The 288,358-nt window shown below is 39.4% G+C and overlaps 4 protein-coding genes and 1 long non-coding RNA gene across 8 annotated transcripts in view; 3 read left to right on the top strand and 2 right to left on the bottom strand.

Annotated features, from left to right (window-relative positions):
* gucy1a2 (guanylate cyclase 1, soluble, alpha 2) overlaps window positions 1-28,285 on the top strand; it is a 55,504-nt gene extending 27,219 nt beyond the window's left edge. Inside the window, exons 5-9 of the mRNA XM_084718114.1 lie at window positions 11,738-11,950; window positions 12,636-12,908; window positions 16,978-17,121; window positions 26,585-26,739; window positions 26,836-28,285. Of these exons, the coding sequence (XP_084574240.1) occupies window positions 11,738-11,950; window positions 12,636-12,908; window positions 16,978-17,121; window positions 26,585-26,739; window positions 26,836-27,055 (1,005 nt within the window). The 3' untranslated portion in view covers window positions 27,056-28,285. The remainder of the gene's footprint in view (window positions 1-11,737; window positions 11,951-12,635; window positions 12,909-16,977; window positions 17,122-26,584; window positions 26,740-26,835) is intronic.
* A 30,797-nt stretch (window positions 28,286-59,082) lies between these two features.
* aasdhppt (aminoadipate-semialdehyde dehydrogenase-phosphopantetheinyl transferase) lies at window positions 59,083-73,225 on the bottom strand. Its single transcript, XM_084716633.1, has 7 exons — window positions 72,835-73,225; window positions 72,296-72,409; window positions 71,157-71,286; window positions 69,297-69,418; window positions 68,347-68,508; window positions 61,446-61,514; window positions 59,083-59,795 (listed from the first exon to the last, which is right to left on the bottom strand). The coding sequence occupies exons 1-7, from the start codon at window positions 72,976-72,978 to the stop codon at window positions 59,640-59,642; spliced, it is 897 nt and encodes a 298-aa protein (XP_084572759.1). The 5' UTR covers window positions 72,979-73,225; the 3' UTR covers window positions 59,083-59,639.
* A 416-nt stretch (window positions 73,226-73,641) lies between these two features.
* LOC146329180 (uncharacterized) lies at window positions 73,642-75,357 on the top strand. Its single transcript, XR_014769952.1, has 3 exons — window positions 73,642-73,760; window positions 74,947-75,018; window positions 75,205-75,357. It is a non-coding gene; the product is annotated as an uncharacterized LOC146329180 (long non-coding RNA).
* A 79-nt stretch (window positions 75,358-75,436) lies between these two features.
* Window positions 75,437-82,077, top strand: msantd4 (Myb/SANT-like DNA-binding domain containing 4 with coiled-coils; the record flags this gene model as incomplete). The annotated part of the gene is made up of 4 exons (XM_084716739.1): window positions 75,437-75,709; window positions 77,729-77,824; window positions 79,115-79,414; window positions 81,045-82,077. Coding segments are annotated over 4 exons (1,437 nt in total), but the record flags the coding sequence as incomplete, so codon positions are not given.
* A 19,523-nt stretch (window positions 82,078-101,600) lies between these two features.
* On the bottom strand, window positions 101,601-273,750 carry gria4a (glutamate receptor, ionotropic, AMPA 4a). 4 transcript variants are annotated; one of them, XM_084718109.1, is made up of 18 exons: window positions 273,401-273,750; window positions 268,352-268,510; window positions 199,094-199,333; window positions 192,191-192,243; window positions 191,801-191,932; window positions 187,049-187,102; window positions 184,982-185,140; window positions 174,812-174,979; window positions 173,257-173,361; window positions 171,122-171,232; window positions 157,287-157,493; window positions 152,697-152,912; window positions 152,270-152,430; window positions 131,118-131,316; window positions 121,704-121,951; window positions 114,282-114,396; window positions 108,751-108,888; window positions 101,601-102,319 (listed from the first exon to the last, which is right to left on the bottom strand). In XM_084718109.1, exons 1-18 carry the CDS (start codon window positions 273,492-273,494, stop codon window positions 102,155-102,157), a joined length of 2,724 nt encoding a protein of 907 aa, XP_084574235.1. In that variant the 5' UTR covers window positions 273,495-273,750; the 3' UTR covers window positions 101,601-102,154. The 4 variants fall into 4 exon arrangements, with proteins under 4 accessions (XP_084574235.1, XP_084574236.1, XP_084574237.1 ...); XM_084718110.1 differs by lacking the exon at window positions 114,282-114,396 and adding an exon at window positions 110,953-111,067; XM_084718111.1 differs by having other exon boundaries at window positions 102,180-102,319; window positions 108,641-108,888.
* Window positions 273,751-288,358: the final 14,608 nt, after the last annotated feature.

The raw sequence follows: 288,358 nt of genomic DNA, 5'->3' as shown, positions 1-288,358 counted from the left end.
CTCGAGTACCACTACAGTACATCTCCTCTCTAGCTTTCATCTACTCTCTGACAGTGTCTCTCATAAATTCTCTATCACTCTCTCTCCCTCTCTGCTGCTTCTATTTTTTCTTTCCTGTTTTTCCTCTCACATATTCCCAGCTTTTTCTTTTTTCTCCCTCTTATGCAATCAGACAGACAGGGTTCATAGCTGTCAGAAATGGAAAATTGCTCAAAAAAAAAAGTGTTGTGTTTCATGAGTCGACCCCTTTTCCTGTTTCCACTTCTCAATTAGAGTTGCCTGATAAGACTGACCTCACTTTGATTTCTCAGTTTCACCTTGTGCACCTGGCTAGATTACATTTTATGGTAGTTGCACTCACTCACAAATATCAGTATTTCTGTAACTACATTAGATCATTCACAATAATATCATTGCAATGTTTTTTAGGATAAAATATATGTTGATGATGGCAAAATTACTACTTACTTAATCAGTACTAAAATTACTACTAATACAAAATGTAGTCAAACTGTTGCAAGAGGGGGCATGACAGCAAACTAATTTTACTTTCAAGAAGAAGCACCCGGTTGAGTACGAGGATAGCCAAAAAATCCTGCAAGGAGAACTCAACAGGCATCATGAGTTCTAAACCAAAAATATTTTTCAGTATTTTGTCGTATCATCAAGAATATTGTTGTAGCAGAAATACCCTGACTATCTAATATATTTTAGAGCAATATTGCCCATCCCTAACTGCTTGCTATGATGGAACAGTACCTTAGTTCATGTCAGTTAAATATTTTTAAAATAATTTTCAATAACATCTCTTTTGTAGGATTTTTGGGAATCAGAGAAAATAAAGTTTTAATTTTAGTGTACTCCTCGATATTTCAGGAAGATGAATGTATAGTGAAGCTGAGGTTTCATGTTTTAAATTTTTATATATTTTTAGGGGTGTCAAGATTCTCCAGATCAACAATTTGATTTTGATTATTTGATTCTGATTGAGTATGATTCGATTCGATTCAGTTTTTGATTTTTTTCCCCCAGCACTATCAGCTTTGCTATTGTTAGACTGAATCTTGATTTATAAAGATCAGTAGGTCTTTGCTGTTATGCCCTGATGATTTTCATTTCCATTTTCAAAAAAACATCTTAAAAAGACAAAAAATTTACAGCAGTAGGTTACTGGGAACCTATGCTGTATCATCTTTGAAGTGTTGTTTGGTGGAGAGAAAAAAACTGTGGGAGGATTGCTGATCCTGCTTTTGATTTCGATCCATTTTTAAATAAACTCATTCTGATTGATTTAGAATTGAAATCATGACACCTCTGTTTATATTCCTCCTTAATACAATATTCCAGGCAGCTGGCTGGTGCTAATTTTAAGCCTAATTCCAAGACACACTAATGACTTTAGTTTGCTTTTGCAAATCATTTTTTGCTTTTAGGTCAATCATATTGATCAGATTTGTATATTGTTGTTTTGTTCTATTGTGTCATTAATCACAATAGTATGTGTGCAAACATAAATTACTGACAGGAAATTCAGTCACAGGATTGTATTTGAGTTCAGGGTCAGCTGAAGTATTGGGGTTCTGGTTTTGTGTGGTACCCCTTTAATCATGTGTCTTTCTTATCTCTCCCATATACATGCCACTGGTTGGCAAGGTACTTGAGCACATTCATGCTGGTTTCACTGAGTCAGTGTAGCTGCCTTTTCTGTTCCCTTTAGTGTGTGTCACCAGTGATGAGAATGTGGCAGTGCTGAAGTTTAAGTCAGACGCTGCCTTCAAGCTCTAAACACCTTTAACTGACACTTGAAGGATTTGTGTTGCAGTATGTGTTTGTGTTTCTTTATTTTTTGCCATATGAATCTTGTGTCACCTGGGCAGAGAAGCAGAACAAAGAGAAAGAGAAGGATGGGCTGACATTTTCACCAGAAAGGGCAGCGAGAGAAGGCGACAGGCCAAGGTAAAGAGGCCACAAAAGAGCACTCCCCTGTGCTGCACTGTGTATGTGTGTGTTTGAGTGGCCTGTAGTGGATTTTCAGTTTGACTTCTTTCCTGTCTTCGCCCAGGGACATGGGCTGTGCAAGAGACATCCAAAGACCTACTGAAAAGGTCAAATTGCATCTCTGTCTGTCTGCTTAGTGTGAGCACTGTGGTCAGCACACAGGGGAGTGTACACAGGTTGTACTGTCAAAAGCTCTGCTCTAACCTGCACATCATCTTGTTCATCACATTTCCCTCTCAGCACAGTTTCCTATATCCTCAGTATGAATACTCTTTTCCTAGTATTGCTTTCTCCTTTAACAGAAGTGGAGCAGGTTTTAAGATAATGCATCAGAGTAGAATAATAACATTATTAATAATAATGATAATAATTGCATAGTAATATTAATAAAATTTAAACAGCAATTTTCAAACCAAAGTAACAATGTGCTTTACATGGTAGGCCCAGGATTAAACCATTTCAAGACTGAGACAAGTAAAATCAGGCAGTTAAAATGATACAAAAATGAATAAAACCACAAAACACTAAAGATACATAGTAATAATCAAACAAACAATGATAAAAAGATTCTGCCAGCCTCAGATCCTCAGGCAGGGAGTTCAAGAGCTAACGGACCTTGACTGGAAAAGCCCATTCACGTTTAGTCTTGAGGCGGGACTCAGGAAAATCCAGCAGAGCCCTGCCCAAAGATCTGAGGCTGCGTCCCGGCTCATTGGAAAGCACCAATTCAGCAATGTAATGGGGAGATAAACTATAAAGTGCTTTAAAGGAGATCAGTAAAAGTCTTACATCTTTTCTAAAACTAACAGGGATGATCTTGTCTTCTCATATTGGTTAAAAGCTGGGCAGCTGTGTTTTGTTTCAACTGAAGGTGTGAGATAATGTTCTTACTCAACCCTGAATACAGTGAGTTAGATTAATCTAACCAAGGAGTACAGGGATCCAAGATGTTCTCTACAATAGTGGTGGACTTGAAGGGACCAAAGAGAATTATTTTTGATTTATTTTCATTTAGTTGCAGCAGTTTTGAGACATCCAGCAAATCACCTTCTTTACTAGTTTTTAGATGGACATATATTTGTATATCATCTGCATGACAATGGTACTGGATTTTGTTTTTGTTTGTGTGCATTTTACCAGTGGTGGTATGTATATACAGAACAGGGGGCCGAGAATGGAGCCTTGGAGAACACCACAAGTTAGACAGGCCACTGAGGAGGCATTGCCCATGACCACTGAGAAAGTCCTATTTAATAAATAGTTTTCAAACGATGTCAGAGCAGTGTCTCAGATGCCAGCTCACATTTCAAGGCGGACATAGAACTTGCAGCAAATGCATTCAAAAGTAGTTTCATCATGACATGTTTAAATGAGTAATTGATTGATTGATGGATTGATTTAACCTCTTCCGCTCCACTGACCTGTTGGAGGTCAATTATTGGTAGGACAGTTTTATTGGCAGTTGTTCGTGAAAGGTGATGCCTTTGAAGTCAGGGACAGAGCTGAACTAACTTTAGAAAATAAGCAAACACTGAGCTTTTGTGTATTTTATTATGTGTGGAATTGATGCATAACACTGACAAAATAAATGTCAATGCCAATTGTTTGAGCCAAGCTGGGGATGTAGATGTACTTGGATGCTGTTTTTTTTTTCTTTATCTTAAAAATAACAGGATGAATAAGACAGAGGATCCATGAATCACAACACCTACCTCCACAGTAGTGATGCCATTGCTGTAAACAGCCAAAGGTTCCCAGACTCTTTGGGTCATAGAGTCAAAATTCTGGTTAGGATTAGTCAGTGCTTTTTTTTTACGGTCTTGAAAGTCTAAGGGAACAATATGTGTGGATGTTATAACAAAAATATAGCAAGTGCTGGAGCCTAGACCTGTGGATGTCTTCAGCTGATTTTGAGCAGTTGTTGACAAAATGGCATGTTTTGAGTATTCAGGTACAAATCCTTCTCTTTTCCATGACATTTGGACTCATGTAAAAGGCTAGTTAAAAGGGAGGTGGAGGACAAAGAAGATGTTTGAAGGCTGAGGAATAGTTGCTTGAGGAGCCATGAGGATGTTCAAATCTGCAGCATCATACTTGTTATTTAACTAATGCTACTGTATTGCATTTGTAGTGGTTTCTGAATGACATTTGTTCATGTTTGCATGTGTGCACCTGTGTGTCTGAGAACAAAGAGAATCTTGACATTAGCACCACCTTTGATCTGTTTCTAGATAAATCACTGCTGTGGTGGTTTGTTTGTTCATGGAGAGTGCTTTGAAAATCACTGCCCTCTCTTTGTCTGTCTACTCTCGATACATTTACAAAACAGGGTGAATGAAAATACGGCGGTGGAGGAAAAAGAGGCATGGAGACAAGGAGGAAAACACCAAGCAAACACTGTGACACAGACATTTTTAGTCTTGTTGAAACAAAGATGAAGAGAATATGGATGTAATTGTTGGCTTGATACAGTAATAACTGGGTTGTTACTGGTAATTTTTGATCAACTATTTCAGAACAGTGCATGTCATTTCTCTATTCAGGCTTCTTCTAGATTTTTCTAACCATTTGCCATAGAGTTCTACCACTATGTGTGTATGAGCAGAATTTACTCATGTAGACGAGTCCCTTAACTTTGCTTAACATCAGGTTGTTTTTCACTGAGAATTTCTAGTGACCTTTAAATTCCCTGGAGCTTTCCAACACTGTAAAGCCAAAAAGGTGTGCATCAGGTGGTTGTAAGTACTTTCAATCTTCTAAAGTTTAGGTACACTGTTAATATAACGTTAACATGAATTGAAGCTCATGCTAAGATGTACATCTTTACTTCTTTCATCTGAAAAGTTCAATGGCACTGTTTGCATACTGGTCTCTGAGATTTTATCATTAATTCCTGGTAATCTGTGGATTTGGACAGAGCTTGAATAAATTAAATCCATCGTGCCTCTCCACTTGTGCTTTAGATAAGTGAAGGATAGGGGCCCAAGATTCACACAATTTGTGCTATTCATGTGCTAGTAGTGAAATTTAACAACGATGTAGATTAAATAAGAATAACAGTAGACTCGCATTTTAATAAGACAAATGCATCAGGTGACAAGAAGACATGCATGCATGTCTGTAGGCGCAGACAGTCAGCCAGCTTGATATATGGTAGGTGTTTGTGGTACACGGTTAAATTTAAAACTAGTGTGAGTGACATTTGTGTAGGAATTATTATACAGAATTGCAATAAAAATTTCTTAGTGGTTCCACTGGAATCAGATTTTGGAATCTTTATTTGGAATCGGTTCTCAATGCACAACCCTAAATCTGACTGACGGCTTTCATTCAATGCAGCTCAATCAATCCTATGAACTGATTACTTGTAGCCAGTAGCATTTAAATATTATAGTGTTATTTTTTCCTTTGCCTGCTTAGATTCTTCTTGCTTATTTCATAAAGAATCATATCAGCCTTTAATTCAAGTCTAAAATGAATTTACCTCACAAGTGTGATTGTATTTATAAACATGTGACATCAGCATTATAAAGCTTCTGCTGACTGTTTCATCTGAAACAGCGAGGTGCAACGCTGTAATATAGTGTTTATGTATCTATCTAGACTACATGCCGTGTGTGAGTGTGTGTGTTTTTGGTTGTGTTGGTTGTGTACATGTTTTAGTGTGAGAGTGGGATGTAAGTGTACTGCACAATATAGCCAGGGTCTGACAAGATAAGAGCATTGCTGCATTGTGTGTATGTGTGTGAGAGAGAGGGATGAGAGAGGCTGACTCATTGACTCTTTGCTGCTCGGTGCTTGTTCATGCAAATGAGAGTCTGTTGACATGCCAGAGTCTGCTTACAAAAGACAGTCCATTAGCTGTCCGTTCTACCTCCCGTTATCCTCCTCTCCATCTTTCTCCCTCTCGTACCTGGTTTCCATTTTTCAAGCCCAGTGCGTCTTATTCTCCCCGTGTTCTCCCTCTTGTCCCCCTCTCTCCTCACCACCGTTTCTTTCTGCCTCGATTGCCACCTCTGGCCCTTTCAGCTGTTTTCCCCCCCCCTCTTTTCCCCTCCCCTCTCTCCTTTTCATCTGCCTTCAGCTCCCTGTTGCCTATGGCGATGGCAACCTGAAACTATACATTTTGATAATCTTAATATGTGCACCACAATGTGTGCTGCTCAGACATTACTATTATAAGGAACCACGATATTTGCATAATCTTGTGCAGTATAATACAAGCCTCAATCATGCATAAACAGAAAATACACAAATAAAGTAGCAATATTTCTACAGAGAATGACAACAAGGAGTCAGATGGCAGAGAGGCAGTTGTCAATGGTAAGTCACAAAGCCTCAGGACAGCAATTAATGATACTTAGATTTATAGATGAATGAGATGAATCCCAGTGAAATTCCACAATCCTTGATAAAAATTCAGCCAATGTTGTTTTTCTTTGCCACCTGAAATAAAAAGTCTTCTGAGCTTCTGGGACAAAACTGAAGGGGACTCTTTATGAAGACAGATACAAATCACATAACATCCCTATTTAGGTTTTATCAGAATACAAATTTTGTAATTTAATAAAGAGAAAAAAGTTTGTCATTGTATTCCTGACAAATCAAAGAATTGTTAGGTTAGTTCCTTGCTGAAATATTTTAAATAAAATGGAGCTTGCTTATGTTGAAGAAACTACGTAAGCAGGGGGCTGTGGGTGACTACTTGGAGCGTATTAAGGCTGTCCTCGTTCCTGACCGCCTTCACCTGGACTCCATAATAAAAAGATTTTTAAAACCCCAAACACTGAAGTAGCTACATAAGCCACTGATAGCTTCATCATCCCACAGTGGGTTCAATTAGATGCCTTGTTTAAGTGGATGCGTATTATACATGACTCATATTTGTGTAAACAGTTTTGGTCTTAAATGTGCATTTGATTATATGTGCATATAGTTATTATGTGCAGGAATTTCAAAAAGCAATTTTATCTCACATCTTTTGTAAAATTATGTCAAAGGGGAGACATAATTCTGCCATTAATGCATCTTGTAAAGGAAGTAATCCCAGAGTAGGTTATTAACCAGGCCATTAAAACACACCAAATACAATGGTTTTCTTTTTATTGCACAAGACCTCTATAGTAGCTGTTTTAATGCTCTGATATATATCATACAAACATTCTATAACAAATGTAGTTTATCTGTGAAGAATTCTCAGAGTTACAAGTGCAGAACTACCTTGAAATGTAATTTCCTTGAGGTGACAATACAGTGACCTTGAACAAGGGCTCAGTGTAAACGTGTAACAAAGTGCTACAAAGAAGAATGACTACTGTACATAATGGATTGGGACACAGCATACTAGCCAAACCTTACAGTTTGCATTGTCTGTAAAAAAAAATACATTTTACATACCTTCTCTACTCTCCGCCTCCTTGAAGTTATGCCTTCTTATTGTACCGCTGTCTCTTATTGTACTGCTGTCTCTTTCTGACTGACTTTTATTGCATTTTTACTGTCTTATCGTGCTTTCATCACTTTCTTTTTCTTTTGTCTGTATTTTTACCCTCTGTCCATCAAACTATTCCTGCAGTGCTATTATTTCTCAAAATTTCTGTTCATTCTTTTACCTTTTTCCTTAAGCCTTCCTGCTCCCCACTCTCTGTGCATCCCATCTGTCCTACACATCTCCTTGTTTCTGTATTGTTTTCCTTCCTAACCACTGTGTTCATTTTGTTCTTCCTTCCTCCTTCATTCACTCACCTCCTCTGTCTCTGCGCTGTGATGACAGATATGCAGGCAGAAGGAGAGGAGAGTGCTGAGTTAAACAGAGACGCACATCTAGGCCAACACAACTGCCTCCAGGGATGTGTGCATGTGTGTGTCCATGTATGTTTGTATCTGTGCATTATTGTGTGAGTTTGTGACAGAGTAAGACAGAAAACGAGAGTGACAAAGAACCAGAGACAGACACTCAGAGTAAGGCGGTGAGACACTGGTATAATTATACCTACTGTACATGATTTAAAAAGCAACCACAACGGTTGTTAGATGGAAATTTCAGCCTTCATTGTGTAACAGGAAGAAGCAGTGACACAGTTACAGAAAAACAAAATAGCACAACATTAAAACAACTATGAACACTAACAGCAGTCGTCTTGTGCTCCTTGCAGGATGGCTTGGGCCAGCCTCTCCTCCTGATGCAGTAATGCAAGGAAACCCATACTTGAAGCATTACGGTGCACACAGGAAAACACATGACAAAATACAAAATATCAGGGACATCCTCCTGATACAGAGTTGCTGCTCATTTTTTACAGACCACATGTCAGTTGTCTCAAAGCAGGGGTCTCAGACTCAGATTGGCTTTGGACCACTGCTGGTATTGTCATCTCATAGAGGGGGCCCTTCAACTTTCAAGTATTGCAAGAAACTGCAATGACTGCAATTAACTTTTTTATTTCCAATACTAATATATTTTCATTCACAATTTTGTCACTTTGAATTGGTCTTTGATGAAAATGGTTAGCTGAGCACGGTCAGTTTTGTCTGTGCCTTTGTCAAGCACAGAATTGTGTTTTTATATCAACTGTATATGAAGTTGTTCAGATTGTTAGCAAGATCATTTTGTGGGCTGGATTATATTATAATTTGGACATCATGTCAAGGGCCAGAGAGAGTGGGAGCCCTGTCTCAAAGCATTTGCTCCTTTGTAATTATTAGAGATTTAATTATTATATTGTGGTTATATAAACTGTTTTTCCTTTAATAAACCAGGTGCAAGAAGCTATAGCCTAATTATAATTAGAATAACAGACCCATCCTTCATTTTTGCACTCTCAGGCTTTATTCATCAGATCTAAGGAACAAAGTTTTTTGATCATTTTCTTTTGTTGGTTTGGCTTGTGAAGCTTTTATTGTATTTTCAGTGACAGGATTTGGTTAGCAAATGGAAAATATATCCACATTTGGCTTTTGCCGGGTCCTAATTTTGGACCTTGTCCCTCCTGACCCTGGGTGGCTTTTAAATCAAGATGTTACAATGTTAGAAGGCTCAGTGGCTGATGATGATGCTATTATGTAGATATATGTATATAAATACATAAACTCTTATATGACACTATGACTATGCTGTGTTGGTGTGGCAGCATGTGCAGATGTTAGGCATACTGTAGGCAAATTTACAGTAACTGAGCCAGCTGAACTACTGAATGAATCTGTGTGTTTGTGTATGTTCTTTCTGTCAATAAAATAGTTCATACTGACTGAATCACACCAAGCTGTGTTTCAGGGGATGGTTGAGCCTTGAACTCGGACCCTGTGGGTTGTAGGCTGCATATGTGCATATATGTTTGCATGTGTGTTTATATGTATGTATGTCAGTGTTTCTGAGAAACGGAGTCAGAGGCAGTATGTGTGTCTCCCTGTTGGATGTAATCAGTGTGTTTGTGTGTAGGGAAATACTGTGTGTGTGTGTGTGTAGATGTAGACTGTATGTATTATGCAGACCTAGGAGAGCCTTGTGCTATAAATAAAACAGGGCTGCAGTGTGCTCACTGGCGGAATAATCTATCTGACACTATGGAGAAAAAGAGAGAGAGAAGTAATGGAAGAGACAGAGAGAAGAGCATAGAGAGAGAGACAGCAAGAGACAGAGGCAGGAAAGAAAGATGAGGATGGAAAGAGGAGCTAAAAGAGAAACAAAAGAAAAGGAAAGAGCAGGGCAAGGACTGAGCAGTACAGAGAGAAATTGTATTGAAGGAGAATAAGATGAGTGGTTTATCCACAGGGCCTCTAGCAGAGGTAGTTAGTTAGCAACGTGAAACAGCCAAGAGTTATGTTCAAAAGGGCAGTAATGTCTTTCCTCAACATCTTCTTGGGTAATCAGCCACCCATGTCTATTTCAATCTCCCTCTTTTAGAGTTTGTGCTCGTCTTGCCTGTGTTAGGGACTTTTTGCAGGCTTTGCACATATTTATTTGTTATTTTCCTCAGCTTTATTGCTGTAACATGCACCACCTATGACAGAAATTCACTCATAGGCACAGGAAAAGAAATCCTGGGGTTTGGATTAAAGAGCAGCTGACCCTGAAATGATCAACGAATACAGTCAGCATCTTTCAAACATGCAGTCAGATCAGCTGGCTGCACCACTGCCCATGAGGTGAGGAGGTGAGCAGAGACAAAAGCCATGCTACAGGTGGGACTTAAGGCTGCTCCTGGCTAATGTCCAGTGGGACTCAGAATGGCCAAGCAACAGAAATTACAAAATCTTATTCCACATCATCCTAGATCCTGACAGGATGCAACACGCAAGAGTCCATCTAGACAAGACGAGGAGGACTCAGTTGACGATGCTTGGTGCTCAAACTCAGTCAAAGATGATAGACAATCTTTCTCAGATGCTGAACCTTTCATCTGATGATGTTGACAACATTATCATCATCATCTTGTTGCTTCTGTTTACATTCAACCTGATGCAAATTCAAAAAGTGCAATACAGAATTATTTCCTCGGCTTATACATTGATGTTCATATGTACTTATTTTGTTTTGTATTTTACCCTATTCCATTCTGTCCTTAATTAATTATCTATATATGTTGTATTTTCTGTGTAGTATGAGGTAACTACAACTCTAATTTTGTCAACAACCTATGTTATTTAATGATGATAAATGAACTTGAATCCTTGAGTATTTGATGTCATGTGTACACTAAGTACTTGTGAGCAAAATGTCAAGAAGCTAGTGAAACTAATTCTCATTCATTCTTTGCAAATACAGATAGCAATAATATTACAGTTATTTGTCGAGTTGTGTTTATTCAAAATTAACACATCCTCTGACAGAAATATCAGTCTTTTACTGACAAATTTGATTCTCAGTTTGTCTTATACCAACTTAAATACTTAATCTTCAAATGTATATGATCATATAGCTCAACTATTGGTTATTTAAGGGAATATGGATGGACTGTGTGGGTCAGACCAGTGACATTATGATGATGATGACAGGATTGTCTCTTTAATAGCTAGGCCACCAGATTACCTACTTTTTACAGGCTCTTTCCATACAGGTCAGCGTGCATTATACATTAGACCTGGCCTTGGTAAATGGAATTCAGAGTGTTTACTAAATCACAGTAATCTGCTGTTGCTCTAATTATAATCTGTGTTGTATGTAACATTGTGTGCATGTATGAATGTGATTAAGTGTGTGTGTGTGTGTGTGTGTGTGTGTGTGTGTGTGTGTGTGTGTGTGTGTGTGTGTGTGTGTGTGTGTGTGTGTCCTCAGAGGTATGCAGGCATGTAAGCACAGAAAGCCATGTTTGTATTCAATGTGTTAATTATTTCTACGTTTGTAGAAATGGGGTTAAATGAGATCATACGCCTACTGTGTATTCTGAACGCTATGTAACCTACATCATGTTAAGAACTTTAAAAATGCTTTACTTCATTTGAAGTGATAGAATCTGCACTTAATAGAGGAGTACTAAGACAGTAAATCATTATTTGAATTTTGATGTCCTACACTGAAGCAAGAAAAGCAAGTATCAGGTTACATGATATCCAGAGTAACAAGAGGCTATTTATGAACATTAACCATGATGTACAACTTTAAAAATCTCACATTATATTTCTGAAATATGCATATAATCAGAATAGTCTGTTTCTTTTCACTTTTAGTGAATAATTTAAAATAAATAAATAAATAAATAAATAAATATTTTAATTTCCATTTGATTGCTCTACCTGCCAGGTCATGGAGTTGAAGGGTCAGATGATCCATGTGCCCGAGTCCTGCTCCCTGATGTTTCTGGGCTCGCCACGTGTTGATAAGTTGGAGGAGCTGATGGGCAGGGGCCTTCACCTGTCAGATATCCCCATCCATGATGCCACGCGGGACGTTATCCTGGTCGGGGAACAGGCTAAGGCCCAGGATGGCCTGAAGAAGAGAATGGATAAACTTAAGGTAGAATCATTACTACTTAGTTCTATTTGTACTCACAAAGCAGGACAACTGAGGACACTGCAGTTTGTAAGACTCTTCAGATTGACACTTGAAATAGTGAATATACACAGAAATATCCAGTTTGTTTGGTAACTCTTTATATTTAACTTCCATACTGTGAGTTGTGAGATGAATCATGGAACAAGCATGTTAAATGCAATGCATCAGCTGTACTGACTAGTTAAATCTCAGTGTTGCCTGTTTAAATCAATACTGGCTGGAAGAACGTGGCTCCCGGGACTTGCTCTTATAATTTGCTTTCAAAGTACCTTTGAGCAAGTCACTGAGTCTTGACACAATCCCATGCATCTGCTCACTGCATCACTCTCTCACTGCAACTACTCCCTAAGGCCATTGTTATAAATAGCTGTAGCTTAGTTGACTTGCCTGCATGAACAATGATATAACACTGCATCAGACGGATTTGGCATTAAGAAGCACGCCCACAGACACCAATAAGCACATACACGCAATCAGAAATAAATCAAATTAATACACAAACACATTTACATGCACCAGCAGTTTTAATTTCTTCTTAAGTTCTCCCACATCTCAGCGTCACTGTCATCAGTGCCTTTATCAAAGCAAAGCAACAAACACAACAAAACATCTCAATACTCTCCTCTTCTCTCCTGTCCCCTCCCAGGCCACCTTAGAGCGAACACACCAGGCACTGGAAGAGGAAAAGAGGAGAACCGTGGATCTCCTTTACTCCATATTTCCGGGCGACGTGGCACAGAAACTGTGGCAGGGTCAGCCGGTGCCTGCTCGCAAATTTGACGACGTGACCATGCTGTTCTCGGACATTGTGGGTTTTACTGCCGTGTGTGCCCAGTGCACACCCATGCAGGTCATCTCTATGCTAAATGAGCTTTACACACGGTTCGACTACCAGTGTGGCATTCTGGATGTTTATAAGGTCAGTGGACAGAAAGATGTAGATATCCTCTATATAATACCTGTTGAGACCAGAGGTTTCGATAGACTTTCTTGTTGTCTGTCACTTTGATGGCCAGGGTTGTAAAAATTCCATCATAATCTATTTTTACCTGTCATTTTAATTTGATTTTTTTATGATGATAATGAAACATATAATAGCAGTTATAAGGACAGTTCACCCCAAAAATCAAAAATACATATCTTTTCCCTGGCTTGTAATGCTGTTTGTCCATGTAGATTTTTTTTAGAGTGACTTTTAGAGATATCAGCTGTAGAGATGTCTGCCGTCTCTCTAATATGATGGGACCAAATAGTACTCAGCTTATGGTGCTCATAGCACCAAAAATACATTTGAGAAACTCAAAACCAGTGTCACTTTTCAAAAATAACGATCTGATTACTCAAAATAATTTACAGACCTTGTTGTGAGCAGTTTCGTGGAGGAAATATTTTCTGTCTAGTAGAAAGAAAAGAGTTCTGATAGATTATAATGCAGATTGAACAAAGTTCCTACATGAAACTGTTCACATCAAGGATTGTGGATCTGTCATTGTTAAAAAAAAAAGAAGTCAATAATGTGTACATGATCTCTGGCTGAGACAGCATGTTGGGAAACAGGATTGCTTTGAAATTGTAAAAGCTGTATTGATTTATGCATACACAAAATAAGGTCATCATGAAAAAAATAAATCATACTCCAGGAAGTAACAGTTTCCCTGGAAGTTAGAGCCTCCCTTTCATGGGGTCTGTAAAATGTTACCAGTTGTGTTAGATCAACTAAATCTTTAGTGTGTGTCACTGTGTTTACTGGATATACTTGTGTGCGTGAGTGTACTCTATGTGTATGTGCTGTTGTGTGTGTGTGTGCTTGTGTGTTGTGGAAAAAGTAACTGATTAATGGCCAGCCTGTGAGAGCTTAACAAAGATGTGTCAATATTGCCCATGTGACAGTGTGGCTTTGGGTCCAGTCACAGTCTTCACTGCAGTCTGCTGTTTTTCCCTCTTTTCCCTCTTACTTTCTATCATCAGAGCCGTATTTCTCAGCATTTTTCAGCATTTCTCTTCATTTTTTACTCTTTCCATCCTTGCTTCACACCAACATTGCCGTCATCTTTCCTCTCTATCTCATTACCTCAGTCCAACAACATATACTTGTCACTTTCCTATTAGAAACATCTTTCCTCTGTTATTTCTCAGAAATGTCATGTCGCAGATGGAGAAATTAGAGAAGAGATACAGAGAGAAAGGCAGAGAGATTTAGAGTATGTAAGAGGGTTTATGTGTAAAGCAGTTGAAGCGTGTGTGTGTGTGTAAAAGAGAAAGCATGAGCAGGAGGACATGGTGAGGAGATTGAGGCACCCATATGTTGCCATTGTCATGGTTACTGTCGAAATGATTTAGTCGGTGGCAGGCCTAAATGAGAGCAGTTTGTCTCCTAGTTTTCCTTTTCCCCTCCCTTTTCTCCTCCTGTGCTGTCTTTTTTTCTTGCACTGTGTCAACTGTCGTAACAATATGGCGACACATCCCTGAAAGCAGCGCTGCCTCTTTGTTCTTTGTTGCTTTGTTCAAGTGTTTATTTTGAATTTGGCTTTCTGAAGTAATTCTTAAACAAGGAAGACTTGATACTACTGCAATCACTGGCATAGTAAAGCCAAACGGGGACTGGGAATGGCTTGGTTTCGTGGTTTAAACCTTAGTTCATCTGTATACGCAGCGGATGTTTAAGGGTAAGACTTGCAAAGGAAGAGCGCTGCAGCTGGCAGAAGTAAAACTAAGCTGCAGTGTAATCCGTCTGGGCAACTGCGCACTGTCAACCTGCCTCCATGAAAACTGCTTGTTTTTGACAGGCTCAGATTGTTATTTTAAGTGTCTGACAGCTTTATGGAAAGAATCACTACAGAGATGGACCTTTTTTTTTAAAGGGATACTTTCTGTTAAACCAGTAACTGCTGTTTTACTGCTCCCTAGCAAAACTTACAAGATTTACTTTACAGAAATAGTAATTTTATCATCAACACACGTCAACTTTTTTCACATCTGCCCTGGTAAATAAAAGGTTTATTTGATCCAAACAACCACAGTTGGTGATTTGAATGAAGTGTGTTTTCCAGTGACAAAATTACTGTTTCTGTAAAGGGAGTTTGCTTCTGCTGACTGCAGCGCTCTCACTCAACACTAGACCAATCTCAAAAATTGTTGTCCCATTAGTCACTTAGCCACAAAACCATAAAATTTTTAACAGCACCGTAATATTTTGCCCTACAAACTGTATTTCCACTAAGCTGTTTGAAAGGAATAAATGATAAATACAAAGTAATCTCTTTTGCTGCAATTAAATGGTTGAGTAAGATGCCAAAATTATTTGCTTACTGTGCTATGTGGGAAACACTACACTGTCTTGAATTCCAGCTGATGAAGATGCCATTGGATTGATCCAAGCATCTCTTCATACCAATCAATTAACCTTTCACTTTTGTTGAAGCAAACCAGCTCTCTGGTGTTCTAATATCTGGTATTGGTTAGGTTGAAAAAAAATTTTTTATCATAGTGGTAGGCTTGACTGAGCATACAATATATGGACATGACCTCAATAATTTTACATGAGTATGTAAATCAGTATTTAACGAACATGATGCCTTAAGGTTTCTCTCCTATTAAAAGACCACGTTTTCACAGTACAGAATGAACAGGAAAAAAACACTTGCTAAAAAAGAAACTTGCAGCGCGAAACAGTTAAAAATCGATACAAATGTGTGACGACTCAAATCAGTTGAGATGAAAAATGAATCCTGGTTCCATTTTTAAAGAGCAGAACCTTTAGAAACATTTTCAAATTCTGTTTCCTTCACCCACAGGCGTATCCCGCTGTGTGCTGGTGGTGCAAGGGGCAGGACGGGGCAGGATACCCCTGCAACCCTGGCGCAAGACGGCAAAAGTGGATTTGCACACACTTTGAATAAATTAAATCCATTGCGATTTCCACTTCGCTTTGGATCAGCGTAGCACAACCAGCATGATGCAGCATGTGGCAACATAGTGAGAAGCTCAAGTCAACACTGCCTGAGCAAAGAAATGGTTAAAAGGACAATCCATGCTGACAAGCAGATTTTCAAACTAGGAACACATGCAAGCCTTGTTTATTTGAAGAGATTTCATTTTTTTTGTATTATTCATTTAGTTATATTGATGTGGGATTTGTTTTAATAATCCAATTTTTATTTATTTTTTTATTTAAGATAAAATATAATTTCAGTTTCACTTTTAAGAAGAGGACATATGGGTTGTTTTGCATAGTTTACTCTATCTCAGAGATTTAAAAAAAAAATTAAACAGGATTCCCTTTAATTTGTTAAAGATAAGAGAAAATATATGTTGTAGTTTTTATATATATTTATATATATCATCATTCTGTTAAAAAATAATTGTGAAAAAATCATGAGTTGAATGTATTGTTAAGTATACATATATATATTAATATATGTATGTTAAAAAAAGAAACAAAAAAAAAACAAACAAAACATGATATGAGTGGAATAAGATGGTATTAAAATATAGCAATCATTTCCTGGACAATATAGCAGACCCTAATTAGCTTTAAGCTAACTCTGGTATTGTAAAATATCCCAAACATTTATGTAATATTATTCATAATTCCTTACAAAAAATAAACCTAGTTCTGTAAAACTTATGGGTGCCGGAGGGAGTGTGTGTCTACAAAATGACAAGAGTGAGTTGAAATGCTTATTTTTTTATGCTTGCTTTTTGGCCTCTCAGACTGGGTCAGAAGCAGTAAAGGTGCTGTAAGTGGCTTCACTCAGATCCTCTCCAAATACTCACCAACTCTTATTGTGAATGATGTCGGCCAAGAGAGCGAAGCAGACAGATACTGTAGTTCTTATATTACAAGAGGAATGAAGAAGTGCTTTTAATTTCCACTACTCAGTGGAGATGATATGAGTTATTGAATAGCTACTTAGTTTCACAGCATGTACTCACAGCCACACTTATTCATTTCAGTTTCTGCCTCTCCTCCTCCGTTTCTCATACAGATCGAGACAATAGGTGATGCCTACTGTGTGGCAGGAGGACTTCACAAGAAGGTTGATAGTCATGCGAAGCCAATAGCTCACATGGCCCTAAAGATGATGGAACTTTCCGAGGAAGTGCTGACACCTGATGGGAAACCTATCAAGGTGAGTTTTCTTTCACTCTCCACCATGTAGGTGTCTTGAAGTGTTTTTGAAGCATTCAGCCCTTTTTATGTGTATAAAATGTAACAATTTCCTCTACTGGGTACATGAGGGGTGGGTACATGAGTCACTTACCTCTCAAGGTGTGAACAACCCCACAGAGGTTAAATACCTGACAGTCCCCACTAGTCCAGTTAGAACTGAAGAAGTCTCTTGGATGAGAGGCGAAACATCTTCAACAACCTAAGCAAGTCCAGTTGCCAGTGACAACCCTTATAAGAATCCCATGACCTGTATGACTGAGAATATTCACAGGCAATTTCTTCTATTCCCTTCACAATAAAAGCTGTGGGAAACCCTGTAATTAATGTCCACCAGTCACCGAGCGGCAACTGCACTGTGGCAATGAATTCTTAAATTGTTTTCAATGTCTTGTAACTTTTTATAAGCAATTTTGCATTTTGAGTAATGTTGAGAACAGTATTAAAGACCAAAGATTAATCAATCTTTGATTATATTACTGATTTTTATTATCATTATTATTATTCTTTGCTTGGCATAACCAGTACAAGAATTAGCCAGTATTGTCATTACCACTTCCTGCTGGGGACAGTTTCCTTCAACCTTTGCCTTTATACAGCAGTGTGATATTGTAATTCCAATGTGTGGACAGTGTAGTACAAAAAAAGACTGTGTTTGTGTGACTGTATGTTTTTATCTATAATGCATTTAAATTGTTTAGATATATAGAGACATTTATTTAGAAATGCTTCACTTTCAAGGTGATAGATAAAAAACATGATTTTGCTGTTACTGTAGTTTTGCTTTATTTGGTTTGGCCATCCCATGTGCTAAAAGGGTCAGCAATATTTTTTTCAGCTTTTCTTCACTTACTATGTGGCGTATGTATTCCATTATTGCACACCACTCTTTGTATTCTGAGGGAGATACTGATCCAGCATGGTACTGCTGCAGACAGGGCCAACAGATAGACATATTTTAGTGACAAAAAAAAAAAGCCTACCTAAAAAAATCATTTCAAATGTAAGCTATATTTAGAATATTTTACTTTGCAGTAAGACAGCTCCTTACTTCGGCACTACATTTTCTCAACCACAGTACATCCATATTTGTACGCACTTTGCCGCAGATCAGCTGTTTGGGTCAGAGTTACATCAGTTTGAATGAATACTGAAGTACTATGGTTGGAAAAATGTAGTGCCAAAGTGCCTGATGGCACAGTTAAGCGGTGAAAATATTCTAAATATAGTGTAAACTTAAACAGATAATGTTTTTTTTAGGTGGGCATTTTTTAGCAGTCTGAAATACATTTTTCCGCTGACCCTGTCTACAGCAGTGCAATCTTAGCGTCCATGCCAGGACTTTCTCCAAACCAGGGGTGCATCGACTATGGTAATGTATTGATTATCGATAAGTACCTCTTACAACCCTGTTTCAAATTATCTGAACTTTCCCTTTAAAATAACAAAGCATCGTGCAGCAGATTACATTATCTGAAGTCCATCACCTAGTTAGTGTTTAGGGAATTCATCGACTTAGATATTCAAAGCCTTTTGGAACAATAAGCAGATTATTTATATGCTTCACTGAAGACCCAATACAAAACCACACACACTAATACCACATTAAATATGGACTGGCAGTCGTTGTCAGTGTTTGGACTTGCATGACAACACAAAAAAGAAAAACAAAAGGTGCGCATTACCTCTAGTTTTAAGGGCTAAGGTTGAAGAATACAGAAAGACAAGAGTTAAGAGATGTGTAACAAAATAGTTCTTTTGCTTTTGTGTTCTCATGAAATGAAGACACAGTGCACCATAATGGTGTGTTTCTGTGTTTGAGTTATACATATTCTCTCCCAGTCAGCTGCATGTGTCATTCAGCCAACAACACAGCAGAATCAACAGCAGGACTACACACAGTGTACCTCCCCACCTGGGTGTCAGAACAGAGTCAGTCACTGACGCAACCCAATCATAGTTTTCATGCTCATACGAAGTGAACTGCTGCACTGTAAAGCCTGGCTTTGGCAGAAAGAGCGTAGCACTGCAACATTAGCATGCTGATCTGGACCAGACAGATCAGAAATACTGTAAAGCACCAATCAGATTTTGATTAAAATCCATACATTAGATTATGAGGCCCGTTGTGTTTACAGTAGGAGATGACTGTGTGTGTCTTTGTGTGCTGTGTGGGTGATGTTTTGTTCTATTTATGTGCCTTATGCTTCTTAGTTGTGTGTGTGTGTGTGTGTGTGTGTGTGTGTGTGTGTGTGTGTGTGTGTGTGTGTGTGTGTGTCTAAACTCTGTTAGTCTACTCTTCCATTGCCTTTTCTTACTTCTGTCCTCTTTTCCTTTTTTTTATTTTCTCCATTTTGTGTTTTGTGTTTGTGTACATACCATTGCTCTATTTTACCTTAGTCCTGAACAGTATTTAACGTAGCATGTTCCTTTTGGTTCATTTTTTACCCTCATTGTTTATTTTTGCCTTTTGGCAATGGGATATTTACATTTGTGTTGCATGAGAGAAATCATGTGTCTCACATGTAATTTACGATAAAATGGCACATATTTGCTGTGAAAAATGTTGGCAACTGTTAAATGTTTTTAATGGTAGATGTCTTTGCTTTTCATCATATTAACTATAGTTGGTGCTGTTGGTGCGATCTACCTTTAGAAGGTTATCAGGTACTGTCATTTTTAAGACAGTTACAAGCAGGATGACACAGGATCAGTGGTACAATGGAATGTGTAGGACAAGAAAAACAGGTCAGCTCAGCGTTAAGAACAGTAGTTGAAATAACAGCACTAGTTAAAAATAGACAAAATAAGGTTTTAAAAAAAAGGAATTTTAAGGTCCAGTGTGTAAGATTTACAGGGCTCAACAGGGAGTCTCTGGCAGAATATGCCAGAAATGGAATATCATACTCATAAATATGTTTTTATTGGTAACTAACAATTGTTGTGTTTTTGTTACCTTAGAATGATACATTTATACCATTTATATCCCACATATGACCTTAAGCGTTTTTCATGACTTTCACAGCCACTGTAGGCTCTCCTACACAGTTGGAAGGGGAGGGTGAGATGAGCTGTCTGCATTCTGTAAGCTCACCGGTAGATGCCACGAAATTCTACACACTGGTCGTTAAATTGGAAAATGGTGTAAAAATAAGAGTGATAAGTGTATCCAGAAGTATTGCACATTGGGTATGTAATGTAGGACTCCTTTTTTGCAGATAGATCAAATATAACACTATATAAATACATTTAAATGAGGATTGTGTGTCCATGTGTCATGTATCCTTGTGACACTGCGTGTAACAGTATTTTATGTACTTATGGAATTACTGTCGATGAAAAAAGGCAAGCTGCTCTTGTGCAGGAAAAAATATGAATATATTAAATAGAAAGGGAAGGAAAGAGGCACAACTGTGGGAATTGAATTTAAACCTCTCATGTTAATTCAGTAGAATGAAACGGGAACATGGGATATGATTTATTTATGTTCCTCCTCAGTCCAGTCTCTGTCAAGGTCACCCATTACTGTTAGGTTGCCTTGGTAGCTTTGTAGGCCAGGGTGCTTACTTGCAATGTCAGAGTCATTACCTACAGTAAGTTGCATTTTATGTCTGGTTTGGAACAGGACATCAGTGAAACAGAACCTACAAGTGTGGCATAGCAATGGAGAAAGACTTCTAACAATGTAATTGTTGTCACACTCTGTCTTTCATTACATTGTACTCAGTCACATTATGAGACAAGACTGGTGAAATTCTGTATTTTTCTTATTGTAAACATCTCTCATGACACGGTAATCAAGTTACATTTGCTTCTGACTATAAGATGCCACAAGAAATGTCTCAGGAAATGACTGAAATGACTGATTGCTGTGTCTATCATGTCTAGCACAGGCTAACTTCAACCAATCAGTTCCCTGGATGCTTCTCAGCGCCAGTAGTCCCTCCTAGGACACTGACAGGCTGCTCCACTTTTGGTGCAGACACAAACGGTTAACTTGAAACCTGGCAAGATGGATTCTTGTGTGATCTTGTGATCTTGTGAATCTAGCTGCCTCACAAGGTAAATGTAGACCCTACTCAAAAGAGCAAGCAAGCTAATGTTAGTGTGCCGGAAAATGTGTATGTGCTGCTTGTCAGCAGTCCGGTGGCAGGCCTGCTGTGGGACTGTGTTGACTGAGCCAAATAGATAATTAAATAAGCAAACAAGTCATAATCAGTTGTCAGTTATTACTGAAATGGCGCTCGTAGAACTGTTAACTATAAAAGCAGTCTCATACTCCATATCAGTCGGGCTGATATTCAGTAATATTCATAAACTTTAAATGAGCCACAAACATGGCGTGTAATTCAGGAAGTATTGAGACTAACACATCGTTGGTTCTAAGCTTTTCAAAATGTGTTTTTATGTTTGAGATGAATATTTAGAATTCTTTTTTTGTTGATAGTTTCCCCAAGTACATTCGGTTTTGACTAGTTTAAAAATACATATAGAGAATGATACAGATAGGAACAAAACGTGTATATGAGAGAGAAGCTAAGACACAGCTGCTGAATAACAGACAGGACACTGTTCTGTGTAATGCTGTGCTCCTAACATTGTCCATTTGTCTCAAAATAGAAAGGCCTTGCCAAGCATTTTTGGCCTGCTCTCTTGCTCTTCCACTTTCTCTCTCTCTGTCTTTCCTCTTCCCCTCTTTATCTTCCCTCACCCCCCTTCCTTTCTTTCCCTCACGCTCTCCTCTGCAGCCTCTCTCTAACTCGCTCCTTTCATTTTACTCTTCAGTTTCTTGCTTGCTTTTCTTCTCCGTTTTTATTTTGTGTTCTGCTCTTCTATATTTTGCACTCTCTGTTATGCCCCCCCTTTTTTTTATCTCTCCTCACTTCATGTCGGTATAAAGGGGAGTTATAGAGATATTCGACACTCCAGCGTGATAAATGCTGTTCAGTGAGTGCACTCAAACTCCAGCCAATGTTGCACTGTTATGCAAACTAGCATAAGAGCTGTGAGAGAGAACTGAGAGAAAGTGTTTGGTGAGAGTGAAATAGAGAGAGTGAGCTTGGGACACAGAGAGAAATGTACAGAGGAGAGAGAAGTCAAGAGAGAAACACATATAGAAACCACACATTATAAGATGTTACTGCTTTAATTTCAACCCTGTAGCATGATCTTTGTGGATGTGTGTACTTGTGTGTATGAGTGGGTGTATGAGTATTTGAGTGGGTGTGGGTACCAGGGATGTAGTGCTTATCTTGTTACAGCGAGTATGAATTGTACCCAAACTACCATGGTTTTGTAACCATACTCATTTTAGAAACTAGTATCTACTATACATTGTCAGATCTCATGCTCAGATTGTATTCATGTGAAACTGTTGTCTCTGTGTTTATGTAATCTTAGATAAGGGCTGAAAAAATTGTCTAAATATTACTGAAATCGTATTATGGCCAATATCCAAATTCATGAGATGCATTTTTGATGAAGTTAAAATATCTCACAATATATCATTATAATCATCATTTTTGTATTTTCTTCAGTGAAAATGAAATGCAAATATTACCATTCCCACTACAGTTTTGACTCATATCTCAATCACAGTAGTTCTTAAAATAATAAATAATAATTTTTTTTGGATATTGTTCGATCCTAGTTTATATCAACTAGAGCTGAAACTGTCTATTGTAGTCTATTGTATTCTATAATTAGTTTATTGATTAGTCAATAGAAATAAAATTAGTTGCCAACTGTTTTGATAATCAATTAATCGTTTTCTGTCATTTTTCAAGCAAAAATGTCAAACATTGCTGGATTTTGGGCTTTTCTTTACGATTTCTGAGTAAATGAAGAGTCTTTAGGTTTGGACTGTTGGTTGGACAAAAGAAGCGATCTGAAGATGACACTTTGTGAAAATGTGATGAACATTTTTCACAATTCCTTTTACATTTCATAGACTTAAAGATTAATCATAAAAATAATTTGCAGATGAATGGATAATGAAAACAAGGGTTAGTTGTAGCCCTAATATCCACTAACATGCGTTACATCAGCATTTGTAGTTCAGAAATTGAGGGGCTTGTCATACCAACCAAAGTTGGCTGCTTTTTTTCTGCTACATTTTCTGGCAGTTGCCAGCACATCCAGCTCTGCAGTACACACTGTGTGCAAAGCTGTTTTTCAAATCCTTTCTTCTTTTTCTTCTTCACATCTAATGTGAAATCATCAAGAAATCTGCTCTAGCATACAAGCAGATTGCTCAGTAAATACACTGTAACTACTAATTAAGTAATAAGCAATTAAATATCAACAGACAACAACAACAACAACAACAACAGCAAGAAGTAACGTTGACTCTGTCACTGTATTTTTTTGTGTAATGCATAAACCCTCAGCGCTGTAACAAACAATTATTTACATTAGAAATTAATCATCTAAATCTGTATTTTTTCAGTCCATTAGTCTATAAAATGTGGATCATATTTTCCCAGAGCCCTTGGTAACATTTTTTAGATTACTTGTTTTGGCCTACCTACAAAATCCAAATTGATCAATTTAATCAACTGGTTGTTTCAGCACTAAAAACCATAAAACAACTTTTTCCTCTGACAAAAGTCTACCATTGTGTTATGGGTTGTTTCCAACACCTAAGTACACTGAGGTGCCAGTTTATTAGGTACAGCTAGCCAAAATTAACCTCCTGATGATTGATTTAATTGTATGATAATTTTGGCAGCAGCATTTTGTGGTCCAAGCCATTTATACCAATGAGGAAACTCTAAATAGTTAAACGTCACTACAAAGTAGATCCTCACCCTGTAAACCAGAGGTGTCAAATTCAATCACAGAAGGGGACAAGATTTAAAACAGTCTAAGTCGTGGGCCAAACAGGGTTAACATTTATTGAATAGTCTAAAACTGACTATGTTTTATTCAGAAATATGAACTTGAACAGCCAGACTGCAACAACTTTTTCCTCAATAAAATAAAAAGAAAAATGTAATAATTTTTTCTTCAACAGTAACATAAAGCAAAATGAGAATATTTCAGCCACAAACAAGACACATAGGTTTATCTCCGATGTCGACAAACAGGTACTCTGCCTCTCACCTGCTTTGAAAGTCCCTGTTTTCAAAGTCCACTTTTTGTTTGGCCATTTATTTTGGGGGCTAGCTGAAGTGTCACTTTAAAAGTGCCAACCAGTGTATTCAGCTGCTGACCACTGATCAATGTGTCATTAAAGCAGCGGGAGCAGGGGTTGGTGCACAGGTCTTGACTTCTGTAGCAGCTGTTGCAGTGCATTGTGGGAGTTGTAGTATGAGTGGTGGGAATGTTATTTACTGGTGGGCCATTCATTATAGACACATGAAATTATTTTGCGGGCTGTATATAATTGTATTGCGGGCTGGATGTGGCCCACGGCCTTGAGTTTGACATGTGTGCTATAAACAGTTTCAGCAGAATCTGACCATTATAACCTTCATGAGGGCAGGATAAGTTGCAGGACTACTGTCTGCGACTGCATTAGTTTTAGGTGTACCTAATAAACTGGCAACTGATTGTATATGAAACAACACTGACTCTGTAACAACTCCCTCCTCTCTCAGTCTATCTCCATCGCTGTATCCTTCTGTCAGCTTGGCCAGAGGCTAGAATGTGATTGGTCCTCTGTGCTGCTGCACCATTTGCTCATTGGCTCACGAGGGCCATGTGCTGCGGGATGCTGACTCATATCGAAAAGGAGGGGAAGAGTGCATGAGTGTTACTGTGTCTGTGTTTTGAGACTAAGAAATAAAGAGGAGAGTGGGCGCTGGATGCAGATTTGTTTGTGTGTGTCTGTGAGTGGTTGTCTGTTGTAGAGACAGACAAGTGCATGGTCGTCTGTAAGCAGTTTAGCTGGAAATAGGTCACACTAGTGCACCTAGCAGCCCTTCCTCTGCCTCACTTTCTGTCTCTCTCATTTTCTTCATCTCTCCTCCTCTACAGTCAAGGTTTCTCCATCTAATTATAAGTTTATTTTTGCCTCTTTCTCTCTCCATTGTCTTTCTTTCTGTCTTTTTGTCTGTCTGTGCTCTTTCTACCTCACTACCCCCATTGCCTGTTGTTGCCATGACTACCTTGCAGTGTGCTGGCATGCACACAGTGGCGTTGGATACCTAGGTGATGAGATGCTCAAGTAGATCATTAGAAATCTACTGGGTTCCATCGGTTTTTGTCCTGTTTTTGTGTTTGTGTGTGATGACTCCCAAGTAGAGGAAATCAATAGTTGGTTGAGTGGCCATGAAGTGGAATGGTCCAATTGGAATGATGGTTGGATAGCTTTCACTCCCTCCAGCCATTTATAGATTCATACTTCAGCCAGATTATTATATGAGCACCATGTTGCTGCCCTATATCTGTTACCAAGAGGCGATGGAAGCAGTTATTTATTTGATTAATTTGCCTCTCTCACTCTTTCTATTTTAAGATTTTCATCACTCTAAAAAATCTGATGCCACAGGATATTAGATTAGATCAGATTAGATTAATAACAGTTACACTAATATGCAAGTATGATTGCTACAGTACAGCGTCTCAATGCACACACAGCCCCTCTGGTTCAAAACAAGATCGCCTTTGTGCTGCAGGATAGGCAGCGCATGAATGGCATCAGTTCTAAGTTATGAACATTCAGAGCAGTGTCTGGTGTGTTGTGATGGTGCAGCTCAGGATCTGACAGGTTGGTAATTTTAGATGCCAGGTGCCAGTGTGTTTGTTCACATTGCCAAATGTGAATTACCATCTTCAAAGCAAGCCATGACATGGGTCACAGTGGGTGAATCAGACCAGGACTGCAAATGCTTATCATTTTCTTTATTTTTATTTATTATATCTTGTTTGTTTTCTTTATGAATTAATATTAATATTAATATATATCGTATAGTCAGAAAATAGTGAACTTCCCAGAGCCCAAAGTGATGTTTTCATATAGTTTGCTTTACCCAACCAACTATCCAAAATCCAAAGATATTCATGTCCGATGAGTGACTTAAAGGTACATTTTTTGAGATTTACAAGAATATTGGCAGAATAGGGCTCTTCTTAGACTGGAAGAGTCCCAGTCTAAGAAGAGCTTGGAGAAACTTGGAAGGGGAGGGTGCACCTCTAGACAAGACTTTATTGATGAGCAGTTATGTTGAATTCTTGTACTGTATAGTGTAAAGAAATTAATATTTGGCAAGCGTGTAAAGTAATGTAGACACAGCCACGGCATAGCATCCAATTTTGGGTGAAATGTGTGTGCATTGTCAGGGAACATATAAGAAATACTATTTAAACTGTTTATACTTTTAAAAATCCTGTTCAGTGCTCTAATCTCTCTCCCCTTCTTCCCCATTTTCTTCATCGCAATCTTCTCCCACCACCTTCATTCTTCTCCCTTTCTCTCTCAGCTGAGGATAGGCATCCACACAGGTTCGGTACTGGCAGGCGTGGTCGGGGTTAAAATGCCACGTTATTGCCTGTTCGGGAACAATGTGACACTGGCCAGCAAGTTTGAATCGGGCAGCCATCCAAGGTGTATCAATGTCAGTCCCACAACTTACCAGTAAGTGACAGCACACAAAACATATCCATGTTCTTTTTTTGACCATGTCACTATGGCAAGACATGTTTTATTAATGCCATTTCTCTTGCTCAACAGGTTGCTGAAGGATGACCGCTCTTTTTCATTTGTCCCTCGTTCACGCCTGGAGCTCCCAGAGAATTTTCCCAAAGAGATCCCAGGGACCTGTTACTTCCTGGAGGCGGGGACATCACATAGCCACGCCTCGCTGACCAGCTCTCGCTCCGCTCCCCCAGCCTCTATGAGGAAAGTCTCCTACAGCATTGGGACCATGTTTCTAAGAGAAACAAGTTTGTAGGTCCCATACACAGACTGGGATACGCAGATATTCATGATGTGAGAGGCTGGATTTGAACCTGTGGGGACACGCAGTAAACAGATCACACGGATCTTTGGATATGCAAATGCATTATGTGAGAAAACTCGGATTCAGACCTGTGGGATGGCCTCTATGAATGAAACTTATTCTCATCAAAGGTGAAAGAGAACAACACGCCCTCATCTCCCCTGAGCACGGGAGATATGGTTCAAAAGACTTGAGGAACAGCAACATTGCTCATCTCACGTGGACCCTTCCCCAAGGACGTGTACTGACGGGGTCAATTAGCAGAGAAACCTTAATATTAAACTTAATGATCTAGCTGTATTTGTCAGCTCCATGCCTGGTTTCTAGCTCTCTCCAGTGGCCCTGACCTGGGTCTAGAGGTAATGATGCTTGGAGAAAACCTGGACAGAGACCACTTACATGACCAGTGTTGCACTCGTTAGCAATGGAATTGCGCAAATAGAACAAATCCACTTTCTATTAACAGAGCGGATGCTGAGGAATGAAGCTGTACGAACTTTTAGAAGATGGCAACATTGCCACAGGTGTTTGCTGTGCATCATGGCCTCTTGTACAAGGAAGACCACGACTGAAGAACAATACAACTCCCCTTCCAACTGTCCCTAAATCATGTCACGCTTTACCAAACCTACTTCTAACATCTGCTGCTTGTTACATCTGTCCATCAACCTAGGACCAGTTGGTCGGTAGGGGAGGGACGAGTGAGAGGCACAAATAACGGAGATAGGTTTGAGAAGGGGTCATCAAGAGACAAATGCCAAAAACGCTAGTATTAAGCTGATATTAGAGCCTTTTCTGCTTCTAACCCACAGCAAACTATAGCCAACAACAATCCAGCCATTTCATTGCAGGTAATAAGTTTAGGACTGAAAATTATTCCCAGCTCAGTGCCTTTTTACTGCTCAAATCAGGACAAATACAAGATGGATTCATTCAAAATATTTGATAAAAAAACAACAACTTAAGGAGCGATTCATTGCTTTTATGACAGTGTTGTGTCATTAAAGGATAACTTTGGTATATTTCAACCTGGACCCTCTTTTCCTGTGTTTTTGTATCTAAGCGTCTAATGTGGACAACAGTTTTTGAAATTGGTCCAGTATTGATGGAGACCATTGCAGGCATGTGCATTGTCAAACTAAGTCTACTAAAAGTGCTTGTTTTTGCCACTGACAGGCTCAGATTCTTAGTGTCTGACAATATTATGGAAAGGATCACTACAGAGAGACACCTTTTTTAAAAGCATAAGTAAATTTTCTTTAACCAGAAACAGAAACCAAACTAACCAGACCCAGTTGCAAAACTCTAGGACTTGACAGAAACAAAATAAAACTCACCAAAAAATATTGGTTTGTCTTTCCACTGTTCCAATAATCACCAACTCTGGTTGTTTGGTTGAAATAATCCCTTAATTCACCGAGGTTGATGTGAAAATATTCTGGCTGTACACGCTGTTTTCTCCCTGCTGCTTCTGTGTCGCTCCTTTCCTGATATTTCAACATTTAACACCATCAATAAAGGTTCCAGGTTGAAAAATACCAAAGCGACCCTTTAACTACGCTGGAGAGAGAAAGATTTGAGTGAGGTAATGACGTGTGCCAAAGGTTAATGAACCTGTGATGATGCAAGTCAAGGCAGGCGCCTTATCCCACTGAGCCACCAGGAGTCCAGACGAGTTGTATCTGTCATGAGTGGCAGGTGAGCGCTCCTCAAAGAATTCAAATATTAGAAATTTTATTCATCTGTTTTTTGTCCAGATAAACCAATAATACAGATAATATAGTACTAATAATATAGTACTATAGTAAGTTGTACACATAGTCATAGTATGCATGCTTGACACGGTTCACATTTACATACATAATCATTTTTAACTGCATTTTTTTACCACATGGATATAAAAAATAATTTCCAAGCCCCATGCAAATGTAACCAACAAGATTGGAATTTAAGTCTGCTAGTTTGCTGGTGGACTGACTATGATTTACTCAGTGGAAATCTCAGGCCTTCCAAATACTTCAGCATAGCTCAGTAACACAGACACAGGGGAATAATTGTCAGAAGTTTTTGTCTAAGAGAATCTTCATAAATTGTCATCATAAAGTGGGAAATGAAGGGTTGGAGTTGGATATTTGAATATTTTACAGACTTGGCACATTTTGCTATGTACGTAACTCACACAATGTACAGCTGTACATTGCTGCCATTGTTTTCTTTGGTTGTTGACATCACATAGATGTGACATCAGTGAAGTACAAATCATAAAGTTATATGAAATTGAGTTGGCTGCCAGAGGCTGACAGAGGAAAAATATATTTGTTGAAGACATTTGTTTCCATAAAAATAGAAATGTTTTATTATCTTGAGAGGTACAGAGATTTGTCCACATCACATTATAATTCTAATTTATTATTGATGGCAAAAACGTCCAGAAATAATCTAATTTGAATAAGTGGTCCTACCTGTGTGTGTTTACCTTCTTGCTATATATTTTTTTGTGCAACACCATTATAATATGGCTTAACTTCTTGCCAAATAACTGAACTGTTAAAAACTGTGGGAAACTCCAGCACAGGTTTTAATTCACTTTTAAATCACTCAACTCCACCTGGGGTTTAAAGGAAATAGCTCACTGCTATTTCACTACATCTTGCCAATTGACGTGCTGGTTGCTGAACCTCTAAAAGATCAAATAAAATGTGCCAAATGAATTCTGAGACACCACCAGCACAGGCTATTCTTGCTTTGTGAGTAGAGGTTCGGTTCTCTCTCTCTGTTGTGTACGTTCAGTTGTCAAAGGGCCAGGCCAGCGCTCTCTGTCAGCTCACTGGCAGGGATTCAACTGCAACATGTGCTGGCTATGCTATGTAAAACACAGCTTGTAAGAAAACATCAGAAGGGTAATTTACTTCAGACATGAAAACTAATGCCCATCTGGCCAAAATTCTCACCCACTGAAGGGCATGGTGCCCTCTAACTGAGATTAACACCAGCAACAAAGTAATGTGCCATATTTGAGGAAAGGATGGGAGGAAGAGATTTCCTTTTGACCTGCCAGTGTTTGAATCAGAGACGGGTTAGAAGCGCTAGAGACTTTAATCATAGGTCATTATTGCCATAAATAATTCTTATAACCGTCATCAGATTCTCTGACAGGAGTAGCATCAGACAGCTTGAAACGCCTGCACATTTACAGAATGTTCCTTCAAGGTACTGATCAGTTTTGGCAAAGAAAAAATTAATTTTTGAGAATATTTTTCCATACACCCCATAGTCTTATCTATATTTACTGTAAATTAAACTATAACCTATTTTCAAAATTATTTCCTGTCTCTTTAAGTATACTATGCAGTATAGAACTAACAACAGTAACACCTGAAAGATAAATCCAATCAGTCAGACACATGGAGCATAGTTTTTAGCTTAAAAAATAACAGGACTTGTAACACAAAGAAAATATGTATATTAACTTTGAATTAGGAGCCATTGTTTAGTGGGTAAAACTTATAATCTTAAACCTAGAGATTTTTTCTACAGTATAAATTGATTTAAAGACAAGTGGCAACTTAAAATTTAAGTCAGTAGATACATTTTTCTGGGGACTTGCTAGGAAGCAGTGTAGTGTTGTTCACATTTTATTGATTTGTGGCAACAGAGACACTGTTCCTGAGACCAAAAGGTCTCTAACATTCATGATTTTGATGATGTTATAGAGAATCAGAATCTGCAGCACCCACCTGGAACTCACATCCTGTATCTATATACACTAGTGTCTCAGAAGATTAGCACTTTGACATCTCTTTATCATGTTGACAAGCCTGCCAAACCCAACCCTGGTTCAGTAGAAATTGCCAAATACACTGAAGAATGGTTCACCAGTTTTTCCAAGAGCATGAAGGAAGTGATGATGATGAAGAATAGCACATTTGCTAAAACCTGGTTGAAGCGCAAAGTCTGTGGTGCAGTTGGTTTGCCTGCACTAGATATCACCCGGTGCGTTTGGCACACACATCTCCACAATCATAAAGCATCTTCATTTATGATAAGTCTTTTCCCCTCACAGGAGTGTTGATTAGTAAAGTGTCCTTTAAACATATTTTTAATTAGCAATAAAGTGTAAATATTGAAGTTAACAGCATGCGGTTGTATCTCACGCTTGGCTGAGGGACGCACACACGTCTCCTGCAAAGTGCGCACGAGACAGGATCACAGCTGTCAGATCGTTTTTAACAGATCAGTCACATGACAGCTGGAGCAGCTGTAGTGTTTGTGTCTGCGTGTTTATTGGGATCAAGAAAAAAATAAGGATTGAACAAAGATGATCTCATATCATTTTATCTGACCATGAGACCAGTCCAACCCGGGGAGAAAACAGTGTTCTTCTGTCAGAGCCTGCTGTTGGGTGGACAACCTGTGTGTAATTTTGCGCACAGGTTGAAGCTGCACCTGGAGACGTCCTGCTGTCTCCATGTATTGCACGCTCTCATGCTTTCACTTCTCAAAACAGGAGATCTGTCTCCTTGCTTAAAAATGTTTTCTCTTTGTTTCCTCCTGGTAAATTGAACATCATGCTGACATGATGCTTGCGCTCCTGCTTCTTAAAGGTGATGAGAGCTGACTTTCTGATTGGTTCACTGCATGCTTTGCCTAAATGCGCCCGTGAATTAACCAAGGTACTTGGGTGCAGCTGATTGGTGTATCTCACTGTGCACTGCTGGCGCGAGTGGCAGGACATGACAGGATACCCCCACGCCCCTGGCCCAAGCCAGCAAAGGTGGATTTGGACACACCTCGAATAAATTAAATCCATTGCACCTCATGCTTTCCACTTGCGCTTTAGGTCATCTTAAGATAGGGCCCTTAAAGTGTCTTCAGCTCTATTTTAGCTTGATTAAAAATGCCATATGGATAAATGAAGCCCTAAGCAGTCTCTTGTGCAGAAGCTTATTTTAGTGGATTAACCAGAAACAGAGGACAAGCAGGAATTTGATGTTACATGGAAAAAGATGTTCAGCCACTTCAGCCAACCAATGTACTCTTACAGTGCCGCAATATCCACATTAAGAGTGCACTCTTCCAGGTACCAAGTAGACAACTATTTAACATTCATGATAGATATGAGAGTCTTTGTTTTTGTTTTTTTCACACTTTCTTCACATTTCATAGACAATTAATTGATCAAAGAAGAAATCTGCAATATATTTGTAATAATAAATCATAAAATGACCATGGTAGTTCATTGGAGATGAAGGAAATATGCTAAGTTGAAATACTTGTTTCCCTGACAGGAACACTACAGACAGTGTCCTCCTTTGAAACCTTTATAACTTGTAATATTATTTGCCTGTTTGACATTATTTAAAGATAACCATAATGTTGAAGTGTCTGTTTATTGGTTTTAAGAAATCATTAATAATCTTTCAGAGGCAGTAGATGTTTAGAACAACTCAAACACTAGAGCGTGTATTTTCATAGCAGTGGGCTTTTGTTTTCAGGATAACAGGCTTAGTTTTACACTGACAGACATTTGACAGTTTTAAACAGCTGTTCAGTGGATAATGAAAATGATCATTAGTTGCACCCCCAAATGAGTTGTATAGCTGCCGTTGTAAACTTAGTGTATGTCGCTTATTTCTGGACATTTTAAAGAAGGAAATGGTTCAAACCTATTTTTTCTCTCACTTAATGTGCGACTCCTGCTTCAAGGAGATGATGACCAACACAGAATCACAAAAGCAAACAAAATAACACAATTTGACTATAAGAGTACACAAACAAATGCAAACAAATCCACCATGATGAAATATAAGTGCATAGACACCACCACTCAAAAGACTGAATTCCCTCAGGGTCCTTGTAAGGCAGGTGAACCATTCTTAAGTGTATTTGACAGCTGAGTTATTGAGCCTGAGGTGAGGTTTTTCGAAGGAAGGCTCTCTGACTGCAATCCTGGCGATATTCTATAATACATACATGCATTAAAGTGTACAAGATCTCCTGTAGCATAAATGTAGTGCAGGTGCCATTTACACTCAACTTCAGCCGCGCCTGAATTCTGCATCCAGGCTAAATAAAGCACATTACATCAACGCTACACCCACGCAACTTGTGTCCAACGCTCATGTCTCCAAGTCTGTGAATTCTTGGCATAATATGAAACGTTTGGTCAGATCTCGCAAGTCTTGCTGTTATGATGCGGAGGTGTTGCAGCAGGTACTGGTTCTCTACAGTGTTGTTGTCAGTCGTGGACCATTACACCGCAGTGCAGACTGTACTGTAGGTCACTTACTCACACACGGGCGTACATCGCAGTTACAGTGGCAATATAACTGAGCTGTACTGTATCAGCTGTGTCAAACCATGAACATGAACAAATGTTGTCATGAGCCTGAGGTTTGTGTGGGAGGGTCCAGGGAGACAAAGCCAAATACATACAGCAACTGTTGTCTGTGTGTGTGTATGTGTGTGTGAGAACATATTGAGTTTGCCTATGTACAAACAATAATTTTGTTAACAAAGGCCTATTGTACCTGTAACAAATCTGTACAATTTAGATCTATTTAATATATTCAAACTGAAAAATGGAAATTGTAATACAATTATATAGCAGATTTTTCTTTATTTAGTATAATTCACAAAATGATTTGACGTTATCACATTTTTCACTGCTTTGTTATCTGTTTTCGATTCCAGACAGATATTTTATGTCAGTGTGTGTGCCATATAAAGCCAGGCTGGTTTTCCCAACATGCCAGTGTCCCACCGTCAAGAACTGTCTGTTTTTGTTCTTTCAAGAATTAAGTAAAAACTGGTAGATTTTTTTTCTTTCATTTCATTTTTTTCACTCCATATCAAATGTTGAATGATTTCTGAAAACGATGGATTTAAGAAACCTTTTCTTCAACTGGATGAGCATGACACTGTCATTTTTATTGAAAAATAAAGCTAATAACATATGGGGTTTTTTTTTTGCAGGACATTGTTAGAAGCTGTCTTGTTGCCAAGATCAACTTCATCCCCACCAGCGGGTCTAAGCTGAAGGGAAACTGGTCCCTATTTGTTTAACATTATTAGTCTGGTTTTAACAACAGGAACAAACATGGTGGATGCTTGTCGTCGTCCATGTCCAGGGTCCTCACATTACCCCACAATCTGTAAAGCCTCACCCACATGAGAATAGTAGCTTCCATAACATTTGTTCACCAGCTTAGTTTAAAACTAATAAAACATTTTTGACATTTAACAATTCATTATTTGATCTCTTTCTGACTGGTCACATGTCAAAAATCTGGTTTTGTACTTTGATGTCATGTTGTAAACCTGAGCTGACCCTGGACATGAACCCTGTTTGACCCGTCTGTGGTTGGAACCAGGTGTGTGTGTGGAAGAGGCTTGATGACAGCTGTTGGTTTCTGACTGACATTAAGGGCACATCTGTCTTATATGATGTAAATAAAAAACACCACGTATCTTTAATAAGGAAGAAAGACTGTGGCTGTTCCTGTGTTTGCATGTATTTACACATTTGACTGATCGGAGCGTGTGAGTCTGTGAGGGATGCATGTGATTATGTGACTATAAAGTATGAAAATCATAGTTATGTAATTGACATTAAATGTGTGTAGATCACATATGTACTGAAACAGGACGACATTCCAGGAGAAAGTTTGAAGTATATACTTCAACAGACTAGTTATCAATGCACCTCCAGATAACACAACAGTTTTGAGCAGTAATTAGCTAATAATTATGGATTTAAAAAAACAGAGTGCCAGATTGTTCCAGATGGATCATGATCACTAGGCAGGATGAATCAGAAGATCATAATTTGTTGGACCAGGCAATATTTTTCTCTCTTTTGTGGTCCAAGATTGTCACTCTTCGGCTTCATCTTCCTCTCTCATTGTTGATGCGTGTTTGTCAGTTGGACTCAAACCATTTACAGGAAACTTCAGACACTGGAGCTGATATCTCTGGCACTAATTAACTAACAGGTTGAAACTGTGTCTAAGCTGTATGCCGCATGCTTTTTAGTTTTTCTTTTGCCTGTTAAGGTCAGGATTAAACCTGCAATAAAATGCATCATCACATTAAACTAGGAGTCTCAAACCGGGGGGGCATTTCTGGCCCACATTCCCCCTCCTTCTGGCCTGCAACATGATGTCAAAAACACAATATAATTTGTCCCACTTTTTAAAATAAATCTTTTCTAATCATGTCATACCAATTTAAACTTCCCTTCAACTGAATAAAATTGAAATCAAACAATTCTGTTTCTTTAAAAAAAATATATTGTACTGTATTTAAATGTATTGCATGTTGCATTTTTTTCACATTCTACGTCCAGAAAAGAATAATCTTTTCAACGATATTTTTCTATCAGCGAACACAGTGGCAGAGTGTCTCAGCAAGTTATCAAATGACATTTATAATCACTTATGTGACAAAGCTCGAGCTTTCACCACATACTCACATGGTGTTTCACAAAAGCACAGACAAAAGCGACATTACTCAGATAGCCACTTTCATTAGGGGTTTTAATCACCAATTCAAAGTGACTGAAGAGTTGCTGATTTGGTGTCCAATGCAGGCTAACTAATAGATAAAAATGTAAAAAAAAAAAAAAAAAATGCTGTTTGCGTTTTTTAAGTAAAACAAAAATATGGTAACAAAAAAGTAAATTTTCAGAAATATTGCCTTTGCTTACAGTACTTGAACATTGCAGTGATCCCCCTATGAGAAGAGCAAACCATCAGTGGCCCCAAGCCAATTTGATTTTGAGACCTCGGCCTTAAACTGGTACGTCAAAGTTGTTATTAGTTACAGAGCAACATTGTCATTGATTTGGAGACGGTTCAGTCGGTACAGTCAGTTTCATTACTACGAGTGATCCCCTTCCACATTCTCATTTCATACATTGTTATTATTGTTAGTCTAGAGAAACCTTAACATGTTTTTCTCATATACTATGGTTTGAAATAAGGGTGATCTGGATCGATAAATTGATTCAGTGTGCAATGATCCTATACATATATATATATATATATATATATATATATAAAACAACTAAAAGTCCACCCACACAGGTATTTTCACCTGTTTCTGATTAGAGCTCTTTTTCTCAGGACTGTGTGGGTAACAACAGTCTGTTACACCCCTAAGAATAATCTTTAAACATAACGTAATTCAAGTGGTCAGAAACAAAACTCAACTTCTACTCCTCCTCTTGGCTCTTTTTTCAGGCTTTAGAAAATCTAACCTGTGACAGGAGACTTTGGCCAATCACCGGTCAGTAAGACAGTTGACTGTTGAGTATCATTCCCAGTATCTTTCCAGTAACTATCTTTCTCCAGAATCAGTCCCTGCACCTTTAACACCTTAGTCTCTTAGTACTCCCAAGTTAAGATGTAACTTGATAATATGCAAAATTAAATTGGTTGCTATGTAAATTATAACATTTTTTTTTTCTCCTGTTATTTTTGCCCTCTCAGACAGAACACCTCCACTGATAAATTGGTAATCACCTTGGTTCTAACAATGAAGTAACACTTAAAACAGAAGCCTGCAAAAGGCTCAATGACAATTTCAATTATGTTCCTCATTTCTCTCCCATGTTTTCTCATACCTCACCCTTCTTCTCTTCTCCTCTCGTCATTTCTCTAACCCTCCAGCCCCCCCATCCGTCCTCCTTCCCTTTATCTTTTACCCCCCGACACACATACACACCCTCTGTGTATGCAAATACATCCCCATTACACTAATTGGCTCTGGGACGTTTGAATATTTCACGTGGACCATCTTCACCGCACTGTGGCGTAACATCACACGAGCCAACATGCTAATGGAAATCACGCACACTCAAAGTATGAATGAGTGAACAAAGGTCATGTAATTTACACACTGTGCCTGTCATATTAGCCAAATGAAGCAGGGCTGAATTATGGGGTGGCGTTGTGGGGTTAGGGCGTGTGTGAGTGTGTGTGTGTGTGTGTGTGTGTCAGACCACTCTGCATCAGAATGAATTATGGAGTCATTATTCATGGATGCATCTGTAGAGGAGATGTTCTGTGTTCTCTGTGTGTTGAAGAACATGTTTGGTATGTTCCTCTTTCAGCTTGACCTCTTAGGAGCATTTGTGTTGTTACAATGCTGATGAAAATGGCACACGATTGACCCACAGCCTGTTTGTGACTGTTGTTTTACCTCTAATGTTGGGTTACATTACCCTTTAACTACTGCGATGTGCTTCCAGGATCCAGCTCATGCCAAGACATTTTGTATTTTTTCCTGATCTATAATCATGACTTTAACAAAATGATTTAACCTATTTTTATATCCAGTGTTGGGGAAGTTACTCAGGAATAACTTTTTACTTATTACTCTTATAAAAAATTAGTAATATTACTTTACTTATTACTTGGTATCATTATATTACTATATTACTGTTGCATCTTGTTGGCAGCCTTGTTGCTCTCCAAAGTTGAACTGTGAATCTTGTTTTAAGCTGTCCCTATGTTGGCTGTGGTGGTAACAAAAGTCCACTTCTTTGTGATACTCAGACTGTAGATTCAACTGCAGAGCGGTTCATAAACATGAACATTCTTAGTGGGAAAGAGGATGCATCTCCTCAGACAGAGAGACAGACTGTGGACGCCTTTACGCACGAGACAGCAGCACAACTTGATCATTTAGTTCAGTTTCCTGTGGAGAGTCATTTTTATCACTATAGTTTTTAGTTTGGTTGCTTGAATGTCCCACATGTTTTCTGCAGTGACATTACTGCACACATAAAAACAAAAAGCATTAAAGTAAATCATTAAAAAAAACACTCAGACATCAATACAAAGCACAATAAAGAAATCACCTGGAAACCTTTAAAGGTAAAATAGCCAAGAGACAGGTAGAGGTGCGGGCGTGGATCTCTAAATTCAAGATGTGACATCTGGGCCTTCATTGACCTTCATCACATTAATACTTGTAGGCAGTAAACATGTAGATGAAGATATACGAAGGAAGGATCGACCTTCATCTTCCTCGTGGCTCTTGTTGGGTAATAAACTGTCAAACACTCTGGCTTACAGGGCGTGTCCACCCACGCCCACTGCACCACCCCTCCAGCCTCCCTGTGTGCATTTCCATAGTTTGGTGGAGGGGTGTGTTCCTCAATAATGAATCACTTCTTTCTCTTCCTTCATCTTTCTCTCATCCATCACTTACTACATTTCTAAATCTGGCTCGCTCAGCTCTTTCACTCTCTCTTTCTCTTTTTCAATCAAAGTCCTTCTCTAATCAGCCTGCCCATAAATTTCTGTTGTTGCTGTCCTCTGATTTAGTTGAATGGCAGTAAGACATTTTAACATTTCGATAACCTGAATTCTAGAGGTGGCAAAAGTACACACATTCTGTACTCAGGTAGAAGTACAGATGCATGTATATAAACAAAAGACACTCTGGTAAAAGTAGAAGGACTGATCCAGCTTCTTTACTCAAATGAAAGTGAAAAGTACAGGCTCTGAAATGTACTCAAAAATATAAAAGTAAAAAGTCATCCTCTTAAGGACAAGGACACTTTTTCTGTGCAAAGCTAACTGAACCTCACCCTTTCTCTGCTTTTCTCTGTTTTATCTTGTCTTTTTTGTGTTGATATGTCTTTTATGTTATTTTTCATTTTCATCTTGTTCCATTTTTTACTTAGTTTTTTTGTCTTTTTTCACACGTACATTTTCATGTTGTTTTTGGCTTATGTCTTTTTGTCTTGTTACCTTTTTAAGTTGTTTTCTGTTATATCTTTTTCACCTTGTTATGTCTTTTATATTGTTTTTTGTTTCAGTCTTGTTACATCTTTTATGTTGTTATTTGTCTTGTTGTGTCTTTTTTGTCTCGTGTCTTTTATGTCGTTTTGCCTCTTGTGTAAACATGTTTTGTTTTGTGTCATTTTAAGTCTTAATATGTCTTTTTCATCTTCTCTATCATATTACATCTTTTGTCTTGTTACATAGTTTTTTGTCTTGTTACGCCTTTTTCATCTTGTTACATCTTTTGTCTTTTCTTGCTGTGTGATGTCTTGTTTATCGTCTTTTATGTTATTTTTCGTTTTCGGCTTGTTTCACTTTCACTTTCACACACGTGTTTCATTTTTTTACGTCTCTTTGCCTTCTTACATCTTTTATGTTTTTTTGTCTTGTTAGATATTTACGTTGTTTGTTACATCTTTCATGTCATTTTTTTCTGTCTTGTTACATAATTTTTGTCTTGTTATGTAATTTTTTGTCTTGTTACGTCTTTTCATCTTGTTACATAATTTTTTTTGGAGGGGTGGGGGGTATTTCATCCAGTAACTAAATATTTGTACTTAATTACTCCCCACATCTGTTTGATTCAGACCATAGCTCATTTACTGATTGATATCTGCTCATTTACTTCCTTAAATACAATATTTAAGCATTGCTGCTGTGCAACAAATTCTTTGATGTTTGATCATACATTATTGACTATATTTATGCTTGAGGTAGGGTTTCAGTTATAACATCATTCAAATCCACTGATTCTTGTGGAGCTCCACCATACCAAATATGTCAGGCTGAACTTTGGGGGAAATGTGTCTAAAATGATGTTTGATGGAAAGATGCAGCCATAAATCATATATCATTGTTGGTTTCAATATTTAAATCAACATTATAAAGCTTTAATGACAAGCTGGAACAAGCTGTTGGAGAATATATGTGACAAAATAGTGTGGAATAAGATGCTTCTGACAACCCAAAAACTCCATAAGGGCAAACAACTGTTAAAGAATCTTTATAAACAGAGGCGGAGATGACAGACGAGCTGAAACCTCACATGACTTTATCCCAAACAAGCAATAATCCACATGTCCTGCCTCGCTCTGATATTTTCCACCAGGGTCACCAGAGTGGAAAAGAGATGAGCAGGATTGGAGGATTAGTGTTGATCCATGCAAATTAAAAGATCATAGAGGCAACCTCACAAGGCTGTGTGAGTAGGCTGCCCTTTGCGCAAATCTGCATGTGTTTTTGTGTACATGCATGTGTGTATTTACAAGTGTGTGTGTGTGTGTGTGAGTGCTTGTGAGCACCCCCAACACTTCCGTCTCTCTGCACATGTGCCTTTTTACTGCGTTGTGCGCATTTGTGAGGATATTTGTCTCCCATTAATCTTCACAGGATAAACAAAGTGGTGTGTTTGTCGACAGGACCGTGAATGTATATTTTTCCTCGAAAAATCTCTGTGATCATCCATATAGAAAATCCTGGTTAATCTCAGAGATCAGTGTATAATATCTTTGGGACAGCGTTTTTACCTACAGGATTATCGGAAAACACCGTAGCACCAGTGTCGCAGCAAACATGATGTCCACTGACCTAGAAAGCCTGGATTTTCTGTTCTGTGGCCTAATAGACTGAAATCATTCTGTCAGAGGTCAGGTAACACAACATGAATCGACTGTGTGGAGTTAATGAATCGCTTCACTTGACTGACTCAGCAACAATGGAAACAAGAACGTCTCTATTGCAGCTACAATCAATATTTTTGTAATGGCAGTGTGTAAACAATGTGACAATGTTAAAGAGGTCACTCGCAGTGATGAACCTGCAGATTATCACCACCCAAATCTATAGCTTCCCTCGACTTTACTGTTTTGTTTCACACTCGTTGCTCTCATTATGTGTGTGTGTTTTTTTTTTTAATAAAATAAAAACTCCAAAAACCCTCAGTACTCTTTTCCCAGCACCAAACAACAGACAGACACTGTTAGACACTAGCTAGTGAACATAGTGGAACATCAGCTAGAGAGCCAGATCTTTCCCTCACAAGTTGGTGGAGACTAAAAACTGAGCTAAAAGAGAGAGACTACTGGTTTTACGCGACTCATAATGAACGATAACGTTGTTCCATAATTATGTAAATAATCAAACGCTTGCTATTGTCACTAGTTTTCCTCCATGTTTTCCGTGTTCCTCTTTGTGTCTTTTGTCCTCTCCCTGTCTGTCTTTCTTTTGTCTGTGTTGTGGATGTGGCGCCTCCCTCACTCCTCTGGTTTCCTGATTGCTTCTCTTCCAACTCACCTGCTCCCTGCTGTGTACCCATCAATCATAGACATACAGTATAGACGCTACATTGACCACTTTGGCTTGTTGCTGTGTTCCATTAACGTGGACGCCATTTTTATTAGGTCAAGACTCACCTGTGAACTAATACAGGGAAATGAATTATTTTCAAGGATCTATGATCTACATGGCAGCAATGTTGACATTGCTTTAGCCAATGTGGCGTCTCCATATATATGTGTATGCCATCAACTCATCAACCCTGCAGCATAAGATACCAGTTCACTCATCTTCAGCCAGGCAGTAGAGTCAAATGCTTCAGGCCCCCTGGATTGTGCAGTAAGATAATCTTTTATTCTGAAATTCACTAACCCTGCTTTTCTTGTGCCTTAGGACCCCGACCTGCCAACCTGCCTGCCTGCTCGCTCCCAGCTATTACCCCGAGTCATAGTCATTCCCTGCCATCAGCTCATTTCCCTCCGCCTTCCCCACGCTTTATTACATTACAGAGGAAATGCAGCTATTACCATCTGGAAAATTTGGTAATGTAGTTTTTTTTTTTAGGTAATTAAGGAGAATGGCTTATTTGTCTTTCTGAGCTGCACTGATAAATATTTTTCATGTCACAATGTGTACAATACAATATACTAACAAACATGCAAAAATTTTCCTTCAGCTCCACCCAGAATGTTTAAGACTCTTTCAGCCACCAGAGAATATCAAATTTTCATTTTTATACTCAAGCTTTTAATAAAAGAGAGATAACATGTTAATCAGTGAGCTGCAGAGGTTCTGATGGTAGGTAGATTTTCTTGCAGAGCCAAGTTTGCTGTTTCCCTCTGTATCTATGCTAAACTGAGTTAGCGGACTACTTACCTTACCTTCATATTTAATGTACTTGTGATGCCAATAGATGACTGCACGATTAAATGTGCCACCCACACTAGCTGGTACCAAAAATATTAGTTGGTTAAACTATTTATCTATACGTTATTCATGTATAATGCCAGTTAACTGTTCCTAAGCTGTTATGCAGCCACCCGCCTCTAGTCGGTGCTGCAGCTCTGGCAGACTGCATCTTCTATCGCGCAGTGCAAATGCCTGAATGGCCTGGATGTTGTTATGATGGCAGCTCATTACCTGCACAGTCTTTTGATGTAGAAAATAAAAATAAGGTTGATTGAGTGAGTAGATGCGCTGCTAGCACTGCTAAAGTTAGCCACACTGTGGGGCAGGCTGGCAGATAATGTCAGCTGCTTGTTAACATGTTCATGTGGTGTGACGGACATGTCTGAGCATTTTTTGCTTTGAAACTACAGCGAGCAATGGCAGTCTAAAAAAAAACAAACAGATTCAGTCAGGCTGGGTAGATGATGTCATAAACCTAAGGAACCAGGGGTGGCATTATACATCAGCGACAATGCCCAACCCATGGCAGAAGTCAGATGTAGCTAGTTACCGTTAGCTAGCCAAACAGCTGCTTGGGGGCAGGGATGTGGTTGTGGGGTGTGGAGAGGACAGGGACTACTTTCATATTAATGAATCCTTGAATACCAAATAAGGGCAAGGTGTAGAGCTATATGTAAGCCATTTTGAAAAAAAAAAAAAAAAAGAACATTGGACACTTTTTGTTACTTCTTGCAAATGATTTTATATTGTTGAAAATATGACTGGAAGTTTTTTTGGACGAGGTTTAAATTTATCGGTTGACAAGTCAGGACAGCAGGAAAATTGGTCGCCAGGAACATCTCTATACCGTACAGACAATCAATCCACTCATCTAACTCTCCACCAGAAAGTAAGTCAGCGTATTTCCCAAAATGCTGAATTATCTCTTTAACATGCAGGTCATGTTTAAATCGTAAATTTCTACTTGGTCAGTTTAGATGCCTGAGGTTTCAAAAATGCAGTTTTGTTGCTGAGAGAGGAGATACACAATGGCCTCATTTAGTACTCCAGACACTGACTGTATCTAATTGTGTGTGTGTGTGTGTGTGTGTGTGTGTGTGTGTGTGTGTGTGTGTATGTATGTGAGGCTTTGAAGTCAGTTGATGGCTGTTCAAAGCACGTAGCAAGACACAGATACACAGCTGTTGAAACAAACTGTACATAAGTGTGTGTGTGTGTCTGTGTGTGTGTGTGTTGTTATTGGTGTGATTTAAGGATACACTCTCAGTAGCCTCCTACTTCCTGGAACATCCTGTAACTTCATTACCATGGTCTCATTAGAAACTCATTTAGACCAATCAGATTGCTCTGTAATCTAATCATTCTGTATAAATTATGAGAGAAATCCATTATTACTGCAAACATCCAGCTAATTAGAACTGGGACGCACCACCTGCTGTGTGTTTGTGTCCTTGTACATCGTCTGGGATTCACAGAACATTGTAGACAGACTTCAGCTCCTCACTGAGCTGGTTTGGGTTGTAATCTGCAGAAAGAGAAAGTTATTACAAGATATTTCCCTATTGTTTTAGGGTTCGTGTGTGTGTGTATGTGTGTGTGTGTGTGTGTGTGTGTGTGTGTAAGAGAGTGTGTGGTCTATCCAATCCCCAGCTCCTGTAAAGTAAGAGCAATGGACGACGCGGTCACCTTGACCCAATCACTCAGCTTACAGCGACCAGGTTGTGTTGTGTGCTGGGAGTTAATTTAACTTGGCTTTGAGCATTTATGACTCAGAATGAGTGTGTGTGTGTGTGTGTGTGTGTGTGTGTGTGTGTGTGTGTGTGTGTGTGTGTGTTCTTAATTCTCTACAGGCAGAATATTCTGTTTTTTAGATTATTTACATCTTTTTCTTGGTTCGACAGCTGACAGGAACTTCTAACCTCTTTAACGAGAGGATAGGAGGAGACGGAGGCGATTGTGAGGAGCAGAAATGGGATTTGGCAGAGGCTTGTTTGAGGAGGGATTTACCGTAAACGAGGGTAAATTGATTTAGGTGAAGTTTAGGAGACGAGTGGGAGTGGACAAAGGGAGGAGGAAAGGAGAAAAGTAAAGAATAGGTCGAAAAATTAAGGTGTGGATAGAGAGATGTGAAGAAAAATGAAGAAAGTGAAAAGGGAGTAACATACATGAAGTCGCTGTCAAATTAGTCTGAGCGCTCGTAATACGCTGCCATAGTTGTACTGCTTGTTATCTTGGAAATACATTCTTGGAATGAAATAAAAATACATTTCCAGACAGCTGAGAAAAATGATCTTGGAGAGAATTACTCATCAGTTTGAGACATATCACAGAGGTAGCTATAAGTTCTCCAGAAATGATAGCGGAGATTAATCAAGAAATAAATATTTTTTAAATGCACAGGTAACATTTGTTTAAAGGTGAGGGAGGTTTCATTTTAACATCTTTCACGTTTACCTGTAATTTTAGCTCACGCACTGCCATTTTCCATATTTATATTTTGTTGATGTAAAGTACGTTATAGGTTAAAGACCGAAAACATACGAAACTGCAGTTTTAATTGCAGCAAGAAAGTAAATGAAAGGCTATTTTCAACTCAGGTGTGTTAGTGCATAAAACCATCTGCAGGCCTCATCGCTGCTGCCAGTCTGAAGACAAACAGACTGTAAATGAACATGGATATGCAGTGTAGAGCTGGGGGTGATTTGTCAATGTAGTCGGCGTCAGAACATGGATTCACCAGGAGAACAAACTGCAGAGAGCCTCACTGCGACCATCTAAACTGTATACAGAAACACAACAGTACGACTCTCTCTATGCTCCACAAACTGGACATGTCTTATTACTTACTAAAGCTTTATACGAGTGCTGGAAGTGAAGCGCGACCTGTCCTCCTCCTGCTGCAGCAGCAGTGACACAGCAGCATCGTCCTGTTTACTTTCTGTCAGCACCCGAAATCATCTGAATGAATCAATGATATATATTTTAGAAACTCCCAGTCTAAGTCCTTCTAGCTTCTCATTGGTTAGTTGAGAGACATGTGACCCGTAACAAGGAAGTGTAACCAGGGAAATGTTGTTGTGAAGCTGTTGGAGTGTGGAGTACAGTAAAGTGCTGCCTAAGAAAATATCCGTCTACATCCTGCTGTTTATCCTGAACAAGAGTGATCCAACCACCACGCATCGAACCCTCATGTTAGAATATCGTTGTAAATAAATAATATAAATATTAATATTGTAAGAAAACCAATCATTTCATGTAAAGAGACCTGGCCTTATTTTCTCTTATAGTTACCATACTCCTAAAAAACAATGGTGAATTTACATTTTCAAAAGTCACTATATGTCACCATATTAGGTAACACAATGGTGAGTAAGCCTTAGGCCCGCTGATGAAAATACTAATTAATATAAATATAAATATAAATGAATATAATATTAATATATACTATATAATATATAGAGTGTCTGTGATGAAATTCCCAGATGAAATGCTGTTTAACCAAGTAACTGCTAATGCAAACTGATAACTTGCTCCTGCTGCAGCTTCACATTAAAAACATTGAATTCGGGCGCCCTGGTTGCTCAGTTGGTAGAAAGTTTGTCCCACATACTGAGGCTGTCAGTCCTCAACTGTGTGTGTGTCACCCTCTCATTGACTTTCATTATGAAGTAGTCACAGGAAATGCAATGTTTTTGTCAGTGAGCAAAGATCTTACTTCTATCATTCACCTACAAAACAAGTCAATTTTTTTTGACAGCAGGTCAGTTTGAAATCTTGCAGGGAGTAAAGGAACAGTTGGGAGCAGCCACAGTGAGCTGTTAGATGAAGGCGACACGCTGCACACCTCCAACTTCTCATCAAGGTAACCAACTCCTTTCACTGTGCCGTGCTGTTCACAGACTCATGATGAGTGCAGCATAAAAATCAGATCATGGTTGCTCACACAATGACTGAAAAAGGCCAATTATTGCCTGACATCTTCATTAAAATAGATAGTAGTCTGTTTCACTGGTCCTAGTAATGGTCTGTAATATTAAACCACATAACCACTGAAATCTTAAGGTTTCAAACTTTAAAACATAAAAATAACATGATATTTGCAGCTGAAGACGCAGTATTAAATAATCTATACAGAGAGAAGTCATATGCATCATTTTTCCTAGTGCTGCACTGTAAATACTGTGTGTGTGTGGACGCAATTCAAGTGTGAAATTTGGCTGCTTTTTCTGCATCATACAAACTTTAGCAGCCATGTAGGGTGTAAATAACATTTTTCCATAGTGCCAAAATGACACATCTCTTTAGAATTCAAACTCTCCTCCAACAAGCCTAATTTATGTACAGTATTACTCAGACAACAGTAATGTGACAGTCCTGGATATTAATTTTCTCTCTCATGGATAGTTCGATGGAAGCATAAATTTACCACATTAGAAAAACAACACAAGACCCATAAATCATAAGAGGATTAAAGTGAAACATTGGACTGGAATGTTTATTTTTCTCCATATTTTCCTCATGTCTCCCTCCTCTTCTCTTCTGCATCTTGTCAAGTTCACATGAAGCAGGCATGCAGTACATGCAGCCACACACACATGCGTAAACACACTGTGCTGTACTGTATATGGTGTGATGGTTAGAAACATTAATGCTCGCGCGCTCACAAGAGTTTAATCACAGTTTAACAGTAAACATCCCCCCGGCCTGTTTGACATTTGACCTTTGTGAACTTGTTCTATTTGTCTTCTGTCCTCAGCTGGAACAACAGTCCACACTGTGTGTATGTGTGTGTGTGTGTGTGTGTGTGTGTGTGAGTGTGTGGGAATTTATTGATGTTTTGATAATTTTTCAACCTTTAGTGGTCAGAACAAAAGAGAGGAAGGTATGTTTATGTGTGTGTGTGTATTTTGGCTAAAGACACTGGTGACCTTTTCAAGCAACTACGTGTTGTTAATCATGTTTTCAGGGCCTTTGACCTGACATCTAAATGGAAAAAAGGCAAACAGTGATCAGCTTGGACTAAAAAATGATCATCGCAGTTATTTAGGACACTTTTTTTGCATCTACTTGTGTCACATGACCAGTATAAAATGTGGAGAGTAAGGTTGGATTTGACAGTTTAATGTGACAGATCATCTTGTTTACTCAAACTCTTTATTTTTCTATTAAAGGTAAAATATTTGGACACTGGAATGCAGCGTGTGTGGTCTGATGTGTTTTCATTTGTGAAATATTTTTTGTCCAGCGGCGGCAGCTGAGTTGAAGCTTGTTTTTCTGAAAAGCTCTGCTGAACTTTTCTGGTCATTGAACAGCATATCCAGTAAAATTAATGGAAAAGGCTTTGCTCAAGGGCAGCATGGTGGTAGCTGCTGTATTTTTGTCTGTTATTAACATAAAGACTCTCCTCCTCAGTGATGTACAGCATTTATCACTGTCAGGAGCTGCTGTCTGTCTTCCTGCTGGTCTGGTGGAGCTCCTGAAGGTCACAAGCTCCCGTTGTTTTGTAAAAACCCATTGAAACATTTCACAAGGATACACTGACGTCTAGATGATCCATCACATACTCACTATAGTGTTTAGATTAAGCAGCTGGTGAATGGTGTGTTTTCCTGAATATGGATTTACTAAATGATGTTGGACTGATGTTGGCTGCACTGTTGTCATACATAGTGATGTCTAAACCAAACTTCTATGCAAAAAGCTGCCAGTTGTAAGAGGTGAAACACTAAGAATGATATAATAATGGTATCTTGTTATTCCATCACATGCAATCTGCAGGGATCTCCAGTGAGAGAGTGCATGTATGAACATGTGTGAACACACACATCCAGGCTGAATATGGAACCGCCTACTACATACTACTGACAAAGACAATACGCAATACACACTGGTGGATTTGGGGCCTATGTGTGTGTAAAATAATTAATAATGGAGTGAAAAAAGTCAAATTTCCTCCAAGGGGATTAATAAAGTATGTTCTTCTCTAGGGTGCCATTATAGTGGAGAAAACTTGTAGTGCCATACAGGCTGCCCTACATTTCAGAAAATTAGTTGGCCTCTACGTTTAAATAGGTCTGTGTGTGTTTATAACAACGGTATAGTAGTTGTTACACCTTAAGTCATATAACATATAACAATGCAATTTTAATAAAACAAGGTTTTGAAACTGTTTCACCATAAATGTATCACAACTTTTGCCATGCAGTGTGTAGTACATATTGCACGCTCCTTTTCAGAGTAGTATGCAGTATGAAACAGTTAATCGATGTACTTTGCAGTATGCAAGGCCAGACTTTCCAGTTTTGGAAGAAAATAATAGCACGCCTACAGTGATTTTCATGGTTTTCCCAAAGATGATCATTTACCTGAGAGATGCTAACACCAATCCGACAAATGGAAGGAATCAGATGGACCAGCATTCTGTTGCATTACTTCACTGCAAATGTAAAGTGTGTTGAAACTAGTTCTCCTGGTATTTCTGTTGCTTTGGAAACATTTAATGTTACCCTTGCTTCAGTCAAACTGGGTGCTTTTTCATAAATCTTGCTCACTGATGGTATTTTTGTTCGTTTTGATACTCTTTCCTCTGACATTTTCCACTTTGCAATAGCTAAATAATTTCAATAAAATATGTAAAAAATTGTAACATTAGTATGAAAAGTATTTTTGGCATTCTGCAGATTTTTCTTTTGTTGTACATGCATACTACATTTTGGCCAAATCAGTATGAACTGTTAGTACAGTAGGCAGACACACACACACACACACACACACACACACACACACACACACACACACACACACACACACACACACTGTACATAATGCATAATGAAACACTTTTGAAGTGCAGAGCCACTCTACACACTGACAAACACACACACTTTTTTACACTCTCCCTCCTCTTGAGTGTGTTGGTGTGTGTATGCACAAGTTGGTGTGCATTTGAATGCTCGCATGTGTGTTTGTGTGTGATGTCCATGCCCTTTGTCTCCTACCCTGCAGTGAGGTTTATTTTTGGGGTGATGCCTGATGGTTTGCTCCCACAGGACACTCATACTGTCAAAACAAATCACTCTGCGTGTGTGTGTGTGCATGCAGGTGTGGGTGTGGCTATTTTATTTGTATTTTCGTATGCATCAGCACGTATTACTGCTTACAGTGCATGGCTGTGGCTGTGGATGGATTGCTTTGTTATTGTGTGTGTGTGCAGATTTTGAAGTGCGTGGTGAAACGCAGCTGTACGACCCGCTGCCCAGTGAGTTCAGACTCTGTAAACTGAAAAATTCCTGAAGTACTTTGGTGAGTCAAATCTCTGAGAGTCATGCTGTATTATACTGGACAACAAAGACGTTCAGACAGCAGACACAGAGCTGGAGTTTTAAACAAGTGTATAAAAGTCTAAAAGCTGATTTAACGTGGCACAAAAAAAGACCTGAATCAATCACAGAAGCACACTGGTGACCAACTTCGATAAAAGGAACAATCTCTGTTGTTATATTAATATTTTTGTTGAATCAAAACAAACTCCTTGTAATGAGAGAGGCCTGCAAGTAGTGCTGAGCTCACAGAGAAACACTGCCTGACTCTGCAGCTCTACAGAGTCCAGCGTCAGCTCTCAGACGCATTTGGCTCATGGTTTTAGTTTGCAAGTCCATATGGTCAAGTCCCAACGGCTCAAGACTACAGTATGCTACGTGTGCAGTGTGAAATGGCAAGCAAATAAAATCTGAACACCTAGCAAGTGAAGGAAACTCAAATGTCTTTAATAAGAATTTAACAAGATGAAACAGAAATGCACACCGGACCTGCCACTGAAAGGACTTCAGTGGGATACCCAGGTTACTTTTCTGTTAAAAAGAAAAAAAACTAAAAAGATTTTAGGAAACTATACAGTATGCATTAGGGCTCTGCCTGACTCAGAATTTTGTCAGTCAAATTGGATTTGGCCGTTCAAGTGACGCTTTATTGAACTGACAGAGTTCAGTGGAACGTTCAGGGTGACAGTGACATTCACACACTAAAGGAAAGAAGTCAAGTGAGCCCTCCAGGCTAATGTGTGCTAACTGTGCTAACGGATGATCAGTAATGTGCAGCAGCACGTCTTTGCCGACATTATATATCAAACAAAAGCCAGAGACTGTAGTGTATGAAGTTCCTGTGAGCTTCAAAGTCACCACTTCTAAGCAGAAGGCAGAGGATAAAATTATCTCTGAGCTTTGGCCTCTCTTTCTCCAGGCAGCTGCCTCGTCTCAGAACTACTACGTGTATGTGGCATCTGAAGTTGTCCATGTAGGTGCCTGTTTGGGAGTATAAGGCCCTGTGTCTACATGGCATTTTTTTCTGAGCGCCACCGCCTTTCAACGCGGAGAATGCAAACAGTGCTGCTTGTTTTTTCTTTTTATCTCACCACACATACACATTCATCCCAGTGCTCCCCATCACCCTGCCAGCAGTTTTCTGCCAGAAATGGACACAGACCTTAATCCAGGCTTCACTCAGACTCACCCTGGGTTCGGCCAGGTCGGCAGCTGCCTCTACCCGTCGCAGATGTCTTCGAGTGGATGGGACAACTTGACAAACACCGGAGAGCAGAATGAAAAAGAGGAAGGCTCACTTTGCAGCTACTTCTGGGGACCAAAACGTCCACACTGACAAAAAAACAAAACAAATCAGCAACATCTGCTCGACTTGAGTAATCTAAGTTGACTGACGGGTCTCTGACTGATGATTTGAATCTTTGTCTTTCAGGGGGTAGCCATAAATTGCATCATACAAAAGTTTTTTTTATTTACGCTTTGGGATCAATAGTCATTTTAATGCAGTTAGTAAGAAGAATATCTAGTTAAATTCTGGGCTAAAAAAGACCATGAAGTTGAGTAAACTCTCAATCACAGCTTCCCCTCATGCTATCATACAGTTACAGTAGCTACCTTAAAGAAACAACATATCCTCTGGGGGACAGGTAAAGAGCAAAGAACCAAGACTGCAGTTGTGATGATACTCTGACGTTAACACTGTGTGAAGTGAGTTGATTTTGTGCACCCATGATGACAGCCTGAGCGCTCACAATCACTGATCACTTTCATGGGCTTGTATACCTGTCTGTGAGTGTATCAATCAGTTTGATTAACTCAGCTGAGGGTTGTTGCTGATATTGGCAACAGGTTGACATGTCCCCTTTCATACTCTCAGGTTCAGTTCTCTTTTAATTTCACTTTTATTCATCACTTAAATTCTTCATAAATTGATTTTTTTTCCCATCCATCCTCTATTGCCTAAGCATCAATTTCTCTCTTCATCTCCCCTCTCCAAACCAGCAATTCCTGCACAACTAGCAGCTCTCACATCACCAGTCTGAGTCTGAAAATATGTCTGAAACATAATGAAACTATTTCAGAAATAATTTTTCTATTAACGGACGAGATAGTGAGTTTGGCAGCCTGAAATGTGACATTACTGTGTGGTCAGAGTAGTAAATTTTGGGAATACGACCACCTCAGCTCCAAAATTGGCATCATGGCGGTAATTTCATGCACATTTAATCAAGTACAAGCTGGTCATTTTTTCTGATCTCCATTTAATGTGTCACTTTCTCAAGATCCTGACCATTTTTTCAATTTTAGTTCTCTCACCTGTTAAGTTCCTCCTTTCATGAGGACCTCTCCTCATCTTTTTTGTATTTTGTTCTCTTCATCGTTCCTTTTCCTCTGTTTAACCTCCTTCTGCTCCCTCTTGTTCTTTTCTCTTCTCTGTCTCTTATGAAGGAAACTGGAGTAACTCTCCTGTTGCCCTCTCCCTCCGCCTGCTCCTCTACATCATGCCCCTGTGACTGATGCTCGAGTTCTGCCTGCAGCTTGCATTTGTGCAGATGGCTGGGAACACACACACACACACACACACACACACACACACACACACACACACACACACGCACACACACACAGGTTTGTGTTAATACAGCTGGCTGGATGTAGGTGCCCCAGTTACATATGGAAAATAGGGCAGCGACGGTGGTTGTGATTAAGTTGTGTGAATGTGTGTATGTGTGTCTTGAGGCCGCTTGTTCTGCTCATGTAAGAGATGGGCGAGCAAAGGTCATAACCTGAAAAATGTGTGTGTATGAATGTGTGTGTGTCCAGAGATACAAAGGTAAGTAAAATCCTCCACAGTGAATGTCAGTTCTCACTTCTTGAAGGATCTGATGTGTGGTTAGGTAATGTGTTCAGGATTTGAGTAAGCATTAGAATTATTAGTTTGGCATAATGCAAAATTCAAATTCAAAGTAGAGTGTGTGTTGCTGTGTGGAGGCCAACTGAAAACCTGAATACTGTAAAAAAGAACGTTATGTACAATTTGACAAAGATGAAGGCCTTTTTTAGTGGAAATTAAAAAATGACAGGACACAAGGAGATTTAAGGCCCCAACACATGATCAGCGCTAAAATGCTTTGTGCTGGCTGTCCCATTGTTTTCCTATAGAGAGGAATACGCTCAGTGTGGCACCCTGCTCAGATCTGCCGCTTCCCACTGTGCGCCACGTTCAAATTATTTGAACTTTGACCACATTTGCCGCGGACCTTTCAAAGCGCAACCAATGAAATAACAGCTGTATGTGATGATGCAGGCAGAAGACACCACAGATGTGTTGACGTGACACAAGCAGAGGAGGGAGAGACTGATGGTCGAGTCTTGAAGGGAACCCCAGACCTGCAGTAGAGCCTGCGGGATGAATGAAGGGACGACATACAAAAATTCCCTTCCAGACAAGACCGAAGAAAAGTGTTTCAGGGTTCCCTAAACTCTGTAACACAACATTAAAAACAGATTACAAGCTCGCCAGTAAACATAATGCTTGGGGAAATGTAATCAGTCAGGTCGGGTTTAAAGATTTGTGAATCATATACAGTAGTTTATGAACTTAGCTACATCCAGAGCTAAAGGCAGCTCAGCCGTTTGTGTACCAGGTAGGATGTAGCGGTTGTAGCGCTGTGCTTTGCCTCTCTGCGCCCTACTTCGCAGTGAGTCCAGCACAAATTGCTTATCATGTGAAGGCCCCTTTAGGAGGCCATTTTTTTTAGTGCTATGGAAGTCAAAGCATTGTAGAAATATAAGTTTAACCCTGGTTCCTCTAGCAATTATCATTAAGGAATCTGTGTTGATGTTCTTGTTTGCATGTCATTGCTATTCTGCACGCTGACACTTAAACAGTAAACATCTGCAGACTGAAAAGGTAATTCCTGGGTAAACAAAAATGTCTTCATGAACAAATACTTTCAACTACAATGTGAAATCCTGTATGATTAACTTGAAGAGGAAAAGAACTTAGTATGCAGCAACTTCCCACCATCCTCTGTAATTCCCTGTAAACCTCAACCCCATTTTAAACACACACATACACACAAGGAGCCCGCACAAATACCCGATTATTTAAGCATGCAGCGACAGTCACAATGGGTGCGTCTGTAATCAGAACAAGCCAACAAGTGTAAACATGTGCTAATGTTTCTGATTGGGTTGTGGAGGGATCAGATATCTGACCTGTGTCTGATGCTGTGTGTCTGCGATTGCTGATTGTGTCAAATGTGCCGTAACTTTCTAATCATACGTTGGGCTGCACAGAGCATGTTTCAAAGCAGGGGAAAAAATAAACAAAGTTATGACTGATGACACACATGTGCACACACACACGTGCACAAACATGAAAAAACCCGATCTGACCAGATTTTTAAAAGTAAGACACATTTAGGTAAAACTGGTCTGGAAAGAGAGACGAGAGATGATCGGAGTGTGGTGTTTCTTATAAATCAAATAAAGCCGGATCTAAATGTTCTCCTGTTCTCACTAGACGCTCATTTGGCCTGATTAATGAAGCAGAGATGCATGACGAGGCGTCATTACTGATGCCAACATGATTTTATTGATGCGTTTCATGTGTGGAGTTTGTCTGTCTGACACTGATTTATGACACTCACCTTTACCAAACTCTTACCTGTTATTCCATCTTAATAATCGGATCGACGTCCTCCTGATGGATGCTTTTTTCCAATCACTGTGCTCTTTTGTGGCTCCTTCACATCATTTTGTACAAGCTGGGATTAGGGGGGCAAAATGGCAAAAGTGAAATGTTACAGATCAAATTCCAATTTTAAAATTGTAAACGGTCTGAGTGACAGAGCATTAATTCCAGTGGCACGAAGAATCCAGTCTTCTCATCAGTTGCAGTGACACTGTTTCATATCTGAGCAAACATGAACCTCAAAGCTTGGGCTGAAAAAGGAAAGCTTCACTCAGGGCAACGTCAGCTGCCAGCTACATCAAAGTAGCATCCCACTCTCTTAGAAGTGCCAAAGAATCAAGTATCCATGAGAAAATAAAGAAGAAAACAACCCTTTGAATATGTTTGAGCCGGCCAGACAGACATAACAAAGTCTGGTCTCTGACGCCATAGTAAATCACTTTAAGCTTCGGCTTAAAACTTGCTCTTCAACTGCACTGGTTAATGAATAAATTGTTTTTTAAACCTGATGACCCTGCATATTTAACTACCTCCCTCTTCTAAATAAGAGTTCAAGGGAAATCAAATAGAACCGACAGCCTCCTGCTCTCTTTACTTAAGTAACCATCATCCTAAAATCAGTCTTGACTGAAAATAAAAAAGACTAAGAGACTACAGCAAAGCTAGTGGCTCTGTGAGGCTGTACTTAAAATCAGAATGCAAATATGCTCCGATATAGATCAAGGTATTGGGAATTGTGCTTAAGCAACACTGCCTGTGTGTACCTGTGCCTGACATATTCTACAGGTGGAGATATGGAAACTGTTGGAGGTGTCACGTTGCTCATATGATGTTGATGTGAGTATCAGCTGATCATTTTCTCAGTGAGAACTGCGTCTGTCACACAGAAAAAACAGGCAAGAGGTTCTGCGAGGTGCACGTACTGTATGCCAGTGTGGCCCAGGCCGTATGGTATTTGCTTTCTGTGGGAGAACAAAATGACAAGATCAATACCACTGTAATACCTGTCCAGTAAATGTGGATGCAGCCAACATTTGGTTAGCTTAGCTTAGCATAAAAACTATGCGGAACAGTTAGGCTTTGTCCAAAGGTAACAAAATCTGCCTTCCAGCACCTCAAAAGCTCACTAACTGTCACTTTTTTACTCCATGTTGTTTCTTTAATTTGGACAAAAACCAAAATGTAAGAACAGAAGTATAATGGTACATGGATTTAGTTATATTTGGACGGAGCTAGGCTAGCTGTGTCTGCCTGTTTTCAGTCTTAATACTAAGCTAAGTTAACTGACTGCTAACGGAACTTGTGAACAGCAGGTCATGTTGCGTGGTCACCATGTAGCATGTTAGCATACTAAGATTTTCTAATTGGCTCTAAACGTAAAGTACAGCTGATGCTGATGGGAATTCCATCAGTTTTGCAGATATCTGGTTATATGAGGATTTTATCTCAGTTGGTGAGTTAGGTGAATGGGTAACACTTTATTTGAAGGTCATAAGACTGTCATAACCATCTCATGAACATGAAGAAGTCTTTATGAACGTTTATGTAATTGTCATATAATAAGTCTACTTAGGTGAACCCAGCAGGTAAACCCCCTTGGTACTGTCTTCCCTGTCAGGAGGCTAGAGTCAGCCTGCTAGATGCATGTGAAAGTCAAAACATTCATAAAGACTCTCTCATGGTCATGAGAAATGCCATGACATGGTTATGACAGTGTTATGGCTGTCATATGCACACACCTTCAAATGAAGTGTTACCAGTTTATGTACTGTATGTGTGTTTTCAGAGCAACAGGTGTTTGTTTTGGGGATAACAGGCAGTTGGACATTGGTCCAGTACAACTTTTTTTTACTGTTAGGGTTTTGGAACAATGAGCTGTTGGAACAAATGCATGGCACCATCTCCAGAACCAGGCATGGCAAACAAGAACAAGAACAGGGGAGAACATGCAGACTCCTCACAGAAAGGCCGTGTCGCAACCAGGACACAAATCAACAACCTCCTTCACTGTAAAACAAATGTACTAACCACTGCACCACCGTGCCACCTGCTGAGCTCATTACTACAGTTTTTTCACTTCAACAGAGCAGTTATTAGGGTTGTAACTGTCACTCTACAAAAACGGTGTTACTATTGTAAAGCAAACATTTACGCAACTGTGAACCTGAATCTCATTTTGAAAATGTGAAAGTCCAATTGTGGCACAAAATGTCCTCCTCCTCCTCCTCCTCCTCCTCCTCTTCGTCCTCCAGGAGAAACTTTGCTCTTATCCTCAACAGCAGGCTGAGCTGGGTCTCATCTCTTACCTAAGGGTAAACTCTCAGTCTGATGCCCAAAGCACTCTTGTCTCCATCCCACGCTAGAAAAAAAAAAAAAAATCTATTTCTGTGGTCTCCTCTCTGACACGCCAGTAAACCTGAGGCAACTAAAAATGGCCTCTCTCTGAGGAAGGCCTGTGTGACTCCAGTCTGACCCCGCTGCCTCCTCACTCCTCCTTCACCGCTGCACAGATTTAAGACGACGAGGAGGCAAACTAATTCACTCCAGCTGGAGGCGATGACTGCACGTCTCTGTGTGTGTTTTCAAGCTCTATTTCTTTCACTCACTGCAGACACACGTGCACGCACATGCTCACAAACACTTGAATGCCTGCACTTTTTCTCGGACGTGCCGTCTATAACTGTGAGTCTCACATATAAACAGACAAAGGACCTCCATGAAGCCATCTGGACAGCAGGTTGCCATTTCATCAATAACCATAATTCCCCTCTATTCCCCAGAAAGGTTAAGGATACAAAAACAAATCGAATAAAGAAAATTCCTGGTTGTGGAAGCAGAAATAGAGAGAGGGATATCTGACATGAAGGTGAGGAGCAGGTGTACAGGTCGTGGTGTTACATAACAGGTCCACACCATCCCATGTCCATGTCACACAGCTCAAGTGAGGGTCAGGGTGTCGCATGTGTGAGGTCATGGCAGTTCAAACAATTGTAAATTCCTCAGTCAGAAATGTAATTGTCCTTCACCTGCTCTTTGGATGTGGTCTGTTTCTGTTTCTGTTTTTGATTCAAACTCAACTTCCCATTTATATTTAAGTTTAATAGTTAATTAATTATAAATTAGTTATATTAATCCGACTTGAGGTTCAATTAGGTTTACACTGAAACAGCTGGCAGAAATGTCCTTCAGAGGGCTATTTTTCACTTTTATACTTTACATCTCGGAGCCTGTGGTCTTAATAATCACTAATAATTTTATAATCTCTTTTTTTTTTACACACAAGTATCTGCAGTTCTACTCGGGTAAATAATGTGTGTACTTTTGCCACTTTTGGCATTCACATAACTCATTGATCTTGGTGTCATTATGTTGTATTTTCTCTCAAATAATTACGGTAACAAGTTGAACACGGCAGCAGCCACCATATGTGTTTATGTATCTGTTCGCCTCAGAGGCAACAAGGGGAGGTGGGGTGTGTAATGTCACATACATGGTGCAAGACACGACTGCACGTACATATCACTTGACCTCTAACTTCCTAGCCAGTCATTTCCTTCCGTGCGTGCAGGGGAGAAAGCTTATGATTACAGGTTGTGATTAAAGTAATGTGATGCAGACAGAGGGGTTAAACGTGCAGACTGACACAGCTGTCCTCAAGAGACGGGGAGGATGGAGCGGAGATGAACCGCAAAAAAAAAAGAAACAGAGAGAGGAAGAACGTGATCGTCAACTAAATAAATTAATAAATTAAAATAGATACTACCAGATGGTGAGACAATATAGAGACAAAGAAAGGGAAAGAAAAAGACAAAATGGCAGAGATAACATGGAGGAAGACAGGATGGAGAAAATTCTTCCAAGATAAGATGAAAGAGGGTTTAAAAAGACAAGAGAGAAGAGAGGTATTTAGATACAGAAGATGTGAGAAAGACAACAAATAACAACAATACAATGTGGTCGGAATCAATATATTGATTTTACAAAGAAAGTCTTTCTGATATTGACCCATGTCACAATATGGCAAAATTATATGTAAAGTATGATCATGCATTAAAGGAGAAATCTGTAATATATGCCCTGTAATAAATACATAAAATGACCACGATATGTCCTCAGAGATGAAAGAAACATAAAGTTACTTGCTTCTCTGACAAAAACGCTACAGCCGTGGTGTCGTCCTTTGAAATGTATGTTCCGGCCCATAACTTGTGTTATTTTCCTGTTTCACATTAAGTAGACTTCAAATAAATGCAGAATGTTTGCACAATGAGTTAGTGTCTCTTTAAGAGTCATAAGAAATCATTAATAAGCTTTTAATAATCCTGAATGAAGTTAATGGATAAATGAAAACTTAGTCGACTAAGACTCTTCTCAACAACTAACAGTTTAGACAGACTTGACTGAATGTCACCATCTCTTAGGTAACTAGTGTTCGATGTGATGACGTTTAATGTCCCAAATCTCTGTAGTCTCATTTAGTCAACTGCCTTTTTCAAGACATGTAAAAGCTTCTAAAATTCAAGAGTGGGGTATTTTTTATGTCATAGAACAAATGAAAAAAACCCTGTGTGAACCACAGACCTTATTTCAGGCATCTGACCAAAAACCCATTTAAAAAAAAAAAACAACCTCCATATCCTTTTTGCAATGAGGGGAATATGCTACCTAATTTCTGGGTTTTATGACTCATTCCTGCAGCGCTGCATATCATGATAAACTGAAATACCAATAAATATTAATAAATAACAATACTGAACTAAAAATACATTATTATCCAACTCAATGCACACGAGCACGACTGAAAAGATCAAAAACTTAATGGATACTTTGTGTGCTGCTTTGTACTGAACTCACAATAACTGCTAGAGAAATTGGACTAAAGGAAGAAAAGACAAATGGCAGAGCCCTTAAGAGGAAAAATGAGTCTGTGAAGACACAGACAGATCAATCTCAAATACAGACACTTATCCACAGACATCGGCGCTTGGTGCAACTCTTTATTTGATACTTGCATCAATCTTGACTAAATATAGTCCATTAATCAGCAACTGTGATTTATTCATCACTTACGTATTATACATTATATACATCCTGTATTACAGATTTCCTCCAGTCAATGTATTGTTTGAGGGCTGTTGGGACGTTCAAGAATCTTAGACATTGTGTCCTTAAATTATGTAATCCGTTTCTATTTGTAAAAGAAAACTTCATCTCACTTTAAATAAGAAGTTAATCAAATTCACAGAATATCGATGTACTGATTAACATATTTATGTGTGGAGTATTTGTATGTGTGTAAAGTTTTTTGTGGAGTTTTTTTTTTTGTCTTTTTTTGGTTTGAGGATGAAAAGACAGAAGGTGTCAGATGCTGTATGGATTCTGACGTCCTCTGAGACAAACCTGTGATTTTTGCTTTATAAATAAACTTGACTTGACTGGACTTGTGTTGAATGAGTAAGCAGCTTCAGTGTCAGAGTGTGTACGTGTTTCTTTTTTGGCACTTCTGAAGGGTGTGAGTTTGTGTATGGCAGGTGAGTCTGTTATTCGGACATGCGTGTGTCTCTCTGTCTCTGTGGGGCTTCAGCCTTCATCTTGAAGCTGTCCCAGTAGGCGGAGTCTTCGTCTGTCAGAGGCGAGGCCGAGGCGATGAGGTCACCGAACGACAGCAGCGTGAATGTGGTGGGATGAGGAAGAGACTGAGAGGAAGAGACAAGAAGAGAGTCTTTTCTCACTGACATGGAGTGCAGTGTTCAATAGTGCTGCAACAGATGATTCATTTCATTATTAAGTTATTAACATGTTTTTTTTTTTTTCATTTATCGACTCATTATTGACACGGCTTGTTCCAAGCAAGAAAACTGCTGCAACAATGAAATGTTAGAAGCCCCAGTGCCACAGGTGGCTGAAGGAAAATCAGATTCACTGTGTCAAACAGAGAGGTTAAAAGTGACCCTATTTTTTCTTGTGCATTTGTTGTTTGTGTAGTTGTTCTTCTGTATTTCTACACCACTTTTCAAAATCAATAAACAGGTGTTCTGGGCTGAACAGCTAAACATGACAATGAGCTGAAACTCACTGTAAAAGCCGAGGGCAGGCGCAGAACCTTTCACAGTGTCACACTTTTTCACACTGTCATTTGATACATTGCTATTAGAAAAATATCAACTACAGTCACTTTAAAGAACAACATAACACATCCTGAAGGACACTGTTTTTTTCTGACCTTCGGTGGTTTGAACTGTCACCTTGCAGCGGTGATGTGCAGGTGTACTGCAGGACGTATCAGCACACCGTCACATCACTGTTGACTGTGGTTACAGGTGCAACAGACAGGTGCAAACACTGTTATTCAGCTTGGTTTAACTCTTTCAGCACATCATCTGCTGGGGTTTAGAGAAACACGGGGGGCAGATGCACCGTGAAGCGCTGTGACACATCAATTCTCGTGTGTATTTTTCCATGCTGGTAAACAAGTGATTCTGCTCCTTTGCTCTTTTCCAATCACACTTTTCCTGTAAAATTGACATGGAGTGTTACATCTTAAGTTAGCTAATTTGACACAGTACTAGCTAACTAGTGAGGAGAAGTTTAATCATAATATATTATATCGACCCTTTGGACAAGGATACGATATTTGCTGATATCATAAAATCTGTCACAGATATGGTCACAGATAGCAGCTAAATAATGATTCGAAAATGTTGACTGAACTCTTCCAGACATTTGTGACAAAGGCGTGCTGTGGGAATTTCAAAATAAAGGCATGTCTTAAAGATATAGAACGATAATTTCACTTTGCATCCATCATCGATTTTGCATGTATATTAAATCGATGTATTGATCAAGATTGATGCATCATTACACACACACTAACTAACTAGCTACTGTTAGCAAAACACTAGCTAACTGCTGGCTAAGGATTCATGTAAATTAGCTGGCTGGTTTGTTAGCATTTTATTATTTTATGATGTAATGTGTCTCTTTCACAGGGTCCCCCAGCCACATCTTTTAACAGTCTTTAGAATTTGGTTTCGTTTTCAAGATAGATGAATTAAGTACACAACTTGTCTAAGTACAGGAAACAGAAAAGGAGAAAGTTGACTGAGGTACCAAACTTGCTCAACTGTCACTGGAGTACAGGGCGAAAAGGGGCAGGACTTAAGAACAGTCAATAGGTTAACATGGCCTTTTTACGGTGCTGTCACCTCTTATGTGTCCCCTACATTTTGGCTGCAAATGAAACATTTCTTATCTAACCCTATAAATCTACCCTTTAATCACTCATCCTGACATAAATGGTCAGTCATTCTGAACGAGAGCATCATGTGGATGTTAGGAGTACTTACTGCAGAGCGTGGTTTGTCTGCTGGTCCCAGTGCTACAGCAACGTGATGGTCAGCATCCAACAAGCTCTCCTGCAAACACACACACAGCACATAGACATATATTAGCCTGCATGTTGTACTGAATAAAAAAACACCTTTACACTCATTTAAATTCAGAGCAAATACTTACAAATACTACATAAGAGATCATATACTGTACTATGTGGCAAATAATGCATGTGCTTCCTTATCAGGATGCGTCCACTTGTGCGTTATCTGCATACATGCATGTGGACATCTAGTGTATGTTTGCATGGTTTTGAAGGAGTGAGTGAAGGTTCAGTCAGATAACCACTGCGTTTTGAAGCCGCATGCTGTTTCCAAAGCATAAGCGGTGCCTGCGATACCAGAAAACATCACGCATTCAAGTATGAAAAATGTCAGTGCCTAGTTTGAAGATATAAATCAGTTCTGTGGCATATATGATTAATACATGTGGCAAAATCAGATTTAAATCCAGTTTTCCAGCCACGTGTACGTGAATCTATGCAGGGTTTTTTCTACTGGTGTCCTCCTTGCTTAAATGCTTGACCTACTGTATATATGGTGATATCGCATCCTATATTCCTAGATAGATAAATCCTAGAGACAGTATTTGAGTCTGAAATGTTTGTCACTTTGCTGTTAAAAAGAAAAAAACACTGGCTTTGTTGCAGTCTGTTTTTTTCATGTTATTATGTCCCTCAGCGTCTGTGTCAGGAAGCTGCAGGGGTGACATCACCAAAGGTCAGCAGGAAGCAATAAGTCTCTTAGTTGCTCACTGATCTAGCCAATCAGCACGCAGCGAGCCAGAGGACACACAATTGACAGCACTGCTGCTCATCTCGTCTGTCTGAGCTCTGAGCGCGTCCATTTGTATTTAAGACAAATCCAGGAAATTGATTCAGTTCGAAATCATTCGGCCTCCCAGGGCCACTGCAATCATTCGCTGATCACAAATAATGATGTGTGCTGCTGTTCTTAAGGATTTCCAAAGAGACGACCAGCGTCACTGAGGTGAGCTGCTGCAGGCTGAAGCCACAGTCTGCACGTTGTGGAGCACATGCCTTTGAGTAATTACAATTTACTTAAACTTCAAAAATGCAAGATTTTATTTTATCCTTGAACACTTCAGCTCCTGAGCTCCTGCTTAATGTGATGTTATAAACTATTTTAATCTTATTATGTCCTTCATTTTATAGTCTAACACAGTGGCCCCCAAACTTTTAAGGCCATGCATCCCCTTCTACATCCTGACCACCCCCAAAACAATAAAACCTTCACTGTTGTGCTGCTTGGCAAAATTTAGATATTCAACACATCAAAAACAAACAAACAAACAAACAAAAAAAAATTTTGTTTGAGGTCATTTGTGTCTTTTCTCAGGCATTATTATTTGTAGGAAAAGATCATTTTTAAATTAGGTATAAATAAATGGGAGCTCCTGGCAATAACAAAGATATGAGATACTGAGCTGTGATTGTTTTATGACATCATGAGTTAATATGAGCTGACTTTTCCTTTGTATTTCATTTTATTTCCTGCAATAGGATGAAATGTTTAATCTGAACTTAGAATTAATTTCTCATATAATACTAAGGGCTTATGTACATGATGTATGCATATGTGTTATGTTCATTATAAATTTAGGGTTACTATTATGTTTGTAAAGCAAGATATATTTACGATTTATTTTGTGTTCCAATAAAAAAAGCAACATAGTCTATTTATAGCTGTTGCCATGGCGAAGGCGGAGCATTCAGATGCTATTAAAGATACTGCAAGAATGAATCAAACTGAAATAAAGTTACACACAATCTGCCACATGAAGAGCAAAGAGAAAGACACATGCAAAGGCTCAGAGACGGATACAGTGGACTCTCCAACTGACTGAAGACAGAGAGACAGAGAACTGCCCTGAAACCTAGCAGGAATAATAAAACTACCAAAATGACACCATTACACTGCTATTACATTTTTCCTCTCACGCACCTCCTGCTGAGGCAGCTGTATACCCACAAGGAGAGCACACATCCTTTTTTTTATTGTAAATGTTATGATTTTCTTTTATGTGAAGCACAGAGCTTATTATTATTGATCTTTGTTAAGTTGTTGTTATTATTCAGAGTTAAGAACTTGGTGTATTTGTCATTACCAATCGTACTTAACAACACCAGCTGGGACTTTCTGCTGTCACTTATTTCAATGGTTTCTAACCAGACTTGCATACTTTGGTATACACATAGTATTACACCCCAATCTGCTTTTTTTCCCCTTATTGTTTGGACAACATTAGGTCATTAAGTTATTCCATAGATGATAAAATGCATTGATTAAATATACTGTAAAGCAACAATAAATGTGTGTTCTGTGTTTGGCACAGAAACAGAAATCACAAACAACTGTTCGTCAAAGAAACAGTTCAAAACCAGAGGATATGCAAATACAAAGATACAAAACACAGAAAAGATCATACATTATGACATCAAACAACTGTTTGATAATCAAAATAGTTACAGATTAGCATTTTGAAGAGCAGTTAATTTCTTAATCTAATTATATATTTTGTTTTATTTTTTTTCTATGTTGGTCATTTGTGCATTTTGTCAAGTTGTTTCATGGAACAACTGAGATCATTTTGAAGGTTTGTAGTTTGTTGGACAATCTGTCTGGCACCTACAGTATGTATTCATATGAAACTGTTGTCACACTTGTTCAAACACCAGATGAAGGTCATTTAAAACATAAGTAAATGAGACAATGTGGGGAAGTTTTTCTCATTTCATATAAGAAAATAATAACATCCACTTTTCTTTCCATAACTTATTGTTTCGCTGATTCTTGCTTCATGCTGTATATCACTCTCACTGCACTTACAATCTATAGTTAAAAAGAGGACTCGTGCATTACTTTCTACCTGTGATCGATGTGAGTGAACTGTTATTCACTGGTGTTAAAACACTGACACTAAAACAGCATTAAGCCTCCATGACCCCGAGAGGGAGGAGAGGAGAGGAGACATCAGGCTTTTCAAACCAGCGGTAACCTTTTAGCAGTCACTTGTTAATCTCTCTGCCACTGGGCATGAAGGAAGAAACGAGAGCAGGAAGGGGGGGGGGGGGGGGGGGGGGCATACAGAGGAGGCGAAAGAAGAGAGCAAAGAGAGAGGATACTGGAGAAAACAGAGGGAGAAGTGGAGAGAAGGAGGAATGAAGATGATGAGAGAAGAGGAGAAGAGGAGCAGAAAAGAGGAGATGGAAAATGGAAGGAGAGTGAGAGGAGTGATGGCAGTAGATGATTCTTCTGCTCTGACACTCCTCTAATCTCTTGTCACGGTGTTAGGAAGGCTAGAGGGCCACTTGAGAGCCCCCCTATTGCAGTCTCTGTGTATTTCTCTGTGAGACCACCTGTGATTCACTTTGCAGATGCTTTCAAGGGGGCAGCCACTGGGGAGCAGAGGACCCCTCAGCACAGCTGCTGGGTCCTTTGAAGCACTGCTTTTAAGCTCATTGATTTCCTAAATGCTGAGTCAAACTGCTTCTACTCAGGTTACTATTCTAAAAATATGCCACAAGACCGACTAATAAGAAGCAAGCAAGCAGTAATTATTAAACTATTGTAAATTAGGACTGCCCTCTGATAGCTGAAGTTTCAAATCATTAGTCTGCGACCTTTCCAGTCAAATATCCATTTTTTCCTCTTTGTCAGTCGGTGTACTCTTCAGGCACAGGATAAAACAGATAGAAGCTTACAAAAATACACAGGAGCATCATTTTTATGGGGAATTAGGGGGAATCCTAAAAACATTTTCATATTAGCTGGCACACTTACTAAAAAAAATGAATGGCTGGTAAAGTTGCAGCTCGTTCTTTTATCTGCGTCATTGTACACTGCAATGCAACGTTGTGACAGGCTGTAAGCTGAATTTCAAAATTACAGAAAACAAAAAAAACTAACTGTGATGGAAGCAGAGAAGAGTGATAGAAACGGAGCACAGCTGACGCGCTGCAGCAGCAGCTGCACTGTGGTGCATGCAAGGTATAGTAAGTGATCAATAAGTGTTTGCTTGTGCTTGTTTTTGGTTGGTTAATTATGGAAAGGATCACTGCAGTGCGAGACCTTTTTAAAGAGAATGATATGCTTTGTTTCACCAGAAGCTGTATTACTGCTCTTGCCAAATTCACCAGACTCCTTTCGCAAAACATAATCATCATCAGCTTCATTCAAACTCAACAGAAACGTCTTGGCTCGTTCTTCCACTATTCCAACAATCACCAGCTCAGGCTGGGTCAAGGTAAACCCTTACTTCACGGTGTGAAGGAGTGCAGAGCGTGTAGGGCGCATGATGTAGGACGTGTTGATTTTACCTGAACTACAGGAGAACACAAACTTTCTCAGACTGTGTGAAAATCTGATGTTTTCACGTCAGAAATGATGAAGCTTTAAAACATAAGTCTTACTGGTAAAACACACTCATGTAGGCCGATAGACGAATTTAATGTGGCCCACTGAACAGAAAGAAAAAGAACAGTCAAATATTCATACTGAACATACTCCATGCTGATGTCCACAGACAATGTAATGTTAGCTCTTTGTCAAGGCCACTTTGGTTTTGCCAGATTACCACCGATTAATGCCTTCATGGTAGAGTATTGAACAGCAGAATAATCTCTCTGGTGTTTGTGTGCATTCCACAACTGTTTGGCGATGCTGGGCTGGTCTATAATTTCCCTTCCAGGGGATTTTCAACCTGTACAATCATATGTAATTGGTGTGTACACCATGTGACACTGTGTAACACCTACTACCACTACGAGCTGTGTGTGGGACTATTTCCTGGCTGGGTGCAGTGACTTCCTGGAGGCTTTTGTCGTTGCTGTGAGGTTGCCAAGCAACCGGTGGGCACCAGCTGAGATGACACAAAACAGAGATATAATTTGTCAATTAGTGAGATTTGAGGTGCTGGTAGGTGGATTCGGTTACCTTCAGACAGAGCCACAAAAGCTGTTTCCCCTTGTTTCCAGCCTTCACTTGAAGTTAAGCTCAACGCCTCCTCGCTGTAGCTTCGTATTTAAGAGACATATGAGAGGTGGGCTGCACGATTGTGGCAGAAATTATACTCACAATTATTTTGGATAATCCTGAGATCACATGCTCTTTGACTTTTAATGCACTGCTTTCATTTCCATGTTGTGCTACGTTCCTGCTTAGAAACAAAACTGTGCATTAAAATAAGACTCGTCCTTATTCACAGTGCATCTCCTAGAATAACAACTATATAAATAAGATCGTACCAAAACTTACCTAGAATAAAATCAACAGCACTGCTTTCACTTTCACACTGTACTACATTCATACAGTAATGCGCTGTACAGTGTTTTCTTCTTGGCCTTCATGCATTCATTGTACCTCAGTTTGTGGCATTTTTTTCAGTTTTTTTCAAATTAGTGTAGACACAAGTCTCATGCACTATGATACGTATGATCTGTTCTTGCTTAACATCACTTGCCCTAAATCTGACAAATATCCAAATAGGGCTGAGTGATGTAATATCAATATTATATCAATATCGCAATATGAGACTAGATATTAACTTAGATTTTGGATTGTGATATGAAATAAGTGTTGTCTGTTGTAAAGGCTGGAGTACAGTTAAGTGGTGTAATTTTCTGAACTTATTAGACTGGTCTATCAGTTTTATTAATTTTTATTTTTTACATTTTGTGAAGGCACCAATTATCATCCCTACAACACTGTCACAAGATATGTTGATTTTGTCCATATTGCCCAGCCCTTACTCCACTACAATAAAACTTGTGTATTCTAAAACCTAAATAAAAACATTCATTGTGAAAAAATCAACTTAAAGCAGTCATTCTGCAGGAAAATGGTCCCTGTCAGTGTTTTACTATGATATATGATGGTTTGGATTAATATTACTGCTGCTTTCATGTGTATGTTGCCCTTTACTGCTGCAGATGTTTGGTTGAGCTAATTTAACTACTTTATATACTTTTGGGTAGTTTATTCAAAAGTAGAGCATCATATTGTATAAAATCATCATTTGAGAATTTACAGCATGTTATTTTAGAGAAAATGTGTATACTGAGATGTGTATCATAGAATATCCAAACAATATTGAGATATTATTTAGATGCCATATTGCCCAGTTTACAAATAATGGATGATGATATCTTGCGAGGAGACTAGTGCTTCACCTTCTACTCCAGACATTTGATTTTTGTTTGTCCGTCTGCTCTCTGTCGTATATTTCTCTTCTAGTCTGGACCATTTGATTTAATATGCAGCAGAGATTTCTATATCGTAGTCGATCATGTTCATTGAATTGTGGGAAGCCAAAGCTGTGATTGAGATTAATATGCAATTGATCATGCAGCACAATATGACATTCTCATATATCTCTCGCCAAGAAAGCAATTGTTTTCTCAAAATGTTCAACTATTCCTTTAATTTGTGCTCAAAACAATATCTGACATATTATCCAGCTCCTCTTTGGCAACAGAAAAGCAGCAAGGACAATCCAACTGATGTACGAAAAACATGAATAAAACTCACAACATCTAAAAGAAGCTACATTAGTAGAAGTCAGAGAAAATAAAACGGTATGGCTGATTGCCAATATGGCAATCGATCACTGGCAGAAAAGAACGCAGCAACCTTTTCAGAGCATGGGAGTTGTAGGTTAACTCCACACTGCTGTCAGTGACCTGTTTGGCATGTTTGCACGTCTAATCCTTTTAAATCTGGAAATTGAACCAGCTTTGAATCTGTCATGAGGAATAAAGACAAACATTTAGCTTTTCTGGTAGCTATTTTTTTTTTGTCCATCTTACTCCTCACACCTCTATTCAAACAGACTCACTTCAAATATCCAGTCCTCCTCTTCTTCCTCATCTAGATGCATCTTTGTCTGGCGCAGCGCCCGGCCCCGTGTGAGCGGTTCGGAGGACAGGTGAAACTCCACCCTCTGCAGGTTGAAGCCCAGACCCGTGCCGATGGCTTTGATGAAGCTCTCCTTCAGGGCCTGGGTGGACAGGGAGCAAACACAGTCGGTCAAGTGTTACATACAGAAACTCATCACAGGCACATAAAGAATAAAATGACTTCTGCTGAGAGGGACAGCCTCTGTGTGTGTGTGTGTATTTTGGCTCAGTGACACAATAACTTAAAACCACAACAGATGGGAATCAATGCACGCATGTAGAACAGTGTGTATACAAAAGAGCGACTTTGTGCATGTGTGTGTGTGTGTGTGTGTGTGTGTGTGTGTGTTGAACCAAAACCAAGCCCGCTCAGTAGCCAATGAGCCACAATAACAGTATTACAAGGCTAATCGCTATGGCAACCGTCGAACTCTGCCATTAGTCAACAGTGTGGTGATGATATCAGAGCTTGACGTCTCTGTGCCACCCTCTCAATCTCACAACATCTTTACTTAGCACCACCGATGCTGTCGCTGTCCATCTGTGTGTGTGTGTGTGTGTGTGTGTGTGTGTGTGTGTGTGTGTGTGAGTGTCTGCAAGAAGGAAAATACATGAGAGAAAGGAAAAAAGGACAAAAACTGAGAAAGAGAAAGGAAAGAAAGGATGTGATGTATCTGTGTGAATGAAATGCAAAGATAGAGGAGGACAGGATGTAAGAAAAGGAGGAAAATGAGGAAAAATACACGTATGTTCTAAATGTACAAATAGGTGTGTATCTTAAAGGACATCAGCAATGTTATTTTCTTCCACACATGCACAAAAAAACACTGCCTGTGGGGCCCAGCAGCAATGCAAAGTGACGACAGGGTAGTATGGTTGTCATGGTTACCCAGTGGCGGTAGAACGCGGCGAGCTGCTGCTGCTCCGAGCCGGCCGATTGGATGACGCTCCACTCGTACGCTGTAAACTGACGAGTCATGATGCGGAAAAACTCCGGCACAGAGCTGCTACCTGGAGGGAAAGACGGGGTGGGGGAAGGAGGAGAGGGAAGAGAGGTGTGAGGGCCAAAGGAAAGGGAAGTAGACAGAGAAAGATGGATGGAGGACGATGGAGAGATAAGGGAAAAGGGAAGGAGGGAGAGGAAGGGAGAAAAAAATGAGGGGAGAGGAAGATGGAGGCAGGCATCAAGATGTAAGACAGAGATAGAAAACAAGCGCTCTCAAGATTATCCAAACAGACTCAGTTTTTGAGATTAGTGTGGAGGGTTTCCTCTCACAGAAACATCTCATAACACCACAGACTTTAATGAGACTGTCAGACACACACACACACACACACACACACACACACACACACAGATATTTAAACATTTGCACACACATGCAGCCTTGGCTTAGAACTTTTACATATACAATGCAACAGTGTCCCCTTGTGGTCAAGTTGCAGAATACATAATGAATACCATGTCTGCCCTGAGATTGGGCTGATTATACCAACAGATTTGGCTGTAATTATCATTAGTGTGAGATGATGGAAATGGACAGCTGACAGATTTTTTTTAGTGTGATATTTGAGCTTTTGCAGAGATCCAGACAGCAACATGTTAATTCAAACATGTTAGAGTTTTCCTTATGGCCGAAATATTGGAAAGTCTCACACTACAGGGGACATTTCTTTAACAGAACATAGTGCAGATTAGTTTTATTTGTTAACTTTATAGGAAGAATTCTGTGTATATTTGATCCCTTTCCTTAATTCAAGTTTAATGTATTCATATATTTTGCCCTATTTATGTTTTTTATTTATAGTTTTAGTTTCATTTATAGTATTTACAGTTTATAATAATAATAATAAAAATGATTAAAGTTTACTGTTTCAGTGGCCTGATACCATTTTGAACAATAAAGTTTATTATTATTATTTATTATTATTATTATTATTATTATTATTATTATTATTATTATTATTATTATTGTTATTAAACTGTGAGATATTCTTCCTCCACATATCTTTGTCACACATGTTCACCACTTCTGAGGTATCATTGCAAAAAATTTGTGTTTGTGTATCAATTCTATATTCCGTATATTATATTCTCTGATATATTGGTGTCAGAATTTTATTTAACTCCTTAATATCAGTTATCAGCATTGGCCCCAAAAATTCTGTTTCAGTCGGGCCCTAAAAAGCAGGATCTGCGATTCTCGCAGTATTTTTTTCCATTCAAGTCCCACCTACTTGCGGACAACTGATGCACATCTGAGGAAAAAACAAAAACAAAACAACACTTTGAAGAAAACACTGCTTAATGTTATGTAACTGTAGTAACTGACAGTTGTCTGGACATAAAATCAGTGATTTGATGATCTTTACAAATCAAGACTCAGTAGTCTAACAATGACGCAGCCGTCAGTGCTAAAAAAAAAATAAAGTCTAAACTGAAAATTGAATTGAAAGCTAACCTTGTAATTGTCAAATAGAATCATGGATTTAAGGAATTGGAAACACTTCTGATTAGAAAGTCTTTACGCTCTTCCACTCCACCCCTATTTTGGAGCAAAATGCCTAAAATAACCTCCCCAAGTTAATGTTAGTTAACTGTGCAGCCTGTTCAGACATGCAGTCCACTGAAAGCATAGTTGAGCTGGATTTTATTTAACTGGGACCATGCTGTTGTTCAGGTAAGAGGAAGAGAATGAATGTGGTTGATATCATCAGTGCCGCTTTAACTGCTGACCTCAGGATTTACCTGGCATGGTGGTCTTCATTATATCCACTCCGACCTGCAGCCCCTGTTCTGCGGCGAGCACAGCGTAGTCCCCCTGGTGGGACAGGTTGAAACTCCAGGCTGGGGGCTCAGGGTCTGAATCTGAACCGACCTGGACACAGACAGCAGGGCAGTGATCAAACAGTAGATATTTTCAATTACTTCTGGAGCTATTTACAAGTGAATTAATTCAAAATAATACTATATCTGTTAATTATGTGATCAAAAGTACCAAACCTATTAAAAAAAGATCTATGTACTCATTCAAGACCTGTGTACAGCTTGTTAATCTAACTATTTTGTGTGCCTCAGACTGTTTTTGCCGTGGTTTAGAAATAAGCATCAGGCTTAGTATTTTTTTAAAAAGCTCTTATCACTGCAAATGCTGTGCATCCAAACTTTGTTCAAACCTACAGAACTTTAGTTTATTTCTAAGAGGGATCTTAAAGTTTCAAAAGATAACAGATTTTGAAGAAATATGTATAAAATCGTTAATTAAACATCTAGAACATTTTCCATTTGATGAAATGGTGCAGCCATAAACATATGGAGTCTTGTTCAGTGTAAATATCATATACGGTAGCTTCAATGAAAAGCCGGACAAGATGAGCAGTTAGTGAATACTATCAAGTACAGCTGCAACAGTTAACTGACTATTTGTTAACTTTCACATTAAGCTCAAACTGTTGATCGTTTTGGGTTTTTTTCCAGAGAAAAATGTCCAAATCCTCTGACTTTAGCTTCTAAAATGTTCATATTTTCACATTTCTTTGCTTTTCTGTGACAGTAAACTGAATATATTTGCATTGTGAACAAAACAAGACATTTTGAGGGCGTTGTCTTGGCTATGACAAACACTAATCAACATTTTCCACCATTGTCTGACATTTTATGGACCAAACAACTAATCAGTCTATCGAGAAAATGACTGACAGATTAATTCATGATGAAAATAATTATTAGTTGCAGCCCTACTACCAAGGGGGAACTAGCTATCATGTACTGTAGTGTACTATCAGCAAACAACAGAGAAGACAGCACTATACAATGAGGCAAGCTGCTAATGTAACACTGATATATGATATGGAAGCACTCAGATAAAAAAGTTGGGGCATGTGAACCTTCACTGGTGTTGCCAGGTAAGGTTTCCCTCTGGGTGATCGCTCCAGTCTGACCTCTGACCAGGGGATCCCCATCTTCTCGCACACAAATCTCCTCAACAACAACCTGCCAGCCTGCAGGGGCAACAGACAGACAGTCAGTGAGTTACAGCTGAGTGTTTAAGATTCACTGTGAGGGAAAATATTTAAGCTAGGTCATAAGTTAGCATGCAGAAGGAGCCTGAAACAAAAAGTGGTCACTCTTTACTTTACAGAATAACACGTAACAAGCCATACTTTGTATCATGTTAGAAAAAAACTATAAATAACATGTTCTTTATTAGATAGTATCAAACTTTATTAGACAATACTAGAGTGTAATTAGGGACACATTGCAGCAGAACTGTACCATAAATGAGAGTGTATTATTTGCCACTGTTACCTCTTTAGACTTAATTAAGTTTAGTTTTTGTCTAATTTGATCCAAAGTATGATTTGCTACGTCTTATTAATGTACTGTAAAATAAAGTGCGACCCGAAAAGTTAGCAGTGAGTCTCACCATGGCTGATTTAGCGTCCTTGGCAAACACAAACTGTCCGATCCTGTCCTTCTCCTCCCGCTGAATGCAGCGAGCAGCAAACAGCCAGTCAGACCTGCTCGGTGTCCACGACCCACAGCGAAAAGCCCAGCGAACAGAGCCCATAGTGTCTCCTCACCTCTGTCTGTCGGCTGGACTCCTCCAAAACTTCTCAGTGAGCTAACGTTAGCATCGTGCGTTAGCATGTAGCTAGGCTCTGACCGACAAAAACCGTCTGCAAATATAACATGTCAGACATTCAGGTTCACATCGCTGCCGTTAACTGGAGTCTGCTGATAAAAATACAACACAAATCTTCTGCTTCTTGTTTACATTCTAGGTTTGACAGCATGCTGCACATGCCCGGAAGAGCCCGGCGAGATTGAATGTCGTCATTAGTGGGCGCGGTGGAGGATTGACCAATAGGGGCGATTGAAACAGTGCGCAACAAACGTTACCTTCAGGTGCTCTCTTGAACATTGTAAAATCGATGAAAGCGCGTTGGGGTTTCAATGAATGTGACAGTTTTCTGATACCTGAGAATAGATATTGTTGAAAAAATTCACGGAAGCTAGCTGAATATAAATGTGGTATATCTTAATCGTTCTACTTCAAAAACAGACAGACTAAACAGACGGACAAATAAGACTGAAACCTTGAAAATCAATTAAACTTCTCCCTTCTGCATCAGAAAGGCAACGGTGCTCCTTCAGAAAAAAAGACAAGCAAATGCAGCTATTACGGGGCACAGTTTTCTATTCTTATTTTTTCTATTAGTAGAACCCACACAGTCGTACTGACAGCTTGAACTTTAAGAATTTCCCAAGTTTCCGAGGCATCCCTGAAGGCAGCAATAAAATTGTACCTCTACGATGTTGTTTTGATTGCGGTACATCTGTGTGCGTAAGGTGAGTTCTCTTTACAATATATTGCACATAATGTCTCATTGGAGGCGGTGGTAAGATAGGCAACACACAAGACTACATTACATTTACGTTATAATGATGAATTTGTGTTGCACACGTCTAATTAGGAAATATCTATATCGTAGCGTAATATTCGTCGGAAAAACGTTATTTTAACTAGAAATATTTGAGAGATACAGGAGAGCATGACCCAGAATATTGTCTACATGTAGTTTAAAATAAGAAACGTACATGTAAACCTCTCTATATACACTTGTTTATGTATTTTTTTGTATTTTCTCCTTATAGAAGCCAAGGGGAGGTGATTTAGGGCTGCACAATAAACTGAAATATGAAAATTGCAATATGGCCAAATGCTATATTGCAGAAGCTGCTTTTTTGATAAGGAAAGTGTGTGGGAAAACAGCATTATAGTGAAGTATTGTGGATTTGTTGAAATGCACTGGCCTACAAATGTTGTTCTCCAGATGAAAAAAAACATGTTTGCTTGTTGCAGACCCCAACAAATGTCACACCATTATTTTTTTTTCAGCGAAAATGAAAATTGTGATACAAATATTCTAATTTCTACTGATCGTGAATTATATCAACATCAAAATGTCTGTCAGTCAATCAAAATAATAGCATATTTTTTTTTTTTTTTTTTTTTTTTTTTTACCATATCTATAGGCAGTCCTACCGATAACCATTGTTAATGGTCCTCCAGAGAACATCAGCAGTGTTTCATTGATGACAGCATATTCACCATGCTTACTTAAAACATCAAAAATCTGCATTTACTTTTATTGACAGGAATTTTGGTTAATGAGAGATCCCTTACTCAAAATGTCACATCATGAAATATCATTAATCCAATTAAAAAATCAATGAAAAAACCGAACAGAATTTTTTAATATGTCTGCAATAAAAAAAGAGAGACTGACTTATTGCACATAATATTTGTGTAATATAATATTTTATGCTTTATTTACTTAATATTGTAATTCTGTTTTTCAATATTGTAAATCTACCTTACCTTCCTGTCTTTTTTTGTGAGTTGTGAGGGAAGCTTCATGTCCATTCTCAAAGACATATCCCTCCGATTCTGGACTATATAACAAAACTGACCTAATTTGACACACTCTGTTCAAATATTAGGCCTTATTAACAACATTTTGTTTTATTGCAGAGCCCTTCAAGCCTGTGATGCTTGTCCACCTGTGCGAGCTCACCTGGCAGCAGTCCACACCAGGAAATAAAGGTGGAAAACCTTTTAAGTCATGCCACTGTATTTTTCTGTGGCCTTAGCTACATCAAATCAGGGCTTCATCAAGGCAAAAAGAAACCCCCGACTCAGTAAAGGAAGGCTTTTGATGATATATCCTCCACCCAACCAGCTGTGACCTCTGCAACTTCATGTTCTTTTTTCCACCTGATATTTCCACAGCTTCAAGTCTCACATGTCCTTAACACAGAGGCAGCGGCGAGTGTGACAGCTTGGACCAGTCTCCCAGGTGGGACACTTCACAGGGACTGCTGGAGCCACTGAAGGATTCCTCCCTGATGAAAACTACTGAGCTTTTCAAGGGAAACTACTCGGCTGGACCTTTACAACAAACATCCACGTTTGTCCATCTTAGGACTGAGTCCCCCGTTACTCTGATCTGTGACCCCTGTCTCTCTTCTCATCCTCTATTTTTCATACCTACACCTTTCTCTCCCATTTTATCTTCTTGCTTATTCCCTCCAGCTGTCTCCCCTCGTTTCTATTTCTGTGTGTGTGTGTGTGTGTGTGTTTCTGGGGTTTCTGTCCCCTCCTTGCTGCCAAGCTGGATTTCCTGCAGGTGAAGCATCTGAAGAGGAAGAGGAAGAGCAACTACAGTGTGAGAGAAACACAGACTCTCATCAGGGAGATCCACAAGAGGAGGGACGTGTTGTTCTCCAGACAGCAGGTGTAGATTTCCTCCTCCTCCTCCTCCTCCTCCTCTTCTTCTTCTTTTTCTTATGTAAAGTAATAGATTGGGACGTCTATGGTGAGAGCTAATATTGCATAGTAATAATATGTCTCAATACCTGATTGCATAAACTACTATAAGTTTGAACTTAGGTTTGTTTCCCAAGCAAAATTTTTCCCTCAGCTAAGGGCTTAACTTAGTGTCACATAAATCCTCTCAGGCTGTTTCCTTCCATACGTGTCTTGACCAATGCTGGAGATATATTTGATTTCAACATGTTCACATGGCCGACTCACATATCTCACATCTGTTTGGAGTCATCGTTGTGTATGTCCTCAAAAATTAACACTACATTTGTGTGAATATAATGTGTGGTTAAACAGCACATGGACATTACCATGGCGATGCTTCACTCAGCATTCTTTAAATTCACAAGTCAGCATTATTGTCAGTTGCTAGCTTGCTTAGGTAGCATTAAGTTACTGTGTGTTAGCTTGTTTTTCCATAATGGACAACTAAGAAAAAAACAAGAAGATATCCTGTGGTCGTGGAAAAATGTTACTCTGTTTCAGAAGGGTTTTCCCTTACAGCATCTTAAGGAGATCCTCGATGCGATAAATTTTTTTCTTAAGGCATCCTTAGATGAAAATTTAAGGGAAGACTTAAGGGTTTTAACCAATGATACATAACCAGTGGTGCAGGATATTCTGTCTAGTATGTATATGCAGTGTAGGCTGATCTTGTATACGACACCTGCTCCTCATTCACACACTAAATTGTGTAACATTGTCCCTGTTATCTCTCTGTCCTCTGAAGCATGAGCTGACTTGAACAGATCATAAACAGCAGCAAAAACCAATTAGCAAACTTTCCTGTCCCATCCAATTAGCAACTTTTTCTAAGTCTTTTCTAAGCTCTTGTTAAGTGTGTGAAATGAGTTTTTTTCTGATGTATAATGTCTCCAGTGTTTGACAGATTTGTCTTCAGGGGTTTTGACACAATTAACTGATAAATTCAGTTAAAGAGAAAGCCACAAGTAAAAAATAAACACACTCTGAGTCAAGAAAAGAGTAAACCTAGACTTTTTCTCAGCATTCAAGACAACATACTGGGCTCCATCTCATGCATGTCCTCGTGAATAATTTAACTTTTTTTTTCTTACGCTTCTACTTACTTACATGAAACAAATATAAGAGAAATGTATTACTAAGATATTATATGATAATATAAAAAAAACAACAAACTACATACAAAATATTGATTTAAAAATGATTTTATTGCTCCAGAGCCTATGATCAGAGCTGTGTCCAACTATGAACCCTTTCATAATAAATGAATAAATAAGTATTACTATTATTATATATTATTTTTTATATCATGATAAATTAATTTAAATGAATGAATCTGAACCTCCTGGCAGAGTGCCATGGACCCCAGGGGTCCCCGGACTCCTATTTGAGAACCACTGATCTTGATCTTGTTGATATATTGGCTGATATTAATAGAGCGATATCAGCATACTGTATACGTCGGCTGCTAAATAAAACAAAATATGTTTAAAATATTTTTGAAGAAGTATCTCCATTATCTATATTGTCCAGCAGAGAGCAGTGACACACTTTATCTTTCACCTGCAGCGCACACATCTCAACAAAATTCACAGTTCTTTAATAACAAAACAATTTCAAGAGGTCCTCGTCGTTTTTTTTTTAATTATGTGTCTTTAGCTGGTATATCATTATCAGATTTTTAAAACTTTCAAATATTGCATAAAATTGGTATTGGCCTCAAAAAGCATCCCACAGATGAGAGGATTTTTGTTTTACAGACATGGCTGCTTTGTTATGTTTTATGGAAAAGTGTCATTTTCATTATTATGACAGGAACCTGCATTGCTCACACTTTAAGCACATCTTCAGTTACCACAGTAAATCACCGTGGTCACAAAAACATATGAGAATTGTCAGAGTGAAACTAAATGTTGTATCTTTTTCTCTTTCCTTTGTGTATGAACAGAACACAGCCATTAATGAGCTGAAGAGACAAGCATGGGAGGAGGTGGCACGAGGTGTCAACTCACTGGGGGAGGGAGAGCTGCGCACTGCTGCTGAGGTGAGTGGTTTTTCCAAATTAGGACTCAGCAATGTGGACAAAATCTAATATCACTATTAATACCAATACCCCAGTATTGGTATTAATCAATACTGGGTCAACATTGTAGGGATGACTATTGGTTCTTTCCCAAAATATTAATGCAACGAGATTTTTGATAAATAATCACCAGAAATGTGGACATAATGACTAAGTGGATCACTCATACTATAGACATTTCATGACATTATCTTACACAAATTGCACGAGAAACTCTTTCAGCTGTTGCAGTCTCAAAAATATATATTTCCTTTTAAACATAATGTTTCAAAAGTCGTAAGAAATCCAAGTAGGGGAAAGATACTGAAAACGGTGGTGATTAAAATCAATTAAAAATTATTTATGCTTGTCATCTTATGTTTTACATGAAACATGAAGTTGGATACAATGTAGTGAAGGTGCAAAATGAAATTCTAGAAATTCTTCTCTCAGGTGCATAAATGGGTCAAAATATTTTATGTCTTATCTGTAATGAAAACAGATATTACTTAAAAGCATTCATGTTTATGTTTATATTCATCATTGCCAACATTTATGTTGCTTTATGCCAGTTTGTAAGTCACAAATACTTTGAAAGCATCATAGAAGTGCTATTTTAAGTAACATTCATCATCATCATCATCATCATCATCATCATCATCATCATCATCATCATGTTAATTAATGCTAACATTTATATGGAGTATTGCCATGGCAATATATTATGGAGTATTGTTTCTTGTATACATGTAGCCTAAGCTAGTGATTTAAATGATTAATTTAGGAAGCAAAAATTGGTACCAGGGTATAGTTTGAATCTTTGGGACCTTTTTGGAGGAAACTAAACATTAATAAACATCAAACAGATTTTCTGATGCACTTTCTGTGAGGTTCACCCATTTTTCTCACAAAATGCCTGCACTTGAAAAAGGCATATTTGACAGCATCATATTTAGGTGATTGTCAAAAGTTTCCCCTCTCAGTCAGAACATATCGAGAACACAAAATCCATTGAGTTTGTTCATGTTTGTGTGAGGTTGACCCACACTTTTAGGCCAATAATAGAATAGTCTGGCAAATTCAGAAAATGAGTTACCTGTAAGACAGGAAAAGACGACACGTGTGCCATGTAATGATGTCCAGATTCTAAGATGGTGTCTAGTCTCATATCACAGCATTGACATAATAATCATATATTGTCCACCTTGAGTTCAAGTCAAACATTTAAAATTTTTACACCATAGTTCATTTCCTTCCTGATCTCCTGCGCAGGTGAAGCGTCGTTACCTGGACTGGCGTGCACTGATGAAGAGAAAACAGCTTCAGGCTGAGCTTTCTCTCTCCTCCTCCTCGTCCTCGTCCTTGGCCCTGAAGACCGAGTACGATCAGTCGTCCCCGGAGCACGAGGCAGCTTCTCTGGGGTCAGGATGCGACCAGCTGCTCGACCTCTCTGGCCTCCAGAAGGATTGTCACTGCGACTGGCCGGAGCTGGCGGCTCTCGGCGAGCCAAGCGGGCAGGCCGTGATGGCACCGCCAGGTGTGAAGATGGAGGACGCCATGAGTGAATACAGGGTAAGAAACATCTACATCCTGGTGCCACGATAACAGAACCAGACAGAAGCTTGGCTCTCACGCCACACGTTCCTTCTATACATTAGATGTTCTGATTAAACCTCAGAATCTATTAATTATATTTGCATATAAATTAGGACAAAACGATGTTCTCAAACACCTTCATGCTTTTTGATACAGAGCTCATATTAACACTGTTCATGTTACGTGAAGACGAGTAGCCTATCTTGACATGCAAGTATTTGCTAATGTGTTAATTAGCTTCATTAATGTGCTCATCAGCAGAGGCAGCTATGTTTAACGTATCACAGTGATTATGTCGGCACATTATAGAGCTCAAGTGGCTCTTGTTAATCCAGCTTTATGACTGGGCTCGTGTGGGTTCACAAGGTAGAGATGAAATTAAATTAAGGGTGTGTTAATTAATTAGGATTTAATTCAAACTTGGTATTTAAATGTTACTTTTTTCTGATTGCATTAAGATCTGTTTTTAGATCAAATCATGAGACAAATCACAGGCTGTGGAATCTGTCCGTTTATTACTATTTTACAAAATGATTCCCTAATCTAATCTTCCACCCCGTTTCTTAACAGTGTTATTAAACTGTATCCAGTCGATTAAAAATCTTCATATTTATCAGCCAGAGAATCAGCAGCAGGAATAGAGGTGATGGTTTTGTGTGTCAAACCACAACATGATCACATGAAAACATCCGTGGGAGTTTTGGAATTTTGGGGCGTAAATATTTTAGGGAAAAACTTCTGTAAGGGCTAATCTGAGACATAGGATACCACCTTGGAATTATTTGCAGTGGTGTTGTATGAAATACTAGTCAGTGGATGAACTACACAAGGGGTACCAGCACTGGGTCCACCTAAAAAAAAAAGGTCCAACCAAAAAAATCTATATCATTTTAAGTGTAATCCATATTTAGACTATTTTCACTGCTCAACCTTGCCATCAGACAGCCTTTTTTGATTGGAAATAGCTGTTATTGAGCCAAATATTGCTGTCTCCAAAGCAGTCAGACTCCAGACTCATTACAATAAACAGTAATTTTGTCTTGCAGAACATGGGACTTGCTGGAGTACTGCTGCCTTGACCTGTTATTTTGTTTGTGTTATTGTGTTACTTCAGTGAATCTAAACTAACCTTTTTAAAACACCAGATTGAGGCAGCAGCAGACCAGCAACTCCAATATTATGTGAGGTAAAATTAGTGATTTCACCAGTGGAATCTGGTTGGTTTTGACAGAGTGATATTATATAACTTATATAACTGCCATTACCTGTCAAAAATGGCTGCCTGATGGCAAGGTAAAACAGTGGAAATATTCTAAATATACAGTACATTTAAAGTGATATTGATTTTTGTAGGTGGGATTTTTTTTAGGTGGTTAAAATACATTTTGCCTCTGACCCTGTCCACAGCATTACATGGCTTAGCTTCAGTGAAGGTGCTCCTCTCTGCTTTTCCAAACTAGGGGCATGTCAGCTGCTGTCTACTGCAGCTAATACACGGACTATTGATAAGAACCTCATCAGTATAATTGAAGTGAATGGTGACCAGTGTATACCATGTGTACAATTGATGGAGTGTGCCTTTAATGATGTCACTGTCTCCGTCTAGCTGGATGGAGATGGCGATGGTGATGTTGGAGATGGAGAAATAGATGAAGATGATATTCCATCCCTCCTCAGCGACATTGAGTCTCGCGGTGAGGGTCATGTCGGTGATGTATACTCTCACGATGACTTGGGAATGCTCAGCTCCTCCTCCAAGGCTCCGAGCTCCACCTTCGCCAGAGACCTGCCACTCGCCGGAGGTCTGACAGGGATGCCGGCCCATACTCTGGGTGGACTGACCAATCACGAAAACATGGGAGCGGGGTTTCTGGTCGCTGTTGAGAAACAGCGGCTGGAGCTAGAAAAACAGCGTCTGGCCGTGGAAACTGAACGCCTGGTGGTGGAGAAGGAGCGGCTTGCGGTGGAGAAGGAGCGGCTCCGTCAGATGGAGGTCGAGAGGGAAAGACTGCAGCTGGACAGAGAGAGGTTGCAGGTGGAGAGGGAGAAGCTGCGGCTTCTGCTCCTCAGCCAATCGGAGCGGGTTGACTCCTCCTTTAACCTGCCACCACAACAAGGCCCGCCCTCGTCCTCCACGTCCTCTTTGTCCTCCACCCAGGATGGACAGAGGGAGAGAGAGAAGGACAGCAAAGGCTGGATGTCAGCGGTGGATCTGGAGACAGAAAGGCTGAAACTGGAGAAGGAGCGGCTGCAGCTGGAGAAAGAGAGGCTGCAGTTCTTCAAGTTTGAGGCCGGCAGGCTGCAGATTGAGAGAGAACGCCTCCAAGTGGAGAAAGAGAGAATGCAGCTGCACAAAGATCATCAAGGCCACTGAGAAAAAGACTCAAGTGACAAATACATAATATTATCACCTTCTGGGGTACCTTTAACAAAACCCCAATTCCAAACGAGTTGGGATGTCTTTTTATCTGTATTCAAGTGAATACAGTTAAAAGACAAGATATTTAATGTTCTAACTGCTTAACTTTTTAAGTTTTTGCAAATATACAGTCATTCAGAATTTGATGTCTGCAACATGTTCCAAAAAAGTTTTCCAGTTTTGAAAGTGAAATTCTTTCTGATTCTTGCTTGATATATGACTTCAGTTGCTCAACAGTGTGAAGTCGCTGTTGTTGTATTTTGTGCTTCATAATGCACCACAGGTCTGGACTACAGGCGGGTCAGTCTGGTACCTGAACTCTTTTACTATGAAGCCACACTGTTGTAACACATGCAGAATGTGTCTTGACATCGTCTTGCTGAAATACGCAGGGATGTCCGGATGGCAGCATACTGTATGTACCTTTCAGCATTAATGATAACTTCACAGAATTGAGAGTTACCCTTGATGCCATGGGTACTAATACACTTCCATACCATCACAGATGCTCCTTTTGAACTTAATGCTGGTAATAGTCTGGATGGTCCTTTTCCTCTTTAGCCTGGAGGACACAACATCCATAATTTCCGAAAACAATCTGAAATGTGGACACACTTTCTCACTTTGCATCACTGTATCTCAGATGAACTAAGAGAAGTTTGCAGCATAATCAGTTTGAACGTGACATATATTGTTAATGTACAGTATTCAATTGAATATAGGTTGAAAAGTTATTGCAAATCTTTGCATTCTGTTTTTATTTGTGCTTTACCCAACGTCCCAACTTTTTTGGACTTAAAACAACCAGGAATATGTGGATTTGCGTCAGCAGCTTCTCCCTTACCAAGTTTCACACACACGTGTCCTTCAAGAAGGTGTGAGGCACTTTAATGATCACTGGGATTTAGCCAAGGAGAAGACTGAAATGGAGGGCAGGCATATTTATGACCATCATGATAAAGCAGCAGTGCCTTATGATGTCTTCATAAAAATGGGCAACGGGACGGACAAGGTGCCGTGATAATAAAATCTAGGATTTGTTTGGCACGCACAGCTGGTTATCCCTGAACATATCTGATTTATAAAATGCAACAAGTTTTAACATGTGTTCAGGGCTTCATCCAAACACACTAATGCACAAATCGTGCAGTGTAAAACATTATTAAATGCTGCAGTGTTAATGCAACATGTCCTTAGTAGTGCAGAAATGTGGAAAGAAAGAATGGAAGCATTATGTCTTATTCTGCATTGCTGCACCAAGTCGGTGCAAATTAATCTGCTGCATGGGTGCTTACTGACAAAAAACTCAAAAGGCACAACTGTTACTTTTATAAAATGATCTTTATGTTATCTCAGTTTTGCTGTAAAGTGCTTGTGTCAAAATATCATTTATATGGTAATGCTTGTGACATTTTTTCACCAATTTTGAACTGATAATTCACGGTCTCTTAAATATGTTATTAAACTGGATCCAGTTGATTAAAAATCTTCTTGTCAGACGGTCAGCAGCAGGAATAGAGGTGATCCTCCTGTTCTGCTCACATGCTCCTGTAATTCATGACAGTGTGACAGTGAGCCAGCATGTATATCACAAGATAGACATAAATACATAGATGCCACAATGGCCATCATCACTGCTATAGTATCTGACCGGCAAGACTGGCCTGTAAACAAATTCATGTAAAGGGGGAGCTGCGTTTTTTAGATAAAAAGCACTATAACGTTTACATTTCTTAAATGATTTTCAGTGAGTCGATTTTATATTCTAGGATTCATATTCTACATGGATTAAGTTAGAAGAAAAAAACTTTTTTTTTACCTACTCCATGTTGATCATAAACCCTTAAAGATAAAATCAGTCACTTTTTCATTTGTTCACAGGTCAGTCTTGCCTGGTCTGATATGGCGGCACTATTAATGTGTCACAGCTGAAGCTACCAGGACCCTGAAACTAACGAAGCTAAATGGAATTCAGCTGTCATTAATTAATTCATTTGTATTTACAGAATCCCTGAGAGGCGAGTGAGAAACTGAGAGAAGAGAAAAAAAATCTCATGGCTCATTTTATAAGTCTGATCTAAATTGTTCTTTGTCCTGTTGAGGACCCCAGAACAGGCGAAGAAATGGTTTAGGATAATAATCTTTTTTTTCCCCCTTTCTTTCTTTCTTTTTTTTTTTTTTTAAATGAAAACGGGGGGAATCATTTTGTTGTTGTTATACTCATTTTGGCCAGAGGAGGCTGATGTGCATCACTACCCCATGCTTTAAATAGGACTAAAAGCACTGGACCTCATTCACCAATATCTTTTTTTCTTAAATTTGAGAAAAATCTAAGTGTTTTTTTTGGGGTTTTTTTTTTTTTATCTGTGTTCGTATAATTATGAATTCCACTTCATAAGTTGCAGCTGTTCATAATTAGCATATGCCCATATAAGGGCATGAGACTTCTGATATTTTTAACTGATGTGTTTCATTCCTAAAATTATTTATAAACAAAATAATCACATTGTAAAGTCAAACTAATTATTTATTTTTAAAAGATAATGTTTTGTAAAATATTAACATTGGATGATAAAAATATTTTTGTAATTTAAATCCTATAATGTACTGTGGAACTGAAGAAAAAACAAGAAGTTATTTTGGACAAATGTGTGTGTGCTCATGAAATTCCACATAAGAAAACACACTCATTCATTCATCCATTCACTCTAAACACAATCTACTTATATTGTGTGTTTTATGTAACATTACAGCCATGCCTTTCTTCTGGCTGAAAACGTTTGTTAATAGTCGCTAAAAATGTCAAAAAGGAGAAATATCAGTTTAAAATTGGTTGCCAAATGTACAAAGTCACAAATATACCATGTAAACGCAATTTTGCTTCATGGAAAATATTTTGTTAGGAATTGATGTTTTTGCAATTTAAGATCTGTGGACTCAGAAAAGAGCCTGGACATCTGTGATGAGCAGCTCCTGGAGGTTTGGTGTGCATGCTAGAAAATTTAAATCAAAAAATTTATTTACTTGTTTTCTTATATTTAAAAGGACCAGTGCGTAGGATTTAGTGGCATTTAGTGTTGCAGATTGCAAACACTTCGTCCGCTCCCCCCTTCCAAGCCTGAAGTTGAACTCTCAGGACTCTCTGGAGACAAAAACATCTCATTCTGAGGTAATGAAAGCATGACTCTTATTCTCAGGTGATTTTATATTAATGAAAACATACTTGTGAATATTATATTCCATTTCTGTCATATTCTGCCAATAGATCCTTCTAAATCTTACACACTGGCCCTTGAATTTCTGCTGTGCTCTGAATATACTGTGACGTGTTACTGGCTACTAAACATTAGGTTCTGCTGTGTACTGAAGGTTATGTTGTTCAACAAACTGAAACATATCAAACACAGATACATTACTCTATGCCTTTTGGTTATATTGTAAACAGTCAACTTTTTTTTAAAATTTTAACACTTGTTTGTCTCTTTCTATAACTTGATGTCAGGTCTTGTGATTTGGCCTGCAGCCCTATTTTATTATTTTCTTGTATCATAATCAGAGGATGGGAAAATAACACAAAAAAGACCATTTCTGGGGTTATTCAACATGCATATCAAAAACAACAGACGTAATGACAAAAGCAACATAAGATGAAAAATTACATAAAAGAGGTAATGAGATGAAATTCGACATAAAAGACAGAACAAGGCAGAAAAGATGTAACAAGATGAAAAAGATTAAATGATGAAAAGCAATGTAAAAACTGTAACAAGACAAAAAAGACAAGACAAAAAGCAACATAAAAAAAATTGTGACAAGAAAGACTTAGAGATGAAAAACATTGTAAAAGGCGTAAAAAACAATGTAATGATGTGACAAAACATGACAAAAATGACATATGAGACATAAAAACACGAACAAGACATACAAATCACTAAAAACTGTAAAAGTAAGAACAAAAACAGCTTGTAAAAATTTTCCTCAGAGGGCTAATTTTTACTTTTATACTTAAAGTACATTTCAGAGCCTGTACTTAGTTAAAAAGTTGAATTTGTACTTCTACGTTTACTAATCTTTTTTACACAAGTATCTGTAGAATGTGTGTACTTTTGCCACCTCTGATTATAGTTCTATTCCCCTGATATGCATTATACACACACACACACACACACGCATGTGTACATATATATATATTTATGCTTTCTTACTGAGTCCCTGTGCCTCTGTGGTAATAAGTTTGTAAATAAAGTTTACTGAGGAAAAGAAATATGACTTCAAGACAAATTTTGCAATGATCACAGTTGAATAAAATCTATGTTACAACATTTAAGCCCCAAAGTAGTGCTTCTGAAGAGCAGTCTCTGTGGTCTCTCTCTGCCTTTGTGTTCTCAGCGTTGCCTTTGAAGAATAATGGTAAAAGAGAATAAGAAGATGATTCATTTTTTTTTGTCTCCTCTGTATTGATGCTCCTCAGGAAGCCCATCAGGGGTTCCCTGGATCAATGCCGGCTAATGAGAAGAGACGAGCGAAAAAACATCACTTTGAGAGCATAACACTGCATCTCTAAAGAGTCCATTTTTGAGGATTTCAGTAAAGCTGATGTAACCCAGTGACACTCGTGCGGGCCTTTGCATTTCATATTTAAATTGTTTATCTGTGTCGTAGAGGCGTTAAAGCGTGGACAAAGTTGACTGCAGAACTGGAGCCACAAACTCCTAACTGAACAGAGACAATAAAGCTGGCCAGTTTGAGGAAACAGTGACACGTATGACCATAAATGAGACGTCTCCTACCTGAGCTCCGACATATCCTCACACACACACACACACACACACACACACACACACACACACACACACACACACACACACACACACACACACACACACAGAGGCAAGGACTCAAAGCAGGCAGATCCAATCACAAAGACTAGTTTATTTTTCCGTTGAAGGGTTTGTTGTGTGCCTGTGAGATGAAAGCTGTATATAAAAGGCCTCTTCTTTAGCGCCGTCTGGATTCAGAACTGGTGTGAAAATCCACTGTGTTGTTATGAAAAGGGTCCCTCAGCACTGGTGGCCTGCAGTGACTCGACCGACTGCTGTGTGGACTGTCTGAGACATGACAGCTGGGGCCAGAGGTGGAGACAAGAAATACTACAATATTTCCTTTCTGTTACTTTTAGTGTTGACATTATTACAGACATTTATTATGGTCTGATTTAGCTATTATTGTAAGGCAGGAAAATTAGGAGAATCAAATCAAACAGTTCGGGGCCCTATTTCCTAGAGCCTCCTTAGTGCTATGTGCATGGTACCTTCTGCCTTCTGAAAAGTACACCTTTAGAAAGGCAGTCTGAACCACTCGAAAGTTGTCCTTTAGTGATGCACTGCGTTCGTCCTGTCACAGTTTTAGCTTTATTAAGCCAATATTTTGCTTTTCAAATGGACAGTTGCAGTATAGTTCACATCTAGACCACACTGTAAAATATAATAAGTTGGGTGTACTCAAAAATTTATGCAAACTCATTGACTCAAAAAAGTTTAGTAAAGTTGAGATTTTAAAGTAAAATTAACTTGTTTAGTCCACAGTACTTAGACTAACCTGTTTATTGTGAGTGCAGAATACTTAAACTAATTTAATTGTGAGTGCACAATAGTTAGACTAACTTGTTTACCTGAGTGTGCAAAACTAATATCAACACTTTATATATCTATAAACACACTGTACTCTTTGTTGACGGTGCTGACCAGATAATAATTCATCCCCAACCCTCCACCCAGTTTCTCATCAGATCCACACCAATGTAGTCGCTGACTATTTTTTCTTGTTTTGAACAAAAAATGGCGAGTTTGCCAAAAGGTAAGGAATTTACATAAAGTGTTCGAAGTCCTGGGTTGTACATTTTTATCCTTGTTAGTCACGTTGCAGCAGTATGATCACATGCTGTTGGCGATATAACGGATAAGCTAAGTTATCCCTAACCAGCAAGCACATAAACCTGGAGCTGAATTTCTACAAGACCGCATAAAATTATTTATTCATTAAATAGCAGACACAAGAATCACAGTAATGTTGACAAGAATGGCCACTGCTGTTGAAGTTGGGCGTGTCCAGGTGTCTTTAAGAGTAAGGTGAGGCGGAGTGATCTGCACATGTCTGAATGTTGAAAAAAGCAGATCACACAGTGGCAGAGGAAGCAGATCCTTCACCAGTCTCTTTGCTTAAAAGATGCCGACTGAAAACATTTAAAAACAAGCCAAAGAAAACTGATAAACAGGACAGACCATTCATGTGTAAAACGTATAATGCCTGAAGAAAAGTGGGATGATATTCACAATCATTTTTTTTATATTAGGCTGTGAAATAAAAGGGCAAAAGTCAATTAATTAATGAACTGATCATTTAAACTGCACTTAGTTTAGTTTATGATGAAACGATGATTTATCATTTCTTACAGTACAAGGTTTTTAATTTGTTAATAACACTATTGCGTACTTAAAAATGAAATTTTCCCGTAAAATGTGTTGGAGTAGGCTACAAGAAGAAAGTGACAAACAGATAATAGGCTACTCATGTAAAGCGCCTCTAATTTGATACTTAAGTACAAGAGTAATGTACTTAGTTACATTTCACTGCTGAAATAAGCATAACTTCTAAGTATTTAGTTTGTTTAAGTGAACTCAACTCAAGTACACTGAGTTTGGCAGCTTTATGGACCTCAAAGTACAAGTAACTTATTTAAAATGAGTGACTTATTTAAAACTGGTGAACTCAGTATTTGTAATTAAACTTGATGTTAGTATTTACAGTATACTTGCGCAAATTGCATCATCAGTTTAAAATTAACTTTATGAAAATTAATTATGAAAATGTTTACGTCCATGATGCATCAAGAGAATGTTGTAGAACCAATGATTAACACTAGTTCAATTTGTGAAGAAATTATGGATTTATTTTCTTTATTTTTAACGTAATCAATCTAACTGAGAGTAGGAGGAGATGAGGTACAAATAGTTGTGTGTCCACCAATTATTGCCAAAATGTTTCAGTGATACCTCATTTATCTGTAATTCAATGATCTATAATCAGAAATATTTCTTGTTTTTATTTTATTGCAAATAACTGTGACATTTACAACATTGTATTCCTTATTTTAAATAGCATATTATGCACATATATAAATGTAATTTAAAGACATCAGGTGTATGTATGTTTTTTGTATTTAAAGATTTTTTTTTTTTTTTTACTTAACTTTAACTTTTGCTTTTTTATGTTGTGGTTCAGTTCAGGGGTCCTGGCTGCAGTAGTCATATAGATTCATTAAGCTGCATATTATTATTATTATTAATAAACGAACATATTATTCTCTCTCATGCCATGTGTAACTTAAATGATAGCTTATTGTTTGGATGACACAATCTGAAAAATACTGCAGTTGTGCCATCTGGTAGATTTATTTGACAGTGACAGTGATCTCAAAACACTGAGTAGGAGACTTTGGCCATATTTATGACTTATTGTGTTGGATTCTAATACAATGTGTTGGCACTGACATCACATGTGATTACTGTTACTCTCAAAATGCACAGACTCGTACCACAGCCTTTCAGATTTTCTTTGGGGGCATGCCCTCGAATCCTCCCATAGCAGGGATGCAACTTATGACCTCAGTATTTCTACAATCCTGGCTATAGCCGCGGTCAAGGATTCTTAGGGAGTCACCAGAGGAGAAAAAGCTGTAAAGAATATGCTGTAACATTGTCGACAGACTGAGATGCCCTCAGGTCTTCTGGCAGACTGTTCCACAGGTGGCGATGATAAAAACTTAAAAGCCGCCTGCCCATAGGTCACAGAGCTCACTCTTGGTACAGCAAAAAGGTCTCTGCCCATGGATTTAAGGGGTCTAATACCTTAAAAGCATGTCTGACATTCAGTAGGCCTATACCCAGGTGTTGTGAGATTTGAAAAACAGGGGATGGACCTCAGAGATGATCTTGGGGTCTTTGTGAGCAGACTAGCTCCAGAATTTTGAACATGACAAAGATCTACTTGAGCACTTCCAAGTGGAGAGAAATACAGTTATAAAGCCAAACCTGCTGGGAACAAAATCAGGCATTTTCTGTATCACTGCATTCATTCAGTGTTGTCTCTGTTCAGATGTATGAAATCTCAATTCATCCACATTACCAGTATTGGTAATTATAATTATGATGAGGCTAACAACACTTAAACATATAGCTGTGTGTCATCTGCAAAGCACTGGGAATGTGCTCAGTTGCTCAGTTTGAGGTACAACCAGCTAATGTAATGACTAATGTCTAACCTAAACATCCAGTTCCCCTGCAAGGAAGATACCTCGTATCAGTTTTCAGCCAGTGCAGTTTGCGTTTACATATGCAGAAGTCAAAACAGTCCAGAAACACAAAAACAAGTCATGTGGTGAAAATGTTCAATTATTGATCATACAGTTGGCAGGTAAAAAGGCAACAAACACATCCCAGTTTCTACCTGAATATTGTAGATCACAAAGTACAATCATGTTTGCGTTCCTGTTGCTGCTGATCTGGAGCCATTTACTTCAAATGACCAGATCTGCAGAATCTTTGAACCCATGTCTTTGCAAGTGTGTATTTTAAAAAGTGCTAAATAAAGCTTCATACTTACCATCCAGCTAGGACGGAATGTTCCCACAACATTGGCCAACATTCCCTACAAATTCTGAAAATGTTTTAAAGAAAATGTTTTCATCTAATGTTCAAAGAACATTTTTAGCATTCCACATTCCACATTCCCTGTCACTGCTCATGATAACCTCACCCCTAGCCCCTGACATGGCGGTGGCTACTCTCTTGGCCCAGCAGTGACTTGGTGCTACTCTGGCACCAGTTTTCTGAGCAAAGAGCTGGTTCGTTGGCTGTCGAAACACAAAGAACTGTTGCTAAGTTAGGCTCTGGCTCCAGTCCAGCTCTGGAACCGTCTTAGCTGCTATTGGTGACAAGATGCACGTGGTGCTTTTGGGATCAACATGAGATTGAAGACAGTGTGCTCGTATCTTCCACCTTTCACTGTCTGCTTTCCTAGAACTTTTTTTTCCTTCATCTTTAGAGGTCTGCTAGAAGAATCACCCCAAAACCCTGCAGAAGATGGTTATAACCTGTTTATCAGATACCCTGAGATATGCTCCCCACAGAGGGACTCGGTCAATTTTAAGTATTTGCTCAAAAACAAATGTTAAAAAAAAAAATCATTTGATGTCACCCCCATTTTCCCTTGGGGGCAAAAACAAGCACACAATCTGTGATAAGCTGTGAGCAGATATTGCATGTTAGACGTGGCACGTGTGAGTTATGACACACCTTTCTGTCATTAGACTTCTGTTTGGGCTAGTATTGTATGAATTCTAGTTGAAATGAGATATTTGAGTATATTAATGCACAACAAATAAGAATGTGTGAATGGTGCAGTCTAGTTTTTTGTTTGGGGGGAAGTTGTGTGAGTTTGCAGTGTCACTGCTACTGACTTAGCTGTGAAGTTACATGGTATAAACTTTTTGGTGACTGGTTTTGAGAAATGAAAAACTTCACTTGAAAACACACATCACTTCCAAAGAAACTATTACATTTTCAGTAAAATTTGCATCAAAGCCCGGGTCTAGAATGGAATTACCAGTTTTAACTGTTAGGTTACTTTATCTTTTGTTGTAAACAAATAATTTGGATAGTGTTATGCCTAGTGGCACAAATTGTTATTGCATCCTTTGACTTGAGATAACTGAAATTACAATAACTGGTAATTACTATATTCAAGTAAACAAGACAGAGTCAATAACAATGTGGCCTCCCTGTGCAGGCTTTAGCTATGGATATAGCAAACTACTAGATGTGTAGTGCATGAATGAAGTCTGCACGCATTACTAGATATTACATCTATTTTACTTTTTTTCCAGCAATTACTGCGCAATTAACAGCCTGTCAAATAAAGGGTTACCAAAAAGACTTATGATAATAATCAGAGATGACTCTGATTTTAAATACTATTTTTGATATAATGCAGGTGTATAATGCAAGGGGACCATCTGTGACTGAGGACAATGGTGCAGGTGGACCGGCTGTGACTGAAGACTGTGAAAGTCCATCGATGGTTCACAGTAGTGAAAATGCAGCAGCACTTGAAGTGAGCAGAAGCCCCACATCGTTGTCAGAGGACTTGGACTTGGATTATGGCAAAAAGTAAATGTAAATAGGCTTGGCCAGTGTTCAGAGGATTTCCCAGGTTTTTGTAGCAGCACAACGTTGAGTTTGAAGAGTGAAGTCAGAAAATTGTACAAGTGCACTTGTTCAGAGGTCTTTCCAGTGTTTTTTTTTTTGTTTGTTTGTTTCTTTTTGTTTTTTGTTGATGACAGTGGCAGTGAATAGTGTTGTTTTAAATAAATGAATGGAAATAAGTAATTCTATTGAAAGACTTTTGATGACAAGAATGTTTTCATAATGTTTTCATGTTGAAATATTTGAATGAAATGTTACTTCAAAACTTTTATAGATTTTGTTTTTTCAAAGCACCAATTCAACTCTGAAATAGTATCATTAAACTTTCACCTGAAACTTTTTAAGAATGGAGAATAACGTTCTAACAGGGTTTTCAGTAAACATTTTAAGAATGTTATAGGCAAACATTTTTCCAATATTTTCAGAGAACGTTATCCTAGAACACTCTGGGAACTTAAAGAAAACTTCCCCCCAATAACGTTTTCAAGAGCGTTATTACAGCCTCCTCCAGTGTTCCCATATTTGTTATTGTCAGAAACTTTTGACTGTCCTTTTTCTTCGGGGTAACGTTTGACTCTGAGTGGCGCCCTCTAGTGGATGTATTGTTTAACATCCATGCCAGCGTGAAGGACGCCTGAGAGTATGTGAGCAGTGACATTTATATCATTTGAAATGGACATACTATTTGTACATAAAGGGAGCATAAATGAGCCTCAAGCCAATCTGAACTGACCCATATTTGCTGTATATTCTGGTACAGAATGGACGGGCATGAGATATTTCAGACTTTGAGATTAATATATAACCTAAATGTTGTTACTAAGTCTTTGAAATATTCAGTAAACTCATCACATTTAGGAGAGAACATGATATTGTTGTGGCCACTGGGCATTGGATTTAAGAGGCTGTCAGTAGATTTAAAAAGCACTCTGGGGATATGCTGCTTTTTGCACCCAGCTTCAAAAAGTGAACTTGATGTGCATTTATAATAGCATTCCTGAACTTTTTTTTTTCTCTATCAGCCTCTCTCCTCTCAGAAAAATAATGGTTCTTAAATGGTTCTTCAAGAGGCAATAACATCATTTAGGTGATGGTTCTTCGTGTACTTTATGTGGTTCTTTAAAGTACTAAAACTTATTCATTTTATTAGAGTTATTTGGTGGCGGGTATGTGGCATTTAAACAATCAGAAAGTTTATTTTTTTAATTTGTCTCTCAGCAAGAAAACTGTGGTTTCAAATCCAGGTGCTTGTGTGGGTGTGCTCTGGTTTCCTGAATCTGACGGTATGATGTTATTAAATGGCCAATAACTATGTTCATGAACCTATCTTTCAACCTACTCCTACTTATTTTATTTTAAATGTTCAAAGAATCATGTATTTTGAAGGTTTTCTTTAAAAGTATAATCAATACTTGTACAAATACAAGTACAATCACAGTACCCGCTCTCAGCTGGGATTGATGTAAAAGCAGAAATACGTGATCCAGGCGCGCTCTGTAACAAGCGCAAGCAAACCCTCTCTCTTTGTAATTTGTACCTTTGAATACTAGTACTCTAGTACTAGTGCAAGTACTCTAGTACTTAAACTTGAGTAAAATTTTGACTGAGCAACTTTCACTTGTAGTTGAGTAATATTTGACCAGGATTATCTACACTTTGACTCACTGGGGTCGAGTACTTTGTCCACCACTGGGTCCAAACCAGTGTCTCTTTCCAAAAATCATGACCTGGTACCTGGTTACTTCAGATAATCCACAGACCTTGTTGTGAGCAGTTTCATGCAGGAACTACTTTCCTTTTGCAGTAGAATCTACCAGAACTACTTTCTCTTCTACTAGAAATGTATTTTTGACTTTGGGGTGAACAGTCTCTTTAAACAACCTCTTAATACAAGGTTCTTTGTGGAATTAACATGGTTCTTTTATGACACGTCTCTCCGAAGAACCATTTTTGGTTCCAGTTATCTCCTTCACTTTTCTGTGTGTACAATTTCCTCTGAGATATGCAGATGAAGAGTGGGAGTTGCATTTGTTTGCAATTTGTATTTGAGGGTCAGTGATCACCCCAACTCCTAGTTTACATATTAATATCGTCAAATATACTATATTCATCACAGGATTAGGGAATACTTGGAGACAAAGCAAATAGCAAGTAAATATTTATTTTTCACTGTGCGTGAAAAGATCTGAAACGACTCTATTGTTTTTTTAATAAACTTGTAATCAGTTCCATTTGATTCACTCTTTAATATAAACTGAAAATATTTTAGTCACACTTCTCAGATGGCATTAAAATGAATAAAAATCTGATTTATTCTGCATTAAATCAGAAAACATTTTTATTAATGCAACACTGTAGAGTCCAAATTTGTTGTCATCTTATGTCTTGTCTTCATGATAAGCCTGTATACATTATAAGTAAGTGTGTACTGCATGTAGTAAGCACACTTCTCAACAGTCTTGAAAGAAATAGACCACAACACCACCAGCAGCAATAACAACACAACAGCGTATGAGTTGCCTGTGTGTGCTGAGAGTGTTGGTGGAATTCAATTTCCTCTCCGATCATGAGAGACGCCTCAAAGAAGAAGTGAGAGCAGGGGAGGTGGTCATGACGGGAGAGGAGCTGTGGATGAGAAATCAGGGTTTTAGATGGATTCCTCTGAGAGAGGGATGCAAAAAAATGGAGAAATGAAGTATGACAGGGGGAGGGAGGATAAAGAGGACGAGCAGAGGAGAAATGAGGAGGGGCTGAACAGAGCGGGGAGATAATGCGGAGCCGAGAGAGGGGAAGACAGAGACTGAGAAAGGCAAGATGAAATGAGCCAATGAAAATAAAAAGGTGAAAAGGCTGCTGTCTCTGCAGTGACGATAAAAGAGGCAGATTGAAGGTGTGTGAGTGTGTGTGCATGTGTGCATTTTCACATGAAGGTGCAAGGTTAAAAGGGTGGTAGAACCGCCTCAAAATTGTTATTTTGCTTCATCTTCGGGTAAATGGGAAATACTTGTCAGTAATAACCCAGCATGGTATGTGAGAGCGTGTGTCTGTGAGAGTGTGAGTGAGATGGGAAATAATGGGAAATGCTTGTCAGTGATGGCTCTGCATTAGGAGTGTTAGGTCCCCATGGACTGAAAAAAGGAGTCCAAATGACAAAATCGCAGCAGGGGATTTAACCCCGTAACTGCTGCTTTACAACAGAGACAGAGAAGTGTGAGGCTTTGCATTCACACACAACAGATGCACATAAAAACTCTGGTGGGGCTTAAAAATTTCAGCTGTTCTTAAAGACATCTCAAAGCTGCTGAGTAATTGATCTGTATTCTACAACGTAGGTGTGATTTGAGTTTACTCTCATCCTCCACCACAGCTGTGTTATAATTTTTGAGACACCTGGTAGGCGGATATATCATGTCACAGTTGGTGGGAACAACAAAGTTGGTTCGCTTGTGGCATGTGTCCCTGTAAGTACAGCAAAAGCCAGTCAGTCTTCTTCCTGTGGAGCACAGTATGAGGGGGCATGGAGTGATGCGATGCTGCTGCCAGAGGAGGGCTGACTAAGATTACAGCATGCATGGGAATAATGCTGCATTCACATGAAATCAGACAGATGATGGACAGAAGATCGAGGACACCTACTGGATGGAACGGGAAAAAACACAAGTGGCCATGCCACATCGTCTGGTTGTAAATGCCAGGGTGGAGGATATTAAAAAGTTTAAATATTTTAAATTTGGACAGCAGTTTTTGTTTTGTTTTTTGAATAAAATCATTACTAGGGACAATTCAGTAGTCCATAGGTATTGGTAGGGACATATTTCTACCATCCCTACCTCTTCTTGAACAATATGGTGCTACAAAAATACAAAAATTTGGTACCCAGTTCTAGATGGAACTTTGTAAAGACATTCATGGTCATCAGATGATGAATCCGTCTAACCTTGGTGATCACCTGACATCCTTCTAGTGCCAACAAAACGTGGACCTTGACAATTATTGGATAGATTGCCATGAAATGTAATACACACATTCATGGGCCCTCATGGATATCACTTTCATTTAGGACCATCTTGAGGTGAAAATTTCTATTTCTCTATTATTTAAGTCTATGACCAAATAAGACTAATGGCATTTTTACAGACTGTTTGTTTTTTGTGCGAATTAGCTAAAGTTATGTCCAGCTAACTAGTGTCAATAACAGCCTGTCCTCACCATAAAACAAGTGTCTAGGTCTTCCATGCAAGTAGCCTATTATAACCCATGTTATCTATTGTGACCGTAGTAATCAAGACAGGAGAAGTATAAAGAATGATAAAGTCCATCCATCTACCCCACAGAGGATGTGGGTTTTAAGGATAGCTCAAACAAACACAAGACTTTTAAGTGACCTAACTTTCACTGTGTACGTAACTGTGGTCACACCACTTGTATTACACAACTTACTTACACATTCTTAATTTTAACCCCAAACACCATCTTTTCCTAAACCAAACCAATGAGCCTACTCTTCCTACCTAAACCTGCCCAAGTAGATTTAGTGCCTAAATCTAACCAAACTGTTACTGTTTTAACACGTGTAACGTATATAATGTAGGTCCGGTAAGCCTGTCAATGCTGGTACTCTCCACTGGTCATTTACTAGTTTTGGGAGTCTTTGACAAATGACGGGGGCCCTCAGCATCTCTACCACCTCAGACACCTAAAGAACTTTAAGGCTGCTCCTACCTGTACCATGGTGCATCCTGACAGGAAGCATCACCACCTTGTTTGGGAACAGCAACAAGAGGGAGGGTGGCGTGGAGAGCAGAACGCACCATGTCAGCTCAGCCCTACAAGACATTTACACCAGAACGATCTGTTCTGCAGAAGAAGTACCTTCACTTTACATGTTTACAGCATGATTGTGTATGTGACAATAAAATTTGATTTTCTATGTATGAATTTCCTAATTCCTGCACACTTTTGCTCTGTGCTCCAGTAGCAGTTGGTGAAGCTTGTTACCTGACAGAACCTTGGCCAGCTTTCTCCTTTCCTGTTTCCTGTACTTAGATATGCTATGTCCTAGGCTAGTCCATGTTGAAAAGGAAACCAAATTTTGAAGATGGTGAATATGTGTTGCAGGGTGCCTGTAAATGAGACATATACTCACATCTTACTTTAGCTAATTCTACACCAGATAGGTAGCACTCGGTAACTGGCTAGCTAACAATTAATGTAGTTTGCCTAACAAGTAGGCCAACACTTTGCTAACATTAGCTGTCATGGGGAAAAACTACGCTCATCAGATGTAACTGCAGCTATCTAACTATTGATGTATAGCAAGTTAGCCAGTGTCTTGCCAGCATACCGCAATAGTTTTTTGAGTTTTGGGTCGAACTCAAGTTAAGTTTTGGAAAAGTTTAACCGACTACTACTACTTTGTTGAGATAATTTACCTTTCTTCTTAAGATAAACTTGAATTTTAGAGTTGCAGAAACCCCCCCAAAATCAAATCAAAACCATTTGATTTTCAGGCACCCAAATAATGAAAAGAAAAGAAATTAGCTCAACTAAAGATTATAGGTCATTGAAACTTTTTTTTTTAAAGTTGATTTAAAAACTTAATAGTTTGACTTGGGCTTAAAATTCAAAAATCTATTGCAGCAAGTTGACTTGAACTTTTTTTTTCACAGTGTATCTAAGTATCACAGGAAAGGTTGAGTTGTTGTTCCAAAAAGTGCAGGACTCAGGAAGGGTCAATTGGCACGCCAGTTACCACCTACCAAACCTTTATATATCTTGACTGACTTTCTGTGTAATTTAACACTGATTATTACTTTATTATTACTACTATTACTTTGTCCTCTGTGGGCTCCAAAATAAGCTTTGTGTTTCTATCACATTTCATCTGAAATGCTAGTGTGCATACTGCATGTTTTAAATAAATAAAACAAGAAGTCAATCTAAGACTGAATAACAACGCTTCTACAATCCTGTAAACTCAGGCCGCGGGCTGGTTGCAGTACACAGTACAGGAACAGAATGAGAGGATAAATAACCACACAGAGAGAGCAGGTTCAGCATTGATGTTTTACTAGAAAAAGAAACCAAATGGAAAGACAAAACAAAGGAAGAAAGAGACCGTGTTAAAGCCAGAGTGTTGACAGCCCAGCAGTCAGCTTTTTGCCATCTATGCATGAAATTGTGTGGTGGAGGTGGCAAAGAAATAAACACAACAGTATCATGTGTGGTTGAACTGCCTGGGGTGTCTGGTGTGGTGATAGCTAGATCAGTGTTAACTGTCTCTTCGCAAACGTAGAAACCCATTATTTCTCTCATGCTGGATTGCTGCAGTGCTGCTGCACTGATCCCCTGGGCTGAGAGGAGGTGATTGGAAACTGTCTACTTTGTTTGTCTCAACTACAATAAGGTCGGCTGTTTTAGATTCTTCTTGTTTTAAGACATTTTTCTAATTATGCTTTTCAAGTTGCATTTGACTTGAATACATTTTTACTCAGTTGCGATGCATGATGAAATACGTGTGTGAATTTTACATGAAAGTGTAAGTTCGTCTGTGTTTTGTTTTTTATCTTTTTGCAAATATGTTACAACATGAAAGGAATGAAAAGTTCAGAGCAAAGGGCCATAAGAAACTCAGATTGTCAATTGGTGTCTCAAGGTCTCAATCTATCTTTATCCCATTATTTTGCAGTGTATCGGGGCAGAAAATTAAGTCATTTGTCATTGGTAAGATGCAATTCTGTCTTATAGTGGGACAGGAGGAGAGATGAAAGCTGAAGGGGGGGGGGGGCAAAACAAGAGAAAGAATAAGGAAGAGAAGACAAAGGAAAAAAGTAGAATGAAAGACAAGGATGAATAGAAGATTTGAGCAGGGCAAAAACACAACATTTCATTCTCACATACAGTTTCACTGGCTACGTTTACATGCACAACATACTCCATTTTTTCCCCCTAATTCTGAAAAAGACAATATTCCAACTAAGCGGTTTATGTGGCTAATGAAAACAGGAATTTCACTATTATTCCTGCAGCCATGCATACTCAAATCATGGAAAGTGGAACGGCTAGAGCCATTTTGCATCTTTGTGTCAACATAGTGTTCATAGCGTGGACTTTGCCATCAGTGTTGTGATATTTGCACATGTCCAAAAACCTCTTGATATCCATGTCTTGACTTGAATATTTAAATGTAAACCTTCCTATTAGAAATGTGTCCTTTTCTTTTGTGCATCCATCTCTACCCCAGCCTTGCAAACTGGGGAAAAAAATTAGATGTATTTTCTGAATGTGTGGTACACATGTCCAATGAATGCTCCTAAAATCTAAATGATACCATCATATCCCAGATGTCTTCATTCAGAATATCCTAAGTGAATATGTTGTCTACTTGACTTGTATCAAATTCAGAATATTGGGAATAATGGAAAATGAGTGTGCATGTAAACAGTCAGTGTATTATGACATAATCTCTATTCAAGTATCACCATCATGCTAAGTTGTACTACAACAAAAGTAAAGAATACATGTAAATCCATAAAAATATATTTTGTTCTTTTCCTAATTGTTCCTCAGATATTTATGTATATTTTTCTCTTGTCAAAGGCTGTCAGCAAATGGATGTGCCAAAATATTCTTCCATTTGGTGTACAACAGATTTTTTAAAACATTTTCTGGGATTGATTGCTCTTGCCTAGCATGACGGATCCAATCTTGTCCCCCCAAAAAGTGCAAACCTCGCTCAGTTTGAACTTTCATTCTGTGGCTGACTCACATCTGGTGAGAAGACAAATAACCAAAAGCACTGAGGCGATAGGAAATGCAACACAAATGCTACACTCTCTAAAATGTCAGACAGCATTGTTTCCCCACAGTACAGTAATCACGGTGGCCCATCCTCTCTAGAGGCCGGCCAAAAATGGGCTTCAGTGTTCAATACTGGCATCTACACGCTGTTTCGGGGGCCTCTGCGGCCCACCAACAGAAGATGTTGGAGTAAAAACACTGCGGGACAATGGAAAAACAGTGAATAACTACTCGTGAGACAAACAGACAGGCAGAAATAAAAGTCGTCCGAACCTCTCATGGTGCTGGAGTGATCACTCTGAGCTGACCCTGTGTATGCAACAATGTGTGCGTGCGTGCGTTTCTACGTGTGTGTCCGTGTGAGTGCCATGATGGACATTCAGTGTTGAGTAGGACACACAAAGACTGTGGCATATTAATATTCTCAAGTTATCAAAAAAACAGCCATATAACAGAATGTATGCCATGGCCTCTGACAATCTGTGATCAATGTTTTCTATAGCTCTCTATAGACGTATAGATATATATTTATTTGTATTATATATAATATGTAGATTTATAAAAAAGATTTGATCTTAATTACAAGTAGTGGCATTTTCTTTTATATTCATTATTGCAATGAATTGTTATCTAAGATGATTAAAAAAGACAAGTGACTTCTGTTTTGCTACGCAGTTATTTACAACAGTTTTAAAAAGCAAGCTTTCTGATATGATACCTTTTTCCCCCGGCCACTGGAAAAGACTGAGGATCTCAAATGACAACCATACTGCCCATTAGAGTGAAAACTGCACCTATAGGTCTTTATATTTCAAGTCAAATGAAGCGCACACGGCACAGACCAGTGGTTCTCAACCTTATTACGGCCCTTGAAACAAATGGTGCACTGCTCTAGTCGCCCCACTGTGGGGGAACGTGCAAAGAATGATGAGCTTTGATTTGCTTCTTTCATCGTCCGGCTGTTTGGATTAATTAAGAGGACATAGAGGTTTAGTTTGTTTTTACAACTGAAAGGTTTGATCACATATTTCCTCTTCTATGCTTCATTTTTCAGACTTCTTTAAGATCCCAGCGTTCAGGTTGCACCTCCATCCTTCATTTTGCAAACATCTATAAGGTCCCAGTGTCGAAGTTGAGAAGCACTTTGTAAGGTAGCCATATGAGATCTGCCCATGTGTTTTATTTTTTCTTTCCATCACTAAATGTACAGCTTAAACCTCGCCTTTGCCACTTGCCAAAAAAAGTAATCATCAGTTTGCTATTTAGCATTTCTACTGTCATGATGATGCTGTTGATGAAGGACTTTGTTAATTACTACTGTTTATTTTTTTTTTCTTTTACAAACCCCTGTGAATTCTGTGGCCGAGATCAGCCACGCATGTGTTTGGAGGTTACTTCTGTTCTATATTGGCTGATTATCTCGCCAGTTTTTGGGGAGCGAGAAATCATTCTATATGCGTAGTAAGAAAGCATTTTCATTCAGTTTGAACAGTCCATGGCAAAGTAGCGGGTTTGCACAGTCCATACGTTCAAGGTTACAGTTTTCTGGTCTTCTAAGGGTGATAATACCTGGCACTCAGTCTCTGCAGGCAAGTTTATGATGTCGATGACCATGATGATGATGATGATGAAAACAATGTTTGTAGTCTTAGTAAGGCGTTGTCAAGGGGTGCGGCCCATCGGCCGACATTATCCAATGACGACAGAGCAGGAACAGAGTTGTTTGGTTGTTGTTGTTGTTTTTTTCTTTTCTGTCAGCTGTGATCATCATCTTTATCACTATCATCATCATGATCAGTTTCGTGGTCATGTTCACAGCTCATAGTTCATTTCATGTAAGTCTGTGCTGGCTTTCCTGTCGGCTTTGTCAATATCAGGATGGTTTCCTCCCGAAAAACAATAAAATGATGCTGCAGGCAAGTGTGATAGAGTTGTCTCTTGTTTTTTCTCCACCGTTCGCTCCAGTTGTATTTCACTTGTCTCTTGTAAAAGAAGTCAATGGCAGCAGGAAAGTGAGATGACGATGCTGAGTGTGTGTCCGTGTATTCAAGTGTGTAAAAATGTGTGTTCAGTGTTTCTGTATCTGAGTATTTGCATTGGAGTATCTGTAATTATATGCATGTTTTGTGTGTGTGTGTGTGTGTTATGCATGAAAATGTTATGCGTGTGTGCGTGTGTCCTTGTCGAAGTCCGTATGTTTGTGTGTCGTTAAGGCACGGCAGGTGTTTTTGGTTTTCAGGGCAGTCCGGAGGAGACCACTGCAAGGCCGGGATGTCGGAGGGAGGCGTGGCCAGCATGCACAGCTTTGGGGCAGTCTGGCGTCAAGACGCGGCCATTCTCCCCCACACTTCCTGTGATGGACAGACGGGCCTTGTTCCGCATGGCTTCAGAAAAAGACAGCTAATGAGAGGAGATATGGAGGGGAGGACGGAGAGGAGGGTGGAGGTGGCAGAGCGGAGATTTTGTTTGAAAAAAAAAAACATCTCATAGCAGTAGAAGTTGTACAACAACCACTCGTGGAAAGACAGAAATTTCTATACAAACACATGCACAAAAACGCTCATACATGCATGTGCCTGTACACACTGTACACACGAGTACTAACAGTTAGGTCTGAGGGTGCAATCACACATTTAAGTGAAACAACACTGTTAAAGTTTTACATTTTGCATTCTAGTCTATGGTGACTTTGAGAGCTCAGTGCACTGCAACTTAAAGGGACAGTTTGGAGTTTTTAAAGGAGGGTTGTACGATGAACTCACTGCATTACCTAAAGTGGATGGCAGTCAAAATGTCACCTTGCAGAAGTCCTAGAGTAGGAAGCTAAGCAATATACTAATGTGGACAGGGTCGGCAGCAAAACTTATTTTAGCCACCTAAAAAAGGTACACCTGAAGAAATAAATATCAGTTTAAATGTACGCCATATTTAGAATATTCTCTATGCTTTATCTTGCCATCAGATGCTTTATATAAACAAAATTTTGCTCTCTCAAAAGCTAAACATAGCAAACTAATATATTTTTTGTTCTTCTTAAGTGCCTGAAATGATCTTTGCTGCTGATCCTGTCCACAGCAGTACACTGCTTAGCTTCTGAGTCGGTACTCCTCTCTGCTTCTCCAAACTGATGGTGTGTCAGCAACCATCTGCTGTTGGTTTCTTAATTTTCTGGTTTGCATTCACACGTGTTTTCAAAAGTTGCAGTGTGTTGAGCTCTCAGGGCCACCATGCAAACTAGGTCTGAAACAGTTTGTCGATTAGTCACCGTCAAATTAACAAACAACAGTTTTGATAATCTGTTATTGGTTTAAGCCATTTTTCAAGCAAAACGTGCCGAACATTTGTTGGTTCCAGCTGGCGGACTCAGCCTGTCTGAGGGGCAGGGGCGACAAAATAAAACCACTGTATGTGGTGGGGCACCAACATGGTGAAAAATGTTAATCATAATAAAAATACACAGGAAACTATTTAACTATTTAAAGGCGTGTAGAGGCCAAATAATTTTCTAGTATGTAGGGCAGATTATATGGCACTGCAGTGTGTTTTCACCACTGGAGGGGCACTTTAGAGGGCACTTATCCATGTTTAATCCTCCAATGGGGCACTTTAAAGGGCATTTTACTATGTTTTGTCTATTAGGAAGGCCCTTTAGAGGGAACTTTACCATGTTGTGTCCACTACAAGGGCACTTTAGAGGGCACTTTGCCACGTTTTGTCTACTAGAAAGGCACCCTAAAGACAGTTTACCATGATTTGTCCACTAGACGGGAACCTCCAAGGACACTTTACTACATTTTATCTGCCACAGGGGCATTCAAAAGGGCACTTTTGCGTTGCTTTTTCAAACAAGGGAGCATCAAGGGGGCAGTTGCCCCCTTCACACATCCCCAAGTCCACCAGTGGGTTCCATCTGCTCCAGTGTAAAGATTTTCTGCTTCTATCTGATTCTTATGTATTATATTCTAAACTGAACAGTTTTTTAAAATGTTGGTTGGACAAAACAAGAAACTTGAAGGCATTACCTTGGGTTTCAGGAAAATGCCATTTCTCACAGTGTTTCTGAGACTGTTGGAGAATTTTAACTGTTGTTTTTCTGAACATCATTATGCACCACAAGTTGCTTGGAAAAGAACTGAGACTAGCTTTTTCAGATATTCTCGGTACACTTATTTGTTGCACATCAAAGTTAAAATGGCGTTTTTCTCCCTGTTCAAGCAAACTGAACTACAGGAAGACATGGCCAAGACTTCATTAGAATTACTTCAAACAGGCGTGGTGTGAATGCACCCCAAACCACGCATTCAAATCTCACTAAAAGGCTATCACACTGTGCAAATGCTACAGTAACACAGTTTTACTGAAGGCAAAACGAACAGTAGAAGCAGGCAACAATCAACAAACATATACATAGTACACAAGAGGATTTGGGTTGTAGACATCTGCATTTCATAGGTGACCATGCATTTCTGGGTTCTGGGTTTCACTAATCTGAAAAAAGTTCAGGTGAGGATTTGAAAGGATAGGATTTGGAAGGTGAGGACTCTGAAAAGACAAAAGGGGAAACATGAAGGAGTGATTTTTCTTTCAAGGTTTCAGATTTATAGAGAGGGAGTGACTGACTATACTGCTCAGAGTAGGGTGACACTTCACACAGACGGGCTACTCTGTGATGTTTCAGTAGCGCTTGTGCTGCTGCTGCCGGATGAAAACCTCACATCTCTGACAGCCAAAAAGCTTCATTTTCCGACTGACCGTGCTTTCTTTGAGAATGATTTAATTGGGTGTTGCTGTGATTGGGAAACTTTTTAAAATGTCTCTGCTGCAACTGGTGTTATCCATAAAAATAATTGGCAATCCAGAGGGAATAACATCTATAAATGATGCTAGGAAAAAAAACATGCTCTTTAATTTCGGAAACATAGCAAATTGATGTCCTGCGTAGAAAATAATGGACATTATATAGCATCTAGTGTAGTCATAAAAGCCACTTTCAGATACATGAATTAGAGGAATGTCTGGAAACAGGCATTTAGAACAGTTTACTCTGCAACTACAAACAGCCAGCTGTGTTTGGTGATACACTGCCAGAGAAACATGGACAGAAATCTCCTCTTTTAATGAGTGCTGTCATGCTGATGTACAGCTCAATTAAAAACTAAAGAGAAAACATGGAATAGACTACTCCTAAGGAACATCTAAGAACATTTTCAAAGAACCGATAATTTTTTAAGATGTTTTGGCTGGTATTATTGCAGCTTGGAACTTGTTTGGATAATTAATACATGGCATATGTCCAGACTAAAATCAGAGAGAGAGTGCTTTAAGCTGTGGTAAACTTTCTACTTTATTTAAAGTTGGCACCATTACCTTTGTACAGATAAAAACCAATACCTCGTGTACTGCATTTAGTTGTGTTTATGTTTGCATCCTGGGTATTGATCCTGCTAATAATTTCAAGGTGATCATCAAATATGACCTCATAATGCCTCTGAGAGGTTTGTTAAGCAGAACATCAAATTGAAGTCCAGTGTTTTCTTTCACTTCACTTAATTGCTCCTTTAAATCAATAAATGTGAGTCCTGTTTTTAAAACAACATCACTAAGTAGCCGTTCTATATGAAGTGTTTGCTTCATCAATTATTCCTCGGCATTAAGACTTAGTAACTGGGCTGTTTTGAAGTTGTCAGGGCTGGAATAAGTCAGAGCGCTTGTTTGGACCGTCTTCAACAGGGATGCACAACTCCAGTTTATGGGTGACACTTTAACAACAGTACAGTCTATGGAGAGGAAACAGTGTTGTGTGTCTGCTGCACAGTCTCGCCGGTTCTCATTGGCTCTTCTCGGGACTTTTTGGATAAGCTAACAAAACCACCACCACAAAAGTTGTTTATTAAAGCCACTGCAAAGAGTTTTTAACTGATTTTGAAACCGTCTCAATTTAATACAGATGTCTCTACATGACGTATGTAAGCAAATGAGATCATGAGCAACAACACTGGCTGTTTCTATATATTTATGTTTCTATTTCACAGTGGAAACACTACCAATTTTGTCCACAGGGGCCTCCAAAATCAACAAAATATGAAAGTTCATTATTGTAGCTTTAATCCCATGATTAAACACATTAGAGACCTCACGACTGATCCTAACTTCAAACAGAGGTTTGATATCGACACAGTTGCAACTGTAATGCATTCTCTGCAGATTTTCTGCAGAACTAAATAGTGCTAAAATATATTGACATTCAGATGGACTAAATTGTATCCAACAACAAAAATTTATAGTTATAATAGTATATTCTGTCTGCCTTCATACTTGGCATGCGTCAAATAAATTGATGCGATATGATATGCATGTACTCAGAGCATGGGCTGAGATGGTCACGGAGCTCGCCAAAAACGTGCACTGCTATATCCTTCGAAACCAAATCCATTTGGGTGAAGTGCAAAGTAATCAAAATAAAACCACTACTACTATTTTGACTGGCTGTTTGATTGGATATATTACTAGATACTAGTTATAGGACTATTAAACTAGATAAGGCTAGACTGACTATTTTTCCCCATACAGGATTATATTATTATAAAAGGCTGATTATTAAGAATATTTTAGACAAATTATTTGTACATTGTGAAGTAGGGCTTGGAGATATGAGCAAAATCAAATATCCCAGTATTTTTAACCAGATACCTCAATGTCAATAACTGCAACTATATTGTACTTTCACAAAATACTTATGTAAACTTACTACTTATGTTTGCAGGTGGAATAAAATATCTATGGGTAAAAATTCAAAGCAATTAAAAACTACTGCTGGGTTAAAATTCATCCTACTATTTAATTTGTCCCATTAATAAACTATAACTTACCTTATACATTCTATCTGAAAGGACAAGATCAAATCAATGTTTCAAGGGAATGTCTGAAACTTTGCTTAATCTGTCAAAAGACTCAGTCTCAACCTAAATTGGTTTGAATTGGTTTGGTGCAAAGTGGATTTAAAAGGCTCTTAACAAAATGCTCGAGCTCGCACTCTGTTTCACCCTCTTTCTGACATTGCAGCGGGGCTGTGAGAAATTACTAGTCTAGTTATGAAAATTATGTGGGCATCCACTGACATAAAAACAAATTAAAAGTTATTTTTATTCCTGAGATATCCATCACATTATGGCTGAAAAGTTTTAATCAGACCCGAATCAGTGATAATTGGTGTCCACACGTTAGCTAATTAATTTGTAGCTAGAAGCAGTCACAGATTTTAATGAGGAACACCACAGTTTTTGCTCTCAGGATGGTGAAGCACCAATGTAGACTACTGCTACAACCTCAGAATAGTTTATGCAAGGTAACATTGGAGGAGTATTAGTATCAATCAACTTGAAACTTCTATAATTACCTTGCCCTCGCCAGAAACTGAAATTTAGTTATTACATTTACTTACACTTACTAGTTACTTATCTAAAAAGTTACTGAAACTTAGTTAACAGGGAAAGAAATATTTCCCTTACTTATAAATGTCTGCTTTTAGTACATTATGCATTGTACACATGACTTGACCACAGCTGGGACTTGTTAAAGGGACAGTCAACACAAGATTGAAAATACATATTTTCCAGTGGCTTGTAGTACTACTTGTCCAAACTACTTTCAACTACAAAAACTACTTTCTTTCTGCAGCGCACAGGACTTTCTTTCTTCTAGAAAGAACATAGCTCCTACATGAAACTGCTCACAATATCTTGGTTAACCTAGTCATGATTTTTGGAAAGAGACAATGGTTTAGAATTTTTCAAATGTATTTTTGGTGCTTTGAACACCAAAAGCCGAGTGCCATCTAGTCCCATTATACTGGAGAGAAGACAAACATCCCTACGGACGATATCTCAAAAACTCTACAACTCACACCAAGAAAATCTAGATGGACAAATAGCTCTACAGGCTAAGGGAAAATATGACAGAAATATTTTTGATTTTGGGTGGACTGTTCCTTTAATATCTCCTATCCGTGATAATGGGTACAATGACAAATAAAAATTTGACAGTTGTCGCTTTATTTTACATAAAAAAAACCAACCAAATAAATAACATTTGGTCCAATTAATTAATTATCTCATCGAAAGTAAAGTTATCAGAATCTAGTACTATTTTAATTGTTCAAGCAAAAATGATAAACATTTCTTACTGTGGTTTCATCTGCTCAATTAATACAACACTAGCCCCTGAGAAAGGAGTTGTGCATCCCTGCTACGTCATGATTTTGTTAACTGACAGCTAAAATTACAATGCAGGTGCCTAGTCATCAGCCAAGAGCATCACCATCAATGTCATCATCACCATCACCATCATCATCATCATCTGCAGCCAAAGACGATGGAACCAAATCTGTAGTCACACAAATCTAACCCCAATCTAGCTGGGGGTGAAGTGCTAAAGAATGAAAAATAACAACCGGAACAGAACAAAAAATAAATTTAAACCCAAAAATCTAAGAAAATATTGTGCCAATAAAGAAACAAAAGAGCCAAAATAAGATTTCAAGTAACATAAAAAGCTACATTGGTTCCACAATGCTTGACCGCATCCTCATCACCACATGAAGAACAACACGGTTGCGTGGGGCTGCTGCTTCAGCCGCTACATGGACAATACAATAATCTACAGCACCACCACCATGATCAACACCACCATTACCCCACCTATATGGGAGCCTCTAAATCCTACCCCTATATCTTGACCCCCTCGGAGCCGTACACGTTGTACCCCTCCCTATAAGTGGCTAGATTCTGGGTGCTGGGGGAGGGGCTGGGGCAGTGGGGGGGGCTAAGGTCCACCTTCATGCGCTTGGCTTCGGCCCGTGACTTGTAGCAGAACTCAACCAGGGCCACCAGCATGGCCAGGCCCAGGCCGCCCACAAGGATGTAGAAGACCCCAGCCACGTTGGACAGGCTCAGAGCCTGGGACGACTTGTCCTGGAGAGAGGGAGCGGGATGGGGGGTTGGGGGAAGAGAGGGAGATGAAGAGAAGGATGGATGTGGAGGTAAAGGAAACAGCAGATGGGAGGAGTTACAGAAGGTGGTTGATGGAAGAAGAAAGGGGAAAAGGCAAGAAATGGGGATGTGATGGAAAAAGGTGTGTCATTAAGGAGAGGAGAAAGCCAGGTGGGAAAGGAGGTGGAGGGAAAATTTGAAAGATTGGAGAAGAGGAGAATCGTTGGCATAAGGACGTGATGATGGAGAGAAGCAAGAGGGTAAGAGGTAGGAGTATGGGAAAGGAGGAGGGGAAAAAGCAGACAGAAAATAGGATACAGTGGGTTAGACACAGAAATGGAGACTGCCAGAAAAAAAACACAAATTCTGGTGTTGCTATTCTATACTACTGAAATTATTATTATCATACAATTACATTCTACTTCTACAACTACAGTTAATACTACTATCACCACAACAGCTACTACATACAGTACTACACATCTGTAACAGTAACTATACTCTACAAGTCTACAACTTTGACATAATAGGCATCTAATTTAAGTCAACAAGAGAAAAACAATCACAGGGCGGGTTGTAATCTGAGCGGTGATGACATTTCACTGTAGTTTTAATGGAATTTAAAGGCTCCAATGGTCTGAACATTTACAGCATGGCAGCTCCCATGTTCTATATTGTGAAAATGTTCCTGTCTAGGGACTTATTTTCTACTCTGAAACATAACAAGAATGAATGTTCTAACTGTGGGAAGATAAAGGGTAAAAATTTGCTTTATCTCTTTAATAGCAAATGCTCACAAAAAAAGTATGGTAACGCTTTATCTCACAGGTTAATAGTTTTGTATTAATTTTGTAAGAAATTTTCTAAAAAGGACAATCTAATTTGGTTCTAAATAAAGGGAGGGGAAATGAAGTTTGATGGCTTGAGACTCGACATGACAAAATTTTAAAAACACTTGCAACTCGACTCGCTTTAACACGTCCCCCCAAAGCACACAGATTTGAAAAAAAATTGGAAAGTGTGCAACAAATCAGTTATTTTCCCCTTAATTTCTTGAAGTAACTAAAGTTAACGTTATTCACTCTGAGCAACTTGATTCCCCACAATCCTCACACCCACTTTGTTTTGAATCAGTTCATCAACATCGTGAGAACCGTGTATGACATTATGTAACTGAGCACCACGTGGAAAAATTTTGTTCACATAAAAAAACTACAATCAGTTTCCAGCTTTATTCAACATTGCACAAGTTGCTCAAAGAAGAGTAAGTTGAGGCTAACGCAGTATTAAGATAGTTAGCAGGCTAATGTTTAGCTAATGTTAGCTTAACAGTAACTTTGTAAATCAATGAGGCTGGAAACTCATATTTTGAGTTGATTAACACTTGAAACTCAAAGTGTAGGACTTGGGACTTAAGTGTAAAGACTTTAAACTTACTTAATGACTAAAACAACTATGTAGTGCGACGAGTACGAGTTCTTCCCGAAAAATACCTAGGTTATTATTTTAAAACAATCGCACCTGTTAAAATAAAGCGTTACCATGCATTGCTCCAAGTTATGGGAATAAATAGAGTCTGATTAAATCTTAAACATGAAGGCAAACACCAATAGTTGCTAACAAGTTGCTAATGCTAAAACTTAAAAAAAAACAGTGGTATCCTCATCCGGTGGATGAGTTTCAGGCTACCAAAAATAGGCTCGTGTATGAGATCAAAACAAAACATGAAAGTGAAAATTGGCAATGACAATCAAAATCTACATTGTATTTCTGATGCTAACTGTAATGAAAATGGGATTGCCACAGATTGCTACAGAAACTGAACAAGAATTTGTTTAATCTGATGCATATTTAGGTAAATGTGGTGCACCATCAAAATAGAGGAAGGGAAAATGTTTGAAAATCACTAAATTTACAGTCAAGATATGTTTCAGGCTAATTGAGAATATTGCTATTGATAAAAACAGTAGTTGCAGTAATCTGGAGCGTATTCAGGATGAGAGTTTCAGGCTAGCGTTTTGTGGGCCGCAGCAGCGTGAGACTGACCTTACTTCCAGAGTCCTTGGGTCCACACTCTCCCTTGTCATACCACCATTTGTTTTTCAGTTTGTCTAAGACGCCTGCTTCGCTCAGTTTCAAAACTGCAAGGTTTACCGGGGTTCTTCGCGTGTAAAAATAACATAAATAACATCATAGGTCATGTTATTTTATGTTATTAGGGTATTTCACATTTGCATTGCACAGCTCAGTCACATAGAAAAGGTACTTTTGTTCACATCAAGTGACCTAGCATGGATCCCACTGAGTACATGTGTGTATGCTCGTTGAGGAGGGGCCGGGGGGAGCAAGGAGCTAAGGCGAGCTACAGACATATGAGTGGGACCCACCTTTGTCACTTCAGGTAACACACCCATACTGCCCCAGCTGGTCCTGCACTGAACACTGAAGAGGCAAGTACTGTTTAGACAGGACTATTGGCGTGAGGCTAGCACTGTGCTACAACTGGGAGAGTGAGCTACAGTGAGGAGGTCATAAACTCTACACACTCCAGGTATGATCTTTACTTGTACTTAACTGGACACTTCCCTGATACATAGTTTCACTGTAAGGCAACTAGCAGTTCGGACAGTCGGTTGATCAGTCTACTAGTTTGGTCCAGACTGAAACATCTCCACGATTTATGGATTTATTGGCATTACATTTCATACAAACACTCACAGCCGGTGAATCCTTATGACTTTGCGAATCATTTCACCTTTCATCTAGAACTGTCAGCCTTTAAAATCTTTGACTTATTCAGTAAAATACGTCAGCACCAAATCATAACAAGTTTTCTCAGGACATTTTTCAAATAGAGCAGGTCTAGACCACACTCCTTACAAAGTTCCCACCAAGATCAAGTGCTGAGCCGACTGTGATGAAGAAAAAATTTGTTTTAACAGGCAGAAACCCCAAGCAATCTGGTTCCCTGATAATTAATCCTTGGGCGCAGATCCCAGTGGCGGGGTTGGAGGGGACAAGTCCCCTGTTACTTCTGAAAGACATGAAGCCCCCACCCCTTATAAATTTCTAAGTAAATTAGGCCTATGTAATCGGAATCAGAAGCCAGCTCCACTTGATGAGACAATTCACACAAAAAACAGTTTTCAAAGGTTTAACTTAAGTCCTCCATGTAAGGTGCTCAGTGGTTTGAACATATACTGCACTAAACTCAGCTGGAATTAGGGAAATAAGGTCAACAGTTTACTTATGAAGGGAATTCCGCTATTTTTACACCTTGGCCCTATTATATATATATATTTTAGTGTCTAAATGACTATCAATAAAAAGTTTTGGGCCAGTAAATTGCCAGAGCCAGTAGCTGTGGAACAGGCTGCAATGGCTGCGGTGCTTTGTTTTGCTACTGACAGGCTCAGAAAAGATTTATACAAAGATAGACCATTTGTTAAAAAAGTGAGATTGCTTATCTTTAAGCATTAACAGCTGTTATGTCGCTCTCTTCAAGGCCAACAAAACAGCAGTTTTAGTTGCTGGTCTACTGCTGTCTTGATCGATTAGTTTGTGTGTTATTGAGTGACTTTTGTGTTTTAAAAGGTCCCAGTGGATAAGTCCAAGACTGAATTTCTTTCCCAGTACACCACTCACTGCACCCCCGCCCCCCCAAAGTTGAAATGAGATCTGCGCCCTTGGATTAGTCCAAACGACTTTGGTGATCCCTTGATATTTCCTCGAACACAACCATATGACTGACATCTGTGGGTTTGAAGGAAACATCTGTATTCTCGTAAAGGTTGAAAATTTAGCTGTTCTTGAAGACATCACAAAGCCACTGATACGATGACTTGAATTCTTGCTGTTTTGTAAAAGTTAATCTGGTGTCTTGCCTCTAAGGATGGGATGTCTGTCGGTCGGTCAGTCCACCACTTTGGTTCAGAATGAAATATGTCTGAAATAACTACTGGATGGACTGTAATGAAATGGATGAGACTGATTTGGTACTGACATTCATGTTCCTCTCAAGAGTCATTTTAATACTTCTGATGAACCTCAGGTCTACATGATAATCTACACAAAACACTGAAATTTCCATGAGCTACTGCTGTACTTTGTGTTTAGTGCTAACAGGCCCAGAAAAGATGAATTAACGATCAAGTAAGTGACACATAAAAGTTCTATAAACACTACAACTATGTACAAATGACATATTTTTGTAATACACATTGTGTAACTACTTCTATACATTTAAACGTCTGCATGAAAGGAATTACAGGAGTCAAAGTGTTCATTAGTGAGTTTGCTGTGGTATAATTTTTCCCTTTACAACTTTGCTAAATCATACAGACGAAAACAAGGGTAATTTCAGGGCCTTAAAGTACGAGGATTATAAACTCCAAGTAGAATTGTTGAAATGTTCTTGTTGAATGAACAAGGGATGCAGGAAACTTTATCCTGCAATTGCATTCTGCCTCTATCAATTATTCATCCTTCCCTCTGCCTCAAGTCAACCTGAGCCTAAAAGAATCCGAGAGCTACAATTACACTTGGGTCTCGTTTTTTCCATTTAACGTTTTAAAACCCATTTCAACTGCCATGTAGATGAGCGACAGATTCTTTGTTGAAGGAGCGATAAGGTTCAGCTTGGTGTCCCTCTGTCCATCTTGCAATTTGAGCCTCCCTTCTCTCCCCAGAGCTGCCACTGGGGGGCGAATATTCCTGTCTTGACAGTAATTGCTCTCTCTTTTTTTTTGTTTTCTAACTGTCCATCACTGAAGCCTCTTCCCATTACCTCATACTCCTTTCAGAGGGGCATTACCAGATCAGTGGCAAAATGGTTATTATCATGAGGTGTACTTGATTTATCCTGCAAGGCACTCAACTGCAAAGGAGACATACTTTCCCTGCATGATATTGAAAATGAACAAATTTGGTACTGATGTTCCAGCATAAAATGGTACTGCATAACATATTGATCATTTTTGCTCACTTTAATTTCTCTAAACGGTACGGCAAATTGATTTTTTTCAAGAATGGCTTTCTTTTTTGAGTTTTTTTCGTCACCAGTAAATTAAAATTCTCTTTTTCTGTGTCTCAATAAGCTTAAGTGTTGCACCTTTGTCACTGTGTCTGAACCTTTTGTATAAAAAGGCACACACCACTGACAACAGATGCAACATTGTGCCTATTTTTGTGGCTGCAGGGTGTCTCAGGAGATTTTCGGGTGTCACTTTTGCCCTCCCTGTTTGCTGCTCGACTCGTCGCCGGGGCAGATGCATGTGTTACACTCCCAGGACGGGGGCCGTCGCGGGCCGCCTAAGGAGCCTGGTGAGCGGCCCCCGTCCCCCTAGTGGTGGGGTGGGCAGACAGAGAGGGCTAACCTTGGAATCCCCTCCCCCGCTGCCACATTCGCCTTTGTCATACCACCACTTGTTTTTCAATTTGTCCAACAGGCCCTGCTCGTTGAGCTTTAGAACGGCCAGGTTGACCGCGTTTCTTTAAGTAAAAAAGGAGGGACAGATAAGATAGTTTGGTCAGAGCAGAGGATGGGGGGGGTGGGGGGCAGACAAGACAAGATGGACCACAGCCAGGAGGAAGACGGGGAGGAGGTGGAGGGGGAGCAGAACGGGATGGGGTGGGGGTGGGGGGGGTCATAAGGGTTGAAGGGACAACGGTGGGTTAGTGGGGGAGGATGCACCCCAGACAACGCTCTCTCTTACTCTTTCTCTTTCAGATACTTTCTGTAAATGTATTTCTATTTGTTTCACTTTTTTTTTCTTCTGTAAAAAGTTTTTTTTTTGTATCTCTCCTCTGTCCCTCTCCTGTACCAGGCTGCACTAACAGAGGATGCTCCACAGCGAGTGTCAGATTGCTGGTATAAAGTGTGTTAACCAGGTCTCTGCAGCCTGCTGATGGTGCTCTTGTCTCCTCCTGCTACTCCCCTACCTGTCTGCTACACTGTATCTGTGTGTGTGTGTGTGTATGTGTGTGTGTGTGTGTGTGTGTGTGTGTGGCTCCAGTTTCCTACAGCACTCCTGCTCACACCCCTGAAGGGATTGACCTCCAAACAAAATTCAGGGACACAGGGCTAAATATCAGGCGTTCATGCTGTGTGTGCGCATGTATTCAGTTAAGCTTTTTACATTTGGCAGGAGAGGAGCTCTAACTCAATATTATAACTCATTATTTCAGTACACAGTATCATAATCAACTAATATTTAAAACCCTTTTCAGTGGTCTTCTAAAACAGTTTTGATCATGCCTCGCAGTGCAGTTGAAAGCATGGATGTCTTTTTAATGTTTTAATGTTTCTTCCTTTGGGGGATGTCTCTTGGGAGTCAGCTTCTTAAAGGAGTAATATGCAACAATCCTGCATCCAAAAATGCAGTCCAAAATAGTGAACTGGAGTCATAGATGGTAAATTAAATAAGTTAAAATCCTATTTAATATACTACTATAGCAAGACGAGGGCAACATTATAATAAAATACGTCCAATGTAAAGCAAAGACCATTATTCTGAAAGCAAAAGCCCACTGCTCCAAAAATACATGCTCCAGTGTTTGCGTTCAAGGACTTGTCTTCTGCCTACCAGACTCTTAATTATTAAAATGTTGCTCAATTTAACCATTATAAACATCCAGTCCTTCTGAAAGATAATCAACGATTTCTTACAACTCATAAACAGACACTAACTCATTCAGTGAACAATTTGGCATTAATTTGAACTCTAATTAACGTGAAACAGCCAAACAATAACATAAGTTACTGACTGGAATAGAGATTTCAAAGGAGGACGCTCCGTCAGAGCGAAGTATTTCAACTTAGCATGTTTCCTTAATCTCAGATGACATATGACACATCCAGGTTTGTTTGGCTGTCATAAAATTAGACAAACAAAGGATATTTTGGTGAATGCTATGCAGTTAAGCAGCCAACTCTTAGATCCCAGATGTTACTGTGCTTCTCTGTTGCACTTCTGTACATCAGAGGACTTCAAAGAATCCATTATTTCAACTGTGTTACCATGCAACAATAACACAACTTTAATGGAAAAATGGGTTAGACATCTTGAGAAATGTTCAAATCTCTTCAAATTGAGTTTGGGCCTGAACTGACATTAACTGTAACCAGTAGCAATAGTATGAATTATTTGAAGCAGGGTTGTGTGAGTTTGGAGAAGCAAAGAGGAGTACCTGCATGGAAGCTAAGCAATGCACTGCTGTGCACAGGGGCAGCAGCAAAACATATTTTAGCCACTTAAAAAAAGGTTCACCCCCCCAAAAAAATCCCTATCAGCTTAAGTATACACTATATTTAGAATATTTTCATCACTTTAAGGCTGTCAGACAGCCTTTCTGATGGGAAACCACCATTATGTAAGCCAACTATCACTCTCTTCAAAGCCTGACGAGTTAAAGCAGTGAAAATATTCTAAATATAGTGTGCTATTTAATTTTCAGGGTGACAGTTTCTTTAAATGTCTAAAATACCTTTTGCTGCTGACCCTGTCCTCAGCAGTATATTAGCTTCCGTGCTGGTATTCCTCTCTGCTTCTCCAAACTGGGGGTGTGTCTATCTCCATCAGCTGTAGTTAATACACTGACACTGATAAATACTTCATACAATGATATTTCAACTGATCTAAACTATTCCATTAAGCTTCAAAAATGGGTTGGCAGTGTCAGGAAGTATTTGTAACATTAGATTATATTTACCTGAAACATGCAAAAGCAATGCCCTTTATGAGACAGGCAGTCCAACAGCAATTTGATGAGACACACAGAAGCAACCACTTTCAATTTCACTATTCCTGCAAATGTCTCTTGATTGCCTCAGTGTGTGCCCTGTTCCCTTACTGTGATGTCCAGAGACGTGTCTACAAAACGAGTCTGGCGGAATTGAATGATTTTTGTCAATTTATTCTCCGCATGCCCTTTATAAATTCATTTTGTTCCGTCTGTCCTCCTTTGGCACATCCCTGCTTTTTACAGCGACCTGTAAAAGACTTTCCTGTCGTTCTTTTCTCCTGCCAACACCCTCTGTTGACCACTCTTTTGTCTGCGAGATGCTGTAATCAGGCAGGCTAATCTCTACAAAAAGGGCACTGCAGTCACTGCTGGCTTGTTTGTTAGTCTGCCCCTATTGTCCGTACACCTGCGTGTCTGCAAGTCCTATCTCGTCTCTGGCTTGTGATTGAAAGGTTGTCAGCTCGGGACCAAGAAGGAAAGTACAAGTACGTTTATATGTTTAGGTGTGTGAGTAAAGATATACCCCTCTCTGTACACATGTGCTGGCCTGGTTTGATCGGGTTCGACTAAGTCCAGCACAGCAGGGATTTGCATCTCCATTACAACAGGGTTACTCATTTGAGGTTGTGTCCTTCAGCTGAAGACAAGTTTAGCTAAATTTGGTGAATAACCAATTCATTTCCTATAAATTCTTCACCACAATAGTCCTGTGTTATTTTGTTAATCAAACAATTTTATTATGAAGCAGCAAAAATCAGGAAATATTGGGTTGTCATCAGCTGAAACTTAACTGTAACTTAATAGAAAGTTGAAGTCACACCACTTCCGGTGGACCACTATGGGACCTAACTTGTAGTCTTAAGTGAAGACAAATTATTTACATTTTAAATTAAGTCAAAAAAGTTGTTATTTGTCACAAAACTGTCGAAGTATGAGACTGTGAAGATGCATAATTTGAAAGACAACACACCCAGCAGTTGCACAAGTGATGTCATGACTTTCTCCCTCCAAAATCTAAAGTTAACCACTGAAGCTATGATGCCTGTCTGTTTTCGTACCAGGATGTAGTTCTTAAGCAAGGGATCTTACTTATTCTTTTGCTTCCTGGCTGTTAAAGTTGCTGACAGAGTTGCTGGATAAAATACTTCAGTTAAGATGATGGTACAAGCGACAGTGATGTTGGTATTGACAACGTGTATTGCGCGAAACAAGAGATATAATTCACTGAGCGGTTTCACACAAAACTAAACTACACTTACATGCCTTGTAAAACTATGTTTTAAATCGACAAACACCATATGTGTAATTCATGGCATGACTACTGATCATATTTTTTCAGAGGTAAAATCCCCTGGGGCACATCGGAAGGGGTGCAGCTTTGCGTGTCTATACTGCTAAAAGCCAACATGAAACAGTAAAAAAAACAAAAACAAAACAGATATCTGAAGGTACAAACAGCAACGCAGGAGAGAAACTAAACTGCAAACCACAGAGATTCAGTTAGAAGCCACGGAAGTCCTGAGAGCAGGACAGAGACTTTTAAAAACCTCTTTCTCATGTGTTAGAAGTGGTAATGGAAATGCAAATCAGTGCGGCATGGTTTGACTTGGCGTGGCCAAAAGTGCCAGTGGAAAAGGCCCAATAATCAAGAGACTTAGAGAGAGACAGTGTCCTCTAGGGTGATCTACTCTACAAGCCATGACTATCTCATTAAGAGGTATGGATGAAAACAGTTCAAACATATCTTTGTCAGTCATGATAACAACAGTCACATATTAATAATCATATAAAAAATAGTTACACATCAGAAAGCAAACATTCCTAACATTCATTCTAATCATCAAGGCATTCATTCTCCTCCTCCTCCTCCTCCTCATCATCATCAAGTCAAACTAAAGCTGTGATTAGAGCACCGAGAGGAGAGGCAGGCTCACCTGACGTGCACACCTTTCAGCCACACGTGTGCGCACCTGGTAGATCTCCGCTGATTGGGAGAAGCCAGAGACAACCGTGGATAGTCCCGCGAATGTGTTTCTCGGGGATGGGGGGCTTAAAAAGGGACCTATCCACCCGCTGTCTGTCACTTTTCCCTCATAAACGGAAAAACCTTTGTGTAAATAACAAGAGATAAACTACAGTGACTGGGGGTTTTCAGGGACTTGTTTGCACCACACACACACAGAGGAAAGTTATAGGACAGGATGTGAGGCTGATGTGCTTGTTTGTGTTTTGCCTTTCATAAAGCAAATCTGAAACGCTGACAGAGAGAGAGAGAGAGAGAGAGATGGAGGAAGAGAAGAGAGAGAAAGTGGTCCAACTTTGCTGAATTTGGTCAATTATTTTCCCTCAGCAGACAAAGTCTCTATACTGCTGTCACAGTCGCCTGGAAAATCAATTATCTGCATTGTTAGCATACCTGAGATAAACACATTGGGACTGTTACTGTAGGCTGGTGTTTCCCCCCCAAGTGCTAACCCCCCCCCCCCCCCCCCAGTGGGTGTTCATTCAGAGGTGGAGACTGGGGGACCAAAGACAGAGTCATGAGAAGAGTCGAGGCTTGATGGATGAACGGCTCCTGTACAACCACTCCCCACTGAACAAAACTGAAGCCAAAATATCTTGGGTACGAGTGCTGCCATCTTGCGCTGGTGACATCATTTGGAAGCCAGTTTCTGCGCAGTAGTGATCAGTGTTGGAGCAGCCGTTTCCAGTTCCTGTCTGCACAGCCGGCTGACTTAATCACCTGCAGAGCTCAGCTGTCAGTCATGGCATAAAACCATGTTTTTCATCAACAAATAACTTAGTAAAACCAAACTGATGCAAAAAAAGAGAACACGATAAGAGATAAGAGCCACCTAAAATGACAGAAACATAGTATTTGATGTGTACTTTGATGTTTTTGTTTGGCTCATCACCTACCTATTAACATTGGGGTGTCAGGATTACTGCAGACCACCACCAGGGGGCGATCAAGATGCTTTGGCTTCACTTTTGGGGAGGTCTTGTGTTGTCCATTTCTAATATACAGTCCATGGTTTATATAATCTCTATAACAACAAGTCTGTACTTCTGCTCTAACTGTTTCTGTTCTGGCTTTTTTGTAGCTCGATGTAATTTGTAGCATCCCAAGAATACATCTCACTGAGCAGCAATTCAGCCAGATTCTCCACATGCAGTCCTTGTACTGCAGTCACTTGGACTAGGCTGCCAACTTCACACCTAGCCAGAGACTATGGAACAAAACTAGCCTTTTGCCTAATGCTGGCATATTTACAGTAATAAATGAGCAAACTAAACTGGAAAACTTAATGGTCTCAGACTTCCTTGGTAGGCTGCTCTCATTTTCCATTGGAACACTGCTTCTTGCTTCTCATTTGACATTTCTGATTGGCTGCTTGTTTGTGAGGAATCAAGACCTAAAGTCTGAATTTAACATTTCTATTGCATTTTCCATAGCTTTTCTCCTCCGTATGAAACTAGTGATAATAATATTCCAATTGACCAGTTAAATCAAACTTGTTATTTGACATTTGATAGGGCTTTTGACACTTAGCCCAAGGCTAAGAGAGCTGTTAGTACTAGGTTAAGAACGTTTTCTCACCAATGTCAACCTATGACTTGCTGACCTGGATGACATCTCAGTCTAACCTGGGACTGTGAGGTCAATCCCTGAAAATCGACTAAACCCAGGGCTAAAAGTTCCCAGTGTAAAATGGTGCTAAAACAGCAAAGAAGTGGTCACAGACCATTCTAAAATGTTATGTTTAACTCAGGGCTGGTCGAAGTGCAGTTTGAATCACATAGCCCTAGGCTTATCTTAACCCTGGGCTAATGATGTGTGTGTGAAACAGGGCTATGTTATCCCAGGGTTATCTCTTAGCCCAGGGCTACAGATGGTCCTGGGAAGCCGATGGTACCTGAATAATGGATAAGAGGGTGCTGCCCCAACCCCCGCCCCCCAAAAAAGAAAACTCCTGCTGTACAGTCAAGTCAACAAGCCAGATGCACATGTGTCTGCTGAGGAGAAAACAAAAAGGACCAACTTTAGATACTTTCTCATTCATTTTCTCCAGCTTGTGCTCTCTTTATTAAGGACTGATGTGTGTTCTTTAAATCAGACTACTGATTACACCTTTATCTGGGTTTAATTTGGTGTTGTCCAATTACTTTTCTCATTTTAGAGAGTAGAATTGAAGGACTGTTTTCTTGTCTCTCATTTTGGTGTGGGATCCTGTGTTTAGTTTCTAGTCCCCCCATTGGCCAAGCCCCTCTACTTGGTGTTTCTCACTCTTTTTGTCTCCTGTTCCTCTATAAATTCCCCCTCGTGGCTCTGGATGTAGCGGCAGCAGTCTGAGGTTCTGCCCCTCCTCGCGGTCATATTCAGTTAATAAATCTCTCCTATAATAATCATAATAATCATCATCATCATCATCATTATCACCATCATGACTACCATCTCTGAGGATGAAAGGGAACAAAGAGACGAGACGATAGACAAATGGACAGAGTTACCTGTAAGGTGGCCCTGTGGAGAAACAAGAGTGATTGAAAAGAGGAGACAGAAGGAAGGGATGTTGGGTGTGAAGGGATGGACGAACGACAGTGACAAGGGACTCAGAAATGGAGCTAACGGGCCCTAAATTAACAGAGAGATGGAAGAAAAGAAGGAGGAAAAGTAGAGCTGAGAGAGACGAACAGAAAAAAAAAAGGCCAGAATGAGAAAGATAAAGAAAAGTATGATGAAACACATAATCTGCATTCAACATACTCATCTGTATCACTGCTGCAGGGTGAAAAACTTTCTGCTTCTTTCCTTTTGGAGTTTATAATAATAAATACATAACTTCTATTGGTGCCATAACCAATTAATATCCAAAAATGAGTAATCTATAACCCGATTCTTAAATTTCCATGGGTCAGACATTTTCACCTGACAGCAGTGACAGGTTAATGTAGGTGTGATATAAAAGGCACAGCAGGGTAGGTGGAATATCGTAGCAATAGCACAGTATCAGCTTTGTTACTGTCTCCTATTGTTACACTATTCCACCCACCTTAACTGTGAGCCTTTCGGTGTTGCAATCCCATATCCTTTGGAGTCCAGGTTCCCCCCGACTTTCATGGTGTCACAGGGCTTGCGCTGCTCCGTGTACTCGTTCATAGTGGACTCCAGGAGGAAAGCATACTTCCCCTTGGACTTGCGGACCCTTGCCACGCCCTCTGCCGTGGTTTTGGTGAAGACGGTCGGCTCGGCAGACTTCATGTACGACCACATCTTCTCGTACACGGCTATTTTGGACCTCTGGGGTGGAGGAAGGGGGGAGGCAGGGAGAGAGCGGAGGTTAATTAGGAATGATCTGGCACCATTCTGCGAACATACGAGGCCATATTTTCCAAACAGATGATGGTTTTTATCGTCCAGCGAGGAGAAGACTGCCAAGGGAAGAGAGGCCATTTAGGCTGGGCTGCTTACAAATTATTACACTCGAGGAGAAGAGATGAGAAAGATAGCCACATCCCTCCTAAACTACCCGAATCTTTGACAGGTGTTGATAAGGAAGAACAGCATGAATAGGTAAGGTCTCACACTTAGAGAACAAATAGTGACATTTTAGGCTGTTTGTGCAATTTGACTGAACCTTTGTAGCTAACAGTCTGTTTTCAAGTGACCCTGTGAAACAGGACTCAGGCAATTTGACAAAACTGTCACTGTAGCAGCTCAGTGAAGGCAGTCAGCCTTTTGTACTTTCTTATATACTGAACTGTACATTTAACTCTTTAATGATAAGTTTGGTGATATTCTGTATTCTGTATTCTGTATTCATGGAATGGGATGACTATGAATACAGAATATCACCAAACTTATCATTAACTCTTTAATGATAAGTTTGGTGATATTCTGTATTCATAGTCATCCCATTCCATGAAAAAACAAAACTAAACCAACAATGAATTATGTTGCATTCACATGGATTTAGGCAAACAGTAGAAAACAAACTGGATATCATTTTAGTGGGCAAGAGAAGGGCAGTAATATCAGGTGAGGCCAGCAGAGGATACGGTTGATGGTAATGGTAGACTGTCAAAAGTTAAAATATTTCACCTTTTTTACCATCCTCCGCAATGGAATTTACAACCATTTGTGACCTTGGCTCCCTCACACAAGCAGAAAACATTGTCGATCTGGGCAACAAGGAGCTAATCATTTTGGTGCAACAACACCTGGAATGACAGTGTATGACCAGAACCTAAAATCATACCAAGATGTTACAAACATCCAAACATGAAGACAGGATATACAAAGTGCAGAGTGCAAAGTTCTTTCACTATCCATGTTGGAGATAAATGATAATATTACAAGAAAGCAGCATTTTATAGCCACATACAATGCTGTGTTATTTACATAAATTAATGCACACAAAATTATTTTATTCAGCGTATTCTATTTAACTTGTTTTAAATATGACGTCACCATAGCAACGTAACATCACACGTGTTTCTTTTTGAGATTGAACAGGAATGAATGAGCCTCAAACAGGGTAAAGGAAATTATTGAAACACAAATGATTAGTTATCAATCAAAGATAAACACAAAACAATACCAGGATCATAATTTAATAAATGACTAGCTCTTACTCAAAATATACATCCTTGTTTAGATTTGAATTACAAAGTCTATGGAACTGACATGTTATGGTTGAGACACATCTGATAGGAATATTACTTAATGACATATGTTGAAAAATAAAAAGCTTATCAGTGCTTAACTAGTATTTTTGCCTGTTTTTAAAACAAGTATTTGGTCAGATGAGCTAAGGGATAATGTACAGTGAGCAGGTCATTATTATGAAATAAATCACAACAGGGTGATAAATAATCCTGAAGGGGTTTACTTCACAATAACAACCTGCTCACTGTACATTATCCCACTTATTACAAGGTTAGCAAAAAAAAAAGGCACACATTTATGTGGCGCAAAATAAAATTTTAAAATGATAAAATGATCCATCGCTTTATTTTCGCAATAATGACCCGCTCACTGTACATTACCCAACGGACCAATCAGAATTGAATATTTAACAAAGCCATGTAATAAACCAGATTAAATCATGTTTTTGCAAAACTCTGCTCAAAAAGCTGATGGAAATCTGGGACACAACTTTAAAGAGCACACATTTTCACTAAAAATGGCTTCTAAAACAAAGATGATTATAATAGCACACAATTATACCTCTGTTATTTTGATTTTGAAGGCTTTTAACACATTTTTAAATTGTTTGAAGTTGCGCCTTCTTGTCTGGGACATGGGTGTTTTCTGGCACAGAGCAAATTTAGAAATAATAAAAATAAAGCATTACAAACTAAAACATTACATAAATCATATGTATTTCATATATATATATAATTCCTTTAAAAATACATTTTCTCAAAGCATTGGTATTAATCATTTTTAAGGTTTTTTTTTGTAAGACATAAATTTTTGTTATTCTCAAGAATGGCTGTTAGGTGTGTTATTGTTAACACATCCACGCTCTGTGTGTTTCTGGATGGCCGTTCGCACCTCACTGATGCCCAAAGCGTTAACAGCTTCTCCAGCCACAGATTTGATTATTCAAATCAACATGTTATTCTTACTGAGACAAATTGGATGAATCTGAGATGCAAATGTGAGAGGTGGGGAGGTGAAAACAATGCGCGCTATTCATTATGTTGACACAATGATACTCGATGCTGCTTATTGATTTGGCACAAATGTTTTTTCTATGAGTCTACAATAGAAACAGCGGCGCCGCACTGAGATTAGACTTGTACAAAGTGTATTAGCACTATGTGTTATATGTTTTTACTGCCTCTCATTCATTGCTCCAGTTTCTTATGAAGTAGAACAAACTGCTGAGGCTGATTTTCACTCTTACAACCCTCGAATGAAATTACACCACTGATGGAGGGCTGTGTCTTCCATCTTCCATTTTGATCCTCTGGCATATAATGACATTTATATCCACATTTAAAATGCAACACTACATCTCCCCTGACAAGTCAAGCATCAATCTTATTTTAAATGAGTTTATGACTGAAACAGTGGCATACTGATCCGGGTGTGCCGTTATGAATTCAGTCACTTGCTGTAACAGACGAGGTTTTCAGAGGACATCTGTCGGGCATGATGCAATAGATTGTATTTTATTGTGTGTATACCATGCTTATGTGTGTACGTGCACCAGTCTATATGTGTATGTGTGAACTTATGTGTTTTCATGTGTGTGTGTGGACTGCGTGTACTCGAGGGTGAAAATAACAAGCAGAGGAGTCAAACTGTCATCCTCCACAAGCGTCCTGTTTCTTTCTTCTCCTTCTCTCTCAGTGATAAAGTGTTATTCTGTCTCTCTGCAAGCATCTATGGCCTCAGCCACCGTAACCAGCGCCTGGGGAGATGGTGTGTGTGTGTGTGTGAGTATGTTACCAGTGCGTGACGGACACCTATCCCATAATAATGTCACTCACATCCAAGAGGACCAGTATGCCCTTCTTCTCTCTCCATTCTTTCTCTTCTATTATTTCTCACTCTGTCTGCCAAAGTCCATCACAAGAAAACCCGTCTCACTATCTTTACAACTCCAGCCTCACGGTCCGGGTCGACACTTGATTCTGATTGCCTGCAGGGTGTCCATAAAATAGAAAAAAAAAAAGTTTTGCCAACCTTTAGAAATAATTAAGTTAATTTAGTTTTCTTCTTTAGATAAACTTGAATTGATTTGTTATTATTTGGGTGCCTGGGAATTAAATGGTTTTAATTTAAAGTATTTAAATATTAACCATTATTCAGATGCACTTTATTGAGTTTACTTAACAATATCTGAAATACATTTTTTGAATTTCTAAAACTCAAAGATTTAAGTTTATCTACAGAAGAAAAGTAAATTATCTCAACAAAAGATTAGTGATTGGGAAAACTTTTTCAAAACTTTGTTTGTTTTTTAAGTTGCCTTGAAATTTTTGGTTTTCTCAGCTGTTTTATTTTAGGGATGCAGTCAAAGCCTCAGTTTAGCCAACAATATATTGCTACACTTAAACAAGCTAACATCTAATTATAACAATGAGCGATATTAATTTTAATAGGACAACTTTGATGACTTGGATGCAGCTGAATGAAGAAAAATTGAAAATTTAAAGGTGTCTGATGTGCACACTTCAAGTACACCTGTTGTTAAACTGCGTCAAACTGCCTTGTTTTGATTTTGGAGTGCCAAAAGACGACCACATCTTTTTTTGTTCAGTTACAGCGGACAGACAGACCAACACTCGTCTCCTCCATGAAATGTCTGTCACTGCACTGCATTACTGTAAACCATGATGAACTGAACTGTCCAGATGCTGTCTCTCCCTCTTCATCTCCTCAGTGTATGTTTGGTGTTCTAATTTCTGCTGTAAAACGTCCTCACTGATGTAAATTGTCAGAGAGAAAATGATGTAGACTGTCCTAACTGGCTTAATGCAGAAATAAAAAAATAGATAGAAATAAACTTAAGCTTTTCTCAAAATACTAGCTACTACTGTGGTGTTGGTATTTCAAATATGATGCCTGTAACGCCCCATAGGATCATCAATTGATGCGCATGAAATGAGGTGCATTTGGTGTGTTTAGGTCTTTGGTCAAACCCTTAGGGAAATGTTACGGCTCATGAAAAATGCATGAAATATAATTAAAGGTTGTATTTTTTTTTTAAAGATGTGACCATATTATAAAAGCTGGATTATGCCCTTCAGGGTGTCCATTATCAGGAATTAATGGACTCCATGGAGGCCAGAACTGTCCAATGTGCCTCCATGGAGTCCATTACAATCTCTGTAAAGGAAAAAGGGAGTTTTTCTTCTAAACATATTATACATGTTAGAACATAGTTTCTTGAAATCATGTGAAAAGACTGAGAACTATGTAGTACTGAATTGTGGAGTTAGACCAGTAGACAGTTGTTCCAGATTTCTGTGTGCAGATTTTTTTGGCTTGGCGACGTGCCAGAGTTATGGTTCCTCAACACTATATAAGCACATACCTTAAGCGACCCTCTCAGTCCAAATCAGCGCAGCAGTTCACTTCAGCTCACTTCAGTTTCAACAACTCAACACAAGTACCAGTCTGTCACCGTCCTCAGACTGGTGGCTCAAACACGTCTGCACATGTCCAATAAAGCTGCTAGATCGAGTGTCCATGGTGTTTAGACACTGAGACATTGGAGTGGACACACCCCCAGTATTTCAGTACAGAGAAAACGGCTCATTTGTCATGATTTTGAGAACTAATTTTATATACCTGAATCATTCAAATTTGGCTGAGCTGTTAATGATATGTTTCTGTGGTGTGACAAACTCAGAAGACACATTTATTGTTGATTTACTGTCCACTTTAGGCCTTAACCCTTACTTAATACGTCCCTCCATCCATCTCTCCACCCACCCACCCATCCATCTATCTTTCACATATTTTTCACATTTATTTTATCCAAGACTTCTCTGTCTGGCTGCAGCAAAAGTTATACGTCCTTGTGAGTGTTGCCTTTGTGCACCCTGTGTATACATTTGTATCTGCCTGAGTGTGTATGTGTGTGTGTGTGTGTGTGTGTGTGTGTGTGTGTGTCGGACAGAGACAGTGATGATGATGACTGTGCATGTATAAAGCAGCGTCTGGCCTTGGAGGGATGGATGTGTGACAATACGGTGAGACTCTTTCCAGATTCTTTAACAATGAGTGAGGCTGTGATGGAGGAAATGGATGCTGCAAGTCACCTTCAGGCATCCACACACTATGGAAAACACTTAAATACACACACACACACACACACACACACACACACACACACACACACACACACACACACACACACACACACATACAAATCTGCTCTGTGAGAAGCATCACACACCCTCATGTTCACATATACACACGTGCATTATGTGGCTGAATATGCATACAAGCATACTTACATTCACGCAAATCTGTACACACACATGCTCACAGAAACACACACACACAGATAATTAATGATGGTGGCGAATCCCCCTCAGCTGTGGGAGAGTAAATTGCTTTTTCACCCTCCACAGATTTCAGCCCGCTCGTTATGTTGATGATGCCAGAGCCGCTCACAGAAGCACAAACTGTCTGCTACAACCTCCACCTCCCCCTCCTCCACAGCCACGAACACACACACACTGGTGCACACATCTTTACAAAGCATAACTGTAAATTGGTATGCACACACAATGCATGAGCTCACAAACAATTCTGAGCATCCCCACAGAGCATGACGACGTGACAGAGCAGATTTGTTTCTGTGCATATGATGACACTGGTGTTTTGCCCGTGTCTGCAGAAAAAAAAAAATCTGTCTTCATCAGCACTGTGTGTATTTGTGTGTCTATATTTGTATGTGTTTATGGGTACTTATGTAATTGCAATCCACTTGGGTGAACAGGTCAATGGGTGAAGCCACTACAGGTCTCCTCTGGGCCACTTCACTCCACTCCGCTGTAATTTCCTGCTGACTATTTCACCTTAACAGCTCCCTGTAGTATATCCTGCTCTGTGCACCTCTTCTGTCCATCTAGTCCACCTCTACTTCACCGCTCTTTATTATTATAATTATTATGGCTTTATTTGATAGCATAAGGGAGCGATTAAATTCAACACAAGTGCGTTAAACAAACATTGAATTTTAATCAAAAGGTATAAAGTCCCACACCTTCACACCTGGTCTTTTTTCTTCTTTTACCTCCCTCCAAAAACATCAGTGTGAACTTTGATGAAGGAATCAAGTTTTATACACAAATTAGCCGAAAAGTGAAAGTCAGACATTTCAGCTTTGCGTCATTTCCAAAATTTAAGTCTCTCTCAATTCAAGATCAGGAGAAAGTCATCCATTCACTTCTCTCCTCCCACCTAGGCTATTGTAAATCGGTTTACACTGTCATTAGTCACTCGTCCTTGTCCCACCTACAGTCAGAGTGGATTTCTGCTGCTTGGCTTTTGTCTGGATTCAATAAAGCTGACAACACCTCCCTCATATATGCCTCCTCCTCTCGACTGGCAGTCTATTGAAGAAGTGACTTCAAGATTGTGTTGCTTGTTTTTCAAACTTGAGGTCATCTAACATTACTTTCCCGCCTCGCATCCTGTACGCTTCCCTTTTCCATACTGAGCCACAAGTGAGCAATAATGCAATAATGGATGGAGTGGAAGTGATGAATGTTGCACAGCGTGGTAGAATGGCGTTTTTCACCTCCAAGGGACACCATCGCATTTATATAATGGCCATTTAGAAAGAAAAAAAAGCACACAAGATGGAAATTGTCATCCATTTCTTAGAAGTGCCCTGTGGCCAACACACAAAGTCATGTTTACATTCACATTCTCTCACCAAGACACACTGTTTATCTTCAAAGTCTAACAAACATGTTAAATGCACACATAAAACATTTACAAAAACCTGCATTTGTTTACATCCATGTTTTCTAGCTTGCAGTTTTCTTCCTCCTCCTCACTTTTTGCTAGCACATAGATTCTCAAACTGTGGTTCGTGTCCCACAGGTGGTATGCAAACTCCCTCTAGTGGTACAAGGAGGAATGTCAGAAATATAACTTTTTAATCAAATACATTAATTAAAAACATATTGTATTATCAAAATACTACAAAATATCAAATGAAAACATGAGATCACTGAAATATAATTGAAAATAAGTTTTGTCTGCTTGTATTTTTGTTTCTGTGTCAGCCTGCTATGTAGTAACGATCATGCATGTAGTGCGTACATATGTCATCCATGATAACTGGTAGTTATGAGCTAAACTGTGATGGTAACATAGTTAGTGGAGATAGTGGATAGTGCCTCCAAATGAGAACTATTACGAAGAAAAGTGCAGATCAGTTACAGAATAAATCGAGTAGCCGTGTTACATGTTTTACCAAATGGCACAAAACACTAAGGTGGTACTTGGTTGGCTCAATATTTTCTGAGGTGGCGAACACCATAAAAAGTCTTCGCCCATTGCTGCCTTTCTTGACTGCTAACTGTTAACACCTGTCAACGAATGAAACAGCGAGAACCACTGGCAGGGTTCAACATTGATGTTTTTTTTTAATTGCTTGGTTGGACAACAGACCAGAAATCTACTTGCCCAAAGTCAATTTTACTTGCCCCTAATCAAGTAAGGGATAAGGTACAGTAAAGGAGACATTATTGCGAAATTAACCCTGTTTGGTGCAATAATGACCTGCTCACTGCCCACTCACATTATCCTACTTATTACACGGCTACTTGCTCAAAGGTAGAATTTATCCGAGCTGTCTGTAAATGCACCAAAAAGATAGTTTATTGTTGTGCCTCTTTCCCAGGATGTCAAATACTGATGTTTTGGGTTGGTGAAGTGTCCAGAGCTAAATAATAAATATCTCTGCAGGTACAACAACCACCATATACTTCTGCTGGGTCATAATTAATGATTGAAAGGGATTATGTTTCTCAATCTATTCTTTTTTTTGCACTAAAATGTTGCATATTATGCCTTTAATCAATCATTTCATCCAAAATATTAATTTCTAAATGATTTCATTCATTTTATTGCTCCTCCAGAGTCTATGATCAGAACTGTGTCCATAGCAACAGTCTGCTCTTTATAGCAACAGTCTGTTATTATGTCAACATAATTGACTAATCAGAACTGAGTATTTAACAAAGGTAATAAATAGTTTTATTTGTTTGTGGTTATCAAATAATGCCTCTGACAAGTCCTCTTGTCTGCCATTCAAGTGAGATGCTGTCAGCTCTTATGTGGCACTTAAGGGACATTTTTCAGAAACTTGACGAAAAATGATCCTGCTTCACTCTAATAAACTGTGCAATACAGAGTCAGAGTTTTACCCACATCCTTTAATGCCACCAAACCTGAGTCCTGTTCCCAAGATAACCGAGATGTCCACTTGCACTTCAGCTCATAAACTTTGTCTTTACCTGCGGCCATCTTCTTGCAAGCACCTGATTGGCAGGCTACTGCAAATGTGCAACTCTTAACAGAGACGAGACAGAAGCGAGATGGTTTACTCCTTAGCTACGTCCATCGTGAGCACAGGAAAAAACAATGTGTCTACATATATTTCATGATTGACTGATTATGATTGGGCAATCATTGTTGAGCCCTGATTGGTATGATTTCATTTTTATAACCTTGACACTTTGACTAGAATTTCTAGAAGTTCTGTAATGAACACAGCTGCTTGTGCATTACTGGTTGAGTTTTTAATAACAGTATTAACAGTGAGACCAGCTGGGTGGAAATAGTCCTCCTCCAGGACGTCTGAGACTTTATGGCTTTTCCGCAGCCTGAGCTCAGTCACAAATTGACTTGACTTAACACAGAAAAGACCTGAAACCCCTGAAGGAATTAAACAAACGAGCAGAGTGTGTTGTGCCCATACCCTGAAGAACTCCTTGGTAGAGCCCGAGTCCAGCGTCCCGTAGGCTATCTCTGTCTGTTTGGCCAAGTCCTCTGCACTCTCTATGGGCGACACCATCCTCTCCACAGTGAGGAAAGCAGCCAGGTTGGCCGTGTAAGAGGAGATGATGATAAGGGTGAAGAACCACCACACACCGCCAACAATACGTCCAGACAGAGACCTGGAGAGAAGACAGACAGAGGCAAGGTCGGGAGAAAAAAAGAGGGGAGTAAGGAGGAGGTGGAGAGAAAAGCAGGAGAGATGGCGAGATAAAGGAAATGTAGATGAGAAATTAGCAGGAAGACAAGTAGAAAATGATGGGGGAAAAGACGAGGGTGAAGGTTAAAGGCATGAAAAGAACACAAAAGATAGACAGAAGGGAAAAAACAGACAAGGAAACATAATTAAGGTTAGCTCCTCAGAGATATGCAAAACAACACACTAGGTTTTTTTTTCGACAGCACTGTGTGCATGACTGTGAAAATGACAGTGCCGCCAAAGTAATTGTCTTTCAACCCTCGAACCAATTCAGCACGAACAATAACAAAGGCAACATGAAACTGATTGTAATCTGGGCTCTCCTCCATCTCCTCATCTCTCTTTTCTCTTTCTCCCATGTTTATGCTCTTTATCTACCAATTGTGAGCAGGAGCATCAAAGTAAGTGGCAATTCATTTTGTTTGCGCGAACTTGTTTGTTTGCACTGAGTAAAGGGGAAGGGAAAGAGGAAGATGGGAGACAGAAGCAAAATGTAAAGTTTTCTTTTAAGCGCTGCAGTGAATAAAAGACCTTGAAATTCTAATGTGCAGCAGCCACCTAAAATATCCATGTAGAAGCATTTTGGGCAAAACATACAATTACAAGTATAAAATTATAATAAAACCATTGCTTTCACGGAGAAAGCAGGTCTTACTGAATCTAAAAACAAAAAAATGTAGTTCAAAGGAACTTTCACAGTAAATGTGAAAACCTTATGTTATTTGTGTTCCTCAGTAAATTAACGATTTGAGAATGTGTCAAAGAAAACTTTGTGTTGCGTAAATCCCTAAGTAATTTCAACTTTTCTCTAATGAGCAAACTGAACTGGTGTTTTTCATTTACTTTAATTTATTTATCAAACTTTGTTCATGCCATTAAACCTGCCGTAACTGAGTTTGTGGCCACATGAGGGAAGCGGAAAACAAGCTGTGAACACAACACAGACACATTATCACCTTTAGAGCTGATATGCTGTGTTACCAAACACGTCCGACAACATCATCATTCATCTGGAGTCGTGTTTCTGACCACCTGGGAAATCTGAGTCCAATAATTCATTCTCAACTTGTGAAGACAACATTGACATATCATCACCTTTTGTGTTGATGCAGCAGACTTATTAGCTAACTGTTGCTGCGTATTCCTCAGCAGTCACCTCAGCATTATCATTCATATGGAGTCATGTCTGTGGTCTCATTTTCTTTTTAGCTCTGTTTTTGGTCTCCGCGGGTGTTAAGAGCTTTTTCACTGACAACAGCTCTCTGCAGCTGCTGGAAACGAGACCCAGACAAACCAAAGGAGTAAAGTTGTGAGTTTAAAAACAAAAACTAGCTGAAAGATGCCTCAAGAAACTTTCACATTTACTGTTACCAGCACATGCGCTAGGCTAGTTTATGTTAAAAAAAAGAAAAACAAATTGTGAAGATCATTAAAAGCTGTTGGTAGGAGACCTGTAACAGTGATATATACATACATACATAATGTTAGCAAAATGCTAGCTATAGACAGCTAATTTTGATTACTCGTTACGGAACTAGTTAGCTAGCGTTAAGCTAACTTAGGCATTTTTACAGGTCCTCCAGCAACATCTTTTAACCATCTTTAATATTTGGTTTTCTTAACAGACAAGTTAGCAAATAGCATAGAAAAACTACATTTTCTTTGTCTAAGTACAAGTACAAGTACAAGTACATTCTTCAGTCATAGATAAATAAAGGCATTGCATTTCTTGGACAGGCAGCTGTTTGGTGCTACAGCCACTCCGATGTGAAAGCAGTGATATATGAGTTATTTTTAGGGCGGGTTGGCTTTTAAGGAGTGTGTGCTGGAGAGAGAAAAGAGCAGCGAGAGACCTGAGAGGTGCAGTGACGCCTGACTCGGCATAAATTGTCACCTTTTGGAGCAACTCCGCATTCTGCTGCTGTTCAAAAGCCAGTACACCTCTTAATCCTCATGCACACACACACACACTCACACACACACACACACACACACACACACGCACACACACACACACACACACACACACACACACACACACACACAAATATGAATTGATAGCATGTGTCCTTGACGCATTGATCTGTTTGTCTGACTTAATGAAGCTGCCAGGATTCTCCAGAGAAAGAGCTGTTAGATTTTAGTTTACACTTATTAGCAGACAAACATCTTTTTAAACCAGACTTCATGACTAGAAAGATAAGGATAGTTTTTATGGAAAATGTTGACATTTAAAGGCACGGACATGAGACGTGCAGGTCCTGAAAAACAAACTAAAACATTGATTTTATAAGATAAAACAATCTTAATTTTGTTGATGTAAATGCAAGCAACGATTATAATGATGCGATAATGATAATATAAATGTATAATATAAATATGCTAATATATGACAATAATTTATGATAATAAATTAGTAGTAGATAGTACTGTTGGGGCTTGTATTCTTCCTCAGAATAACAAACAGGATGATGGTAATAATCATGTGAAGGAGAAAGAGGAAGAGGAGCATGGATGATGCATATTTAGAAACTCATTTTACAATAATAGGTTATACGGGGTGTCCTACAGAGGCCAACTGGGGCATTTGATCTGATTGGTTAGCTGGTAAATGAGCTGTGACAGCATTTTACTGTAATCTGACCTGATGGAGCGACTGCGTGATTTGAGTGGACGTCCAAACAGAAAGAGACGGGGGAACAGAAGTGAAGGAAAATAAGGAGGATGACAAGAATATGTTTGTTTGGTTGCTGGTACAACAAGACAAGGTGCGGGACAAAACGCGTTCATGTTTGCAAGTTAGATAAAAAGATAAGGCACAACCCTGAAACCCACAAAAATATAGAATGTAAATTTCTCTCTTTTGGATTAAATATTTTTTTTCTCAAAGAGGAACAAGGGACACGTGATTAGATGTGTTGCAGCAGATTAAAAATGCAATTTGGCTGGACTTTAATTATGCCTTATTGATCACTTGAGGAAAATGTGTCCTCTGCATTTGACCCGTTTCAAATACTTGGAGCGTTGCGCAGCATTCTCGCCATTCATCACGATTTTCCTGAGACTCCTGTTTTTCATTCGCCTCTCCAGGTTACTTTCTGGAGTCATAGTTATCCTTTATTTCTTATGACAAGTTTTCACAACTTTTTTTCTCCAACATTATGAGAAAATATTTCATTTGTCATTTCTAAAATATTCATTTTCTGTATTATTTCACTCAATTTTTTTCACTCAAAGTTGAGTTTTCAAGCTAATCAGTATTGGTTATAGGTAATCTGTTTGCAAGAAACAAAGTCTTTTTTTGAGATTTTTTGGGCCTAATTCAATGTTGGAAAAGTTTTAAGAACCACTAATCTGTTGTTGAGATAAATGTGAATCTTTGAGTTTAGAAACCCCCAGAACTTGCATTTATTTATTATTATTTTTTTTTAAGTAAACTCATTAAAGTGATAGTGACTTACGGTTAATGTTGCAATATTTTCAGTCAAAACCTTTTAATTTTCAGGAACCCAAATAATGACAAATAAGGTTCAGAGCTCACCGTGAACTAATTTTTAAATGTATTTTTTCAGTAACTAAAACTCAAAGATTTAAGTTTATCTGAAGAAGAAATATAAATTACTCACTTATCTCTCAGATTATAGATCAGCAAAGCTTTTTTAGTTTATTTCAAAACTTTGACTTGGGGTCAAAACTGAAAAATCAATTGGAGCCAGGTTCTTTGAAATTTTGAGTTGTCTCAGCTTTTTTTTTTTTTTTTTTTTTTTTTTTTACAGTGTACTCTTGACATCTCAAGGTTGACATGTATGTTTTGCAGTCACAGGAGTATTCTAATAACACTTTACTTTTTAACCCCCTCCTATTTAACATTCATAAGCAGTATATAAACAGTGAAGAAATAGTTTATAACACTCTATTTCACAGCTGTACGCATATGTACAGTAAGTGCTTATTGTAAGCATCATAAGCAGCGGCTGCAATAAACAGATAATGAGGCTAATATAGTAAAGCACAGTACTAATATAAAATATGTCTTTATAGTATAAGTTAAGTTAGAAATACCGCCGCCTACTTGAATAAAATTTAAAAAGCTTCTAATATCTGTGTAAGTTATGCTGTGTTGTAAACCGTTTATTCATTGTTTATATACTGCTTTTAAAAGCTATCCAGGGAGGGTTAAAGTAAAGTGTTACTAATATTCCCAATACCTAAAATGCATGTGTTATGATGTGGGAGGGAACTGACTCACCATGAGGAAGCCCACACAAACACAGCGAGAATGTACACACAATATTTTCATAAGCTTTTGGACTGCTCCCGTGAGACGACAGACTCTGTAGTGGCAAAGCACAGAGAGTTTTACAAACAGCCAACTGTTCAGCTGTGAAAATGAACTTATTTAGTGCCCCTAATTCTGAGCTGGCAGAGTGGAGTTTGGCTACAGCAACACAAAGCTACAAGTAGATTTTTTTTCTGTTAAACAAAACCCTATAATGAATAACAAGTGGTTGCATTTCCATAATGCAATCCGCATTTTTCAGACTTGTTACTGTAAACTGATCAATCCCTTACAGAGGAGATCTGTTGGTTATTTCCATGGTTTTTCAGAAATCAGACTCAAAATTTTAAGTTGTTCATAAGCGGATAATAGAACAGGTAGCTCCAACCAAGCAATCTGAATGGTCAACTAGATATTTAGAATGTGTTCAAATCAACATGAACATCAACTTCATTCAAAACATTACTCCACCCAGAGAGGGGAATGTTTTTATTCAAGAAAATAAATCATGAATCACAGTGGGTCTCTAGACTATGACTGACCTGCAGTAAACTAGGCTTCATTACATAGGAGTTCTACTGATGTGACTGATTGTTTTCCAGTTATTAGCCAGACCCTGGGGGATGACCCTAACCAGCGCCACAGCCGTGACTACATCACTGTCATGCTAATCCTGACGTTGCCTAATCGGGTTACTGTCTTCTTCTGTTACTCTATTCATCCCGAACCAAACAAATGCTGCATTTGTCAACGACAAAGCGCTTTTCTCGCTGTATTTTGTTAAGAGTCATTTGCTTGACAGATTAATCTTATAGCTCCATAAATTTACCTGCAGCAGGTGAATGCACACACTGCATTTTTATATCTAATTTGTTTATAACAGTGACAAGATCACATTAGACTCACACAGTTGGCTGACATGAATCACCCTCCACAGGCCTGAAAAATGAATCTATCCTTCTTATCCTGTCAGTTTACGTTCAGGCACAGGTTTCAGAGCCACAACTGATACTGATGCAACTGATGCTGGTTGAATAAATGTACATGTATACAGTGTAAACAAAGCCAGTAGATCATCTCATAATATGAGATTGTAATCTAAAACAGTGGTTCTCAACCTGGGGATTGGGACCCCAACAGGGGTCGTGAGATAATATCTGGGAGTCGACAGATGGTTTTCATGGAAGAAAAAAATGTATAAAAAAATAAAATATTGTTGCAAGCAGCATGGAATGAGACAGGAAGCCCCCTTAAAGGGACAGTTCACCCCCAAATCAAAAATACATATTTGTCCCCTGGCCTGTAGTGCTGTTTATCCATCGAGTTAATTTTGGTGTCAGTTGCAGAGTTTTGGAGGTATCTGCTATAAAGATGCCTGCCCTCTCTCCAATATACTGAGAGTAAATGACACTTGGCTTCTGGTGCTCGAAGCACCAAAAGATACATTTGAAAAATTCAAAACCAGTGTCTCTTTCCATCTTGATCTGGTTTCTCAAAAATAGTCCACAGATCTGGATGTGAGCAGTTTCATGTAGGAACTACTTTGTCTCTGCAGTAGAATCTAATGGAACTGCTTTCTTTCTACTAGAAAGAAAGTTCCAACATGAAACTGTTAACAACAAGGTCTGTGAATTATCTTGAGTCCCATTTTATTGGAGAGAAGGCAGACATCTCCAAAACACAATTTCTCATCTTCAAAAGTATACAAAATACAGCTGACAATCACCAACACAAACCTCCATGTTTTTAACAGTCTCAAACACTGAGAAAAAGCAACATTTGCATTTTGTAACATAAAATATTCATTTTTTATGTTATAACTACTCAATCCAGCACTTGGCATGATGGGAAATGAGGCCACATTAGACTGAGAAATGGCTTTTACATTACATCGTCTGTACTAGTGATATAATTTTCCTAAGAATAGATTTTATAGTGCGTTTGAGGGAGTCAAAGTAATGATGTTAAGAGCCACTCAGGCAGATGGAGGTACAGGGTGAGATGTGCGTCACCATCCTGATTATTCTGGGGGGGGTTCTCAAGACTTGAAAAGGTTGAGAACCACTGATCTAAGACAGAACATCTAAAACGCTTCTGTATCTCAGTAGGCATGAGAGACAACCATGCGAGAGAGGAAGTAAAATAGACTGGTTGAAGGCAACATGATTAACAACATGTCTTTTTCTAAATGTGTTGTCCTTGATACGTGTGTGTGTGTGTGTGTGTGTGTGTGTGTGTGTGTGTGAATGAAGAAAAGAGAGGGAGGTATTCATTGGTGTTTGGCCTTGGAGCCAAGTTGGAGAACATGTTTACCTACCAGAGGGAGGTCGACAGGGCACACTTGAATCAGATGGAATCATGTGTGAGAACGTGTGCTCTCACACACGTGCAAGAATGTGCGTTTGTCTATTTCGTTGCTGTACGAGTGTGTTTCCGCGTACGTGGGTGGGCTTTGGGAGTGACGTCCTTGATTCTTCAAGTGACATGTCAGTGTGTGAGTGTGGGAAGTGCGTTTGTGGCAGTGTGAATGTGTGTGTGTGTACGTGTATCGCCTGTGCGTGCAGTTGTATCGTGTGTGTGTGTGTGTGTGTGTTGGTATGCAACAGGCGAATCATTCTATAGCGGCTCATGTATCATCTATGATAGCCAACAGATTGCCTCCCCAATCCTCTGTGTGAAAGATTAATGGCATGCTGTTACTCTTTCTCTCTCTCTTGCTCTCTCTCTCTCTCTCTCTCTCTCTCTCTCTCTCACACACACACACACACACACACACACACTTCCGAGCTACAGTTTCTTTTCATCCAATGCATCGGAATTTTCTTGCCTAACATAAGGAAATTGTAATTCTAGCCTGCGTGTGAATGTATATTTGATCTTGCATGCGTGTTATTTTCATTTTTATAAGGACTAATGGAAGAAAAAGATGTTTCCAGTAGTTCAATCATCAAGCTATTTCGTCTTTGGTTGCTTAGAAGTATGACAGTTATCACAACCATCTGGGCAGAAAAAAAAAACTCTTAATGCAATTGCCATAACAACAGCACACAAGTAGCACACACATATAAGCACTGAAGTAGACTGATGCCGACACAAACCACTGATGCCAGATATACTGTACAAACTGAGCCAGTGCTGGATAATTGTTGACCATAAGTATTATGTATGAGTCTTTGAGTTGTTGTGTACATACAGTTGGTGTACTTGTGTTGTTGAATTTGATGGCACTCTGAATAATTTAGCTTTTAGCTGGATCCTAAAGCATTTTCTGAAGTGCATCTTAAAACAACAGTCAGTCGCCCATATGGACCGTGAAACAGTTCTTGCCTGCTGTAATTGTTCCTCCTGTTAGTTCTGGCCTCAACAGTCCAATTAAGTGGATATTTTCCAAACTTACTGTCTTTTTAATACAAAATTCCTTCTTTATGTTTCTGCAGACAGTGTTTGTGTGCAGAGCTGTAGAGGAACAACAGAAACATAAAAAGGAAGCAAAGTCAGAACTAAAAAGCCCAATTCTGGAAGATTCACACCTGATTTTTCTCACACAGACTTTTGAGTGAACATGCTCATATGTCATGGATGGAAGCATGACATATGAGCATGAGATGCTTCCATCTCACATAAGGAAGCAGTTCTTGGTCTTTGAGACAAATGCTGCACTTTACACACTTGACAACGTCTTCCCTCTGGATCCTTCACCCCTGCATCATTGTTGAATGAAGAACATACTGTGACTTATCATCTCCAGGTCTCCCAGAGGCCTGGTGGTCTGACCTGTACTGGAGCCAGCTGTCCGTGGCGGCCAGATCAAAGAAATGCAGGACGGTGAAAAAAGTTCACTTCTTCGTGTGACTTGACCTCATAGGCTGATCATGTGGTCACACAAATCAAAAACTGTTCTGCATCACCCTGCACTCAGTTTCCTGAAGTAAGTCCTGCTGTCCCCCACAAAGGACATGGGTTAAAATGTCTATTTTTAAAGGTTTAAAACTGAGTTAAACGTATAAAATCACAATACAATATAGTTAAGATTCTCATACACAAAAACAACATCCTTACGGAAATGCACATAAAATATATTTATAAATCCGATCGTTTAACTCCTTGACGTTGAAATTCCTGCCATTTTGAAATAACAGAAGATGTGCTCTGTTGGGCACACACACGTTTCACGTCACTGGAAAGCTCAGGATGTGCTTTCCAGAGGAATTTAGTACTCAAAAAAAAACTTGATGCACGGTGGTCTTGTTACCGTTTTTTGTTGTTTTTGCCTCATTACATCTTGTTACATCTTTTACGTCTGTTTGCGTTGTTACATCTGTCATGTTCCCCTCACGTGCACTAAAACTAAAGTTACTGGCCTGTTTTGAAAAAATGTAAGGAGGAGTTAAAATATAGGGAGTAAAAGTAAAAAGTTGTCAGGAAAATGAACACTCAAGGTAAAGTACAGATACCTGAAAACTCTACTTATGTACAGTAACTAAGTATTTTTTTGAAGTTACTTTCCACCTCTGGGAAATTGTGAAGCTCTCCATTAACAACTCATTTTTCTGATATAATACCACACATGATTTGTAAATGAACAAAACACAAAAATGATACATGACAGAAGTTAACTGGCAGAAACATTATGAAATCAGATTTTCAAACTACTTTGGACACACCACATATCACGGCAGACATGCGTGCCATTTGATTATGCAAATGTGGAGCTTGTTAAAAACTAATTTCCTTGTTTGTTAAGACATGCCGACAGGGGAAAATCCAATATTTTCTGCTGTTATCCGATCAAAACAAACAAGACATGTTTGATGAAGTGATGGTGACACACATGCTAACAAACGTGGAGTATGACAGTTAGTAGTGCGTGTGATGTTTTGAGAAAGTGAAGTATGAATGTCTGATGCGCAATAAATGACAGAAAGCGAGTTAAAAGTGCAGATGGAAATGCAGATAAATATCCTTTTCTTCTTCTTGTTGTCTTTTATCTCTTTTATCTTTTCTCGTTACAGGTGTGAAATAAAGTGGATCAACTGACTGATTGAAAGGAGCAGAAAGACTCCACAGCAGATGGAGGCAGAATAAAGGGCGTGAAGGCAAACAGACACACATGAAAGCAAATCAGATTAATAGATTAAAGATTAGGTGCAGCAGGCAGATAATGGAAGGCATAATGAAATAAAATAATAACAGGGATCATGAAAGTGAAGCAGGGAAGATATGAGACACCCAGAGAGAGAGAGAGAGATTATTCACAAGATTTATAAAAACTATTAAACTCATGAACACTGCAGTCAGTCAGTAGGTGTGAACGGCTTCTAATCAGTGACCTTGAGCCTGATCATTAGTCAGTGAGTCTCGGTGCTGCGCTGTAGTTAGTTAGTCAAACCATTAGCCGGATCTGTTGCTACCATTAACTTTTCAACACACCCACGGCCATTTACTCAATACTTACACATGGCGCTCACAAACACACACACACGTGCACACACTGGAAGCCAGGAGTGCCCTCACCCAGCAGCGCACACCAACACACACACACACACACACACACACACACACACACACACACACACACACACACACACACACACACACACAGTGAAGAGAGCTGTAATTTCAGATGTTTATTGACAGAGACAGATCCAATCCCCCTGAGATGTCCACTGGTGATCAGTTTACCTCCCCTTCTTTCTCTCCTGCACTTGCTCTTTCTCCATGTGTCACTTTTTGGCCATTTATTCATTTCCGCTTTAAAAAACAAACCAAAAAAACCATTCTGGTCCCATCACCGAACTGTCCGTCACCATTTTTGCGCGGTGACCAGGCCGATTGTCGATGCTACCAACCCCAAAAAAACCTGGGCTGAGAGATGACAGGTGTGTGGCGCAAATGGCATTTCAAGGTCACTCTGACGACGCACGTGTGTGTGTGAACGCTTTTGTATCTGCTGCCAGCCATTACCTTCTGTTTGATCAGAAAGGTGAAGGGAACACAAGTTGGTGTGTTTGCAAAGGACAGAGAGAAAAGTCAAATGTTTTCTATCATGAGCGTGCAGCCATGCAACTACATGTGTGCTTGTAGTTTCTAGCTATGAAAATGTAGATAGATAAATAGATAGATAGATGGATAGATGGATAGATGGACGGATGGACGGATGGACGGATAGACGGATAGACGGACGGACGAACGGACAGACGGACAGACGGATAGCTAGATAGATAGATAGATAGATAGATAGATAGATAGATAGATAGATAGAGGGGAGAAATAAAAAAAGTGTGGAGAGTTGAATAGGAGTGTGTGTTATACTCTGTCTCCCAGACTGCAGAGATGACTGCAGCAGGAAGAGAGGGACCCACACTGAATACCAATGGACCTACTATGGCAGCTCAATACACAATACACAACACACACAGTCTCAAACACACACACACACACACACACACACTCACACACTCACACCCCTACACTGTGTATAAAGTCAAAAATCAGTGTGTAAGAGAAGGAGCAGTTGGTGAAAGGTGCTCATAAAGGTTGGAAGACGACATATAAAACAGGACAGAAAGGATGTTTGCTCTAGTAAGAAAAGCACAAACACTGCTACACTGTAAACAGCCAACCAGGCATTTATTTGCAAAAACAGATCTCTGTTTTGATTTATTTTCCTCAATCATGCGCTTTTGTGCACTCCAGATTTTTTCGATAAGATATCTCAATTTTTTCAATTTTCCTATTGAACTTTCCAATTTTCCTTCCTCTAGCCTGTAAGAAAATCTCTCCCTGCAGAAGCTGCGTCCTTCCCTTTATTTCTAGCTCCTCAGTAAATGTCAACATCAATACTATGATCCCTACAAGTGGCTGGATGGATATCATGGATAAAACCAAAACAAGCTCCACGTAGTGCAGGCAGACGTATGGAAGAAGGAAAAAGTAGTGGCTGTGTGACGGAAAATGGTGCTGCTTTCTTCTCTGGATTTAGGTTAAAGAAAGTAGATGGTATCGGTCAACTGGTATATATATATATATATATATATATATATGTATGCAGTGTTGAGAGTTTTCTTAAAGGAACAGTTCTCTGGTGCTATAGTAAGCAGTTTCATGTAAGAACTACTTTGTCACTAGCAGAAATAAAGTAGTTCTACTGCAGAAAGAAAGTAATTCCTACATGAAACTGCTCACAACGAGGTCTGTGGATTATCTTGAGGAACCAGGTCATGATTTTTGAGAGACAGTTTTGAATTTTTCAAATGTATTTTTTTTTTGTGCTTTGAGCACCACAAGCTGAGTTACATTTAATTTCCATTATATTGGAGAGACGGCAGACATCTTTATGGCTGAGTTCTCCGCAAGTCTGCAAATCACAAAAAAAAAAAAAAAATCTAGATGTAAAAATAACACTTCAGGTCAAGGGGAAAATATTTATTTTTTTTTATTTTGGGGTGAACTGTTCCTTTAAAGGGAAGGGATAGTTCAGCTTTCAAGTTTTTGTTGTATCATGACATTTTGCCTGGCAATATCGTAACATTATACAGATGCAAAGTATCTTTTATTATATAAATTATAGGGGTGTCCCGATCCGATATTGATATCGGATATCGGTCCGATATCAGCCAAAAAACAAGTATCGGATTTTATCGGACTGCATCTAAAATCTCCGATATAAGCGCTCTGATAATCAGTTCATTTTCCGCTCCAGCACTTCTTTCCATAGGTGACTCTGGTTGGTGACTATTGTTCTCTGTTTGAGTAACATCACTTGATCAAGCCTTTTCTAACATTCCACACTACAAAATAAGTAATAAAAGTAAGTATGATTCGTGCTGATATCATATCGGATCAATATCGGTATCGGCAAGTACTCAAGGCTGCAATATCGGTATCGTATCGGAAGTGAAAAAGTTGTATCGGGACATCCCTAATAAATTATTTGTATTGTAATGAATATTAGACTTTTTGGTACTAGAATTATAAAATCAACAGCTTTTCTCAGTCCACTAGATGGTGCTGAGGTTTTTCTGCTGAGGTCACTATCAGCTGCATTGGCAGGTTTTTATGACAGAATTGATTTGTTTGTCTGCTCAACTGAAGTGAGATGAACAGACTTAAAACTTTATCTACTGTGATAATATATTATGTGGCCTCTTGTGATTCCCATTCCCATTTTTTGAATAGCTCTTGTATGAGGTACTTATGAATAGTCAGTGTATTACCTACAGTATGGCGGTCAACACGGCCCCAGTTTAGAGAAGCAGAGAGGAGCACCGGTGTGTAACTACAGTATCTCTGGCAGGGTTGGCCGATTAGATGAATCCATCGCCTATCGACGCTGGGCTGAATCCATTGCCAGTTGTTTTTTTGTTTTTTTTGTTTTTGGCTGATTGTTGGGACGATATTTGTCATTTTGTTTTGCTAATGTAATGGTCTGCAGAGTGACGGCAGCTGCTGGGCTGTCATCCAGGGGCGCAGTATACACCCATTCATCGGACCATGAGTGCACAGAGTTGGGTGAGGAGTGAGAGATAAACAGCCTGCAGAGTCAGACTCTTTGCACTCTTTTCACGCGGTGAATTGAGGATTTATTTCGACCAAACCAGAGTTGGTGGTTGTTGGGAGAGTAGACAGACTAAAACAGACTGTTGGCGTGAGTTTTACATGTTGTTGTGGTTATTCTCTGTTTAAAAAGAAAAATAGGTGTAAGAATACTGAATTTCTTGACACTTTGAATTTATTTTGTTTATTGGAAGTAGTGAACGCACACAGCTTATGTGACATAGTGAGTACGCTGCTTACGCACATCTCTCAGTCGAGAGATGAGAAGATGGGAGGAGGTGGGAGGGGGTACGAAGATATCGTCAATCGCCAATGGATGGGCTGATGATGGTCAGCTGGAAAATTTTCACAGCCCAAATCTCTGCACATACCTTTTAAAACACTAAAATCAAGCAATAACACAAACAAACCAATCAACTGAAGCAGCAAAAGATTAGCAAGTCCTGTGTTCTGTGAGTTAAAATTATTGGTTTTCCCAAAGGAGTCCGGTGGCCTTGGAGAGAGAGCAATATTTGGCTCATATAATGTTTGTTTTCCTGTAGGAAAAGGCTGTCTGCTGGCAAGGTAAGTAGAGTGTACACTTAAAGTGATACAGACTTTTTTAGGTAGACCTTTTTTTTTCTGTGGCTAGCAGTTCAGTGCTTAGCTTCACATGTTGGTATTCCTCCTGCTTCTCCGAAATGGGGTTGTGCCAACTGCCACCTCCTGTGATACACTCACTATGGATATGTAAAAGACAGCTCAAAAATCTGAACTGTCCCTTTAAGTCCATTTTCAGATACTTATTTTCGGATACTTCCAGATAAGGAGTTGTAAATGGCATTTATAACAGCAAGTCTATAAAGACTAAAGCTAGTTGTGATTAATTTGTAACTTGAATGTTTCACTACATTCAAACTCATAATCAGTTCAGTTGTTCATTTTGTGTCATGACACGCTTACTTTTACCATCAACTGCATTCAATTCTTCACCGTTTTGTAAAGTACTTTTGAGGAATTTACTTGATCATCGACGCATGCAGAAACTAAAGCTCCATTAGCCCAGATTTTTCTGTGTGAAATTACACCTGTCTCACTGGCCTACATCAACGCATCACACAAAACAGTGCAATGCTCCGTAATTGAGACCCTGTGGATTTGAATCGAGTAAGTAGCTCACTGTGTTGTTTGCAGACATTGCTATGCAGCTCATAGAGGGAAGATAAAGGTGAAGTGAACATGTCATCCTGTATCCTTAATGCAGTGATAAAAGTAAATGTTACATGTTGTATATTTCAGTCAAAAGGATGTGTGAAGGAGTTGCGCGGGCAGCGGGGATACATCTTGTCTTTGTTGTGGCTATAGCACATTTCTGCTGTCAGTAGTGACTGAAGTCAACATTACGACTTTGTCTGCCTGCAAAGGTGAACAAGGGAATGGGAGATTAAAGGACATTCACTGAGGGGATAGAAAAATCATATGAGCTACTGCAGCGGACAGTGTCACAGTGGATGCTCAAGGCTTTATGGCTGAAAGCCTGATCTGTAGCATTATTTCATTTGTAATGAACAAGTTTACTTTTCGCTTCATGTTTTTGTATCTCTTCTTGCATAATCATAAATTGCGTCATTACTAACTATGAGAATAAAAGATGTAGTAAATGTTTGACGTCTAAGCACATCAGTCAGACCTCGTCACTCCCTGCAGCGTAAACTTAAGCCCACACGTAGAGGGATTAGGGAGTGACTCACTACAATCAGCAGCTACAGGTGAATGCAGGGGCGGAGGTGAGGCTGATTTAATGCTAAACGTAAGCATGATGATGATCATGATGATGATGATGATGATGCAGTGATCCTCGCAGTGAGCGGTGTAGCAGTCGCAGCTTATGCAGAACAAAAGAGTGAGCAGAGCATGACGGATTAAATAGATGAGTGTGCAGGGTTTGCGTTGCAAAGAGTGGAGTGTGTACTATGTGAGAGTAGCAGCACGGCTCGACTGTAGCGATGCTTCACTCCATTTGTGTTTATGTTCACGCCAGCACCATTGAGAGACACTGACAAGTGTTCGGGTAGGATGTTTTAGACATGTAAATTGAAATAATGACAATGAGAACCCAGAATCAAAAATACAAATTTTTCTTTCTGCAGAAAGAAGAAATAATTTAGATCTGGTGGATTCTACTGCAAAAAGACAGTAGTTCCTACAAGAAACTGCTTATAACAATGTTTGTGGATTGTCTTGATTCCTGGTAAGAGACACTGGTGTTGAACAAGCACAAGCTGAGTGGCCACTATATTTGAGACATCTCTACGGCTGATATCTCTACAACTCCAAAACTATCTGGATGGATGAATAGCACTACAGGTCAGAGGAAATATATGTATTTTTGGTTTTAGCTCTTCCTTTAATACCTATGTATGCTTTAAACAAATTAATTTTAAATTGTCTCAAAGCGTTTGAAGCCCTCTCCCTCACACCTCCCCAACATCATAAACGAGGACACTGCATCTGACAACTTTTGTAACTTTCAAAACTGACAATCCAGCTGTAATTCATTGCATTTTGTCACTACAATGTTGTCAAATGGCATCTTCTGGAAACTTGCTCCATTCAAGCATAATAAGCCATTCACTGTATGTTGCTGCTCGATGCTGCTCGATGCTACCACCATCGAGGCCGGAGCGTAATTAAACCTGCAACTAGAGCGCAAATCAGGCAACAGATGGTGAAGAATCTTCTGCAATGCCATCACAACTGCCAGATGCATACAACAGCAATTTGCAAAGTTTTTAATGAAGTGTTTTTGTATAGTATAGTCTCAGTTTCCTTTGAGATGCAAAGAATAGTGTAATAGGATTGTAACTGAGCATCCAGGGCTCATATAACTGTATAAACTTTATAAAAATTAATAAACGGGACGATGAGTCCAAACTTCTCCATTTAACATTGTTATTCATCTAGAACTTTTTGGAATATATTTAAAACATTATAAGTACTGAATAATTTACATTTGATATTGCCTATTCATAGGTCGGAGCTTGTATGTTCAATTTCTCACACTGATAACAAAATAAATTTCATTAAAGTTGGTTTGCAATTAATTGAGTTACAGTCAATTTCATACTGAAGTCTGCATCTCTCATTTTGCTTACTTGCAGACCTTGAATACTTGGATAGTGAAGCAGTGAAGCTAACAAAATGTGGTTTGATTCATCTCTTATCTTTCCTTACTTGAGTGGTTGACAACACGTCAGGTATGGAATTAATATGCAAATTCTCTGGTTTAAAATGAAGCAAAGTTTTCTCTGGATGTGGCCTGCAACAGACAAGGGAAGCCTTGTTTTAGCCTCGCAGTTGTTGATGACTTACAGCCCTTACAGGCTGGTTAAGAGGAGCGAGGAGTCAGCACTAAGTATGAAACAGAGAAGTCAATAAAACAGTTTGGGTGCAAGCTTGCTCTGAACCCAGCAGCAAGTGCAGCTCAAACCAGTTTGAGTCTGAAAGGGTGAAGATAATAACGACTGATTTCTTGGGCCACTTGGGGGCAGCAGAAACAAGTTGTGAACACTGACACATGACCGCCTTTAAAGTTGATATGGTGAATGCAATGACCATAATTATCATTAATTTGGAGTCGTGTTTGTGACATAAATCCCATATTCATTCTCTGTCTAGCTCTATTTTTGGTCACCACTAGCTCCTGAGGGAAATATCTGTCTCTCTAGCTGCTAAATGCTACGCTATGTTCACCAGCTAGTCGATAAGTGTGTCTCTCTGCTGTTCGGTGCTGAGCAGGTCCTTGTATGTCCTCATATTGTCAATATTCCAATTAAGAGCTGCTCCAAAGCTCTTTTCTGAGCACATCAGGGGGTGGCATACCCCGATCCAAATCAGCAGCATGCTTCCATCAGTTTTCTCCTTCATCATCCTGGGAGCAGAGCCACACCACTAAATACAGCTGTCGCACCAGTTGTCACACTATGGCTTATATCATGAGACTGACATTGTGATAAATTAGACATCATGTTGAATTTGAACGATTAATTATTTTTGTATGGGCTGCTGGGTTTATGAGATACACATCACAAAATTTTGACTGGGAGAGGAGGAGAAAAGAAAAAAGAAAAAAAAAACAAACAAACAAAAAATCTAATTACAATGAAAGGATCCTGTTGATAATTCTGTCTACAATTTGATTACTTGTTTTGTCTATAAAATGTTAGAACATGGAATAAATATCCATCAGTGTTTCCAAAGAGAGAAACTGGGCTCAGAAAACTTTACTGACTTTTTTTTTACTCAAAGCAGCCCATCAATTGTTGAAGTAGTTGGCAGCCAATTCAATTGTTAGCAACCAATCAATCTGAATCCCTTAATTTAATTTATGGTCTAAGGTTGAACGAGTTGCCCCCCCCCACCCTCTCTTACCAAGACTTAAGGAAACTCGGGCAGGCTGCAGGAACGCAACGATAAATCCTCCACTGAGAGTTGATCAGCTGTTTATAACTCTTAATTGTCTGTAAATATAAAGTTAAGCATGTTTTCGGAAAACAAAAGCCCACTGATTTGAAAATAAACACTCTGGAGTTTGAGTTCAGTGACTGTCTGCCTTTTGCCTGCCAGACTCCATTAATATTTTGCTCAATTTAACCAGTATAAACATTTACACCCTCTACAAGATTATTAATGATCTCTTACAACTCAATAAACAGACACTTACTTATTTGGTGAACATTCGGCATTAATTTGACTCTAATTAACGTGAGATGGCCAAACTAAAACATTTCAGTCTTTCAAAAGAGGACAATTATGATTAATTAGAGTAAATATATTACAGTTTCTTCTTTAAGTTTGCATTAAAAGTCCTCTCTTATGTTCTCTCTCAAGTCCAGCAAATGAAATGAAATGAAGGAGAATAAGAAAAAGAAAATAAGTGGCAGATTTGACAATATAAGAATATAATCTGGTATTTAGGCCTGTGGTAATCTTGGCTTGTAGAGGAGTTGTGCTGTGTGGAGGTGACAGGCAAAGGTGATTTATATGACGAACACCGTCTTCACGTTAAGTATCACATTATTGCTATGACAGCTGTAGCTTATGCAGGAACATCGATAACAAGTCTCGCAAGTGATGGAGAGGTCTGCATGTGTGTGTTGGATTGTTGTGAAACTGCACAGCGGGTGTTTTTTTTTTTTCTGCATGTGTGTGTAAGCAATGTCAGTGTGTGAAGTGTCTGATCCTGTGTGTGTGCGTGCAGCTGGTGAGTGTTTTTTTTTTTTTTCATTTTGTGTGTTGGAGCTAGAATTGGCCTGTCAGTCACAGTAAAGAGAGGAGGAGTAGGAGACGACAGGTGTCGGGAAGCGGGGGAGAGAGGAAAAGAGAGAGCGTGAAAGAGATGGATGAAAGAGCCAAAGAGAAGGGCAGAGGAGCAAAAGAGGAGGAGGAAGAAAGTGAAGTTTGGGCAGCCGATGTAGAACTTTTGTTCTTTTCCCAAAAGTGAAATGCTAATGAGAATGCACAAGAAACGTTTGAGAGATAGTCGGTTTAAAAGCAGGTTTAGAAGCAGCAGAAAAAGTCCTTGAGATGAACAAATCGTTGTCAAAGATTATATGTATGTCAGTGATATCTGGTTTTAGAGCCTGGACATGAATTAATGTTCATACTGAAAAGGGACTCTTGTAGTTAAATAAATTAACACCCGTTTCATATATCCATAATACTGAACATTTAAACAAACGAATGCCTACAAGATAAACCCCATTTCCTGGAAAAAATCTTCTGCTGCACAGCCCGTCATATGTTTTAGAGTTAAACCTGTTAGCATATAAGAGAGCAGTAACAACACTTTGTTTGGAAGAAATAAAAAGGTAAAGCTTACAAAAGGAACTTACATATTTTGTTGATTTTGGAGACCCCTGTGGACAAAAGCGGTAATGTTTCCACTGTAATAACCACAAAATATTATGTCAAAAATAAAATTAACTACGACCCCAATTCCAAAAATAAGGTGGGAAGCTGTGTAAGAATGAAATAAAAGCAGAATGCAATGATATGCAAATAACTTTTTCACCTATACTCAATTGCATACAGTACAAAGACAAGACATTTAATGTTCAAAGTGATTCACTTTGTTGTTTTTTGTGAATACACACTTCTTACAAATTTAATGCCTGCAACACGTTCCAAAAAAGATGTGACAGGACTGTGTTTACCTCTGTGATACATCACCCAATTCTTGCTTGATATTCCACTTCAAGTGCTCAACAGTCTGGGGTTTCCTTTTTTGTATTTTATTATAATGCACCACACATTTTTAATAGGAGAAGAGTCTGTTGTAACACCTGAAAACTAAATTTCCTGTCAGAATATGTTGCTCCAAAACCTGTACGTACCTTTCAGCATTAATGGTGCCTTCAAAGATGCAGCGTTAGCCATTCCATGGGCAAAATCAATCGAAAAGAATTTGCAAAAAATTGTCTTCTCTTCTTATTTATGTTTTACACAGCATCTGAACTTTTTTTGGAACTGGTGTTTGTAAATAAAAATATCCCCCTGCTTCTTTTTAAGTGGCTAATGTGTTACTCGCTGTAACTTTGCCTGGGAAATCTGATTTCAATGAGACTCAACCGGTGGCAGGTATTAAAAACAGCTGTATAAAAAGCCTCTCTTCTCTCTGATGGTCTTGTTAGCTCATGTAGGTCAGATAGAGGCATCAGTAATTTATTGAGACAGTTTCCTAAACAGCTAAAAATGCCTTGTAGTAGCTTTACAAAATGTAGGAAGCTGTGCGTGAGTGTGCTGATCATTATAAAATGTTGAACCATTATGTGCTTAACATCACATTAATAACTGCTTCTCACTAAAGTCAAGACAAACAACAATCTGGCACATTACCATGTTGGGTTGGCCTTATACAGTGAAAACTCATGCAACTCTAGGTCGCAAAACTCCACTTGTGAGAGACTAGTTTCATGAAACGGCCAATCACAGTCCTGATAGCATGGCAGGCGATGACATGAACCTAACATGACGTATCATTTCAGTTGTTTTTATCTGATTGATTTCGCCAAAATGAACAAAACAATAAAACAGAAGATGGTCTCAGAGGAAAGTAGATTATCATTGTTCATTGATCACATTGCTGTTACTGTAGCAGGTGAGCTAGCGTAGTCATAGCTATGCTTTTCCAGAGGCTCGCTGGAGCAAACCCCTCGAATAAAGGGTGAAATGATCTGTTGGTCTCACTTTTGAGGAGCCAGTAAGTCTTTTTTCCCTCTGTCATATCAGTAAGCATTACCGCACCAGTAGTTCTCTTCATGTTCTCCGGGACAGTCATTACGAAACAAAGTAGTCAGCCATAGATACAGAATCTACCAGGTCTTATTATCCCGTCAAGCACATACAGACATTTTGCTTAAGTCGTCACACCTTTCCTTCTTTCAGCTCCTCGTCTATCACTCTTTTCTGTGCACTGCTCCTTCTCTCCTTAGATTTGCTCCCTAAAGGTCTTGAGGATGATGGCCATGAATATTTCACTAAACTGCATTCTCAGGTTATCAATAATAAAATGCCATATTCTTATAAATATTCTAAAAATACAGCCGGACTGCCTCTTCAGTGGTGCATTAAAGATTCATACACATCCAGCAAACTGCTAAATCTCCCACCATTGCATGGACATGACCGCTCGACTATGTGCAGGTGTATTCTTCTCACTTTTGTGTTTTTTTTTTTTGTGCATGTTTGTGTGTATTTCTTGCACATCTTAAACGACTGTAACACGCTGTCTTGGGGAAGCAGTCCAGTTCAGTGAAAGCCAGAATAAGTGCTAAGAGAGGTGATTCACATTGTCAACAGTCTGAATCATCACAGCCAAATACTACAGCGCTCGAACATTACAGCCAGTTAAACAGACACGCACACGCTGTGCCCAGACACACACTCTTATGAACACATCCTGTATACAGACTGGAATACTATCTCTTGCTTTCTCAGCCTGACACACACACACACACCTGCACAAATGCACTCTGTTTGTCTCTCACACACCCTCCCTCACCGTGGCGAGATGTCGCAGCCCTGTTGCATGAATGCTCCGAGCGAGAACCACAGGGAGTTGAAGATGCCGAATTCGTTGGGAGGTTGGTCAGTGGGGCCGAGCTCTGTCGTGCCCTCCTCTGGCTCCTCTGCGTGCCACTCATAAGGGCTGAAGCGGCTCACCTGAGAAAGGAATGGAAAAATAAGTGTTGTAGGTTATTTAGAGGTCTATGGAGGAGGAGTGCAGGTGCAGCAAGACAATAAGTAAACATGCATTTAGAGTCTTATTCTGTGCTACCTAACCATAAGATTATAAGGGATTTATAAATGGTTATTGATAAGCCTAGGTTTCAACACTCATTCATCCCAAAACTCTAAAGACTCCTCAAACTGTAACAGCCCTGCAATCCAACTCAAGTGCAGACTTCTAGTTTTGAACAATCACTCACCAAAAACAACACAACGCTGACTCCGATGTAGGCGAACACTATGCACATCCAGATCTCATAGGCCAGCGGGTCCAGGAAAGAGAAAACACCTGGTTTGGACTTCTGGGGCTTCTTGATCATGATGGAGATTCCTAGAGACATGAAGGGCTTCGAGAAGTCGATCACCTCTTCCCTCACCAGGGTGATGGTGAGCGGGGCCACGGCAATTTCTGCTTTCTGGGGGAGAAAAGTGCGGGTTACATTCAGCCACATGGTTCATCTGCAGCAACATCATGTAAAACAGGTGGGTGACGGCGAGCGGAAACTGTTCGTGAACTCGTTTGTCTGCAGAAAGGGAAAATCTGAGGACAAAGATAAAGGAGGGAGGAATAAAAATTGAAACACAAGGGGCTGGTGAGGTAAAGGATCAGTGGAGTTTGAAGCAGGAGGAACATAAGGAAGGGCATGAAGGAAATAAGTGAGGCAAGAAGACGGAACTGCTACAGCGGGGGAGAAGAAGAAGAAGGTTTGAAAGAGACAGAGGAGGTAGAGGGAAAACCAGCAGAATGACAGAGAGGTAATTCATACGTGGGCATGAAAGTGACACTGCTGGAATATAAATTAGTCTGCAAGGTCTCTCTCTCACACACACAAGCACAATCTGTAGAAGAGTCAAAAACATCATTCATTCAGCACACTGACTATCTGTTTCTGAGTAGCGGCGTGTGTCTAAACAACGTCTGCAGTCTTAACTGAAGACGAAGCTACAATAACAGCATATCAAATGACAAGTGTTCCTTTGCTACAAGGAGTGAGGATGTTACAATGCGAGGAGAATAAACAGCAAAGGGAAGACAAGGAAGCGAGAAGCGATATGGAAAGAAAACAGAGGAGGAGAGGGCAGAGGAATATCAAAAACCCACAGAAAGAGAGAAGCAATAAATTGGAGACAGAAAGCCGGAGACAAAAGTACACGACATGAAAGAAAAGGAGAAGAAAGCCACAAAGATAAACAGAGAGTAAAGGATGCGTGGATATAAAACAAAGCAGGACAAAGTGCTGAAATCTTACAAACGTGTTTTGTCTGCGTGGCGCAGGCGTCATCAGAAAAGACTGCGAGTGTTTGGAACAAATCAAACCCGATTAGTCAATGCAGCCGTTCTGCTGCTGTCACCTCCCACTATACGCATCCCAGAGGCTAATTAATTCTGTCGCCGTTCCGCAGCGACGTCTCCACTCTCACTCTTCCGCAAAGTGACGACTGACATTGTCTTCTGCATGTTGATAAAGTTTGCGTTGGGAACGGGCAATGTGAAATCTCAGACCGTGCACGGGCGTCAGTGGAGTAATTAGCCCGCGTGGCAAAATTCTCAAGAAATAAGTGAAGCCTTCAGACACAGCATGTCTGCAGGACACTCACACGGAGGAGACGCAGTGCTCCCGAGCTCCACAGGAGCTATTTTGAGCTTTTCTTGAGCTATTTGCGTGATGGCCTCTGGTGGGGTCACAATGGCAGGAGTGCATAGAATGCAATGTAATAACCCTGCAGTATATACTGTATCATCTGTATAGGAAGATTAAAATGTTCATGTAAGGTTGAGGCTGTGCCAGAGAAGTGTTGATTCAACACAATTTTTCTGTGGACATAATTTGTCATGTTGTTGTACTGGACTGCGTGATATTAAATTGTTGAACCAAGGGCGCCAAATTTATCCCATGAGTGAGGGGGCCAAAAAGTGTGTGGAAAAAGTGCTGCCAGATGGAAAATACAGCGAAATCGTGCCGCAGCTTTAAAGGCACAGTTCACCCGAGAATGAAAAAAAAACAAAACATGTTTTTCCTCTGGTCTGTAGTGCTATTTATACATCTAGATTGTTTGGTGTGAGTTGTCAAGTTTTGGAGATATTGGCCTGAAACGTCTGCCTTCTCTCCAATATAACTGGACTAAATGGCACTTTTTCGCTATGGTAGAATAAACTGTCTTTCTACCAGAAAGAAAGTAGTAATGACACTGGTCACAATAAGGTCTGGGGATTATCTTGAGTAATCGGGTGATGATTTCTGAAAGAAGACACTGGTGCTGAATTCTTAAAATGTGTTTTTTTGGAGGTTTGAAGCCGAGTGCCATGCAGAGAGAGGAGACATCTCTACAGCTGATATCTCCAAAACACTGCAACTCAGATAAAAAATATCTAGATAAACAGCACTACTGGTAAGAGGAAAATGTGCTTTTATTTTATGGTGAGCTATTCCATAAAATTATTGCATTTTAACATAAAATGTTATTGTTAATGACTGATTTTTTTTAAAAAAAAGTGGTGTAGAGCGTGAATTTTTTCAGTTTTTGGAGTAAGGCATGCCAGGAAATCTGTGAGAACCTTACTCTTTCCAATCTTACCCTTCAAAACAAAAGCCCCAGATTTACACACCATGTAACTGCTTTCTAAGCTGCATAATCAGTGTGGTGCTGATATGATGGCGTGATCAGAGGTGCTGGTGTGTTTTGGTTGCCGTCAGTCACAAACTATAACAGCTTCCTCACTTAATGTTAAAACTATAAACCAGCACTGAAATAAACCACCATGTTCTGAAAAGACATAAAACAGCAAACTAAATCCAGCAATCTCAATCCCGAATTGCATGATGGGAAATGTGGGCCATCGCTGTATTTTAACCTACATTACAAACTGGAGCAGAGAGCCAGAAAGCAGCACACTCTACTCCACTTCGGTTGCAAAATGTGGATATATTATTCATTGCCTTTTTATTGAGCATCAACTTTGTGTTTATGCGCGTATTGCTGGAAAAATTGACTTGAAGCTAAAATAACCCCTTCAGGTCGCAGTTAGAGCCATGAGAGCTGGTGCAGATGAATGCATAGATTAACATGAGAGCGTAAGTGTGAGAGTAAAAAATGCTTTTGACACACTTGTGGCCTTGACAAGCAAGGGGTGGACGGGAATGACGGGAATGCAATATGGGACTCCTATAGTGTACTGCACATAGAACACAATTGAAACTCTGGGTTAATGTGTACAGATTATTGACAAAAAGTAGATTTAATCAATTTTCAACTGTAGCTGTCAGACAGCATTTTGAAATAAAGTGGGTTCAACAATTATGAGGACACAATCTATTACTACAGTCTGTTTTGATGCTGAATAAATGACTTGATTTAATTGTGTTGAAATGCTTGATTTATTAGCAAAAATACAGAAAAATAATTAAAAACTATTTCAATTATAAAACAATTGCTTAAATGGATCTAGGTGTAAAACTCATCTTTTTTCTCAGTGCTGTGCTCCCTTATACTTTCCCTGGTTGAGTAAAAATTCAACTTATTTCTGCAACATCAGTTCTCTGAGTTGTTGTTTTAACTTTATTTCTTAACATCAGTATATTAACATTAACATTCTTGCCTGCATGTTTGGGATTCTGCATTTGTCTACTCATGCATGCCAGGTCTCTTATGTTTTTAGTGTATTTTAACCTGTAAAGTGTTAGTTGTCTGGGTGATGTAAAGTATAAATACACTGAAGGTGAAGCTGAGTGAATTTCGCAATAGCTGTGACCAACTATTGTAACTAATGTACATCTATGCATGTGCATACAAATGGAAACACTGCTGATTGTTAATGTTTATAATTATAATTATAATGTATTTGTTCTGAACATGGCGGTTCATGGTGGTTTATGTTAGTAATTGTCATTTTTGTGCTGGTTTATTGTTACTCTATGAGTGACGTGGCTAAAACATTTATCATTCTAACTGTATCGTAGATTAGAAAACTGGAATTAAATTCCAATATGTCATATGCCAATGCTGAAAAGAAATGAAACATGCTATTGAGTAGGGGTGGGTATTGATTCAGATCTTCCAAACTGATTCAATTCAATTCACAAAGTCCTGATTCAATTTAATATCAACATTTATTTTATAAGAGATGTCAGGTATGAGCCCATCCCTCTTGAACGCAGCAAAACATTTTATTGCTGTGAAGTCTTCATTTTTTTTATTCAGTGGCTTTTGTTTTTGAAATTTAATTTTGCACTTGTTTCTTTCCTTTCTGTTGTTTCACTGTCTGTTATGTTTCTAGCTTTGTCACGGACTAACAGGCAGAGACGATGTGCTGTCAGGCTCATGTTGTCCAATAACTGGATTCTCTCTGTTGTTGTCATGACGCTGCTCTATCTAGTCCATGTTAAGTGTATTTGTTGGACTGCTGAAATGTCTGAAATATAAATTCTGGGATTTTATGCATTGATATCAGACCATGCAAAGGAAAATCGATTCGAATCAATTAATCATTTTTTTTAACCCATCTTTAATATTCAGCATGTTTACAAATAGAACACCATGTCAGTCCTGTAGCACTGTGGAATTAAGGCAGGAGTGTGGATCAGTGTTGCGAGCACGATACCCAATGAATGCCTTGCTTTTATATTGGGCCCCGATATCTATCTTGAACCATATCAGCCAATCTCTAAAATGGAGGGCTGACTTTGGAGGGAATATTGCTGGTTTCTCTGACGTTACCAAGCTTTGCTTTAATCATAAAAATAACTGACAAAATAATCAATAAAGTCCAAATATTTTCCATCCAAACTTACCCCATACACAAGCTCTCCAACCATGCCGTTCCATATTTTCGTCTCTGGATCTCTGGCTCCATACTTCCCATCCGGTACAATGGAGATCTTGTATTTGATTCCAATGTGTTTGGCGATCTCAGAGGCCAAGTCCACGCAGTATCCCTCAAACTGGTCGTTGCCTTCATAAAGTTCCCAGTTCTTCTTCAGCATCACATAGGGACCCTCCTACAAAACCAGCATAAGGGAGAAAGACACAACTGTTTGGAGGAACATGACAGCAGGGATTATTAAAAGAAGGAAAATGAAAACTTATCAAGAGGAGCCAGCAGTTTGTTTAGAAACAGTGTACCAGGAGAAAACACATCCTGTACTGTACAAAGAGAAATGATAGCAATGGAAATTATTCCAGGGGAAAATATAGGTATGTACATCTCCAAAAGAAACTTATATTACTTTTTTATCATACACAAAGGGGCACAGCTGAATAAAACACACCAATACATTATTGTAGACAGAACTGAATTCTGCTTTGTCAAAATAAACTGGACACCAGCACAGAGGAAAGTAAATATTTGATCATAACATTAAGATTCTTGATACAGACTGGTTTAACCATACATGCAAGATAAAGACAGTAAACTGAAAGTAGATACACATTTGTTTTAGTCGAGCTAAAATAAAAAAAAAAAGCCTTTTTAACCATTTTGATCACATTACAAGTCATATTGTGCATCTATTTAACAATATATATATATATATATATATATAAACAAAATATGATGAGTGCCTACACTAATTTCAACAATATTGAACTGTCAGTTGTGCAGAGCATCAGACCTGACTGATTAGTTAGCTCACTAGCAGAAGAATAGCAAGTTTGTGTATCTTCTAAGATGTTGGCAACCTCAAACCTTTTTCTGTTTTACCAAAATACTGTGGTTATGGCCTGCTGGCTATAACTGATTAACTTTAGGGAACGTGGTATCTGTGACAGCAGATTTTGCGTGAGGCATTTTACAGTGGACTGCTTCAGCAACTGGCTAACGCTACATGGATTAACTTAATGAATTCATTCACTGATTCTGGTAGGGGGGCATTGTGTTACTGTACATGCAGCGCTATTGGCTACTGCAACAAGTCCCTCCCTAAGTGACATTTTTACAGGAAACACGTCAATCTACAGAAATAAATAGCACTCTGATTTCCATTTCATGACAACTTTAAATTTTAAAAGAGATAAACACCTCACAGACAAACCATCTTGTCAGCAGCCCCCCAAAATCTGATAGAAGGCTGCACAGTTTATAAAATGGGAAAAAAAAATATTAGAGCTGTTTTTTTGAAAGGCCAAGTCTGAGGTAGATGTTTTATATCTTGTGGTTCTGACTTCTAGTGCCTTGTTTTATGCCTTGGTCTGACTCTACACGCCTCCACTGGGACCCGTACCTGACTCAGTACAACGCTGATGCTGAGAGGAGAGAAATGAGAGGAAAAACACAGAGGGGGAGCAGAAAAAGAGAGGAAGACTGCTGCTTTGGTAATGTGTCGTATGAGTTAGAACGATTTCTGCGCATGCAGTTAACAAAGATGAACACAAACAGAGAGTTTAATGTCGGTGGGTGAATTAGGAATGGCACGCAAAGACAAGCACGGTAACAGAGGAGCATGCACACACCTTTGTAGGATATCCACAGAGAAAAGAAACGCGTGCACACACACACACACACACACACACACACACACACACACACACACAGACGTTTGAGTGACAGCACATCCATCAGGAGCATGTGAGTTGTGGTATTACGCCTGAGGCTGCTCTCACCCTGTAATCCAACTGAAACCAAGCCTATTAAAATGCTATCAAACCCTTTTTAATCAAAGACTAATCTCATCTAATTAATCAAACAGGCTTTTATAATATCCCACACTCCCAAGCTATGAAACGGTTTATGAAGATCATAAAACACAATACAAAATGATAACGTATTTCGGATTGAATTCTGCATTCAGGAAATTGACTCACATCGAAAACAAGTACAGTTTAATCAAAGAGGACTGCAGACAGGCATGTTTTAAAAGGGGTCAAATGAGCAGTAAAATCACACACACAGATTTGCAGGGAATCAATAGAACAATCTTCAATCCAGGAAATTGAATTACATTGAAAGCAAGTCGAGATCAGACGCAAAGCAGGAAGAGGGATTTAAAAAAGATCTCACAATGGAAAGTGAAGTATACAAACATATCCTGCAAAAGGAAGCTGGATTTACAAATTGATCCTCTTTCTCTTCAGCAAACAAAGAGCTGGAAATAAAACCTTTCCCCTGTGTACCTGCATATGAGTGAAAGGTGAGCTGTTTTGTGTCGTTATTCAATCAGCTTACATGTATTCAGATGTCAAAATGATTCATTCTTGTAAACATACTCTTACTTTTATTACTGAGTATTTGTCCAGTACAGTTTATGACTAAATACCTTCAAAGTGAGTGACATGTCAATCAGGCTCAGCTGTACTTTATGCAAACACATTTAACTATTAAGGTGAATATAGTAAACAACATGTGTTATTTTGCCCCAGGACTGTTCCACCTCATCCTGCACTACTGTGCTGTGATTGGCTAGTAGCTGTCGCCTCCATGACGTGTACTTCTTGTGAAAGGGTCTATGATCTTTTCCTGAATCTATCCAAGTAGTTTTTGTTCCTAAACCAACCCAAACTGACTGAAAACTAAAAACAAGTCACAAAGGACACCAAGCCTAGTCTCCTAGGTGAGGGTCCTGTGTTTGATCCATTCATCCACCACAACTTTTTCCAACAGCCAACAGACTTGAACACACAACCAATCAGAGGACAGTAAGGCGGCACTTGGCGAAACAGTCTTGGGTAAAAAATATAACCCCCCAAAAGATCAGCTATTATTGTGAGCATGTTAGCAAGCTTATATGAGCTCAAATCGCTGCTTTGCCAAAAGTACAGCCTCAGTGAGCTGCTAGCAGGGCTGTAGCCTCTTCCTGTTTCTAGTGTGTACGATTTAGTGGCATCTAGCAGTGAGACTGCAGATTGCAAACACTGACCCTCATCCCTCCCTTTCCAAGCAAACTTTGGTTTGTCTATTTTGATCTACTGTACAAACATGGCGGCACGACGTGGCGGCCTCTGTGGAGGTAGACCTGGTCCCTCTGCAGATATAAATGGCTCATTCTAAAATAATAATTACAATCTAATTTTCTGGGAAATGAAAACATAGATCCCCATAAATCTTACACACTGGACCTTTAAATTGATTTCAACATTAATTTATACCTGGCAACTCAGATTTCTTCCTGTTATATGATTTGTAAGTTTTAAAATGTAATGTTGAGTCTTAAGTTACAATTCCAGCAGCTGTTGAAAAAAAAAAATCTTTGGGATGTTCTTGTTGATTCCTTTGTGTATAAACAGATAATAACTATGAAATAATAAGAATAATGTTAAATTTACAATTCATTGAAAGATTGAGAAACACATGTCAAAACAAACCAAAAAAAATACCCCAAAGCACTGCATTATCACGTCTTCCAAAACCATCATTCAGTCGTCAGATAAAGATTTATTCAAACAAAACACATTTCTTCCAAAACCAACCACTTAAGTAAGAATCCAGCTCTTAATTTATGCTGAACATTTTTCTCAAAATGCTTTTATCACCAACATCATCATCATCATCAAATACAAAAATCGTCCCTGTTACGTTCAATGTCAGAACATACAAAAACATTTCTCCTAAAATGTCATTATGTGGGACATTAGCAGGTCCCGGGGCTCTCATTCCATTGACTCAACATGAATCATAATGTTAATGAACAGCAAAACAGTTTCAAGTAAATTCCCTCTAATAGATCAACACAGCCACGAGGACTGCTCTGCAGCAGGGATAAAAGCTAGGAGAAATTAAGATGTGAGATGAAAATCATGTTTAGAATGACAATACCAGCACTGTTTACGTCTACTAATTTACATTTTCACAATCATCCTGCTGTGCATACCATAAACTGTATGATTATATCTTTTTTCAATTCAATTTTGATTGTTTCGCGATCATAAATGTAATGGTTTCCAGCCTGGTGTGATATTAACTGCCCAGAGACCCACCAAACAGCACTGATAAAAATGTGACTTTGCATTTTGTTAGGAAACATGTTTGAAGGATTATTCTGTGGCAGAGATTATCCTGTGCATTTCTTCAGGTGAGTGACACTAAGCTGTGCGTTTGGTGCACACTAAAAATAACTCAATTTCAACACAAAGACAAAGATAAAACAGAAACTTTCTACAAAATTTAAGCGAAGTGCACTTGGCAGTGACAATGAGGGAATATTTGGTTATTTTTAAGCAAGCTGAAAAGAACAAATGAGGAATGCTGTAACCAGATGGACATGATTGTACTCATTAAAAAACATTAAAACGCTGGGCAGACTTGTGGGGATGCGATGAAACACAAATTCAACAATCTGGAACCATTGAAATGGAAACTTTTGGGCCAACTTTGTACAAAGATTATTATCTACCAGTCTAAGGGATAGAGAGGATTAGCAGTGTGTACAGTAATCTTATTCACTGTTAATTAATTTAGCAATCTCATTCAAGGACATCAAGTTAAGTTTTAAAGGGACAGTTTGACTTTCATGGTGAGAGTTAGATGAGAATCTTGATACAACGCTAATATTTGTCTGTTAAATATGAAGCTTCAGCGAGGAGATGGTTAGCTTAGCTTAGCACAGTGACTGGAGCCTTGTTGCTGTGAGGCTGGAGGCAACCAGCAGAGACTTCAGGATGACAGTGCTCCCACCCAAGACACACTGTCACCCCTGTTGTAGTTTTTTTTTTTTTTAAACCTTAAAGAGATAGCTCAGATTATTTGACGTGGTGCTGTATAAGGTACTTATCGATAGTCAGTGTATTAGCTACAGTAGATGCAGTTTGGTATGTCCTCAGTTTGGAGAAGCAGAGAGGACTACCAGCACAGAAGCTAAATGATGATTTGCTGTGGACAGTCTCAGCAACAAAATATATTTTAGCCATTAAAAAAAACAAAACAAAAAAAAAAAAACACCTAAAAATATCAGTATTTTTGCTTTACCTTTCTTACAGGAAACCATAGTTATGAATGCAAAATATCACTCTCTCTCTCGCTCAACCAAACTCTTTTCACAAATTCACAAAATCATTTTACTTTGCAATAAACGAGAGCCACTGGTCTACAGCTGCCTAAATCTGACTTTGGTGCATCTAAAATAACCTTTTAAACTACAGAAGCCAAACATTAACACAAACAAACTAACCGACTGAGGTGGCAGTAGACCGGAAACTTCTGTGTTGTGCAAGGTAAAGTTACTGAGTTTGGTTGGTTTGGTGAGAGTGATACTGGCTTATATAGACACAGTTTCCTGTCTGAAAAGGCAAAGTAAAGCAGTGAAAATATTCAGATATAGCATTCAGTGACGGCATAGACAGATATTGATTTGTTTAGGTGGCAACAATACATTATGTGGCTGACCCTGTCCACAGCAGTACATTACTTAGCTTCCTACTTTGGTACTACTGGTAATACTGCTTCCCCAGACTGCCTTGATCTACTGTAGGTAATACACTGACCAAGGCTTACCCTATCTTAAATACTTCAAACTATCCCTTTAAGACATAGCAATAATACTATTTCCCCCTGCTTTCTGCTGTCTTTATTGTCAGCTAAGCTAACTGGCTGCTGGCTCCAGCCACTTTATAATGGACAAACTACTCATTGAACATTTGACTATTCTTGTAACTATTCCTTTGACCAAATTTATTTAAAGCTATATTTTGTACATGTGCTAAAATGTAAAAGATGCTTTCATGGTGACTTCATCTGATAAGATCTTGTCAAAGTCCAGCGGGTCACAAGCACAAAGAGGTGACTGAGTTTCTCATCTGGAGATTATCTTATTAGTGACCCTCCCTTCAGAAATGTAAGAAGGCTGTTTTGCTTCACTTTTCCTCTTAAATCATTAAATCTCAAGTGGAATCATTCACTCAATTTGTGTTAACAAGAAGAACACAACCATCTGAGTTGCCTCCATCAAATTATCCTCATGTTCGAAGGTCAAGTGTTTGAAATCAGAACAGGCTACTTAATTTTAGTTAAGAGTTAATTTAGCATTATGTAAGCAACTACACACAAACAGACACACACACACATGCCAGTAGGAGCTCTGCCAACAGTGGCACTGTTTCACTTTAAAGCCTCCTTAAGGTCTGTTATCAGTTTGCCCCAGACGCCTTTGTCTCGGTGTGAAGGTGGTAACGCCAATACTATGTTTGTGTGCGTACTGTATGCTGGTGTGTGTATTTACTACTGGGATGAAGGCATCATGGTTGCAGTGTTGCATGTGCCATCGTGCAACACAAGGACTGTCAAGAAATGGAGGTTAAAGGGAGAAGAAAGGAAGGGCATGGTATAGAAATCGGGGGAAATGCAGATGGAGAGAGGGATGTGGGGCGTGTTGACTGCATGAAACTACAGAAGAAAGATGAAGGAGCAGATCAGAATACAAACAGAGATAGCTACAGGGAGAATAGAGGATAGATAGGAATGGAAAAAGGGAGAGCATGAAGGAGAGATAAAGAGGGAATATGACAAAGTGAAAAATGAAGAGGAAAAGAGGCAGAAAGCGAGAGAGAGGAGGAGGGGATGAAAAGACAGACATGAAGAGCTAAAATGGATGGGGCGAAAGAGGGGGAACTGCTTTGTAGAAGCAAATGGTTGGGGCTGATAAGACATGAAACACTTCACGCTGGAGCCAAAAGAGGCAGACAGGACTTGCTATGTAAGCCAGTTAGCCAGCCAGTGAAAACAGGCACCCGACTGGACAGTCACCTAACTGTCCAGTCATTCATCCAGGCTGCCAACCAGACACTCAATCAGTTCAGCATTTAAAAAGCCAGACTGTCACATAACGAGTTAGCCAGCCACCAAGACATTTAATCAGCCTGCGAGCCGTCCGTTCAGATGGCCGGAGAGGCGAGCCAGGCGGACGGTTAGTCACAGCCTGCTTCAGTCAGTCAGTTGGTCAATCAGTTCATTCATTCACTAATTAGTGCAATTATACTACATAATCAGTCTCACCCAGTCTCATGTTAGGCCAGTGAGTCAGCATAGCTATTCAGCCACAAACAAAGCAAGGTAGTTCAGCAGTCAGTCAACCAGTAAACGAGTGACCAAGTGGCATCCAGTCAGCCAGTACCCGGTCTATTACACCCCGTGTACACTTGGTATGAAATGGGATCTCTGTCTGGATGATCTCGCTTTACACCTGGTATTTTTTATTGTGTTCTTTTAATTCACATTGTGATCGTATTTCTGTCTTCCTTAGCAAAACCTGCGCAAAAGGGTGGAAATTACAGGCCCTCAACATATCACTGTAAACATAACTATATAATTTTATACGTAATATGGAGGGCTGGAAGCACATATAGATGAAAACAATGCACTTGTGATGGCTTGATTCCACCAGGTGTGGCTGTGTTATGTAACAGCTGCGCCACATCAGCTGGAAACTTTCAAACACACGCAAGTCTATTTTTGATGAATGCTGCATTAGTTAATACAGAGCAGATCGAACGGGCAGGAAGGCAGGCAAAAATCAGAGAGGATCCAGTCAGATTTTTCGAAATTAAAGACCTCGTGCAGACTCAGAATGAGGAAAGGGACTATTGAACTGTGCAAACTACTTAGTCATGGTAGAAGCACAAAAAGCAAGGTAAGAGGACCAAATCAACAAAATCTGAGTGAGCCAACATAATCAGGCAGGCAAAATGCTCTATTGGACATGCCTAGTGGAGTCAACCAGTCAGTTTAGAAAGACTTCTTATGCTACACAGTGGTTTGGTCCCCTGCCTTCTTTCTCCACACACATTAGGCCTTAGTGTCTTCACTTCTACCACTCGATAGAATAAAACAAGTTAAGAGACCGCATTTGGTTCACTCCTTTAGCTCATGGTTGATTCCTGTGCGCCGACACGAGCCACCGTGTTGGTACGGGGTAGCCTTGGCAAATCAGCCCAAGATTCCCTTAAAAAGTCATGGAGTTTTGTGAGTTTTTAAGTTGGGGGAAAGACTTTTATAAAAATTTGTGAGAATCTGTCCATGACATATTCTTAATTTCAAAATGGTGTATACTGTCCAAGATCCTTGAAGGCTTGATAAGTTTTTATTTTCAAATTATATTTTATCCCCATTTCAGTCTGGGTTTAGGAAAAATCAGAGCACCGTCTCAGCAGTTTTGAAAGCGCTAAATGACATTTCGATGACACTTGATAAAAAGCGGTCACTTTTTATTGATTTAGCCCAGGCCTTTGACATAATTCACTATATTATTTTTAGGCAGAGGCCTTTTAATTTAGGGCTGTCAGAGCAAGCAGTTGGTTGGTTTTTCAACTACCTCACTGACAGGTCTCACCATGTCAGCTATGATTATAATCGCTCTCAAGTTCTGTCTAATTGTAAGGGTGTTCCACAGGGCTCTGTGCCTGGCCAACTTCTTTTTACCATTTACATAAATGACTTCTGTCGAGATGTGACAGGTGCTCATTTTCATTTTTTATGCTGACAACAGAGTTATTTATTGCTGTGCAGTACAGTACTTTTAATGTCATACAGAGGGAGTTGGTCCACCCTGTTTCTACAGTATCCCAGAACAGACAAACAATGAATATAGATACAGCCTCTCATGTTTTGTGTGAGTTTTGTGGCCACCGTAGGGTCTCCTTCACACGCTGGTCCAGACACAAAGGACATTTTATTACCAGGTGTAAAAGGGGATTAAGTCAGCTGTGAGAAGACAGCTTTTCACAGTAGGTCCACCAGCAATAAAGACAGTTACAAACCAGTCATCTGCTCCGTCAGTCAGTCCACCAGATAACTAACCAGTCAGCTGAACACATGCTATGTTGTCAGTCTAGCCAATAATTCAGCCTCTTAACCTTAAGTCACCAGCCACCCACAGTACTTTTCATTAGTCACTATTTTGGCTGAACTAGTTACATATCTCTCCAAAGCCAACATTTTCAGATGCTTGCATATTTTGTCTTCTGTTTATGAAATTTGACCCACTTTATACGATCACATAAATAATGTACCTCCTTAATATCAATACCCCATCCTCAGCTCTGTGTGTGAGAACCCTGCATTCTGTGTGAAGAGCCTTGTGATAGAAACATTGACCATTCATTCATGAACACTGTGGGAAAGAAGTTTAACAGTGAGTGCATGGTACAGTGTTCGCTGCACCTGAGTATGTTCATAATCTCTCCATCATAAAAATGCATTTAAAGGCAAATTTTTATTTTTAAAATATATTGTAATATTATATTAAAGCCAATTAAACACGTCTCGCTTAAGGAGCTTTTTTATATGCTGCCGTTAACTAAGGCCAAAGACATAAACAAGAGATTGTCATATTCTCAGGGGCTTTGTTAACAAGTAAAGCAAGTACTTACAGGCAAATGACAACAGGCTTAACAATCAATGAATGCCTTTTACTTACACAGGTTGTGTTTCTGTACATACACATGTATATGTGTGTATATGTTTTTTTTAAAGTGTTAGGGGATACATGAGGTGGAAATAAGTCACACATGTGCAAGTCTCAACCTTCAAGTCTCAAGCAAGCCCAAAGTTACTGGGGAGAAAACCAGGTCAGCTTGAATCCCTGCTATAAGCCAAGACAGTCACAAGTTAAGTTAGCTAGTTATGTGCCTGCAAAGTTTAACTGGTTATATGAGCCCAAATCAGTCCCTGATTGTCCTTTACGTCAACAAGATGCAGGTTAGCATTAAAATGCATAATTCATTTTAAACCAAGTCTCACATAGCTTAAAGTTATAACATGCAGCTTTTTCCTGAAGAACAGCTTGTAAACTTAGTTTTTTCCCTCATTATTTTGCCATGTTTAGTACCAATGCAAAACACTGGCATTTGGGATCCTGGGAATGAGACTCAACAACAAACTGTCTTCCTGATGCCTCTAAGAATAGCGCAGACAAATTCTACTGATTATACCTTTAAACTTAACGTTAACTTTCTAGCTAACATTTAAACAACCAGTGAATTAGCTAAAAAGATACATTAATGTATTTTTCTTTGTAGGTTTTGTTGCGATAAAGTTGGACGCCGTGGTGGTTGTGTCACTGATCTTTGAGCTGCAGACGTTTCATATCACTGTTTTCTTCTTACTGCAATCATATTCTCACATGATCCTTCAAGTCCAAGTTTTATTATTTTTGGACAAGCCCCCATCGTGAGAGCTGGCCTCTGTTCTGCCACGTCAGAGTGGGTTGTTTGCACGCATTGGACTAGAATCTTGAACCAAAAACAAAATGTAACTTATTAGTATCTAGAAAAATGCTAATATTTCATTTATAAAAAATTAAGTCAAGTTAATTTGATTAATCTGTATCAAGTCTCAAGTCATGAGTACCAAGTCAAAGTCAAGTTGAATCCACAAATTTGTGACTTGAGTCTAACTTGCGTCAAGTCATGTGACTCAAGTCCCCACCTCTGATGTATGTGAGTGTATGAAGTGACACATCCCTCCTCATATGTCAGATGAGGATGGTGATAATGCCAGTATTAGCATCTGTAATTTTTAGGCTAGAGTTTTGGACATCCTTTACTCTCACACCTTTACTCTTGAAAAAATGTTTATAATGCAATTGTGAAAATGACATTACAAACAAGATAAAACATTTTTAATTGTGCCATTTCGGTGTGAAATGTGTGGATCACTTGCCCCGTGTGTTGATACCTTTACATTCAGGTGCAGAGCTCTCAGAGGAGCTGAAATACAGTAGAGGAAAGTTGACCGAGTAAGCATGACTGAGTAGATTTAAAGAGTGACGGAGCAGAAAGATGAGGATGGAAGGAGAGCGGTATCAAGAGGACTGACATGAAGGCCTGTCCGTGTAACACTTCCCTCCCACACTTTCCCTTAACAGAAAACAATACACATTGTAAAAATGTGAAAATTCTGAAAAATTATCCATATTTATGAGGTAATTTGTCCAGCAGAAAAACAGAGAAGAAGGAGGTGGTGGTGACTGCGGCGTCCTCAAAAAAGAGTGGAAAGAATCTGAATTAACAGGGCTGTCTGATGGTCTGGTGATTTTGTGTGGCCAAATGTCAAATCTTGACAGAATCCCTCGCAGAGCTCTTGTCCAACTGTGGCTTTTTGTCATGAGAGGACGAGAGAAGCACAGTGAGAAAATCCTCCCAAAACATGGCGGCCGTGAATCTCCTTTTCATCTGTTCAGTCCCTCTTAGTTACTGTGGCTGTGTTAATGCAGTGCGAACCACTCCAGAACCAAAAAAAAAAACTTGTTAAACAAAATATGCATAAAGAAAAAAATACATTACAAGAAATAAAATAAGGGAGTCTTTGCACAGAGCTTTAGAGACACTCAGTCTATCAGTGTGTCTGTCCTCTGGCGAGTTTCAGTCTGTTGCTCTGTCTGCAGACGCGGCGTCAGTGTCGCAGCAGAGGCTTCCTCATCATCAGAGGCTGCAAAGAGGAGGAGGTGGCTGAGCTAACGTTAGCCAAGGCCTGCTGAGGTCACCATCCACAGAGAAATATGCAGGTGGGGGGAAGCATGAGGGGTAAAAACGAGGAAGGGCGCGGGAGGGGGGGTGAAGAGACAAGTGGAGTTTAACCAAGACACAGAGAGAGACAGACATGGGAGGGAAGAAATGAGGGAAGGAACAGACATCGAGAAGACGTATGCAGTGATGCCAAATTGTTTTGCGCACTCATCTCTTTTTTTTTGCAAGCAAGCAAAATGAACATAATTAAAAACACAGGCCAAAAAGCCAAACAAACAGCAACAGATTGTGATATATTCTCAAAGTAATGACACATTAACATTATATGCACATATTCAAAACAGGATTTTTGTCTCAGAGTAACAACCTTTAATCAGTCTGACTGTGTCGGTGTGTTTGTCTTGGCCCACACACTGCACTGAGATTGAACACATTGCCAGTTGAAGTGTGCATGTCTGCAGGCAAGGCTGTCACTGGGGACATTTAGTCCAGCTGAATTCATTTTTCTCAACTCTTTCCTGCAGCATGTGTGGTTCTTTTTTTTTTTTACTCCGTGTGCAGACTTTATTGCGTACTACCACCTCTGGCCAGCGGAGGCACTGTAGGCTTCCGCCGTATTATAAATTTTTTGAAAAGTTGTCCATTTATAGGTGTTTGCGTGAGCACTACAGTCCTGTAAGTGCAACTACAGATATTTCGGTCATGCTCAGGAGTTTGCTGAATTGCCAAAGCTCCAGCATCTGTGGTTTGTTTTATCTGTGGGCTGAAATTAGTCTTTCGAGTTGCTTTCACTTGCATCATTTTGCATGCCCAATTGAATTAGACTGATTGCATTTACAGGAAGGGGGTGGCCACCATAAAAAGGCTGCAGATGGGTGAAGTGAAAGCAAATGTAAGCAGAGGATGTGCACAAATCCAACGAATAGCCTTCCTTTATCCATGTTTGTAGAAGTAAGAGGAATAATTACGCGGGGCTGCAGACCGGTGTCTATGTGAAATCCATTAGAAGAGACTGGACTGAGGTCACTTCTAAATGGTGATCCGAGGTCACTTTTAGATTTGCCTACTAATGAGACATTAGTGTAATCTTCCAGCTGGACAAGTGCCACTCCCTCCTGGCTGCGCTCTGAGTGCCCACTACGGCTCGTTCAGCTCTTCCAGCTCCAACCACATTTCTCTTTGACACTAACAAAACTCTGACACATGACACTCCTGTTGTACTTCATCCCTCGGATTTCTGACACTGAATAAGGCCACTAAAGGAAGTAAAGTCCTGCCTCCCGCTCATGGTTCAACACTAAACCCTATCTATGACTTGTAAAGCGACTGTAAAGTATAATGACTTTCGTTTTTGGGTTGTGATCACTTAATATTCAGCAGTGCCTACTCTTTACATCCAAGAGCGAATGTTTTACCACGTTTTATTTGAATAATGCAAAAGATGACAGACCAAGTAATTGGTTGGCTGATTAAAGGCCAATTATCTGGCATTTTCAGATAATTGGCATCGGCCAATGAAAATGAAATTCCATCTAAAACAACATGTTACATGGCTGATATAGCCATGTATATTAGATTGTAATGTGCAGGGAATAATGGAATTATAAAATACTTTTCTCTTATTAAAATAGTGACATTATTTATCAGCCATCCTGCTCCCTAAATATCAGCATCAGTCACTAAAAAACCCATACTGATTGAACATGATACCAAAAAAGCAAATTAATGGTAAAGAAAAAAGAAAAAAGCTAAATAATTTTCTCCCTCTCTATACTGTGACCCCTTACATGTGTCTCCCAACCCCTGTCAGGGTCCAAAACTCCAAGCTCTACTACTGAAGAAAAGCCAAGCTTGTAATACTTTGGTCAGTACTGCATCTACTGCTGTCTAAGTATCTCAATGCTTCACCCAGTCAAGACTGCTACACTATTTTTCTTCGTTGAAAACTAAGCTTACTCTCTTCCCTCTCTTTCACTGTACATGTCCCTGATCTTGTTTGGAAAATAAAGAAAAAATGTTGTTGTATTTCACACATTACGTGCCGTGTTAATCATCTGTTCTACGTCTACTGACGTATTATTTGCGTTTAGATGTCCATAAATGTCAAGCCTTTACATGAGGTAGATGTGAGCTGTAAAGTCCGGTGGGATCAAGGCGTTGGTGAAATAAGGTTGTGGAAGTAGAAAGACTGATTGTCAGTGTCGAAGGACAGGAGGAAAGCAGACTGAGGGTACATTACCATGATGGTTGTCACGACGACTGTGCGGTTCTCCATCGCTGAGCTGTCATTGGACAGAGCATTTTCATTCTGGACCAACACAAGTTTGTCTATGTCGTTCCAGTAGCCAATCTGAGAGGAGCAGAGGGATAAAAGAAGGAGAGAAGGCTCAATAAATCAGACTTTATTGCGCGACTCATGCAAAAATGAAATTTTAAACACTTACAGTAAAATCAAGATAGACCAAAAGACAAATAAATTGATCTAAAGAAGAAATAGAACCTATGTGAAATGAAGAGAAAGGAATAGAAAGTGAGTCAACAGAATGAGCTCATTCCAGCAGATTTCCCATTGGAACCGTAGAAGATATTGAGAGATATTGAGTGTGAGCCAAGAACTTTCAATAAACACACATTGCTGTCGAAGGAACACTTGAAAAGCGGGAACATGGTGTTATTTCTTTATTATAGGTGCTACATGTATGCTTTTTTCCCAGTAAAGAGAAATTATGAGTTCTTCCAACCTGAGCCTCATCCTCCTACTTTTCCTATTATGGAGAAGGATTATGTTCAAACTTTACTTATTCACGTCACTGCAGAGTTTTATGTACCCCCAGGTTGTCTGAGTGCCGCTCTCCAATGAACACTACAAAAAGCTATTAAAACACAAGCTGTGATGGTTCAATTGCAGTTATCTGGAGATATTTATAACTGCTGGAACACAGTTATTAATTAAGAAATATGGAAATGATTATGCAGTAAATGAATAAATTTTTCAACAATTAGACATCATGAGGGATAAAACAAGAACAATGCAGCACTACAGGAGTTATCCTTGAAGAGCAGCAGCAAGCTCATGTCCTTTCAGTGGTGATTAAAAGTAAGTTTCCTGCTGATGAGCTACATTTGCTGGAAGGATAAAAAACATTTGAGGAAAGTTCAAAATAATTTGAAGCGAGGTTATATGAGGTGCTTTTCCATAGTCAGTGTGTTACTTTCAGTAGATGGCGGTCAGCGGGAGTTAAGCAACGTGCTGCTGTGAATAAGGTCAGCAGCAAAACATGTTTTTGCTGCATTTTCGTTACCTTAGAATTTCTATATTATATATTCATATATTCGTATCTGCAGATGGCGTGGGTCCTCCTACACAGAAGTCCCCATTTTTCACCGTCGTGTTTCTACAGTAGCCCAGAAGGGATAAACCAAACACTGGATCTAGATATGGCCTTTTGCACTTTGCCAAGTTTTATGGCCATCGTAGCTTCTCTGATATGCTTAGAAAAGGAGAGTGATTTTAGGTGTTTGCAATCTGTGAGCTCACAGTTAAATGCCACTCGATCCTACAAACTGGTCCTTTAAAAAAGGCCCAACAAAAAAAAATCAGTATCAGTTTAAGTGTATGCTATATTTAGAATATTTTCACTGCCTTACCTTGCTGTCTGACAGGTAACTGCCTTTATATAAGCCAAATATTTCACTCAAACAGACTCCATTTGCAAAAACTGTAGTTTGACCTTGCCATACACAGGAGTAGATGGTCTAATGGTGCCTCTATCTGTTAGTTTGTGTTATTGTGTGACTTTGCTGAATCTGAACTAACTTCTTAAAACACTTAAGTCACTCAATAACACAAACAAATCAAAAAATAAAATCAGTCGAGGCAGCAGTAGACCAGCAACTCCTGTGTTCTGGAGTTAAAATGACTGTTTTTGCCAAAGAAGTCTCGTGGCTCTAGAAGGAGAGATATTTGTCTCATGTAAGAACAGTTTCCTATCAGAGGGGGCCGTCCGATGCCAAGGTAAAGAGGTTGAAAGAAATTCTGAATACATTGTACGCTCAAACTGATGTTGGTTCTTTTTAGGTGAGCCTTTTTTTAAGTGGCTAAAATATGTTTTGAGGCTGACCTTGTCCACAGCTTTCTACACTGGTCCTTGGGCTTCTTATTCAAACTGGATGTGTGTTGACCACCATCTACTCTAGGTAACACACTGACCATAATATGGATCTTATACAATCCCACTTCAAAAAACCCAGCACCGCAGCCTGAGGACATACCAAAAAACCTAATGGAGTAACTTGGCTGTAATGTGTTCTTGATGTGCTCCAGAAATTCAAACCGTTGCTTGTCTTTGCTTCTAAGCCATGAAGAGAGCTTACCTTGCGTGGTCCATTGCTCTTCAGTTCAAACACGTCCATGGTGTAGTTCACCCTCCGACCGTAGTGATCGAACTGAATGTTCCCAGTCAGGCCCTGAATGCGCACCTGGTTTAAAGCAACCGTGATTGTTAGGACTGGAGAAAACTGAAAACAAAGCACGGCTATAAAACTTGATTTGGCAGCACCCATAGATATTGGTTGTAAAAGCAAGAGGGATTTAAAACTACTGCAAGTCCCAGTATCTGTTTATAGTGCAGCCAAACAAGCCAAGTTTTCACAAATAGCTCAATGGCTTTAGCAGCAGAGGAAATATCAGCTTTACATTCACATTGCATGAATTAGTGAACAATAAACACTGAGGTTCACGTCACTGAAATAATGTTGCAAACAGTAATGCTGGATTACATGTATGAATCATTCCCTGTGAATCCCTCGTGTTTAAGCAGGCAACCTCCAGTGAAGAAACAGCTGGTTCTCATTCCCAGGTCATTAAATACTAACATTTTGTCACAAGGTACCCTAAATATCTGTATGTGATGCACCATGCTTTCAAGTAACTTCAATGTAAACCCAGATTATGTAATATAAAGGGTGAGAAAGTCTTAAATTTTAAATTACTTAACTTACGTCATGTGACTTTTGGTTTGGAGTAAGAGATGTAGTTTGTACTGTTTAAGGGACAGCTCACTCCCCAGTCAAAAATAGATATTGTTCCTCTTATCTGTAGTGCTATTTATTAGAGATTTATTAGAGATTCCAATTTTCAGTCCTTCTACGAAATATGATTGATAGCATTCACAGACTTTTCTTGTAAAATTAAATTGGACGTTCATAACAAAACTGATTAATAAATCACTTAAATATTTTCTCCGAAAGTGCTCCAGCCAGGCCAGGTTTACAGCCAGGCCTTATTTTATTATTACAGTTATATTATGCACAAGAGGGAATAAGATCTCACAAGATTTCACAGGACGTGATTTCACGTGGTCTCATGTGGAAGCAAAACGGAGACTGCTGTAGTAAAACCTTGCAGTGAGAAAAGCAGAAGCAGAAGTTAAAACAAGTCTGGATGAGAAAATGTTTGATCAACACAGGTTGTTTTATTCCTCAGCCAGAACAGGAAGTGAGATTTTAACTGTCAGTCTGTGATCAGCAGCCTGCTGGTGTCTAACATTAGCCATCTGAATTTCTCAAATGAATTTTTTGGTGCTTTAAACATCGCAAGCTGAGTGCATGTAATTCCATTATACTACTTGGCAACTCACAACCAATCTAGCTGAATAAACAGCACTACACGTAAGATGACAAGCACGTATTTGTGATTTTGTGCTCGTGTGCAACAGTTGTGTGTGGACTCTGGTTGGTGGTCCATCAAAGTCCTTACAACAATTTAAAAAACACATAGATGTTGGCATGGATTCCTGGACCACTTTTTCACGCCAGCTGTTTTAGCAACTATGTCTGTGCACATGTTTGCGTGTGTGTTTGTGAACATCTGTCTAAACATTTGCCAGTGTGGCTATAGTAAAGTACACGACATCAAGCTCGTGCTAACCTGTTTGAGTGCACGCTCCATGTCTATCCCTTGGTTCCAGGGAGCAGCTGGATTGGCCAGGCAGTCACCAGCGTTGCCACGGCGACTGATATCAATTTTCTGACGGCGAAGGGTGCGGAAGGCCTCGGCCATCACAAGGACACCATCATACGTTAGAGATGAGGTATACTGAAAAGGAGAGAAAGAAAAGAAATGTTACCAATTAAACTTGCTTTAGACAGGTGAATAAATACAGTACTTCCTCTTTGTCAGACCCAGTACACAGCAGGGCGGAAATTAATCCTCACGTAATGCAAAAATATGAAAAAAGAGAAAGGCATTAAAAGTTTCCTGTAAAAAACAAAACAAAAAAAAAACTCATTGATGTGTCCCTTTTTGGAAACCGACACTGACTTCCTGCAGGGTGAATCCTGGGCTTAAAACAGCTGGAGGCCCAAGCTGTTATTTTTTGATTAAATTAAGCTCAGGTGTATCAACATACAGTCAAAGTTCAAATCTTAGACTTAAAATCAGTATTTAGTGTTTTTTCTTCTATACTGATGTAAACAAACTGTAACCTTTAGCCTGTGAATTAACCTGGCAGAACCTCGGCCAGCTTTCTCCTTTCCAGTTTCCTGTCTGTAGATTTATGCTAGGCTAATCTATGTTGAAAAGAAAACCGAATTTTGAAGATTGCTGAGCACATTTTCAGTTAGCTAATGTGAAAAAATGCTAGCTAACCAGCTAGCTCATCTACATCAGCATCATTAACATCATTGTTAGCTAGCTAGTTAGAGAGTGGTTTACTAACATTAACTTACCTAAAGAGGAAACCTGTATTTACTGTCATGAAGCATTGAAGCATTGAAATACTCTCCTCTATGACAACAATGCTACAGCTAGAGTGTCTCCTTTGAAATTTCTATTCCACCTGGAATAACCATTGTTGTATGCCCATTTTGCAAGCAGGTGTTTAATATGTTTAAATTGAGAAATTTGTTAATAGAGTCTGGCAGGCAGTCACTTGCTTGTTATTGTTAAATTACAATGTGTGGAGGAGGGGGCGAGGGGAAACAATTGGCAACAAATAGGATTTCAACCTTTCTAATATACAGTCTATGGCTCCAACTTGCTATTTTGATTGCAGGAATCATTTGCTACATATTGATCTTTTAAGATATGACTATGTCACTTTTGTTTTCAACATACATGAGCCAAACACATAGAATATATAAGTACAAAACAGAGAAAAGGAGGAAGTTGGTTCTGACAGGTAGCAAGCTTTCTCAACTGTTATTGGAGCACAGGGTAAAAAGGGGTGGGACTTAGGAACAGTGTATTGTGCCTTCAAACGTAATATTTCCACATCAGTATTCTAGCAGAGTCACTTCTGTGTTAGAAACCCAAAGACTCTGTAAAGCAGAATCTCCACTGAGCTTTTCTGATGTGTCTAGTGCTCAGTGCCTTAAAAAACACAACCAGACAACTAAATTGTCTTTTTTAATGAGCCTAGCTTACTCTGTGGGGCTGCATGAGTTTAGATGCACAGCAAACTGTGTTCGAATAAATGCTTTCTGTGATTTACAAAGCCGAAGAAGAGCATGTTAATGGTGCAGGGCTATACTTTAGGCCTATATGATTTATTACTATGAAAATAAAGAAAAATAATAAAAAACGGAAAATAATGAAAACCAATATAATCACTGCATCAGCCCTCAGAACATCTTACCTCCATATGAACTAATCTTATCAGCATGCAAACATGCTGACCTGTGCCTCAATCAGTCTCAGAGCTCTGACTTTTATTTGACTCCCACAGTTAACACCGGGGAACATTAATCAACACCACTGTAAATGTAACGTCACTGTAAAGGTGCCAGCTTCAGACGGGATTATAGTTTTCAAATACAGTCAGAGGGCCATTAAAGCGACATTGAAACGTGTTTAAATCATACTGTAAATCCGTTCATTAAACTCAGTCTGCTGAGGGAATTCCCTTTGATGGTGAAATTTTAGATTCACGGGATTTATAAATATGCTTTCACTGGGTTTAGTGAGTTAATAAAAAAAACTCACCTTCAGAAACACAACAGAGAGTATGACAAAGAGAAATGGTGAGAGATTATTAGAATCTGTTCTCTAATGAAACTCTTAAAAGTGGTGCTGATCTTGACAGATTGTTGGACAAATTCATTACAGGTAAGATGCAGCGCAGCGGGGAACGGCACCACACACTCAGCAGCAGCAAAACCCACCGACCCACCCACGCGCAGACACACACAGTGCCACAGACAGAGGCAGTCAAACACACAGCGGGCTGCCTTCGCATCACGGCAGAGACAAGTGGTGAGACGAAAACGGGAGGGAAGAGGGGGGAAGTCGGCTGAGAGACTCGACGCCGGCGCTCTCCACGCCTCTGCAGGTAGTTTTCACTCTTACTGACATCCCTTGATTTGTATCCCAAAAGGCGTGTTTTGGAAGGCTGCACAACCATGTCATCCCCCTTTCATCTCTCCCCTTTGAAACTAAAGAAGCCTTTAGGCGTGCGAGTGACAGATGACGACTATAGAATCCAAATCAAGGAGAAAACAACAACAAAACTGCGCCAACTAGCATACTGTTTTCTGTTTCTGTCAGAGGTAGGACAGAAACACCTTCGGGACACAAATAAAACAGCATTGGCTTTTAAAAGCAGCAAATTCTACGCAAAATTTCTAGGATTGGTTCAAATCCACCAAGTAGAAACAGATTTTCTCTGTAAATGTGGATTCTCAAATAGCATAAAACATACAGTCTAATACGAGTTTCTTCGATCAGACCAAGGAGCACATTCATAAATGATGTATGCAATAAAAGAAAGCATGTGCCACTTTTCACACAGAAACTAGTGCTTATAAAAATTGTATGCAGTGCATTTAGAATGTATATCTCTGCATTCACGCTTTACACCAAAGACTCTTATGTGTGAACTGACCTGAGTGAGATGAAGTAACGTTGCAAGCATAAGGAGCTGTAGTTCCAATCTTTTCATTCATTTATTCATGTTCTTGTGTATTTTAGCCACACTCTGCAGCTGTCAGCTGCTTGGTCGGACCACCACTTTGGTCCAGACTGAAACATTTTAACGACTATTGGATGAATTGCTGTTACACTGCAACTTTTCATTTTACTTTTAATTGTCAGGAAAGAATACAGAATAATTTGCCCCTCTGGGATGAACATACATCTCTGGTATAAACTAATAGTCATCAGTTGTCTTTCATTTATTCATTTTTTGTGCCCTTCCCATAAAAGAGAATTGCCACAGAAGATTTTATAAAACGCATACATTTTTCATTTGAAGCCTTTCATAAGAAATGCAAATTTTCTTTACACAAAGTTTGGTTTGAAGTAGCTGCATTGCATATGCACGCTGTACAGTTCATAAAAAGGTTGTGATAATAAGAAGAATAAAGGGGTGACAAATTGTCAGCAACCGGTTGAAATACAGGAGAATTGTGATCCTGGGAGGAAATAACGAGAGGGCAATGAAAAACAGGAGGGTTGATTGGGTTGATGCATCAATGTCCTCCTCAGGATGAACTGTAATCTCTTTAGTGATCACACAACTTTTTATCTACTGCAGGGGCTCTCGAAGTAGAACCGTATATTTTATTCATCGCTCAACAGTCAACTTTAATACACCACTTGGCAACTGCGTCAAACTGCAACCCCCGAACAAACATCCGTCCGGTTAAGAATGACAACTTAGTGGTTGCAACCATAGGTGTAGCATAGCCAGAGCGAAGAACGATGGAAATAGAATTTTCACAGTTTGCAGAACCCAGGTTCTTTGATCATGTTGTGCAACAGAACCAATATGAATAAATGGGCTGATGGAATGATTTAACTGATGAGGAAAAATGTGATGCAGACTTGCAGTCGGAACAGAGAGTAAGAGAGAGCTTGTTCACGTGGACTGACTGCCGTATAATGTCCTCAACATGACACTATTGATAAAGGCAGATCTAACTTTTGATCATGTGGTCACTTATGGTTGACTAATCAATGTAAACTTGCCACTGTAAGGACGGTGGTTATTTAACTTCAAATGAGCCGCAATTTAAGTGTGCATTTGCATGCACATAATGTGAGTAATGGGAATTTCAGTCTGTCATCAATGCTAATGCTATTTTTTAATGGACAACTCAGAAGTGTAATGTGGAAGTGAGATGGAAAAGCCACCACAGTGAAAAAAAGAAAAGAAAAAAAGTTGAACGGATGAGGAGAAAACAAAGTTTCAGCAAAAATGGGTCAACTCTAACTTTGTCGGACCTCTGGGGACAGATGAAGTGATCTGCCTTATCTACAAATGGGTGGATTTTTAATGTTACCCTCCATGAAGTGACCAATAACACATCCTACGACAAAGTTCATGGGTTTTCCTGTGCAGCCCTCAATAATGCTTGGCACTCAGTCATCAAAACTTTGAGAATCCCTGACTCTAGCGCCATTATCAGGTCAATATTTGACAATACTTTGTTTTGTGATCAAATATCTACATAGCTAATAAGAGCTGCAGCTGTACTATGTGTTTGGTGTTAGTTAGCAAATGTTAGCATGCTAACATGACCATCATACCTGCAAAACATCAGCATATTTGTGCTTTATTTATTCACATTCATTCTTAATCTTCTGATCAATCTGCTGATTATGGCCATTCTCTTTTTGTCTGTTAACGGCACAATGTGTAACATTTTCCTTAAAAAATAATGTATAGACTAATATAAACCTAAAAATACACAATTATCCCTTTCAATTATTACTTATGGCTCACTAGAAGTGTGTAGTGGTGTCTGTATCTGCAGGGACCCCGTCCTTTGTCTGTATTTCCTTATTTTCTCATTACTTTGCTGAGCCTGGGACCAACCCAAAACATCGGTATTTGATGTCCTGGCATCCTTCTGGTGCCTTTACAAACAGCTCGGACAAATCCAACTGATTCAGCCTTTTAAACCAATCAGATTTTGCCACGCTCTCCAATCATACTGGCACTGCCAAACTGTAAAATTTCTTTTCCTCTCTGCTGTCAGCTGTCATTTTAAACAATTCCACCCCAATCACCTGGAGTGCATCTCATCCTGTGCCGGTCCACACTCCACCATCGTCTTCATCTCATCACCACTGGTGTCTAGACCCCAGGGTTTTCCTATTCTACTACACCTTTAACACCATTATAAAATATATTATATATGTGTCTGTGATTTATTCCACAATGCGGTCTAATCACAACACTATTCACACTTCTCACCTTTTGTGCACATGTAAAATAACAACAAAGTCTCTCCTGATTGGAATTATATTGTCATCCATGCTATTAAGTAACATTGGAATATAGAAAATGTGAAAATATGAAAATCAGATGACAGATTTTAATTCTCAGGCTGTTATGACTCATAACCTCTGCAGATGGACACAAAAGTTCATGTGGAACCATTACAGGACAAAGGCAGTGTGAGGACAGCACGTCTGGTTTGTGTCCAAAACTTTAACTTTGTTTTTTGAATGAATGCGATGTTTGTTTGTCCCATGCATATGTACTGCATAACAGGCCAATATACATATGTGCAGCGATTTATAAATCCAGGAGAAACACTTACGTGCACACTTCTGCTTTTTAATGACATTGAATAATCTCACCATACACTGTACCGCAGGGAACATAACATAACAGAGGCAGGGTTAATGACACTGTGTAAAAACACAAAGCTCTTTCATTAATTTTTCTTGTCAAATGAGATGAGAAATTGAAATGAAAAATTAAGACAGTAGCTTTAAAACCATTTGGACACGCATATTTAATTTATAAAATGAGCTCTGCACCGGTGTCTGGCAAACATTAAATGTTTTACACATGGACAAATATTGATAAAAGCAGCCCCATTATCTGTTAAATACGTTAACACAGATGTCGCAAACCTATTCATATTCCGATCAAGCTATTAGGGGAAGTGTGTGAAAAAAAAAATGTGATGGAAAAAGACCAAAAAAGGCTGTGACTCGGAGAAGATATGTGTGATCATGAGCACTGTGGCTGAATTTTGATGAAGTTAATATATTGCTTTGCCAGGTCACTGATCATTTTCATTACATTTCAACAAAATCTCCAGGCACACCGGTAGAGAACCACTGGTTTAAGAGATTTTGATTGATGGCTACAGCAGCCAGCTGAAAATCCCGTCTCCAGTGCAAAAGGTCCCAGCGGTGCTTTACACACTGCACATTATTAGACCAGAGTTCTACTCGGCCTGGGGCTATGAGTTGGCCCAAGGCTAACCGAGCTCAGTTTTTTTAACACGGCACCAATTAGCCTAGAGCAATTTGGAGGCATCTGTTGTCACTAGAGATGTCTGGTTTGTGTTGTTGTGTTAAATCATTAACATCGCGTCGCCTTGTTTGCAAAAAGCAGAGGTAAAACATCATTTCTGTGGTTGTGCTGGGAGGAGGATATTTAAATGAGCCTCATTAAAGATGCTCATAAAGTTCTGAAAGTTAACAACACCAGCAGTTGTGTTTTTAACTGTATTTTGTATATCTAAGCATGTTCCCCGAGTCCATCAGTCACAAACGCGCATAATAAGTTTACCTCCACTGACACACTGGCTTGCATGTGAACGGTGAGGGTCGATTGATGTAGCCAACACCCACTAATGAGGATTCATCGGGTCAATCTGACAATGCTGATTAGCCAATTAATACGGTCCCTGGGTGAAAAATGACACTCCGATGATTACAGATTATGACCATTAATATGTATTTGCAACCTTGAAAGACTCACACAGCATCATCACCTTTTCAGAGTTACTGCAGTGTGTGTGTGTCCTCTGGGAGTGACTGCATGCAAGAGACAGAGAGCTGCAGTATGATGTATTTTTAATAGGTAGGTGGACATATTCCCACTTAATATATGCACAAATCAAAAGCAATTGGCTGCAGGTCAGTACCTGGTCAATAGAGGTGTGCTGAGGGACGAGAGACGGATGCAGACAGAGACAGAGAGGAAAGGGGGACAATAATGTGGCAGAGGGAGGGACATGGGCAATGAGAGAATGGTGAACGGACTGAAAATAAATGATATACAGGCACATACAAGGCATGTAACTGACCCGTCGCTAAGCTCCTCCTGTGAACAACACCTGTCCAATCACAGATTAACAACTCTAACTAGGCAGTGCAGGTCTGTCAAGCTCTCTAAGGGTTGAAGCAGCGTGCACGGGGCTTTAAGAGGAGCAACTCTGTGTGTTTCATGAGTTTGAGTGGTGGTGTCTTTTTTTGTAATATTCAAAAACGTAAAACACAAGCGCACACATGTGAGGAATGGATTAAACTTTAAACTTATTTCATGTACGCAGCCGTTACGTAACTTACATTAGCCAGCTATGCATGAAATCTGTTAGCGAGAGTCGTCACTTCAGCTGACAAAACCTACGGTCGTCAGCTAGAAATGAGAAACCGCTTTTGTTTACTTCTCTGCAGAATTTAAGACGCAATTTTGATGTTAAATCTGCCACCGTTACCACTGTAAATGGCATATGTGCAGTGCGAGAATGGAAGGCTTGACAGGCATAGCAACAGTAACTAAGGAGGGCGGGACCTTGGAAATGGTCAACTGTGCATTTGGATGCAGACCGGGAGACAAAGGGAGTGAAAAACCTTGGAAAAACAGAGTGAATTGGTGAGATATCGTGTCCAGGGCTCTCAGATTACTTTGAAATGTGTCAGTTACTAAATATAATGGTCAACTGTGCATTTGGATGCAGACCGGGAGACAAAGGGAGTGAAAAACCTTTGAAAAACAGAGTGAATTGGTGAGATATCGTGTCCAGGGCTCTCAGATTACTTTGAAATGTGTCAGTTACTAAATATATATTACTTGGCAAATTTTGTAATTAGTAATGTTTTAGATTACTATGTAATCAAACATGGAAAATATTGCACTTTAAACCAAAGAATGGACACTTTAAGTTCAACAAATATAATTTTTTTTATCTTTAAACATCTCAAAAAATCCAAATTAAATAAATTTTTCCGTAGGGTTCTTTTTTCTCTTGCCAGCCCACCACAACCTGGAGCACTGAGAAACAGGTTGTTATAAAAAGAAAAAGTTTCAGAATTTCAAAATGGCCATACTTTAAAGGTAGAATATGCAGGTCTGTTTGCGAATATAGGAGTGCCATCAGCAAAAACGGTGATTCAAAGAAATAAACGTTATTTTCTGATTGTTTCACTGTGGTTTATGTTCAAAAGCACAAATATCCTGGCCCTGACACCTCTGATTAATGCCAGATTTTGTGTGAATACAGCCGTAGCACTGCCTGCGTGTGTGTGTGTGTGTGTGTGTGTGTGTGTGTGTGTGTGTGTGTGTGTGTGTGTGTGTGTGTGTGTGTGTAAAACTGCAGCTCTCAGCAGAGGAAAGAGATGGAGAGTGTGATGGAACTGTTGTTTGCCACGTTTTTATAGAGACCTGACCTCATAACCTGCACACGGTATTGGCTGGGGGCTACACACTGCTAAGACTGTGTATCAGTGAGAATCTGATGGTACAATACAAATAATGATACAGGGATTATGATTCAGCTGCGTGGGTCTTCTGCAGGAGCTCAGATTTCATCATAAAACACATGTATCCTAAGTCAATTTTTCAGTCAGTACCCCTGACCACTGCTGCACCAATGTTGCATATTATACCTTTAAAGATGCGATCAAAAATGTAATCCATATAATCAAATATAATCAGATTACACAAATCAAATGTAATCTGGGTTGATTACTGACTTACTACTTTCCTAGTACTTAAAACTTATTAATTACTTATTACTTACTCATCTTTATTGTATTCAAATTACATAATCCTGATCATATTTAATATGTTGCTACTTCAACCATTTTGTCATCCATGACAGACGAGTCAAAGGATTCTTCAGCCTGAAAAATCTGCATGCATCACGTCAACCTTGACACTAAATCACTGAGTCATAGAGGAATTTATGCATTCAATCATAGTAGGATCAGCCAATTCACCTCTCCGACATCCTGAGGTCACACTCTGACTGGCTAAGAAGCTGAACCAAATGCACCATATCACAGTCTGAATGGTTCAAACGCAGCACATCACCCTGTGACCGGTTACCTGTTTGAAGAAGCTGTAGATTTGGCCTCTGTGTTGAGTTTCAGGTACGAAGAACAATTTCCACACCAATTTCCACAACAATTTGCACACGGCTGCAAAGATCTGTGTGTATCAGTGCACAGCCCTCTGGTGTATACAGTGTGTGGGTGTACTGACCATGTGCTCCAGTGGAAAAACAGCTTTAGCTAAATTTCTCAAGTATTTCTGCACTTTTGTAAAATCAGGGCTGCTGAAAATAATATTTTGCAAACATGACCCTCTATTGCAACTACTTAATATTACACGAGTTTCCAAGCTGTATATTTAAAGGGATAGTTCAAATACTACTTATCGATACTCAGTCTATAACTTACAGTAGATGGCAGTCGATAGGCTTCCAGTTAGGAGAAGCAGAGAAGAATACCAGCATTAAAGCTAAGCAAAGAATTACTGTGGACGGTGTCAGTAACAAAATGCATTTTAGACACTCAAAAATGGTCCATCTAAAAAAAAAAAATCCACTATCAGTACAAGTCACATAATAACACCAGCAACTCCCGTGTTTTGCAAGGTAAAATTATTGATTTCGCCTATGAAGTTTGGTGTTTTTGAAGAGAGTGATATTTAGCTCATCTAATGTTGGTTTCTCACAAGAAAAGGCTGGCTGATGCGAAGGTAAAGCAGTGAAACTATTCTAAATATAGCACACACACACTTTTTTAAAGTACATTTCTTAGCTTCTGTGCTGGTGAGGTAAAAATGACTGATTTCACGAATGGAGTCTGGTTGCTTTGGAGAGAGTGATCTTTGAGAAAGGCTGTCTGATGGCAAAGTTAAGCAGTAGAAAATAATCTAAATATAGCATACACTTAGACTGATATTGATTTTTTTTAGGTCACCAGCAGTACATTCCTTACTTATTGTGCTTGTACTCTTCTGTGCTTTCTAAACTGCTGGCATGCTGACTAGCATCTACTGTACTGTACTAACTTCAAACAATCCCAAACCATCCCTTTAAGGAAGGGACGGCATATTTTTATTACCTTAGGTGGACTCTCAGATCCAGGATACTCTCTCTGATCCAGTTTGTTCCAGCGCTGCATCAGTTTAATGACAATAGGCCTGCTGAAGTCCACCAGCTGGAAACCAGTCACATTGGCCCCGCCGTGCATGAACCTCTCCAGAGATATGTCCTTAAAACCCTGAGGAAGAGACAGGAAGACGGAAAGATGAGGGATGATGCAAGTACAGAGAAAACATAACAAAACCAGTGACAGGAGAGTGTAAGTGGACTATTATGCCCTGTGCTGACATATCATACTCCACAAACTCCAACAGTTTATCTGATTATTTACACCCCTACTTAATATGGAGTGGCCTCCACAGCTGCAAGATATTTTCACGCAGAGTGACACTTCACACTAGAGTGGTCGTGGAGAGGGATCCATTTGGGAATGGGCCGCAGACGGAGGTAGAGAGCAAAGGCATGTGAGGGTTATCCTGGGTTGATGGATGCTAATTGCTAAAAGCTCTGAGAACTGATCGAGCTTGACCCGAGATCACTGGGCCCCTTTTCACCATCCCTGAGAGAAATGCTGTGGAGCAGATTTTAAGAATTAAGGTTGAAGCAATACTTCATTTACTGATGTGAGCTCCAGCAGAGACCTGCAGCTCTGACTGTGTGAAGAGAGACAGATTATAATATATTAATTCTGAAGTATAAGGGGACAAAGGCACCGTGGTGGGGACAGTGATAGTTCACCCCAAAATAAAAAATACATTTTTTCCTTCTGGCTTGCAGTGCTGTTTATCAATCTGGAATTTTTCGGTGTGAGTTGCAGAGTTTTTGAGATACTGGCTGTAGAGATGTCTGCGTTCTCTCCAATAAAATAATATTGGTTTTAGGGTGAATTGTCCATTAACATATCTAAATAGAAGTGTCAAATGTAGATTGTTTTTTTCTGTTAAAACTGCAGAACAGACAACAACCTTGGGACACACTGATCATGGTTCTTATAACACCGTTCTGATGGACTTTTTGAGCTCCTACTCTGTGATTGATGTGAGTGTACAGAGAGTTTGAACAGCAACCGGCAACAACCATTTTTAAAAACATGTGTAAAACTTTAGCTGTGCAAACAACAGCGTGTAACAGTAACCTTCAAAAATGGAACAAGGCCTACAGGTAACGATGATGTAACCGACATTGCTATAACAGCCACCAGCCAACTTACATCACTTCAGCGTTACTTTGGGCAGTGCAAATGCAAACAGGAATAAAAGCTCTTGAACATATGTCATTTTCAGCAGAGCTCCAAAATGGGCGGTTTCTTTCACAGGCCTTTTCCACCAATTATGGTTCACCAATTATGAACCATTCTGAGCTGGTTCTGAACCTGAAAAGTTGGTCCCAGCTGGAACCAAAAAGTAGCTGGTTTTCCTTTTCTTCTGTGTATGTGTGTATACATGTATGTGTGTGTCCTTGACTGAACCCAGATGTTTCCTAGTAATTTCTGAGAACCCCGTCTCCAGATACTTCCTTGTTTTGGTGTTTGTGCCACAGCCTGTTGAAGTCAGCAACCTCTTAACGTCACAGAAAGTTCATGGCATACACAGAAAGAAATGTGTTTGTGATAGAATATGAAAGCATTACACAGTATATTTATGTGACATAAGTTGGCTCCACCATACCTTGGAAGCAAAATTATGCATGTCGGATTCTACAGGTTCGTGTGCATTGTGCAACGACATCCTTGATTGATGGTTCCTCTCAAAACTGGTGAAAACATGGGCTGGTTCACTACATAGCACCACAGTTCCAAGAATCTTGAATGGAACCGATTCAAGAATCAGAGCTACTTTTGTGGAAAAGGGCCCACTAAATAATCCCCAGAACTAAAAACACCCCTAGTGTTGGCTTAAAAGAAGCAGACACATTCTATTTTTTAGACCATATGTGATAATTTTTTCTGTCTTTAACCTTCTTGTCTTGTCTTCTGAATGTATTAAAATTGATTTTTTCCTGACACAGACTATTAAAACACCAACACTCTACTCTGTAAACATGCCTCCAAATAACAGCCGAGGACAGTGCCACTGAGAGTTCTTACCAGGTTTGCTATGATGTAATGGTAACCTTTTACATGTTTCCCCACACTGACAGCCTGGAAGAAAAAACACAAAAAGAGAAAACATCATTTCTTTGCTATCTACTGGCAATGCATGCAGTATGTGGCAAACATGTAGGACACACAATTAGCTTATGAGCCATTAAGTTAATTGGCAAGAGAACTTAACGTTGTTGTAATTTAGTTTTAAGGAGCGGGGCAGGGGAGTCAAACTACAAACAAAGGAGCCTCCCTCCCATCTGTAGCTCTCTCGCCTCACCCAACTGTGGCTACTTTCTAATGCTGATTAAAAGCAGAGGGAGCGAGGAGCCTGCGAGGACTTCACTTATTCTCTGCACCACGCTGGCTCACACTCTGCAGCCTCTCAGAACATTTAAAGGGCTTCAGTAATGTCTGGGTCAGGGCTGTGTTAAACCGTCTGCTCCAAGTTGAATTAAAATAAACTCTGCATCTTGTAAAAGGGATGATTTAACTTGTTTTGGTAATAGCCTCAATGAGGTGGCGAGATCCAATAGTGACAAAATGCCAGCTTCTTTTTTTTATGAGACTTACAAACACATTTTGTATTAAGTGTAATGATGATGGTTTACTCTAAAAAAAAATCATATCGAAACATAAACATAAAATGTTCACCAAAAACATATTTTACAGCTCTATCGACAACATTCATTGCTAGTAAAATATAGATTAAAGGGATAGTTTGGATTATTTGGCATGAGGTTGTCAGTCTTTTGACTGACACCCCCAGTTTGGAGAAGCAGCAGGAGACCAGCACAGACGTTAAGTAATGTACTGCTGCAGACGGGTCAGTAAATCTATCTAAGTACCTCATTCACCCCACTTCAAATGATCCAAACAAAGCTTTTAAGATGCGCTTAAGTTCAGGCAAGTAAAATAATGAAAGCTAGTGAAAATCAAATGCATTGTACTCCACCTTGACCTCAACACCTTTTCTTCTCCACTTCATGAACTGTCAATACATGTTTCCATTAAAAAGAAATTGATTATCTGTCTGGTGTGTTTGAGATTGTATGGGTGACGGTTTGACACAGTAGCGAAATAAAAACTTAAATCTGTAATGTTTTTTTTTTCATCATTATATCTATACAGTGAAAGATGGCACACTGATCATTTTTGACAAAAGAGGAATAACCATCTTCATATTAACATTATTAACCTAATTAACAAATTGCTCACATTTTGCTCACCCACACATACTAACAGCTATATATTGACACAGACAGATGCACGCACATACTCACACACACACACACACACATACACACACACACACACACACACTCAGATCGCAGCTGGCAGGGGCAGACAAACAGAGCAGTCTCTGTCTCAGAGCAGGGATGCTAGCCAATGCCAGCACTGCAGAGCCCACTGTGACGGGAGTGTGTGTTTGCGTCTGTACGCCTGTCTCAGCATACACTTGTGTGTGCGTGTGTGTGTGTGTCTCCGTCTGTCTGTTCACACACCACAGAAGCCAATTAAGAAACTGTCTGTCTGTCTGTCTGGGATGCGGCTGCTGTTGTGTGTTTGTGTGTGTAGCTGTACAAGTATGTGCATTTTTAAAGATGGTGTGTATGTTTGTTTGTAGTTTTTTACAATGCACCGGTATGTATTCTACAGGTAAGCATCCATGCATGTGTGTGTAAGGGGTATATGAGTGTGCGTGTGTTTAGCTGTATGTGTCACTGAGTTTGTCAGATGTGCAGACAGAGGATCAGATGTGATGACAGGTGGCAGAACCAATGGGATGTTACACTGAAACCCGAGTCAAAGGGCACCCACACACACCCACACACACACACACACACACACACACACACATACACACACACACACACACACATCCACACCACCTGTCAGAGCTCAACCATCAAGAAAGACAGATAATGTAATGAACTCAGACAAGCGTAAGGTGTCAGAGTGTGTGTCTTCATATAGTGTACGTGCTTGTGTGAGTGTAATGGAAATCTGTATCTGAGTGGACAGTATGGTGCGTTTACTGTAATCACACACTGATGTAGCTGTTGGGGGAGTCACATTATTCTCTCCACATTATGAACTCCAGGGAAAATCTTGAATCTTGTTTTCTTTCCAGATGTCAGAAAGCATAAGGAGGGCTGTCGCAACAAGCTGAGTGAAGCAGACAGCAGGCAGAAAGACACCACGAATACAGCGAGCAAGTGAACTCTGACGTGCTATAAATGGTAATGTTACACTTATTTGAATTATTATACAGGTTCTGGGTTTGAAGCGTTGGTTCAAATTATTTGATGTGAGGTGTATTTGGAGTTTGGAGAAGCAGACAAGAGCACCAGCACAGAAGCTAAGCTGCTGTGGGCAGGGTCAACGACAAAAGGTAATTTAGCCACTTAAAATTGGTCCACCTAAAAAAAAAAATCAGCATCAGAGTAAGTGTACACTATATTTAGAATATTTTCACCACTTCACTTTGCCGTAAGACAGGCTTTTCTGACAGGAAACAGATGTTATAGAAACCACATATAGCTCTCTCCAAACCAATCAAACTCCATAGGCAAAATCAGTCATTTTTACCTTGCAGAACACATAAGTTGCTGATCTACCACCGCCTCTATCTGTTAGTTTGTTTGTGTTAATGCGTGACTTTAATGAACCCGAACTATCCTTTTACAACACAGAGGTCACACAATAACATTAAAAAATTAACAGATCAAGGCAGCAGTATATGTATTCCACAAAGTAAAATGACTGATTTTGCCTATGGAGTTTGGTTGGTTTGGAGAGAGTGATATTTGGCTTATATAGCAGTGGTTCTGCGTCAGAAAAGGATGTCTGACAGCAAGATAAAGCAGTGAAAATATTCTAATTTGGTGTGAGTTGCAGAGTTTGGAGATACTGGCCACAGAGATTTCTGCTTTCTCTCCAATCTACAGATCTTATTATGAGCAGTTTCATGTAGGAAGATTTTAAAATGGTGTTATAATGTTATATTCTACAGCAGAAAGACAGGAGTTCCTATATGAAAATGCCTACAACAAGGTCTGTGGATTATCTTGAGTCACCAGATGCTGGTTTTGGGTTTTTTGTGTGGTATTTAGTCCCATTACATTGGAAAGAAGGCAGACATCTTGAAGGCCAATATCTCCAAAACTCACACTGCACAAGACTACACTGATAAATAGCACTACAGGTCAGTGGAAAAATATGTATTTTTGTTTCGGGGATGAACTGTCCCTTTAAATGGCTAAAATGCACAATTCATTGCTTAGTTTCTGTGCTGGTGCCCCACTCTGCTTCTCCAAACTCTGGGCATGTTGACCGCCACCTACTGTAGGTAATACACGGACAATTGACGAGTACCTCAAAGGACCCCACTTTAAATAACCCAAACTATCCACTTTAAAAAAGCGCACTCTGAACTCTACTGATGTGGTTTAAGGTGGTTATAATGTGTCATTGTGGTGCCTCATTATTAAATGTTAAGTGCTGTTAAATCCAGGTCAGTGAAAGCATCTGTGGCCTGTTTGTAGTAATCTCAGTGATAGTAAAACTATAGCGTGGCCTCCATTAAAGCTGTATCTCATGATCTAAAAAGCTGCAGGGTCCTTCAGGTTCCAGATCAGTGTCAAATATCATCCTGTGCCTGCAGTGAGATAATAGGGATTTTTTGTTTTAATCTTGTGATGTACTGTAGCTAGGGACTACTGTGTTTAGCTTCATGTGTGCACTGGTAAATAACCACCAATAAAAACTCACATGTTCTTAATTTTTTCCCCTCATTTTTCCATCCTGCTAATTAGGCTGTATACAATAAATTTTAATCATAACTATTATTTCTTTTTAAAAATGGTGCCATATGGTTATAGGTTTAAACACTTTAAAAATCATTAATTTGATGCCAAATTACATTTTTTGACTATTAAGATGCTGACAGTGGCTGGTGATGAAGCTGGCAGGTAGAAAAATTGCTGATGAAGAAGACAAAGTAAGGAAGGTAAGAAATCAGATCTGAGACTCAGGACAGATAAATGTGGGCTCACTATTTGGCAAGCAACTTGCCCTTTTTATTTAATGTGTTATTAAGGATTTATTAAGTATTCGCAACCAAATTAATAATGTAATTATAAACCATTTACATTTCATTTATAAAGAGTATTACAATCTTAGACTTAAATGTACTAACTAGAACCATATGGGTTTTTTTGGCTTGTCCCCATAGGAGGACCTTTTTTAGTTCCTGCTAGAACCTTTTACAAAGGTTCTACCCAGAACCCTCTCTGGGGGTTGCTACCCAGAACCATTCCACCTTGCAAGGGTGCGAACAAGAATCCACACAGTTGCTACCAAGAACCTGTTTATATTTGAAGGGTTTTATCTAGAACTAAATCCCGTGGTTCTATCAAGAACCTTTTTATATTCCAAGGGTTTCATCTAGAACCCACCAACAAGGTTCTACAGAGAACCCCTTTATAATATAGTACAAAGAACCCTTGATTAAAGAATTCTTACAGGATTTCAATGATCCTTGAAAAACTTCCAAAAAGGGTTCATTGGATGAAAAGGGTTCTTCACTGAACTTTTAGTGTTAAAAAGAACGTTTGACAAACCCTTTCTTTAAAAAAGGGGGTTCTTCAGAAGCTATTGGTTTGAGGTAAAACCACAGCCCTTCAGGAAGAACCCTTATTTCTAAAATGTACATGTATCAAGTAACTTTGGCTATCAGTATAATAATATTACCTGTTCAAGGATGCTCTGTAGTCTCTCGGGCTCCAGGTCAATGACGTATTTCCTCTCCTGACGTCGGTCCAGGTCCTCTAAGAGCCGGCGGTATGCTGCCTCATTGAAACTCTCCACACAGATAGCGCTCACCTGAGTTAACACACAAAGCATGTATTCATAGGACATACTGCATGTATACGCAGACAAACACAAATATCATAAACAGTCAGAATAAGGTCATGCGTCCAAACCACAGGCAAGTTAACAATATTGTTTGAATAATTAACTGCAAAAACAAGAGTGGAGGTATGTGTGTGCACTGTTTGTGTGTGTGTGTGTGTGTGTGTGTGTGTGTGTGTGTGTCTTTGGCCCGTTTCCAAGAACGTGTGTGTTTGTGTGTGTTCTGACCTGCCATCCGTTCTGCCCTGCTCTCTCCATAATTGCCTGCAGTATTGCATAACCTAGACAACAGAGAGAAAGGGAAGGAAAAAAAAGGAAAAAACAGAAAGAGAGAATTAATGCTGTATTAGGTAGAAGCCATACTCGGGATGAAGAGTCATTATATTTTTCAGGTAAAGCAGAAAAAAAAAAAAAAATCACACCAAAATCTTTTATTTGATTTCAATTAAAACAACGTCCTTGCACAAAATGCTAATGTCTTGCCTTCAATCACTGGAATAAAACTCTAAGTACCTCAAGGAACAGTTCTCTCTTCAATGTCAGTTTATCAACCAACCCACAGAGCTTATCAGCACAAAGAGTTATGTGCCAAAACAATACAGCCTGTCAGTTTCATTGATAGGGACATTTCATTGAAATTAAACTTCTCACTGCTTCTTGTTCAGTTGTGAACTTTGATTTAAATGCGACTCGTCTGAGAACACAGCGCCACTTATCAATTTTATAGCCCAGAACAAAACATCGAGTTCTTTTTCTGCAAAACAATGTAGTATACAGATTTGAGTAGGGTGAGAACGCCTCTCGGCGTGATATCAGATGAGTTTCAAAGTTAATATGATGCCATGAGCAGCAGCAGGTGGTAACATCAGTATCACTGAATAACAGTATATTACATTGAACAGCTGTTGAGATGGGTCAAAACAAGTGGAAAAAAAGTATCATAATAATAATCCTTTATAATATTGTCAGTCAGCTAATGTACTTTTATCATAATGATTGTTGTTACCTCTATCAAATGTTCAAATCTGATGTTAGCTCTGCTCTGAGCTAGAATGTGAATTTAGTATAAATAAAACATGTTTGGAATTTTGAAGCCTTGGTGTTTATTGTATCTAATGTTGTATATTGTATTAACTATTACTATTAACTATTGTACTGTCTAATTTTTTTAAACCTATAGGCTTGGTGTCTGTAGGGTTTAATCACAGGGACCTACTTAACGGTAGAGGTAAATTTAATTGGTGTATTGTTTTTTTTATTATGTTGGGTTTTATTTATTTACTTATGGATACTATCTTTCACTTGCCATGTAAATGTATCCATACAGGTTCATTTACAAATGTAACCAGCACATTTTGGTAATGTATCAGCCCTATCTATATTTTTTCAAGAATGCATTTGAACTATTTTGGTCTTTAAGCATTCATTTAATATAAGCTTTCTGGGATACATTTATGAATGTTGTTACATTGAGTGCTTTATCATTATTTTCCCAGCTCTATTTTGGATATAGTTTGTCCAATAGTTAATTGTTATTTATGTCTTTGGTAACACGTTATAATAACCATCATTATACATGGTAAATTCATGGCTAATTAAATTTTTACTGTTTAACATTCAAATAATGTTTATAAACAACATTAAAAGCAATTTTAAGACATCATACTTTAATACATCACTTGCAACTAAGGCTGCAACAATTATTTTCCTTGTTGATTAATCTGTTGATTATTTTCTTGAATTATCACTGAGCTTTGGGAAACACTGATTGACATTTTTTAGACCAAACAATTCAAAGTGTTGTCCTCAAATGTCTTGTTTTGTCCATAAGTCAATGATATACAGATGTACAGATATACAGAAACCAGAAAATATTCACATTTAGTTTTGGACTTGGAGAGTTTGGACTCTTTTCCTTAAAAAATTACTTTACCTTGTTAATAAATTACTAAAATAGTTTTAAGCTAAAAATTCATTATTAATTGATTAATCATTGCAGCTTTTTGCAGATTCATTACATAACATTTATTAACAATTTACAAAGCATTATAAACAGCAGTTGTAACTTTGTAATAACCACTCAGATATTGTTCATAGACAGCACGTTCTTCTCACCCCTACAGCATCAGTTTTGCTCCTGCAGGGCTTTAGAGTCAAGCAATAAAAAATATATAATGTCCAGACAGACTTTCAAACTACAAGCATGAAAAGTACTTGACTAGGTTCAGGGAAAGATCATGATTTGAGTTAAAATCAGTATTTACATAAGTATGTATGTAACATAACATTCATAAGTTATATACATACAGTATGCACTACATAAGGTGCTAAGTACGTAAGTACATGAGGTTAATTACTTATTAATCATTAAAAAGTGTCTGATCCATCTATCAGTTTACTGTAATTATTTCCTAAAGGTTTTCATATCATTTGGAAAATAATAAATATAAATAATAAAAATCTATTTATTATTTATTAATGGTGGTTATTATAAAGTTTTACTGTCATCTTCTTATTGCCTGGACATGTGACCGGCTGCAGACTAACAACCACTCCCTATTTAAGATACCTTTTCATTGCCACAAACTGTTTGCCTGTTTGGTTCATTTGCACCTTTCTGGTCCACTTGTCCTCCTGCTGTACACACACCAGTCTCATTGAACAGATGTGCGAAGTGCTCTTTTGTTATAAATAAAACAAAAAAATATCTCAGTTCAGTCAAAGCGAAATGCGTGCACACATTAAAAACAAGCAGCACATGTCTACAACAACACAAAATGACACACACTGCAGTGCAACAGTGCCAACTGTTACCCTGCTTTTTTTTTTTCTACTTTTGTGGAGGCAGCTATTTACTGCTTGACTTGAGACAAAAAGCACACGTGAAGCCTCAGTAATCACAGTGTGTATGTGTGAGAAAGTGTGTGTGTGTTTTTGTGGTTTACATCGCAAAGAAGGGGAGTTTGTCTTTACGTGTTGTGTGAGATTGTGTTTTCACCTTTCCAGCCTCACAAGTGATATTAAATGCGTGTTTCTGTGCCCTAAATCAATGTATTTGTGTTTAAAGTTACACTTGTGTGTGAGTTGTTTATGTGTGTGTGTTTTGTTTGTACCGTCTAACTTGTATTAATGCAATGTAATGCACAGTTGCACATACATTCATCTACTGTATGTGAATTTATGCACGTCTTGGCGTGTGTGTGTGTGTGTGAGTGTGTGTGTCTGCAGGCTGTCTGTGGAGCAGAGCAGAGCAGGGAGCATAAAACAGATCACAGTGTTACTGCCCATTTTCCAGCACATTACCGGCAGCAGGGCCTGATGGGAGCCTATAATGAAGGGCCCTGCCTTGGCCTAGTCAAGGGTGAGCACAGCCCAAACTCTATGCATCCATCCTCCGCTCCATTTCTCCCTCCTTTCGCCAACTCCTCTTGTTAGATGCTACTGTATATCCCCAGAGGCTTGTGATCCGGCCTGTCCTCTGACTCCTCCTTCCTCTTCTCCCTCCGCCGCCTCCCATCCACCTCTCCTCTTCCTCTGTCACCTTGTTTGCCTCCACCCCCTCCCTTCTCTCACACCTGTCTCTCCTGCTTCCTCCCTTTTCCGGCTGCTCCACCAGCTCACCTCACCTCACCTGTCTCTCCTGCTTCCCCTCTTCCCGTCCCCTTCCTTCCTTTGCTCAACCCCCCGGGTAGTAACTCAGACAACCTGGACCAGAGGGAGGCTGGCAGAGGCACAGACAGAGAAAAAACACACACACACACACACACACACACACACACACACACAGACTGAGCAGCTCACTGATTCCCTAACACGCCACTATACCGTGGTCTGGGGACTCTGTGTCATGTCTGACCTGTGTTTCTCTCCCTGTGGCGGGGAATTAGTCTGTGTGTGTGTGTGGGTGTGTGAGATAACGTGCCAAGCATTCCCATGACAGTGGTTAGGGGCCGAGGGCGTCAGCTGTGCCTGCTTCACTAACTTATGTGCACTGCATGATGGGATGGTTAAATTAAAGGCAGGTGAACGCTGCGAGAGTCGATGCCAAACGGCAATTTCAGGAAGGAAAGCACCAAACTCTGCTCTCGTCTCTGCAGCTGTATCCTCACATCCAGTAGCTCCGCCTTTGTTCTTTCTCCACAGGAAAACAAGGCTAAATTTGGGAGACAAATTAAGGCCAAATAATCTCAGGCAAAGACTTTTAGAAATGTCATTATGACTTGATATTATAATATTGTTGTGCGTGTGCCATGCCAAACTGAACTCAAATTAATGGGTATTTCTTCATGCACAAAAGTGTGTTTTGAAATCAGACTAATTTGTAAATCTATTTTAATCTTCCATAATGGAGTTTTTAATCTGAGCCCAGATAAAGAAGACAGTAGCAGATCTACCCAGTTAGCTCTTGTTGTCACTAGGGAGCGTTTGAATCTATGGCGGCGCCTTAAGGACACAATGCAGCTCCAGTCATGGTCACTTAGGGCGTGTTCACACTAGCCTCGTCTAGTCTGAATAAACTGAATTCTGGTGCGGACTAAAGAAAAGCTCTCTCTTTCTCTTCTGTTTTGGTGACTGGTGAACTAGTAGTGTTTTTGCTACCAAACTGTGGACTGACAGAACAAACTGACAAACTGAGAAATCTAAAATAGAAATTACTTGCCATTGCATACACTGATATTTTACTATTTCAACTGAAGTATCTTCAATAGTTCATTTCCTGAAATTCTCAACAACCTAAGCTAAAATGTTACGCAGTCAATAAAGAATAAGAATTGATTTAACTACTGAATAAATTAAATTGTATCATGAATTAAAAACATCAAACATGTTTTTCATCTTTATTCAATTTTACCAAATAAACTAGAGATGTTAATGATTAATCAGTAGCAATCAATAATTAATCAGCAGTCTAAAAATGACAGTAAATGTGCCTCATTTGACTTTAGCAGAGGCATATGCTGAATAAGAAAAGTTAAACTTAAAACAAGAAAAACAGGATTGTTTGAATTTTCAACCATCGGTTAAGGAAAGTGCACTAAATTTGCAACCCTAAAATATAAAAGAATGTAGAAATATGAAAAAATATATTTCTTAACACTCCAAATAGTTATTTGAGCTCTTTACATTTTTTAGTTTTTGAGTTACGCTTGTTTTGATGAGCAGAGTGCAAAGGAAATATTTCCTACATTTGTAGTTTTTTTTTTTTACTGTAACATAATTTCCTAGATTATTTAAAATGCTATATATAAACCATATATCATATTTCTGCTGCAAAAACAATGAATGCCAGCTATTATGTTTTTTTTTTTTTTTTAGATCGATTACAGGATCATGATTTCTCATGGCCAGTAGGGGCCACCTGCAAGAGGTCAGTGTTCATAGAGTCATTACTCTGTGTCTTTCGAGACGTTCACATGCGTGGTCCTCTAAAGCCTGCTGATGGTCAGATCAACACCAACATGGAAAGAACCTGATGATGCTCCCTGATAAACAATGTCCAGGTGGGCCATTTGTTGTCTTCTACCCACTGACTGTATGACCAATAATTGAGCAACATTTCCACCACATGACTTGTATTCACAATTTTCGGTCCATTTGAGTTGAGCCCTTGTGAAAGCAAACTGGACTGGCTGGAGAGTTAAAGCAATGCATCATTCTCACATGGGTTCGATTCAGGAAATGGACCTTGAGGTGTGAATGCGCCCTTAGACAGCTGTGGTTTACAGGAATATAAACTATAATACTGCATTAAAGCCCCTTTTGCATACTTCCCCCAAATCCCTCTCTGACCTTTCTCTTTAAAACCGACAAGGGAGGAAAATGGAGTAGAAAACAGATAAGAGGATGTAAAGCAGTGTTGCTGTACTGCAGCACTTTGAGGGTGGAGTTTAAATAATGAACATATATTTTAACTCTAACCCAGTCATGCAAGTCCCTCCCTCAGTCCCTGAACCCAGTGACTAATGATGACTAATGCATTTTTTATGTTGCACTCCTGCATTATAAAAGGAGCAATCAACTTCAAGGTCCAACAATAATACTGAGTGAATCACTGATTTCCCTGGATGTTTATATTGGTTTGTACGGAAAACCCTGCAGAAAATCATAAAGTTAAAAAGTTAGTAACTTCTCTAAAAATAAAGTTTTGTCATATTTGCTCAAACTGTCATTATATCCTGATACTAATACATGAGAGAGATAACATGTGAAAAAAATCAGGTTTCTCATAGTGCTCCTCATGGCATTTGAAAGAATCCACCTCACCTGAATGCAGCTTCCCAACCAAAATGCTGTTATTTGAAGACCTGGGACTGAGCTGAGGCTTAGATGGTTTGGGGTTGACCAGATATCCTCAACTTAGGTAACTTCACCTGTCTCTCCTCTGCTCCGCTCTGCATGGCTGGAGCTCATTCATGTCAGCACACAGAGCAGAGGAGAGAAATGAGGAGGTGAGAAAGCCAGCAGCAAAACGCCGTAGCCGCTCTCACACTGAGCTGAAATGAAACGAGTGACGATAAATTAGGTAAATATACAAACATTTTATAATTTGTTTGGCTCCAATGGGTTGTTTTCATTCAGGCATGGTGGATTCTTGCAAATGTCATTCAGAGTTCTAAGAGGAACTAGAGGGTTAGGGTTTAACTATTAAATAGTTTAAAATCCTATTAATTATCTATGGTTGAAGTGAATTGCTTCTCCTCTCCAGACTCAAGGAAGCTCAGGCAGGCTGCAGGAACACTGCAGGAATGCTAGATGAGCACAAGATTGTAATTTGACAATCACTGTCAGTTGTCTGTCGATGTAACGTTAAGCCCATTATCCTGAAAACAAAAGCCAAGTGTTCAGTTGCAGTTAAGTGTCTTGCTTACTCAATCACTGCCTGCCAGACTCCATTAACATATTTCGCAATTTAACCGTTATGAACATCTGCTCCTTCTACAATTTTATTAATGATTTCTTATCGCTCATTCGGTGAACATTCGGCATTAATCTGAAATCTAATTAATGTGATCTGGTCATACAAAAACACAAAAAACGAAAGGGGAGTCAAACCCACAACCTTCTTGCTTCCGTCTGCTAAAGAAGTTACCAACTGTAGCTTTGTAAGTGTATTTGTGACTGTGCATTTACCTCTGTCTGTGTCATAGAGGAAGACAAATCGGCTCCAGTCGTAGTGGTCCAGCAGTGACAGCAAAGCCCCTCTGATGGACGGCCGGAGCTGCAGGGTGAACTGGCCCTCTCCTTCAGTGGGGAAACTGGGCGTCACTAGGCTGATGTGCAGGGCCCCACAGAACGATGTCAGCGTGTTCACCGAGCGCTTGTCATAAAGGCCGAAGATGGCGAAGACCCCTCTCGAGTACTGAGAACAGACTGACGTGAGGAGGGAAGAGGACGGAGGTGGAAGAAGGAGAAAAAAAGAGAGCAAATGGATAAAAATTAACAAACACAAACACAAAGTATACTCAGTGACACTGTTTTTAAAGATCTTTGCAGGGATTTTACAAATGAACGGAGTTGACAGGACGGGGAAAGACACATGGCCCTTAATTAAATTCACACTGTGAAATCTGGTCGCACATGTCAAACATTTTAATGAGTGACAGCTTCAGCTTGTATCAGCTATACCTTCTCACTCCTAATTAGACCCACAAACTGCACTCTTTCAGTGGTGTGTGTGAGCATTCATAAATGTGACTGGTTTACCAATGTCTAAATGAAAATGCATCTTGTTGAGTTTCCTCTTAAATTATTTTATCTAGAATGACATGAGACAGATTCATGGCACTAAAAGCAAAAACCCTCACTGCCTCATTAAGAGTCCTGTTAGCAATCATCTCATTATCTTTTATATTTTAAACCTGTGCTTTTTTATATCTTATATTTCTATATGTCTTGTTAGCACCTTGGGCTGTGAGAAATGCAATCTCGTTCCTGTATACTCTGTATGTGGAAATGACAATAAACAACTTGAACCTGAACTTAATGTAAGGTAAATATTACAGTGTGTCAGTTAATAAACACTGCAGCCTCTCAAGACCAAGACAAGTCTTATCTGTTATTTCCCAACTGTTTGAAAAGTGAAGCGGTTTATCCTCAAAGTAAGCTGAGCAGGAAAGGCTAATGCTAACGCTAACTCTGACATTGTACCTTTACAATGTCAGCTCCTGTGCAACGCCCTGGCAGACTTTAAAAATAAAGACACAAAACTACCTGTGTAGGTTTTGGAAAAAAAATCATGATTTAAGTTACTCACTCAAGTTCACAAATGTAAGTTATGCTGTTTGTTATGTAAGTATGTGACATAAGGTTATGTAACTAAGTACCATATTTAAAAGAAGTTAACCTCAATGTTGCCTTTTGCCTTCCATCCACTCCACCTCTTCTTCCTCTTTGTTTTCGTAGTTCATCACCTGACTTCCACAACACATCTAAACATGATGCTAAAGCACAGATCTATAATAGAACTAGATAGAGTTGGTGCTCAACCTTGCTTCCAGTTGTTCCCAGTGGCCACTTATGGAATTGCAGTGTAAAAGAAACATCTGTAAAACTGTTAACAGGACGCCTCCAACTACAAACAAAGTAAGTCATGACTGTAGGTTTTATACTTGTAGAACTTTTCTAAAGCCAAGAAAAACTAAAAATCTTCGTCCCCTGTATCCAGTTTTTAGTAGTACATCCTTGGGCGCCTCCTGAAATATCGCTACAGGATTACCTACAGCGTCTGCAGTCTGAAGCATAGTGACACTGACCAAGCTGCTGTATTTGACACATTGGGAGTGAGAACAGCCTGAGTATATACATGTAATTATAAAGTTTAAGCACACATTTGCAAGTACATGGGTGGAAATCAGACTACCCTACAAGCCCCTAGCAAGCAATTTTCAAATTTTCTGACTGGCACAAAATCATTCCCACTAGCCAAAACTGACATGGCTGCTTATACAGTTGTTAAGGAAATTACAGTCAAATAATCCCATCTGCTTAAAGCTTAACATCCTTAAGATCCGTCCACACACACACGCGCGCACACACACAGATACAAAACCCTTGACCGAGCTGCGAGCTCACTTCAAATGTGAAGTCATTTTCCACTACAACACTGCAACTCAGTCTTCAAAACCCCCCGAAGCTTTCAACCATGACAGAGAGGAGAGTGAAAAGCACTGACGTCCTCCGCTATCTCGCTTCTGCAAGAATCTCTCCTCTGCTTCAGTTTGTCGTTCATCCGTGCGGCTCGACCAAAAGTGTTTGAACAACAACAAAAATAAAGCTCTCCGGTGTGTGAATCGGAGAGTCCTGCATATTCTAACAAATGTGCGCACAAACACGTGCTTCACTTTCGAAGGACTCTGCGAGTGAAGTAAGTCAAAGCGTGTGTCAACTCATTTTTCTTTTTTACACTCCTTGATGTTTCTCTTTGTCTGCCCCTTTTTCTCTTTCATCCTCTTCCCCTCATCCCCTTTTTAGCCCAATTCATCCTTTCAGCTGGTTTCTTTCAGGCTGGCATGTTTTGAGCTCGAGCTCCATCCTGCGTCATAATTCACTCTCAACCCTGTAATACATCACACTGGAGTAAACAGTAAGACGGGTGGGGGACTGCAGACTTTGCTTTCGGCATCAGCCGGACATCACTCTGCAACCTTTTCTCTCTTCCCCCTCCTTTGATCTCCTCGTGCATCACTTCACCTCATACCTTTTCCTCTCAGACGCTGCATCAGTCCTCTCTCTTCCAGCTTCCGCCATCCACTTTCCTTCATCTCTCCTCTCCCTCTCTTCCTCGATGACTGCCTCCTCTTTCTGTTCCTCCAGCTCTCCCTCCTCCTGGGACTCAGAGTAATTCCATTATCAGCTATAAGCCTCAGTGGGGGTAAACACTGAGGGAGATGCAGCTTTGACGGCTCGGCTTGTGGCAATTAAACAAAGCCGAGGCCCCTGCACCCAGGAGGCGATAAGGCGGGGATTTAGTCTCCGATTATGACAGGAGCTAAATGTCTTCAATTCAGAGAACTAGCATACTACGTACTTAGCATGCGTCATTCAGCAGGAGCTGAGTCATGGCATCCTCAAAGTCAACAGACTTAGGTTCTTCCAAGATGATTTTTATTTTTACGCATAATAACATGAAAGATGGTTACAGAGATGAGACTTTATGTGATAAAGTATTAAATGACAGGTGCTATATGTTACTGAGAACAATCTAGCCTGGAACACACACATTTTTTTCTGTTAAATCATTGAAGTTGACTCCATATTTAAGTGTCCATAATATAAGAAGCAAGAAGCAAACTGATAGTGGAGACATTTTGGTGGCATGTGTGTATCTAGTAGGGCTGCTGGATACTTGTTGATTCACTAGCAAAGACCATCAACAATATGTGTTTAAGTCATTTATTAACGGAAAACTAAAGCTGGCTCTTCTTCGCAAGTTGGCTGTGTTTTGGGGAAGAAGAAGAAGAAGAAGAGTGCCTGGGCAAGTTGCACCCCCTCAGGACCCAATGGACAGGAGGAGGAAGGAATATGAGGCAGAGATAGGGTGGCAAGGAGGTTACGGAATATGAGAGCAAAAGAAGAAGAGACTAGCTGAGTATTTATACCAGAAGAGGCTCTGTTAAGGTGTGGTCCTGCTACTGAAACTCTGCTAGATAACTTCAAATAAATATGTCGGTGAGAAGAATCTTAGGGCAGGTTTACACCGAATACCCCCTTTTACAACTGGTATTAAAATACGAACTGTATCCAGCTTATCAAGATATGGGAAAAAAAAAACACATGTTAATGCAAACTGTAAATGCTGCATGGTCAGAATGTGAGCAGATCTGTGGAGGTTGTCTTGCATGCGTTCAGATCAGTGTAAACACAATCCGGACAACAATTTGGATAACATTTGTGAACACAGGTCATATTTTAATACCAGGTGTAAATGGGGCGTAAAGGTCTGGTTCCTGAACAAATCGGAGAATGATACACTTTTATTTTTCTAACAGAGCAGTTTGCATTCACAAACGCAAAACTCAGACAGTGCATTAAACTGCAACTGTTTCCAACAATGGTTCAATCCAGAGATATATGTAATTTACTCAAGATAACAACGTGTTTCTTAGCTAGCTAGCATGGGATAGGTCAGACGATGTGGAAGGAAATCACGTAAAACTTGATAGTTAATAATATAACCTCATGAGTTCTGTCTGACTCATGTTAGATAGATTTTCATCAACAGTTGTGGTTGTTTAACAATGAAGAAACATCTCCCATGATTCCATGCTACTTCAGATATCAACAAACTACAACTTTTGTTATTTTTTAATTTTTTTTTGTGAGAGAGACCCTTAGCGACAGAACTTACATATTGTGCGTTTAACAGGCACCTCACTTTGTGCCCCAAAAATATATATGTAAAGAATTTAAAAAAAGTCATACAGATGAAATGACTTGTTGACAAGTGGCTTGAACTAATGACCCTGAGCAGACTAAGAAAAGATTTAGCTGGGACCATCCCTAGCATATTCAGACTGAAACATGCGGCTGAAGTGTCACTTGGCGTTCATTCATGATGGCAGCTCACTGATGAAAAATGGCTCTTGGCTGTGAGAAAAGATGTCCTTACACTGTCTAGGGACAAAGCGAACCAAACACACAATTGAATTTCTTTGACAGCAGTGTCACGGCAAATGCCATTCCCTTGATTTTAAATGAATTTGTGTCTTTGGGATCAGCTGTTTTTGAGGAACACAGCAAAAATAGAAAGGCAGCAGAACAAAAAGAAAGCACTGCACATGTGAACTGACATTCTGGGTAACAGACTGGAGCACCGCTCTAATGCCAACTGATAAATCTTTGCAGAAAGTTGACTAAAACTACCGGCCTAGACGCACTTTATGACATCACCGTCTGAAGATTTTATTTTCCACCCACCTCCTGGGTCTCCATCAAAACTAAAGGAAATATTGATAGCCGTAATCCCAAACCGCTCTATTTTTAAACAATACCAAGACATCTGAACGCACAGGCCCAGAGCACATAACAATAACCTCTCTGTATGTCTCATTTTTCATTCATCCACTCTCTCTTCATCTGTTTTTCTCTTCTATCGTTCACCTCCACACTCCCTTATTCCCTTATTCTCTATCTATTCCCTCTGATCCTGGCTCTGCCTCTCTGACTCCCTCATCCTTTCTTTCTCCCATGTTTCCCTTTCTGATGTGCGTCTCCATGGGCTTGTTTCTCTGCAACCCCCTCCACCACCACCTCCGCCGCAAGGCTGGAATGTGCCAGACAGTGGCGTCATTGTAATAAAATGTGTGCTAAGCTTGCTTCATAAAGCTTTAATGAGAGGAGGGGACCGGCAGCACGGTGCATCATCACCACCAGTAAAAGCATCGGACACAACAGGTCTCCCGGGACATCCTCTACCTCTACCTCTCGTTGCCTCCCACTCGCTTGTTCTCTCTGCATCTCCATACGTTAGATTTTTTTCTGTGTACAATCTCTTGTCTTTTTCGGGTTCTTAATTGCTCACCCTGTCTGTCAAACCTCTCTCCTCCTCTGTGCAGACTTCTCCATAAATCTCTTTAAAACGTTCCTCCTTTATCTGCATTACTCAATGCCGTATATCAAGCCTCAGCATCCCTGCATCCTCCTCTGCAGCTCTCGCTGCCTCTCTCTGATTCATTTCATTTGTGTCTCTGTGCATTTAGAAAACCCTCTCAATCATGTGCAAATTCTGCACATCACTTTATATCTTGTTTTTCACAGTCAAATATGTCCAGCTCGCACAACAGGGAGAAAAATATGTTGTTTGAGCAGTACAATAGTCAGGGTTTACTTTACTTTTCCCCCCAATATTATTACAAATTACCTGTTCAAAAATGCAGCCAGCAACCTAATGCTGCCTAATGTAATATTAAAGTAACATGATTACTTTCCATTGCTTTTGGATTACCTCAATTACAAACGGTGAAACTGTTTGGCCTGATATAATATTTTATGTTTGGTGTTAGGTTTATCAGTCATTTGTACAGATATTCCTTTCTTTTTTATGCATAAATAGGCGTTTGGATCAATAGCTGTAATTATTAACATTTAAATATACTTGTTAAGTATGCTATTCATACTTCACACTCAAATTTATAGTAAACTGTCATGATTATAGTCTGGGGCTTGTGTTTTTACCCACAAATCATCCTGGTCATCAGAATCATCACCTACAGCTAACAGAAAACTTCCTTCTTCCATCAGTTCCTGATGTCATGAACGCATTCAAATGAGTTAATCTCAAACAGCTAGCAGTTGGTCTGTGTGGCTAATATTAGCGGTTGGTGTGCATAGCCAATGCTAGCGGTAACATTGGTCTGTGTCAGTAGTTAATAATAACAGTTGGTCAGTTTAGCTAATGTTAGCAATTGGTCTGTGTAGCCCATGTTAGCGGTTGGTCTATGTAGCTCACATTAGTGTTAATGTTGGTCTGTGTAGCTAATATTAGCAGTTGGTCAGTTTAGCTAATGTTAGCAGTTGGTCTGTGTAGCTAATATTAGCCATTGGTGAGTTTAGCTAATGTTAGCAATTGTCTTTGTAACTAGTTAGCAGGTGGTCTGTGAATGTTTCTTTAAATCACATATCGAGTAACTGGATGATGACAGCATTTTTACACCTGAGGGCAGAATTTCCACTGTACTGTGATGTTTTTTCTTTTGTCTGATTTAAAGACAATATAATGGCTATGTTTCCACCCAATGAAAAGTCCAGAGTGGTGTTGTGAGACACGTTAAGTGTAATGCGTGTGCACTGTGTATGATAGTATATATTTTGTTATTTTACATTGTACTTTAAAATTGTCATCCAGCTAATAATGCCCACTAAATGTAGCTGTAATCTGATTACATCTCTTTTAATCTGTAAAAGCCTGTCAATACTTGAGAGTCTTTTTGCTTCTCTGGTATTGTTTTCTATGTGTTTGTTCTCTTCTGTGTTTCTCCCTCCCTCCCTTTTTATTTACCTCTCTCAGCACACTGTTTATGTCTCTAGACCGGCCGCTTGTTTGTATTTCGCATGACAGCAAGAACAGATGCTCACAGATAAACCTGCTACTGATTTAACTGTCACTGCACCACAGCACAACATAAAAAGTAACACACACACACACAGTCACCTATATTGAACAGACTAAAGCACAAACCCCCATGCTCCAACACACACGCACAACTTTTCCGACTTTCTGCCCTGATACTGCGGCTGTTTCTCACCTATTAGTCTGAATAACAACCCTCTAGCTGCAGAGACATTCTCCAGACAGCCACAGAAACAGTGCAAAAATACTGTGAGCTCTCATTACCCGCAGGTAAAGGCCAAGATAAAGGAAGCACCTGAGTAAATGACGAATACACACTAGTTTAAAAGCCATACTGTTTATTTTTCCTGGCAATGCCCGGAGTTACCTACAGTGCAGCACAGTGATACCTACAGGGTGAGGGGAAGTAAATGCCAATAATAAGCTTTTATGAGCTATATAATTAGAGAGAAATCTACCACCCGATGCCTTACACTGACATTTCACATCTAAGACATCTATAGTAGTATCCTCGAGAGAGGTAAGCTCCTGTTTCTCTTCTGTTCTGTTTCTTCAGAGTGACTTCTTCTTTTAGAGGAAAGCAAATAGTGAAGCATCCTGCAGCAAGTGGTGGAGTTTCTACAGTGATTGAAGCTGTAATCCAGACTGACACAACTAGATCATAGTGGAGAATTAATTAACAGTCCTGATCAGTTAAAAAATGGTAGAAAAATGGGTAAGTGTGAAGTGCTAAAAATAAGACAAAGCTAAAAAAAACAAAGAGGAGGGTTTTTGAAGCCGTAAAAGTGGTTAAGTGAGACACCTAGCATTAAGGTATCTAGTGTTGTGTTAAATTCACTTTGAAATTCAGGTTTGGTCCAACAGGTTCTGTAAGTACGTTGACAAACCTTTACAACACAGTTTTAGGGCTGTCCCATGAAAGTCAAACATTCATCATTATCTAGGGTCAGCAAATTCGTTGTTAGCATAGTTAGCGCACATTAGCTCTGAGGGCTAACTTGGTTTGTTTACTATATTTAACATAAACATCGCTTTCACCTTGAGCGTCCTGCTGAACTCCTTTCAATATGGCAGTTCAATAAAGCATTGCTTGATAGTTGATCAAAAAAAGGAACAAATGGTCAAATATTTTTATTGAACAGCCAAATCTGGTTCTGAGTCAGTAATAGCACTACAGAGTATGTTGTTTTTATTGGGGAGCTACTAGCCTTGTTATTCCATTGCCAAGAGAAATATCATGTAAATAAACTAATGTTGCCTACCATCAACAGTTTTACATGCTAAATGAGTAACTTGAGTTTTTACTTCAGGTAACTGGAAGAACCTTATGTCCATGAAATTAAGTCTCTCAAGCCACTCATTTTTACATTTCATGTATTTTACAGTTGGACAATATATAAACAGTAGCAATGTAAGAACAACAATATAACATCAGTATTTTGAACAAGTATTCAGACCCACATGAGAAATGTTTTATGTCTGAGTGTTTGGCCTAAGACTGTTATACCATCTTTGCAATGAGATGTCCTTAAGCTAATGTAAAAACAGCTGACAAAAACTTTTCTGGATATTTAATAAAAATTCATAACCAGTAAAGTGAAATAAAATCATAAATTGCAAACAGAAATGAGGAGCAAATCAATATGTATTATACTAACACAATATAAGGTTTCGACTTTTACAAAAATGCTGAGTCACATTAGTTTAAGCAGTGCTAATTACCAGCTTCCAGCCATGCTTGTAAAGAATTAGCAAAATCTGAGACGACATTTGCAGTAAAATAACATTAATGCTACAATATTTTAATTACAGTATCTAAAATTTGATTAAAAAAACAACTAAATATTCACAGTACAAAGTCTAAGGCAACAAAGAAGACAGCAGGAGAAACAGTTACAGTCTAATTCTCTAATTTGCCTCATTAACAATTTTGGAAATTAAGAGTTATATCACTGCAGGCTGACCAGCAGGTGGAAGTGAGGTACACAAACTTTTAAATATAAAACAATGGTTTAAATGCACTGAAACAGAGAGAAGAACAAATATAATTTGCTACTTTCTGACTGTGGTAAAGAAGGTTTTACTATTAAAATGAAACCAGACTTGTTGCACATTTTTCATGCCCCATGACCCTTTTTCCTAGATATTATTAAGTTTATATACTACTAATTTGCTTTTCCCAATAACATTGTAGTGACAAACATATTTGCTGCCTGGATCATGTTCACAAAAAACATTTTTTGAGCTACATACCACACAGGAATCAGGAAGTTGATCAGGGTGGATGGTGGGCTTAAAGAGTGTAGAACTTTTACATCAGGTTTAGTTAACAAAAACACTAGTTAAGGTTAGTAAGAGGCCTTGGTCTTGGTTAAAGAAGCAATATATAACAACCGCACATCCAAAAATGAGTACTGCAGTCCAAATAGTGAGTTGGAGCCATAGAGCATAGATAAAAATGGGTTGAAATCCTGTTTATCCCCTTCATCCTCAGTTCTGAGGAAGCTCAGGCAGGTTGCAGGGACACTGCAGGAGTGCAAGATGAGTACAACATTATAATTTGACAATGAAATGTGACGACGAGTCCTACACTGTAAGTCCTTCTTTTAGCTGTTTAGTCAAATGTAAAGCTAACCTGTTATTCCAAAAACACTGGACCCAAAGTTCAGTGATTGCCTGCCTTCTGCCTGCCAAACTCCGCTAACATACTGCTCAGGTTAACTTTTATAACCATTTACTCCTTCTAAAAGATTATTAATGATTTCTTGGAAGTCATAAACAGACACTAACTCGTTTGGGATTAATTCGAACTCTTGATCTTTCCCTAACCTTAACCAAGTGGTTTGAAGGCCTGAACATAATCATAAAAAGTTTAACAATTGTTAGTTTAATTAGTTGCTATGAGCTGATAATTATACTGCACGATATTTTGGCTAAAAACAAATATATTGTTAACATTTTACTTCAAAGTTTGCAGTTTGCCATAAACAGAATTTCTAGAAAGCTGGGATTGTCACAGTGCCCTTTACAGAGAAGTGACGTATGACATAAGTGACGTGATATATGACATAAGTGAAATGAATTATTATGCTAAAATATCTCAGTCAGCTTTTACACACTTGTAACTAGCTGCTTTTGTGTTTGTATCTTTCCATAAAGTTGCATGTGCATGCCCCTGGCTTTTTGGGTAGCATTAGTGCATCAAACATTGAGTGAAGAAGAATGGGGAGATCTCAGTGATTACAATGGCACAGCTCTCACTAGGTGAATGGGACTTGCATGCTTGTTGTAACACTTGCTATTTCTCTCTAGTGTTCGACAGCTGCTCTCAGCTCTCCAAAGCAGTGGCATTGTAAAGACAGACAAAAAATATTAGATAATGACTTACAACACAGGTACATTATAAAACAGTTTCAAATGGCATTTATAATTAGGATATTTTGTACATGTTTTGTGCAGAATATAAATGCCACTTTTAAGGACTGTATTAATGCTGAAATGCTGCTTCCTTTATCTATTTTGAGCAATGATTGAATAATTGTGCTGTGTGGGAGCCGACAATATGTTACAAAACTGCGACTGCATTCTCTACAAAACATGACATGTACAAATACAATGAAACACCACTTTTATACTGTCAGTGGCACCACAGCTTTGTAAAAGAGGAGCATTATAGAGACAAGGCAGAAGACAAACTCTGGGGATCAATAGCATCTGGCAGAGAGTACAGTCACTGTATAGATTTCATATTTGTTCTTCTACACTATAACATAGATTATGGCACAATGGAGAAACATCTCAGCAAGAAATAAAACCCCAAAAAACACAGAATGCTTATACAGTAATATTATGGCACATGATGTTTTAACACACATAAAAAAAACATGTAGCGGTAAAACATCCATACAAATGACATCACTGAAAAAAACTCTTTATTTACTATTGCTTTTCAATACTGCTTTTCATGCCTGAAATAGTCTAATCCAATAGGCTACCTTCCATTAGGTCTATCCCCAGATAAACGCAGACTGATTATTTTTAACCCAGACAACAACTTCTCATCTATCCTGAGCAGCAACGTTATGATGACAAGCTAAAAGCCTGAGGATCAATATTCTCCCAGAGAGCGTGGTCAGTTATTCTATAACATAGACAAAAATGAGATGGCAAACAGCAGAGCTGTTTAAACACTGACAGCCAATTTTAGCCCAGGAGACCAAACCGATGAATGACCAGTGCTGGGGAAACTATTTTGACAGCATAGTAACCAATTATTTCACACTGTGACAAGTTTAACTACAGCAAAGCTACTCTATAGAGATCGAGTTTGGAGAACTGCAGCTACTGTGAGAAAGTACTTCAAACTACTTTGTAAAAAAGAAATAAACAAAAATAAATTGTTACTGTACATATGAAATTATTTTAAATAATAATAATAATACAAAAAATTCACGTGCCAGCAAGCAATGCCCCTCAGTTGGCTTTATTGCAAAAAGTACCCACTTGTTCACAGGTCATATATAAACTACAAAAAAATAAAATACCCCACTATTCATGGGTGCTTAAAAAAAGCAAAGAATGTAAGCTTTGCTATACAATGTCCATCGGAGATGCAATGGCAAAACAACAATAGAAAATCCTTCCTTTCCTTTTATTATCCAAACTGCTATGTAGTGGAAACGTTGGGACAACATTCCTGCAATGATAAAAATAACACATTGGTGGTGACATGCTGGACTTTCACTTTGTAGGTTACTACAAGCTCACATGTCGTAACAGTTACATTGCAGCTACGTTCCCGCAAAAATTTTGTAAGGAACAAGCTGCTGCAAAATATAGATAGCTTCGTTAAGCCACATTTCCACTCAAAGGATGTAGAACTTTTAGCTCAAGGAACTACTTTTAAAGCAGACAACGGTTTCCCTCAGTCCGTTACAGTCACACATCTCCACTGAGGTCTAAAGACCCTTGATGATTTGGCACATTAGTCTGCTGCCATATAAAAAGCAGCATGTTTTTACAAGTCATTTTTGTGCATGACTAGATAACAAGACAAGGTGGCTTGGTAGCTTAGCTGGTAGAGCGTTTGCTCCACGTACTGAGGCTGTGAGTCCTCTGCAGCCGCCATGGATTTGACTCCTGCCTATGACCCTTTGCTGTGTGTCGTTCCTCCACTCTCTTTCCCCCTCTCTTGTCATATCTTAAGTTGTCTTATCATTACAGGCATAAAAAGCTGCTCCAAAATATTTTTAAAAATGTTTCAAACCAATCCATGTTGAACTGTCTAAGCGCAAGAAACAAAAAACAAGCTAGTCTGTGGTTGCAGATTTTACATGTTTTTTTGGTGGCAGAAATAAACAGCTGTGCTCGACCAATCACAAGTGTTCAGAGCTGCAAACCCCACCACCAAACTTCCTGTACATTTGGAAAGAACTGCCTAGTGAACAGGGACTTTTTGGTGTAAAATAATGTTTTTTGAACTTAATTTAGACCAGTGGACCTTGCATTGGAAATACTGGGTACTGGGTTCCTCCAAAGCTATCTAGTCCCTGGGGAAAGTTCCAGTGGTGGAGATGCATCTTTACATGTACTTCTCTACTCCCTTGGGTCGCACAATACTGACACCAGTATCTCGATCTGGCTCTGTATTAATGTACTCATACTCATACTCTAGTCCATTATCACCACACCCAATACCACTTGAGGAAAAGTAGCTCATTCAACACAAGCAAACTGATCAAAAAAAAAAATTTAAAGAACCAGAACCGCAGATTTCAGGGAGTTTGTTAATGCTAGCAGCAGCAACAGCAAAAATAATTTGTTACATTAAGAAAGTGAGGAACATCTGATGAAAATAAAGCATGTTTTTTAAAGTCACTGTAAGAACTGTAACTGTCATTGGTACTCAGTATCAGCAAGCACCCAAATGTAAGTACATGTACATGGTCTGAATAAGTGGTATCAGTGCATCCCTACTACTCTCCAACACTGTGAATCATTTCTGGAGAATCAAAACTGTAGTTTCCTTCCCAGAGACATATGCTAATTATAACTAAAATTCTGGTCTAATAAAACGCATTTAAAATGTAAAAAATGCCAACATTGTTCAGTAGTGAGAGGTAAACACTGACACCAGGCCTCAAGTGTGCTCATCAGCAGCATTATGAAGACAAGATAAAAGATAAAGCCCGGCGATCAATAGTCTGGCAGGGGAGTTCTGCCACCTTATGGATTTCATATCTGATCTTCTCCACTAGAACATAGTTTACAAGATAACTGAGCCGCAATAGCTTCATAAACAGGGCGGTGATTATTGAGAGTGATAGTCTATTGTGTGCTGTGCTGTATCTGTGTGTGTGTGGCTCGCTGTGCTTGTGAATGAGGCCATTCATCCCTCTGTCTCCCTCCTTCTCCTGTCTGTCTATCGTCCCTCTTTCAAAAAAACTGCCTCAAGCAGAGAGGAGAAGGGGGCTTCATTTGTTCACAGTGAGGGAGGGAGAGGAGAAACTGGGAGGGAGAAAGAGCACGAGAGGAAGAGAGCAGTTCCAAAACCCACAAGGGGGCTCTGACAGTGACGAGAGAGCAAGAGTACGTCTGCCAAGCTGACACTGCAGAGAGAAAAGGCGGAGATACGGAGGAAAAAAGTAGAAAAAGCTGGATGCTGAAGGTGGATATACAGGAAGAAAGTGAGAAAATGCTGCCCCACAGGCGAGAGGAGGAAAAGAAAAGACTGGAAATTAGTCTTTAAATGATCTCACAGCTCCTTGTGTGTGTGTGTGCCTGTGTTGGACTCAATTAAACACACACAGTCAGGTAGAAACACACACACGTGCATGCGGCTGCCTCAAAGGCAGTCCAGAATGCGTCTTTTCTTTTCTATTTGGGCACGCGTGTCTGAATACAGCACTGAATACGGGGTCAGAGGTGAGGGACAGCGGGAGAAAAGGCTCTTGGGTAAAACTGACACACTCCACTGTTACTTCTTTATTCCCTTTGATTACATCTTTCCACTTCTCTGCACCTGTTCTTCCTCCCCTCCTCCTCCTCCTCCTCCTCATCCTCCCCCGACTGCCCCTCCGGGCCCTGTCCCTCAGGCTACATGAATAAAGCTTCTAAGAATAAGAGGACTGATTGGGGGAAAATGAGGGCAGGTACCCAAGAGGGGGACAGCTATCTCTGTGGCCTTTGGTGCCATTGCAGTTAGTGGATATGCTAATAGTTGCTGACACATGGTTCCTCCCTTGTGCTGTCAAATAAAAAGAAAGGAGATCACTGACAATCAACCAGCCAACTGTGCGATGACTCAGTTTTCACTTGAGGATAATTTTAAAAATGAACATTTTTATCGTTGGCTGTGATGATTTGAAGTGAAGATTTCACTAACAGTCACAAAGTGGAGTAAACGAGGGAAGTGGTGGGAATGAAATGGCTTCCAAATTCTATTGTTCACAAGGGTAAATGTTTAGGATACAAAAGGGATGATGCTGGCTTTGATTCTCACACTAATTTCCAACTGGCGGACACATTATTTTGTTTTTCCTTAGCATAGTATTCTTTGACAGCTCATTTACTTCTGTCTCTGATGAGTTTTTTTTCCCCCTACAAATTGATGAACTGTTCACTAAAACTAAAATGTAATACTTGGTGCTGCTACAATAACAGCTATATAATTTGATTTTCAATTTACATTTTAATATTTTTCACATTTTATTTAGAATGGCCAGTCTGTCCAACCTCGTCTCTTATAAATTACATTTAGAGACAACTAAACTGCAACTGCAAATACGCACATAATAAACTTAGTGACGTGCCAGTGGAGCAGAAGGTGCCTTGCCCTGGGCTTTGCCTCTCAGGCTGCCCTACCTTATTAATGAGGTTTGTTGGAGATATGCACATATTATTCGGTTCATCTGGGAAGTCGTCCTTAGTAACTGTTTAGAAAAGTGCAGGCAGTTTCAAAAAAACACAAAAAAACACAAAAAAAAACAGGCTAACTTCAACCAATTAGATCAAACCCTTGCCAGTGAAAACGTATCTTCCATCAAAAAAAGCCTTCAGTGCCTTTGCTCTTCTTTCAATGCAAAAATACTCTTGAATTCTGTTATAACTCATGTAATCGCAGTATATGCACCAATCTCTTTAAGTTGCTTACATGTAAGCTTCTCATTGTCATCACACCTAAAACCACGCTCGTAGCCGCCAGTAGACGATGACCGGCTGCACCACTTTTGGCACAAACACAAAGGGATAACTTGAAAGCAAGGTCGATCCTCATGTTCTCTTGCGAATCCTTGCAAGGTAAACTTTCCTTCCCCTTATTTTTGAAAGCACAATAACAATTTCATCCCCATACATATACTTATGTATGTGATTTTTCTCTTTTTTTAATGTGTTTACCTTTTGTATGCTGGAAAGTGATAAAGGCAGTCTGTTGAATGTATGCTGGGAAAGACTTCATCCCTTTCACAACAGGACACGTCATATAAAAATGACAGAATTTACTGTCTTTTATTTTCTGCTTGAATGAACAGCAATAACTGTAAGACACACACATCCTGGTAAATTAGAATGTAATTTAAGGTCAAGTGATGTTGAAAAAAGCTCTATTCTTTATAAATACCAAATGGGTGGTAAGACTGTCAAATTGACATTTAATAAATAGCCATTTTAGGATTTCCGTCTATTATTTTTAACATCCTGTTGTGATTTAATGTGAGGCCCTACACATTAGGGAAATCACGGGCCTCAAAAATGACTTCTTAATTTGAAGTTTGTGGCATTTATCTGCATTAGTCAGCAGTGACAATGTTACTGGAAAATGGAGAGCGAGGAAATTAGATGCAGAAGTAATTGAACATGGATGTTGGTTGTAACCGGTACTATCTCAGTCCAATGAGCCATGGATATGACCCATCAGCACTTCTGTTTCGCATCCCATAAAGTCATGTGGAAATGAACACATTTTGGTGACATCTCATTAGTGTCTCAAGTTCATATCTCTTAGCTCAGCACATTATTTGGAACATCAGGCTCGTCTGGCTCAGACAATCACACACACAGTGACAGAGTTGGGACCCGGTTGTTGCTCTCCTGTCAAAACGACCAAGAAGCATTACCCTCAAAACTGCTGAAGTCAAGTATTCCAGATATTTCCTGGAACTGGAGCCAACTACTGTTATAACCTGTGGTGGTGCTACAACATACAGTAGATAATTGCCCTGAGCGACAAGTGAAGTATAATTCCTCCACCGAGACATACATCTGTCTAGAACTGCAATGATTGGTCCATTATTGATAAGTTGACAACTTAAATTGATTAACATCTATTTAGATAACTGATTAATCATTTTGTAGGATTTTTTTTTAAAGAAAACGTGGCAATTCTCTGATTTCAGCTTATCAAATGTTCTTTCTGGTTTCTTTAATTCTCTATGACAATAAACTGAATATCTTTGGGTTGTGGACAAAGCAAGATACTTGAGGACGTCACCTTGGGTTTTGAGGAACACTGATCAACATTTTGTGACATTTTATAGACAAAACAACTAAACAATTAACCAAGAAAATGAACAATTATGAAAAGAATTGCTAGTTGCTGCCCTAGACAGTGTATTAAACGGTCGATGGAGCGTCTGTGACATCACCATAGGTTTCTGAACAGTCCTTTTGTAGCTCACAGTGTGGCGGCTCTGGCTGTCAGCATCTTGGTGGTGCCTGACTCGGCTAACTCCTGGCTAAATGAGAGGAGGTGGAGTGTTTGAAAGAGCTGAGACGGTGGAATGAAGTGGCTGCCTAGGCTTTAACTTTAAGCCTTAATGTAATTAAATGGCTGAGTTAGCTAAAGAGACCAAAACTGTTTTTTTTTTTTTAACTATGTTTATTTCTGCTGTGTATTTGGGCAATTTAATATGGAGGTCAATGCACACAACACTTGTTTGTAGAGTCAAGCTGCATTTTTTTTGTTAATCTTGCAGTAAGAAAAAGGGGTAGGGTTAAATTAAAGTGGATGCTGGCTAACAGCAAGTCCATTGTGCACATGGCACAGGGAGACGGGAAGCAGAAGTCAGGGAAACAAAAATATGTGATTGGTTGATGAGTCACCACATCACTGGGGTGCTGAAAAAGTCGAGGTCGGCTCAGCTTTGATTTGTAGCACCTCACACTGGTTTCCACTGAACATGACTTGAAACCTGAGGCTTTGTCACCCATAGTGTGAACCTACTGTTAGACTAAAACTGCATTTGTCTAGTTGGCATGATGATGACTGCCTTGAATGTACTAATTTTACAAATTAAGCTGTAGAAGTAAGCAGAAATATTCATCTAAAAACTAAGTATATAAATCAGGAGCTTGGTTGGAGTTGGAGCTGAAATGTCTCCCAGTGCTCCATGTTGCACACACCATGATGTACCAGAACAGCACTTCACCACAGCAAATAACACCAGGATTATCTGTCGCCTTTTAAGCACATTCCAATCAGACAAGATAAGAAAGGCTGTTCCTAATCAGGATCCTTGAATGCTGTATCCTCTGCTGAGCTGACGATGTCTTCCATACACATTTGGTCCGTGACATCCAGAAAATTGAAGTGTCGCCACGGCGAAGGATCATCTTTGTCAAACATTCAAGTGCCATTTGCAATAAGAATTCCACCCATCTCCATCTCATGCCCTTTAAGGAATGAAACAATCCTCGTTATCATGGCAACATTATCAAAAAATGTCCCGGGGACCTGTGCTCACTGAGACGTGTTATAAATCTTGTAATACTGAACCTGGCAAAAAAAAAAGAGGCTCATGGCAAAAACTGTGGCTGGAAGCGTGTCTACTCACAGCATGATACCACCAGTAAAACATGCATTCACGCATGGATACACACACACACACACACACACACACACACACACACACACACACAGACTGTCGTGTTTCCATCACTTCATGAGGACATTCCACTGACTTACATACATTTCCTGGTCACTTTCCCTAACCCTAACCTCCTAACACTGAAATTTATGATTTATATTATAGGGACCTGCATGTTTTCCCCATAAGGCAAACTGGTCCCCACAATGAGAGTATGTAAACAGATTTATGTCCCCACAGCTAGCAATACATGTCAACACATATGATATTGACAATGTGTTGTGGAAAGGTTGCCTCATCAATGAGGTCTGTGTCCACAGATATAAAAGATAGAGGGAGAGAGGGAGAGGCAGGAAAAAGATAAGAGAGAAAGAGAGAAGGAAACGACATGTCACCTGTCATAGTGCTGTGCTGTGTACCCTGAGGACACAATCCCTTAAACAGGGCTAATCTGTGTGTGCATATATGTGTGTGTGTGTGTGTGTGTGTGTGTGTGTGTGTGTGTGTGTGTGTGTGTGTGTGTGTGTGTGTGTGTGTGTGTGTGTGTGTGTGAGAGAGAGAGAGAGAGAGAGAGAGAGAGAGAGAGAGAGAGAGAGAGAGAGAGAGAGAGAGAGAGAGAGAGATGTGACAGAGAGCCTTTTTACTCCAGTCATCTTTAAGCACTACTAACAGTAGCTAAAGCCCTGCGGGCCTGTCCGGCACGAACACAGTCATTCATCACATGCACACACACACACACACACACACACACACAACTGATATCAAAACCATTCATCACAGCAGACAGGGGGGTAAGGAGGAGAGGAGAAGAAAGTGAGGAGGGGAGGAGAAACTCACTCTCTATGCTAGCCTCATACAGTATGTAAGTACTGTGCTTTCATCTCCCTCTGTGGGAGTGATCACACAGAGAAACCTGCAAAAAAAACACACTGATTTCCTATGGTATGGCGCACTTGGCATGCACTCCTCTCTTGTGATGTGCTTTTTTGATTTTCCTTGCGGGACTGTAGCCATGCATAAACCTTCAAATATTCTCATCTTGTCAATTTCACACATGGGCCAGGCAGCCCCGAGTGCATGGAGACATTTTTTTTTTCCAACGTGGTTTACCTATAGGGGATTTTTGAAGCAGATGCCTCTGTTGTTGTGACACTTTGCTTTGTGATCACTCCTTCAGAGTGCCAAAACATGATGAGCGTTCTGTAGTGCAGTCCCACAGAGAGCTAACTAGGGCGTAAGTAGATACATTATTACAGAAGTGTGCATGTAACAGGAGAGATGGGACTATAAAAAAATCACTTAACACCAGATATCAAAAGGTCTCTTTATTCTTATTCACACTCACAATATGCTGTTGTAACTTCAGAATGACACGTTTCCTGATCTAACACCCCTGTTGGCAGGAAGACATCATTTGCCTTTGCTTTGTAAAACCATTACAAATTACAAAGAGGTGTGGACTTGAATCACATGACTTAATCTGATGACCGATGACTCATCAGGACAATATGACCAACCTGCACAAGGAATCACAGGAATCGGGATCCCAGACATCCCTTTCTCTGGCTACATTAACCAGCTCTGACTGGGGGATCCTGAGGCGTTCCCAGGCCAGGGTGGAGATATAATCCCTCCACCTAGTCCTCGATCTGCCCCGTGGCCTCCTCCCAGCTGGACGTGCCTGGAACACCTCCCTAGGAAGGCGACCACGTGGCATCAGCTGGCTGCTTTCTACGCAAAGGAGCAGCAACTCTACTCCCAGTTCCTCATGGATGACTGAACTTCTCACCCTATCCCTAAGGCAGATGCCAGTCACCCTCCTGAGAAAACCCATTTTGGCTGCTTGTATCCGCGATCTCGCTCTTTTGGTCATGACCCATCCTTCATGACCACAGGTGACAGCAGGAACAAAGACTGACCGGTAGACTGAGAGCTCTGCCTTCTGGCTAAGCTGTGTTTTCGTCACAACGGTGCGGTAAAGCAAACGCAATACTGCTCCCGCTGCTCTGATTCTCGCAATCCATCTCACGCTCCATTGTCCCCTGACTTGAGAACGAGACCCTGAGATACTTGAACTCCCTCACTTGGGGTAAGGACTCATTCCCTACTCTGAGTAGACAATCCACTGGTTTCCTGCTGAGAACCATGGCTTCAGATTTAGAGGTGCTGATCCTCATCCCAGCCGCTTCACACTCGGATGCCAACTGATCAGTTTTCAGTACTGCAAAGTATTCTAACAAGTTACTATGTAATGGCAGTAATCTTATCATGTAATGAGTTACATTTTAAAGTTAATGTTCCCCAACCCTGGTTACAGTAAGTACTTTGTTTAGGTCCTTCTCCCTTCATGTCCTCTGGGGCTCTATATTAACGTCAACCTGACTGACAGCTGACTGAACTGCTCCCAATGAGCACCGGTTATAAGTCCTTCAGGTGCTAGAGGATTTTGTCACTTAAATGTAAGCAAATTTCATTTTTGGCCATTCACTGAAACTACTGTTACTGTTGTTTTTCTGGGAGGACAGATTTGAGCTGCAACCAATTTAGTAATTTCAATTTTTGGATTCATCAGTGAGGATTTGGATTAGCATCCAAAGCCAAAGGTAGCGCTGCATCTGGTGTGCTTTCTACAATGGAACAGTGGCTCCGCTTTCTTAACACACAGCAAGTCAAAGAAGTAACTCCGAGACAATGAAGGTTTATAGTCCGATTTCCTGTGTTGGCAAGGAAATTGCAGTCTTATCCGAAAAGTTTTTCTTGCAGTGCCACTGAACAAAACCACTGACCGCTGACTGATGCATTATGATGCAGACTGTGCGACAGATTGAGAAGCTGTCAGGGATAAATTTGTATAACCTTCTCTCATAGTGCAACTACTGTTACCTGCTGTTGCTGTAAAAAATGCAGAATGTCTCCCTGCCTCTATCACTTTCATTTTATCATCGAGCTTGTCTCGACTGCCTTGACGATAAAATTTATGGGCATATGATGGTCAGAAATGAGACAGAGGGAGGGAGCGATATCGAGTTTTAACTGAGTGTGAATGTGGTTTCTCAGGGGACCAGAGAAATGAGCAAAAGACATATTCCAGCATCTGGGCACCACAGTGTGTATTTATATCTGTGTGTCCTTTTCTATCCTTATAACCACCAGGAATGGCAGAATATTACTTGATGGAATGTCCCAAAAAGTAATAAAAATATGTCACACACACATGCGCACAGACAGGTGTTTGTTTGTGTATGCCCTTCCAGCTGAGTGCGCCCACAGTGATTGAGTGTGCTCACTAGATAAACACAGCAGTAATTTAACAGAGGAAATGACATCCCACCACCCATTTCTCCCGCTGTCTCACTCCTCACCTCACTATCCCTCATTCTGTCTTCAGTCCATCCATCTCACGCTCCTGCTCATCTCCCCTGTCTTCTTCTTCTCCATCTCTGGCCTCTCGTCTCTGGCCCCTCTTTACTCAATACCATTAAATTGAATTTGACTCATTTTGACATGATCTGGTCAATTTAAGTCAATTCAAGTCAATTCTAGTCAGGTCAACTTCGGCTGACTCATCAGAACACAGTGCATGCTCAGGTGGCTCGGGAGGCAGAACCAGTTGTCCATTGATTGTCTGATTGTTGGTTCGATCCACAGCTCCAGATGTCGAAGTGTCCTCAAGCAAGACCCCGAAGCTCAAATTGCTTCTGATGGCTGGGTTTTGACTCGGCGTGCCATCTGTGTGTAAAGTGCTTTGTCTGCTAAGGTAGAAAAGTACTATATACCAGCATGTAGACAATGTGTTGTAAGATGGTCTCTAGAATCAAACGGTCTGACTGTAAGATCAATGGTAGGGTTTCTTTAAAGTCCTTAAAAAAGATTTATGGAAACTGAAGCATCTCTGATGCTACTTCAGTGTTTTCCCCAGGCAGACGGCTTAGCTGTTAAGTGACTGTGTAAACTTGCTCCGTACAGTGACCAGACATCCTGAAAAACTCAGGACAGTCGTGGATTACAAACAGTTGTCCTGAATCCAGAATACTGTCCTAAAAATAAACCTTTACACTAATACAGCCATTCCCAAACTTAAGAATGCCATAGCCCAATCTGAAATCTGTAAATGTTTTACGACCCACACAAACCTTTGATCACAATTCTGATCAACACAATATGTTCTTGTGTTAACGTGACAGGTCACCAAATAAGGTGTAACATATGTTAATAACATATAATTTAAATCCCATGGTTTTGTTTTACTAGTTCTGTATACTTAGAAAAAATATATCAGAAATATTTTATCGTATTTTTAAACTTATGAAATTTAAACCATGGCACCCACTTTTGGAAATCACTGCACTAATAGATAATATGAACAACATATAATTCCTGCTTTTACTTAATAAAAACGTCCTTTGTTTTTGTAAAATATGTGAGAGTTTTATTACCACTGAGGAATTTGTGATGAGTGTTAGCTCCTACTGCTTAATGACAATCATCTAAAAAGACATTTAAAATCACTGTAACACAAATTTCAACACTTTGTAATTGTTCATGTGTCTGTAAACAGCCAGGACACTGTGCTTCATGTCATCCTCACAATCTGTAAGTGATCTTTCTAATATTAAGAACAAACTATCTGAGTTACAGGCTGATTTTAGCTGGTCTGGGCCTTAATATGAAGCACAGACCTACAGAAACAGATATCAGTGTTAGCTAGAATGCTAACTCCTAACATCACAGCAACTGGTGCAATATAGAGGACAAACTTCTTGGAGCTAACTCACTAGCTGGCTACCTATGTCGACTGATTTGTCAGCGATATCTGTCTATCTTTGGTTTACAATGGATTACATTAATGAAGTGCTTTTGTTAGGAAACGTTCATTGCTCTTACAGTAACATATCAAGTTGTCATCAACACTGTGTGTGGAGTCCATGAATGTAACATTAAGCACACAGAGTAGAGGAGAACACGTGCAACTGTAAACGACAGCAGTGTGCACTACAGGCTCTCACATGGAAATGAAACAAGTACAGTTAAATTAGGTAAATTACAAAAAATAAAAAATTCTTTCAGGGGTTGGGAGGTCCACAAGGCACTGGTAAGGGAAACAGTGTATCCCAATCAGATCTTCACGATGAGTTCAAGCACAATTGAATCAAAAAGCGTAGCCATACACTGTACTTACTTCTGTTTCTATGAAATGGACTAAATGCATGTAAGGAATTCACTGATGAGATGCAGCATAGCTTACAGTCTGCTTTAATTGAATTTATGGCACAACCTTCGTAACTTAGGTGTCATTTTTGACCGGTCTCTGTCTCTTGACAATCATATCAGCCAACTTGTATGTTAGAGGAACATCGCTAAGTTAAGATCTGTGGTGACCAAAGAAGAGATGAAGATGATTATTCACACTTTTATTTTTTCTCTTTTAGATTACTGTGATGCTCTTTTCACCTGTTTGAATCAAACTTCTGTGCACCACCTTCAAACTGTCCAAAATGCGTCTCCTCACGTATCACATATCAGACCAGTTTCACCCTCTCTTTACTGGTTCCCAATTAACTTCTGCATCCATTTTAAATCACTGGTGCTAACCTTCAGAGCCCTGTGTGGTCAAACACCCCAGTACGTTGCTACTCCTGTCTCATGTGGCCAATCAGGCTCTTTGGTCATGTGACCAAAACTTACTGACTGTCCCTCAAACTCGCTATAAAACCCGACGTAACTTTTCTTTTCAAACTATTGCCCCTGCATTATGGAACACTCTTCTCTTAACACTACGATCCACAGACTTCTGTAATGTTTTCATGAAGCAGCTGAAAATGTTCACTAAATAAATAACTGCTCCATTTAATTTATTGCACTCTGTCCCTGGTTGTTTGTTGTTGCTGAGTATTTTTAACTATCAAACTATATGCTGCTTTTGTTTTCTATTTTTATATTGTTTCTGGTGTTTGTACTTTGTATCTGTGAAAGGTGCTATACAAACTTCACGACTTAATTGATTAATTACTTAATTCACGTAAAATAAAGGGTGATGCCACGCTATCATCTGACATTGATATCATGTCAGATTAATGCTGAAGGCATAAATTGATAATCTCGCAAAACAAATGGCCAAAATATAAGAGACTATGGAGAAAATGCCATATATGCATGAGTGAATAAGAGTGTAAATTCATGTATATCACCTCCATTTTATTTAATATCAGTATATGTTTGTATTTAATTTTCATCCTTTATAATTCCTTTAAGTATACAGTGAAGTTACAAGACATGTTTCAATTAACTCTAGCTATTTTAAAACATAATTGTAATTCTATCACAGCAACTCAACATCAGTTTGATCAATATAACTTAATATTCACACTAAATATGAGTACAGGGTGGGGTTGTCTGTTTTTGCACTCTTCTGTTTGCATTTCAGCTGCAGATGTGTGCATGTATACAGTCGAGCTGTGTGTGGTGAGGCCTTCCTCTCCGGCCTCTTTACCTCCTTGTTTGCAGTGAGAAAGATGCTTGCTTCTTAAAGTGCTAAGAGCTGAGCATATTTTTACTCAATGTGTCAGTGTGATTAAAGTTAAAAACCAATTTTACTCAAAGAGCTTAGTGCTTCCAGTAGTCTCATATCGTCTCATAGCAACAGTAGGAACCATGACTCGCACTTTCCCCGAGCATCTGCTAAGTGTTGCTGCTAGCTAAAAAAAGAGGTGCTGGGTGGACACAGGCCCTAAGTGCCTCATATCTCTCCTAGAATAAGCAAAGACAGCCATTTAATTAGGAGTACCAAATCTTATTTGTTTGTATTTATTTCAATTCAGCGATATGCCTCCTGCTCCTGCAGATACTGACGGACTCTGTGGAGCGTGGCTGACCCTGCCATCTCGGACCTGCCGATGGAGGTGAAGATAACATGTTGACACAGGGATCAGTTAAGTATTACAAGCTTGTATATATTTGGATCTATTCCACAGGTTTCTGTTTTGTTTTACCCAAATTTACAAGACAACAATATATGACCCTACAAATCTTGACAATTTAATGGCAGCGTGTCAGCATACAGTTTTACTTGACTTTTTCACTTAACAAATTCAATTATATGAATTATCTGATGCAATTATGGTATTAGCAGCATAGATTGTACAATATAAGCTCCGGCTAAAAGTGCAAGTTGACTCACTACGTACTTTATGGTATGGTACATACTAGGGGTGGGAATCTTTGGGCACCTGCCGATTCGATTACGATTACGATTCCGGGGCTACGATTCGATTATAAAACGATTATTGATGCATCTTTATGTATATTGATGCACTTTTTCACAAACACATTTCTTTTTGTCTCACTGAATAAGCATTCGTCACTTGCAATTTTTAAAAACAGCGCATTTGTAATAAGAATTCATTTCGATTATATTTTATTAAACTATTGGAAATATGTGCAAACTGGAAAGTACCAACAGTAGCCACTAGTAGCCGCAGCAACAGCAGCCTGCCGTCTCCCCGACTCCTCCGTCGGGTGGAATCGAGTTACGGCTTCTCATGTTTGTTGTGTTGCCAAAGTATTTTATTTTAGCTCGACACAACTTACATATAACGTGGCTCTTGTCCAGTTCGCTTCCGCCGTCGACGTTGTAGAAGCCGAAGTGTTTCCACACGGCTGCTTTTAAATTAGAAGGAGCTGTTCGGACCTCATGGCGAGGTGGCTGCCGGTCGGCCATGTTTGTTTTCCGCTGTGCGCGTGTCGCTCCAGGTGCGCGTCCCAAAGTGTCCCGGCGATGACGCGTACCGCGCTTCTTAGTTCCACATTATTAAAAGGTTCTGTATCACTTTAATTAACAGATTTAAATAATCGAAATTTGGACGTTTGTGAATCGATTCAGATTCGTCCACGTCCGAATCGCGATGCATCTAAGAATCGGAAATTTCCCCCACCCCTAGTACATACTGTTATAGCCACAAGTAGTATACGCTAACGTGATCTGGACTTCCATATTTTTGCATCCTCTCTGCTTAACAAATTTAATATTCACTGTATAGGTAAGTATGTGAAAGTTTATCAGTATAACACCTTTTAAAATAATGTTACAAAGTGCTGCACAGTATACACATGAGAAAGCTAATATGTTATGTAATGAAATACCAAAAATACATACATAAATATAGACACCCATATATACACATACATGAATACATATACACATATAGTATGTATGCACCCACATACAAACATACATATGCTCAACACATACTTTTTCATGTGACAGTCAGTTGAAAGATTATTACATCTCAATCCACCACATCCAGGTTATAACCCAGGATAGGCCAGTTTGGAGACGTTAGCTGTGGCCAAAGAGAGGTTCTTCAAAAATTGTATATCACAGAGGTTCTTCAGCAGACAGTCATGAATGTGCACAGAAAAATTAGGCTGATCGGTCCAGTAGTACGAAACATGCAGACAGGGTCTGGGCCTGTTGATCATGCACACACACATGCGTGCACACAAACACGGTTGCATGACCCCTTCGAGGCTTACGCCTGGCAGAGATAATGAGCACATGAATACTTGAAGTAACACTGAGGACAATGTGACAACCACCATGGGTGCAGTCACTCTGTTAAATGGAACCAGCAGGTTGAATAGCATTCAAAGACAAACCCTTTTTTTAAAATGTGACTGTGAAATATGAAAAACCAAATGTCAAACAATGGGACCAAAACTGCATTCAAACTAACTCGACCGACCAGACTGTGGCCACTGTTTGTGTGTCTGCTCAGCTCCCAGCCTGGGTAAACACAGATTGTCTTAGACAGAAGGTTTGGGAATCCAAAACCAACACATTAATCATTAAAGGAAACTTGTGAACAAACTTGTCTGGTAATTACATGTTACTTCCAATGCTAATTTAGTTGTCAAGGACTGAAATGAGCCCCACACATGGGGGAATAAATCGGGGTAGCTGGTTTATAAAACGTTGATTAACATGACAGCTGAAGCTCATTAGTAAGTGAACACTGAATAATCTTGCATAATCTACTGAATAATAAAGGTGGCTAGTAGATACTGTAGTATAGTGAATAGCCTGCCTGTAATACTATTTCAGGTTAATTCTACCAGTAAGTTTTGATGACAGGAATTAGAGCAGAACAATATCGTCTTAAATTTTGTTATCGTATTGTGATATGACATAAGTGTTCTCTTTTCTGGGTTTTAAAGGCTGTGTTACAGCAAAGTGATATATTACTGAACTTACAAGACTGCTCTAGCTATTCTATCATCTACCTTTACACACATAGTCATTATATCCAAATTATTGATGATTTTTTTGTTAAAGCAACAACAGTGATCCCTACAATACCGTCGTAATATCTATACATAAATAAAATAATTGTGATATTTCATTTTGTCCATATTGCCTAACACTAAAAGGAATGCACCAGTCAGGTCCAATCTGTAGAGACTAGAAACTCTTTGTCCCCTAAAATTATAAAAAGACATTGATAGTGATATTCCATGCTCAGAGAGGAATGATGGACACTCAAGTGGTCAGTACCTTCACCTTAAAAAAAAAAAAAACTTTTTTAAAAACATTTTACAGGAGTGGAAGTCAACATTAGATCATTTTGGTGAGCTCTGATATTCAAACCTCACACTGAACAGGTCAAAATGCGGTCAGTAATGGCTGTGCACAGTACTCACTTAAGTATTTGTTTGGTGTTTTCACTCAAAAGCAAAGACAGGAGAATAAGTGGACGGAGCTTCCAGGTCTGAAAAGTGAAGCCAATGTGGATATGCCTGAAAACCTGCACTATTTCTAATGACCAGCAGGGGGCGAGTCCCCCGGCTGCAAAAAGAAGTCAGATTATATGGAGTCTTATGAGAAAATGACCCTTTTCTCACTTGATTTATGACCTCAGTACAGTTTTCTGATGGGTTTATGGTCTCAATCGCTAGTTTCAAGTCTTCTTCTAAACAGCATAATGTTCATTTTGTAAATTATGTATGACTGTGTGATTAACTGAAGTTATTCTCAGTGAGTCGCTGATGTCAAGCTAGACGGTGATGATTAACTACGGATCAAGATTTTGTTACCGTGTTGTGTAATTTTTTCAGTAACATGTTTTAGTGCACTGTTTAGCTGTAATATGAGAACGACCTCCAATCAGGTAGCTGCCATTGTGTGTCTAGTTTCCAGTGGAGCCTCTTGAAACTCAGATCGAGCTGTCAAACTAGGCAGTGGGTGTCATCCACATAGCAATGACATTGGACACTAAATTTCCTGAAAATCTGACCGGGCATAAAAGGTAGATAATAAATAGTAGAGGGCCCAAAACAGATCTCTGAGGAACGCTGCTAGTAACAGGGAAAAGACTGAGAACTGAAAGTTTTAAGCTTGACAAGTGAGTGTGGTCAGAGATATAAGATTTAAACCAGGTAAGAGAGGTGCCAGTGATGCCAGTAGAAGCAAATCTTCCCAGCGTCGGCAGCCATCATCAGGTTCTACAGCAATAGACAATTGTTCTACCTGCTTATATATTGTCTATTATTTGTGTTCTTGCATTGTTGTTGCGTTAACTGTGTAACTGTTTTACATTTAAATGGAAATCAAATTAAGTTAAATGCAAATGTGGTTAGACCGTGAATGATTGGTTCTCCCCACTGTGTTTAGATTGGCCTGTCTGTCACAGCGCTGATGGTATACCTTACTACAATACCAATGCTGATCACGGTAATATTTGCACAAATATTTTAGCATTATTTTAGAAGATAGAGTTTGGATTACTGGCTTAAAAGTATAATTGATCTCACAAAATTGGAGCCTTCATTTAACGTCAGTAGTGTTGGCAGTAATACTGTTTAGACTGACATTTTATCTTTCTCCTTTCTGTTTACCAAACATTGTGATTGCCTTGATTCTTAATTGGTATGCACCTACACAAAACACACTGATTGATTAATACTTAGCATGATGTAATCAGCAATATCCCCAATTAAAATTGTCTGAGGCGAAGCTGCCAGATGTGTCTGTTGCTGCATTTATCTCCAGGACCATTTGGCTCAGCAGAGCACACCTGAATAACAAAAAGCCAAACGAGAGAAGCAGAGACGAGGAGACAGAGGGAGTGTGTCAGAGAACGGGACCTTTCCCTCTCCTTGTTCCTGTGAGTGTCCACAGTTCTGCCCTGAGTGTAACTACACTTTCAGTCCCCCTGGGTGTCTCCACACACAGACACACTGCAGGGTAGCAGCAGCACACTGAACAGTACTTGTCCTCAAGCAAAAAGTCAACCTCTGCTGATGAAAGCTAAACACACACACACACACACACACACACACACACACACACAAACACACGCGCGCTTATTCACCATCTCTGTATGCTCATAAATTTCGCTCTCCCCTCAGGACAGTCCACCACAACCTTAGATGAACTTACTAACGCTTCACAGCATCAGTGATATATATGGTACAAACACACACATAAAAATCCTGATTAAACAAACACCTTCTCTGTACACTTGACCACACATGATCTTAGGGCTGGGCGATATGGACCAAAAGTCATATCCCGATATATTTAGGCCGAATATCGATATACGATATATATCCCGATATTTTTTCCGCAAAGTGAGAGCAAATGTTCAGTCAAGGTCAAAGCTAAATATGACATGTCACAAGTAGTTTTATTGAAACTGGCTATTTCAGTGAACAGTGGCAAAATCAAATGAATAAATAATAAACAGGTTTCTTCACCTGGTTCATGAAAAAAATGCTCAGTTGTTCAAATAATAAAATTTAAACATAAATACTGTACCTTTTTTGAAATTAAAGCTCTGTGCACATTTAAATAAAAATATATCTTAAATAAAAATAGCCTATAAAATAAAATAGGCCAATCTTTTTCTGAAATAAATCTATTCATGAGAAAAGTACAATAAACATTTTTTTTAGTTTGACAACAATAAATGGCTTATTGAAATTGAATCCGACTTGTTCCACAGTTGCAACAGGGACCATATCTTTTGCAATGTGATAGGACACCGCTTTCGTTATAGTACACCACTTGTCACTTTTCTTTTCATAAGGCACACTGCGGGAAATGAGGCTTGCAGTGGGCTTTGTTTCGGGGCTGGAGCTTTTTCGGGTTGTGGATGGCTTGCGGCTGGGGCTTCTGCAGCGCGCAGCTTCACACACTCTTCGTACTGCAGTTTTGCCACTGTTTTAGGTGGTGAAAAAGATTTGTAGTGCTTCCACCCCTGGCTGCAACTTGTTTAGCGCATTCCCTACATATAACGTGATTTTGTTGCTCATCTGATACTTTAAAACCAAACCATCTCCAAATTACTGAGCCACTGCTTATTCGTGTACTAACCAATTCCTCCGTCGCGCGCTCTGCAGCCGTTGTTGCTTCCTCCGTGCTTGTTGAAGAGTGCCGGAGTGTCTTTCCCTGCCCCTCTCCCCTCTGTGCACGAAAGAGGAGGGGCGCGCGGAGCAGTGCAGAGAGCTCCGGGTTATCAGCGCAGCAGAGCAAGGATCACAGCGCAAATTTGAACTATATCGATATATACAATATAGTCTAATTCCATATCACATTTAAAAATATATCGATATAATTTTTATATCGATATATCGCCCAGCCCTACATGATCTTAGTTTAAAGCGTCACACACAGACCAAGCCATAGGGGAAACCAGAGGTGGTTGCAGCAGGGGGTGACTGTCACACACTCAATTCCCTCAATCAGAAACAAGCTAGAGAGACGACACAAGTCTGCAGAAATTTCCAACAGAAAATGAGAAAAGTTTCTGGAGAGCTTAGATGACCGTAAATCGAAACATACATCAATCTTATCTCTAGGTTATTTCTTAAAAGCGAACATAAACAAATTATGCTAATATAGATGTTGCTAGCTAGCATACCAGACTTGGTCATGGCTGCAAGATCATAACACTGTTACAACTGCACATTGCTTGTCTGTGTTGACGTACTTTTCTGTTAGAAAATAAATGTTTTTCACTAAATTTAAATGTGATATTGCTTTTAACTCCAGCCATATAACTCAATCAAATATTTAAAAACTAGTTAGCACTAGAATAGGTACCTCGTCTTCTGCAACAAAAAGAAAAGAAAAGAAAAAATGAACATCACTGGACACTACAGCAGTGTGCCATTATTTTGAGGTGTGTGCTTCTCTTATTTGAGATACAGGGGGGTTAATATGGCTTATTCTTTCAATGTTACAACTTAACCGATGTTTTTTGTAATACTGCTTTTTGCATTAAATTTAAAATTAGTGTTGAACTACTGTATTTCAAGTAGTCTGTGAGTTACGAAGGAAGATATATTTAAAAAATGTTACAAATGCCCCTGGTCTCCCCCATGAAGGACCATTTCACTGGTAAAATTCTCAGGCTGCCCACATAAGCATTTAAACTGACCTCTAGAGTATAACTGTGAACCTAATCTATTTTGCACGTTGTCCTTGGTTTATGAGTGCAGTTTTATATTGCCCTTTCTCACTGAAGGGATAATGAATTGGCTCCAAAAGTCTTCCGTCCCTAAAGGTTGCTGCATGCTCTTCAACCCCCTTTGTTTTACAAAATATCTCAATTTACATTTTAGCCTTTTGCTGGCGCTTCCATCAGGAGAATTACAATGAGTTAGCAGGTAGAGTTTTATTGTGACGGTCAAGCACTTCAGCAACAAGAGACCAGGAACCCAACACTGTTATTATAGAATAATCGGCCAAATTGCTGGTGACTGGTGAATTAATCATGCAAAACATGTTTAAATGTCAAAATAAACCACGTTAGGTAAGTGGCAGGTTTTAAGATAGAGAGTGTGGTTCGGGGAATGCAATGAGTATTGCTCTAACTTCTCTCATCAACCACTTTTGAGGTGCCCTTGAACAAGGCACTCAATATGTATTGCGTCAGTGGAGTTGTTCAGCGGGCAGTGACAAAAGACAGATAAGGTTGTACAGAGAAGCATCCTGTGAATGAATAACCAGGTTCTGATAGTTGAAAATAAGGGCATTAACACAGTAGTTAACTTCCCCGGGACAAAAAGAAATAAACATATAGCAATTCAGCAGTCTGCAGTTTAGTCTGCACCACCTAAATGTTTCCCTTAGAATCACAGGTCCAACACTATGCAATAGAGAGCTGAGTTATTCTTTTGACTTTGCTCCTGAAACACGCGTCACCTACGACAGAGATACAGCATTGGAAAAGGAAGCGCGGACCTTGAGACGATCAACAATCCACCTCAGCTGGACGCACCGTGTGACCACCCCAGGAGGACTAGGGGCGAGCGGTGAGTTTAGGCTGGTCCTGGCTGATGTCAGGGACGCGGGCTGGTCAGGTTACAGGAATCACAGACTGTCGCACCCACACAGAAAGAACTGCCCCACAGCATCCCAGATCGAGCTGTTGCACTTGATTGGCAGATTGTACTTTGACAGCACAGTGTTTTTACACTGATGACGTTTCCTGCACAAACACAGTCGATGGACAACGTTTCCTACATGTTGAATTTTTAATATGAAGATATTGTCCACATCATCATCATCATCTTGTTTGTGTATACTGTATGTATATATGTATCTGTATAAATAACTGTATATATAATTTTGTTGTATTTCATTATATATGTCATCCTATTCTGATTTTAGTAATGTCTATACATGTTATGTGTATGTTACATGAGGGGACTAAAACTTTTTTTAGTTCAACAATCTTGTGTTCTGTCATGATAAAAAACAACCTTGATAATTTGATATATCTGATCACCTTGTCATTTTTATCCAGTTGAAAACATATATATATATATATATACATATACATATATATATATATATATATATATATATATATATATATAGATATATATATATATATATATATATATATATTTTAGCATTTAATAGCTACATAATGGCTGTAGCTGTAGTTCTTCTTACATCTTAAAAAAGAATGGTCGGACAACCCCAGTTATCTAATTTCAACTTTTCAGAAAGCGTGATAATAGAAACCCTCAGAAACAGTTTAAACTATGAGCTCCTGGAAATCAAAAATTAAAGCTCAACAGTCTCTTGACTATATGCACAAGATCATCCAGTGTTCATGGACCTGAGGTAATGCGAGGATGCAAAAACACTTGTCTTAAAGGTAGAATATGCAGGATTTGTGGGTTGCAGTTTGTACACGCACAGTTTAAAGTTCGCCCCTCGTCCCCAGCTCAGACTGAACGAAGAGAAGGGTTGGTGCTAGTGCCTGCAAAATAAGCACAAATAAACACGCCCACACTTCTTTAAGACATTAGATTTTGTATGAATACAGGCAAAGAGATCCTCAGTCTCCTCTGCCTGTGTGTGTGTGTGTGTGTGTGTGTGTGTGTGTGTGTGTGTGTGTGTGTGTGGTAGCTCTTCGCAGCTCTCGCAGAGAGCAAAGGACAAAGATAGAGTCCTGACCTCATAACCTGCATGCTGTTATTGTCTGGGGGCAACACACCGCTGCCAAACAGGCTGAAGCCCAGTAACGTCCCAAACGCAGCCAAAATATGAGAAAATAAGAAGATACAGGCAGAGGGCAGGGTCTCTGCAGATAAAAATGCCACCCACACTAGCAGGTCAAACGTGATGATTTTGATGGATTATGTTTTTTTTTTTTTCCTTATGAAAACCCTGCATAGAGTTCCTTTAAGTGCTGCACCTCCCCAGTTTCACCAGAAATGGATAACCCAGACACCGAGGCTTTTGCAGCATTTAAATGACCACAGCCGTGACAAGCAGGGCGCTGTCTGTCGAGTGATCAAATGCTAAGGGCTGCAAGACGTATAAACACACTGCAGCTACTGTGCAGGTCTTGTGTTTACAGTGCGAGTCGCAATCCACAGCTGTGGACACAGTGTCCTCTTTTGAAATTTTCTTCACACTGTGTTTTTCAGTGATTTTTTTTTCCTTGGGTAGGGAATCTAATGCTGAGGATTTGTCCAATGAATACAATGAAAAAAGTTTATCAGAGCAGCACAGAAGCAGAATGTCCTAGTTAGAAAGCTGTCTGAAACAGATTTCTCCTTGACAGAGAAACTGTGTGAAAAGAAATGTTAAGCAGGTTTCCTTTTTTTTCAGTTTAGACATCGCAGAAGTTAATACTGCAGTTTTTAATTAGTAGTTCAGCCCCAGCGAACGTATGCATGTGAAATAAACACATAAAAGTCGAGGCAAGGACATAAATAGGTGCCGTTTAGCCCTGCAAGTTCAGTAAACATTATCAATTTACTGGTAATTGGCTTGGGAACTGGGGCCAAACCATTTACAAGGACTAGTGGAAGAATTCTGCTGTATGTCAGCAGAATGTTTCTCACTATTGACCAAGTCTGTTAAACAAGAGATTTGTCATTATAAGCCTGGTTTTACACACTAGGGGTTACTCTGTATCTTAACAAAACAAATCATACTCAAACCAGCATTAAAGGAGCACTGTGAAGTAACTACACAAGCAAAAATGAGTACAGCAATCCAGTACAGCGGACAGTTAGAGCCATAGATTGTGTATTAAATAGGTTGAAAGTCTATTTAATATACGCTCTATGGTTGAGGTGTTTCCCTCCGCCCCCTCCTACCCAGACTCGGGGAAGCTCAGGCAGGCTGCAGGAGTGCAAGACACATGCAACATCAGAAATTGGCAATAACAAGCAAGGAGAAGTCTTACACTGTCAGTTGATCAATTATTTATAACTGTCAGCTGTCTGTCAATGTAAAGATAAGCCTGTTGCCCTGAAAATCATTTGAATGCTGTATAGTCTTAAACAGACAAACAACAACAGTTCACTTATTCTGGCCCGGAACAGAAATTTTAAGGACACAACGGCCAGTTTTTGTCAGAGAAGTGAGTATTTCAACTTGCTTCCTTAATCTCTGATGACATTTCATGGTCATTTTAAGATTTATAGCAGTAAATCTATTACAGATTCTCCTTTTACAAGTTTCTTTTTGCATTTTGGTGTACAGCAGACACATCGCTTTTTTCCTGTTTGCAGGGCTAAATTAATTCATCTGTCCCAGATAAAGAGTTGTTCAGTAAACATCCATGGACAAGCTTTAGGTCAGCCACACAATTTTCCACGTAATACAAACCCTGCTATTTACACACATCCCTGGGCTTATACACTACACACATATCATCACACATGTTCAAAACAACATTCAGAGCCTTATCTGCACATCAAGCTTTCAGGAGCTCCGTCTGATAATGACTCATTCTCTCTGTTTCTTCAGGCTAAGCTGTTTGCATGCAGATAACCAAACAAACAGGGCAGATAATTGCACCCACAAAGTGAAATATGAAGAAGAATGCGCAAGGATGTGCAGGATATGAACAACTGCTTAGGTGGATGGTTGGATGAGCACAAATGCACATTCACAAGTTCAGTGAATACTGTAGTTTGCCGCCTATAATGTGCCTTAGAGAGAATAACATTCCAATTAATAACAGAAGACATGTTTCTTAGTTAGTGTTGTGTGTCTTTCCTGTATCTCTTCCTCCCATCTCTCATTTTCTCTTGCTTGGCAGCATTGTATGTACTGTAGCATCCACAGCAGGCAAACACTCAAAAAGTCCAGGGAGCTCAAAATGCAGAAGTCATCTCATGAAAAATAGATCTGCTCTATAAAAAGAAGCTACAATCTATACCCTCCAGTCTGTTCGAGTTGTTTCTATAAAACTGGAAGTGATTTGGAGGAGTATGCAGAGTAATGACATTTAGTACCTCTTATGAGGGTAAATTATGATGTTGATTACACTTTTTTTTTTTTTTACACACGGCGTTCTGATTGTTTCAGTGGGACAGATGCGGGCCATGTACTGGTCAGATTGTGTCATCATCACACCATTGTATCTCTTGCTCTGTCTTTTTATAGCTATTTCCAAAAAAAAAAAAAAAGTTGTGATGTTGTGAACAACGAAAATAAAAACCAGATGCAATGATTTGCTAATCATTTTTGACTTGTGTTGTGTTAGCACCTATGACATGGCTAACTGTCTCATCTGTGAAGGCTCCATTAATGCTGAAAGGTACATAAAGGTTTTGAAGCAACATATACTGCCCTCCAGAAGGTGTCTTTTTCAGAGATGTCCCTGCTAATTTCGGCAAAAGATTGGGTACTATACTGGCCTGCCTGCAGTCCAGTCTCCCATTAAAACTGCCCGGTACATTATGAAGCACAAAATATAACAACAGAGACCCCGGACTGCTGAGCACCTGAAGCTGTATATCAAGAAATGATGAGAAAGAATTCCACTTTCAGAACTTTAACAATGTCCTCAGTTCCCAAACACTTACTGAATGTTGCTAAAAGACAAGGTGACGTAACACAGTGGTAAACATGCTTCTGTCCGCACTTTTTTGGAACATGTTGCAGGACAAAAAACAATAAAGTTTATCAGTGTGAAGATTAAATATTTTGCTTTGTTTTGTATTCAGTTGAATAGGAGCAGAAAAGGTTTTGAGAAGCATTGCATTCTGTTTTTATTTAATTTTTTCTCAAGGTTCCAGATATTTTAAAATTGGTGTCATAAACATGGTGTCAAAAACACAAAGGAGAAAGATGTAGTGAAGGGATCATTTGTTATAATAACAGGAGGTGAAACAGCAATTAACCCAATTAAAGTAACCTTATTTTGATTCAACAGAGATAAAGTACATTACAGTAATTAATGGAAACGAGAAGTCATCATGACAACTACAATATATGAATCCACAACATGAAGTCACTAAATGAAGCAATTAGTATTTTCAGTACATTAGTATGAGTCATTTCACATAACATGTTGGCCTAATTAAAGTAATTAGCAATTTAGGAACATGCAACTGGATGTAGCTCTTCCTCTGTGTACTGCATTTGTCTGTGATGGACTTTAAACCAAAGAGAAAATACCTGCAACATTTTTTTTATGCAGTTTTTTTTACTTGGATATGGACAGTCAGTGATTTATTCATTTTTGACAGGGAAAGATGGCCCAAACCCCTACTTAATTTAAGCCCAACTCCTAATCCTGTAGTAAAAATTATCTGTAGTCATGTCACCCGTAAAATATTTTGTCACAGAGGTGGCTTGGTCTGAAGATGTATTTTCAGCAGCACAGACGCTTTTACATGTAGAACTTTGCCATTTGTCACTTTGATCATGAATGTGACACTCCTCTATAGAGTATATGGGCTACAATATTGAGTATATATATTGTATATACTTTGGAGAATATTGGAAATCCAAGATGAAACTGGCGGGAGAATGGGTCAGAGGAAAAAAAAGGCACAATAACAAATCTGTCTGCTACTTCAGCACCACGGACAGCGCCATGGATTTATCAATGCACAGAACAGTTAGGCTGCTCATATTTTTATTCTAACGTGTGCAGACCTCGGTCAGGTAAAGAACTGCTGAGTCGGGGAGACTAGACTGACATATTCCACAAACCCACGGCCCCTGCACTCTCTCTGCTACTAGGGGAACGAGAGGGAGGAAGGCACCCCCCCTCAAAATCACCTATTGTGTGTGGTCTTCTCTTAGCTTTGCAAAGGGTATTGCAAATGCTACTAAGAAATAAAACTGTGTGGATGTCAAATCATTCCAATACATCCAATCAAACTCATTCATTCCAGTTTAAACAATGATTATTTTTACAGTGCAATAACAAATCGGCATGACAATTTTGGGCAATAACAAGCCCAACTCAATTTTTGTTATTAATTTCCTAATAAGTGGTTTAGACAGGAGTAGACACAGATGTGTGCAGAGGAACCAACCAATCAGCTTCATCCTATTCACCTGTGTGCATTTAATGACTACTAGTGCGTTGCCTGCTCACAACACGCCTGTTCTGAATAGGCTGATTAACAGACTTCTGGTGTTGCTGATTGCAGATTTCTCATCCTAACACTGCATACTCTACACTGACTGTATAAGGTTATCAAATGTTACCATTAAAATTCAAATTAGCCAGTGACTTGTTAGGTATAAAGAGCGCTGTTGAGAGAAAGGGTTAACCCCAGCCTTCTCTCTACACGGCTCTGGGTATGATGTCTTTCTTTGTCGTTCTTTTTTGGGGCTTTTTCAGTTAACCTAACAACTCTTTTTTGATTAGTCAATTAATCTATAGAGAAAGAGAGAGGGGACGGCACGCTCTACCAAGTGAGCTACCAGGACACCAGACACAAATATGGATTTAATCACTTTAATGTATGTCAGAGCAGCCCTTTCCCTGAACTTAGAACTTAAATGGGTCATGACATGGATTAATTTCATTACTGGATTAATATGCAGTTCAAATAATCACTGGCAAATATACAGTCTTCTCCCATAAGTGTGGGGCAAGGAAAAAAATGATTTGTACATTATAACAGTCTGTAATATAATATTTCATTTTCTCTCTCATACATGGACTTTTAAGTTTAAAATAATAATTATTTTGAGAAAGTTTTTCATCATTTTGAGATACTAACTGATTATTCTGTGATACTAAAGGTGAGATACTAAGTCATTATTTTAACATACTAGCTCATTACTTTGAGATACAAATTAATTGTTTTGATAAAGTTTCTAATTAAAAGATCTTATTTTTCTGCATCACACTGGCGGTAATAAGACAACACATGGACAACAGTGGAGTGAAAGGACAGACATTTCCTGGCGTATATAACATGGATCGAGCTGTTTGTCAGATTCCAGTCTGCAGATTTAACCACACGATTGTAGAGTGACATCAGGCTTCAAAGAAGGATCAAAGAAAGTTCATGTCATATCAACACTTCTGCCCATATTCATAAGCTGCCTCTTTTGTCTCTGCTGCTGCAACATTTTGACATTGCGCTTCCTTGGGTCCTCAGAAATACACAGTTTGAAATGGATAGACACAGATTCCTTGCTTTATATTTAGATATTGTAAGAGAAAGTCTCTCTTTGAGTTTAAAGTAACAGCGCTTGAGTTTATTAAATTGGTGTTTTATCTCAAAATAACCTTAATTAAACACGTCAAGGCATAATTAGTTTTGGTCTTTCTGTCTTCATCTATAGCTACACAGTGTCCCTCCAGTGTTGTCATAAACAGAGGTGAATATGATGGCAAAAAGTCCATGCCATGTCTCAGAAAGGACATTCAAATCTGATTGGATATGGATTCAAGATGAAAAAAATAAAGCCCAATGGACACCTCGAGCAGTGCTATCTTTCTTTTTATAACTACATCCACTTAGTATAATACAAACAGCGATTATTCTGCATTACCAAATTCAGTCATGTACAATCCTGTGGCCATGCAGACAGAGAGTCAGTCGCTCTCTCTCCCTCACTGTCTCTCTGCAGATCTAATCTGCCTCTCTCTCCTTCTCCCCAGACGACTGCTCTGACGATATTACCTTCCCATATGGAGAATATTACTCTAGTATGCCATCTGTACTATCATCCTATCATCCCCTCGAGCGTGTGACTGTTTGTGAGTGTGTGTGTGTGTGTGTGTGTGAGAGAGAGAGAGAGAAATAGAGCCTGTGGGAGAATGAGCGAGGAGGGAGCAGGACATTTGTGTGTGTGCATGTCTACAGTCGTGTGAATGAGTGAGATGGAGAGAGGGGTTTAAGTGCACTGGTTCAATGCGATTCACACTCTGTATAATACTGCTGTGATGTATGCCTTTCTATAGTTGTCTTACTTTAATGCGTACACTACACATAAAAATATGTTTTATATCTCACACAAAATAGAGCATTCATCTCACTGCTTGTCACCAAGGAGAGATGTGATCAGATAAAAATGGCGACATATACGCAAATACAAACATATCATAAACTGCATCTCTTAGTGCACTGAAGACTAGAGCTGCTTTTCTCTTCATTTCCTCCCCCCTCTCCTCCCCCTCCCCAGCAGACACCAAACACATTCCTGACCCAGATCTCTCCTTCCTAGTCTCACCTACTGCCTTACAAACACCAAAACCTGTCTGAGGTAATTAGAAAGAAAGAAAGAAAGTGTGGCTGTACACACTTTGGTCTTATTCAGATCTGTTTTTTTGGCACATTCGCATTGTATCCAGATTGATTTTAGAAAGTCCGGACAGCACCACATACATGACTACGTGCAACACATAACAACAATGTCAAATCCAACATGATGCAAGAGCACTGACCACAAAAAGAGTCGGTGGATGGACACTGAAATAAATTTTCTGCTAGTATTTTGGGGGAAGCTGTTTCTGCATGTCACCAGTGTACATAGTCTACATTGTTACTACAGCAACCACAGCAAAGCTGACTTGCCTGCTGTCTGAACAAAGTGTTCAAGCTTAGTGAGCTGATTTCCAGGGGACGCAGACCAAAATTAATCTGGATGCAAATGGATCAACCTACAACCAAATTACAGAACGCTGAAGTGTTTCCAAAAATATTTAAGGTGAGAAACAGGCAATGCTGTAAAAAAAAATCATGATTCATTATCAGTGCTGGACAAGTTGCAATTAGTTAATTGTTACTTATTCCTTTAAACAGTAATAAGATTACGTTCATTATTATTTGGTATCGAAAGCAATTAGTTATATTACTTGTTCTTTTCTTTTGTAACCTGTTGCACTCCAGAGTTGAACAGCTGATCCAGTGGACTGTTGCTTGTACTCATCATATGACAGCCTACCTATGTCATAAAGTAATCCACTTACTTGAAATGGCAAATGTAATAGAATTTTGGAAATTGTAATCCCTTACCCTATTTGTTACCGGAAAAAGTAATAATACTACAATAATATATTACTGAACATTACCTTACTGCCTAACATATTCAGATTTGAACAGCACTGCCTCTTGTCATTGTGCGTTATTCAGTGAAGTAATTTAAACTCTAAGTAATGTGAAACAAGCAAACAATAACACACATTCTAGACCAGAATGAAAATCTTAAAGGAGGACAGACTGACTATATTGTTATTGTCAGAGAAGCATGTTTCCTTAATCTCTGATGATATATCATTCACTCATTCATTTTATTACAATAAATGTTCTCCTTTAAAAAGAATATCCCAACTTGTCGATATAAATAAATACATCACAGAAAAAGGAAGTCTATAACAAAAAATTTCAGAGTGGTAGAACAGCTGATAACACCAGACAGAAAAAAAATAGACAGCTTAAAAGCTTAATTTAACAGAGAAAAGTAATGGGCTCAAAAACACACTCCGGCACACAGTTTGTCACTTACCTATGGGAGTTCTATACGTGTAATTACTAAATGTACTTTGACAAGTATTGCAATCAACAGTTTCAAAGTGGAGTGTTTTCCTCCAGCTGCTCAGTCGCCAGGCAATAATAGCTGCTAATGAAAAGTATTTAGCTACTCGAGTTAAAACGCCGTATGTACCGCAGACAGATAGATGGACGGACACAAAAAGGAATTATAAATCTTTTCATGATGATCCGAGTACTTACAAAGGCAGTCTAGCCGCTGTTAGATAAATGTGGAACGGACAGTGAGCAGTGCCCTCTACCTTGAGTAAATTAGAGAGGGGGTAAAAAACAACAGCAGTGGGGTCCTCCGGGCGGTTGGTGATCCCATTTATAAGCCCCCTCTGGTGACTCCTCTAACCAAACGGGCCCCAGATGGGAAGGATTTGACCTTGTTTTGAACTTTTTCCACACTGCCAAGAGGTAATGTGGATGCTCAGCTTGTTTATTTTTCCCAAGTCGATGCCTCTCTAAATGGAGTCATCACAGAAACGACGATTGAGAACGTGTCACCACGATTATCGCACAGACCGAACCTGTTCCACGCACACAGCTTTACGAGCGTGTTTTTATAATAAAGGAGGAGGAGGGGGTCAAGAGGGAGCGCACTCCACTTACATGAATTTCATTTGAATTAGTCTCCAATCAAGATTTATTGTCTGGCTGCTGTTTTGTCTGGCTTTACAATGAGAGGAAACATAGTGGGTTGTCAGTGAAATAATAAAGAGCTGTGGTGTCCTTGAGTATAACACTGCTGCCAATGTCACAGCCTGCGGAGAAATATTTCTAATAATATTGGACATGATTCCAGTGAGGGCCAAAGGAGGAAATATGGTGATCATTAACTACAGCTTGTCCCGTTGTCTCAAATTCATCTTCGCAAATCTGTCATGGATAGGTCAGCAGAAAAAAAATCAAAACTTTTGTTCACTGTCTCTGCTCTGTGGTAGTAGTAGCAGTTTAACAGCTAAAGTACTCTTTATTCAGAGTGTTATATTTGTATATATCAATGATTTGTTACTCCTGATGTCTTAGGCAGGCAGAGCATATTCAAACCATTTATTATAGTGTTTTGTAGAGTAACCCATGGCCGCTGCTGTGGATTCTTAGCCTCTACCAACTGAGATACCAGGGTACCCACAAACTGCACTGGACTGACAGCTATCTCACCCTTCTGTCAGTTTTGTTGTACCTCTTAGGACAGGACAACCTGCCTTATTAGGGCATTGTGACACGTGCACACATTCGGGGGTTAGTGGCCATCCCCTGCCAAGGTGAACAACACACACGTACATCTTTGATATTGACTGAGGCCATGACTTCGCGAGTTCGCAAAGTTCAACAAAGCTGAACTTCACGCAAAGCAAAGACACGAATTTACATGTGACAGAAAGACCAGTAGAGATGCCATGTATACATACAGCTCCTGGTTTGCTGTATATCTCTATGGTATTTTCTTCTTCTTGATTTTTCTAAAAAAAACAAAAAGAAAAAGTAAAGAAAAACAAAAACGAATCCATGAGGACCTGATGCCTTTGGCACATCTGAAGACAACAAGCTCAACCGAACTTGCACCCGACTATAGGACTAATCAGCCAGCATGATTGAAAACACCTGTGTGGGTGTATGGAGCCTCTAATTTTCAAAGTAACTAGTAAATACAGCTGCCAAATAAATGTTGTGGAGTAATAAGAACTATATGTTCCACCGAAGTGTAGTACAGTAGAGGTATAAAGTAGGACAAAAAAGAAACACTTTCGCAGGTAACCCCAAATTGTCTACACAAACAGTACTTGTGTAAATGTACTTGGTTATAATTTGCTTATGTATTAAATCGTCTTGGTTGGTGTTTGGTTATCTGTGATAAATGGTGGAATATAACTATTGTAACTTCATTTTTTCAACTACTGTACATAAGTACAAATTTGAGGTAGTTGTACTTTACTTTGTCTCCAAATTCTGAAGATGAATATTCGTGATTATCTGAATGATTAAAAATTAAATTAAATTAAATTAAAAAATTAAAAAAAATACAGGACTGTTTTTCTGAGCTCTTGGAAAGTTGACTCTTTAAAGACGCATGGTTCTCACAGAACAGCCAAGCAACGACCACATGATGACTTTATGCTGCAGGATATGATGCATCGTTGTAGATTAAACTGCCCAACAGCATATAAAGCTGTTAAATGAGCTCAACCATTAACTACTTCTACCACAGTAAAATCGAACATAGACATTATTGCAGCAGAAATATTAATCCAAAAACATCATATATAATGGTGAAACACTGACAAGGACCATTTTACTGTAGAATGAGTGCTTTCACTTGTGCTTTTGACACTTTAATTAGCTGATAATACTCACATAATTTTACTTAAGTAAAGTTTTGAGTGCAGGAATTTTTCAAAGTGTGGTTAGTAAAGGACATGACTACTTCTTCCATGACTGTCTATGATATGATGGTTGTTTTAAATGATCAGCTGATCAATACGATGAGGCAACAGTCAGTGGCGTAACGAGCCCCGGGCCCTAATGCAAGATTATCAAACCGGGCCCAACCCATCACAATCAGACATAATATATAACGTAATGTCAGTGCATGAAAGAAGTGAAAGCAAGCAGCTTTAAAATGACCATCAACAGCGAAATGCAGCGCAGTGACACAGAGGAGGAGTCATAACAGCAAGGCCAAGATAGTGATCAACTAACCTGCCTGACAAAATCTGGTGTTGAAGCACCATAACAGATTTAAGCCTCCTCGCTATCAGAGCAACTTCTCATATATAAAAACTGTGTGGTGACAGTGCACCTTAATACAGATGGAAACACTCGGTGATGGCACACCTTCACATTGACATTCTTCATGTCTACATGTTGGCATTAGCAAATAATCAAAAAACATAAGTGCATCGCTTGACAATTTGCCAAAACATAATAAATAAGTTCTACTTACGTCATAGGTGCACTCTACTTAATACATCCATGGGAACAATCTGTGCTGCTCATCTTTCTGAAACTTTATGAAAGAAAACTATTTTTGGAAGCTGCTCTTTCTTTCCCTGCTGTTTCTTTCGATTAAGGTTTCTCAAACTTACTTTTGTGTTTGTACATTGCTCGTTTCTCACATACTTGCTATCTTGACATTTCACTAGCTAACTTTGTGTTGATTTTCCCTCGCGGTAGTATTGTTCATGTCCATAACTGCAATAACCCAGAAGTCCACACGGGCACACTTTGTACAGTTTTGAACACAAAATCGCCCATTACGTCTCAATTAAAACTTAATTTAGAAACATGACATAGACGTATGAGTCAGTAAACTATAAGCTTGTACATAACTCACATATCTGGGGAACAATATCAAGTACGTGACACCATGAACTAGGTGTCTTGACTGAATAAGCACTACAATTATCTTCCACGCGTTATAAACCAATATGAGCTGGCACACAGAATTATCAGACTGTTTGACATTGGAACTGGAAGATTAAAGGTCATTTCAATATGAAGAACTGCTGGAAAGTCATGAGCCTCAATGCAACCTGCATCTATGGTCATTCTGCTTCTGGTGACAGTGTCTGAGCAGATTTTATAACTTTAAAGGCAAAATCTGTAATATACTGTTCTAAATCATACAATGACCACAATATGTCATCAGAGATTAAGGAAATATGCTCAGGTGAAACACTTATTACTGTGACAACAATGGTACAGCCACAGTGTCCCCCATTTCCATTTCCATTTCCATTCTGGACTAGAATTAGGTTTTTTTGTTTGCTCATTTCACAGTAATTGGAGTTAAAATTAATGCTGAATGTCCACTGAATTACTTATTGTCTGTGTATACTGAGTTGCACTAATTCATTAATCTTTTAGAGGGTGTAAATGTTTATAATGGTTAAATTGAGCAATATGTTTAATGGAGTCTGGTAGGCAGTCACTGAGCTGACAGACAACTGACAGTTATAAACAGCTGATCAACTTACAGTCTTGTGTCAAATTACAGCAGTGCACTCGTCTTGCGCTTCTGCAGCATTCCTGCAGCCTGCCTGAGCCTCCTCAATCTGTGGAGGAGGGGGCGGTGGGAACAACTTGCTTCAACCATACGCTGTATATTTAACAGGATTTCAACCTATCTAATATATCTATGGCTCCAACCATAGCCATTCTGGACATGCAATTGTTCTACTTCAAATACAGTTAATATGATTCTGCATGATTAGGGAAACTCCTCAGGTTCCTCCTTGTGAGGAGGCAAGTGGTGCCATGTGAAGCTCTACCTCACTGCTCAGAAGTAAGAGAGCCAGGAGGCTGAATGAAGAAGAGGTATCTCAGCCAGGAAAAAACCTGTCGGGCTGCTACCAGAGCAAAAAACACCCACTAGTCATAGAAATGTAGATGCAATCATCCTCCCAGCACTCATACAGACTCGTCTGTGGTTTATGTTATTATACAGGGAATTTTCTTCTTGTTTCTATACTTGTGAAGATAAGAAGGCAGACACTCCGGGGTAAAAATAGAAGCAAGGGAGTATCCATCCATCACTGTGACTGTCTGAAGGGCCAGATCGATCGCGTGTGTGCGCATATATGTGTGCGCGTGATTTGATGCACTCCACTACCTCAGCAAGAAGGGCCAGAATGTGAGTGGGCAAACCGTGAGGTGACTTTTGAAGACACAGACACACACACACACACACTCTCGTGCTCTGTCCATCTCACACACACGCTAACATACACATGAACACACAGAGGTAAACCGGTGAGCCTAACGAGATAAATACCACTGCTGTCAGGTAGAAATTGACCTCTGGAGCCAGCAAACACACAAACATGTCCAAACATACACAGCAGCCATCTTTCTGTCTTGCATAAAGGTTGGATGACTTGATACAGCCGCATTAAAGAGCGTGTGAGCGTATGTCCATACTCTTTACATGTATCTGCACCAATGATAATCGCCGCAGAGCACATAATTAATTATATTTCTCTATTTCCATGAGAGCCTTTCGCTGTCCTCAGATGAAGGCAGCTCTGGCTCTGATCGGTTTAATAGCCTTTTTGCTTCCTACTCTGTCTCTTCCTATTTGTAAGTGTGATGAATTACCTGCTGGTTACCTAGGAATCTATTACTCTTGCTGAATACCAATGGGCCATTAGGGATGAATTGGTTCAAGGCAGCGGCGCGGGAGAATCTCCATGTTCCTGATGAGCAAACAGGTTTTAGCCAACATGCATGCACATATATGTGTTTCTACAGTTAAAGGCACAGAGTTCAACTTAAATAATACAACAATGAATGTGCTGAGCCTTTGTAGGGTTTTTTCTTGTGTGCATTTGTGAGTCTAAGTGTGTGTATGAGTGGGGGGACTGCACACATCAGTGTGTGTGTGTGTGTGTGTGTGTGTGTGTGTGTGTGTGTGTGTGTGTGTGTGTGTGTGTGTGTGTGTAAAGGTCATGCCTCTCATCTCTAAGTGAGCCTCGGTGAGAAGGACTGAGTGGCAGCACTCATCAATATTAACTAATGCCCTTCCTTTCATCCACATCATAAATCCATGGAAACAAACACACACTCACATGAGGGTTTGGGAACGGGTTCTTGGTGTGTGTGTGTGTGTGTGTGTGTGTGTGTGTGTGTGTGTGTGTGTGTGTGTGAGTGAGTGAGAGCAAGAGAGAGAGAGAGAGAAACAGATTGCATGGGGACCCTCATGATTAAGAAGAAATGCCCGAATCAACAGTGCTGCAGTAAAACAGTGCGTTTATACAGGCACTTCAGATTCTTTTATGTGGGGTTGTATGAGGTACTTATCAATAATCAGTGTGTTCCCTACAGTAGATGGCTGTTAGCATGCCACTTAAACAATGGTACACCTGCAAAAAGCTCAATACCAATTTAAGTGTACACTATATTAAGAACATTTTCAGTGCTTTACTTTGCTGTCAGACTTTTCTGACAGAAAACTGCTGTTTTTACCTAAATATCACTCTCCGAACCTACCAGACTCCATGGGTAAAATCAGTCATTTTACCTCACAGAACATGGAAGTTAGTGGTCTACTGCTGGCTTGATATTTTAGGTTCTTTGTGTTATTGTGTGACTTCTGAGAATACAAAATATCCTTTTAAAACACCAAAGTCAAACAATAACACAAACAAACTAACAGATTGAGGTGGTGGTAGACCAGCAACTTCCATATTCTGTGAGGTAAAATTGTTCAACTTGCCTATGGAGTTTGGTTGATTTGGAGAGATCGATATTTGGCTTTTAAAAAGATGCAGATGCAGTGAAAACATTAAAAATATAGTGTACACTTAAACTGATATTGATTTTTTTTTTTAGGTGAACGTTACTCAGAACTGTAGATTCTTCTTTAAGCCATTTTTGTACTAATTTGTATAGATACACATATTTCCAAGAACTGCTTATGTAATTTTTTTGTGTTTTTTTTAATCTCACTTTTGGCAATGTCCTTTTTTGTTGTTTGTTGTTTTTCCTCACACTTGCTGAATTGAATTGAGACACACTAACTATTCATAACTACTTCATACAACTCGACTTCGAATACTCCAAACTATCTCTTTAAATATATATAATTTACTGCAACAATACATATTTTTTTGAGAATGAATTTCCGGTTTGTTGCAGAGATGGAGACATAACGTGCACAGGAGATATAAGCAGAGAGAAAGGAGAAATCAAAACAAACACGGGTACAGATAAAAACTGTCGGTGACAGATGTGACGGCGTAGGTGTAGGTGCAGCCTGTGCTGCAGCAGCTAATGTGTCAGTTTGGGTTCTAAGAAACCCACTACGCACACATCACAGCTTTTGTCCCACAGCAAAAGCCACTTAACAGCTAATGAGTAATGAGACAGAGCAATGACAGACAGAAGTGGGTGTACGGGAGAGACGCAGGGAGCGATGGGGAGGAAGGAAATACTGTAAGTGCGGCGAAAACAAAAGACAAATGGCGAGCGTGACTCAAGGAAATCGAAGGTGAGAAATAAAGAAAGGAGGAGAAGCAGAAAAATTAAACAACAGAGAGGCAGCGTGTTTGTGTTTTGCGATTATGCGTGAGTGCACGCCTGTGCTTATAAGCGTAAAAAAAAAGCAAAGTGAGAGGAGAATGAAAGAGAAAGAGAAGAGAAGAAAGACCGGGGATGGAAATCCTTTGATCAGAACATGAAAACAACAGCAGCTAAGCCGAGAGAGTGAAGAACAACAAAAAGACGTCACAGACAATTACTGCATACATGGCTCCATTCAGTATAAACACCCCTGTGTTTTGCTAAGGCGACGGGTAACACTTAAAATCCGCTGTCATCTCTTCTCATGCTTTTCATCTTCCAAACGCCAGAGCGTGAAAAACAAACACAGAGGAAACAGACATTTTTTTGTGTTTACAGCGCTGCTATCATGCCCAGTGGGAAAATAGAGGTCTTAATGAAACACATTAGACAGACAGAGGCAGTCAAAGCTCTTATGGTGTGTGTCTGCGCGCATACGAGTGGGTCAGTGTGTGGGTTTAAGAGACGCAGTCTGCCTTTTATCCCAGCGAAGTCAGATTACCTGGAGGGAACGTGGATATTCATTGAGACACTGCACGGTCTAATAATATTATTCACTGTTCATTACTGCCGAGGCTTGAACAAACAGGCAAGAAAATACAGCGCTGACCTCAAATTCGTAAAAAAAAACTACATCCTTCTGATTGACGTTCCCCATAGCAAGTTAATTAAAACATTTTCATGATTGTTGCTTTAATATTACTTGGCTGGACCAGACAAAACACTGCAGCAAGTTGAGGGAGGATTTTTTTACTCAACCATCTTCAGGCTTGGTAGTCTGTAAAACCTGCAACAAGACTGTCTCACTCTGCCTCATCTCGCCTCGAGGAGCTGCAGACCCACAAAAAGGAATTTCATTAATATGTGTTCCAGTGCAGCTTTAGTGTCAGTATGATTCCCTAAATGCTGTTTTGTTCGGGGTTTTTTTTCACCCTAATGACTAAAACCTGTTGTGCGCAAACCATCAGATGTACAGCAAATGAATATCAGTGCAAAATACTGCCAACAGACATCTTTAGTCCAAACATATTTCTGATGTTATTGGTCTTTAAAAACTCGTTCTCATTTTAGTAGCATATCTGCCTCTGTTGGCTTCACAGCAATTTTTTTATTTCACAGCCTTTCCTTTTTAAAATCAAAAATCAAATTCTAACAAACACACCGAGCTCTCACCACTGCTTCAAGTGTCTTGAGAAACTTAAGTGACAGGTCCTAAGACATGTTAAAACACTCATGATGATCATTTGTTAGTAAAACCTAATGATTTGGTGAAAAAAAGATTCCTGTTTTTTCAGGCATTGCTGCTGTTATGTGCTATAGCAAGCCGCCAGAACTGTCCTGCCAGATGGTGCATTCTGATTTTGACATTGCAAAGTGTAAAAAAAAAAATGCAAAACAGTCATTAATTCCAGATCAGAATACAGTCCTCTAAAAACATCAATGAATACTTGTTTTGTGGCTATATTTAAAGATTCTAGACATAAAAAAAAAAAAAATGTTAGTCTCCGTCTTCAGTACAAAAGAATCTGTATCAAACTTATCTTAAATCAATATTGGTATTTATTTTTGTGAATTTGTAGATTTGTGATCTTGTAATCTTGCTGAATGTGTTAAAATTGAGACATTGTTGAAATAACACATTTTTCATTAAGACATCTCAAGACATCTCTTTGTAAATGCAGAATGTACTTGTACTTTTTTTTGTCGGAAAAGGGAAATTTGGGGGTGTTGTTATTTCTAGGTTGGCTGTACTGTTCCAGCCCACTTCAGATCATATTGGGCCGTACTGTGTGTGGCTCATGAACAAAAATGAGTTTGACACCCCTGTGCAACATACTACCTCATCTGAGTTTTTCTGCAAAAGCCACTGACTGTATTTACATTCAGTATTATCACTCTACTGGTCAAAATGCTTGTGATCCAGAGTAATTTTATGTCACTGATAACAGTCTCACTGTTTACTTTTCACTTTCTTTTCACTGTGTCAGAACCGTTTTAAAATTCGAGTAGGCGGTTTATTTTTGTTTTGGCATCACTGAGCAAAAGTTCTACAGTAACCTTTAGGCACAATGTAAATCAAGTGAGGAAAAAAAACTAGATTTCTGCTCCCACTCTTGGCTCTGTTTTGAGGCTTTAGAAAATCTAGCCTGCGACGGGAGACTTTGGCCACTCACAGGTCGGCAAGATTTTCAGCTGTTGAGTCTCATTTCCAGAACATCAGTATTTGATGAAGTGGGAATGAGACTCAACAATCAGCTATCTAACATGGAGTGGTTTTTGTTTTGAAGCAGCTGCAGAATATCATATAAATTTGTTACTAAAAAATGTGTCAGCAAAACAAATGGAGAGTTTGCTGCATTTTTTTTTTTTTATTTTGCAAGGGGGTAATTTAATGAGAAACTGCAGCCACAGTTGGCTGCTCCTCGGAAAGTAGCCAACTTTGTGTCCAGCTGTGCCCTGATGTTGTGTGGAAAACTACACCTGTGTGCAGCCTGACATATCACGGCTGAAATTATCTTTGACCGTCTTCTTTGTTATTAGGGTGGCACAGCGGTGCGGTAGTTAGTGCCTCGCAGCAAGGTCCCTGAGTTCGATACTGCCAGCTGGCTGGAGCCTTTCTGTGCAGAGTTTGCGTGTTCTCCCTGTGTCTGTGTCAGTTTCTCCAGCTTCCTCCCACAGTCTAAAGGCATGCAAGCTAATAGGTTAACTGGGGACTCTAAATTGCCCGTAGGCGTCAATGTGTGCGTGAATGGTTGTTTGTCTCTATTTGTCAGCCCAGTGATAAATTGCTGATCTGTCTAAAGTGTTCCAAGACTCAGTGTCAGCTGAGATAAGCTCATTTGTACTCTGTAACCCTCCACAGGATAAACGGTTATAGGTAATGAATGGATTTATTATTAAAACAATATGAGTTTGTTAGCGTGCACTGTGAACAGGGGTGCTCTTTTGTTTTAATTCAGTGGTATCAAACTGCATTGTTGTCACCATATTAACCACGGGAGTGACCAAGTCAACCAGGTATTAACTCTTAAGGATTAAAGGAGCAATATGCAACAAAACTGAGTACTGCAGTCCAAAAAGCTAAAGCCTGTTACCCTGAAATCAAAAGCCCACTGCTCTGAAAATACACACTCTGGAGTTGGAGCGTGATGACTGTGTGCTTAATGGCTGCCAAATTTCATTAACATATTGCTCAACTTAAGCATTATAAACATCTAGTCCTTCTACAAGATTATTAATCATGTCTTATGACTCATAAACAGACACTAACTCATTCAGCCAACATTCAGCATTAATTTGAACTCCAATTAATGTGAAACCACCAAACAGTAACACATGGACTAGAATAGAGATTTCAAAGGAGGACAAGAAGTCAGAGAAGTGTGTATTTCAACTTTCAACAGATCTTCTTCATTTAATGGTCATTTTAAGATTTATTACAGTAAATATATTACAGATTTCTCCTCTAACATGATGTTGAAGAATTCAACATCAAGTGAAGATGGGAACCCCTGCTCTCAGCATGGACATGGTTTTAAAAATTGTTACTCTATGTTTATTGCACAATTGGCAATAAAGGACAAAAAAAAAATACTAAAAATAGTCTGTCATAATTGTTGACAGATACTGAGTCTAAGATTTCTGCTGTATCATAGCCTTCAGCACTATCTGTGAAAGAAAGAACATTTACTGCCCTGGAAAAAGAAAAACCCTCACTGTTGCTCGTGCAGTGGGTTATCAGTTTTGCTCCCTGGCTGTGGACTTTTTAATGAAAGAAGTGAGACACACTGAGAAACAGTCTGTTTTATTGTACCACTAAATGAAATCAGATTACCTGGAGCAAATGTGCGGATGCATTGCGACATGCTGCATGGTCTAATAATGTTGCTGCTGTTTGGTCATTACTGCTGAGGCTACAATAAAATGATGCAACAGAGCAATTCTTCAGGGAGCGCTTACACCACTCCACGTGAGCCACCGTGCACATATGCACACGCACACACATGAACACACAGAATACTGTTCAGCATTCGGTTTGATTTGGTCACTGGCGATTACCGGAAAATTAGAAAATGTGAAAACTAATAGTGTGGCGAGGTGATCAACCACATGTGTGCAGAAAGAACAGAATGAAGGACCAATAAGGTGGTAAAAATCAGCTCTCCGACGACTTTGTCAGTTAAGATAAGTCTAATTCGACACTGTACTTTTGTTTGGCCTATAAATTGTCAGAAAATGGTGAAAAAGGTTGATCGGCATTTCCAAAAGCCAAAGATGACGCCCTCAAATGTCTTGTTTCGTCCACAACTCAAAGACATTATGTTTACTGTCAAAGCAGAGTAAAGAAATCAGAAAATATTCACATTTAAAAAGCTGAAATCAGAGCATTTGGACTTTTTTTCTTAAAAAAATGACTCAGAATGATGATTTTAAAATCCATGGTTAAAATCCACACCACATACACTGTAAGATGTTCCTCAGCAGTCATTTCCTTTTATTGTTGCTCTGCTGTCAATACACAGGCCTGGTGAAGTCTGGTTCTCTGGTTCTTTTGCTGTCTCGGGGTCCGAGGCTGTGGAACAGTCTCCCTCTGGGAATCTGGACAGTCTCCCTCTGCGAGTCAGGTCAGCCAACTCTCTCGGCTGTTTTAAGTCACAGCTGAAGTGCTTCAGTCGTGTACACTTCTTAGATTTGTGATGCCACTAAATGTTGTTGGGTTTTGTTTTTTTTAACTGTTGGTGTCATATTTTTTTCCTCTTTTATCCTTTTTGAAAGGCACTTTGTAACCTAAGTTTTGAAAGGTGCTATAAAAATGAAATGAGATCAAATTTTCCCTTTTCAGTTTCACCTTGTTACTCCAAAAACTCTGTTACTGCGTGCTTTTTATTTTTGGTTATGAGAAAATACTGAACAGCAACAGCTGTGTCAGCCATAACAATAAACTGCTATGAAGTTTTTAGTGCACAAGTAATTTATGAAGCAGTTGAGCATAAAAAGCAGCACCTAAATATGTAAAAAAAAAAACGAGAGATAGTAGCAAGACTGAACCACAGTTAGTTCTTCATTTACTCTACATCCTGTCTTTGTCCTTTTCCCACTTTTTTGATTACTGATTAGTTTCACTTGTCCCTGATCAGCCCGTCCTGTGTATTTAGTCTGTGTCTTTCTCCCTGTCTTTGCCAGTTCATCTTCATCTCTGCATCAAGCATCTAAGCTTTGTATTCTCCCCGCGTGTTTTGGATTTCTTTTTGGTTTTGAACACAGACTTTCTCTCTGATTTATTGGACTCTGGATTTCTTGCCTGACCCTTAGGATTTTGTTTGCCTTTGGAGTGTTTTGACCTGCGCCTGCCCTCTGTAAGTTTTTTTGTATTTTTGATTTTTTGTATTGACTTAAAGTTTATTAAATCATTTAAACTGCACTCAAGCTGCCTAGTCTGCAGATCCCACCTCTTACATCTGCTGCCCTGCTAGTCAGCCACAACAAGACAGTACAGACCTTTGCTTTATCTATGAATCTGCTGTGTGTGTGACACAAAACAAACTTCAAAACTTTCAAAGAATTCAAGTAATTCATTTTTGCAGTTTCTCCCCAGAAACCCTAATTTTTGCGGCAAAGTAAAATAAACTTCTTTTCACCCAATAAATGCTCATACACCTACAGTGTATGATGGTGTCTGGTATATTTACTTGACTGGATGAAACAGGGAGCCGTATAACTCGAGAGCTCTGAACCTCTTGATCAGCGCAGCCACCATCTGTAAAGGTTGCAGGCTCAGGACTCCTAATAAAAAATAACAGAGCTGCAATGCATCTCTGTGTGTCTTGTTACTCTTTAAAACTGTTTGACTGTCACTATTCCAGCAACAAAAAACGGACTTTAACTCAGCACAAAATGTGAACATGCAAAGCATTTAAATCATCCGCTACTAACTGGTGACTAACAAAATAATGCTCCAGTAAATGTAGCTGAAAATGGGGGAAGTTTGAATTAAATAAATCTATTATTGCCATGCTATTAGCACTGAACCTGATAATGTGTCTTGATGCCAGGAAAAGCATTTAGGGCCCGTCAGAGTCATCCAGCACTTTCAGTATGCCAGAAACATGAATAAACGAAGGCTTGCTGCAAAATAAATCTCCTCGCCTTGCCAGGGTTTCAGATATCATTCCACTCTATTTCCCCCAGTGTGGCCATTAAGAAGACACATAACCATGCAAAACGTCACCAATAAAGATGATGGTACAGTGCTATTATTGAGCGTCTCAAATCATCTACAAGATGACTGAGCCACTTAATGAAAGAAGCAAGAAAGGAAAAGGCAACGCCGGACGTGAGGAAGTACGAAACATACAAACAGGTTGGCAAAGTAATGTATTTGTGTTTATGTGTGTGCATGTGTGTGTGTGTGTGTGTGTGTGTGTGTGTGTGTGTGTGTGTGTGTGTGCATGGGAGGGTGGGTGTTCCAGGAATCTACTTAATCAAAGCTCCGAGCCTGGACATGAATGTAAAACACTGATCAACTCTTTGAAGGTGTGTGTTTGTGTGTGTATATCCATGTGTGTCTTTATGGTCACCACTGTATTAACATGCGTTCAATTAACGACAAAATCACAGCAGAAGCAGTAATGTTCCTGTCAACATTGTTAATGAAGACTTGTAAGGGTGTGTTTCCACTTTGCATATTTAATGAGCAGGAACGTGCAAAGACGCTCTGGAAGCAGAAAAAAATATGCACAAAGCGGTGTTGAGTAAAAATACGTCAATCAACCACAAACTGTGATTGATCAGTTCGTGAAGATCAACTGAAGTCAACTGAGGTGAAGCTTTTAAAATCTAAACAATGAGATGTTTCTTTATCTGGATTTTTAATGGTCATCCCACCATACACTCCAACAGTATAGCATTTTTTTAAATTCAAAACCTCATTGTTTAAATTAAAGCAAATTCAAATAATGCTTGTTCTTTCGTTACTGACATTTATAAATGCTTTGTGCACTTTTATATTTTATAATTGTGTGCTGTTTTCACTAAATTTGAGCTCCAAAAAAGATTTTGCTCCATTATGGAACACCCCCAGGTGCCCCTCTTCATTTACAAATAAAGCATATTTTGTTAGAATTTTTATAATCCTGAGCCTTTTTGGCAAGGTTACACTCACAACAAAGTGTTTCAGTGTTTCCAGTTTCATTCTTAACGAAGAATGATTTTTGATGAACTGTACAAATGAACTGTATAAATGAAAAAAAGAATTATATATATATTTTTTTTTTTTTGCAAATTTTCACTTGCTCCATTGCTTCCTTGCAAAAAATGCCTAGAAATTTTACAACAGGCATCACAATTTTTTAGAGAAGTGGCTGTGAGATCAGACATTTTAGGCCCCAACAATCCCAGAAAAAGAATCCTGGAGGGACTGACTTTACAAAGACATATCAGCTTTATTTCCCTCATATTTAAAAAGCCTGTAGACAAAATAAGAAGGTTATCCGCATGTAGAATTATCTGAGTAAGATATCTGAGTTACACCCAGATATTTTGTTTTATTTCATACATTCATATTGAGCAGCAAAGAAGGTTTGTGGTGGACAGTGATGGAGCTTTGCTATGTTCGTTACTTAAAAGGAGATAATTCGACTGCTGAGTCTTTCTTCAACTACCTTAATGTTATTTCCTTTTTTCGTGGCAGTCTTTCCTCATGTGTCTTTATCAACTTTGCTTCATGTCTTTGCCTTTCTACCCTGTTTTCTGTGTCACCGCCTGTAGTGTCACCTGTGTTTTGTTCATTTGTTCCCTCTGTATTTAGTCTGCACATGTCCCTCCCTTCATTCACAGTTTATCTTTATCTCTGCATTAAACTTCTTATCCTTAGCATTTGCCTTGTGTTTTGGACTTATGTCTTCTTTTTTGTGCTGATTTATTGGACTTTGATGCCTGCCTCTTTGGATTTTGTTTGCCTTTGGTCTGTTTTGACCTATGCCTGCCAACCCTCTGTAAGCCTTTTGTATTATTGAGTTTGTATTTAGACCTTGAGTTTATTAATCATTTAAACTGCACTAGCTCTGCCTGCCTGAGTCTGCATTTTGGTCCGTCCTCTTGTTTCTGCTAGCCTGCTTGACACACTGTGGGCCCAACTTATGCTTATCTGAAATGCGAGTGGAAAGCATGAGGTTCAGTGGATTTAATTCAGTCAAGGTGTGTCCAAATCCACCTTTGGCGGCTTGCACCAGGGGGGCATGGGTATTTTGTCTTGTCCTGCCCCTTGCGCCTGTAGCACACTTCAGGATACAGCTATCAGCTGTGCCCAAGTACCTTGATTAATTCACGAGTGAGTTTAGTCCGAGCATGCAATAAACCAATCAGAAAGTTGGCTCTCATTACCTTTGAGAAGCAGGTATGCCAGGAGCGCAAGCAGTGGCAGCATGATGGCAGATTTACCAGGAGGAAACAAAAAGAAGTGGTTTGAGAAGTGAAATCGTGAGAGTGCACAATATATGGAGACAGCAGGACGTCTCCAAAGCAGGTGGGAAAAAGACTACATAAATTAGGGTGTTTTGTGATTTTGGAGATGTGTGTGTATCATGTGCAGGCAGACCAACTGTGCCACAGACCTTGACCTTCAACCAGGTTTTAGTCATACAAAGGCACAAGTGGTTTTTACTCCAATGCACTGAGGACAAGACAGCAAATGCACCTGGCCATGCCTTCGTTTTGCCTTCATTTTTAGACCTCCCATCCATGGCTGCACAGACCAGGTTCAAATTAATTTGCCATGTTGCAGAGGCAGCACAAAAGGCAACTGCTTTGATAGCAAAGCCACCTGCGCCACCAACGCAACTGCTTTGTGCCGGGTGAAAATGAGAGTGTAAGACAAAGACGCGCAGTTACATTTTTGAGGAGGAACACATCAGTTACACCATGTGTTTCTGACAGTCAGACATACTGACATCAACCTCATGCATCTTAACTGCTGGAAACTTGCAACATGGGTGGGAAGAAATGGCCCAAAGCATGGCTTCATTTCATTGAAGAATGACAACAGTGCTAGATGTAATGTCTAAAAATGATTATTTCAAGTAGAAGTGGAAAAACAATATGCAATACGCTGAAACACATTTCTAGGCAATAAATTCCAAGAATGCCATATATTTGACACATGCTCGAGTGCCACTGCTTTCCAACTGGGCAGTGACGGTAACCTAAACGTTTGAGAAGCGACTTGTGACTGGGAGGTTGTCAGTTTAATCCCCTGAAATCTGAGTGGGGGAAAAATGAACAGCAGCACTTGCTCCTCCCTCATTATGGTCACTGAGGTGCTCTTGAGAATCTGAACTACTCCAGTGAAGCTGGAGTGAATGTGATCAGGAATAAGATCCTGAAAAAGAGAGCAATCTGAGTCTGCAGGCCTACTCTCAGACCCTGTCTCTTATAAAAGGATCTTACTTGTTCAGTTTCATTCAATTCCTGAATGCCTATTGGATTGTGATTATGAGGATTGAGCCAAGATGTTCCTGCTTGACATAACAACTGCACCAAATACATAGAAGAGGTCTGTTCAAAGGCATTTATTAGTTTCTGACTCTGGGCAAGTGGGGAAAAACAGTAAAAGTCTTAGTAAAAAAAATTCTGTATCTCTGAACTGTCTATGTAACCACATCACACATATTTATGCTATTTTATGTGATCTCCTTTTGATAACAAATGCACTATTTTTTTTTCATTTCCATTCACCGAGGCTACTCTGAAACTGTTTGGAGCCCCCTGGGGATTTTTTCTGTGACTAAGAAAATCAAAATGAAAACGCTTCCTGTATAAATATTCTCTCATTTTGTCCAGAGCTAGCTCTTAATTCCAGGTAAAATAAACAGCAACACACCTGAATCACACACATGCCTTTTTTCTACTGATGCTTAAAACCTGTGTAGGCCTACTTCTTTCTCACAGAGAATTGATCAAGAATCAATAAGGGAATCAATTAAGAATTTGACTGATAAGCAGAATCGATAATGGCATAAATTCTTATCAATTCCAATCCCCAATAGCAGGTTAAAATTCAGCGCTTTGATTTTACAATATTTTAACTTCATATTGCTGAGTTTACAGATTCAATTTAAATCAAAACTTTTGTCCTGAAGACCCAAATCATCACGACCCAATTCACAATATACCTTAGTAATAAATTTTGACAAGACTTAATTTTTTTAAATGAGTGTCCCTCAACATTTTTTACTTCCACTTTTGCATTACCTTTTATTATTTTGACTAGTGCTGCAACATTTAATTGAGTATTAAATTAAAAGCCAACTATTTTAATAATCAGTCTGAGTAATTTTTAAAGAAAAAATATAAAATTATCTGATTTCAGCTTCTTAAATATGAATATTTTCTGGTTTCTTTACTAAAACAAGAAACACTGATCAATATTTTCTGACACCTTATGGACCAAACAACTAATCAACTATTGGAAAAATTATTGCCAGACTGATCACTAGTTGAAAAATACATCCAAACATGGCATGGATAATTAATTAATCGATTTTCACAGTTTTCTGGCATTTTATGGACCGAATCAGTAATGACCCCGACAAAATCACACCTTATCAACAATGTTTTATATGACTCAGGTCCTGAAGTGTGTGAAGATCACAGATTTGCTCTGAGAGTGTTGAGAGCCAACAGCCAGCATGAGCCAAGGTAACACTGAGGTGAAGTGTAAATATTTCATTAGAATATTATATTAATGCAAATGCAGTAATTAATGATGTGAGGACTGATAAGATGGGAACTTTTTCTTGTCATGGGTGTATGAGTGTGGGACTACAAATCCTAATTCAGAAGCCTTATCACTCTGCACATCTCTGCATTAATTAATTCTGCCCTTAACTGCTAACAACAAAACCAGAGTGACACCTCAAGGAGATTCTGACTGCGACAGTTTGACTCAGTCAGCCTGCAAAGATAATCAGGTGCAGCCGGTATGCAAATGCAATCTGTGGCAGTATTGATTTGTGAATGATTCACTATAGGCACAATCTATATTAACTCTAGATGACAAATGAGGTTATGCTTCACCGCAATAATCAACCATCCAAAACCACTGCACCACACTACACATGATCATCATTATCATTTCTGCTGTACAGTACAGTAGGTACTAGGACTGCCCCCCCCTAAAGATTTTTCTAATTGACTTGTAGTCATCAATTCAAGCCATTAGCTAACTAGCTGTTGGACATTTCTGAGATGAATTAAATTATTTAAATATATTAATATATACTGTATTAATACATTTACATATATTTGGAGCATCAGAATGTCCTGAGTAACAATATTAGACGGCTTTGTCAAATACTCAATTGCGATTGGTCAATTATGACATTTTAACGTTAGCAGGCCGTTGCTGTGAATAACAGACCATTGCTATGGTCAAACTGGCCTCTGGCAGTCTCTGAAGCTGTGTCCCACTCTAATAGGACCACTAACTGAGCTTACTAGCTAATGCCAACTTGAGATGGGACCAGTTTGATTCAGTATTGGTAGTAGGGCTCGATGTTGACATAAGATATTCATCGGATATCAGACTTACAATACTACTGATCCACATTCCATTCAAGTTTCCATATTTTGAGCCAATTTCCACACGTTTGCAATTTATTCTCTATTTTTAAATGTTTGACACTGAACAGCACATATTGAGAATTGGGTAGTACTTTTCACTTATACTCAACATTTGCGTGTAATATTGGAGAAGTGTGTGCCAAATTTGAACTGCAACAGCTGTAGTGAAGAAATGTATTAGCCACCTCACTCATAGTGTAACAATAAAGCATTTTGGAACATTACGTATCAAACTGTTTCATACGTAACTATTTGAAATTAAATGAGGGCCGTCTTTCACACTTGCACGTGTCAGTGTCAGAGTGTCAGAAGCCAGAATCCTACAGCACCCCACAATGGTTGATGAATGCCATTACACAAGTTACATTACACAAACTATACAATCTTTCCAGAATTCCAGCAGTGCACTGGTAAGTGACTTCTTGTTACATGAGAAAAGGTTCATGGCACAACAATCTTCTGATACTTTGTTCCGGGGCCTAACAGAGTAATAAAAACTTAGTCGCCTAAGACTCTTCTTAACAACTAACAGTTAAGTGCATTATTAGCAGGCAATCCAAGTACATACAGCACAGATTAGAATAAAATTACTCATCTTTTGTCTTAGTTTTGGGCATGAAATGGATTAAAATAGAAGTATCATCCTGAAAATCAAGACTCACATTTAAATGCATGACAGCACATCAGTGTATCTCTCAGCTCAGGCACCACAAAGCAGCCATAACCACCTCTTTGTTACAAATCCTTTCCTCTCCATTTCTTTCTCCTCCGTCCCTAATTCACCTTATCACTTTCTGTCTATCTTCATCATGCTCTGTCTCAGCTGACTTTTTTTCTTCACCGCACACATGCACACACAGTCACATTCATATGTGTCTGTGCACACACAGGTTTGCACATGTGCATTTAGGACAGAAATGCCACCCCCCCCCCCCACACACACACACACACACACACACATTCACTGCAGCTTCTGGTCATGCTAATCCATGTGCATTATTTTCTATAAGCCAGTGAATAGAGACACGGTGGTGAGCCCAGTGGAATAGTGAGGCACATCAAAAAGAAACGCACACATGCGCGCAGACCCAAACACAATGAGGAAGAAGTCAGACATAAACACACACCTACACATATACACGTACCTATATACCACAAAAGAGACAGAAACACAGGCATGCATGCGCACGCAGGAAACAACAAAGAAAGATTGACGGCAGCAGAGGATATATGCGTGTGTGACCCTGGACAAGAAAATGGGTTGTATTCCTCGGTGTATAGGGAAAACGATGGGGACCAGGGATTTTTATGATCCGTTCACGCTTCCTGAATACGAGAATAGAGAGGAACTAGCCAAGGTCAGAGGCAGAATTCCCTATTCTAATGCGGAGCGTTGCTCACCACCCGGAGCAAGAGTCAGGGATTAATTTAGAGATCCATTCACCACGCCTGTGCGGAGGGGAGAGACGGCAAAACATGACGAAGAATAGAGAAGCAGAGGAGGAGAGGGAGAGAGAGAATCTAAGGAGATGAGGAGACAAGGAGGAGAGTGACGGGAGAAGAGAACGAGAGAGGAGTGAGGAAGCAAGTGGGCAAGAAAGAGAGACGGAAAGAGGGAGAGAAGTGGTTACGCTTGTTATGTGTAGCCTGCAGAGAGAGAGCAGACGGTTCACATAGAAGAGGTTCATTTTCCAAACACTCCTCCTCTTATGGCCCGATGCCTTCGACAGTGTGTGTGTGTGTGTGTGTGTGTGTGTGTGTGTGTGTGTGTGTGTGTGTGTGTGTGTGTGTGTGTGTGTGTGTGCGCGTGTGTGTGTGTACACCTATAAGAGAAAGGCAGACAGACAGGGAGGTCAGGTCTGGAAAGGGAAATGAGAAAAGACAAACAGGTGAGGAGATGAAGACAGCTGAAAGTAAAATAAAGAAAATCTTAAAGGATAAGGCTGGCGTTATTCTACTGTATGCTTTTCTTATTGTTAGCAAGAAAAAACCAAAACCAACAATCTCTCTCTAAACTGTCTGATTTTCCTCTTCTGTTTGCATCTCACAGCCCTAAGCCCATTCGTTTCGACTGGAGACATAAATCTTTAAAATTGGGTCATAAATATAGAGTTTCATTTTTAAACAGACTGATTAATTTTCTCAAACAGCTGGGCACTGTGGCTGTTAGCAAACTTTACTCAAACAGGGATGAATTATGCATTTGTTCGGGACTATTTTCAGCCATGGATGAATACACATTTGGTGTATTAGGCCATTTTTCCTCTGCGTGGTACTGATAAACTTGACTCGCTTTTGGTACAAGGTATTCTGCTCTATTTTGTTTTCCACTGCAGATAGTATGGTGTGAAACTGCCTGACATCATGTTCAAAATGATAACAAATGTCACTTTTGCAGCAGTTGAGAAACAGGCGGAGAGGGGGATTTACCATTAAGCCACAGAGGTTGACAATTGTCCTTGGTTAGCAAGCTAGCCAAGCTAGCAATCATGTCACAAAATGCCTCATATAAGAATTTTCAGTTTTTAATTTTTCGCTAATTAATTATTTTATTTTTAAGGTCCTCCCTGCTAACTTGCACTATCCCCTGATCCAAGACCTGTGGAAATGATTAAGGAGGACTTTAGCCAACTCGTGTAAATAATCGGCTCAACAGTTCACCTCACTGCCATCTCAAAAATATACAAGTATCCACTACCACTAGATTTGAGAACAGCTTCTCTCCTGAGGCTGCAAGAAAGAAATAGAAATAAATGTCTATGGAATGGCTTTTCCTTCATACGGTGATTTAAAAAGAGGGAGAACAAGGGATGTGAAGGGCCGCAAAATAACTGAGTCCACCCCTGCACAGGAGCTTTACTTTGGTCTTAAGAAGCTGCAGCCTTTACTCACTGACAAACTGAAACCTACGCTGTACATTTATGGCAAAATTGATGACCTTACAGCTCACCTTTTCCTTTTTTCCTCACACACTCACTATACACACACACAAAAACGCTACTGTTATAACAGAAGATATTAATGATTGATTAATGATGTTCTTGATTCACCTGCACTCGTCAGTTGACCACAGCGTAGTTTTGCATGCTGCCATTTTAAAAAATCTAAATCAAGTGAACAAAAAAAAAATCATGTTCGCCGTTGATGGTAGCTATTTCAAAATGCTGTAGTTTGTGCAGGACGTACCAAGAGAGTTACAAGTCCTGTCACGATTCCCCCTGACCAATCGGTGGTCTGCAGCGTTTTCACGTCACCCTTTTGTAATGGTTCAGCTCACTTGGAAACCTGACCAAGGTGATATCAAAAAAAAGCACCAGGTACTATTCACAAGTAAGTAGAGCCAAGTTAAGCTGAGCCGTGCCGTGCAGTGGACATGTGGCTTCAAAACAAACTACAGTAGCAACATGTCAGCCAGTTTAACAGTGTGGCTTGTGTTTGAGGATGGACTGTTAGGAGCAGATATCATAGGCGTCCAGTAATCCACTGACTTTTCCTCTAGCACCACTTTGAAGTTCAAATTTTTGGTGCAGAGTGGAAATTTTACTTTTAACCATTAGATGGATTGTTACTAAATTTGATAAAAACATTAATATCTTTCTCAAAATAAACTCTATTAACTTTCTGATGGCAAAATGTGCCTTTTTAGTCTTATTAATGGTTTTCAGTCAGACAAATGGAAATTAGTGGGATCAATTTATTCTTGGTTTTGGTCTTTTAACGGGATTTGTTTGACAATAATGAAACTATTTCTGGCAAATTTTAATATCCCTGAAGTAGATTAGAAAAATCCACCAAAACATCCCTTACTATCCGACAAAATTATTGCTTCACCATTAAATATTCTATATGTCTTTACACACATTTCCCCAAAATATAGCCAGACACATTTCACATCTATGGCAATGCTGAGATATCTACTAGAATTTAAAATAAATGTCTCTGGGTTTTAACAACGTTTGGCTGCACAGCATAAATTTGTTATAACTAAACCACTGGCAGGTCATTGGGGTTTAAGTGGATGGGGCAGAAATCGGAGTAAGAGTACAAAGAGCGAGGGGTTTCTGGCGCCCATTATAACATATCTCAGTCAGTCGGGCTCTGGGCTGCATGCATACATATTGTAAAACACCTGCTGGACTGTTTTATACATTCAGAACTGATTGTGTCCAGTCTTTTCCACTCAGGACACCCCTTTACTCATAACTAATACAATTCATACCCCTCCCTTACATTATAACCAAGCTACCTGTGCCTGATGTATATTCAATATGCACCTTCCCACTCACACAGCTTAACAGAGGGCAGAAATAGATGCAACATTTGATGATATTTGAGGGTGGGAGGTAGTAGAGGAGATGGACTATTAATTTTCCAATCATTGTATTAACCAATCTATTCATTCATGTGGGGTTACAATGCAGGGGGGCAGGAAATTGCATTACACAGTTTTGATTTACGATTCTGTGCGACTTGCATTCAGCTGCAGTTAAATCCTGCAACAATAATTTCCAAGGGTATAAAATGTCTAAACCTATTTTACTTGTGCGTAACACAACACAAATCAATTGCACGGTGATATTCAAAATCTTTCAGACACTGAAGCACTCTTTTGAGAACCATTTCTTTGCCATTGTCAGTAGCCTTGTTTGACAATGGAGCTGCTTGTGTGTGCTTTCATTTACAACCTGCAGAGATATGTAAAGAATCTTGTTAAACACAGTGATGTAATATCAAGAAGAGGAATATTCTGTTGTGGTATTATGCTGTATTGATTTTATTTTCCCTGCCTATAGTTAACAGCCCTCAGCAGTCAATTTGTTCAAGTTTAACACGATAGGAAGGTGAAACATTACAGTTTGATAAGTTGAAAATTTCCCTAAAATGAGATGGATGCACCATATGAGAGGAAAGGATATGATACCCTTGAGGGAAATTGAGCTTGTAAGGACAGTGCAAAAAGATGTGAACTCCTTCACATTTTACAGCAAGGGCAATCTCGAAACCCATCGGTTATCATCTCACAGTGATTTAGCCTCTTGGGACAGTGGCCAATGGATCAGTCATTGTTTACAGTCTGATTAAGAGCTAAAGGCTAATTTTTGTGTACAGACAATCTTCTTCAGACAATAGCCGATGCATTTTGAGATTGTATTTTCGCAAATGTGTTCCATTTCTTTTACTCTCCAATAGGACTGTTAACCTGCATGCAAACAAAGACCGCTCAGACGTGATACAGTACCACTTGGACAACAGACGGAAACCAGAAAGCTTCCGATCAGGCCTGACAACTACTGTATACGCATAAAGGCTGCAGCTTCTGAAGACCGAGGCAGAACTCCTGTGTGTGTTGTTTCCCAGCTGTAAGAATAGTATCCCTATTACAATAAGCTCCACCTATGTTAATGGAAAATTTCAGTACAGTGGAGTGTAGTTGAGTTAAGATGTTTTGCACAAATTTTACACAAATAACGCCATAATACCCCGTACCCTGGCAAAATTTCTGGAGGGTCTGAAGGTATGAAAAATAGATATCACCAAGCGTACTTCTGATACCAAAATCTACTCGCCTATATATTCTGCATTTATATGCAGATATCACTTGATGCAGATTATAGCATAGAGTATCATGGGAGTGCTGCACTGACTCAAGAACAATAGTGTTGGTGGTATAAAAGTTAAAAATCATGTGCTGTTCAAAGTCATATTTAGTAGTCAAGTAAAAAGGTCAAATCAAAGCTCAACCTGTACCACCACAAACTGCTTAGCACCACTGCTCTAATTTTTAATGTTGTGTTGTCAAAGTTCAAGTGAATAATCTCAAATTATTCACAAACTTAAATGACATGTTCAAAGTAATAATAGAGCCTCAGTCCCTTCTCATGCACTGACATGAATAGATCTCACCAGGAGGCAGATGAGCAAGAGAATTGCACAACAGGTATCCTTCAGAGATTTGCTCCCACGTCAAAGGGGCAAACACTCGCAAGCACATGCAGAGACAACACCTAACAACATCGAAGGCATTTAGATTAGCATGGCATAAACCAGTGTCACTCAGCAGATGCCAGAAAGCAAATAACCAAACTTCCTAAGTCGTGCGAACACACACAGAGAGCCAGAGCAAAGTTCCACCACTGAGAGCAAGAAGCTAGAGTAAGCAAACCCAACAAGTGAGTACATCTCACAGTCCTGGCAGATGAAACACTAGCAATAATTATGACAATAATTGAATTGTAAAAAAAAAAAAAAAAAAAAAAGATGAGAAAACTCATAATTACAAGACGATTGTTTTGAATCAAACTCAAATGTCTATAAACTAAACATTTTCCCATGCTATTATCTTTTGTTAATTTACTTTTCTGCTTTAGATAAATTTGAATCTTTGAGTTTTAGAAACAACAAAAAAGTGCATTTCAAAAATTGATTCATCCTTATTTTGGGTGCTTGAAAAAAAGTGCTTGCAACTGAAAAAATGAAATTATTAACCATTATTCACTTTCACTTCAATGAGTTTACTCAACAATGTTTGAGATATAAGTTTGAGGGGTTTCTAAAACTCAGGTATTCGAGTTTATCTAAAGAAGGATAGCGAATTATCTCAGCAAAATATTATTAGTTGGTAAAAGTTTTAGTGAACTTAAGAGTTTAAGTTCAAAACTCAAAATCTATCAAAGTAAGCTGCTTTGAAAGTTTTCCTACCGTTTATGTTCTTACAGTGTACTTTTTGGTGATGACAAAATATGATCAGATCATTTTCAGAAATCTTTTTTCAGAGATCTTGGTTTGCATCAGGCGGGAAAATTACTGTACTAAGCAAAGACGTGGACTGCTACTGTGATCAAGTGTTGGGCCATTGACAACTCCACAGTCAGATTAAATAAATGAAATTGAACTTTCTCCACCAGCCAACTACATATTTACCCGAAAATGAAACGTCAGAACCATTGTGAAGAAATACACACGGAAGTACAGTGAGAAGCAGGAAAACTGAGCAAAAGTGAGGTGTTAGATAATTAGACATTATTTGTCAATAGGGATGCACAGATGCCGCTACTAGCATCGGGTAACGGTCCCATTCTGTCCTCACGTACTGGTACTTCTCTTAAAACTACTCCGATACCCCACAGCTGACACCACGTCACGAAAAGTAGCCGCTCGACACAAGTAAACATCTAAAGATCCGCCATGATGCAGAGTTCAAGGTGTTTGTTGATTCTTACCCTCTTTCTTTGGACGCGTCGTCATCATCAGCGAGAGACTCTCTGTCCTCAACATCATCCATTAATGACCGCAGAGACTCTGGAAACTGTCCGTAAATGTCCATGTAAGTCCATGTAAAACTGAAATAAATGCACAGAGTGCAGCTGTAGACCGCAGCCAGCCGCTGAACAATAAGTCCTGGCGGGTGGAAACTAGTTGATGCTTCGACAAATTAATCCGAAGACGAAGAAAAAACACCGCTGTCTTTCTTCGTACTAAACTGCTCCAACTTCTCTTTATGTACTTATTCTTCACCAAAACGGCCTGACAGCTCAGGACACACAACTTCACTCTTTGAGGTTCACAGCAGGGTCAACAAAACTGATGCACACATGGTACCACACTCATACCTGTCCCCCCTAAACAATGACAGGTAGGAACTAATTAGCTCTCAGACAAGAGGGACATGAAGAAGAAACTAAAATACTACACATGTAAATGTGAAATTAAAATACTAGTTAAAGTCCTGTAAATCATAATGGAATAATTATCATATATAACAACGTTTATATTAGTAAACTTAATTCTGTAAGTCCATAATAATGTTGTGAAATTATTATACTGAGTAAACTGCACTGCACTATACACAGTAAACTGCACAGCTTAATAAGGAACATAAAATCAGTAAAGTAACTTACTACAAATAACCTAAAAGTTTAATGTGTATAGTAACTATGGTTACACTTGTAGCACGAAACAAAAACAATGATTTGTTACATTTAGAAAGTGACCATCTAATGAAAATAAAACATGTTTTAAAAGTTATTGTAAGAACTTTAATGGCATTATTAAGTACTCATATTGGTACTTGGTATTGGCAAGTACCCAAATGTAAGTACTTGTACTTGTACTGTCAACATTATTTATTATCATAATTCCAACCCAAAACACACATATATCCATTTTAATACATGCCAAAGACACGTCCCAACAAGCTTTTTTCCATTGTTAACAGCAGCTATTTGGGAAAAATTGCATAAAAGAACTAGAACCAAAGAATCCTTCTCATTAGTCTTTGAAATGGTTTTGTAACACTGTGAACAATTTTATATAGGTTTGTATGATGTGACATGACATTGTTTTTCCACAATTTATTATTTATTAATTTATTAGCAGGATATGGAAGAAATGGAAGATAATATTCATGTATGTTTTCATTAGTGTATAATCACCTGAAAATAAGAGTCCTTGTGTTTTTGTTATTCTCAGAATAAGCTGTTTATATTTACAGAGGGAGCGGGTCCTCTTCCATGGAGGCTGCCATGTTGTACCACCATGTTTCCGCAGAAGCTCAGAACAGACAAACCAAACACCGGCTCTAGATGCGTCCTTTTGCATTTATTTGGCCTCTGTAGGTTCTTGGAAGGGTTGGAATGAGGCGAGGTGTTTGCAATCAGCAAGCTCACCATTTTATGCCACCAAATACCTCACACTGGTCCTTTAAGAAATGGGAATTTTTTTTTTTTATCACGATCATATTTTTAATATTCAAGACACGCACACTGACACCTGTAGCATGCTGAGCAGTTCTAAACTGTTGGCAACCACCGGCTGCCCACACAGCCTTGTTAACATTCACTTGCCAGTACAAACATCACAAACACTCTCTTGCAGGCTTCCAGGTCAAGAGGGAGTGTGAAGGATTAGATCTCAGCTCCCAGCAAGTAGACAGGGATGGTGAAAGATTAGCTGTCATCCTTCAAAAGATCAGAGAGGACACAAGTACCAACTGTTCCCCTCTGTTCTGAACACAAAGGACCCATTTTTACCACTGTCTGCAACTGTTCCAAGATTAATTTTATAGTAGCAATAAGCTGTAATCGTGATGGGTAATATTACCTTTTTTTGCAGATGGGATGGTGGGAATAGATGCAAATATGGATAAGCAAAAGTATGATTTAAAAATGTTATTGGCCATAATTGTTGGCAAAATTAACCACTGGCATCGCCTCAGAATGCCTTGCAGTGAGGACTTTTCGATGGGGGATCATTAAAATGTACTTCAGTGTCTAAAATCAACATTTTCACAACAGCAATTTGTGCAGCAACTGTTGCAGGGAAGCAAAGTTTTACAACCCCCATCCACCAAAGACCACTCAGCCACTGTATTGTACTTGTCAAGGATGATGATCCTTTATAAGAACTTCAGATCCTGATTAAACCCATCTTCATCCAACAGTATGGTGGAAAGATAGAGACGGGCAAACAAACAAGAAAAAGAGGAAATGAGGGAGAGAAAATACTCACATGCATTGGTGACAGCAAAGCTGTTGGCGGTCTCTATATTGTCGACATGTGGGACCAGGTTAAAGGGAGCTTCCGTAGCGTTAGGGCTGGTGTTGTGAAGGAAGATAGCTAGTCGAAACGCTGTATACTCCTGATCAGTATTCCTAATGAACAACCCACCTGGAGAGAGCGACAAAGAGAGGGGGCAGAGAGGAGACAACCATGATGGAGAGGAGAGGAAGTGAGTTATTGTAGGGTGGAGAGGGGTCGGGTGAGAGTGTGGCGAGAGAGGGAGAGAGACAGGAGGAAGGAAAGTAATGTGGAGAAGGAAAGACAGATAGGGAGGGAGGGAGGGAGGGCAGAGAAAACAGAGGAGGGGTGAGAGAGAAGAAAGCCAAGATCTTCATTAGCTTTGTAACAAAAGGTAATTTGTCTTTCAGCCCATCCTCGCTCGCAAACACACATAAACATGAGTGAAAACACACTTGTGGATACCCACACTGCACATTCCATTGATGAAATCAGAGAAGGAAAGAGGGACAGAGAGGAGGAAAAGAAAAGAGAGACAACTAAGCCGACAGGAAGGCAGTCAAAGAGATAATGAGTTTGGAGGGGACATGAAAGAAAACCGGATCAGAAAGTGTCAGCGAAATAAAGGAGGAGCACGGGCCATGCAAAAAGGAAGGGAGAGGGAGGCGAGCGCTAAGTGTCAGTTGGCCTTTAAAGATGAGAGCATCACTCAATATGGCCCATTTGACAAAATGAAGAATTAGAGGGGAGAGAAGAGATGATGAGAAATGGTGAAGCTGACATTTTTAGAGTCCAAAAAATTAAATAGGGTCCAATTGCCACACCTCAGACCTCTCTCCTCTGATCTCTGTCCTCGGGCCCCTCTCATGCAGGTATTATCACTCCCCTGCTGGTCGGAGGATGTAATGGTATTGTATTTTTATTTTTTTTTAGAAGTCAGGGCACATCCAGGTAATGTTTTGTTTTTTTGTTTTTGTTCCCATTTCTCATTAGTTGAAGTAAAAAAGACTTCCTCTGTGGACACCTCTCTCAAATTTTGTTCACAGATTTGTCACGATCTGTCTGAGTGAGTTCCTCTCCTTTGCCAAGACAATCCATCCACCTGACGGTCGTAGCACATAAAGATGCTGATTAAACACCATGATTATTGCACAGGCGTGCCTTGGAATGGTCACAATAAAAGACCACTCTAACCCATCAATTCCATGGCATGTCTGTGCTACTGTTTTGACCTGTCCTCTACATGTGCATGTCCCACCAGCAGCGTTACAGAGGTGGAGCTATGGATAAATAGGCTGCATAGTTAAATGGTCTCTTTTCGCCTGTTTTTATGATCGCAAGTCTGCACAGGGTGTTTTATTTTGAAATTTAGCCAGATCTATGTTATTTCTGTGTCTGACTTCCTGCCTGCTTGATCTGCTCTGTGCAGATTGACGTGGCATCAGTCTAAATTAGACTCGGTGCGTATTTGAAGTGGAGCAGAGCGGAGAGCAGCTTCTGGGACGCGCTGCTGGTGGAATCACAAGCACTGTGTAGAATGGCCTCAATCAGCTCCGGCGACAACACAGCCGTAATGCAACACAGCTGTGCCTGATGAATCCAAGCAGTAAAATTAGCAGTTTTATCTTGAAAAAGAGACATTTATTAGGAACTGATCTGTGGCTTCTTAACATAAAGCTGGATACCAACTTCTCATGCCTAAACCTACTCAACCCAACCAATGACGGCAATGAGTACTAGCCAATCAGAGGCAGAGTCGAGTGGGTTATGACTTTCACCTCCTAAGAAGAAAAAAAATGGTATCTGTATTCCTTAGTGAACTACCCATAGTCCAGTGCCTAATTAATTTTTTTTCAAGATAAAATACACATTTTAGAGTGGCCTTTTATTGTGACCAGTCTAAGGCACATCTGTGTCATAATCCTGCTGTTTAATCAGCATCTCTATATGCCACATCTGTCAGGTGGATGGATTATTTTGGCAAAAAAGAAGTGCTCACTAACATAGATTTCAACAAATTTGTGAGCAGAATTTGAGAGAAATAAACAGAAGAAGTCTGTGTACAGAAGAAGTCTTAGATCTTTTACTTCAACTCATGAAAAATAGGAGCAAGACAAGTGTGTTGCGTTAATATATTTGTTGTGTGCATAACATAACTGGTGACTTACAGTTTGATAATAGCGTTGAGCTCCTCATCGGACAACGGCAAACTTTTAAATTAGGCCGTCTAAATCCAACATGAGTGAAGGTTCAGCAGCTGGATTTTTTTTCTTGCTTAAAATTTGTTCAGAAACAGATTTTAGTGGATTGCTAATGGCTCATTTATGAGTCAGAACTTACGCTAAAGAAGAAGCTTTAAAGTTTCTAACAACAACAAAAGTGGCAAACACTAGAGGAGGTTGACATAATGTACCTCTTGAGAAAGAGGGAAAAGCAGAGGCAGCGTCATAGACTGTGGTGGCCTGTGCATCCAATAAATACATTGTGACACATGGACAGAGAATTTGCTTCACTAACATATGACTAATGGCCTGTGGTGGTGTCTTGCTTGAACTATTGGCTACACTCAGGGATACATGATAAATATTGGACAAAACCTGGGCTTTGGACTAGGGAGCTGGTAGAGCCAAAAAACATGGACATTTGTTTTCCACGCATACAGCTCCTCTGGGTAGTTTCTAGATAATTACACAGTTGCAGTGCATTTGTCAAGGGGGTTTTAGATTTGCTTTCACTACATCTTTGCATTTCTAACACTTACATGTGCATAATCTAGTGGTTATGAGAACTTCTTTTTAAAATACAAAAGTGTGAATCTACTGATTATCTTATTGGTATCAGCCATGAGAAGCAAGTAAAAATGACTTATCGGTAAAATCAGCTAAGACGTGGGTCGTCGGCAGGCAGTGGTCACTACCTTACATTTGTGCATGTGTGACCATGCCATGAGGAGGGAGGTCATCATCAGCCTCCGTTGGCTCAGAGAACTAGGGGCCTTTGGAAGGAGGACTGCAATTGGATCATTCTCAAAAAATTTGAGACAGAGTAACATAACACAAAACAGTCAAATATGTGAGAAAGAAAGGGAGATAAGGGTCATCTGATCTATCAGACATTTTCATTAGCTGGACAGAACTTGCAATTTCATTGCATTGCTGTGGATGTCACTGATATAAATGTGCTATTTATGTTCATTCTGTGATTATTGCTGCACTGCTTCACACAGTAGGTTGAACTGCACTGAAATAAACTGATGTGACTTAAGTTTAACTGAATCAGACTCAACTCAACTGAATTGGATTACACTGGCAGACTGTGCAGCCTTGACATCGCATCCGGAGAGAGAGAGAGAGAGAGAGAGAGGGAGAGAAAAGGGAGGGTGGGAGAAAAGATGACAGGGGAGGAGTCGGGAGGCAGAGCATATTGAACGGAGCAATCGTCACTATATAACATGCCACTTATGTGTGTGTCTGTGAGTGTGTGTCTGTGTCTCATTCGTGCTCAGAGTTTACATTTTATTCCCTTTTTAATTGTCTGTGGTTCTCAAATTTTCCCATGATGCCCATCAGAAGACCAGTAACCAAAGCCAGACACTAAACACGCACATGCAAACACCAATACATCACATCTTGAGTGTATGTGTGAGGCTTATTTCTGCATTAACAGAAGAATTCATCTGGTTTAATTCACATTAAACTCTCCTGTGCGGTTTCTGTTTTAAGGCACATGCACATATTCATACACATGCACTTCAAACAGATGAGGAGTCTCGGTATGTCCCAATGTGACATTTTATTGCACCGGTTTCCACAAATATTCACATCTGTCTCACATGCAAAAAGAAACTGTGTTTCCACTGACATTACACTTGTGTGCAATGCAGAGATATGCAAATGACTCCTCAAGTGAACTGGAGAGCCTGCTGAACATTCCTGTATGCATGTCTGAGTGTTGATGGAGGACGGTCAGTGCACTGGTGCACTTCTGCATGATCACCTACGTTATATACTGTATGTGCGTGCACGCGTGCGTGTTCACATGTACGCTTCCCTGGATAAAAGTGTCCACCCGCATGCTGCTGCACATGTATTTGAATGCATATTTGCAGGAGTTTGCACATTATGTTTGCATTTTTATGACTCCATATCCATACTGTGCATGCTTGAAAACCAAATATATGTGTGCTTCTATGTGTGTGTGTGTGTGTGTGTGTATGTGCCAAGCAGAAAATATTTAGCGTATTAAGTTTATTGGCAGCTGTGGGGAGACAGAGTCAAGGAGCCGAATCTCATTATAGGACCTCCCAGCTGCCCCCCACAAGGAGTGATGCAGTGCATTCATTATCACACACACACACACACACACACACACACACACACACACACACACACACACACACACACATGCCTGTAGGAATGTGTGTGTGTGTGTGTATGTGTGTAAGAGAGAGACCGGAGGGATTCCATGCATGTGTGGTCTGTATGCACTGATCAAACCCATGATGATTTAGGTTTAGTTAACTTTATCTCTGATCTACAAAGGTATGTTTAAAGAAGACACCCCTCCTCCCCTACCCACCCCCTCGCACTGACACGGGGGTAACTGGGAAAGGGCAGAGAGAGAGAGAATACTGCAGTGTCTAAACAGTGAGGAAGACTAGAAGGGAACAAAGCTCGCTGAAACATTCATGAGCTCAGAACAGCCTTTAAAATACACGCAAATACAGCAAAGGGACAGATAGAGTGCAAGAGTTGGTGTGCGTTTATAAACCATATGAGTCACAGCGGAGAAGACGCACCAATCTGCCCTGAACGCAACATATCTTGGAGAAAAAGATGCACCAGAGGGGTAATTTGTTTCTCTACTTGTTCAATCATTCCTGCGTGTGGATTTCTAGAGTTTTTACAGTGATTTAGTGTTTTGGAGGGTCCCAGTGCGCCCTCCCACAGCAAGGATGCTGTCCGCTAAAATCCACTGATATTCAGTGTAGTGTGTCAGATGTGAGTGTCCGTGCGTAAAATCAGCAATCCTCCAACTCACCTATCTGCACTGAGCTGGGGAATGCCCCTGTCGCCAGCCCCCAAAGGGCGGAATACACCCCGAGAAAGTGCCAAGAAAAAATAATAATCCTCATCTTTTTCTTTCCTTCAATTCCTTCAGAAACTGTTGAGAGACATCGAGAGAGAGGAAGAGGGGAGAGATGCGAGAGAGGGGAAAAGGCGTCAGAAAAAAAAGGAAGGGGAAAAAGAAGAAAGATGAAAGAGAGGTTCTTTCCCCCGTTTCGTCCGGCGGTATTCCTTATTCCATGTTGGGCTTGTTCGTTTCTTCTTCCCCTGCAGTGTCCGCTCGGGAGAGAGCTGCGAGTCCGGTGCACATGTACAGACGGGGAGGGAGAGAGAGAAAGAGTGGGGAAACTCGCTCGAATGATTGGCGAGCTGGGAGAACAGTCTGCATGGAGGAACTGGACATGCGCGCCCCGTCTCTCCCTCTCTTTCTCACCCACACACCCTCTGTTTCTCTCCTCCTCTCCTCCTCTCCATCTCACACTTTTCCCTTTCCCTGTCTGCCGACTTTAACTTGCTGTAACACTGAATCTCATAGCTGTAGACTATTGATAAGGCTGGGTCGGGTTCATGTCAGGAAAAAGCCAAAAAATAAGTGTGTTTGCGCGCAAAAGGGGAGAGCAGGGACTAAAGTAACTTTTTTATTTAGAGTAACCATATTTCCAACGTTCTCTATCAATAAAATTGTTATCTCGAATTTTGGAGAAAGGAGTTGCACACAGTCAGACTGGAAACTGATGTTGCACATTTGCCCCTCTCTGTCAGGACGAAAGAACTTCATATTTATGGAAGACAACACTCATTAATGTTATTTTTCCAAGCAAATGAGCGTGTTACTCTCAACTTCCCCACTGACACAAAGTATTATGTTATAATATTTCAACAAAGTAGCAGCAACATAAGTAATAGTAACATTATAAATGTAATGTTGCTGTAACACCACAAATGAAATGTCACAATCAAATCATTGCACATACTGTTTGTAGGGTTTTCATCATGTCAGATGTTGCAGTTGTATGAAATTTGTCCAATTCATCAAAATCGCCTCATCTTACAGACTGTCCCTCAGATAAAACAGCCTGCCACGCTGTAACATACACGTCTTGACTGGTGAGACCTCTGTCGGTCTTCGTCACCCTAACCCTAGACATGTCTTGCAAAAATAATCAGCTGAGAAATATATCTTATAATAGCAGGACAAATGTTACTTATCCCCCCTTGTCTCTGTTGACTTTACATTTGCTAGCACCAAAAATAGGCTAGTATGATAAATTAAACCTTCACTGATTATAAGTCTACAGAATGACGAGATCTAACACATGATATACAGTTACAGTCTTTTTTCTATTGTCTATTGTCTCTTTCAATGTGAAAAATCAGTTATTCTGCTGGTGAAACTGATGAGATTTAGCTCGTGGACTGATGATGGGGTGTACGGTGTGTGGCCATGTTTGTGATTTCTATGTTATTGGTTGCAACTGCCCCCACAATAGTTTCATCCCCGCTCTCCCCTACTTCGTGGTCGTTGTCCACCTAAGTTTTAAGCTTGACAACATTTAACCAAACGCGGGTCATCACAAATCCGGCAGATGTTCAACATAAATTAGATTATAAGGAAGGGAGAACGCAAAAGGGAGAAAGTGTTTGAAGTAAAAAGAGGGGCCAATGAAGATCGCTGCTGTGTTGTGCTTTTGATTCTTTTGGTTATGAGAGGGAGACTAAAGTGAGGAAGCGAGACAGGGGTTCTGCCTGTGTCCAAGTAATTGCATTACAAACCCAGTCCATCTTGACGCATTGGTCCGAGCGTCCTCGGTGTCCCATCAAGGCAGCAGCAGCAGCGTGCAGGTCAGCTGACGGAGGGAAACCTCGGGCCGCCTACAGCTGCGGGACGCTGATGGCGCCCTGGGGACCCGCTAACATCATCGTCGTGGATGTTAAACGTCACGACCTCATGAGCGCAAACATCTGGCCACGGAAAGAGGAAAAAACGGCGGTGATCATCCGGCGACACAGAACGATAAAAGCCAGAAATAATGTTTTGTGCGGCTTGAAATAAGGAAATAAAACGGTGGAGAAGAATCACAGCCTGGAGTACATTCTGTTAGAGTGCATTATGTTATGGCCGTGTCCCATTCTGGGTCGTTTTTATCTCAGCCTGCCGCCGGTAGCAGGTCGGTAAAACTGACAGACGGTCTGGGATCGCGTAGTTACACGGTGCAGAGCACAGTTTCATTTTTCCAGATGGCAAAACGAAAGGGATGCTTCACGGCTTGTCCCAGTGAAAGATGCGGTCTGTCCATCTCTGAGGGGTTTTCCCGCTCGGCTGCAGAGAACACACGACTAAATCAAACAGCCTGGAAATTCAACATATCTCACACTTCATATTACATGTTTCTAACACATAATCCAGACTGGTTTCTGTTATCATTCTTACTGGGGGAGAAGCAGATAGATCTATAAAAGTTAAAGGGTACCAACTTGTAATGAGGCATTCTTCATAAAGAGTTCCATACATGGTGAACAAATCTTTATAGATCCCTTACAGCACATTTATTCTTACATTTCACTCATAGGACCAGATTTTGGGTTGCCACATTGTGAAAATTGCTTGTGTGTTGTTCATACCTGGTGTTTGGTTATAATGAAATCCCTCCCAGTGGCGGACTCAGGCTCCTTTAGGGGCAGGGGCAAAAAATGGGCACCAGCCCACCAAAAGTTGTAATGCATTTATGGCGAAACAGTTCCAGTCCTGTTTCGGACTGAAATTATTTTATTATTTGACTTAAAGTACAACAACTGCTACACCCCTGTGATAAAACAAGACAGGGCACTATTAACTTTTAAACCATTTACAAGCATGTTGAGGTCAACTCATTTTCTTGCATGTAGGGTAGACCATGGCACTGCGTTGCATTTTATTCTCTGGAAGGGCGCCATGGAAGGTAATTTAGCCCACTGGAAGGGAACACTAGAGCACTTCATCAAGTTTTTATCTATCTTAGGGGCAACCAAGAGGGCACTTTAGACACATGTTTTTTAAACACAGGGCCACCAGGTGGGGTGGGGGTGGGACTTGTACCATGACAGGTCTATATAACACTCAGGGAGGCTCCCAACTTAAATTTAAAGGAGCAATATGTAACAAATGAGCACCCAAAAATGAGCGCTGCAGTCCATACAGCAAGTTGGAACCACCTATATTAAATAGGTTGAAATCCTTTTTAATATCCAGTCTATGGTTGAAGCAGTTGTTATGCCCTGTCCCTTTCTCCCCAGACTTGAGGAAGCTCATGTGGGCTGCAGGAACACTATAGGAATGCAAGACACATTCAACAACAAGTGACAATGAGTCCTGCACTGTAAATTGTGGTCACTGTAAGAGGAGGACACTGCAGCTGCAGTGTAGAGAAGCAAGTAATTCAACTTAACACGTTTCCTTAATCTCTGGTGACATGTCATGTTCATTTTTTGATTTATTATAGTAAATTTATGTAATTATGTGTTGAGGCAGGTTTCAAATGCACTAAAACAACACAGCAGCACCCAGTTATTTCCAGCCTCATGCTGCCAGAGTTCAGTTCCCCCAGCAGGCTGCCGGACTCTGTCCATGGTGCTGAAATCAAACTGCACTCCATGCAGGCAGCAGGGTGAAGGGGGAGAACTGGCTCTCCTTTCTTCACTGCTTTCTTCCACTGTGTGCCGCCGAGAGCACAGCGTCTGCGGGCACAGCTGAAAACAAACACCACACCGGGAGATGACACTGATTAGTTACTTCTCTCTGGATAAAGGTGTGTTAATTAGGAAAATCACCTCGTGCTGAAGACTGTGACTCTTTCACCTGGCCTCCAGTTCACACTAATGTGTATGCTACATGTAAGTATAGAATATTGGTAAAGCATGTATATTTTCTGATATGCCATTTTTCAAACTCAACTTTAGCCAAATAACCAACTTTTAAAGGTATCTTGTTCATAATAATCCCCATTCTGATAATTGTGCATATAATGCTTAAAGGGGAAATTCACCACTTTTATGTGGATGTCCATCTGTTTTAAAACACTAAATTTTTTCAGCCTCGCATCCCCCACAAAATGACTTGTTTCGCTATCAGGATTTGATTCATTTGGTCCAATAACATTTGGAAAGTCTTGAAGAGCCACTCGATTAAATCATTTTATTCCCATTCATGTCAGCGGAAGAATAAACTAGAAGTTAGCCGCTTGGCTGCTGGAAGTCTCTAATGTGCTTGCTCTACGGGCTGCATGATGCCAAAGCGAGATCCGGCACGGAAGTCAGCTGAGCAGCTTTCATAGTAATGACCGGAGGCCTGTCTCCAATGCTGTATCCAGTTCTCCTTAATACATCCATGGTGGGCAACACGGACGAGGGTGTCAGAGGCTTATGCACAATAAATCCTGGTTCATGTAGGCACGGCTCCACGAGCAGGAAAACTCTGCTCTCTTGGTCAATATAGCTCAGCGTGAGGAATTTATTGCTTCAGCTGACTACATTAATCATCAACACTGACTACACATCCACATAAAAAAAGTGGTGAATTTTCCCTTTAAATGTAGACTGAACCACAGATACAGACGGTTACACCAAACTCACCGTGTGGATGTAATGGAAAGTCTTCAGAAATACAATATCATTGCCTGTATATTGGCAATGTATTGCCAATATACAGGCATAGAGCCAAGGTTTACTCACTATTCATTGTCTCATAAAAATGTTGGCTATCACTGCAACTCTTTTTCTGTTTGCCTTGCCAATAGAAATGATAAGTTGTGATGTAGTGATTAGTTCACCATAGGTCCAGGTAGAAACATGAGCTTAATATTGTAGGGACAGTTTCACCTGATTCTAACTTATATAGAACAATTTCAATGCTGGACTATAAGGAGGTCTGCAGCCAGAATACATCCACTCTACTTTATACAACAGCCAGCTTACCAGAGTGAGAAGGTTGCAGTGCAGGGAAACTGATCTGAAGTCATTTCCCCAACTTCTCTTGGTAGACCAGGCTTTAAACCATCTGTCCAATGATTTGTTTGTTTGTGCGATGGCGATGGCGATTTATCGTGGTTTGCTTTTAGCTTGCAGATGCAAAATTCAGAGGAAAATGTCTCATAAAGGGAGTTCATTGACTCACTTCTCTAACTTATTTATGAACACTCGATGAATGTGATAATGACTTCTACTGCTCGCTCTTAGCAGTGTGTTTTCATGCCTGCTCAGTCCAACTTGGGACCTCAGGTTCTACTGTGAGTGGGTTACAGTATGTAAATGGGACTGAAGGCTGTGGCACAGTTGCACATTTTCACATCATTTTTTCTTACTGAATAATCCTGATGCATTTCCAATTCTGCTTGCAACATGACACACATACTGACACACACATGCAGCCACAGGTCTATGGAACTAAAAGCAAGGATAAAAACACAGCATACAATTAAGTTTAACTGCCTCATTTTCTCTGAGTTGCAATTCATTTTGACATTTCTGCTTTGACATAATTCATATGTGGTGACAGCATAAGTTACCTGTCATCAACTCCAAGAATCTGATTTTCTACACTTATTTTCAGTATGAAATATCAGAAGTTTCCTTTGCAATCAAATCAAACCTCTATGAAATTATAAAAATTTGTCATTTGCAAAGAAATACATATTGGAAACCTTATAAAATGTATTTATACTGAATATATCCATGTACAATACAATATAAACATTAATGGGGCCAGGATAGTGTCAGCAGCTCTGTGCTTTTGTCCGCCCCATGGGAATATTTTGTTTGTACAATGACACCATTAAGTTTAACCTCTGACATCAGTGTCTCTGAGACGACATATTCATTATGAGCATATAGCTTTGTTCTTCATCAGTAATCAATATCACTAATAGTAAAAAAAAAGGAACAATTCAACCTAAAGTGAGCAATAGGAGAACTTAGGATGTTCAAAGTGTTACCACTGTTAAAACTCTCTTTTTCTTCAGATCAACAATGCTACCCAAGTGAATGTGTACATTCTTATCCTACTCCTTCAAGACCAATGTTGAGTACATGTCTTAGTAATTTTTAAAAAATTATTGCCAAAGAGAAGCCAATCATGATGAATGTTTGCATTAAAACTGTAATATGGAGGCATCACATTCAATACCGATGATGTAGAAAGTGGCTTTACCTCGGCAAAGCTGCAACGAATGATTATTTTCATCATGGATTAATCAGTTCATTAATAATTAATTAATTAATAATAATTCTGATCAGGTGATCAGTTGTCTGGTCCATGAAATGTCAGAAAATGTTGGTTTCCTAAAGTTAAGATGTCCTCAAAGGTCTTGTCAACCCAAAGTTATTCAGTCTACTGTCATAGAGAAGTAAAGACACCAGAAAACAGAGAATTTGGACATTTTTTATTTTAAAAATGACTCAAAATGATAAATCAATTATCAAAGAAGTATTGATAATCAAATAATTGTTGCAGCTCTATACCTCAGTATACCTCAAAGGAAGAAGACAATAATTGTGAATCTTGTCCCTGGTCCTTTGTGGGTCTCCTCCTCCCCACCTGCATGGGGGTCTTCCAGTTGCTTAAGATTCCAGAGTCCAGAGATATTTGGCTGAGGTAAACAGAAGAATCCAAATGTTCAGAATGAGTGTAAGCCTAGCCGTAGACTGATCAGCTGAATCTTCATACAGGAAGTCTATTTAACATGAAATGAAGCTTTGAATCCTTACTTGTCCTTGAGAAGATTTCCTGAAAGACTTGGATTCTGAGGAATTAAAGGAAGGATTCAAGAAATCAATCAAGCAAGCAACAACAAAACAATCTTTGTTTTACACGCCAACAAACACAGAACCTTTCCAGCACTGTTGATGCGCTTGGGAAAAAAAAAAGATTGCATTTTGTCTGTCTCCTGCCGAAACCTCATATCTCTGGTATTTCTCATTTTGTGCAGATGACATTTTCTGGTGCCTGGAAAATGCAGAAAACGGATCATGACCCTGGGAGACATTATTAATGCAGCGCATTATAAAATGTTAAGAATCAACTACTTTTATTTAACCCAGCAGACATTTTAGTAAAAACAAGTCTTTTGTAGGATTTGGTGAGGGCATGAATTCAACGTACTCCACAGTGCTGCCAAAAAACAAATACTGCTAATGCATGACCTACATCATCTCATTACACAGTTTGACTGCACACATGGAATTAATATCTACAACACTAAACGTTACACACATATAGTAGCACACACACACACTGTTCTGCCTGTGGAAAGTCAATATGGATGATTTCACAGTAGAAAAGTATTGCTCATTTTCCCACATCTCACAGTACGACTAATCTATTGATCAGTATCCAATATACCTAAATCCATTCATCCATTTACCCATCGCCTCCTAGGTATACTCTTCGACTTCTGGATTGACCAAAGTCAGTTACTTAGTTCACAGTCAATAAACCACCTTCAGATAATGACATGTGGTAATTGACACTGATGTTGCCCGTGTACTCTGGCTCAAAGCATATTGAATGAAAACTGACATGATTGTGGTGATTTTAAAGAAGAAATCTTAATCTCCCCATTTTCTGGAGCAAAGTGTTTTTAATCAGATTACAATTACAGCCAGTAGGACATAACAGCAGTACATGTTTGGAGAACAAATTAACAAGTCTAATGTCAAGTCTCCACTGGCCTGAGATCAAGCATAACATGGCCTATCTGGCACAGCGCCACCATCTCAACTGACTTTAAGATGCCACCAGGTTTGGCTGGATCATGTCTGAAACAGCCATGTTTCACCACCCACTCAGAAATAATTGGAAATATCCACGGTTATTTCTTTATAATTCAGAACAAAATCACAAACTTTGTAAAATTTTAGGCCACATTAGCTGCCTGGCTCAAGGGATGGCAGTGTTGGTCTGGCTATTGCGTTGATTGCTATGAAATGTGTACAGATGCTCATGTTCCCCTCAGGATGGACCTTTGACTTTTTTTTTTTAATACTTTGGTTTATAACACTGATATTGCAGTTTTAGCCAAAGCACTTTACAGTTTTCCTCTCATTCATCCATTCACACAATCACTGATGGCAGCGAGTCACCATGCAAAGTACCCAACCATTTGGAGCGATTCAGGGTTCACCAATCATCCCCAACCATTGTCACTATGGGGGTATCGATGTACTGACTTTTACACAGCTCAGTTTAATTTGCCTGATGACAACTGCTGTATACAAGGCTGCTAATATCAGGCTCCATCACAAGTCAGAACATACTAGCTTCAGTGCAGAGTTCCTGACTGATAGCGCTGCAAGAAAATTGGACTTATCATTTTATCTGATAAATAATGTTATATTAATGTTTGTTAACTTGCCACTGGCCTCCTGTCATTTTTTACAAAAATGGCCTGTGGGCAAACCAAGTTGAGCGCCCCTGGTGTAGACTCTTACTCTATGTTAGATGTGGGCAATTATTTTTCACAGGGGGCACATTTCTCACATGAGAAACTGATCAAGCTGCCATGAGCCAGATGCAAATAATATAAGGTTCTAATAATGGCTGAATCTCAAATAGTAGTAGTAGGAATAATAAGAAGTGCTCTGTATAGGGCACACTGATACACACTGTAGATGTCTATGAGCTAATAGCTGGTAGCACAGTAATGCACCTCTACTGTTGGTCTGTTTTTCTGAATTGCCATGTGATGAATTTAGTTGCTAATTATTTCTGTTTGCAGGGACCAAAACTTGAAGTTTTACAGGATGCCACGCATGTCTGATACAGTTGTTGCAGCAACAGTAGAAGAGGAATGATATAATCATGCAAATGTTACAGTTTAATGCAAAAGATACAGTTAATTTTTATTGCAGATGAACATAGCACTGACCCCTTTGAGAATATGGAGCTAAGAACAATAAGAAAATTTATATCAAGAATCTGATCGATTCCATCTCATGCATCTCAACTCCTGTTCAGCTATTATTGTCTAGGAAGTGCTATAAATCTCTGTCTGAAAAACAGTTTCCCACCACTGCAATACAACCTTGTCTCCTTGGCTTCATAGACATATCACCTCCTCGTCAATCTGTATGTTGCTGTTGTGCTGTGATGTGAAATCTGATGTGATTCCTGTCTTTGTAATGATTGCGATAAAAATCTGCTAATACACGGTGTACCAGAATCACATTCCACGAGCCTGGCTGTGTGTTCATTAAAGTGAATTGAATTAAATGAATTGATTCTTTTATCCTTTCCCCATTTCCAAATTTTTAGTTGGCTTTTCAGACAAAATAAAGTACCCAGTTGGCCCAAAAGTGAGGTAATCGATTTCTTTTTCTCATTTAGTAGCTCCCTGAAAACAGAAATACGAAGATTTTAAGATCAAATTCAAAAGAACTGAAGATCACACAGTCTGTGCTTCTTTCCAAGACATTAAAAATGTGCTGATCCACCACAGCAGACAATTTAATAGCCTAACACTTACACTTGGCTCTCCGTGAGTCAATACACAACATTACTAATACTACCTATCTGTATCTGTCATCTCCATCTGACCCTTGAGGATGACCTTGTGGCACTAATAGACCACAGCGTGAGACCTTAGAGTCAAGACAAAGAGACACTCTGCGTATGGATGTTTAAAAAAGAAACATGAATAAATAAAACTCTTGAGCTTTAATGCAAGATTTTTAAAGGGATGGGTTACATTTTTGAGTTGTGAGAGTGAGAGAAATAAGTAGTAGTGCTTGTATCTGTGTGTGTGTGTGTGTGTGTGTGTGTGTGTGTGTGTGTGTGTGTGTGTGTGTGTGTGTGTGTGTGTACCCCTTCCCCCATGTTCTCTTGACCTGACTCCATCTATTTTTGCTGTCATCATGCAGAGCGAGTGGTCATTATGGAAAGACCTCCCATAGATGCTTTACACATTAATGAACACCACACTAGAACCCACCTTTAAAATCATTCTCATAACATCTATCTATCTATCTATCTATCTATCTATCTATCTATCTATCTATCTATCTATCTATGTCATTAAAGATTGCTTCACATGTGTTATGTTATCTGGTCTTTCAGCCAACTTGTCACCACTCCAGCTTGAAAGGTTACAAGAATAACCCTCCTCCCCTTCACTTTCATCTCTGGTTATTCAACCGTCCATCCTTCTTCTCTTTCTCCACCCCATGCATGTGATGAATCATCAATCTAAATGTCCCTCTCATCCTCCCCGTCACCTCCTCTTTACCCACCCTCTTCGTTCTCGTCTTCCGTTGCTCCGCTCCTCCGCCTTATCCTCCACCTTCACCATGTGACCTATGACTCATCCCCTTAACTTTCCATCCCTCCTTTAACCCTCCTGCATTTCCTGCAGCACATCATTAGGGTAATATCAGTATCCGCCAGCCCTGTCTGCTTCCTTCCTTCACCTTTATCTCCTTTAATCTGCTTTTGGCCCCTTTCTTTTATCAATTCAACCTACTCTGCCAAGCAAAATCTTTTTTTTTTCCTCATTATTTCTACTAAAGAACAACTCTTTTTTTTGTCTTCCTCACTCATTTCTCTCCTTCCCTATATTTCTCTCTCCCTCCAGCAGCTATCTTGTATCTTATTGGAAACAGACAAAAAGAACATTAGCAGATACAAATCAATTGATGGTGTTACATTGTGAGGTTGCAGCTGGGGACTCGTCGCATTACTCTAAGTAAGGTGAGGATCAATGCAAGTCAATGGCAGCTGGTGAACAGTGCATTTATTACATGCAGCAGCAATCGTTTGGCCCCTGTGACTCACAGCTGACTTCTTCATTGAAAGGATAGATGGAATATTTCAACACTAATGAACAGGAGGCAGCGAGCATGCAACGTAGTCAGGGGTGTTGTTTTTCTCATTGTCATGCAAATCCATTCTCCTCAGTGTTGAGAATCTTTTTTTTTTTTTTATCCGCAACTTTCCAGGAGTTAGGTAAAAAGACTTTATTTCCAGAAAACAGGCATCTCTCTCAAAAGTGGGCGTTGATGGCTCTCATGTTTTTGAAAGTCAATTAAAAATTACAGCGTAAATAAAAGGGTAACAAAGTGTCATAACAACTTAGTGCAGCTTGTTCTCGAGCGGTGCAAGGCTGAAGCAAAAGAGCCCACGCATCCTGCAGCTTCACAAACCTTTGAAGAGCTTTGAAGGTCTTTGCAGAGCGCGCTGATGATTGACTGAACTAGCATGCTCATTACGGTTACAGACTCCACTCAGTCTCTCCTGGACCTGTCAAATTAGAGCCCTCTGTGCAGATAAACCGTGACTTGTAAATAAATGGTATTATGGTTTGATTCAGTGACAGAGTGGCAGCGTGCCGCATCAATATGACTACCGGCAAGAATTAACGTCAGGCTAAATTACAGGCAGCTGGAACTGTGAGGTAGCTAGTAATTCACAGATTAAGCCAGCACAGTTGTGCTCATCATTGTCTTGACAAAAACACAGCCTATTGTTATTTTTAAAGACTGACATTGTCTAATGTGTGAAGAACGTACACTCTAATTAACACATGCACATAACAGTGCTTGTGCAAAGACAATATTCATGCATATGTAGAGTGGATTCTCCTGATGGATTGTGTTTATTTTGACTTTCATCAACATCTCTGCACTAAATTATGGGTTAATTTATCTTTATAGTGGCTTTTACCGTCACAATTATGACAAATATATTGATGTTTTCACTAATCTTACTATTAGTTCACACAGAATTTAAGATTATATTACCTACAAAACTGTACACTCTTAGAAATGAAGGCGCTAATTACAGCCATAAAGGGTTCCTCAGCTTGTCCCCATAGGAGAATCCTTTTTAGTTCCTGGTAGAACCTTTTGTAATGGTTCCACTTGGAAACCTTCAGTGAGTTTTACCTAGAACCTAACATTAAGGGTTAAACCTAGAACCATCTGTGAAAGGTTTCAGCTAGAACCCCGTACAAAGAAACCTTATATGGTGTGAGGATTCCATCCAGAACCTTGTTTGGGGTGCTATACATTGTTTGAGGGTGCTAACAAGAACACACCCACAGGGGTCCACCGAGAACCCTTTGCTATTCTAAGGGCTTTATCTAGAACCCACAAAGGAGGATCCACAAGAAGCCCATTTATATTCCAAAAGAGTTATCTAAAACCCATCCAGTGCATCTAATTGAGAACTTTTTTTATTCCAAGGTTTTCTCTAGAACCCATCCCCCTGCTGGTGCCCCCTGGAACCCAAGTCCCCTGACCCGACCCTCACCTGTGAATAAAACACACATACACAGTCACTTACTTGACGCTCACCTGTGTTCTCATTTGGCACAGCGTGTGTGTTTCATGCATCTGTCAGTGTGTTTCCTCAGTGACAATGTACCAAGCTTGTGATCATCAAAACCTATAACTTTTTGGTGCGTTTTACAAGCAGCAAGTCCACTGGCAGTGTTATTCTCACAGTCTGAGCACACCAAATTTCTCCTAAACATCCAACTTGGCCTGCAATGATGTTCTGTCCACAATTTTGTATTCCTCATTGGTTATTTTTGCCCTTATGTCATCCATTTAAGCCAGCTGCTGTCCTACATCGCTGTCAGATCAGCAAAAGTGATGTCCCATTATTTGACAGGATGTGGGATCAAAGGTTTTTTTCTTTGGCATTCACAATAAAATCCTTGCAGCTCTTTAGGATTTAAATTATTAGAGGATTTAGATGTCAAAAAGACTGAACAATCATTGTCTTTTCTCATTTCTCCAGAAAACAAAGAAACATATTGTACTGTATGTGTTATATTATGGTTCTCACCTGCTGCCTGCCTGCAATTAGTTCATTTTTACCCACAAATTTATATAAATGAATTCTTTAACTGTTACACAACTCTTGCAGGTTACCCTGCAGGAACGCATGGCTCCACGACCTGGTGCAGGACTCTATCTCACAACCTGCATGCTGTATTGGCTAGGAGCTATGCACCACTCTGTACCACCACACACACTTCTAGTGGGTCATAAGAAATTATTTAGAGGGATTATTTTGAGTCTATACATTGTTTTTTTTAAAGAAAATCCTGCATAAAATATTTTTAAAAAAGAAAAAAAAAATAGAAATAATGATGAGATTGAAATAATCAGTCTAGTAGAGGAGCAGTGCTGTTTTTTTTTAATGCTTATCCTCTGCAGATGGAAGGCAGTTTTGTCTTTTAAAACAACCTACTGAAGGGTCCGACTGTAAGAACTGTGTGTTCCCTTTGTAGAATTTGCACAGAAATAATCTGTTAGGTAAGAAACTCAATTATGATTTCATCACTGAAAACGGAGTACATACATACAACCAAATCAATACAGTACACAATACTGAACGCTCCCAAAGTCCTTCACTGGTAAAGCATTTCGATTATGTACTACAATAAACTAGTGAACAAGTGTCTATCTCCTTTACCTCCAATTATATAATTTTGCACACACAGAACTCTTTCCCTGCAAATGATAAATATGTACAAGAGTTCACTGACGAGACTCAGCAGGATGCACTGAAGTGTAGATGTTACTAATATAATTACACTTATAATACTGAGAATGTATATGTATGTGGTAACACTGTCCAGTCCTTCTAATTAAAGCCACTTTGGACTAGTATTGATGAATCTGGGGAAATGCTACAAGTAAACAAGCCACCATTGCTATGGTGACATCTCCATACAGTATGCATGCTGCAGACCAACAAAACCATGAGATCTTACGTTCCCTTCTAGACACAACCAACAGATACCACCACAACATGCCACCCCAGTAATGGCTGTGCTGCTGAATGGCACACACAGAAAGCGGTCACCACATTCTTGTATACATAAAACTACTCAATTTCAGAGATTTCCTTTCAGAATAACACTGTGTCAGCTAATGAGCTGTGCTGGTTGGATTGCTCAGTTCAGTCTTGTGAACAAAACGTAATGACAATATCAATTTGAACAGCTGGTTCAGTCGCTGCCCCAGAGCACCTGTCATCATCATTTTTGAGTTTAAAGGCCCAGAGTTGTCTTGATACTAAAATTTTGACTTTGATACGAATACCAATGTGGTATCATGATACTTAATACCAAATGGATACTTGAGACTGAAGTGATGCTGATTTGGTACCTGACTGATCAGAAACAGAACAGCTACAAGGTACATTAACCATGGGCATACAGTATGCTGAGCATGAAGGTAAATTGCTGATCTTTGGTTATATTTTTTGGGTCAAATGTTAATATTTTATATATTATAGACCAGTCCTGCACAATGCCCAAGTATTCTATGAATAGTTACAAAACTACAAAGCATTATTCTACCAACAGGCCATTTCAACTTCAGCATCACTCCAGCAACCTGATGACATCTTTGTTTTTTTTTTTGCCAGGGGCATTATGTTCACTTTGGGCACTGTTATGTTTGCTAAATTTACTGTAGGAGTCAGTGTGAAGTGACTTATCTAGTGCTACTAGTCCCATGGTCTTTAGCTGTTTCACTGTTTCAAAAAGCATCAAAATGACACCTCGAATAACTGCAGCTTCAAGGAAAAATCTGTAATATATTTAATATAATTTATCATAAAATGACCATGATGTGTCGTCAGAGATGGAAGGAAAGATGCTAAGTTGAATACTTGCTGTCCTCCTGTAAAATTTCTATTCCAAACTGTATCTTGTATCATTACTTGCCTGTTTCATGTTGATTAAAGTTTAAATTAATGCCGGATGTTCACTGAATAAGTAAGTGTCTGTTTGAGTCATAACGAATCATTTAGAATCATCTAGGAGGACTAGATGATTATAACAATTAAATTGAGCAATATATTAATAGCCTTTGGCAGGCAGTCACTGAACTCAGATTCCAGAGTGTATTTTCGGAGCAGTGGGCTTTTGATTTCAGGATAACAGGCTTA

This window comes from Lutjanus erythropterus, chromosome 4 (genome assembly GCF_056507025.1).
Source record: "Lutjanus erythropterus isolate fLutEry1 chromosome 4, fLutEry1.hap2, whole genome shotgun sequence".
Lineage (NCBI taxonomy): Eukaryota > Metazoa > Chordata > Actinopteri > Lutjaniformes > Lutjanidae > Lutjanus > Lutjanus erythropterus.
This window is presented reverse-complemented; position numbering and strand designations above follow the sequence as displayed.

Coding starts and splice junctions, on each gene's coding strand:
- gria4a (XM_084718109.1), bottom strand. CDS start 273,494: ATGAGGATTATTATTTTTTCTTGGCACTTTCTCGGGGTGTATTCCGCC. Junction 157,494..171,121: donor TCGTCGTGACAACCATCATG/GTAATGTACCCT, acceptor CTGGTTTTGTAG/GAGGGTCCCTATGTGATGCT. Junction 121,952..131,117: donor CTACCAAGGAGTTCTTCAGG/GTATGGGCACAA, acceptor CCTCCACCCCAG/AGGTCCAAAATAGCCGTGTA.
- aasdhppt (XM_084716633.1), bottom strand. CDS start 72,978: ATGGGCTCTGTTCGCTGGGCTTTTCGCTGTGGGTCGTGGACACCGAGC. Junction 71,287..72,295: donor ACCTGGCAACACCAGTGAAG/GTTCACATGCCC, acceptor GTCTGTGTCCAG/GTCGGTTCAGATTCAGACCC. Junction 68,509..69,296: donor CCGCGTTCTACCGCCACTGG/GTAACCATGACA, acceptor CTGTCCACCCAG/GCCCTGAAGGAGAGCTTCAT.